At 27.5% G+C, this 230,259-nt stretch overlaps 10 protein-coding genes, 1 long non-coding RNA gene and 8 other non-coding genes across 28 annotated transcripts; 5 read left to right on the forward strand and 14 right to left on the reverse strand.

Moving 5' to 3' along the window:
• The first annotated feature begins 2,032 nt into the window (after positions 1 to 2,032).
• Positions 2,033 to 4,256, forward strand: LOC132920109 (inactive selenide, water dikinase-like protein). Its single transcript, XM_060982195.1, has 2 exons — positions 2,033 to 2,283; positions 2,528 to 4,256. Exon 2 carries the CDS (start codon positions 2,532 to 2,534, stop codon positions 3,771 to 3,773), a length of 1,242 nt encoding a protein of 413 aa, XP_060838178.1. The 5' UTR covers positions 2,033 to 2,283; positions 2,528 to 2,531; the 3' UTR covers positions 3,774 to 4,256.
• Positions 4,257 to 5,771: 1,515 nt separating this feature from the next.
• Positions 5,772 to 6,571, reverse strand: LOC132920110 (large ribosomal subunit protein uL11m). The gene has a single exon (XM_060982196.1). The coding sequence runs from the start codon at positions 6,416 to 6,418 to the stop codon at positions 5,828 to 5,830; it is 591 nt and encodes a 196-aa protein (XP_060838179.1). The 5' UTR covers positions 6,419 to 6,571; the 3' UTR covers positions 5,772 to 5,827.
• A 7,249-nt stretch (positions 6,572 to 13,820) lies between these two features.
• On the reverse strand, positions 13,821 to 17,245 carry LOC132919862 (uncharacterized). 3 transcript variants are annotated; one of them, XR_009660677.1, is made up of 5 exons: positions 16,789 to 17,245; positions 15,111 to 15,175; positions 14,835 to 14,911; positions 14,531 to 14,676; positions 13,821 to 14,435 (listed from the first exon to the last, which is right to left on the reverse strand). It is a non-coding gene; the product is annotated as an uncharacterized LOC132919862 (long non-coding RNA). The 3 variants fall into 3 exon arrangements; XR_009660678.1 differs by having other exon boundaries at positions 13,821 to 14,449; XR_009660679.1 differs by lacking the exon at positions 15,111 to 15,175.
• Positions 17,246 to 17,423: 178 nt separating this feature from the next.
• LOC132919861 (telomere length regulation protein TEL2 homolog) lies at positions 17,424 to 24,328 on the forward strand. The gene is made up of 10 exons (XM_060981755.1): positions 17,424 to 18,145; positions 18,259 to 18,338; positions 18,723 to 18,844; positions 19,291 to 19,433; positions 19,509 to 19,639; positions 19,698 to 19,806; positions 20,123 to 20,467; positions 21,251 to 21,330; positions 21,415 to 21,528; positions 21,698 to 24,328. The coding sequence occupies exons 1-10, from the start codon at positions 18,114 to 18,116 to the stop codon at positions 24,217 to 24,219; spliced, it is 3,678 nt and encodes a 1,225-aa protein (XP_060837738.1). The 5' UTR covers positions 17,424 to 18,113; the 3' UTR covers positions 24,220 to 24,328.
• Positions 24,329 to 30,593: 6,265 nt separating this feature from the next.
• On the reverse strand, positions 30,594 to 35,471 carry LOC132923246 (RNA-binding protein squid-like). 3 transcript variants are annotated; one of them, XM_060987103.1, is made up of 9 exons: positions 35,112 to 35,471; positions 34,706 to 34,746; positions 34,511 to 34,638; positions 33,254 to 33,532; positions 33,083 to 33,194; positions 32,938 to 32,991; positions 32,409 to 32,498; positions 32,286 to 32,351; positions 30,594 to 31,265 (listed from the first exon to the last, which is right to left on the reverse strand). In XM_060987103.1, exons 1-9 carry the CDS (start codon positions 35,258 to 35,260, stop codon positions 31,228 to 31,230), a joined length of 957 nt encoding a protein of 318 aa, XP_060843086.1. In that variant the 5' UTR covers positions 35,261 to 35,471; the 3' UTR covers positions 30,594 to 31,227. The 3 variants fall into 3 exon arrangements, with proteins under 3 accessions (XP_060843086.1, XP_060843088.1, XP_060843089.1); XM_060987105.1 differs by lacking the exon at positions 32,938 to 32,991; XM_060987106.1 differs by lacking the exons at positions 30,594 to 31,265; positions 32,938 to 32,991 and having other exon boundaries at positions 32,189 to 32,351.
• A 1,525-nt stretch (positions 35,472 to 36,996) lies between these two features.
• On the reverse strand, positions 36,997 to 47,271 carry LOC132923247 (RNA-binding protein squid-like). 2 transcript variants are annotated; one of them, XM_060987107.1, is made up of 9 exons: positions 46,936 to 47,271; positions 42,947 to 42,987; positions 42,285 to 42,412; positions 41,936 to 42,214; positions 41,788 to 41,872; positions 40,346 to 40,384; positions 37,622 to 37,714; positions 37,467 to 37,523; positions 36,997 to 37,400 (listed from the first exon to the last, which is right to left on the reverse strand). In XM_060987107.1, the coding sequence occupies exons 1-9, from the start codon at positions 47,031 to 47,033 to the stop codon at positions 37,330 to 37,332; spliced, it is 891 nt and encodes a 296-aa protein (XP_060843090.1). In that variant the 5' UTR covers positions 47,034 to 47,271; the 3' UTR covers positions 36,997 to 37,329. The 2 variants fall into 2 exon arrangements, with proteins under 2 accessions (XP_060843090.1, XP_060843091.1); XM_060987108.1 differs by lacking the exon at positions 40,346 to 40,384 and having other exon boundaries at positions 46,936 to 47,269.
• LOC132923527 (small nucleolar RNA snR61/Z1/Z11) lies at positions 37,950 to 38,022 on the reverse strand. Its single transcript, XR_009661183.1, has one exon. It is a non-coding gene; the product is annotated as a small nucleolar RNA snR61/Z1/Z11 (small nucleolar RNA).
• LOC132923531 (small nucleolar RNA snR61/Z1/Z11) lies at positions 38,069 to 38,138 on the reverse strand. The gene has a single exon (XR_009661187.1). It is a non-coding gene; the product is annotated as a small nucleolar RNA snR61/Z1/Z11 (small nucleolar RNA).
• On the reverse strand, positions 38,388 to 38,457 carry LOC132923529 (small nucleolar RNA snR61/Z1/Z11). Its single transcript, XR_009661185.1, has one exon. It is a non-coding gene; the product is annotated as a small nucleolar RNA snR61/Z1/Z11 (small nucleolar RNA).
• On the reverse strand, positions 38,707 to 38,777 carry LOC132923583 (small nucleolar RNA snR61/Z1/Z11). Its single transcript, XR_009661236.1, has one exon. It is a non-coding gene; the product is annotated as a small nucleolar RNA snR61/Z1/Z11 (small nucleolar RNA).
• LOC132923528 (small nucleolar RNA snR61/Z1/Z11) lies at positions 39,027 to 39,097 on the reverse strand. The gene has a single exon (XR_009661184.1). It is a non-coding gene; the product is annotated as a small nucleolar RNA snR61/Z1/Z11 (small nucleolar RNA).
• LOC132923584 (small nucleolar RNA snR61/Z1/Z11) lies at positions 39,132 to 39,202 on the reverse strand. The gene has a single exon (XR_009661237.1). It is a non-coding gene; the product is annotated as a small nucleolar RNA snR61/Z1/Z11 (small nucleolar RNA).
• LOC132923530 (small nucleolar RNA snR61/Z1/Z11) lies at positions 39,452 to 39,522 on the reverse strand. Its single transcript, XR_009661186.1, has one exon. It is a non-coding gene; the product is annotated as a small nucleolar RNA snR61/Z1/Z11 (small nucleolar RNA).
• On the reverse strand, positions 39,996 to 40,077 carry LOC132923582 (small nucleolar RNA snR61/Z1/Z11). Its single transcript, XR_009661235.1, has one exon. It is a non-coding gene; the product is annotated as a small nucleolar RNA snR61/Z1/Z11 (small nucleolar RNA).
• LOC132918952 (uncharacterized) lies at positions 47,240 to 64,518 on the forward strand. Its single transcript, XM_060980308.1, has 9 exons — positions 47,240 to 47,287; positions 52,348 to 52,477; positions 52,574 to 52,733; positions 53,462 to 53,516; positions 56,948 to 57,121; positions 57,189 to 57,386; positions 63,392 to 63,502; positions 63,579 to 63,727; positions 64,020 to 64,518. Exons 1-9 carry the CDS (start codon positions 47,240 to 47,242, stop codon positions 64,438 to 64,440), a joined length of 1,446 nt encoding a protein of 481 aa, XP_060836291.1. The 3' UTR covers positions 64,441 to 64,518.
• Positions 54,340 to 57,774, reverse strand: LOC132922327 (serine/threonine-protein kinase PLK4). Its single transcript, XM_060985794.1, has 2 exons — positions 57,554 to 57,774; positions 54,340 to 56,553 (listed from the first exon to the last, which is right to left on the reverse strand). Exon 2 carries the CDS (start codon positions 56,542 to 56,544, stop codon positions 54,379 to 54,381), a length of 2,166 nt encoding a protein of 721 aa, XP_060841777.1. The 5' UTR covers positions 56,545 to 56,553; positions 57,554 to 57,774; the 3' UTR covers positions 54,340 to 54,378.
• A 4,800-nt stretch (positions 64,519 to 69,318) lies between the features above and the next one.
• LOC132921213 (tonsoku-like protein) lies at positions 69,319 to 77,171 on the forward strand. The gene is made up of 3 exons (XM_060984091.1): positions 69,319 to 69,576; positions 71,269 to 72,590; positions 72,683 to 77,171. The coding sequence occupies exons 2-3, from the start codon at positions 71,280 to 71,282 to the stop codon at positions 75,308 to 75,310; spliced, it is 3,939 nt and encodes a 1,312-aa protein (XP_060840074.1). The 5' UTR covers positions 69,319 to 69,576; positions 71,269 to 71,279; the 3' UTR covers positions 75,311 to 77,171.
• Positions 77,172 to 107,405: 30,234 nt separating this feature from the next.
• LOC132919331 (uncharacterized) lies at positions 107,406 to 229,360 on the forward strand. Of its 5 annotated transcripts, none has more exons than XM_060980857.1 (7): positions 107,406 to 108,098; positions 117,332 to 117,588; positions 173,021 to 173,086; positions 194,470 to 194,496; positions 201,262 to 201,355; positions 226,832 to 227,120; positions 227,636 to 229,360. In XM_060980857.1, exons 2-7 carry the CDS (start codon positions 117,480 to 117,482, stop codon positions 227,807 to 227,809), a joined length of 759 nt encoding a protein of 252 aa, XP_060836840.1. In that variant the 5' UTR covers positions 107,406 to 108,098; positions 117,332 to 117,479; the 3' UTR covers positions 227,810 to 229,360. The 5 variants fall into 5 exon arrangements, with proteins under 5 accessions (XP_060836840.1, XP_060836841.1, XP_060836843.1 ...); XM_060980858.1 differs by having other exon boundaries at positions 107,406 to 107,909; XM_060980860.1 differs by lacking the exon at positions 107,406 to 108,098 and having other exon boundaries at positions 117,284 to 117,588.
• LOC132922313 (transcription factor Adf-1-like) lies at positions 156,780 to 158,512 on the reverse strand. The gene is made up of 3 exons (XM_060985771.1): positions 157,874 to 158,512; positions 157,603 to 157,753; positions 156,780 to 157,503 (listed from the first exon to the last, which is right to left on the reverse strand). Exons 1-3 carry the CDS (start codon positions 158,001 to 158,003, stop codon positions 157,074 to 157,076), a joined length of 711 nt encoding a protein of 236 aa, XP_060841754.1. The 5' UTR covers positions 158,004 to 158,512; the 3' UTR covers positions 156,780 to 157,073.
• Positions 229,361 to 230,259: the final 899 nt, after the last annotated feature.

Consider the following 230,259-nt stretch of genomic DNA (forward strand, 5'->3'; position numbering starts at 1 on the left):
ATAGTTTTCTATTCAGTAAAACTATATTTCCGGTAGTTAGATAATTAAATAATGATGATAAATAATATACTTAATTCAATAATCAAATAATTATTTATTTTTAAATTTATATAGAATTAGAATTTTGCAATGTAAAATATGAACACGACAAATCATTTTATTAAAAAGAGTGTTAGCATACTATATTTATTTACTCTAACCCACTTGCATTATAGACAAAACGTAATCATACAGAATCAATTTTTTATATTTTTGAATAATCTTATAAGTAAAAATTGCTCATTACAAAAATAATAGAGAATAATAATATATTTTATGGGTTTGTCATATATTTTTTTAAAAGAATTTAATATCATCATTATTATCAACAATTATTTTCCATTTTTTAAGTCATATAATAGATAACAATAGAATATAAAACCAATATGTCAAATCCTCAAAAATGTTATTCTTTATAACTTTTGTACTAGATCATTATAATTTTACTGTAAGATTACTCAACAATTATAAATAATGATTTTACGTAAATACATTTATTGTTAATATTACTCGTGGGTCTGAAAATGAAAATAAATATTGCGCTTTCCTCTTAAAAAAAATAATACAATTCTCAAATATTATACTATAAAATATTTTTTCTCGCACAAAAAAATAATGAAATATCAAACTTAGTATAAAATATACTTACACTTAAAGAGAAGTATATATTTCCCTTTTAAACAACTTGCTTATTTTTATTTATTTACATTACACTCCATTTACAATAGGTACTATGATACTTATTACAAACAAATGGTCTAATAGTCATATTTCATACTAAGAAAAGAAAACAATTTCAGTTGATTTTAAAACCATTTAGTGTTTTGAAGTTTTTGGATTTTAGCTTATTGTTTTTCAAGAAATGTCATGTGATATTTATTATTTGAATCTGATGCGTAAAATGTTTTCAAAAGGAATAATGAAAACAATTTTAAATTCATGGATAATTTATAGCAGTAAACATATATCTCACTACAATACTTATACATTATTAATTATTATTAATTATTATTATATAAATTTAATACTGAAATTTAAATTTCTGTACTCTTTGAAATTGTGTTATTAGTGTTATTACGATTATCTTCAATCAAAAAAACGTTTTATCACCAAAATAATAATTTGTTTAGTAAACACAATCAAATTTATGTTATAATTACATTAATTTTTATGACATAATATTATTTTATCTTCATTTTATTAACGTTGACTCATATTTATCTTATTATTTACTCAAGTGATTTTTTTAATAATGGATTTTCTAACACTTGTGACCTACATACTACATAGTAAGTAAAACGAAATTATTTCTAGGTGAACAATTGTATTCCTGCAGAAACAATAGTAAAAATAAATTAAGTCATAATAAACCTAAGGCTGAATTAATATAAAAACATATTTAGACACTATGAATAAAAAAAAATTGTGAATAACGATCGCTTGTAATGTATTGATAAATATATAAGTTGTTAAATAAACACCCATACACTCAGGACTCAGCGGCCTAAATGTGTTGGGAGAGGATGGACAAGGTAAGCACTTGCTCCTCTCTTAATTTTTCACTGAACAACTAAACAAATATTAGAACCTTCCAGAATATTCAATTAATACACTAAACACGTAAAATATAAAGTTGAAAAAACAGTTATTACTAACTATTATTATTATTTTTATCGATTAAAATCGATATCTTGTGTCTTTATTAATAATTGTATAATATTATTAAAACTGTTCATACAATAAGATTAATTTTAAGAAATTTTTTTTTTTTATCGACTAAAAACAATTCATCCAACATTTCGTCACAGCAATATCAAATCGTTCATTTTAACATGAAAAGAACGTGCTTTCTTTTAATCGTAATTTTAAACACACGCTTGTTTGGCGCTCTCGTACCGCTTATAGACAGTACAGCCGTCGGAACCACCGAGTAGCCGGCTCGTTGTCGCCGCCATACGGTCACACTGTTGATAATCAACGGGATGATGACAAACGCGACCGCGTTCAGGAGCTACGTTGTCGTTTGTTTTGTTTGGGGTTGTGTTTGTGAAATTCATTGATTGCTGCTTTATAAAATTAATCTTTTACCACCAAGTTTTGTTGGTACTTTATACTTGTTTCCCGGTAAATTTGTAAATTTCAATTTACGATCCCGCTGGTCTGGTCACTGGTGGCGGCGGAAGACTTTCTGGTCTGGACGGTTAATACACCGGTTCGCGCACTTGGGCGTCACAACACGTAAACGTAAGTGCGTCGAACAAAATTTATTGCTGCATTAAATACCGTCGGCGGTGAACGTAGCGTACACACGCACAACGATGTGGGCCGAGACGATGCACTGACGACTTGCCGTTTCTTGTGAAGCTCGTACAGTAGTCATCATCGTCGTCGCAGCCGCCGCCGCTGCCCTGCCGTCTTGTCGTTAGCCGAACCGATATCGTATCTACTGTTAATCTACTTCTAACCGTTGTTTACTTGTGTGTATTAGGACGATGGGTGATTATATACACACAAACATTGCCCAGGACAATGTGGCGATGGTGCGGCTTGAGCTGGCACAGAACGATCAGATCCCACTGCGGCGACCTTTCGACCCGCTCATCCACGACCTGGACCCGCACTTTAAGCTGACCAGGTTTGCCGACCTCAAAGGACGTGGTTGCAAAGTGCCCCAAGAAGTGCTCAACAAGCTCCTGGAGGGCTTCCAACAGGATGAAAATGGCCATGGTGAACAGTCGCACTTCATGCACATGACCATGACCAAAATTGGTATTGGGATGGATGCTGCCGTCGTACCCATTAGACACGGCGGTCTGTCGCTAGTACAGACAACCGATTATTTTTATCCTCTTGTTGATGATCCATTTGTCATGGGCAAAATTGCCTGCTCCAACGTATTGAGCGACTTGTATGCCATGGGCGTTACCGAATGTGACAATATGCTCATGTTACTATCTGTATCCACTAAAATGACTGAAAAGGAACGAGATGTTGTGATACCATTAATAATGAAAGGTTTTAAAGAAACTGCTTTTGAAGCTGGTACTACAGTGACGGGTGGGCAAACTGTTGTAAATCCATGGTGTACCATTGGAGGTGTTGCTACCACTGTTTGTCAACCTAACGAATTTATCATACCAGACAATGCTGTTGTTGGCGATGTTCTTGTACTAACTAAACCTCTTGGAACACAGGTAGCTGTAAATGCTCATCAATGGGTAGACCAACAAGATAAATGGAATAGAATAAAACTAATTGTTTCAGAAGAGGATGTGAGAAAAGCTTATCAGCGTTCTATGGACTCAATGGCTCGCTTGAATAAAACAGCAGCCAAATTGATGCACAAATACAATGCTCATGGTGCAACAGATGTCACTGGTTTTGGTTTATTGGGTCATGCCCAAACATTAGCAAAGCATCAAAAAAATGAAGTATCGTTTGTCATTCACAATCTTCCAGTAATTGCCAAAATGGCATCAGTAGCAAAGGCATGTGGCAATATGTTCCAATTGTTACAAGGTCATTCAGCAGAGACATCAGGTGGACTTTTAATTTGCTTACCAAGAGAACAAGCTGCAGCATATTGTAAGGATATTGAAAAAGTAGAAGGGTATCAGGCATGGATCATAGGTATTGTGGAGAAAGGCAATCGTACTGCTCGAATAATAGATAAACCTAGAGTAATAGAAGTTCCAGCTAAAGAAAAAGATGGAGAAACTGTGGTAGGACTGTAATTAAATTAGTGCCATTGACTCGGGAAGTTGTAAGAAATATACATTTTTTATTTTATTTAATATCTAGCTTTTCCATTATTTCAAGATTTAATTTATACAAAATCTTAATTTTTTTTTTTTTTTTGTAGTTTTTATTCTATTTTATCGTGTATTTTTCACAACAGCTAGATTTATTAAAAAGATACATGTATATATTTCTTACAAATACTTCAAATTACATTTGACCATTCATTAAAGTCTATATTTTTGTTTTATGTAGTTTTAATCAAAATAAAAATATTTGTATGTACTGGTTACGTAAATTGGTTTATAGTCTTTACAAACCTAAAAAAAATTTAAACAATCTATTGTACAATATATAGAAATTATGGAATACGATTTGTAAATTTTGCTATTAGTTTTTATGTTTTTGAATTTACATTAAATTAAGACCGAATATAATATGTATTTATAAATCCAATAAATGGTTTACCATTATTTTAACAGATTGATATCAATATACTATTATATCAAACCTCAATGTTAATATTAACTAATATTATGCGATTAACATAATGATTTCTGAGCAATAAGCGCCAATTAATGATATTAAAACTAAAATAAATATTGTGTTAAGTCTATTATATATTTATGTATAAACTATAATTATACATATATATAATAGAATTAAAGAGTTCAAAAATATTTTATTTTGTACACAAAATAATATTATGTGCACAAAGTATATTATATTGTTTCTATTTTAATAATTCTTTAAAATAAAGTTTATAATAAATTGTTTGTTGTTTGGAATTCATTTATTTAAACTTAAAATAATTGACATGTATTCTCAATAATATTATTAAACCATACTAAAAAATACTATAATAATTCACCATTAGATATGCCTTACACTAACTTATACGTTGTTGTCTCTATTCTAAACAGATTAAAGCAAATGTTAATATTCATTTAGCCAAATCTGTAAATTATACGCTTTTCAATTTTCATTTATGTGATTTTAAATAGTTCCACTAATTAATGTTTTATTATTCTAAATCTTGAATTTTGTTTTTATAAGATATCTCGAAAAAATTAAAATAATATCATAAACAAAATGTGTCTGATCATTTTTTAAATAATTACAATAGATGAAAATTGTATGAGTATTTAAATATTATTTCTAAATACTCCTATAAATATCAATGTACAATTTGTTTAAATGAATAAGATTGACCAAAGTAGTTTATGTTCAAATAACAATTTCAAGTTTGACTAACTAAGATATTTTTAGTTCTATTAATTTATTTCAAAAACATGCTCTAATTGAGATTAAAATTTAAAAAAAAAAAAAAATATTTTATAATTCAATATTACCATAAATAATTTCATGATTAAAATACAAACTTGATAGTTGATGCTAGTTAGAACTATGCACTAGTTCCAATATTTGCAGTCAAATGGCTCTATACCAGTGGTCGGCGGCCCGCGTGTCTATTGTATATGGCCCGCTTTAAATTTTTTTTTTTGATAAATAATTTGGAATATAACATTTTTATTTTTGTCTGGCCCTCGAAGTCTTATTAATTTATGAATGCGGCCCAGGAGTCAAAAAAGGTTGCCAACCACTGCTCTATACAATGAAATTCAACTAAACCAGACATAGTCAATAATGTTATGATCACATTTTAATACTTAATACCTTGGGGTTAAACCACTAGTTAATTTTGAGTAAAACAGACTTCCAACTATATGAACTTTTATATACTTTCAAAGTATTTCCTAATATTTGTATACCTTCATAGTTTACCTCCCATTAATTCCTTATAGTCACTTTTTTGTCTTATCTAACATAGGTTAGATTTATCTGTTGTTATTCAATTAACCACTTGTATCTGTTAAAGACATTTCGGATGTCTACATGATAATTATGTACATTAAAATACATTTTCAAACTAAATTTATGGATACTTGTCAGTTAAAAAAGAAAAAGAAATTTAAAATGAAAATATGCAGTGATTTTGTATAAAACTAATTTTTATTGATACCTACTTCTAACAATGATGATTAATTATTTATGCCGTTCTTAACATTTTTGCTTCTTTCAGTTCTTGTAATTCTCGTCTTCGTTCTTCCAACACAATTTTTCGTTCTTCTAAGAATTTTTGATACTCCTCTGCGTTCAGTTCTTTGACTACTTTGATACCCAAAGACTTAGCAGTAGAAATTAACATATTGCATATCTCTTCTAGATCTCTAAATTCTAGGTTCTCATCAGTCTGCTTTATCAATGCTATTTCGTACACGTGTTTAAGCGTAATCATCCCGGCTGTCTCCTTCAGAGGGTTCATGGCTCCTTTTTGTATGCCTGCAGCTTGTTTCAGATAATACATAGATGGAGGTTTTGTTATTGATATCTGATAGCTTCGGTCAGGATTGACATGCACCCGAGTTGGCAGAGGTATGCCTTCTCTTATGTCTTTGGTCTTCTCGTTAAAGTCCTTACAGAATGTCGTAATGTTGATGCCTCTGCAGCCCAACATAGGTCCGAGAGGAGGGCCTGGTGTGGCCATGCCGGCCGGTATGTTTGTCCTCAACTTACCATGTTGAATTTTCTCAACGCCTTGTTTCATTTGTCGCAACTTACTGGCATTGTACTTCGACATCGTTTGAAACAGTTGGACTCTATGTCCTAATACTTGACGCTACTTGGTCAGTAGTTATTTTTACATCCAAAACACTGAACTAAGCTTTAAAATATGATTGATTTATTTGATTTTGAAAATATAATATATAAATATGAAACCGCGATTATAGATAATGTTATCTGTAATTTTGGTCTTTATGGTTTTGCCATGTGATCTAAGTGATAATATTGATAAGGTATAAACTATAAGTGTGATATAAATAATAAACAAGCCCACTCTTTCTGATTAGTGATTTCGGTGTTGTAAATTTGTATTGTATTATTTGTATTAATGTATTATGTATATAATTAATAACTATATAAACACGGACGTCTCTGGTTACAAATACTATATGAAGCATAAACTCAATAACAATAATAACTAAGTTTATACTTTATAGCTTTAAAGAATAAAGACTTAACGCAGAAATGGTCAATCTTTTTTCGGTCACGATCTACTAAAAATATACTTCACCTTTGAGGATCGACTTCCATAGAAAATTATACAGATAAAACTTATCGACAATTTGTTCACTACAACCTCGATTAATTTTCATGGGGGTGGCCCTAAAAATAAATTCTAACATTATCGACTTTGAAATTGTCTACGGTCGACCGGTCGATTACGATCGACCGTTTGGCTGCCGCTGCGGCAGTGCGGCTTAAAGGTCTACGGTAACAACTAACAACACATGTTGTAAATTCTAAGTAGTAGAATTGACATACGATGTATAACCTAATTATGTATATATAACCTAATGTGTTGGTTTTACAATAATGTTTTATATATATATATAATATGAACGTAATATGTTATATAGATGGTAGTAATAAGATGCTTTGATCTTTAATCTCGAGGGTGGTATTTAGTAAAAAATTAGATAATGGATTTACTGGATAAAGTACTTAAAATTCATTTAAAATTTAAAGTAATATTTAATGGTACTTTAGTACTTAATATTTAATTCAAAACTTTATATAGAAGTTAGAAATACAGGCTGACAGCTCGTCTACACACATAACCGTTTTTTGTATAGGAAAATAAGTACCTACAAAAAAATGAAATAATAAAATTGTTTAAAATTGAATTCAAATTTTAATAATTCCTATTACAGTAGGTAATACCACAAGATAGATTAAATTAAATTAAATCTATATCTATTATATATGGCAATACATTCATTTAATATTAACTTAATCGTCTTAATCACTAAATGATGAGTATATAGTAATACCTGCGTCAGTGCGTCCTACTCATCACTAGGGCTGGAATTTGTATGTAAATACATATTTTTACTAAAACATGATAAATTAAGTACTGCAAATGATAAATTCATTTCACGTGATTTGCAATAAAATAAAACATATTTATTTTACATGTTTTTACATATTTCGTCATAAAAACATATTTTAACAATATTTTTGAAATTTCTGCCTTTTTTTTTTACATATTTCGTATATATGTTGACAATTTTGGTGTTTGGTAGTACTCTACATTTATACTTCGATAATAGTAGGTACTCGTAAAAATTGTAAATGAATAATGCATATAGGAAATAAGTAAGTATATGAAAGTATTAGTTAAATATTAATAACTTGAATACTTGATTATAATTTATCTTATTTGTTTCTGTTCGATAACTATATACATTAGACAAAATATATTTAAAAATGTTCAACAGTGTCAATATTTGCGTTCGAGTGGTTGTAAAAATATCTTTATATTTTATATTTTTTAAATTAAATTGATTAAAAATTAAAAACAATTAATTGTATATTATTCAAAAATTATTTAGAATTTTATTTTAATTTTAAACGATCACATAATTTTACATTTTTCTTATTACATATTTTTTATTTTATACTACATGTTTTTATATATGTACCTATATGTACATAATTTTGGTTTTTTATTACATATAAATCCCAGCCTTACTCATCACCTATACCAAAGACAGTGGCGATTATTTAAAATTATTACTATCTAGTATTGTATTAAAGTTTTAATATATTAAAAATTAAAATCATATTAGTAAGATGCTGACTGTTGGATAAGCTAGTTATTAGAAAACAATAAATATAAAATTAAAATTAATTTCTACCTACTGATACAAATACATCATTGTTTATGATACTCCTAAATGTATTAAACAACAAGAACACTTGACAGGACCGATAAAGAACTAACGAAGTATTAATAATTTAAAACTACCTACTTTGGACTAAATGTAAAATTTAATTATTATTTAGGTAGTTACCTATGTATTTATGTTGAATACTTGTATGTATTGCAGCTTAAAAGGTTAATAATAGGTTATTAGTTATTACCTAAATAATATAATTTATATACATGATTACACAAACACTACTTAAGTAATTATCTAAAAACATTTTAAACATACAAAATATTTAAATTGCTGTTTACTAAGCTAGGGCAGTAAAACATACATTTGACTATTTGAGTATTTTTAATTCATTAGATAATATAATAATATATATATATATAAGTATAATATTCTATCTTATGACTTTATGAGGGCTATATGAATACGTTTAATAAACAATGCGTTAGTTTTGGTAATAATAATAATAATAATAATATCTTATTTATATTTTATAATACTTGAGTAGGTAATTTAAAAAAATGTTAATTTAAACATTATATTTTCAAAGTCTTTTTATTTTAATAGTTAATCTATTATTTATAAAATATATACTAGCTAGAGTTGTATTTGTATTTGTATTTCAATTAAAAATAATATGATGCATCATGAGACTTTTAACATAAACTATTAAACCGGGTTTTGGTAGGTATAAGTATGTTAAATTTAAAAAACAACCTCTGGGCTCTGATAAAATATAAATCATCTGTAATTAGCCATCTAACTAGAAATAAAAAAATATTGACCAATGGGCTATGACCTGCAATACAGCTACAATATTATTTTAATTGTTCAATTCATACAACAGATTATTTTAATTTTCAATATTCAATTATCTTAGAAATTGCCTTTAAGGGGGATGTCTAGTCAATTAATTAATAAATGTTATTCTAAACAAGTCATGAAAAAAATATGCCATGAGTCGATTTCCTAAAGGTACCTCTAAAGGTGCCTCCCTGCAGCGTCCAGACGCGGCATCTATAGCGTCAACTACCGGTCTGGACATAGATTAGAGTTTGTAGAAAAAGTTTAAGAAATATATCATAATATATGCGATAGAGTCGATAGACGTATACACTCTTTTACAGATTTCTAATTTTTTATTCCAGTTCTTTTAAATAAATATTAAGGTACAACGAGAATGGTATGAGTTTTAAATATTAATATCTAGTTTTTGATGATCGGTTCAATTTTTTCTTAAAAAGAGCGAGCATACATAAACAATTTAACCAAGAGGCCAAATTCAGACGTAAATAATATTATTTTTAATTCTGTGATTGATGGCGCGTAGAAGGTGAAAATGCAGTGGAATAATATGTCGATATAGTAATACGGTACTTCGTACCTACGAATGATATACCTTATAATATAACAATAGACAGTAGTTACCCACCCCGTATTCTTTTATCAAATTGGAATAATATAAAATCTAAAAAGTAAAAAAGAGTCAAGAATAAAGTTCCCAGGCAATGAAGCACATTAAGATTATACTAGAATTTGGTAAATAAAAAAAAAATAACACAGTTAATCATACGTATACGTTATCCTGTACGTAACCTGTATGTTATCGAGTGTAGAATAAACTACACGTATGTGTATAATATAAAATAATAAAAAATATATATTATGATTATATTCATTTCATAATTTTAAGTCATTTAAAAACAATATTTTTCTAAAAAAGTATGTTTTAAATACTTTTTATCGTTATATTTTTTTTTAATTGTTGTTAATGACAACATATATTTTTAATTACATATTCCGAAGTAGAAATAGTAGAATGTGAAATAAAAAATGTATGTTGTCATTCAAAACAAAGAAAAATCTTAAAAATTATAATGATAAAAAAATTGTAATTTTTTTCCAAGAAAATTATTTTGTAATGACTTAAAATTATGTAAAAACATTCTATTCAAAAACGTATTAGTGTTTTATTAAATAATACGTTTGTTATATTAAATTTATTACTCAGTATAATATTATATTGTAGTAATGTATAGTGGATTAAAACTTAAAAGTTATAACAAATATCTTTATTTGTATATCTGTATTTTAACCTAATAAGCTAGGTTAATAACTTCACGGATTATTCAACATCAACAATATCTAGATAGGAACTAATAACAACCATCTTATTAAGAACCTTATTATATTAAATTGTTAACAATTTTAATTTAAAAACGCGACAATATACTTTTCCGGTTAATTATTTAGATAAATCTAATGAAGTATATAGTTCAGGGAGGAGATCACCAAATGGCGGCCTGCGGGCCGTATACGGCCCGTGAACAAATTTTATCCGGCCCGCAGACAAAGAATAAATAACATAGGTACACTACGCGCGACAACATTATATTTGTTATTATATTATGTACTTAGAATTTTAATGGCCCACGAAAAATGTTCAGATTTCTAATGTGGCACAGTGACCCTTAAAAAATATTAATTGGTGACCGATGATATATATAGGTAATACAATTGCATAAGACCGCATATCCGCATAGTATAATCATATAATAGTTGTTACTAGTAATTATATTGGTTTGAAATATTTTTGGTTTTTTATTAATTTTAAATACAAATAACAAATGTAATATGTAAATAATATTTATCTGTATCTAGATATTTTTATTTTTTTAATACCTGGACTAAAGCAGACAAGCAGTTACTCTACGTTACGAAATTTTTAAATGTAAGAGATTATATTATACCTATTTGCTATTACATATTATTTACATTATGTTCCACTTTTCTTTATTTTTCCATTCAATGTGTATAACCTAATCTAAGCTTTAGATTGTATTATTACATTATTTAAAACCATGTAGTTTTCTTGTGCAGTTGAAGTCATTATAACATTTATATTTTTTTCTATATTAGGTATTTAAGTATACAACCTGATGGCTGGACTGGCAGGTAAATGACTATAGGTAGATACATCTCGATATATGTTATGTATACATTTCATACTTAATCGTATTAGATACATAATAGGTATATTCTTAAATGTTACAGGTGAATCATTACAGCTAGGTTGGTCTTCAACGCAAGTAATAATAACTTTATGTAATACGCCATACGGTATATTGTATAAACTATACAGTATATTTTATATACGTATATACTAATATAGGTACTATATATATATAATGTTTATGTGTGTATGTATCAAGTATAAATGTATACATGGAACTGCCATTAAATATAGCGTATACTCAAATTCGTTAAATTAGCATTAGTATTGGTTAAATCATATTTTCATAAGGAGCTTATTAAAATAATATATATTAAATTATCACTACACGTGCAATGTATTCCATTCCATTAATAAATAATATCTAATCGGTACTTCAGACCTCAGAGACGTGTGTAAACGGCATTATAGTTGAATGTTATTACGAAGTGGATCATAGATAATATAATATAGTATATAGGTACATTACATATTTACATTAGTACCTAGCTATAGGCTTTAAGCAGGTTGAATTATATTATTATTATTATTTATATCACTGTATTATAATTATTTTACGTTTATTAATGTTTAATAATTTATAATATACTTCCTTAGTAGGTATTATATTTATATATTATTCTATTATTAATTATTATATTGTACATTAATTGTACTATATTAAAAAAAAAAAAAATGAAAACTAAATAATGTTTATTTATTTTGCTTAGTGTATACTAAAGCAACCAATAAAAGATTTTTTTTAAATTTTAAGATATAGATAAAAAGATGCTTCAGATATCAAATTAATTAATCGCGTGTTATGAAATAGAACTGTCAGAGTGTCAGTACTAAAAACATCTGTAGAGAAAAGAAACGAAAACTAGTAGAGTATCACGCCTATAAGAAATTAAAAAAAAAAGTTAGAGAGAACAAATCAACAAACAGATGTGCATGAATATTTATAGATATCGGTAGTAATGGCAGTATGATAAAAAAAGTATAAATATTATAATACTTCGTCTTTTAAAAATTAAAATTAAAAGAAGATATTTCAACATTTGATGTTACCACGGAAAATTAAATTCCCTAAACATGATGTGTATGGTGTATCTAATAGAATTGAAAGAGTCACAGTATAGTGATTATGAAACTAATGAAAATTTTGTATAAATTTTATATAAATCATAATATAAACTAAGTTGGTACATGTCATCCATCATAAGAATTGTTGACAAAAGTCAAAGTTGAGGTTACATAGGAGTTATAGCATCAGAAAAATCAAAATGTTGTGATTAAAATCACCTTATACTTTCATCTGGAAAAGATAACATTTCAAATTTGCAATTAATAAGTAACAGGAAACAAAATCCCTTAATCCCTAAAGTATTAAACGGGTAATATATACCTATGTTTATATCATTTTTGACCATTGGAAATAATTGTCTAAAATATTCACCGAATTTATAGGTCATGGTTACGCATTGTGACAAATATTACGTAGTAAAATGTATTCTGTTAGTTTTAAAATTTTAAATCAAAATCACTTGAACGTTTTATCAGTATATATCATATTATAGGTATTACTGAATGCAATTATAGGTACTGGAGTTTATTAATATTATAATAAATTTTTGATGTACACTGTATACGCTTAATATATTCTATATTTTGGTATAAATAGCTGCTACATATTATTCATATTCAATTAAACTATATTAAACTAACATTATATTTGGTGAATTCGTTTTTAAAACTGACGTAGGTATATTATATATTTATTTATTCCCATTATTCGTGTAATTATTACAAAACTATACAGTGTGTCACCACTCACCGACATAATATATACAAATATATATGAAATATTATATATTTATATATTTATATAATATGTACGTATGTACCTATATACTTTATGGAGGTATTTAGTAGAAGGTTACGGCCGTTCCAGACCACTGCGGTGAAACAGTGACCTTTCATTATTTTTATTATATTTCGTGGTTCGTACATAATAATAATATATATAACGAATATAGAACGCGTTTAATAAATAATATAACTCTATTAGAATTTGGAACACAATAATATTATATGTACATACCTATACCTGTAACGTCGCGCCGCAGCAGTTGGTTAGAGTTAGAAAAGCGCAGTCATATTATACTCATATTATGTATTATATATTTTTATCCATCACGAATCTAAATTTTCTATTTAATTATCATTCTTGCAGTGAATAATAATATTAGTATAATAGCATTGTTGTTATCTTTCACTTCATAACCTTGACATAACCGTTGAATCGAGTGACATTGTTAAAAAATTAAGGTTCATATTTATATACAAGAATACATAAAAAAACGAACGTATTATATGTTATATACTACAATAAATATATATTATATTAAACAAAGCGGTGTTTATATAAACTTACTTCGGTGGAATAAAATGTATGTCAAAATGTTCAAACTCTGTAAACGCTAAAGACGCAAACAGTGACGGCTATACTATATCGTCTATAACTCAAGTATATTGATATAGATGCACATACATTTTCAACTTTTATATTTGGAATTGAAAAAAAAATGAAAAAAGTTCGAAACACATATTACATATTATAGTAAATGGATAAAAACCACTACTGGACGCAAATATCCAAAGCCATAAAGGTAGGCGGTGGACACATATGCCTCGCAAAACAATATATTATAGAAAATAATAAATAAAACATAATTACAACAAAGAATATTAATTGCCGTATTGTAACTTGCAAGGTACATTATATATATTCGACACGGAGACGAATATTTTTGGAGGACCAAGTATTCGATGCAATAGTAACTACTCCTTCCTATTTTCACCAATATGTTCACACATATCTAGGTAATAAAACCTGTATTATTATAATATTAATATTACATATTTATATGTATATCTTATGTAAATATCTACGTATTTATAAACATATTATTACCTATTATGGGGATGTTAGCATGATGCACGTCCGGTATGTCCCGCTCCGATCGTGGAGTCTGGAAACCGGATATAAAAGAATTTTTGCACGACCATTTTTGGAAAAAAAAAACAATAACATCGTCGACTATGATGGACCGGATGACGCTAAAAAATAATATTATATTATAATAACATCCATTAACACGTTCCGCACGTAATAATAATATTGTATTGGTTACACTATACCTAATATTTTATTCAATCACCGTCTTTACGATCGTACATAATATACATATACCTGTATTCGTTTTATTAATACTAACCTATTATGAAATAACCCAGAACGTATTGAGTTTTGACACACCAAATAAATCCTTGAAGCTACCCCAATTACTTCACCCTTAAAATAATAATCATTGGTAATTGTTTAGCTACAAAAAAATTGCAAGAATACACATTGTTCAAAATTTAATAACTAGACATATTTCAATTAAATCACTTAAATCTTCAGGTTTCTTCATCATAAGACAATATTGTCTAATTTAGGAACAGAGAGACATTTTTATTTTTTGCTAATTTTCTAAAGTTATACTTCTTACTTTATTATGCTATTGTTTTTGAAATATTGAAAAATTATCGGATTGTATCGACCAAAGGCAAAATTCTAAAACAGTAAAAAATATAACGAAATAATATAAATTTATAAACCGCATAAACCACAATGAAATTGAAAGTAAGATTTAAGAATGAAATACTATGGAATAACTCAATTATTAGTTCTTAGGATTCTTGTATCTAAAATGTTTATTTGATTTATTAACAAGAAAATTACTAAAATCTAAAATAAAACCTAGTGTAATAACTATAATATTATAGGCATAAACTTAGGCCAATTTTTTTGGAAGAGAATGAGGGCTACATATTCATATTTTTTTCATTCTATGTAAAAAATTTCACACTAGCTACTTATGTAATTTCGTCTATTTCTAATTGGTGCTTATAAAAAGATAAATTCACATTAATATTTATAAGTACTTGTACTTTAATCAATGAATTTAAATTTTGATTTATTACAATTACTTTGTCTTTTAAATAATACATATGGTACCACCTAAGGTGATATTTTGTTCCGCGGGATAATTTGTTCCCTTTTGAGACATTTTGTTCTGTTTTTGATTTTTTGTTCTTCTAATGAGACATTTGCTACCAAAAAACTGCGCTATGAAAGGTTTAATGTATTCGCATTTCTTCTAAATACGAATCAATCGAAGCATACTACCCAAATTTTGGTATGGATCAACCAACCAACAATAGCTTTGGTAAGGTTAATTATTTATATTTTAATAAATGTAATATTGTTTGTATGTATTTTTATATATAAATTATTTATAGAAGAAATTGAAGAATATAACATAACCACTCGTGTTATTCGTAGCCTAAATGCTTAACTGCCTACATCATCATTCATCACTGTTAATTAATTCTATAAAATTATCACTGCGCTGGAGAGGGTTAAGTCAAGAATATTTATACCTGTTCTCCGGCACAATTAACAATTAATATAAATTTATAGTGACAGGGAAACAATACAAATGAGCAATGATAAGTATACCTAATATGAGTAGTAGCCTGCAGGAGCGAAAGATTATCCAGTGATATAACGACTTTTTTAAATTATTATTAAATATTAAACTTCCTATAGCATGTATAATATATATATAATATTAATTTATAAATTGTTATAATATTTTAATTAGGAATAAAGTAATCTGTAGGGCAGTCTGTTACTCTTCGGTACCTGCGTAATGCATTCAGCGTTATTTCTCACTATTTATTTATTTATTTATTTATTTATTTATTCCATACGGAGTAAACTCCATTTACAAAAAAAAAAAACGATTTATAGCAGCAAAACGTATGTTACACATCAGTATACTAAATTAAAATTAAAAATTAAAAACAGCGTTACAATTTTAATATAAAAATAATTTGACATATTAGTGTAATAATCAATAAAATTTAACAGCCTATTCTTAAAAAAATATTTAAAATTTACAAATTACAACCATATAGATAGAAACAGATTATATAATTTAGAGACATTGACAAGTAATTTCAAGTCATCAATAATTCAAAATAATTCATCACTTAATATAAATATTAAATATAATAATTATAAGTTTAATGCCGAGCTTATATCGTTTATTGAACAATAAAATAAATCTATCACTATCCTCACGGTTTTCTAGCAAACACCAGTTACTACCTAGTACCTACCTACATTGATAATCACGATTACGTCGGAGTGGACGATACACATAATAGCACCGAACAAGTCACAAATCTATTAACTGGGTCTGTATCAAAAGCGAACGAAATATAATGCGTGAAAGTCGCCCCCTCCCAATCGCCGCTATAAGCAACCGCGGTCGACCTTTCGCGCTTTCGCCGTTGTAATATCGTATAGGTACGCACAACTAGTATATACCTTATACGCGGCGTAATATGCATAATATACCTAATCATACGACCTGTACATTGTCCGCACCAATAACTCTACTACGTCGGCGGTTTGCGATCTAATTAAATTTATTATTTATAGTAACGAGTGTCGACGAAGAACGACTAACGACAAATGAGTAAACGATTTTGAAATATTATAGGTAACGATAATATAAATATTTAAACAGTAAACGCCGTCCAATATTATCGCACCAGAATCCCACCCAAGTATAAAATTAAATACTAAAGTGCCGCAATGGCAATGCCGCCAATAATATCATTCAATTTGAAAGGTGAAAATCACGACTCACGAGGGATTGAATTTTCCGTCGACTCCTCAACGGTGGCGCTACCTAGTGTCGGCGGCGACGTCCCGCGCTACGACAACACAACAATAATAATATCACTTTTATACACCATACACAATACATATTCATTATTATTGAAGCAGTTGATATTAGTGGCAAGGAACGCGTATAATAGCAATAGTTTAATAGTGATTAGTGATTACGACGGCGACCTGCTAGTGTGTTGTTATACCGATAGCGTTCTGAGCACCGTCTTTTGTACGTTCTCTCTCCACCGCCGCCACCGTCGCTTAGAGTTCCACGACTTGTGCCGTACAGGTAGGCACTGACGTCGTGGCCCACCCGTTGAAACGATACAAAATCATCGACCGTCGTCAAACTCGATAGTCCGAGAAAGGGCCTACAAAAGAATTTTTCAACGGGTCCGGTCAGAACATCGTCATCACCGCCGCCCGCCGTCGTCCGTTCTTCACTTCTCGTCGTCGTCACTGTCGGTGTCGTGCGTCTGGTTTTTAATTGATAATAAATAATAATAATATTATATTATTATTGTTGTAACACAACTGGTGTATACGACGCCCTCTCCGCCACTGCCGCATGAACACCTTCGCGAGTGTCACGTACAGTCAGCAATTATAATTCAACGACGGCGATGTGTCGTCGATAGCCGCGTATGGTAGTTGGCAGCGGACGAAAGGTTTTTGTTTATTGGTATTTCGTTGATTTCCTCTACCGAATAGTCGAACTCTGCAGGTACAACCGCGTCATTATCACACTCGCCACTAACACAATATGTGGAAAGTTCGAGAACTCGCCGATAAAGTGTGAGTATTGAATACAGACTATAACTTGCCATGATCTATCCTTTACCATCCACTGATTGGTTACTGCTGTTAGTAGTGATTATTGAATTAACATAAACTTTTTATATTTTTAGGACCAATGTAGTCCTCAACTATACAGAAATTGAAGCTAAAGTTAGAGAAGCCACTAATGATGAAGCTTGGGGTCCAACAGGTAAAATAGTTCTTCATTATACATTTTGTTCTTTTGTGCATTTTTTGGTGTTTTTTATTCTTCTATAGTATCTAAAATAAATAATCATAATTAAATTATTACTTTTACTTTTCACTCAGTTAAGAATATGGATCTATTTTTTATAGATAGGAAATAATAACACACCTATAATAAGTTTATATTCTACAAACAATTAATTTTTACTTTTCTGTTTTTTTCATTATACTCATATAAATTAATTTAATACATACTCAGTTTCTTAGTTTAAATATAATGTTTAAGCTGGGTTTAATTTTAAAATTACCATTAGTATAATTTTTGTCTTACTATATTATGTATTTGGTGTATTGGTCTTTATATAATCTCTATATTTTCAATTTACAGGTAACTTAATGCAAGAAGTAGCACAAGCAACATTTATGTTTGAGCATTTCCCCGAAGTTATGGGAATGTTATGGAAACGAATGTTACACGAGAACAAGAAAAACTGGCGAAGGACTTACAAGGTGAGTGATATTATAAAATAGCCAAATAAAATATGTATGCATAAGAAAAATTAATTTTTACATATTTTTTTTATACTCATTTATCATTTTATTGAACTTTTTGATTTCCATTGCAATTAAATTAATTTATGTTATTAACTTTTTAATTGGGTATAACATAATTACACATTATTATACCTCATTTTTAACTTCATTATCAAAAAAACTCATTATTAAATTCATTATACTGGTTCAATATAAATTATCTATGATTATTTTCTATAGGATATATAGTATAAAATATATTTAAAATTACATTTATCTATTGGTAATATTTTATGGTCTTATAATAACTGTAACACAATCTTAATATGTATTATCTTCATATCCAATTTAAGTTATTTAGTATTTATTAAATAATGTAATAATTATTTATGATATATAATAATTTGTTATATTTTTTTCAGAGTCTATTATTGCTAAATTATCTAGTTAAAAACGGATCTGAAAGAGTGGTTACATCAGCACGTGAACATATTTATGATTTAAGAGGATTAGAAAACTATTCTTTTGTTGATGAATTTGGTAAAGATCAAGGAATAAATATAAGGTATAAATGTTGTATTATAATTTAGATTACCTAAACAAAATTAAATTTAAATATATTGTAATTAATTATCTATAGGCATAAAGTGAGGGAGCTGATTGATTTTGTACAAGATGATGATAAGTTGCGAGAAGAAAGAAAAAAAGCTAAAAAAAATAAAGACAAATATATTGGACTATCCAGTGAAGCTATGGGTTATAAAGGATCAGGTAATATGAAATTTGATAGTTAAGAATTAATTTTTACAGTGAATATTTTATTAATTAGGAGTTGAAAAGTGGGATGATGCACCTAGGTGGAAAAAAGACAGTAATAATGAATTTAGTGACAAAAAAAGTGCTAGTACTCTAGGTTTTGAAGAATCGCCTAATAACAGGTAAATATATATATAAATATCTACATTAAAGTAGGTATATTGTATTTTATTCACATTACGAAGGAACCTCGGCAGCAACCAGTTTTTGTCTGGCAACAATCAGCCATCTGTCCCTAACCTAGTGTCAACCATTTGTTAGTACGCAATGTAAAAAAGCCATACCCACATATAAAATGCTTGAGGTTCCTCACTAACTTTATAGAATATATAGGTAGGAATCTATAGGTTATTATTAGATTAACTTTTGGTGAATGATTAATATTTTAATTACCAATATTTATATTAGCTTATGCATTATTGTGTGATATTTTTATAGTGATGAAAATGATATAGTGGATTCAGAACCAGAACTTGATTTACCACATAAACCATCTGCAGAAGCTTATAAAGATCATAGTATGTCACCTACCAAAATTCAAAGTCCAGCTAAACATAGAACACCTATTAAACGCATTGATTTGGGTGCAGCTGCACATTATGGCAAAACACAAACTGTGATCAACTCTCCAGTGTCTACCAATAATCCTTTAGATACAGAAACAAGCTCTGTTGATTTGTTGAATATTGTAGGCAACAGCAATAAGCAATCAAATGATTTTGGAGATTTTAATGCAGTTTTTAGTGCTGCTCCTAATATTGACACTGCAGTAGAAAATAATAGGTAATTGGATATTTATAATTTATAAATTGGGCTTGGAAATAAAATTGTTAAAAAAAATGTTATTTTTTTCATTTTTTCTGTACCGATGGCATTTTCATTATAAACAAATACAAATTCCTAAGTAGTTTTAAAATAAATTTTACTCCAACATGTAATTATATTGAAAAAATAAGACAAAAATATTCACAATTAAGTTACAAATATGCAATAAAGATGAATAAGTTGGAAACCGGTTTTACTAATTTTAAAAAAATATCTCAAAATGACAATAAAATACTTTTTTTCTTCAAAATTTACTTTTTTATTGAAATTAAATATATCATGTTCATGATACTTTATCAATGCTGTCCCCCACTATCAGTTATCAATAGTTCTGCCTTCAATACGCGTGTTGACAGTTTATAATTGTAAAGCAATTTGAACGGTGAAAATAAACAATCATATCAATCCCCATTAATTAACTAATGAAATCAGGCAACATTCAATGATTATTTGTGCATGCGCGAATCGATGTATCCTAAAGTTGATTAGAGTGTAGTTAGATATAATAATATTATATAACATTATGTTAACTAGCAAAATAGCATTACCATTCATTGTAAACAAGCAAAAATAGTATTTGATTTTATGATACTAAAATTGTAGTAAGATAGTAAGATTGTAATTTTTATGCTTAAACTGTTCTAAGACTACTAAATTTAATCATGCAAATACTTACTACTAAGTATTCAAAGTCTATTATAGAACATAATAATCATAAAATATAATTTTTTCTTGTTTCAGTACCACTAATGATGAATTTGCTGATTTTAGTTCAGCATTTACTCAATCTATGTCTTTAAACAGCAATTCAACTAATTTATGTAAGTTTTTTTCTCATTCAATTTCTGATTAATATCAGTTAATAACTGACAGTTATAATATAAACTAAATTATTGTTTTTTTAGCTAACCAAAAAACTATTTCTAACTCTGATCTCCTAACATCGTTACCACAGACATCTACAAATGGAACAAGCCGTAACTTGTTAGATTTGAACTTTGACGCTTTAGATAACACAGGTAATATGCCTATCATCTATTTTTAACAGAAATGTTATTAGCTATTTCAATTAATTAATTATATTGGAACAGTTGAATTGCGCTTTATAATTTTTGTAGAAGTTGGTTTCTTTAATATTTTATACAGATAAGGTTAGAAAACTGGATTTTTTTTATTATAACTTTTCAGCAACTGGAATGATGTTGAAGACACTTCTAGAATCCATTCACCAACGTTCAGATTCAAATATTAAAAGAATTTTGCAAGAATTTATTGAATATTTGCCAGGTCCAATGACTCCACAAAAATTTACAAAACTCGATTGTTACCCAAATTATTCTCAAGTTATCAAAGTATACAGCCAAATACTTGAAATAATTTTAGAACAAATTAATTTTGTTGATTACATCGATTTAATTTCACCAATATTTGCTCCGGACGGTGGTACTTTGGAAATGTTAGACATATCACTACATATTTTATTGAACTATGTCACTTCAAATGTATTATCTTTTAAAACTGATAATGCCATAGAATTAATCAGCTTAATATTAACAAGTGATTTTATAAAATCTTCATTAATCACTGAAACTTTAAATTCTAACCATAATCGTTTTATGGTCGTTATTGAATTTGTATTGTCGTTGCCACATAGACTTGCCAATAAAGTTGGCAAGAATATACCTAAATTGTTTACACCTGTAGAATTTTCTAATAGAATAATGTATCATATATTGTTTGTCATCGATCAATTGAGCCAATTTTATATTTTGGAAAACAAAAAACCTAATACAAAGCCACTTTCAATCATTTTTGGCAAAACTATTGCTTCTTATCTTCAAAATGATTTTGCTACTTCTTTGGAAATTTTAGAATGTTGGTGTTTAGATGAAAACTATGCTGTCATTATAAGGAATATTCTCTCAGAAGTTGACCGACGAGCAATCGATAGACTTGGTTATTTGTTTTGTCGTAAATTATCAACATCTAATTCATTATATAATCTTATTTCAAATGCAGTGAGTGATGTACCTAACTGGAATTATACTTTGTGCAAAAAAATGATATTTCTTTTTTATCATGAAGACAACAATATAGTATTAAATCTAATGAACTATTTATACTTGGTTCAAAAACATTCTAATTCTAATATATTAAGTACCATAATCTTAGACCTTGTTCAAATTTGGGGAGATAAAAGTGCTTTGTCTCATACACCTTTTGAACAACATTTATACTTATCAAAACTTATTATTATTGGTTCAGTATGTCTATCAAATATAGCATTGGATGATGAGTTTAAAAGAAATCTTGAGATTAAACTCTTTGAAGGTGTTCCAATTCATCTAGAGAGTTCAGAAGAAAAAGTTCGAACCATAGGAATGATAGTGGCAGAGATTATTATTGGTCTTGTAAAGCGGAATGAAAAAGAAGGGGCACCAACTTTAAATTTTGAGTACGACAAATTACAGGAAGAATCTAAATTGATAGTAAAATCATTGAACGAATTAAAAGATTTTAAAAATAGCAATGAATTAGTATTTAATGATGCTTTTAAAATGTTAAAAAACTTTTTTAAAGACTTAAAGATTATCAAAACTCCATGTTCCAATACAAAAAGTACATGTCATGAAAAAATAGTGGAAAACACAAACAATACAATCGAAAATATTTTAGATAGCGATGATGATGAATTTGAGCCGTATGATTTATCTAATGATGTTGAAATGGATGTAAAAAATAGACCTAAGTATGTACGTGATCTTATTGATGGTTTCAATGAACAAAAAGATAGTAAGGTGTGGCTTGGCAGTTTAGAAGCATCTGAAAGTCTTATTAAATCACAATTGCCCAATGATGACATTTCATTTGCCATTGAGCTGTTGACGTTATTAATCAGTATGGAACAACAATTTTACAAAGATAATTTTGAGAGCCTGAGATATCAATCTGCTGTTGCTGTAGTAACTACTTTTCCTTATGATTGTGCTAAACACCTTTGCCACCTTTTTTATGATTCTATCGGTAAATATGCAGTTTCTCATCGCATTTTAATACTAAATGTATTAACTGGTTCTGCTAAAGAATTATCAGGCTTTCAAAAGATTGAAGAGAAACAAGAAGAACAAATCACAGAAGTGAATACTTCAAAGTATTGGGAAGATATTATCAAAAAAAGAGTTCAGTTAAAGACCAGAATAATTTCCAATCCTAGAAAACCTATAAAATGTCAAAGTAATCGTTTTGTATCTATAGCTGATGCATTTTTCTTCCCTCTTATTCGTGGGAATTTAATTGAACCAATTGTTTCTCAACAAATTGATAATGCCAAACAGTTAAACATTCTTGGTGTACATTTATTAAATTCTTTATCAGTTATCCTATGCTGTGCAGTTAATTCTACGCATGCAACCCGTATGGGTGTAGAGCTTTTAGAATGGACATGGTCATTAAGATTTCATAAAGACGTTAAGATAAGAATTGCCGTTATGGGCTGTCTAGCTGCCGTCTTGTTGTCTGTGCCTAAATCTAGATTAGTTGATTTGGGAAGCTCATTAGTTGAATTTGTAATGTGGTTGGAAAACGTTGTCACATCTGAAGGAGTATTGAATAAAGTTGATAATGAAGTCAATCAAGAAGCAAGACAATTTGCCATTCAAGTTCTGTTACTTTATAGAAATGTTGTTGGTGATCAAAATATGTTCTCATAATGATATTAATATTTCAATTCGATAAAATTTGTATATTCTGATTAAAGAAAAAATATTGTCAGTTTTTAATTTAATATAAATTAAAAATAATAATTTATTTTAATTCTCATCTTGCATTATTTATTTATTTTTATATTCCTTTGTTATGTTAGTAATTGTGTGTATAAACAAGACCTTTGCAATTTACAGGGTCTTCCTTGCCATTGAATCAAATGATTCAACCGGTAACATTTGCTCAGAATAGTAACACAGAAAATCAATCTTCAGGAAGCTTAAATAAATTACAGGTAATTTAGGTTATTGTTATAATAACTAATAAAATCTAAAAATAGTCTATTAAAATCAATTTTATAAATAATGGTTCAATTGTCTGTGGATTTTTTTAAGATTAGAAAAATAATAGTAGTCTTATATGCAATTTTATTCATGTGATTTTTAAATATTTATTTTATTAAAATTTATTCAAATATAAACAAAATATTTTTTCTGGAATTTAAACTTTAGTTACAAAAATAAATTAATCGTGTATTTTATGACAATTTTTATTTTGTAGCTGGGCAGCACATGGAGTGGAGTAAAGGGTCTAAATATAGACTTGGATAATTTATTATCGCCTGGTAGTAAATCTCCGAATTCAATTTCAATGTCTATGAACCAAATGGCTAATAACAACAATAGTCTTGGTAAATACAATTGATGAAATACTATTCAGTTAAATTTATGTTAATATTAATTAGTAACTAATAATTACATAGTAAATATCTCTATTAAACATAAACAAATTATTGTTTTGAAAATCAGTAATACTTATTGAAAATGTCATCAATATGATAGGAAATAGGTATCAGACATTATTCCAATTAGTATGCTATTTGTTTAATTTATTATGTATTTTAGGTGGAAAACAGAATGCCTTCTTTGATTCTAATGATGTACTAATGCCTACTCAACAAGCATTCTCTGCTAGCTTCAAGTGATATTTATTATACTAACTTTAAAAGTTACATTATTATTCTTTATTATCGTGCAAGAAAAAAATTTCAAAACTTGTGGGATAGTATATCCTATTTATATTTTTTTTTTCTTAAAAGGTTGTGGGACTCTTATTAACCAAACTAAGATCATAGTATAGTGATTTAATTATATCACCAAAAAATAATAACCATAATTAATGAAATCAACCAAATTATTATTATGGTTCGTTTCTACAAGTCTGGAAAATTGTTACAAAATTTTAAATTATCCTTTTACACTTTTCTTTTGTGTAAAAATATATTTTAATAAGCTCAAATATGAATATTAATATAATATTCATTTATGCTTTTCATTTAAAATTCTAAATGTTCATTTATTTTCAGTGTTTTTATTTACATTTTTACTCACAGATATTAATCTGTTGGAGTTTAAAAAACGGGTTCTTTTAAATCTATGATATATGTGTTAATTTTCATGTTTAATAATAATTAAAGTATCGAATATTCGGTTAAAATGTATATAATAAATATTTTAAAATGAAAACTTCATCATTAACATCAGATAATATTTTAATAACATATCACATCAACGTGTACGTGTCAATGGTCATATCATTTGTTTGTTTGTTATTTCTTAAGCCAAATTTGTACCTGATTTAATGATGAACATTTTAGTTTGAGTTTGGTGCTTATATTTTAGGACGTCAACCTTATAAACTATGTTTCTTGCATGGCTCAAATGAACCATATCCAACAGTATTTTTTTTTCAAACCACATTATTTGTTGCAATTTGTTAATTTTTGGATTATTTGAATACAGTTAATTTTAAATACCTATTATTTACAATTTTATTAAGTTTATGTATCTAATCTATGTTTTATTTTAGTTATTTGTTAATTTTTAAGTCAACCTTTTTAATTTAATTCCAATATTATTTCCTTTCAAATTTTAATTAGAATATTAATATTTACTTATTGTGTTATTAATAAAAATATTTTGTTGATTAAAATGTTGTCTTAATTTGCATTGACACTACTTTATGTTACTAATTTTTTATTTTATGATTTAACTTTTTCTTGTTTTATTCATTACCCATAGGTACTAATAATTTGTTTCATTAATCTCTGAACTCTGAAGAATGAATAAAATCCATCTTCTGTAGAGATAGTTTAACAGAGCGCAATCCCTCTTTCTGGAGTCTGGTTTCAAATATTATGTTGTTGTTTCATGTTAGGCGTACTTTGATGTTATAGGTACTATTATTTGTATTGATGTGTCTTCAGAGTGTTACTATCGTTTTTGTTTTGACACCAGTTAATAATCATCAATAAATATAATATGATTTTTACACATAAACATAACTAAAGCATGTTATGTAGAAATATAATGTACTGGAATTGGGGGATAGCCATCCTTAATAGCTCTAATAATATTGTTAAATATTTTTGTTAGTTTATATTATCCATGAGAAGTTAGCTACTGTTAATATAACATTTGTCTTACGATTCACAATTGTTTAAGCATTAGTATACAACAAATTATTGTCTGTACTCTGTATAATTGACCAATTATAAATGTGGTACTATGGATTTTGACTTGATTACGAGTCGTGCGATTTATTATCCGCTGTAGGTCGACTGATAAGACTACCTCTTGATGCCGAACATTATAAGGTGATGACGCTTGAAATCGAAATCCGATTGCGGTCCGCCACGATTGTCCCAACCATAGACATTAGTCGTATAACCATACGTCTATGGTCTCAACGGAGTTGAAAAATATATCCAAATTAGTGGTTTTAGTCGTTGGTGTAGATGGTTAACACGGATCAAACGTATACGCCGATAGAACCACACTAAAAAAATTCTTCAAACGCATGTTGTGTTGCGGTCTGCGCCTAGTGCCGAACAATTGGCGAAGTCCCCGGAAAAAAAATACAAATTGGCATATTTTAAATTAAACTTATATAATCGCTCTGTAAAACTGTAAATGTTTTCTAAAAAAATCTAGTACATTTATAATAATAATAGCTAATAAATATATAAAACAAACATTCAAAAAAAATAGTAGCCAAAAATTATATAAAATATATTATGTCAGAAAAACTATACGTTTCAAACTAACATATACAGTGATTAAATATAAGTTTATATCATAAAAGATCATACAGAGGGATTATATAAGTTTTATTTAAAATATTCTAATTTGAACTTCCCTCCCAAGACTTTTTTTCCTACCATCGAAAGATTGACTCTGCTGTATAGTGTATAGTGTTTATACACAGTTAAGGTATACAATCTACAAAACATTTTTGTAGATTGAATGATTTTTAAGTTTAAATAAAATTTAAATAGGGAACTTACTGTAAATTGTATTGATTAATATAATATATTATATACCCCATAAATATTTAATTTCCATTTGCCGAGACAAAATCTTTGTGTGAGCCCATCTATTTAAAATGAAATTTTTTAAAAATCCTTTTACTACTCTCACTATTTGTACCAATGAGGTACCCCCCACTTAGTTTATGCAGAACATGGAAAAAATGCACTCGCAAGAAATCATTTTTTATGTTTTTAAATAATTGTAAAAGTAATTACTCATTAATATTTTAAAACTAACTAAAAAACGTATTCAAATATATTTTTACGTTGTTTATGATAGCGTTAAAAAGAGAGTTGAAAATCATCTTGTTTTAGAAAAAAATATATTAAAATCTTATTATGGTCACATCATAATTGGGAGCACGATTGTCGATTAAAGTCTTTAATTAGTTTAATTTAAAGATATACTTAACTATATCTTTAATCATGATCGAAAGACATGAAACAACTTTTTTTGTGGTAAACACTAAACTAACATGTAACCGTCGCGATCCTAGCGGTAAATTCATCTAATGTGTTCTCGAACCTCTAACAGTAAACACGTCATGCACCCGTGCAAAGCCACAAGTTGAGAACCATTGACCATAAGTCCATTACCTACAGTGAGTGTGCGGGTAGCAACACAGCGGCAATCGGATATTTGGATGCCAGTTATGAGTTTAAGTGTCCCCGACTATTTATTATGACGTATGAGTTTCATAATCAGATTAATATTATCAAAAGAGAACCTTATGGTTTTAGTAACTCGAAATAGAAACATTATTTTGTCAATATTAAAAAGTTTTTTTGATATAATGATTTTATACATAAAATTAAATATTAATCATGAATAGCCACGAAGATCAATTTCTGTTAGTCTGTATAACCCAGATTCCCAATCAGGGTGTTGCGAAATTATTTGAAATATAGTTTTAGTCTATAGGCCACCCGGAATTTTTAAGAAAATGACTAAAAGTGTCGTGAATCAAAAAAGGTTGGGAACCTCTGATATAACCTAACAGAAATTATACATGAGAAGCAGCGATAATGTTCGACAAAATCAAACATTATATTATGAAATGTATAACATTAAACTAGAGTACTTGTCTACTACTCATACAGTCATCATAATTTCCATTGACTAACGATTTTTTTATATCACTATTTTGCACATGTACAACACAATTTAATTTTTTTAAGTCATTTTAACAATCTTAAAGTAGGTATTACTTTTTTTGTGGGGACACTTGAAAAATGTTGTGTACGTCGTCAGTTTTTAAATAAATACCCAAAATTTGAAGAATAAAAATTATACAGATATAACCTTAAACCATTTATGTTTAAAAATTTTTCAATTATCAAAATAATAAAAAATATACTGTTAAAAAACAAAATTATAAATTTAGAATTTTGTTTTCTGATAGCAAAAAATACATGTTTTTAATCAGGTACAAAATTAAAATGTAATACTGGTATGAATGTATGATACTATGATAGTAATTTTTTAATGAAAAATGTGATTTCAGTACTAAAAATATTACTGCTATAATAGCAATGAAAGTGACGTAATAAGGATGGCTTTGTTGAAAAACAATAAAGTTGTCGCCAACGTGTTAAGTAATTTCATAATGTGTAATAATTTTGATTATATTATGGAGTTTAAAAAGAAAAAAATTATATATATAATATTTTTTTTAAATATAGTTTTCGTTTATCCAATTTTGGATTTAGAATACAAGTTGATAGATCAAAATAAATAGAAAAATATCGATCAATTTGAAAATGAGAAGTGTCTACTATCCATTACAAAAAATTAATCAATCAAATTTAATATTTATGATTCAAGCCTGGTTTAATATCCTACAAACAGAATTGAGAATATGTTATATGTATGGGGTACTGAATGATTCCAGAAAGTTCATGTAAAGTTAATTGCTTATGATTTAATTAATCATAAAAATTACAAAAAGTTTTGTCGGTAAAAATTTAAAGGAATGTTATTTTTTTAGGGGGGAATTTGTAACAGAATACAGAACAGTACCAAATATTTGTGAAATCAAAAATAATTTCCATACCAAAAACCCAAGTACATAGGTACCTTAATTTATCATTGAAAGCATAACACGTAGTTTAATTATTTCCCTCATTTAACGCTTATATAAATTAAAGACAAGCAATAGTTTTAAATACTGGTTTTTCGAGTTAATATTCATCTTTTATTAGTTATTTGTTTTATCAATGTTTAATAGATTAATCTTCTTACTTCATTTTAAATCAGATGACTACATATTTACAGATATTAAGGTTTATTCAAGCGTATTAATATAGAATTTTGAAATAGATTGAGTATATAAAGCAAATCTTATTGAATACTCTGTATACAATCAAATATTCTTTCTGGCTTTATACATTTTGTAGTTTTAAATGAATACTTACTGTTCTACATTTAAACCTTAGATTAGAATGCAACCGTAATTTGTACATGTCATGTATAATTTATTTGATTAAAAAAGTTACAAATAATTATATATTTTTATAAGAGGACACCATATCCCCATGTGTTGTACATCATATCAAATTTTCGTTCAGTAGAATACATTTTGTGATGTTAGCTTTAATATTAGAGTAAATTTACCAATTATCAAATTAAAAGGTAAGAATATTATCTAGATAATGACATATGCTTTTAAAGATTTAGTATAACAAAGTTGTTTTAAATGGAAGCAATAATATCTAGTAGTGTTTTTCAACCTTTGTATTATGGTGACACATAATAAAAAAAAAAAAAATTAAGAGTAATACCTATTAATTTTTATAAATATAGTATCAACAAGGTTCGTACATTTAATATTAGTACTTCCCATGACACGTTTGGACTTACCCGGCGACACACCGGTTGAGTAACACTGATTTAGTAAATACCATAGTAAAAACCTTTTTTAATACTTTGATAAATTTGGATTTATTAATAACAGGAAATATTTAAAAAAAAACATATGGAAATAGGACTACTAGTAAAATAATAAATACATATTTATATTTTAGCGTATAAGGTTTATTTATTGTAAAGTCTAATGATCGCAAAACTTTTGTAAGTTAAATCCATGATATAATTAAATTTAAAAATTACACAATTGTATTTATTTGTTTTTATGGTTTTAATTTATTTTATTTTTTTAAAGTATATTAGTAGTGTAATAATCCTGCCAAAAATTGAAACATTATAATCTAATGTTAATTCATCAACCTTCTTCAAATGCACAGTAATAAATATAAACTGTCCACAAAAAGTGTAAGGAAGGAAAAAACATGTGCACACCCTATTGAAAATATATGTCTATGGACTTATTTTGTATTAAAAAAAAAGTACAAAATATAAATAAATAAAAAAAATTACACAAAAAAAAAAATTGAGATATACATCAAGTTGTAGGCATTCTATTATGTACATACAATACATACACATCATTATATGTTAGACCCTGATAGACGTTAAGCCCAAGTATTTGTACACTTTAGCCAAAGGATCCAATTTTTATAATTTTTTTTTTTTTATTTAACTTTTTATTTATATATTATTGTACATAAGCAAAACGAAATCAACAATACTGCTCACGCAAAACAGTATGGCATACGATGACTGTGTAAATGGCTCAGCAATAGGTGTTTAAGCTGACGTCTTGACGGGTTTCCTTTGAGGAAAATCTAGTGAAATCCAACAACCATATTCTTATTATCAAATACAAACAATATCTCTAACACATGAAAAACATCCTTAAGTAAAATATCTTTACAAAAATTGAACTAAAACATATCTTCACATTCTATTAAATCTATAGCCAATAGATATAATTATAAAATTTAAAAACTGAGATAGCTTAGCATCTTACTCATTTCCAAGTTTTAACTTTGATAAACCTTTGATTAGCATGGAATTTTATTTTGTTAGAATACTATTTATTTTTAATTAACAGCATTTTTAGTAATTATGTTTTTTTTAAATTTTTTTTATAGTAATTAAGAATCCACATAGATTCTATTAGATTAAATAGTAATTATTATTTAAAATAACTTATTAGAATTTTGTCATGAACCAATTTTAGTATATCAAGATGCCTAAATTAAATTAATTATTCATTTCTGCATAGATTTACCTCAAAATATTTAGCACAAATTTAAGAGCAACTGTGTCAATAGGATTATGATTTTTCTTTGTTCAACAGATACGTATAACAATATAACAAATTACCATACATTAATGACAGGTTAGTAATTTATGTGAGAGCGAATGCATACTATATTAATTGTACAATAACTTGATATTATAATTAATATAATTTTCAGTCAAAATGTAATTTGCTATATTGAACATATTATATTGAACAAAAGTAAATAATTTTTACTTCACGAAAGTGTTATTTCATATTTTTGAAGTCATCCCAAGTAATTCCCCACTCCCTGTCAATATAAATATGTATTTATAATCTTAAAAATATAATAAATAAATTATTCAAAAAATAACTCTTATTAAATAAATAAATAAAATAAATTGTATTTTAAATGAAATAAATACAGGGAGTGGATAATTGTAAAATAAGAATTACTAATAATAAAAATAACAAAACAAATGTCAAAATAAAATTATTAATTCAAAAAGGAAATATAATACTTTTATTTTACACTATGTTCAATTATTTTGGAATGCAATCAATATTTAGGGTTTACCTTTTCCTCCACGATTTCCATGGACACCACGTGGTGCAGGTGGTTCATAGCCTCCATACTGGTAATCTAAAATAAATAATTATAAAATACATAATTAAATATAAAAAAAAAAATAATATTAACCTGCTCCAGCACCAGCGCCATAACTTGGATAACCATAACTATAACTGTAATCAGGACTGTATCCTGTATATTGATTGTAATAATCATATCCTAAAAGAATGAACATAAAATAAAAAAATTTACATATGATCAATATTTATAATTTAAAATAACAGTAGAAAGTGGCTATAATGATTTTCAATTGACTGGGAAAATTTTCTATAACCAGTGGGTCATAAAAAAAATATACAGTATACAATTTACTTGTTAAATTGCTATGTATATATATGTATTTATTTAAAATAAATTAGAAGTTATATTGATTAAGTAAATAGCGTATTGCATGCTTTGGCCTAGTGGATCGCCCCCGATAACATCATTTTAGTCATTTCTTGTTTTATTAAGACACTATAAGAAAATGAACATTGTGTTAGTTGCACAAGGTTAATGTTAGAAAAATATAAATGAACATTTGATCAGTAGCGATTTAATAAATAGTGTCGTTATAATTGAATTTCTACTGTATACTGTTGACAGAAAATACATTTACCTCCATAGCCGTAACCAGGAGCACCGGGGGCGTATCCAGATTGAGGTAGAAAACCTGTTAAAAATATTTAATGTAATATATAACAATAAAATATTATTATATACATGTTAATAGTATAAAACATTAAATAATAATATATAATTACCTCCTCTACCTCCTCGACCCCTAACATTCCCTCGCATTCCTCTCATAGGTCCTGAAGCACCAGGCATCATTCCATAAGGCTCTACTTTTAATGCTGCTTTTTTAACATCAACCTAATACATATTTATAAGGAATAAAATAGTCTTGGGTATTGTATATACTAATTAATTACTTGTTTGCCATTAATCACATGTTTTGGCGTTTTTAATATTTCTGTAACTGCCTGCATGCAATCAAACGTAACAAAGCAGAAACCTTTTCGTTGGTTTTTAACTTTATCAAATGGCATCTCCGCATTCACCAGAGGTGCATAACGTTTGAAATAATCTTTGATGTCATCATCAGTTAAATCTGGAGACAATCCTCCAACAAATAATTTAACATGTCGTGCTTTAGCTTTTTTGGGGTCAATTTTCTTGTCATTGATTACATGATTAGTGCACGCCAAAGCCTTTTATAAAATAAATAAAAGCACTTTAAAAATTATTTTTAACACAAACAAAAATAAGAATATACCTATAATAGTAATAATAAGATTATATTAATTTTAATAAAATTATTTTAAAAGAAACTAAAATTTGAATATTACTTACATAAATTGTTAAGTAATTTTCATTAAGAGTATTTGGAGTTTTAACTTTTCAGTTTAGTAGATGTAAATATTAACATTCTTATGGCATTATAAAATGGTGTATAATATCAATTTTTAAATAATATTTATGTATCAAAGTATCTTTGACTCATGTAGTTAACTAACTGATATTATAAAATTCTATTGATTACTTAACGCACTTAAACATTTTGATAAAAATAGTTGTTAACTTATAACTGTATATAAAACCTGCATTAAGACCTTGTACTTAACAATACATTTAAGGAAGTTAAATTAATTAACTATCAAACAAATAAGCGTAAATTGAAAAACTATACATACTAAAATTACTGATAAAAATTACCAACAATAGATAAAATTTAACAAGATTGTAATTATTTCCTATTTTTTTATTATTAATTTATTTGGATAAGGAAATAGAAAAATTATTTATAAAAAAAGTGAGAAAATAAAACTTATTTGAATGTTAATCATTAACATGATACATTTTATTTTTAAATCTGTATCATACTGAATTATTAATTCATCTAAATGTATGCTATGTGAAAAGTAAGTAAATATTTTGATATTTTGGTCATGCACTAAAGAATAGATAAATATATGCCAACTTACACATTTTAGTATTTTACATTCATTCATGAACAATAAAATTACTTTTCACACAAGTACATACTGAACATGAAATTGCCTACAATGCCCCTTAACAAATGACATCACCTAATTTATAGCCCTTATATATTACAAGAATGTATCCCAAAATGTATGTTAAAGCTTAAAATATAAAAATTAAAATAGTAAAATAGAACAGATACTTACATTATCTAGGCCTTCCATTGTCTTGTATACTATGAAAGCAAACCCTCTCGCTCGACCAGTGGCAGCATCTACTTTGACATTAATATTTTCAATTTCACCAAATTGACCAAAATGTTCACTTAAATCTTCTAAAACATAAAAAAAAACAATCAAATAATTTTTGGAACTACCAACAAGTGTTTGCTATAAACTTACTTTCAGTAGTTTCTCCTTTGAGCCCTCCAACAAATATTTTTCTGTAACATAATAATAGCATTACATTTACACGATACAAAACAATGTTAGTTTAACAAAAAAATAAAGGAAGTAGTTTGAAATGTAATAAAAACCAACGGGGGCACGGCAAAACGTTCAAACTCGGAAACGCATTTCAAATCCTAACCTAATATTAGTAGCTATCAAAAGTTCCGAAAAACGGAGTCAAAGCCAAAACCCAATTTAAAACAAACAGTCATCACAAAACGATGGGACGTGTACATTAGACCGAAAAAACGTATCAAGAACATGGTACCCGACGGTTCCGCGTTGGCGGCCGCCCGCACACGCCGAATGTTTTCTTTTAAGATTCAAGAGACCGATTTGAAAGGCGATTTCGTCTAACCTGTCATCATCCCGGACGCATTCAAATTGTCCAGAATCATTGTTTGTTGTGGAATTTTCGGAGGTGCCATTTAGGTGCTGTTGTTGCTGTTGCGCGTCGGCGGCGTTTTCAAACTGTTGCGAGCCGTTTTGTTGCTGGTTGTCGGCCATTCCTGATGCGTGCGATACGTTCGCTTACAAAAAATATTAATACTACACGCCTAAATTTTTGTTAAACGATGAAACGACACTATATAACAATACAAAATAATTATTAAAGTAAAAATGTACGCGTCTAAAAATAGGAACGAGAACGGAGTTGAAGGATGAGAACTGAGAAGACGCTACAGACATGGGTCGAGATAGCGTCTCGTAAACAAAAAAAATGGCCGCTGGAATATCCGCAGCAGTAGCGGCGCACACCGGCGAACCACGATACCGTTTAGTCAGCAACACGTTGCTACCGCGGTAAGCAAAATTGCATTCTCTTTGATAAAAGTAATTGGCGGCAATTCAACCCCGTTTCAAAAATATTCAAACAGAATATAATATACGGGGATAAAAAATTAATCGCGTCCCAATATTACCCGTTCTATTCTAAGACGGCATTAATTCTGGACAGTTGAAAAACTAGATAATTTACAGAAATGCTGTGTAAATATATGATGAAACACTGAATTTGTTTAAATATATCGATCTGTAGTTGTCAAAAACGATTAGTACTCAAGATAATATTAATAAGTCACGGCTTTTAGGGATCAAATACGATGAGGATATTTCATCTATAACTCAAGGTTAAATAACACAACTTTATAATACTAGTATACACGGTGATTATTTTATCATAAAACATTCATTATTTCAAAAAGTATCCATATTTTTGAAAATGTTTTTTTTTTACAGTTTCAAGTTGTTAAAATGTCTACGCTTTTATTAAAAAATTATATTTTTTAAGTTTTTTTATTTTCTTTGTATGACAACATATAGTTTTAATTTCATATTCCACTGCAGAATAATTTCCCGAGTATTTTGATACATAAAAATTGAACTTAGGGTGAGTAGTTTATGAGTTATATGTATTTAAAGTTTAGACAAGCGGAGTAGTGGACAAACATTTTGCGGTCTAAACTTTAAATACTAAATCCTATTTTTATGTATCAAAATACTCAGAAAATTATTCTAGTGAAATTGAAATTTAAAAAATACAATTTTTTTTAATAAAAATGTAGCCTTTTTAACAATTTGAAACTGTAAAAAAATGTTTTTAAAAACATGAATACTTTTTGAAATAATGAGTGTTTTATGATAAAAGAATCATTCTGTATACTGTTTCCTGTTTACACCAGTGTAGCCAATTTTTTTTAAAAACAAGTTCATAATTGGTGCACTAAAACAAATTATTGCACTATAGTGTTTACCAGCATGACCTAAATTATACAAGTCACTGTAAATCAAAAAATTCTCTCAAATTCAATATTTAAAATAGATATTATTGAATATTTTGTAATTAAACCACGTATGACACAGTAAAACAAATACTGTATGTACGATTTTAGCAATTTTCATAATTAAAATAAGATTATCCAAACCAATTTTCTAATTCTGTAGTTTAATGCATATTGTTATTTCATGTGATTCATTTATTAAAGAAAATATTGTATGGATTCAAGTTTATTTGTTTCTAATTTATATAAATAAATACATATTTTTTTTCAGTAGAACAATAATTTTTCATTTGTCCAATATATCAGATATCTATTGCAAAAGCCCTAAAATATTTTATTATATGATATATATTTAATATTATACAAAAAAAAAAAATTCAAACATATTAAATTATCATATAAAAATCACACAAGTAAACCAAATTAACTAGTATAATAATATATGCACAAGGAGTGCAAGTCTTTAAAAATGTCTAATTAATTTTTATTTAATGGAAATAAAAATACATACTAACCCTAAAAAGTAAAAAAAAGTAAATTTATATTATAATTTACCATATGTTTGTGCTTAATTAAAATAATATTAATTTTAGATATTTTATTTGTACATTTGATTGATTATATGTTTTAGACATATACCACTAATTAGGGAAGGGAGTTCTACTATTTTCACAAGTCATTATTGTCATCAAGAAAAATGATTTGTTTATATATAAAAAAAATTATGTCATTTTAAAGTGTACACACTCGCACATACAAACACACACAAAAATAGGGAGAAAAGGTATTTAAAATTTAATATGGAGCGTGTCTTGCACCAGATCCTCGAGATGCTCCTCTTGTTTTTCCAGCACCATTGAATGCAGCTGTAAAAATATACAAATCTCATTTAAGTATAAATCCTTAATTTTATTAATTGCATTTATCATTACCTCGACCCCTTGTAGCAGAAACAGGTGCCGGTGGTGCTTCATATCCATAACCATAATCTGAATTAATATTAATACTCAAGTGTTATAAACTATTTTAATTACAAGTATTTATTCCATAAACACTGAAATCTAGTACTAATTAATAAGAATCTTACCATATCCTGCATAGCCATAGCTACCATAATAATCAGCTTCATAACCCGGGTATGTTGCTCCCCCATAATAGTCATAGCCTTGAGGAGGATAAGCTGTGAACAATTATTTATACATGAAAAATCAATAAAATAAAAAAAATCTCAAATTTTCATTCTTTATAAAATATTAAAATTTAATACTTCTATTTATAAGTATCAAGATCACGCAAATAAAATTTAATGTTTAAGATATGTACTAGGTTATTAATTATGATTCCAAAAATACTGTAAATTGACTATGTGACATGTATGATGGAGACATCAAATACAGATGCCAACCTTCATCTGTATTTCAGAATATGATTTATTATCCTCAATACATTCAGTAGCAGAACTGACTAAATTATTACTCATCACTAATATCTTTACTAAATAAAAGTAGCAATTATTATCTTATTAAATTAAATTTTTTCAGAAATTTTATCTCTTCAATAATATTCAGTAGCAGAACTGACTTAAAAAATACTCATCATCAATATGCTATCTACTTACATCTATTAAAATTTATCATTTCAGAAAATTACTTTCTTCAATTATATTCATAAAATAATTGACTTAATAAATACTGATAATTATACTTATATTAAACTATGGTACCTATAACAATTTTATAAATTTGTATATATTCAGAAAATTATATTCTTCAAATGTATTCAGTAGCAGAACTGACTTAATAAATACTTATCACTAAATAACAGTAACAATAATTATCTTATTAAACAGAATTTTTTCAGAAATTTTATCTCTTCAAATTATATTCAGTAGCAGAACTGACTTAAAAATACTCATCATCAATATCCTATCTACTTACAACTATTAAAATTTATCATTTCAGAAAATTACTTTCTTCAATTATATTCATAAAAGAATTGACTTAATAAATACTTATTATTATACTTATATTAAACTATGGTACCTATAACAATTTTATAAATTTGTATTTATTCAGAAAATTATATTCTTCAAATGTATTCAGTAGCAGAACTGACTTAATAAATACTCATCACTAAATAACAGTAACAATAATTATCTCATTAAACAGAATTTTTTCAGAAATTTTATCTCTTCAAATTATATTCAGTAGCAGAACTGACTTAAAAAATACTCATCATCAATATCCTATCTACTTACATCTATTAAAATTTATCATTTCAGAAAATTATTTTCTTCAATTATATTCATAAAAGAATTGACTTAATAAATACTGATAATTATACTTATATTAAACTATGGTACATATAAGAATTTTATAAATTTGTATTTATTCAGAAAATTATATTCTTCAAATGTATTCAGTAGCAGAACTGACTTAATAAATACTCATCACTAAATAACAGTAACAATAATTATCTCATTAAACAGAATTTTTTCAGAAATTTTATCTCTTCAAATTATATTCAGTAGCAGAACTGACTTAATAAATACTCATCACTAAATAACAGTAACAATAATTCTCTTATTAAACAGAATTTTTTCAGAAATTTTATCTCTTCAAATTATATTCAGTAGCAGAACTGACTTAAAAAATACTCATCATCAATATCCTATCTACTTACATCTATTAAAATTTATCATTTCAGAAAATTATTTTCTTCAATTATATTCATAAAAGAATTGACTTAATAAATACTGATAATTATACTTATATTAAACTATGGTACCTATAACAATTTTATAAATTTGTATTTATTCAGAAAATTATACTCTTCAAATGTATTCAGTAGCAGAACTGACTTAATAAATACTCATCACTAAATAACAGTAACAATAATTATCTTATTAAACAGAATTTTTTCAGAAATTTTATCTCTTCAAATTATATTCAGTAGCAGAACTGACTTGAAACATACTCATCATCAATCTGTTTTTATTTTAAAAAACAAAGTTGTAAAGTAACTAGTTAAAAGTTAAATTTTTTATAACTTTTGACTTATATTGTGCAAACGTAGTGAAAATAATTGTATGGTCTGGATGAAATCAGTTTATTGATCAGAAAAAGTAATAACTATAATAAATATTATTAGACTAATTAAAATTAGTAATTTTCTTTTCAATGGGAAAAATGTTTAGGAGTATAGAACTAGTAGTCAAAAGAATTAAAAAAAAAAATTAACTTATAAACCCAAGAAACTTATTTTACAACTACATTTTTTTATGATAACTCAACTAAAACTAGTCATACAAATCTTAACCAGCTTTGTAAAAAAGTAATTAAAGTACAAATATAATATTAGTTATACCAGAAAACAATTTTCTGCAATTGTATTTAGTAATAGAATTAACTCAATAAATATTACTAAATTGCAATATAAATAAGTTATTTAAAATAACCAATGCATCACACATATTTTCAGTAATGTATTATCTTCAATTACTTTCAGTAGCAGAACTGACATAATAAATACTCATCATTAATATATTCAAACTACTGAAAAAATCACCAACAGATGAGTCAAGTTAATACTAACAAAGAATATTCTAGAGATGATACCCAAGCTTATGATCAATATTAAACAGATGTGTTATTGAGGAAATATGAATTTAACAGAAGTTAAATCAAATTAAACTGTTTTCAATTGCAACTCTAAAAATTATATCATTTTTTTCTAATTTGTGTTTTTTGAATTGTGTTAATTTAGTTTTTAAAAAAACAATTTTAAATTTTCAAAAGAAAAACAGTCTTACCTCCATATGTCCCGTATGGTGCAGCATACGGCCCATATGCTGAAACAAAAAAGTTAAAAAAATAATTTTATTTTAAAATATTAAGTAATTAATTTTTTAAATAAAAAGTTAAAATCCCATTAATATTTCAAATCCAAAAATAAACTTTAAAAAAACTTTTTTTCCCAAACAAAATTGATTTAAACCTTTTGTTTCAGCATAACTTAATAATACCATAAATTTGAAATTAAAATTATCCCATCTTCTAAAATGTTTTTACAAAACTAAAAATGATGCATAGTAATTACTTGTCTCAGTTTTTGTTGAAGTCTTCATCAATCAATACTTAATTACAAGCTGAAGCATAAATAAAAAGACGCTGTAAAATTGCGTCTATAAGAACTTAAAAAGACTCGAAAATAATTGCAATACATAAAGTTTTGATAATTTGATATGAAGTATTGCGACCCAGATAATGTAAGTGGAAATTTTCAAAACTAGTGAACACAGTTTCAACACAAAACAAGTTTCAAATTTAAAAAAAAATATAATGAAAGAAGAAATTCAGTATACATTGCAAAACTAACAAGCATATAACAATAATAAAGAAGCTAATACCAATAATACTGTTGATTTAATTTTTTTTTTTTTTTTTTGGAAGGGGGGTCCCATCAACACTCACCTTTCACCTCTGGAATAAGGATTTCTACTGAAAATTATTTCATAAAAAACTAAAATGATTTACATCAATGCTCAACGGGTTATAAATTATAACAAAGAGTAAATACATATTATGTACAAAAAAAACCTGGGACGCAATACAAATAATTTAAGATCACAAATTCAACTAACACACAATTTATATATACAGACATTCTATGTTTTAAATTTAATTGAATACAATTTAAATCAAATTTAATACCACCAAATTGTAACACAAAAACAAATATTATATTTTTGTTTGATATAAAATCTATATTTCACTTAGTTTTCTTATCAATACTTAATAAAAATTCATAATTATTCATTTTATATGATAATATTGATCATTAGCTCTGATATCAAACTGCCTAAAAGTTAATTATTTCCAAACATAAATAAAGAAGCAAATCACATTGTATATCTGAAGCTGATAAATATTTGGTTAAACTAATAAATAATTATTTTTGAAACTTATTGAAAAGATAAATACAGAAAGGACACATCACAAATAATTTTAAGGAGAAAAAAATTATAATTATTAAAAATTAATATGCATTAATAACCATTAAAATAAAATTTTTAAAAGGGCAATTAAATATTAATCTGAAATATATTCACTACTAAATTAAATAAAAAGAAACACATGCTTTCTTTTGTATCCAGCTTAATTCATGAAATTAATTAATTAATTAATTGGTTTTGCTCGAATTATTAAATTTTGAATAGCTAAATATAAATTATTATATAAAAATTAAATTTACCTCCACGGGCTGCTCCTCGTCCTCTCATTGCTTTGGGGTTAGCATAAGGATTAGCAGGTTTGGGTGCTGCTTTTTTAACATCCACCTATGAAAATATCAAAATAAAATATCCAAAAAACCAATAAATAATTAAATATTTGGTACATACTTCTTTGCCTTTAATAGTTTGTTTGGCAGTTTTAAAAAGATCTTGAACTTTATCACTAGATTCATAAGTGATAAAACAATAACCTTTACGTTGATTTTTCATTTTATCAAAGGGCACTTCTAAGTTTACAATAACACCCCATTTTCCAAAAAATTCTTTAATTTCATCATTTGTAACATCAGACGGTAAACCACCAACAAATACCTTTTCTTGTTTTGCTTTCGCCTTTTTAGGATCAATTTTCTTGCCATTGATAACATGGTCACCCGCTGCAAATGCCTATTTGAAAAAAATAGTTTTTTTTTTTAAAAATTTAAACAAAAATATTTAATAAAAATGTAATCTTTACATTATTTAATCCATCGACAGACTTAAAAATTATAAATGCAAATCCTCTAGAACGTCCAGTTGCAGGATCAGTCTTTAGACTAATGTTAGTGATTTCTCCATATTGAACAAAATGTTCTTTTAATTCCTCTGCAAAAAAAAATGTATATTATTACTAAGATGTGCATGTGGTAGTCGTAGAAATATATGTTAAGAGTTTGAATGCAGGTTAACACTTCAACGCATTTACACATCAGAAACATTTGCGTTTGTATCTGCCATAATTTTATCAATTATATTTTAATGAACTCTGAAATGTACACTGGCTGTAGAGAATAAACTCTAAATTAGATCGTATATTTCTAACTCATATCTGATTAGATTGGTTTGAGTTTTCGTTATTTTTAGATTTACGTTATCTAATCATCGAGTCATGGTATGGAAAATGTGGCGTCATGGTATGAACTATGATTATTAAATTCAATAATTGAAGAGGATAAGATTATTGATAAGTAAAAATACATTTTTAATTGCAAATACAGAGATATTTTAACATTTACACAATTGTCATAGAATTATTGAGAACATATACATTAAAAAACCTAAGCATAAAAATATCGAAATTATTTTACATTCATAGAGCTCATTCTCAACCTTATTATATAGAAGAAAAATATTACTCACTTTCTGTTGTTTCCCAGCTTAAACCGCCAACAAATAATTTCCTAAAATTAAATAAATCAAATTAGATATAATATTGTTGTATTGTTTTTAAATAAGTTAAAATTGGATATAACAAAGACAAGGAATTTTTGATAAAATATTTTTAAGATTTTGCTGTTCGTAAAAATAAAATAGATTAAGACCCATACAAGATAATAAATTACACGTTTATTTTCCCCAATATAAGATATTATAAATCATAGTAACTTTTTATAAGTAATAATCATAATTATAATAATAATAGTAATGTATAAATATTAGAAAAAAAAAACAAGTACTAGGTAATTTATATCAAAAAATTTATTTTCCAAGTTTCTGATTAAATATATTATATAAAACACTGCTTTAGCACCTTAAATGATTAAATTCGATTTCCCATGAAATGTATTTAATAAATTAACAATGCACATAAAATAAATTATATAAACAACCTACAACCTAGCCATAAAATATATTTGTAGTAATTATATAGTAAAAAAAAAAACAAAAATTTATACTTGATGTAATATTGAAGGACTTGGATTGGAAAAAAAGATAAGGATATTTATGATAGACAAACTTTCAAATATATTTCAATTACTATCATGAATTGTATTTGAAAGTTCTGCATATTTATATTTCTCATAGCTGAATTTTTATAAAAAAAAAATTGGTAACAATACAATTAATTATAAAATAGATGATTAATAAAATTCACTTCATAAATATTTGGAATTATAAAAATAAAATACATAATTTATAATTTACATTTAAGCCTCAATAACAAAAAATTACAGCTAATCGAAATTCTAAAACTAAAAAGTAAAAAATCCATATGAAAAAAAAAGTATTTATTTATTTTAAAATGTGATTAAAAAAAAAACTTTTTTCTTTCCACTATTTCATACAAATATCATGTTTATTGTCATTAAATCATCGTTATGTGTATGTATTACACCTAACTAAAAAAAATTATCGAGTTTATTAACCATTTACAGTTGAGTGGATTTTTTACTTAATTATACTAATATATACCACAACCACACATTTATTGTCTACTTATATTTGAAGCAGACAATCAATGTTTTTTTTTTTTTAATCAGGAGAATGAGGAAAATTTACCCCTACCAAAAAAAAAAAAAAAAAAGAAAGAAAAGAAATTATATATATACATATAAATATATATATATATATATTAACTTAATCATAATATCAGAATACAAAGTATTAGAATTACATTAGAACAAAATATTTGTATTATTTTTTTTTTTTTTAATACTACACAAGCAGGCCACAAATTGTAGTTCAAAACAGAATCTTAGGCCAACAAATTCTGCAATGAATATCATGTGTGTATATTTTAGTGACGAGAACTGTAACATAATAAATTGCATAAATGTTTTTTTCTTGAACTTCAATATAATATTTACTCTAAAACAGTTTTTACTGAAACTCGATGCATAATTAATTATTTTAATTCATACTAAGTTATTAATACAGTTCATTCTCCATTTATTTATTGTTTAATACTTAATGATTCCTACCATTTGGTAGGTGATGATACTGCCAGTTCGCCGCAATAAAATCAGTCAGCCATTGTCAAACGTATACCTGTTGTACAATGTGTCCATAATTTAAACATCCGTTCTTCAATGAATGACATGATCGTCACCTGCGCATATTTATACACCACGTTGAAAGGTAATCGATACATAGGCCTATACGGTCCTGAAGAGACGCAGATTATCATGGAAAATAATTTACATGAACTTTTCTGCTCGTTCAAATTGTGTTATAATAGTTAAAATATTTTGTATGCATCCAAGTTAAGGATCTTGAAGCCCATTGAGAAGAATTTGTAACCCTTGAGAAGTAGGCAAGCCAACTTGTAGATCTTCATTAAGTTAACACAATTATTAATATAAACATTATACGTTAACATGATTAATAATAATAAAATCAAACAAAAAATTTACAAATTAATCTAACTTAAGTTACATGATAAATAATTGATTTAGCCTAACCAATTTATTGTAAGTTACAAATTAAGTTAAGACTTAAAAATGTTATAAACCAATATTAAAGGCTTTATGCTTTAAAATTAATACCAAACAATAATTTATTTAATAGTAGTAGCGTCTCTTTATGACCAATACAGAAATACTTACTTAGGATTTGTCAGTAACAGAAGTAATATAATTGTACACAATATCATTATTATATCACTATATATCAGATAACTTTTAACACGAATCTAAATAAAAACTTTGGTAGGAAATTAAAATTAATACTTGCATGGAAAATTTGGAAAGAATAAAATACACTAATACCCTTTAATACCTTAAGTAATAGAAGTAAATTGTTTTAAGTAAATAAATAAAGGTATTATCAGAGTAGTTATATATTTATCTAGGATCCATTATAACTTAGATATGTATGTAAATGGTTATGGCAGATAGAAAAATGTAATATAAGATTATGGCGTTTATGCATATTTAATCTAAATAATATTAAGAAAATCTTAAGGACAATTAATATGGTACTGGCCGTTTTTTATAATAAGTTTGTGACAAAATAGTTAAAAAGCTAAACAATCCTGGTAATCATAAAAACAATTAGTAATATGCTTAAAATTTTATATTAAAAGGAGAAGATAAGAGAAATAACCAAAAATCATAATAATCAATAAATATGCACATTGCATGCACGAATATAACAAAACATAAATTTATAAATTAACTATACCTAGGGCAAATGTATTAAGATACATTGTATTATACTATGTTGTGTATTGGCAAATAAGACTACAATATTATGGATAAATCAAAGTTATAAACAATACATTTTAAATCTAATTTAACTATTGAAATGACCTGATTAAAAGTTATGATAAATAGACTTAATTCTGAAAATATGATTATTAGAAGATTAAGTTGATTATAGTGTGGTAATTTCAAATGTAGCACAACTTACAATGGCTTAAAAATGTTATGTTTAGTATAAGAGATATGATCTAACAAATTTAGTTTGTTTAAATACCCAGATATTACAATTTTCTTGCTTTATTTAATTTTTCACAATTCACTTAATTCCATAGGCATGTGATAGTTTTTGTAAAGAAAGAGATATCCTAACCTAAATTAATTTTTTAAAGTATTTAATAACAAGACTATTTTAATATAAACAAATTAGTAAAAAGATACAATAGTGCCAAAAAAAAAAAACACCTAAGTAAATCTGAAACATTAGTAAAATATTCTAAGAAATAAAAAGTAAATCCACACACTACACAAATGTCATAAAATTATGAATGAGAATATAATACATATTACCTTTAGTTAATACCTAATATTATTTAACTTTTGAGTATGTAATATGATAGTTTTGAATTAGAATATGGAAATATACACATTGAAGGTACATTTAAAAAATATTGTAAAATAACGTCTTAATGTCAATAAAATAGGTAGATATAAATCAGCCTATTATGACTGTATTGGTAAAGCATCAAATACCCTAGAACTATAAAGATGTAACGTCATTGACAAAAAAATTAATAGTACTACCATCAATGAATCACTGAGAACATAAATGAAAAAAAAACCAACAAACTTTAAAAGGGTAATGCTATTAGATATCTAAGGTGATAAACTGAACAATATCTGTAGTTTTCAACAAAATGCTATGCGCAAATTATGGCATTTTGTATTCATGATTGTGTCTAGGCCGGCAACTCAAATGTATTTAAAATCAATTATCAAATGACGATTGCCATTGACCATTATGAAAATAGTTGAAAACATCACGCGCAAAGGAAGGAAATTGGAGTAGAAGGATGTCCACGTTTGACAATCTTTGATGAGAAACGTTTATGGTTGTTGGAATTGGTTATAACGTATTATACATTGAAATAACAACATCCGCTTAAAAACGGAAAACCATTAATAGTTACGGCCGGTGCAAAATGTTACCTGTCATCCTCCTTGACTTGTTCCTCTAAGCCGGATTGATCGACGCCATTGTTGTCGTTGGTGCCGTTGGTCTGTTCTTTCGGTTGTTCGTCTGACATGTTAGCGGTGGTCTGTCGTAGGATTTAGGGTGGACTGTGTGTTTACTGTCACGCGTAGTCGGCGGGGACGAGCGATGTGGCGGGTGACAGCAGCGAGAGGAAAAAATTGATGGCAACGAGAGACGGATTATTGTGCTAGAAACTTTTCTGAACGTAGGTAGGTACCGGACGGCAGGACGGACGTATGAGTAGGATAGCTATAGAAAATGGCCGCGGGCGTCGATCGGAGTGTCGTAGTCAGACGCGGTCACAGGGTAACGCCGACAGTTTACAGTGTGACCATCCCATTCCCATAAATGTTCCATGTCATTCGACCGGCGACCGTCCTCCCTCCGGACCAAACCATCCAAAACGATCCAGCAAAAACGACTTCTTAGGGCTTTTAATTTTTACCGCCATGAAACGTCACACATCATACAATACTATACTATAGTATATTAAAATTTAAAAATTTGCATCTGTGCAGTGTGCATCATCGATTTTTATTGCGCATGAGCACAATGTTACGATACATTAATACATTATGCCGTGTATGGCGTAATGGCGTATGGTGTATCTTACTACACATTGTTCACAGTGAATAATGATCACTTAAATAGTTAAATGTATACTATATAAACATATTACCTATAGTAAATCTCGTATATTATCATTATTATAATATTATCTAAGGGTGTATTAAATATAATATTATAAATGAGTATAGAAAAAAGATAATATTCCAAAAATACGAAAAATAAATTGAGATACCATTTATAAGTATTATATATATATATATATATATATATATATATATATACATACATATAGCCATATTGGTAAACTTATAAAAAAAAATATTATGATCTAATATTTTAGGAGGTTGAAGGATATTACCTACTTTATTAGTAAACACTACTAAATACTAAATAGTATGTCGTATGTATAGATAAAAATGATAAAATTAATACCTATTTAAATAAAGTTTTTTTTAATTTTCCGTAAGTGGGGTGTTGAGGAATATATTACCTATCCTTATTCTACTAATCTGTTTTTTTATTTTACATTCTGAACGGAGTGAAGAATGTATTGATTTTACAATGATTTATGTTTTTTTTATTATTATTTTTTTTTTGTGTCTTTCATCACGTTTTGGAATAGAAATAATGCTTTGATTTTTGACTTTAGCCCCTCTTTGAAAAGGAAAATTCATCTAGTTGGTACTTGCAGGGGGGGAGTAAAAGTAAGTTACTAAACTAAACTAGTATAGTTTTTAAAAGCATTAATATAATATATCCTACTAATTATCCTAGACTGATAAATCATCTCCATTCAGAATTGTTTTTCGTATACAATGATACCTGTCATTGCATTCAAATTTAACACATCCATTATAGTGACCTACTCTTCATCTCTACTATACAGTAGAGCGATACCCACTATATAAATAATAATTATTTAGATATATAATTTAATATGTATATTATGTATATATTTTATTGGTATGATTTCGCATTTCTTTTGATTAGTACTTATAACTTATAAGTTATAAGTAAGTTTAGTACCTATATCTAAGTTAGAAATACTAAATACATAATAGGTAAACAGTCACACAGATTATTTAGTTTCATTTAATCTGTTGTAACTTGTAATCAAAGAAATGTATAGATAATAGATTAATATTTAATAGACAACTCATCAATAACTGTTTTCATTGGGTTCAATAAAAAAGCTATAATCGGTATTGAATTTGGTAATCTCGGGTCCAATCATAATTTATACCAAAATACTTTAAACTTAGTGTCAATTTCTTGTAGATAATTGGATCTAGTTGTTACTTCGAGAAATCAAAAGTAATAAATTTATTTTGCTTTTCAAAATAATTGGATGATTTAAAAAAAAACTAGAATCTTTATTTTGATACCTTTTAAAATTTTTTTTTTTATAATTTAAATATTTATTCATGTAGAGACTAGATACAATTATCTGAATTTTTTAAATTTATGTAGATATGGTAGAAGGTAGAATATTTATTTTTGAGTAAAAAAGCTAGAAAATTTAATACAAAGTTTTTCAGTTGTTCTTATTTTCATAATATTAATAACAAAAATATACTTGTCAAAATGTTTTTATTACTTACAGCTCTACAAGTTACAAGTGTTTAAAGTTAAAATTGACATTTGTCAAAATCACGAACATTTACAATGCATTAAAATTTTTATCTTAAATTACTTACCTAATCCTTGAAAAACAGTTTTACAAACAGATAATGATTTTGTGGATATCTGAAGTTCAAATTTTGACGACATGGGATATTTTCAAACCTATAGCAGGTAGGTTTTAGTAGGTATATATATATCAAATCCCTAATTTGTGTGTAGTAGAAAATGTGAAATGATAAACGAAAAAAGTTTATGTTTACTAGTTACAACCCTTAAAATATGTCAGTTTGGCTTTGACCTTTGAAAGAAGGCGGCTCTCGTGTTAAATTCAGCCTTGTATATGTTATGCCGGATTTATGAAATTGCCGATTTCATGAAATCAGCAACGTTGTCGCCGAATACGTGAAATCGGCAACTCAAGTGCATAATACTGCCGATTGCGTGAAATCGGCAAGACCTTTCTTAAAAAAATTATAAAACATAATTTAAATAAAATATGTGTAGAACACCGGAAATATAATAAAATAATAAATACATTTTAATGTGTAAAAAAAGTGAATAAAAAAAAATTGTATTATATTTAAACACTTTGACAAGTATGGCCTGGGTGACACGCCGAATTACACATAATTTATCGCGATATTTCGAGACCAAGTTCGACGATCTTTGTACGGAATAAGATCGGCAAGTTCATCATTCATCATAGGTAATAAAGATTACGGCATAATGTGGTGGTAATGCGATCAGCACGCGTGCAATTATTGTTTATTTATATAATCCACTATTTGTAATTATGACAATTATGTCATAATAATATGTTACCGAATTCAAGAAAAAAGTCTGCTTAATTCATGAAATCGGCAAACAAAATTTGCCGATTTCACGTAATCGGCGACAACGTTACTGATTTCATGAAATCGGCGATTTTTCTGCCTTGTATACACTATAAAAAAAAAGCAGCAGTGGTGGATTTATGAGGGGCGATCGTCTTTGGGCCTTTATTTCGTACATTGTACTCAAGGCCGTAAGTGGAAATTAATTTCGGGGGGGGGGGGGGGGTTGTAAGCCAAAAATGTGTGTTCTAATTGTATTATAATATTGTGTAGGTAATTAAATATGGTTAAAAATTCATAATATTGTAGAATTATAAATAGTATTTATTGAAATTCACATTAAAAAATTTTTAGACTTAATATTAATTAGATTATTAAACTTAATTCTATACATTTAGTTTGAAAAATGGTTTATATTTTATATGACAAACTCTATATTTCTTTGTTTTTCATTTGAAAAACGATTGATTACTTCTTCTGGATCTACAACAATATTCCTATGTACACTGAGTAATGCTAGGCCAGTCAATCGGTTTTCTCCAGTTGCATTCCTTAGGTAATTTTTTGTCTTTTTGCCATTTCAAATAAATAAATTAAACACTTCGTAAATCGTAGCACACTAAAACGTCAGAACGGACAGAACGTAAACCAAATGTCAACTAAATATTGGAAATGAATATTGCCCGAAAAAGTTTTAACTATTATCAAAGACTATTAAGATAAGATTACTAAAATACTAAGAAATAGTTCTTTGTCGATTACACATTCTGGTGGTAATGTATTATACATATATACCTATGTAGTATGTACCTATAATACTATCAAGAAATCCGGCTGATACACCCGAAGTGAAGTTATTTTTAAGTTTATAACGTAGACCATAGCTGTCATTCGTATATGCACGTATCAATGTTAATCGATTATTCTAGACTGAAATAGTTATTTTATTACGACATAAAATAACGCGAAAAATTTCGGGGGGGGTTTGAACCCCCAAACCCCCCCCCAGATACGGCCTTGATTGTACTACAGATATTTTTGATATAGGTATATAGTCATACAGATATACATAAATATTCCTATTCACCCTCCCCTTAAACAAGCTTTAAATCCACCCCTGGTATACCTACAGTATACACTATAATAAAATTACAATACCTATACTTACTAAATATAAAAATAAAATATGAGTAAATACATAGTCGGTCATATTTTGGATTAAGAAACCAGATGTGCGTACGTATCCAATATTTATTTTTTATTTTTTCTAGCATAATAAATTGTACACATATTAAAGGTGAATTTAACAGGTTTATTATATTATTTGTTTGTGTGTGCACTGCTCTAAATCTTAGAATTTTAACATCTATGGAAATAAATAATAATAATAAAATACATCTATTTTCATTGAAATAACTGAAATGTTTATTAATAAATATTTTATTATACATAATATTAGAATTAGATACATTTTTATAAGTGGCTAGGTACCTATAAAAGAAAGAAAATTATTTAATAATACATTTTCAAAGAGATATATGAATTATGAATTACTATTACTTCGCCCATTACTTATTTTTACAGTATAACGAGTATAAAATTTAGTAATTGTACACACTAGTACACTACATAGTACATAGTACCTAGTGTTAAAGACACATAGACATAATACATAGTACTATTTAAAGTGCACTGTATTTGTTAAGCCAATAGAATATGAATATACGGATATTGTGTATATTATTATTAGATCTTTGGAAAATAATTGTTTCACAAAATTGCATTTAAATTTGGCTAATAATAATATTTAGCTGCGTACATTTTGCATTATGTTCATGTTTATTACTTATAAACATACTATATTATAATTGCTAATAGTTATTATAGTTTGTTTATTATTTTAATTTTTGTTGAATTTATTTATAAACTTAATTCTAAATCACTGAAAATTTACAATTACTCATTACAAAATTAAAATGGAGGTAATTTATTAATTTATTAATTTATAAATTTTAAAATATAACATATTTCTTATTTTTAGCAATTTATAATAACCTGTTTTTATTTTATATTATAAAATATGTAATTTCTTATTAAAATATTTGAACAATGACTAAATAATATAAATCTTTACCTATACAAATAAAATATTAGTGAAAGTATCTAATGATTAATATCAATGCTTCTTTTAGGTATTTTGTGTAGGTATACCATAATAATATAATATATTTTACTGTCATACCCTCATACCCAAATAAGCATAGGTTTATAAAGGCTATATACAAAGATATTACATCTAATACATCGGTAAAACCTAATTTAAATGTCTTTTATTTTCAGCATACTTCTAAAGTTAAACGGGACTTATGGAGAATATGTAAGCAAATTCGAGAGGTAGTCAATTACATCAAATTTAATTTTTGGGAATATTATTCAATTTACGATATAAAAAACACTGGATTTGTAACCGGTAATAATAATTAAGTATATTTTTTTTTCAATTAAATACTTGAATGTCTTATAGTAATACAATTAATAAGTATTTATTTTTATATTTTTACTTAAGTTTACAAATTCAAAAATACATTATCTGGACCATTAAAATCTATTACTAATTTAAAGGATGAGGAAATACAATTTCTAGTCAGCTATTTTGAAAACTCCAATGGACAAGTACCGTATGGACAATTTTGCGAAATTATACATGAATCAAAGAAACCAAAAAAAGGTACCTATATAATATTTTGTAGATAACTATTATTATCGATTAGTATTGTATAAGTAGGTATATCACATTTTTTATGTTTTCAATGTAATAATTTACATGTACATTGTAAGTACAACTTATAAGTGGCATAAATATAGTTTATTTATTGTGTACCTACCTACTTATATGATATGTGTGGTTTTGTGTAATTGTGAACTTAAGGTTATATTCTACATTTTTAAGATAATATAATTGGTTAAATAAATATGCATCAGAACATTGAAAAAGGCATTTAATTTATTTTTAATGCTTGAATGAATAACACTAATGACAAATATATGTATAAAATATGTACATTCAGATATAATTAACAATAATAAAATATACTACCTATTATAGAATTCCCTTCCAATATAATAAATGACGGAAATGTCTACTATACATTAAAAGACTTTCCCCGTTTAAAAATAATGAAAAAAATGTCTAGAAATTTAAATATATCAAGCATTTTCTTGGAATCTCATTTTGAAGACTACGAAAAGGTATTCACTCTTACATTTTGATTGTCAATTAAATATTATTATTTTATTTTATTCTGTTTTAGCTGACCAATAATAATGGACTGATGACTATAAAACAGTTTAAGGATATGTTATACGCTTTAAAAATTCCAATTTCTCCACCAGAAATGCACCTTATTATTGATAAATTTATGGCGTATAGTTATATGATCGATAAAAAACAATTTTTAAATGAATTGAACTGGGTGAAAAAAAATGACCCAGAATCATTTTTTACTAATGTAAGTATTATAATCTTATTTGGCAATTTCCACTGTTTTGTTACTATTTTAGTTACCTATATAAGTAAAGGTAACATAAATTAAATGTACCATTGTAACTCATATTATAATATGCCAATGGCCAGCAATAACAAATATACACATTTTTAACCATAAACATTATACAAATATAATTATAACATGATATAAATAACTGTTTGAAAGTTTAATATACTAATATATGTATGAAACTTCTGAATACATTATTTTATTGACATAAGTAAAATATTAATTAAACTCATTTCGACATCTCTGTATTTAGTAGTTGTTTATAAATAATAATAAAATAAATAACATTCATGAGAATTAATAATTATTTATATTTTATTGTAATACTTTTTTTATTATTTAACTGTAATACCTTATTCTAATTATTTATATTGATAATAAATAGTTTAACAGTAGGTACCAATTAGTAGTTTACAACTTAACAAGTGTTTACAATCAATAGTAATAAATAATAATATACCTACATATTTATTTTTATCAAATATATTTAAATAATATATATTACATAATATATTTATTATACTTTTTTTTACATTTTTAATATTAATTTATTTTGTTGTAGGCCTTTAAATTAAGGATAAACTAAATACCTATCAAAATAATATATTATAGTTAAATACATTGTTATTCTCAATTAAAATTATTCATAAAATTACAATATTTTATATAATTATCTAACATAGACATTATTTAAACTAGGTATTTATTACCTAATGAATTATGGAAGACTAATTTTTGCTAAATAATTCATTGATTGAATAATATTTATCATTAATACAAAATTATAAATAAAAGTATTAAATTGAAGTCACAATTATCTGTTTGGCCATTTCCAGTTGGTTGTTGTTTGTTCATTAGGCTTAAGTAAATGTGGAATTTCTTTTAAACAATTTTTTGCCCACTCAGGTAGTAGATGTCTATCTTTTTGATCATATACCATAACTACTCCTTGAGTTGTCTCACATTTCACTTTACCGGTAGTTGTGTCAAGTTTTACAAGCGATCCATCTCCATAATTTATACAAATTTCACCAGATTTGATTAAAAATGAACTCTTTAATTTACAATTTGTTGGTATATCAGATTTACCTTTAGTTTCTTTTGCTATAGGTCTCCTTCCTAGTGTCACCGGAAATACAGTAACACTACTGTTAGCACTTGTATCAAGAGTACACAAAGTTTTTTCAACTAAGCAACAATGTTCATAGTATTTTTTAAATTGAATATAAATTATTTTATCTGATTCATCTAAACATTCTGGTCGACTAAAAGATTTTGATTTTCCATTTACAACTATTTTTATGTCTCCATTTCCAAGACTTGATACCATAGATCCATTGTAAAAATGTGCTTCAAATGCTTTACCATCTTCCATAAGAAGACATTTTGCCTCATCACTATAAAAAACAACTTTGGCTGTCTTAGAAGCAATAAGTTTTACAAATTGAGCAGCATATGCATATTTTTTCCAATGATGCTGAGGAAGTGACTCATAACTATATACTTCATCAGCTCCTTTAATTGGTATAGGTGGAGGTTCGTCATTTAATGTCACTCCTCTATCTTTATTTGGTTTATATATAACCATATGTTGACCATCAGAAGAAATACGTATTACTTCTATAACTCGTTCTTCTTTGGATTTTGATTTCATTTTAATAAACTCTACACAAACATCTCCATTATTTAGAATACTTAACACTTTATTTTTTGTTTTATGTCTGTGTTTTTGCAAGCGTACTGTGCTTAAGCAATCAGCCATTCTATTTGATGAACTTGTTTCAGGAAAGGTTTTAAATGACTGTAAAAATTTATCATCAAAAACAGTAAATTGTCTATTTTCTGAATGCTGTGATGGAGTTACATGGTACATATTTTGGAAATTATTGCTATGTTTATGAAAACTTCTTATTACATTTGATGTGTAGCATTCTTCTTTTTGGGCTTCTGTATTTAAATGAAAATCTCTACAACTTGATAATGCATTTAAGTTAGAATTTCCAGTGTGATGATTAATTTCAATACTAGGATTATGAATTGAACGTACATAATGTAAACCGGTTGAAGAACTACATTTTTCTTTATTAAATGAAATTGTATTGAAACCACTATCTTCAGTGAAATGTGATTGATGAAACCATATAGAAGGCCCATCACAAATAATTTTTTCTTGCATAAAATCATGATTTAACACACCATGCAAATTTATACGATCTCTTGGATTTTTTCTAAGTAAACAATTTATTAAATCTTTAGCTTTGTTCGATAAATAATTTGGTAAAGAAAAATCACTCATCACAACTTTTGTAAGTGTGCTTTTAATAGCATCGGTGTCAAATGGAGGATGTCCAACTAACAAAGTATACAATAAACATCCCAAACCCCACAAATCTGTTTCTAGACCATGTGAGCTTCGAGTGGCAACTTCTGGTGATATATAATTTGGGGTTCCACACATTGTCATATGTTTTTCATCCTTAGAATTTAATTGAGTTGCAAGACCAAAATCAGCAATTTTTACACGCATGTCTTTTGTTAATAATAAATTTGTTAAAGTCATATCTCTGTGCACAATATTATGTTTATGTAAGTATAAAAGACCTTCAACTACTTGTCTTATAATATACCGTGCTTCAATTTCTGATAATTTGTTTCCATTACGTTTTAAATATTGGAGCAATTCACCATTATGACAAAGTTCTAATACTAAATAAACATGCCGACAATCTTCAAAAAATGTATACAACTCTAAAATAGATGGATGTTTAAGTTGACTATGTATTTTTACTTCTTGGCGTACACGATCTATCATATTTTGTTTTTTCATTGTCCAAATGTCAATCTCCTTGATAGCAACACGACGACCAGTGCGGCGGCATTGAGCATGATAAACACACGCAAAGCCACCTTTACCCAAAAGTTCCAATTTTTCATAGCCATCTATATTATCAGATAATGGTATTGTTTTATAGGGCAACATTGAAATTGTCTAAAACAAAAAAAGTAATAGCTAATATTTAATACAGTTTTTAAAAATGTATTTTTTATCAATTCAAATTTATGTATCATATTGCATTAACTTAATAATAAAATCTTTAAAAATTTTAAAGTTGTGAAAGATAAAAAGATATTTTATTTATACACAAATATAGTTGTTAACTAACTTGTTAATTAACAGGTTGTTGTTTTAACACTCTGACCATAATGTATGTTATTTAAATAGATAGAAATAAAATTAAACTAAAACTATTTCATTGTTCTAATATTCAACATTATAATATCATTGCATAATAATTTATAGATTTATCGTTTTACTCGGGTTAATAAACCAAATAATATAAATACATTTTTAATCATTAAATAATGTAATTTATATTGTAAAGGTAATTATAGAAGACAAAATTAAAGAAAATGTTATAAGATCATATTGTAATCAAGATGTATATCATCCACTAATAGAAAATAAAACACATAAAAAGGATAATGTATTAACAATATTGAGAAACCTTCAAAAATCTATTTATGAAAATCGAATTGATGTTGGACAATTTTTTCAAGTTGGAAAATTGATATGTGTAAATTAACTTGAAAATTCATATATACTAACTATTTTATATTATGTAGACATTTGATCCTGATTCAAAAGGACATGTAACTGAAACACAATTCCGCAGGTGTTTAGACATGATAGGTGTTAGTTCATTAGGTAAAATATACTATCCAGAGAAAGAATTATCTACATTGTTGCTTATGTATCAAGATAAAGAATGTCCTGAAAGAATCAACTGGAAACAATTTGAAGATGAAATAGATACTGGTAAAGTAGAATATTATATATTTTAATATCCACTCAAAAAGTTAATTTTAGAATTAATTATTTTATGTTTACATAATACAAGGATTGCCTAGTATTATTAATAAATATTATGATCTAACTTTAAGTATTTTATATAGTATAAATAGATTAATAATATTTTAATTATAGGTACCTTTTTTTTTATTCAGAATTTCAGGTAGATTTATTTTGTAGCGTCTTCATTTTTAATGGAAAATTAAAAATTAAAAAATTGATTACATTTTTTAATAGTTTGAATTGTGGTCTAACACCGAATACTAAAATAAGCATTGGGTCACTTGTCATTAGGATTTAGAAATTTAGTAGAACTATAAAGTAAAAATATTAAAACTAAAACCGATTTACAAATTAATTGTTTACATTATCGTAAATTCAAATGATAACGGATTTAAGATTATCACACTCTACTAAACTAGATTAGATAAACATTTTTTAAAGAATCATGGAAGAAATATTTTTAAATGTTTAATAAAGCCATAAAGGTGCTCATACATCATTTTTATTTTTTAGAATCATTCAATCATTTAATAGGTATTATAACGGAAGGGAATGATTGCCATTACCGGCATTACCTTACTAAAATGTATTTGTTATAAATATTATTTAATTGCATTTTGTATATATCTATGACGTAGTTCGTAGACTTATTAAATAAATATTAGAGTCTTAATGTCTTATAGGTATTATATTATATTCTAATAATTATTAAAACCATATAATAATACCATAATACCTTTAAATAAATTAAAATAATATTATTATGTTTACAATTAATTAGAATAATCGTATATTTTTAATTAATAAATTGGAATAATTATATCTATTTTCATCTTTTTCAATGTGTATAATTGTTTTTAAATCTGAATCATACTTATATAGTTTATAAGTATCTATTGTTGTAAAGTATTTTGAGTAAAAGTATTCAATTTTCAATTATACTTTTGTCTTATTAAATACTTTTAATTTGAAGTATTTGAATGGTATTTTCATTACTTTTGTTTTATTATTGAATAATTTTTTTATTCCTTTTAATTTTTAATTTGTTTCTATTTGTAATCCTTGTTAAATAAAAATACCAAGCCGTCTTCGTCATACTACAACGTTATAAAATAATTATATTGTAATATAATATATTATATTAATCATTTTCATTCATTGACAATTCGATATTGGTTTTGGTTTTCGTCTGTTAAAAAATAACGATCACGACAGATCAGCATTTACTCAAATACATTTTAAAAGTATTTTTTACAACACAGCTTATTAGTTATTTTGTTATATTGTTATAAGATTTCTAGTCTTTGGTGTTGGTTGTAAACGTATTAGACTTAGGTGTTAGGTACATAGGTCGTATTATTCATATTACCTATGTTACGAACTGGTCGTGTTATTTACCAATTTTATTATTCAATGATATAGATTATAGAATATGGTGTTATAATTAATTTATAATATAGTATTATAGTATAATTTTATGGGTGTCGTATTTATCTAATACATCAGCAACTTTTTTACTAGATTTATATACCGCGTTATTTAATATTCTGGGATAGTTACCACCTAGAATTTAGGTACGAATGTACGATGTATCGATTAAACATCGATATATATGATGGTGTAGGTATCTATACTTATGTACCATTTTTTTTTTAATTTAAAAATAATAGTTACATACCTATTTATTACATTACCTATTTATTTTTAAATGGATATATTTATTTTTTTTAACTATTTATTCGCATTAATTCATACATTTTTAAAAATAAATTTAACAACATATAGAGTGTGCCTACATAACCTACGTAGTACTAAATTTCTGAATTAATAATTACCTGCAATGTTGGAAAATTATTATACTCAAAAGTTTAGAGTCTAAACCTAAACTATTAGTTCTTACGCCGTTTCCCTTCGTTCTTTATAAGAGTTAGGACTTTCTGTCAAATCATATTCTGTTGTCATATGTCTATATTTTGTCGGTAAAAATGATTAAGACAGCCTGTTGTTGTTTAGTTTATATTATTTTGCAAATTTATATTTCTGCCAATTAATACATTTTTACAAAATAATTTAATCATTAACAAAATATTATAACTTATTTAGACCAAAATAAGTATTATTTTCTAAAGGGCTTACATGATTTTTAACTTAAGGTTGGTGTTTGATTTTAAAAATATGTATAGATTTTATTTTTTGATAACTAATTTATACAGTACCTATATATTTATAAATTATAACATTATATATAAATTGATTATGAGTGGATATCACCCCGATTTTGTATTGAATGATGATAGTTCTAATATTAGAACATTGCATTGACTTATTATAAAATTTAAAGGTAAGAATATTATTTATGACATCTCGTAATTTTTTATTAATATTTAAATTTTTAAGTAGCAAAAGTGTACCATAATGATAACATAATTCAAAAATTAAAATATCAAAAAAAAAAAATCTGAATGAAATGTCGTAGTTATGCCGGCTAGATCATATTCTTCCCTTTAATAATTTGATTATAGAACAATTAACTCTAGTATGAAAACTTACAAAATAATAAAACAAAATGGGTTCTGATGAACGCAAATCTTATATACCATAATTTTGTTCCTAAAAATGGAGACAATGCGTATAGGTACATCATCTCAAGTATCAATAGTATGTTATTACAACAGTTTAAAAATTGCATTATTAACAGTGATAAAGCAAACAAGTTATAAAAATTAAAAATAACTTTTTATAACATTTTAATAACATGGTGGTTAATAAATAATAATTAATATCACTAAAATAGTATCGGCTTGACGATTTAGTAGTGGTTATTAGTTCATTACTTTTATTAGTTATTAACATTTAGATTATATAAATTATAAGTATATAACTAATAAAAATATTTTGTTTTAGGTACTATACTACTAGTAAACTACCTCTTTATAAAATACAATTTGCGTTATGTATAGGTATTATACAAAATACAAATATATGACACGATTTATACTTCCCAAACATTATATTCTTAATAATAATATTAACAATATAATAATTATGGCTCGGATTTATATGTAAATATATGTTTTTACTGTGACTTGATAAATTAATTTAAGTGAGTGATAAATTCGTTTCAAGGGATTTCTAATGAAACTATAACTATATTTTATTTTACATATTTTTACATATTTTGCCATAAGTACATGTTTTAACATATTTTTCAATTATTCCATTTTTCCTACATATTTTGACAATTTGTTCATTTACGATTTTTTTAATAATTATTAATTATGTACGATTGTATTTTTCAATACAAACAATTTCCCAAATTTCCAAAAGTACAACATAGTAACAAAATCATACCAATTATTGAACTTAATCTACGGTACTACGGTAGATATAACTTACTCCTTCAGACTTAGTCAAAATGCAATACAGTCCAATAACATCAGTGAAATACGAAAAATCATTTAGTCAGTACAAGACAATTTTACGACCAAATCGAAGATCTTTTGAATTTCAAAATTTCAAAATGGCTGTTATCATAAATTGTAATCAAGATAATTAAAATTTTTATTTTTTATTAGCTTTTTTTATTTCTATTTTATAATTTTTAACATCTTTTTTTAAATAATTTAACTATTTAAAATATAATTTGTTTCATTAGAAACTCATATGGATATATTATATAATTAAATATTAATAAATAAATCATATTAGTAAAATACATATTTTGATTTTTTAGCACATATTTATGTATATATTTTGGTTTCATAAATACATATAAATCCGAGCCCTAATAATAACCTATATAATCGTTGGATGTAAATATGTATTATCTTAGATTTTCATAATAAGCTAGGACGCTAGGTTACAACTTAGTACTTTACAACATACATAGGTACTTAACCATTTAATAGGTGAAAAAATGTTTTTTTGTTTTTTAACATTTTGAAATTATGGGCAACTTGAGATGATAAAATTTAACTATAGATATGTCATATAGCGCCCACTTCTAGTTTTTATGACATTCGATCAATAGCTTATATGAATATTCTTTAATTAAATTCCAAAAATTCATTCAAAATTTTAGTTTTATACTAGAAAAAAAAAAATTAAATTATAGTTCTATTGTTTTATTTTAGCTATGAAATAATAGTAATTTTTTCTGTTTGGGAAATAGTATTTATAGAAAAAAACCCGGATATATCTTCGGATATAGAAATGAAATGTGATCGAAATGTGAACGAAATGCTTCGTATAAAAGGACAAGATTGGGATGCAGTGGAATTACCTTTACGTGTTTTATTTAATAAGACAATAATTAATATAAACAATTATTTAAATGAACATAGAATAAAACTAGAACAGTTTTTCACGGTTTTTGATAAGTAATAAAATATTTTGTATTTAATAAGGAATTTATTTTACTAATTTTACATATTAATAAATTTAACAAACACAGAATTAATCATGGTCACATAACCAGATCGGAATTTCGTCGAGGAATGTATACAGCAGGTATTAAATGTAGAGAAGATGAACTTAGTATTCTTGAAAAAAAATTTATGAACGTAGATGGTTTTAACTATTTGGAATTTTTAAAAATGATAATTGATATTAATGAGAAGCTTAATAAGTGTTTAGTAAGTAATACATGTATGTACAAAGTACATACATATGATTAACAGAGTAGGGTTTAACCGGTTTAGGTCGTCTAAGGCAGTGCTTATCAAACTTTTTTGTCATGGCCCCCTCCCCCCTAAATTTAATGTGAAACTGTCAAGGCCCCTTTAATCAAAAACATTAATTATTTTATGGTCTACCAGGATTAGGGTTAGGTATATATTATATATTTCACGGCCCATCAGTCATATAGCCACAGCCCCCAGTCTGAGAAACACTGGTCTAAGGAGAGGCATAGAGTCAAGTATTATTTATAATTTGGTATGTGTCCACACATTTTTAAATTGTACAAATAATATATAAAAAATATTTATAATTGTAATAAAAATTTAAATATTTATAATATTGTTATATCAACTGTTAAGTAATGTATTTATTTACTCTTGATTGACGATTGTTTCTCGGCTGGTTCAATTATTATTATTATGTTTTTAACAAGCATTCAAATTTCAAATTAAATAGTAAACTAGTAAAAAGTATGTAGGTATTCAAATTTTAAAATATTTTATAGCTACCTATAAATTACCTACCTACATACCTATAATAAAGGTATCTCTATTATTGACTACTATAGCTAATACATATTATAAAATAAAATAAAATAATTAATCTTATACTAAAAAAGTTTAAATCGGGAGTGGTAAACTGAGTCCCAAATAATTGGGTGGATATTGGTGCTAGGTAAATTGAGTCCGGAAAACTTTAACGTGCTAGGTAAACTGAGTCCCGAGTAATAATATACCAATTAGTGATTATCGATTACCGATTTGCATACTTAAATACATTCAAATAGATATATATATGTATATATATATAAATACGTAGCAAAGAGGTAGGTAATTAAAATGAAAAAAATATCAAAAGAAAACAAGTTTTTTGAGACAAGAAATGTTGAAATATGAAAATAAAAATATTTCAAGATTTGAATTCGTTAAGAATATCTGAATATATCAAATAAATTTTTAACATGTACATAAATAACAATAAATAGTAATAAATACAAAAAATAATTTGACTTAAATTTGTATATTATATATTTAATTAGTTGTGATTTTTATGTACAACGTAGTGAATTATGTTAGACATTAAAAGCAAAAAAAGCACATTTTTAACTACGCCAGTTATGTTAACTAAACCTATTATAACCAGGGACTCAGTTTACCTTATACCTTTTCAAATCCGGGATTTAGTTTACCACAAAAACGGTATTTCGGACTCAATTTACTTAGCCCCGTTTAAATAATGTAGGTATTGAAAATGTATGTTGTATATTTTTTTATTATATATTTAAATATTTTAGAACAAAAACAAGATAGTTAACGATGATGACGATTATGATATATCTCTAAAACCAATCAAGAAAATAAGAAAAATAACATTAAATACATTAATTATCAAAATAAAAACAATGGTAATCTTAACGTAGTTTTTATTCATTTATTATTATAGTTGACTTATTTATAATCAAAAATTAATTTTGTATCTAGGTAAAACGAGGAAGAGTTCATCTTTATCAGTTTTTCAATCAATTTGATTTTTCAAATCATAAAGTCATGTCAAAAGATAATTTTCAACGTGGATTAGATATGGCAGGCATTAAACTCGATTCAAAAGAACTTACAATTTTAATAAATGAGTGAGTATAAACTCGGTTTCAAAAGAAATAGAGAAACTCAGATTTCGCAAATTTCGACTAACGACTATAGCGGTGCTAAATTTTGACCTAGTCTTATTTATATCAAATCCAAAGTCCTATTTGAACTCATCGGTTAGGTTGCCAAATTAAAACTTTTGGGCGGACTAGGTATAGATATATAAATATTATAGTAACATACTAATAATATATAAATTGGAAAGTAATCTTTATAATTTAATTAAAATTGACCGATATTAAACGTTCGTATTTGTATGATGCAAAATTATTTCAGATTTGAATCGAAAACACACCCAGGTCAAGTGGATTATCATCGTTTTTGTAACATAATTGAGGAGGCATTCGTTACATTAGGTTTAGATAAAAATACGTACTTGGATCCTTATGAATATTTAACTTCATATGAAGGTTTAAGTAATTATTTAACTGACGAACAAAGCAGTGCTGTCGATTCTGCTTTGAAAAAATTGCGTAGCAAACCAAATATCGGCTTAGATGACTTGTTCAAGAATTACGATAATAATAGTCAAGGAATTGTGTCGAATGAAGAATTTTTATGTGCTCTGGCTGTTCGCAAATTGAACATGTTGTTGTCGGTTTATGAAGTAAAATGTTTGGAAAAAGCGTTTAGCAGAGATGATCGTCCAAATTATTTTAACTATCGAGATTTTATGAAGACTATGATGGATAGTTAAATGTGTTATTTAAATATCAATTGATGCTGCAGTATACATTTATTGTGCCCATTTCTTATATATACAGGGTGATTATTTTATCATAAAACACTCATTATTTCAAAAAGTATTCATGTTTTTGGAAAATTTTTTTACATAGTTTCAAGTTGTTAAAAATACTACGTTTTTATTAAAAAAATTATATTTTTAAATATTTTTTATCCTTATACTTTTTTTAAGCTTTTTACTTTTTTGAATGACAACATAGAGTTTTAATTTCATATTCCACAGCAGAATAATTTTCTGAGTATTTTGATACATAAAAATCTAATTTAGGGCGAGTAGTTTATGAGTTTACGTATTTAAAATTTAGATGTGCAGAGTAGTGGACAAACATTTTGCGGGGTAACCCCGTATCACTCCACTTCGCTTGACTAAACTTCAAATATGTATAACTCATAAACTACTCGCTCCAAATTCAATTTTAATTTTAATAATTTTTATTAAAATACTCAGAAAATTATTTTGCTATGGAATATGAAATCAAAACTATGTTGTCATTCAAAAAAAGTAAAAACTTAAAAAAATATGAGGATAAAAAATATTTAAAAATATAATTTTTTTAATAAAAACGTAGTATTTTTAACAACGTGAAACTATGTAAAAAAATTTTTCCAAAAACATGAATACTTTTTAAAATAATGAGTGTTTTATGATAAAAGAATCATCCTGTATATATAATAATATAGTATATTTTACAATATACCCAATGGCCAATACGGAAATATCTAAAAAAAAATACATATTATGTAGTTAATTCACTGAAAATAATGGAATATATGGACATTTTAATTAATAAATACAAGCTTTTTTAAAAACTAAATATATATACCTAGCTATAAGTTTAATTAAAAATGAAAGTGCAGGTACACAGAATAATTATCATCAAAATATTATGATACTGGACTAGAATTTTTCGCAAATAATTTAAATGTATATATTATTTAGTATTTATGGTTAAATTATGCCTAGGCGTCTATAGGTATACAAGGTGAAGTTAGACGGAGGGGGTTCAAACCTTCCAAAATATCATAAGAAAATATTTTACTACATCATAATTTTCAATTTGTAATTTATACTGGTAATTTATTGTTATTATTTATAAATTGTTCGTTGTAAAGAATAAAAATACGACATTATTATATCAGGAAATAAGTACTATCATTGATTATAAATAGTATTTATAATCAATGGTATTATTTTTTATAACATTCAAAAGTAGTAAAGTCACCAGTCGTTTGAAAAATAAATACTTTTACTATAGCATGTTACATGAACGATGAACATGATATTTTAACATATGGTCGAAATATTGACAAGTAGCTAAACAACACTTATTTTTGATAAGATGTCTGGAAGATGTGAATGTCTCTGTTATATAAAAAATATTACTTAACATTTTATCATAGAATAAAATTTGTAATATAATATATTCGTGGGCTGATAAATGAATAATAATCAACAATAAATAGGTTTTTAAAACAACTGAATCTACAGTCAAGCGAGTACTAACATATTTTTAACTTATTCGATTGTTGTCACTTGATTTGATTTAAAATTGAAATTTAAAATCAATGAAAAAAAATAGGTATAATGTATTATTATTTTCTATTGTTTTAATGTTTTATGTGTTTATATTTAATAATGTTTAATTGCTTAATTGTGATTTACTAACTTCTCATTTTTTTTATAATTCTCCGATTACATTAAATTGAGAATTTTTTAATATTTAAGCCAAATATGTTCTACGCGTATAACGTACAATGTTTTTTACGTTACAAGTAAACATTATTTGTTATCATTAGAAATTTAACGCCATCTCTTGAGCGTTGTATACGTTTCATTTTTACCATAACGGCCTCTTAAACTTTTAATATTTAAATTTCGAATCCTTGGATAAAAACGTTTTAAAACGTTGATAATAAAGTGTATTAGTAATATCACATTATCATATTATATTATACGTAATTATGGGCAATGACAAAGGGCGACAATAGTAAGATAATAAGGGGTATTAGATAGGCAACTAAGCAAACACTTCCACTTTAGTCAATTCAAGAGCAAATAAATATCATAAAATCGATGTTTTGCTACTAGAGTGGTAAGTCCTATTTATGTATCGCAGTGGCATATTTATATTCTGTATTTCTAACTACATATTTGTTACTAATTACTAGGATTTTATGCATTGGTTTGGTATGTTTGGTTGGTAATAATAATATTTGTAAATCACCTCATATTGATACGAATATTATATTTATTTTAGATTTGAGTGGAGTGATGAATGTATTGATTTTACAATGATGTGTGTTGTTATATGTACAGACTGTACTCTGTTTACACAATAAATAGTCGAAAAAATGATTTAATTTTCAACTTTGAGAAGGGCTTTAAATGAAAAATTGAATCTAGCTTTTAAGAGATTAAAATTAAAAAATCTAAGTATTTTTCAAAATAATAAGTCAATAAAAAATTTAAAAAAAATGTTTACGCAAAATTTGTTTTTGGCAAAATCGATTTTATTTTTTTTGACGTAAGTAATACAAAAACGAATAATAGATGAATAATAGAAATGTTTACCAAATGTTTATGTTAGCATTTCCTACATAAAGTATAATTTTCTAATTTAACTTTTTTGAACTAATTAGTAATTACCTATAGAAATTTTAGTTTTTTTTTTATAAATTATGATAAAAAAAAGTTGTCATGCATAAAAATTCTTTAAAATTAAATATAAAGTTCTTCATACATTTTTCTTAAAATTATACAAACATTTTTAAAATATATAGGCACAATTTATTTTTATAAGCATTTGAAGTCAAATTTTTACAAATTTTTATAGTTAAGGCTTCACAATTGAATACAAAGTTCCTCATAAATAGTTTATATAGGTACTGAAACTAGAAAATCTAAAAAGTATATATAACCATAATTTCGAAAAAGTTCAAATTTGGACGAAGTTTTATGTTTAAACTATAATTTTGTTATAACTTAAACTTATAATTTAAAAACATTACTTTCGTGGAAACTAAAAACTTTTACGTATATTATTAATTTTTATATTATAGTATTAAACATTTTATACACACCCAATGATATTTTTAAAACTAATGATTTAAGCAAAAATTAATTTAATGTATATTGATTTTTCGATTGTGAATAGAAAAATAAAATATTTAATATTGATTGTATAAATAGTCCATCTCTGCTCAAAATTGTTTTTCTTATAGAATTATATATCATTAAATTTAAATTTAACATATCTATTTCAGCAGGATCGAATGCAAACTATTACTCGTGCCAAAAAATTTGTACAACAAATTTTGTGGGCTGCAAAAAAAATAATTCTATAAATAATTGATTTTATTATGAACAATTAAATATTTTTACATTTTTTCAATGTGGCTGAGGCCGCATACAAATAAATTGCTTGTTTGAGGTGATTGCTTTTTACAGTGATCTACTCGACACTTACTATACAGCAGAGTGGTATCCATTTTCCATCTTTTTTATTTTACTTATTTTCTGGATAATATTACTGTATACTTTAGATTGTAATAATAAACCCGATAAATGAATGTTTTGTTGACTTGTTGTACATATCTATATTTAACGGAGTAGTGTATATGCTGGTATTCATACTAAATGCTACTAATTGATTAAATTTCATAAAATCAATGACTATTACAATTTTAAAAATGTATAAAAATACTATTATAGTATTATTAAAATTTAAAACTAAAAAAAAATACTTTGCCTACATAATTTTAAAGTATAGTTTTGTTCGATCTGCTTTGCAATATAAAGATGCTTCTCTTTTATTACTTAATGATAATTTGATAAGTTTTGTTATAACATATGAAATAAAAATGTAACGTATATTTTTTATAATTGTTCCACTTTACATAATATAGGTACTCTGCTATGAAGTTCAATATTAAAATGTAATTTACATTTTCACTAAAATGGTATTGTCGGAAATAAAAAAAAAATGTTGACAATTTAATTTAATTAGCAAGTTTAATTAATAAGTTTTTTTTGCTTTTTATTATTTAATTATTCAACTAATTAATGAAAGTATCTAAAATAGTAAAATCAGATTACTTACAACTTTAGAAAAAACTATATTTAACATTTCTTAGTCTAGCCATTCTAGGCATTTTTACTGCAAGCCTCTTTACTAAGTCGTATAATTAGAAGTAAAAAATCATATTTTTATGACAAATTTTTTCGCTCGTCTTCAAAGTACCACATTATCAGATTAGATAGAAATACATAACATAATACTTATTGATATTAAATACTTATTAAAATGTAGTTAAAATATTTTAATGTGAAAAGTAATAAGCATAATATTTTGGTACCGATACATAATATTTATTCAGCCGGTTTGTGAATTGTGTGGGACGTAAGGGTGTATAAGTAAACTAATTAATAATTATTATATAATATTTATTATTATTTTTCATTTCATTGGATATTTAAAACCCAGTCAAATTCTTTCAAAAAAATTGTCGTACAACAATTGTAATTTTATAACCACCATTTTTATATGAATATTATGAATAGAAAATTAAAAACTATTAAACGTGTAAAATGTAAATGTAAAACATCTGCAGGCTGAAACATAGGTAGGTACAATATTCTGAGGCTGTTTATTATTTTAAATTCATCTGATTTGGTTCTTCCATGATTTGTATTTTGTTATCGTATTTTAACAATAACCTCTTACAATTTGGCGGTATAAACTTCTGTATCAGTTAGCTACGAATTATCTATCAAAAGAGTAAAGATGTATTGTTTGTAGTAAATATTATTATCTAAACATAATACATGCAATATCATTTTAAAAACATGTTAATCCTAATTTTCCGTAAAATACTCATTACCTACGATAATATTAAGTATTTTTTATGAAAAATTACAATAGTAATTAATACAATATATTTTGGATATCAATGAATATTCATTATTGAAGTCAATATCATTATAATATTGTTATTTTGTTGAGAAATTAAAAATTCTTAGATTAAAAATAATGTTTAAATTTAGTATTGCTCTATGTTAATACAAGTAGATACCAAGCTTTAATTATTGGTAAGTAACAATATTATTATAAACAAACTATATTATAAAATTATTAATTATTTAATATTTTATTATATATATTGTTTCAAAAATTATTAATTTAGTTCTCAATTAGGTAGTTATAACACAAGGTTAATAAAATAAACAGGTTGTTAACTGTACTTTCAAATTATTTACCTAACAGATACACTTATATTATTATTTTACAAATCCTGTTTTGTTCATAATACTTATTTGTATTAGTACTTAAGAGATAAAATAAAGTTTTTTAAAGTAAAATTTTACAAATTTGTTCAAAAACATATTTAAGTAATAATAATTAATGGTTTTTGCTAAGTGTTTGGTTTCATAAATTTAAATAATTCCAGTTTTACTATATAAACACTTAACTACATTCAGAATTGCTGATACTAATTTTTTGCAATAGAAAACATTTTTTATATTATTAATAATAATATAAGGTAGTTGTATCGTCTAATCTTATTTATGTACATTAATTTTCGAGTCGTAATAGTTCTGTAATAATGGCTAATAAAAAAATAATAATAATAATAATAAAAAAAAAGGTAGTTTCGTAGACAATTTAATAGCACTAATTCTTCGAATAAGATATATTTTATTTAACATTGCCTATTTATGGTGAATTGTGATTTTTAGTGTTTTTCATTTAATAATTTAACATATTTAACATTTTATCCAGACCTGAGTATTATACTTAGGTCTATTTTGATGATTAATTCTGTAAAGTATTAAGATATACTTTGTATTATTGAATAATAATACTATTAAATTAAAATTTAATGATTATCTATAACAGCGGTTCCCAAACTTTTGTGGTTTGCGCATCCCCAAAAATTAAAAAAATTAATCATGCCTCTATTAATCAGTACCTACTTATAGTATATAGGTACAATATCAATATTTACATTGCACTTCCCTAATTCCAAGGGAGGTTCGCATCATAGTTTGGGAACTGTAAACTGTTGATCTATAATATTAAATTATTATTAAAGAATTTTAAGGTATAAACTTAAAACTATATAAATTACTAAATGTATCCATACCATAAAAATGTCTGTTCTTTATTTATTTGAGTTTAAAAATTTTTAGAATTAAGTGATGAATATATTGGTTTTATAATATTTAAATATTTTAGTTAAAAATATATTTAATAAAGATACATTTTTGGATTATAAAAAATTTATTTCATGTGGCACAGACAAAGATAGATTGTAAATCATATATTAGATATTAGTGTTTTAAATGAGGTAATTTTTTTTTAGTAGTTTTCCTGACAATGAAGAAAGATTAACAAAAGCCAATACAAGCAATATTGAAAATGTATCTCACTTTTGCCAGTTTAAATTGATTTCTGAATAGTTTACTGAATGAAATGTTTTATTATAATTTTAAAATGTGTTTATTAATAGTAGACTTTCCTGCACCAAAATGACACAATTTGACTTTTTGTTCAGTTAAATATATTATCTACTACCTACCTACTTTCATCTATGTTATATATAATGTATTCATTTTATGATATTTAATGCTATTTTTAGTTATTTATTTTAAAAATTATTAATGCAAAATATTTTGTATTGTATTGTTTCTATTATTTAAATTTATTTCTATAAATTTTTTTTTTTTTTTGACATTTGATCTATATTCATTTATATCTAATTTATTTATTATTATTTCTAGCTTGAAACATAATGAATGAAATGGAAGAACGAAAATGGTTAAAAAAAAAAGAAAAAGCATTGTTGGAAAATAATTTTGAAAATCTTTATTATGCTTGTAAAGAATTGGCTGACATTTATGTTAACCAAGAAGATTATCAACAAGCATTGAACCAGTATGAACAGTGTGAAGAAGCAGCTAATCGCTGTGGTGATGAAACACGTTTGGGTGTTGCAAATCGAATGATTGGTGAAATGTATTGTTATCTGAATGATTTTAAAAATGCTATTAAACATCAGAAACTTCATCTTAAAATTTCTAATTCTAAAAATGATATAGTTGAACAGCAAAGGGCATTAGCCACATTGGGTCGTACTTATTTTTTATGCTCTGAAACATTTGATACCAATGAGCATAAAAAATCAGAAGCACTAAGTACATCTGTTAAATATTATCTAAAAAGTTTAGAAGTATGTAATAAACTAGGTAAAGAAGTTGGCACAAAAACTTTATCTGAGATGAAAGCAAGGCTTTACCTTAATTTAAGTCTTTGTGAAGAGTCATCTAATGAATTGAATAAATCAATGGAATACATAAATAAAGCAATGAAATTATGTACTGATGCAGATTTGAACGAAGAATTATGCAAGTGTTATTCTATAAAGAGTACTTTATATTCTAAGCTAGACAATTTTTCAAAAGCAATTGCTTGTGTTGATCAAGGTCTTCAAATTGCATCTAGACTTTCAAATAAAAAGTATATTGGAACAGAACTTTTATGCCTTAAGGCTGAACTTTTAATAGACATAAATGACTACCAGACTGCTAAGCATGCAATGATAAAAGCATACAAACTAAAAGTGCCTATTAAAAATGAATTTGAAGAAGTAATAAAAAAACTAAAAATAATTGTTGTCATGTGTCAAGTTGAAAATAGTTTGCTATTAGCGTCACAAATAGATTACGAGCAACGAAGACAATTAAATGAAAAACTGGGAGATGCTTGCGTAGCACTAAAAAAATATTCTAAAGCAATTACTTACTATGAGAAAATGTTGGAAAATTCTGAACGTTGTGGTATGACTGATAAAAGTTTAATACCTTGTTATGTTTCATTAGCACAAACATACAAAGATAATAAGCAATACTACCAAGCATTAGAATATTTTTATAAAGAATTGAATCTTTATAGTGAAAATAGTATTGAAGCTTGTAAAACTTTATTAAATATTGCTGATCTTATGGAATCTCAGTATGATCCATTTGATAAAATTTTTTCAATATATGAAAGAGCTCAACATATTGCAAAAAAAAATAATGATGGATACTTACAGCTAGCAGCAGTATGTATTTCTAATGCATGTTTTATAAAAATTAAAATATGCTTTTGTTATTAAAATTTGTTTTTTTTATATTGTTAGTCATTTTGTTTCAGGTTAAAGGAATGAAGTGTTTAGCTGAAGACAGAAATAAATCTGAATTAGTCAATGACTTGAAAAATGAACTAAATAATCTGCTTAAGTATGAAACTGATTCAGCAGAAGATGAGTATGATGTTCCAGATATCTGGGATGATGTATCACTTAAAGACCTTTCTGATATCGATGAAGACGAGGATGATAAAAAAAGAAAGAGGCATAAACAGACTACAATACCAGAAAAGAAAAATGAAAAAGGAGAAACTCCTATCATACCTGCTTGTGCTAAGGGTAATGTTAAATTAGTTTTAAGTTTATTAAAACAAGGTCATTCAGTAAATGCAGGTGACGCTTTAGGATGGACTGCTTTACACGAAGCTAGTAATTATGGATATGTTGATATTGTTAATGTCCTTTTAGACCATGGTGCTGATATTAATAATCGTGGGGGACCTTGTTGTGAAGGTATTACACCTTTGCATGATGCTGCAGCGTGTGGTCACCTAGAAGTTATAGATTGTCTTTTAGATAGAGGTGCAAATCCTTTGGTTAGAACAAATAAAGGAGAGACACCACTTGATTCATTGATAGCTTGTCGTAACAGAGTAATTTTAGAGGAAAAAAAGGAATTAGATTCAAATAAATTAGCTCATTTTTGGTCAATTGTAGAACGCCTTAGTGAATGCTTACGAAAAGCTGGTCACACCCCACCGGTACCTTTGACTGATGTAGAAGAAATATTAAAAAATGGACAACAATCCACTGATAACTATTTAGGAATAATACCTGATAGTCATAAGGAATCAAGAAAACCGTATAAAGATATTGAAGATTTTGACAGATTAGAGAGAAAAGAGAAAAATATTGAATTTGAAGATGTCTATACATCTGGTGCTGCAGAAGACTATAAACAAACCATTAGTCAGTTAAAAAATCACAACAAGAGACGCCGAGAAAGTGAAATACAGTTTGAAGTGTCACAGCCGCCATTGGTTGAAAATTCAGCTGATGAATGGTTAGAAGAAGATATAATTATTAAGCCAAAAAAAAGATATTGTACTGATACAATTAAGAATGATTATTCACCGACGAAAGAAATCAATTTTGAAGATAAAGACAATTGGCTTAATGATGAAAAATTTCCTGATGTTTCTTCAGATGTTGAGTCAAATAAAGAAGTTCAATGTTTTACTCCAGATTCTGATGAAGACTTTGATAATATTACTGTTATTTTAGATAAACAAAAAGATTTAGTTAAAAATAAGTATAAGCCTCTAATGCTATCCACAAGTAAAAAAAAATATCAAAGTAAATTAGAAAATCAAGGATTTTTAAATATAAAAAATATTTCACAGGAAATTGATGAACCAGCTCCAATATTTCAACATGTGAAGAGAGATGACACTTTGAGAAACATTAATCGTACAATTAAGGTGAGGATTGAGAATAGATTATTCCTTGTACCAATACCTGCAAGTGAAGAAAACATTAATTTAAAATGGCTATCTACTGAAGCTTCAAGGCGTTATCAAAAACTTGAAGGTGTGAATCCTATTTTAAATTTGACTACAGATGATGGAGCTTTATTGGATGAAAATGATCCTATTGATTTAGTTTATGGGTTACAAGAAGTTTTGGGAAACATTGTTGGATGGAGTACAGAGACTCTGATTGAAACTTATAAAAAATTATGCGTGGAATCAAATACTACCTTCAATGAACCCATATCTCAATTTTTAGATGTTCTACAGGCAACTGGAACTTTGGACATGTCAGATTATGTAATGATGCCTAATGTTTTAAATATAACACTGAATGTAGCATGCCATTATCATAATTTACAACTATTGTACTTGTCAGGCGTGGCTCTTGAAGATAACGGAATGAAAATGTTATCAGAATACATATCTAATTTACAGCGGTTAATCAAACTAGATATAAGTTGCAATAATATTAGTTCTATAGGTATAGGTTATTGGACAAATTCAATAACTAATAATAAATGGCTAATTAATCTAGAATCTTTGAATATTAGTCATAATCCTATTACTAATGCAGGTCTAGCTCATCTCCGTTTAATTACTCAGCATTCTACTAGTTTACGATCTTTGTACATTCGCGACATAGATATTGACCATGATTGTTATGATTATGCATCAGAGCTTTACTTAGATAATATTGAAGACTTGGACTTGAGTTTCAATATGTTAGGACGAACTGGAGTTTCAGGATTTTTCATACGACTGGACCCTATGCGTTTAAAATATTTAAATGTACGCAATACAGGTTCATCAATGGTGCTACGAGAATGCACGCTGTTTTTAGAGCGTAGTCAAGCTGATTGCCTTCATTCTATAGATTTATCCAGTCTTGATCTTGAAGACGAAGACTTAGATTTATTGTGTAATTGTTTGGAATCTGCTGGAAATTTACGGCATATATGGCTAGCTGACAACCCAAAGGTTACTCAAATGTGCATAGACAGAATCAAACATTTAAGTGTCAAATTTGTTCATATGGCTGGCTGTAAACCAGTTGATATTTCACAATTTGATTCTATCGATCTAAAACAAATGTCTATATCTGGTTATGGTGATTCAATTTTATTTAAAAATGCTCCGTACAATGTAAAAGTGTCGCTGTGATTAAACATTATTTTTTATAAATTATTTATAACTTATTTTTGTTAAAAATATAATAGAACTTACTTATACCATGTATTAGTTATTATTTTTTTATTTAAGATTATACTTTTTGTAACATAATTAAACATATTTAAAAAATACTAAACTTTAAACGTATCTTATATTTTAAATTTACAATTAGTTATAATTCATATTATAAATTAGTTTTAACTTACCTTGAATTTACTTTAATACATATTTTATATAAATTGAGACGATAAAGATGAGTTTATATACTTGTATGAATTAATAGAGAGTACCATGGTATTAATTATATTTTAGAAATATAGACATTTATAAAAATAGTCTATTTATATTCTAATTGAAAATTAAAAATTATTTTCTTTGTGATTGAGTTTAAGTTTATATTTTTAAATTAAACTGTTGACAAACTGACAAAGGTATGTTTTAATAGAAATCATACAATTATAGTAGTAACACTCGTGTATACAATAGATATTTAAGGATAATATTTTATGTAGACACGTTCAGTATACACTATACACTCATTACTCATAATACATTATATTCTTGCTTATAGTGGTTGATAACTTATGTGCAATATTATTTAATTTTAGAACATAAAATAAAAATGTATTGCTCAATAGGTTTAGTTGTGCAGTAGTTATACACACACCTTTTGTATAAAAAATATCAAAATAATACTTAAAACATTTAATATCAGTCTTTTAAAGATTTAAATGTTTAATCTTAGATTTTTGGTTTAGATATTGTACTCAGTGGCCACTCCAATTTCACATGGATATAGTATATGTATATGCAATTGTTTTCTTATCCTGCAGGATTTCATAATGGTAGTGTATGCACATAATACAATTCTTCACATTTTAAATTAATGCAAACTTGAATTTTTGTATTTCTTATTTCTAAGTAAAATGTGGTCTGTTGATTTACTTTTGTTTTATTGTTATTATTATAATTAAAGTGGTTAATTTTGTGATCGTATTGGTTGCCTTTTGTTATCTAATACTGAAAAAAAAATGTTATTAGGTGAATACTTTCTTATGAAATTGATAAAGACTAAAACTGTGCATTATGTAATTATTTGGCCATCCATACATTTTGGCATTGTGACATAAATAATCTATCTATCTACAGATATTATTTTTTAAAACTACCTACTAAAAGTGTCTATGAATAGAAAATAAAATGGGTAATTACATTACAAAGTTATGTTACCTACTTATTATAAAAAAAAAAAAAACAATATATTTTGTAGTTACATAAACTATTATTATTATCAACAACAAAATAATTGCTTGAGTAGTTATTTATTAAATTTATTTCACAACGGTACTAGATTACTATGCTATTATATTAATAAGTAATAACTAATAATTATGCCATTCAATTATATTATAATTACTTTTGGTTCATTGATAAATAGATTTTTATGCAGATATTTTAAATTATTTAGTTTTTTAAGAGTTTTTGTAACTGCACAAAATCTAAATCACCTATGTCTACTATTTTTTTTTTCATTTTGACGTACATATTATTATTTTATTATTCGACACTTGTTAATTGTTATAGACATTACTATGGTTCGAAAGTTGTAAGAGTTACATATTGTTCTATATGTTCTCGGTATATAACAGACCAAACTAGATATCTGAACTATGTAATGGCGTGAGCTTAAAAATCGAAAATTTAAATTTCATATTTTTTTTGTTTTGTCAATTTTAGGGAATTGTATATTTCATTGATTTTCATTCTCATATTATGCATAATTTAATGTTTTTTATTTTATTAAAATAATTATTTTTTCTTTTCTATGTAATAAAAACACATTATTATTAAACGTTGGTATTTATTGTCATTATCATAGTCAACTATTAACTTAACGTTAACAGCGCGATGCACATTTAATCCGTATCACACTATTATTTAGAAATAGGTAGGTACCTACTATCTTATATTCTTATCTTTTTACTATTTATTGTTTATTCGTTACTAAAGTTGTTCTATACGATACGATTGATATTTGACACTTTGACAGTATTTACTATTTTTTAAATTATTTGTTGAGTTGAATAAGACGTCAAAATATTAATCAGTTTTCCACTATATTTTAAATAAACCAAATTTATTTTTTCTCATTTTACTTTTGTATTAATAACACATTTTTTTCCATATTTAATATTTTTCATGTATATTTTACAATTTTTTCGTGTATATTTTGTTTATTTTAAATCCTCTAACTTCCGAACTTTATTTTATATTACTATATAAATAATATAATCAATGATTTATCAGTTAGTTTATCCACATTTAAGTATATTCCCAATATTATCGAATAATTGAGTTCTACGCCACTCGGACTTTGGGAGTCAATAGTTTCCAAAGTTTCTCTATGTCATTGAAATTCACTAATGATTAAAATAACGAGTAAAGTACTTATTTTAAATAATAAATCTGAACATCATAGTTTATTTTTTATTTATATTTCGTTATAAATCTTTAGAAGTACCTATATTGTCTATATTATTGGTAATTCATGTAACTATTTGATATCGACAGTTGGATATATGTAATTTTATATGGTTGTTATATATTATAATATTACTTATAAAACAATTAAATCATTAACATATTTTATTATCTTATAAAATTTATTTTACCCTTCAAAGTGTTAATAATATTGTGGAGATAAACAAAAATAGTAATAATGTATTAATGTAATGATTACATATCTATAAAATATATATAGACATATAGTAGGTAATGTTGTATACTTGTATTCCTATAGTAGGTAAATCTGTAAGATATATTTTAGAACATAAAAATGTATATTTTTAAGAAGCCGTCAGACTATAAAGATATTATATATTATAAAATGTGTTATTAATAAAAAAAAAAGGTAGCAATAAGTGGGTACCGCTCTGGGTCACTGTTAAGGATGTGTTGAATTTGAATTTATTATAAACGAAAAACAATTCTGAGTAGAGACAGTCTGTCAGCCTATATCATTAACTATTAAGTAATAAGTATACTTCATGATATGTTTTTTGATATGACTATTATAAAGTCGTTTATTTTACTTTTAGCATTTCAGTAGGTTCAAGGTTGGTATAATTTTTTCTATAAATGTTGTAACTTGTATTTATTATATTATTGGTATTTAATTATTATAATATATATATATTTATACCATATTATATCAACTTATATGACTCGATATTTAATATCTTTCTATACATACCGTAAAAGAGTAAAAATAGGTTTGTAGCATAAATAGGTAATATTTTAAAATAAATCAAAAATGTCATTGCGTATAGTAAAATTCATTATAATGTAATCAATGTAACAGTTATAACTTTATAAGTTATTTATCGTTTAAATAAAGGTAATTTTTCGTCCAAATTTGAACTTAAAATGTCTATAAAAAAAGAATTGTCTTTGTATGTTATTTTAGATTTTATGGTTGCTATTTGAACTACTTATGAGAAATATTTTATTACATTTTTATAACTTACCTAGATATAAAAGTTTTTTTTATGAATTTCTAACCACAAAATAGGTAATTTGTCATTTTTAAGATTTTGACGAATTTTATCAAATTCTAAACTTAAATGCTTATAAAAGAATATTATGTTTTATGACTATATTATATTTTCGATATTTTTTATTTGGGAAATGAACCACTTATTGGGAACCTTGCATTAAATTTTCAAGTGATTTTACCCATTAATATATTTTTTATCAATATTTATAAAAAATATATCAAAAACTTTAATTGTATATAAATAGCTTAAAAAAAGTTAAAAATATTTTGAAAACTATACCATACTCGTTTATATAAATTATATAAATATTTGGTGAAAATTTCAAGTTCCTGTGGTTATTCGTTTTTAAATAATTATAACAAAATAAAGAAATCAAAAATTGGTTTAGCGTAAAAATTTTCGTTTTTCCTTAATCTTTTGTTTATTTTACATGATTATGAAAAAAATTACTGGAAATTTTTATTTTAACCACTCTTCAAAGGTTCAAAGTATAAACTAGAATCTAGGTCAAATTTTCTATCCAAAACTACTTACAAAATTGATAATCGAAGCATTTTATCGAATATTTATTGTGTATAGTGTATACACACCCAAAAACACATCATTGTAAAATTAATACACTTGTTGGTTTGCTCAAAACCTAAAAATTATTTAATCAATAATCATATTTTCATTTAAGCAATATTGAATAAGTTATTATAAAAAATGAAATTGTTTATTAATAAATTTTAATGACGATAATCACACGGCGTTATAGATAGGCATTATAAGTACACTTTTATTATGTGCGTTTTCCTGTAGTCTGTAGATATTTATTATTTAATAATATTTATCTTTACGGTGTTGGAGTAAGTCAGTTATTTAATGATAAACTTTTTTAAGTTCGTTGCGCGGAAGCTATATAATATTTTGCCAAAATAAAATAAAATAAAAACATTTCAACGATTAAAAATGATTAAACAGGGGAAAATAAACAGTTATATAACATATGATTTACCTTGTTATAATAAAATTGTAGGTATAACAGATAATCATATTTTTATTTTAAGTGTAGTTGTTGATCTATTTAAGTTTATAAATATTTTAATTAATATTTAATTTATATTATTATAAGCATTTATTTACTCATAGGTCATGGGCGTAGGTATAAGTTGTCTTTAAAGTATGCAGCATTTTAACTAGATTTTAAATCTCTCTCATGGATGGGAGGGGGATTAATTAGTCATCATTACATTTTTCTTATAATTAAGAAAACAATTAATGAATATATGATCCATTACTATGATATCGAAAGTCATTGATAGCTACAAATTTATAATAATAGTTATATTTCAGTGTTTCTATAAATATACCTCGGTATCATATCAATTTCAAATTATATTTTTACCATATAGTTTAGAATTTACTTATAATGACTATAGAATTTGCTCAATTACCTCACAATTCTATAGTGGCCATTGGAAGTTAAAACTTAAATTAAAGCAGTTCTTAGGCGATTAGGGAGTGTATTGTGTACATATTAGGCACGTATACAAGTGGGAGGGGATTTGGGGTTCACCCTCCCGAAATAATTTCGAGTAACGAGGAAAATATTGTTTTATTATGTTGCGGCACAATTTGTATTGTTCAAGTGTGCATTTGTCATATTCCATATAACATATATAATCGTTATGTATGGAGCCCCCAGCCAACAACAAAAAAAAACAAAAAAATATTCTCACAAAATGGATCAACACGGAGAAATATCTCGTGTATTGAATATTATTATTATGAGGAAGTAATTATTTTTAAGTTTGTAATAAATAAAAATAAGATTTATTATTTAAATTATCTATACCTATGCTTCTTAATTGTATTTCAGTTTATCCCTCTGTATCATTCCCGAAAATCATATTTGATACTTACTGACATATAATCATTGGCGGAGTTAAAATACAATTTTAAGCCCCCTTTTTTAGCTACCCAAAGACCCCAATTTTCGTCTATGCATATAATATCTGCACTTATAAAGGGCTCCATATCTTAAATACCGTATGGCCTTATTAAGTCTAAATCCAGCCCTGCACACATTCACACAGCATTGAGCATATCCTATTGATGTCATTCGAGGTAATGTTCATGTCTCCGACAAATACTTTCATTACTCACTGGATGATGATTTCAAATGTGGGTAGTCGAATAGCGTGTTTTCGACAGTATCACACACAGGTGCTAGATGCTAGTAGTACAAGTACGTCGTGTCAGGGGTGTGTCTCATCACTCTCATCCGACGAAAATATATATAGCTTGAAACGACCATGTCCAGCAAGAATTCGATTGATATAGAACTTGTAGTCCTTATAGGATGTCTGCTCGTCTATCTCTTCAGGTCTAAAAGAATAATCTTACGCGTGTACAGGCCGCGTTGTAGCTGCGACGCGACTCCACTTGTTGATAAGCTGCGAGCACAATGCCACGCTTTGTTTTCCGGATCTAACCTAATAAACATTATACGTATACAATCAATGTTTATAATAAGATGAGGATAGTTTTGATTTATAATTATAAGTTGATAATGAAATATGTTTATTATTAGTATACGTTTAATCATAAGTTTATCATTCGTGTAGGATAGGTAGAACTGTATTCGTACAGTCGTACATCTTGGTTTTAGGTAAGTAATAAGTATATTTATATAAAATATAAATAAGTCGTTATAGTATCTGTCCAAACCGCAACTCTCCTTGAGATTTCATAAGAGACAAAAATCCAATGCTGGTGACAATAATAAACTATTAAATTTATTTAACTAGCATCAAAAAAAGAAAATAACAAATTTCCCATATTGGCTATATTATATAATATGCGACATATATGTAGTTCTTAACGATTTTTTCAATATTATTATTTATTCATATTTATATTGAACATATTTTTAATTTACTTTTTAACATAACTTTTAATTATATAGTAGTAAAAATTAAATAAAACTGACTATTTTGACTTGATAATACACTATATTTTTTAACGTTTGTAATATTGACTTTTTATTCAATTTTTATATTTTAATAACTGACATTATACATACCTACTACTTAGATATATAATGTATATTTAAAATAATTACATTATGTATATAGTATAAAGTGTCCGCGTTCTGAAATGAACATTTTTACCCGACACAGTGTCCGCGTTAAGCGGTTTAAACAATAGACCGTTTTCCGTACACCTTATTTTGTATACGTCTATTTAACGTTGTAAGTACGTATATTATTATAGTTGGTTGAACTTACATGTATATGGAGTGAAGGATATCCGTGTATTTTTCGTGTACGATAGGTAGAACTTTATTCATATAGTGTATTAATGATATATATCTACTTTAAATAATATGTTAACGTCTTCTTGGGTATATGTACATTTAATGATATGACTGATTGTTGTACGGTTGTAATAATGTCTAATAGATGCCGAACATATACGTTTTAAAATTGTATTCTTTTCAATTATTTGCATTGCTTTTTGGCTAAGCTATTTAATTTGTTATACAATATTATTGCAACGTCTATTTAAAATAAAAATTGAAACAAAAATTTTATATTTCAGACTGAAGCTATATAGCTATATAGTTTTTCGAACTTTTTTTATGTATTATTATTTAAATATGTTCGAATATTCATCAGTTAAAAATTTAGCTCGATCTTTTTGATCAAACCCTAAATTAGTGGCATCCCAAAAGGGGAGAATTTTCTGGTTAATCCAATGAAATTTCAATATTAAAAAATGTTTTTATTCATTAAAATTTAGTCTAATCAAAAAATTATAAGCTACGCAAAATAATATAAAAGTCTAAATTTTATTTTAAATTTTAAAATTCTTTTAATTTGCTTTAGAATTAAAATATTAAAACAAACCTATGTAAGACTTTAAATAAAAATTAATCTTTTTAATTGATAGTTGGTCAAATTCACTTTAATATTAAAAATAACATAGTAAAATGGATTATTCTGAAAGTAACATTTGTAATGTGGCAAAACATGCGGGTATAATATGTATTTTAATAAATTAATATAATTAATGCGTAGGTCGGTTGTTCTTTAATACGAGTATTATGTTATCAGACACCAGTCACCAGTGTACTTATAAACAATTATTATTTGAGTGAGAAAGTACTTTATATATTTTACAAAACAAAATTTAGCTAGGTATAGGATCTAGTGTTTTATTCAAATATTAACTACATATAATACCTACCTACCTACCTACAAAATAAGTTGGCATTCATAACATTAATTAATAATTCCCTTGCTTTTATCTTAAATATAAAACGTCAGTGATCAAAACTGCACAACTACATAAGGCTGCACATATAGCATATAACAATTATATCGATTTAGGTTGTTATATAATAATTGTTCAGTATACCGCATATATTTATATATTTCACATAATATATATTTTTTAAAATTATTCCAAAATGGTTTGATGGAGGGGTAATTGCTAAATTGTCTTGTATTGATCCGGATCAATGGCGGCACACTAGACAATTAATATCAAATATGTGGTTTCCAATTTTTTATTGTCTTAATACGGTTTATAGATTACTCACCATTTGCTGCACAGAAAATAATATATATATATATATATATATATAGTTGTACTACTTGTTTACATGTACTTAAAATTTTCGCGAAAACAACCATGCGTCAGAAAAAATTTCACGATTGCGTTTCAATAGCGAGTCGCAAAATGTACGTGCAAATATCATATATATCGCTTACATATTACACCTGTTACATTAACGTGCCGCGTGTACCTATAATGCAGCATTATTGTATATTACGATGTATTATACGGTATACCCTCGCGGTGTTCCTCGCGTATAATATACTTAACTACCCACCAGGCCCGATGAGTTCTGCACGAGACGATGGAATATAATTGCAAAGACTCCATAACGCAGTGATAATAGCGAAACGGCTTTGGGCGTCTGCGCAGCAGCTCCTATATAACACTACACACACACACACACACACACATACACACACATATAACGGAACAGGTATATATAATATATTAATATACATAATACGCTTATATATACAGGTGTACGATTGGCTACCTATATAACCAGTTATACATATATGTATGATTAAACCTGATTATATTTTTTTTAGAAATATCGAGCCACTTGCCTTGAACCGTTTTAAAATTTAATTTGTTTCCCTTACTTCTGAACTGTTTCAGAATTGTAGCATACCTATTATAAGATATAATTCGTCAAATATTTTTTTAATTCATTATTATTTTGCCTACGCACGCGCTGGGCTTTTTGCATAGGTACGTTTTTTATTCATCGGTTCATACGAGATATTTTATTGTAGGCAAGTTCGGTACATCAAATTGTAATGAATAATGATATATAATATATACACACACACACATATATTCAGTATACACTTCCAAAGAGATTCAGGTTTTCAATAACAAGTATTCATAATAATAATAACCATAAATCGGGTGTATACTTGCATGATAATAAGTTTTCTATAATGTATGCATACATTTATAGGCTTATATTCCATATGTATATACATACTAATATTGTATAGGTGACGTGATTAATATTATCTATATATGTGTTTATACAGCGAACAATTTATTCCAGTGTATACCATTGCAGACGGACACATCGAACGATGTTGGGGAAGGTGGCAAGCACAAAATATATTGTAATCCGTTCCCGGGTACATTAAAAGCGTATTGACTGCAGTCTGCTGCAGCAATATTAATGTTGTGTATAGTTTCTTCAGAATACGCAGTGTTAATCATATTATAATGCGGGTAGGCGCACGCACTTCTGGATTACAGTAGGTTTTCGGTTATACATTTTTAGTAACTTAAGTAAGCCCTAGAACACTACAAATCACCCACGACATTATATCATAATAATGTCTATTATGTTATACAGTAAGTAGTGCACGGTATTATGATAATTCAGTCTAAAAATCTTATGAATAATCATATGTGTATCGTACTATCGCAGTCTATATAAGGGTTTTGTGTTTTTTTCACAATATGCTCGTTTTAGAGAGGTAACAAATTTTAATATTTTAATTGTTGTTTTTTTTATATACATATAAAAGAGCCACCTGACTTTCATTATATTATTTGAGTACATCGTATGGATCGATTATTTAATATACAATAATGATACAAATTCAAATAAATTATATGGACATATGGTAACTATACTGCGGTGATTAAAAAAAAGAAATCGAAAGCCTACTCCATTTCGATGTATACGAGAATAGATCACAGTAGACTTTATGTCTTATCTTTAATATAGTAATAGTATAACAGAAATAGAACGTTTAAATGTAATATAATATAGAAAATAAATTAAATAATACCATGGAAAATAGGCAGAAGGTGGTTATTAAATAATCCAACCACGTAATTATGGGTACGAACCTGTAGTTGCGCCTAAATTGAAATATCAGCGTATAATGTATAATATGTAATATGTATCGCCCACAATATGTACTGGTCGATAACAGACCAGTTTTACTCGAGTATTAAATATTACCTAGTCTAGAGTCCTACAGGTATGATGGAAACACTTTTACTAAAAAAGTTATTAATTTACGCGCCCGCGTCAAGCGACCCCCACTTCTATGGAATGTGACAAAATTTAATTTTTTTTAGTATATTTCAACTTTGTCACAATATTATGACTTGCAATTTATTTTGCATATTATTGTGGTAGTGGTATTCAGGTAGTTTTCGATCAATGAAACGTTTATATGTAAATTTTGAGTGGAGCTATTTTATATCTGAAAGAAATTATCGATATATTCTAATTCTATCGTTTAAAAAATTAAAAAATGTCATAATTTATTCATAATATGAATATAGTTCATTGAGGCTAAAATATTTAATAGAAATTTAAAAAATAAACACTAAATAATTGTTATTGAGATATATGTAGTTTTAGGTAAATACATATAATGTAAGTAATAACTCACGATTGAAACGATCTTGTTTGATGCAAATGTCTCATGGAGAGATTTCCAAAATTTAAAATACTTGCCAGAAAATAAATATTTTATAAAATCGTTGTATATATTCTACAGCACAACTGTTCAAATAGTACAGTACAAGATTAACACATTTAAATAGATAACGGAATAACGACGGTTTTGAATTAATATTACTTTTTTTTTTTTTAAACATAAAATTATTCATATTACCTACCTACGCTTTTGTGCATTAATCAACCTTGGGTTATCTGTTATTTAGGCTCAGAAAAGATTATAAAATATAAACCGCCTGGACTGTGAAGTTTAGATTATACATGGTTTGAAAAATTATGTTGATGAAAAATGTTATTTGTTACTTAATTCTACACTTGTTAAATAATCACTTCTCATTTTATTTTAATTCCTGTATGGCTGTAGGTATACGATTAATTTAATATTCAACAAACCCCATTTCTATATACATGATGAGTAAAACGTGTTTCTAAGTGTTTGAAAATTTTAATTTCTGGAATTCAAAACCGGTGTATATTATGTTTCAAGTTCATGTGACAGAAGATTTCACATGGCACTCGTTAAACATGTTTTTTCCTTCTTTTTTTTTTTTCATTTCAATAATTCTTTACTTATATAATATTCACTGGATTTACTGACATCACCATCCCGAAATGTGTCTATTGTAATAAAATAATAGTAGTTTTTTTTAGTAATATTGATTACGTATATAGTTACATTTCATTGAACTCTCGTCTTGAATGTGTCAACGGACAATACAGAGAGCTAAGTAACCTATAATATCAAACTTGCTGCAGGTCCCAAATTAACTATTTTATTGTTATATAGGTAGCTTCAGTCTTTACGTATACGAGCTAAGTTTCATTAAAATTTATATTGTATAATTATTTTCATAAATTTTTATGTTTAAAACATAGTAAGTATATTATAATGTACTTATATTGTTTGATACTTTTCAAACTGATGTCTACATGTGAAAAAGCATTTGTTTATCATTGCGTTAAATATTAGGTATATATTAATAACAATTAACTATAGTTAAGCATTATATCTTAACAAAAAAAAGATAATTCGAAATTTGTCAATTTTTCCTTAAATACAAATTTAAATATTTCTGCAGTTTTCGATAATTTATAGGTAGGCACTATTGCCAATGACTTTTATGGTCCATTTTTAAAAAATTAATATACTAATTAATATTAGCATAATTTTTATACTTGTTTTTGAAAAATATACTTGTTGCTTCTGAGCCATAGACAACAGTTAATATTAATACATATCTATAATAGTAATAATTTTATAGTTTTTAAGTTGTTCTTGTTGAGATAATCCATTTAAACTATACAGTAGTATATATTATTGTGTTTACGTTATTCTATATCTACCTACACAATAAATTATAACTTATTTAAAAATGTTAATTTTTTTACTGTCTTCTGTCGATGAACTAAACATTAATATAAATATGCATAAGTACGGATGGTGTACAAAAACTAGCTGTTGGCTCACCTCGACCGGCACGAGGCTGCTATGTTATATATTATTTTTAATTTGAAAGCAACAATAAATCATTGTATTCGGAAAGTATTTTGTGAGCTTAGTTTACTTTAGTGTTTATAGGTAGGTAGTTTTTACAATTTTAAGTGCTAGCTCATAAAATATACTTTCGAATAAAGATTTTCGAAATTTAATGATTATAGTATCTATAATCATCACGAATCTTAAATAATATATGGCAGAGACGCTGCACTACATGCTTTGAAGTAATCATGGTCGACAAAACGATGAGAATGGTTTATTATTAAGTTACTTTTAACATCTTCTATTATTCATTTTGAAAATTAATTATTGTAACAGGGTGAAATAATATACAAACGCATAGTGTTATAAGATGTTGGCAAATACATTTAATTACATTTTTTTATATTACTAATAAAATTAATAAATATTTTATTAAATCGTCCTAAAAATAATAAATAATATATTATTAAATTTATTTATGAATTTATGTGATAATATAGCCTATACGGAGTTTAACCCTTTTTATAAATATATTATGTATACCTATATAGTATATACATAATAAAATACGAATGCACAAAGGCACAGTTAATTTGTTTGACACCTCACGGTCATAATAAGCTTCGTTAAATAAATAATTTACTATTTTATTTTGAAACATGGAATTACATCTATAACAATGCATACAATAAACACACTACACACACATAGATATTCATTATATTATGAATTGTACATAATAGAATATGTTTATTGTTTCCTTATTATTAATTATTATTATAGTTATATAATTATTGCAATTGTATCGCAATGCAAAGGTTAAATATAATTACTAAGAGTATTATATTGTAAGTATTGTTGAAGATAATAAGTCTGCATAGATGAAGTCATATCGATAGTACGAGTTCTCGTAGTATCCTAAATAATATATAATTATAAAGCTAGTCGTGTATATACGTACTATATTGTCGATGAGTGATTTACTTTACTAGATGGCTGTAATATCTAGTAATAATAATGATTTATGTTATATCTATAGTACATAAGATGTGACTATAATGTATATATACATAGGTAGTGATGTCCATACCATAATATTACGAGTTTTAAAGTGAAGAAATGAGCATCATGCAATAGTAGGACAAACAATGTTATATATATATATATATGTATATTATTCAAGGGTGTAAACTAAAACTTTAAACTTAGTCTTTGTATATAGACATATAGTTTAAAATTACAATTATTGTATAAAATATATTATATTTTTATTTGTGTATAGGTATCAGCTATGTTTAAAGCCTTAAGGGGACGTCGTCATACCCCCATGTTTTATATTACTAACAAATAAGGCAAAACAAAACAAATTTTAGGTTCAGAATAATCTTTTTTACTTTTTTGTTCAGTGGTGTGCTCACGGGGGGAGGGATCAGAATGTCATATTCCCCCATTTAGATTTTTTTGTAATGATTTATTATCTACATGAAAAAAATAATTTAGGGTCTATGATTAGTCAAAAATGAATATCCCCCCTCTTTCAAAAAAGCTGGGCACGCCACTGTTGTTGTTCTTAATATTTGGGTAATTTGATCTGTTCAAATTACTCTAATAATAAAAATACTATAAAACGAGATGACTGATGAGTACTTCTTTAGAGGTTATGACTTATTACTTATGGGTTGACAATTTTAATTATAAATTAACTTCCAAGACAACAAAATATATTATAAAGTTATTAGAATGAAATCATTTATTATTATTTATTAGTAATTAGTACGTATATTATTAATAATGCATGTACAACTGTTATTGTATTAATACTAATGGAATCAGCAATAGCTCAATTATTATAGAAAAATTAGGACTTTTTTTAAAAGCCTCAAAATATAGAAGGCGACTGGCTTCTTTGATTCCTTCCCTTGAAGAAGACCCTATTAAATTTGTATTTATAAGTATTAATTTATTATTACTTTGTACGTTTAATGTGCATATGTTAGTATTTGACATTAATTTTAGACAAAATATGTATATATATATATATTATATACAAAATACAAACGTATTGTATCGTCATTTTACGAAGATTGGGCTGTTTGTTGGTTATAGGAGACAGTTTTAAACAGGCAAGTTTGATTTATATGACATAATATAAAATTATAAAATACATTTTACGATATATCGTATTTATACGAAGTAAAGATCATATATCTATTACGAGTATCACGTTGAACTCGAGTGCCCCTTATTAAAACGAATAATATCTATTAGCTTCAGCTATACTATTATATTATTATATTTATATCTACAATAAGTTGGGTATTTTATAACACACTGTTATAATAGCATGCAATTTTTTATTTAAACATTGTTGTGTGTTTACGATAAAAAAAAATAATAATAACGTGTATGCGTAATATAGGTATAGGCGGGCATATCTCGTATCTACAACACTACTACCTATATATTATGCGTTCAATTGTATCGTATCACGATGGTTTGAGCGTCGGACGTAGACGATTCCGCCGTCGTCGTGTGTTCTCATTAAAAAAATATTAATGATTATTGTGTAATAAAACATCTCATTATTGAATTGATGTACCTGTCGAGACCGAGCGTCGAAGGACCAAGGACGGGCGTGTTATATCTAAATCACTTATTTGGTTCCCGTTAATGTTAATGGCACTCCGTCGACTCCGATTGATAATAATTATTGGTCGTATACGTCATGTATTATACGAGTATTATGTGTATAATACATAAGTAAAAAAAAATATTTTGTTTTTGTTGAATACGTTGAACGTCAGTACCCAGTGAACGTTTTTGTGGGGTCATTGCGGTGCACACTGTATCTTAATCATAATAATATTAACATCGTCTGTAATAACGATTGACCGCCGCGCGCGCGCACGGAAAAGTATGTAAATTGCGTAATACACAATGATCTATACGACCGTCACAAATACATCCGGACAGAAATGAGTCTATTCGCATAGATATCGGGAACAACAATAACATATATAGACGGCGATGACGCCCTGCGTATATATTTGACATTAATATAACTGTACGGGAAAAGCACATAATATACATATACGCATATAAAAGTAGGTATAGGTGTATTTATATCGGGTGATTCATTTAACGCGAGACACATGTTATTTTAAAAATTATTAATTTTGTATGAAATAATTTTTTTTTACATAATCTTAAGTGATTTAACAATTTTAATATTTGTCTAAAAATATATATTTTATGTATATACATATATTATATATTTCATAAAATAAAAATATATATAAAATAATATATAATATTTATTTATTTTTTATATTTTTTATTTATCTAACGAAAATATGCATTTTTAATTTATTATTCTTGAGTAGAACATTTTTTGGGGTACTTTTATATATAAAAATCGATTTTTTACGAATGGTTTATGATTTATAAGTAGGTATTTAAAGTTTTGATGAGCGGGATGGTACCTCGAAAAATGTTAATCTACTACTTCGTTCATCTAAACATTCTAAACTTAAATACCTATAAGGCTATAACTAATAAATAAACTACTTGTCCGAAATTTGATTTTCGTAGACTGAAATACTCCGAATAATATTTTATTTCAAAATATGAAATAAAAAATAAATCCTGTTAATCTGCAAAAGAGTACAGCATTTAAAAATTGTAATGATAAAAAATATAATGCTTTTTCTGAAAAAGTTGTTTAGTATTGACCTATAATTATACAAAAGAAATACCTTCGAAAATTTTAGTGTTTTCTGAATTAATAAGTGTCCTACATTAAATGGATCACCCCGTATTCAAATTATATACATTATTATGTGGTTTTGTAATTTTTTAATGAAACGACATCCGCTTTTGAACGTACAATGATAAACATTTGTATTATTATAAATAGTGTAAACTTAATGACGTATGTGGCGCAAAGTTATCCTTTTCATTAGGTATATCCTATAACGGTGCAGTACTGCAGTCTATACGTAATAACATACCATAGAGTAGGTATTCGTGCTATCGTTTGCGAAAAAAAAATATGAAACTGCGCGTGTTCAAAGACCATGGCAAAAGTTACACCTCTTCGTAATAATCCAGTTATCCGGTGATGACGATCGACCGGCAAATTGGACTAAATGAAACGTCCGGTCTTTAGATTATTGCCACACGACTGTACACACACGGTTAAACGCAGTCCCTGCATTAGACCGCAGTGAACAGCAATAACAAAATATAGACAACGCATTGAGAAATACGTACATGTATGTGTTTACTGTATAATATTAAAAGATGTAAACATCGAATAAGATGGAAAATGTAGTAATATGGTAGTGGTAATTGTAATTATACGTATAATCATGACACATGACACGTGTATAATATCATACCGCAATAACAACAACAGAAAAAAATAATATAAATTAATACTATCATAGTTAATATAAGTTAGTCAATAAGTTAGTAATAATAAGACTTTTGAGTCATTATATGTGATCGTATACTTGAATATTATTTATAATACTTATATTTGCTATTTGCTTTATGGAAATCATTAACATTTGTATTAAAGATATATAATTTACAGTATTTAAAGTGGAAAAGATCCTTCTTGTCGCTCGATTAAAGTAGATATGGTTATTGTACTTATTATTATTTACCTACTTACTTTTTTTTTAATTGGTGAAAATTGATATATGATTGATTATCTAAAACTTATACTATAAATTTATTTGACCATAATATTAAGGAAATAGTAGGCAATTTCGTATTTAAAGTTTTAAATCTTTCCTCACAGAAAAAACTCTCATACCTTATGAATTAGTGAGATGTCGATAATATTTTTTTTATTATTATACTATTTTACTACTAAATACTTTATACAGGCCACATTAGACTCCAATCTTAAAAACCCTATTTTCCGATCATTTATAAAATTACAAAACTTTTAAGCAAATTTTAGTCAAGGCCATTAGAAAAAAATAAAATTAAACTAATTCAATGATCGAAAACGACTTTACAGAAAAAATTATTATCACGTTTGTTGTGGAATAATTGGTTTTCATAGTTTTAGATTCTCAGTGGATTGATGATTTTACTTATTTATTTTACAATGATAATTTGTTGCTTTTCGTTTTTTATATCTGTATAAACGATAAGTATTTAAAAAACGCTTAGTATTCAACTTTGTTCATGGTAAAAAATCAGACCTTAGTTGTATTTTTGAGAGTTAAAATTCAAAAATGTTTAGGATTTTTTAAAATTATTGGGAAAAACTAAAAAAAATATTTAAGAAAAGCGGGAATTTTTAAGCAAAACTAGTTTTTAACAAAATGTAATTTGTTTTTATAGTATAATGTAATGATATGATGAAATTTAATTCTTTTTCAATTACTGTGAATAAAAATTGTTCGATAGGTGAAAAAGCTTGAAAATTGAACTCAAGGTCCCTTGTAAGTTATTATAATAGTTATTTTAAAACTTTAAAGATACATAGACACTAATTTTTTTTTTATAAACATTTGAAGCTAAAATTTTTATGAAATTACATATTCAAACAAAGAATAACGATTTTAGTTATTTTATTGTAATTTAAAAACATTATTCGTGGGGACTTGAAACATTGAAAAATTTGTACGTGTAAATATGTAGATTAGTTTTAAGCTATTACTTATTTATACTATGAAACTATTTTTACGGTTAGGTAATATTGACTGAAAATTGTATAATAATATAATATTATATAAATATAAGCTATAATTAAGTATTAATAATTCCATAAATGTGATGTTTTTGGCAAAAATGAAATCGACCTACTATATTACTAATAGTAAAATTAATTACTTCAAGAGTAACATAAAAAAAGATAGTAGTATACTTTTAGTGAAATAGTGATATTAAGAATGATAGGCCGTCTCTGCTCTTTATGTGTACAATGATTGTTGAATTTAAATTTAAAACATCCATTATAGTAACCCACTCGACACCTACTGTACAGCAGAGCGATATCCACGAATCCACTTGCCCATATTTTTTAATTGTTTGGTAATCAATTTTTGCAAAAATATTATTATTATTTTAATAAATGAATAAATGCTGAAAACAAATTTTGTCCGTACAGCATTGCATTTTTTAGTTAACTATATCATCAAAGAATTAGTTTTACTATTTCAACTATGTATTTTTCCATAAATAAATAAACTTCATCATTCAAGAACAATTCATTGATATAATGATATCGGTCGTTCGTGGAAATAAGTTGAAATCGTATAAAACACGTCATTCTCACTAAATGTATCTGTTTATTTTATGTACCAGACAAAAGTGAATGATTGTATGAATAACAAATGTTAATTATAAGTTATAATTCACGAAAAAATGTATACTACTTAATATTTAAATTTCATATTTCAATTCGCATTACTTATTTTTTACTGAAAAAAATATAATTTAATAACTAGTTATAATATCGATTAATAATTTTCAAGTGTGCAATATTTGTAACTAAATAGACATATATTATGTAATAAAATAAAACTAGACTCCATTAAATATTAATGTGTATATTTTTTGCTTTAATTGTTTAAAAATTATTAATCATTTTAGATTAAATTGATGTACACTGCACACGGTATCACGTAATAACGAGCAATGAGAAACGATCGTAATATTTTAGAATAGTTTTATTTTTTTGTATCATTTCGAGTTCGAGTCTTGATGATTTATCATTGTTTTATTAATTTGTTACACTAAGTTATACTCGTATAGTCGTATATTATTTAACCTTCCTCTATTTATCAATACTTCTTAATCGTTTTACTTATCCACAATATAATTTCCTCTCACCATCTTGTATAAAAACGCTTTAAAATATACATAATATACATTTATAACCTGGCAGAATATTACCAGTTTTATGGACACATGTTGAATACTGTACAAGGTAATTTGTTATTTGTTACTCTTAATTACTAATTACTAATTAATTTATACATTATAGTTTAACGGATAACACGTTTTACTTTCGAAATGTTTAAAATTATTGAATCCTTTACCTAATGAATAATGATTATTACATTTATTTTTGTTGTTTTTTATTTCCTTATGTAATTTTTAAACCGATAATTTATTATTTTTAGGTTTTGACTATTTTAACGGAATCAGTGAAATTTATGAATTGAATTTTCATGATATTTTTGTTATGAAGTTACTAAAAATAATTTAGTCAAGTGGGTATATAATAGATAATTCCTAAATACTCACACTAATTGTTATCTTTATAATACTATGAAAATATGTAAGTAGATACTTGAAAGATTTAAACAGAAAATACATGGAATTGTTTATATAAAATCAAACGTTAATTTTACACATCAGTCACGCATTACCTATCGCAGGCCATCTCTTCATTATTATTTTATTTATTTTATCTATACAATACATCAGTTCTTTATGTATAGGCGTATATAGCCGATTATTTCAAAGCCTTAAGCTAAAAGAATTAACATTGTTGGAATTCCTAAATTTATTCACACGAGATTTAAAATACCCATACAATATACATCATGGTAGTTGAAACTAATTCTGAAATAGTATTATAAATTACCAAATTAGTTATAGTAAAATTGTTATTAATAAAACAATTAGTTTATAGGATTTAAAAATTTTTCAACTTTTTGCATTCCACATAACAATGCTAATTTTAATATATAATAAAAATAAAAATGTTTAATTACCTTAATTATTAATTAGGAAATTTATTTAAGATTCCTTGGAATCGGTTTTTAACAATGTTTATTGTACATTTTTTGAAAATCCTTGACATTCTATTCCAACTACTTTCTAATCCAGAACCCTTATGGAAAAGTGGTTCTTCTTTATTCGCAATAATTCGAACTGACATTTATTTGTCTCAGAATCTTGTACACTGTAATATATGTGAGTCTACTATGTATATATATATAATATATATGTATGTTTATTCCAAAAAAGGTCATGTCAGTCAGTAGATCACAGAGAAGTATAACTCTATATGATGGCCTTGAAACCTTACTTGCTATGTATCACGCACATCAGTTTTTTTCAAGTCCAACTGAATTTGGATCATGTTTAAAACTGTGATACCTTAACATAATATGAAAATATTATAGGTATATTTAACATTTTTATGTAAATTTAAAATAATAACAATTTTAAAGTTTTCAAACTTATGATTAATATTTCCACTACACGCTGTAGGTAACAATATACACATTATTTTAACCTCATAAAACAAATAAATACAAATTAAAAATCGGGGTCGATATAATCAACAGGATTATAAGTGGTTAAATGACATTGTATGATCCACTTATGAATGGTACAGTACATCAATCGCGTCAACACGCAAAAAAATACAACCCAATCCTCAATAATGTATAATACCATATAATTAACAAACTAATATTACTACAACTATGAGGCCTGTTTTTTGCAAGGTGTGTGTATAATAACAATGATATGCATTTATAATAATAATAATAGTTATATTATAACAATTAATTGCCCTTGAAATACTATTTATAATTTTAGCTTCATAATGTCTAACCGATACTCTCATTTCTCATATTGTAATATTATACTGTAGGTATAGACGGTATAGTGTACCTACATAGATGTTAACTAATTCTATTAGCTGATACAATCTTACATTGAATTACCTATCAATATTATTGTGAATTGGTCCAACGGTCTACGCTAATCAGTGGTTAATTAGAATGGCATTAGGTACTTTAGGTACAAGTTCTGTTATTCAATAATTCGATAATTCAACAATTTATGCGTACATAATATAAAGATGACAATTATGTAATAGAAAATAGAACAGTGGCGTTCTTTCCATAACATGATGTGTGTATGTGTTTGGTGACTGATTGGTGAGATGGGGAATTGTAAACAAATATTAAAAAAATAATTTTAAACACGACGAATTATTTAGTCGTGGAACAAAAAACTATACTGTCAAATCCGAATAAATTATAATATCGGTTTTGGAGGTTACTTAAGATCGGAATCACCCGTCAAAAATGTCGCTATTAGATTAGTGATGAAATATAATTTTTCCATACTGCACGTTATGTCATTATACGATACACGGCCATTAACCATTTTTAAGGAAGTTTTACTTGGAATTAACGAAGCTATTTACAAATTTGCAAGCAGCATTACTTATATGAAAATACTTACAATAAATATTAGATTACTATTTTAGAATCACGTATAATGTATAAGAGTCTACTAAGATGGTTAGGTAAGGGTGTGATAGATCTAAGAAAATTGATCTATACATTTTGAATGCGATTATAAAAATATATAAAGTACGTACTAATTGTTAGTTAAGAAAAAATCATGAAAATATTTTAATTTAAATTATTTGTGTGGTAAGGACGAAGCTGTATTATAAAAAAAGGATTTTCCACTAAAAGGGTGGAGTACAATTTCTACAGCAATCGTTTAAATCCATAGAAACTACTACCTAATAAATGTTGGTACAGGAAAAATAAAATAAATATTAATTGTAGTTAATGGGTGGAATTGATATCACGTCATCGTCACCTAAACTCTACTCTTTATTTTTTGAAAATATCAAGGAAACTAAGACTAAAAATTCAAAATTAGTCGTACAAATTTATATAAATTACATACTAAATATTAAAACATCTGTATACATTAAAAAAAAAAAATAATAATGACCTAAGTAATATGACGCGATTTTTTTATCGAACAAGACTTATTATTTTAAAATATATTAAAGTTTTAAAAAATAATTTTTGTAAATAATTTACAGTCAAAATAAAACCACATATTTTAGAATTTTTTATAGCTATATTTTTTTTTAAAGGTTTTTCATTTTATTTTTTGAATGACTACATACATTTTTAATTTTATATTCTGAAGTAGAGTAGTAAACAGACATTTTTCGTGGTATCTCTGATCTCACCACTTCGTTCACTTAAACTTTAAAATATATTTATCTCATAAACTTATCATCCGAATTTCGATTTTCTGAATATGAAATTAAAATGTATATTGTCATTTAAAAGAGTAAAAAAAACTTAAAAAGTATTAGAAAATATATTTTTTCTTTTAAATGTTGTTTTAGTTCAACTGGAAATTATGTAAAAATTTTATACATTTTACCAATTTATCAATTCAATTACTCTCCCCTACATATTTCATATATAGGGGCGTTAAAAAAATGTTGATTCTTAGGAGGGATAGGGGTAGCTTTTAAAAGGTTAAGAATCACTGATCTAGTGGATAAAATAATTATGAAAATGTGTTAATTATGTTTAGAGTTATTAAACATGTACAACCAGTAGCGTATCCAGGATTTATTTTATGGGGGTGTTTTAAAATTTAATAGATTTATGGTAGGTGGGGGGGGGGGCTCCGTCCCCACACCCCCTGTATTACATAAACAAATACCATGTATTGATATAAATTATTATATTAATGAAAATGATTATATTAAGATAGTATGTGTAACTGTGTAAGTGTAAGATTTACAAATTGTATAAAACTTTTATACTATAACTAAAATAATAACTTGTATATTCTAAATCACATAAAATAAATGATACAGTATACACTATATAATACTAAAACAAAACAATTACAACTTTTAGTACTAAAAACATGACATTGAATAGAATGAATATAATGATACACTTATTATGATTACCTATTTAAATTTCAAGCGACGGCATTGGAGAGCAAGTTCATCAATAACCTTTGCCGTAGATTTAGGTATATCTATATGGATATTCATTAATACTAAGAAACTCAGCCGGTTAGGTTAGGTATTTCTTAACTAATTTTTAACTTTTAAGTCTACGGAGAGTTGAAAAGGAGCGTCCACTCTCAGATGTAGTGACAAGGATCGTTGCCAATATAACCAACAGCCTGTGAATTGTAGGAAAAATAATAGAACTACAATTATGAATGATTATTTCTTGTACTCGTGTAGAGCAAATTACACTGTAATCAAGTTTGGAGTTTGGTCAGATATAACAAAATATGGCCGATGGAGGGGTTTTCTAACACCCATGTCAACCTCCCCCCCCCTTAATACGCCCTTATGTACAACACTGGATATTTGTGCACTTTAATAATTATTTTATTTTATTTTATAAATTATTTAACATCATTTTGTATACTGAAAGAAATAATCGTTATAATCAAACAAGGACACATAATATAATTCAATGATAATCATGTATTATATTGGCAGTCTTGGATTATTTCTGGTAACGAGGCCTGAGGAGTGAACTCAATATAATATGTATATATTATATATTAAAAAATTATCATGAGATGAGACGAACTCGTTTTGAGAGTATGACCCTTTTATATTATAATGTATTAATATAGTTTCGTTTTCGTGTATTGATGTATCGCTATGTTTGCAAAACTGCATGGGAATTTCATTGATTGATAGAATGATCCAGTCAATTTTCTGTTGAGTTATACATTTATATACTATGCAATAAGTTACACTATATTTATGCTTAAAAATATATATTCATTCTTATAAATCATATGATTGACATAATAATGTATTATTTAATAATTTTAATAATATACCTAGTACCTACCATATAATATACATACATTTCTAAAAATTCAATAGATCAAAATAATCTACTTATCCATAATAATTTTAAACTTAAATGAATATGACGCAAACATTATCTGAATTTAAACAATGGTATAAATAATCTTGATGACACTTTAAATGTCATTAGATATAACTATGGCCTACATGACAAGAGCTATGTGATATTTTACATTACCCACTTAATGATCGTGAGGATGTGTTCTTGTTTATATTATCTGTTGAGTGTTGACGTCTTCAAAACGCATGATTAATAATAATCTAATAGGTATATTATACGTTTAAATACACACATTTACGATATAATAATAGACAACAGACAACAGTTATGCATGATTTAACATATCAGCAGCTCATAGGGTTAAAAAAATGTAAAGTATTTTCTAATGTAAATGACTGCCATAAAATGTATAATTCCTTTAAATTATGATGAATTAGTACCATAAAAACATCGACTGAAGCTAAAAGATATAAGTAATGTAAATACTGCAGATCGAGATTAACATTTCAATGAAAAAAATGTTAACTATGTATTTAATAATATATAAATTTAATTAATGAAGTAGGCATTAAAATATACTGGGTTTTAAATGTCGTAATATTACATACAGTTGTGGTGTATAGCATACACACTGTTTGTGTACAAGCATATAGGCCATATTTAAATTATAGTCAAGAATCACTTTAAGTTTAAGTTAGGTAATTAAAAAATAATAATAAAATCGATTTAATATGTTATCCCAATATTAATTTAAGAATTAATTCTGATTAATATTGTAATCCATTAATTCCTCTCTTATCAACAATAAATTCTAAATACATTTCTTGCCAAATGAACTATCTCTGTTTAATTTTTTCCATTAACCCATTAATCCTTAGTATGTTAATAGTATTACTGAATGTTGTTCTAATTTTCTAATTTATAATTTACTATCTGATTTATTGTAACTGTAATATATAGAAGGTATCTATGCATATTAGTATATTATTATGCCGCAATGTTTATTGGCAAAAGTTCATTAAACTAAAAAATACATAAGATATAGCGTAATGGGACACCTGTTTTGAATGCATTTATTAAGCGAAGAAACTTGCCAATTGCTTAAACAAATTTTTATAATTAAAAAATTAAATTATTAATTTGTAATATTAGAAGAAAATTTAGGTTTTTTTTCTGTTGCTTTGAAACTATTTGTGATCAAACCATCACGAAAGCCGAAAAAAAATGAATTTACATTTATTTTTTATTTGAATAATAAGTAAAACATTAAAATAAGATGTTATTCATTGATTTGTTTCTGAATTAAACACAATGACACATTCATTGTGGGCTTCAGATTATTATTTATTTACAGTAGTTTACAGTTGTCAGTTATACTAGATAAATTATAGGATTGAGAAAGTAAAATTAAAATTACGTGATGAGTTTAAGCTCATACATATTGATATTATATTAAAATAATTCTTTATAATATTATTCAAAACAAAACATAATGCATACTTTTAATTTAGTGTAACAAAGCATAGTTTTGTTTTTTTTTTATCGAGTATTAAATAATTATATAACTACACAAACAATAAAAAATAAAAATAAATATGTATAATTATGTATAATATCTGAATAACATTACTAATAACCAATTAATTATTTGTTTGAATATTTCACAATAATTATTGAATACGTTAAGTTTTATAAGTTATAAAAAACTTCAATTTCTTTCTTTAGTACTCTACGTATTAAATTATATTTATTTCAGTTTTGAACAAACGTGTTTTAATAAAATAAAAATCTTATTGTTATTTTTATTTCCAAATTTAACTCTTAAATATTTAAAAAAAAATAAATGTGAAAGCGTAACATGCATGTATTTGCTTTTATTATTACTTTGTGTATAATGGATAATTTCACATGGGTTAGGCATAACATACCTTTTTATTAATGGTACAATATATCAAGAAGTAATTCAAGAATGCAAAATACTTATAATTAACTAATATAAACTATTTGATAACGCCATTATAAAAAATAATAATAACTAGTCCGGATAATGTAAAATGAGTATGGTGATATTAATATTATAAATTCCTTGGCATACATATTCAAATTCAACCTTAACGTCAATATAAAATGCTCACAGACGGAGATAGTTGTCGATAATAGCAATGATAAATGAGATTTGCCATTTGGTATAAAAATGATATCGCACCCAACGAGCAAAATTAAAACGGAATATAGTTGTCCGGTCAATGATTCCTATATTTGGTACTCACCTCGCTTACCTCGGAGTTATATTTATGCGTTTTTTTTTCAAAAATGATTAAAGGAAATCAAAAAAAAAACCTCATGGCTTATAGTATAGTAATTAACCTGTTTTTCTACGGGGACCAATTGTCCGCTTACCACTTAACCTATACTTGTAAGTTATACTTACAATATGTACATAATACAGGCACTGACGCGCATTGCAAATCAAAAATAAAAGAGGAAAGTTACGAAATATTTTAAAAGTTTCATAATAATTTTTATTTTTTTAATCCAATATCCCGACGATTTACATAATACATTATTAAGTTTTACATTTGATTCACTATAATGGATTGATCTTGTACTTACACTTAACGTATTGACGTATTTACTTGCATGACAACTTAAAAATTGGACGTATGTAGTGACCGTGTGTAAAATGTAATAAGTAATACGTTTTAAATTAAATGAATAGACAGTTTCGTATTGACTTTTCGAGTGATACTACGTCACTGACCTCTTTTTTCGCTAATTGTAAATAAAAAATACTGCGATAACGGTCCAATGTAGAAATTTTTGATTGTCCGCCGTATATTCTTCCGGGTGCGTATTCGGTACCTACCTAGTGTACCATGAGATCTGGCAATCAGAGTGAAAGCACATGCGGACTCATAGTATACGAGTGGAAAAATAAGTGAAACAATTTTTTGCGAGCGCACTTCAAAAACGAAACTCGCGAATCCATGAATGATAAGTTCGATACGTTACTCGTTACAGTGATTAGTATTTTTTTCTATACACGAATATATATTGTACAAGTGTACACTGTAGTACTGTACATACATCACATCATGCTTGTACAACTGAAATTCATTTATAAATATTATATATATATGTATGTATATTGTATATATAAAGATATAGGTAGTATTATAGTTACCGCTGCTGTTATAATTAGTGTTGTTCTGCTCGTTTGGGGAAAACAATGGTACATACGGTAACAACTCGTAGTACCTCACTAACCAGTAACTTACTATACTGAGACATCGGCAACAATAGTCGGAGGAAGGTATATGCCACGACGTAATGTAGATTGTAGATCCAATGTTTAGATACGATATCTATAGGTACCTATTACCTATGCAATTATTAAGTCTTCAATAGTTCATTTATTGTTGACTATTATAGCGTATTCACGAAAGGTCTCTTGTAGGTTATCCGCAAGCAGACCTTCGCGCGTTTGGGAGCGTTACTACGATATACGTTTTGATTTTCGGCCTTGATATTAAAAATCATCACAATAATCAGGCGGAAAAATTGTGTTTTTTATTTCTTTTTTTTGAATATCCATACTATGATATTACATTATGTTTATAGGAATATAAAACAACAATAATATTTCTAATCGTTCGATTAGAATACACTATTTATTAAACGTTAAATCATCCTAATGGTTTTTCATTTTATGTCAAGGTTTGTGAAGAAACATGGTTTATCATTGTTTTGGTTTTTATGTAACGATAAAATGCAATATACCTATACTATTATATTATACTGATACCTATAGTATATGTATTATAGAGTATTCTAAAATGTTCTGATTTATTATTGACCGAAGTAAAGAAGTTTCCTTATAGTCGCTATACGGGAATAAAAATCATAAGTAATTTTATCAAACAACTTATATTATAAAACACGAGATTCGAAATATCTAAATATTGGTGTAGTCTGGTTAGAAATCTTTGTATAATTATAATAAAATAATCGATGAGTTCTTTATTTCATTAACAAAACGAAATATTTAGTATGTATATTGTATATATTGTATTGTACCATTTGTACCTAACGTAAAATATTGGTACACCTATTAATTATTAAGTGAACAATTAATGCACTCTTCTATTAAAACAAGTGTTAGATTGATAATTGACTTACTTTGTAGTTTATTTTTTGAACTTATAATTGTATTAAAAAATAATATTCATTTTTAAGGTATAAATCATAAATATTTAGTTTAAAAGTCACTAGAATATGATATACTAGTTACTAGTATAATATACAAGTATAACTATAGAATTAGTTAATTTGTTAATTGCATGTAATGTGTTTTACCATTTCAACATAAAAATATTGCATTTCTTTTAAGAACATCATGAATATCATTATATATATATATATTTATAGATATTCAGTATTGTGTGAAAAAACTGTTTTTATATTATTGAACATTGCAGGTCTATATTCTGATTATGTCGTTTTAGTTTTTCAGAATATCCTGGATCGAATAATAAAATAATATGATAGTCTACGTATAACTATAATATATATATGTACCTATATATTTAGTATGGCTGTTTTTAATAGTAATAATTTTATTATATTATAATATATTAATTTTAGAATTTTGACATTATTACGATTTTAGTGATTTTATTTATCACGAAAAAAAAGAAATGAAATAATTTTTAAAACATGAATTCCATTGTGGGGTAAATTTACATTGTTGTTTTAATTTAGTTTTATTGTTAATTTTTTTGTAATTTCGCATATTGTATAAGAGTTGAAAATTATTAATGTTTTAATACATTTGTTATAAATTTATAACTCAACAATTTAAAATTAAATATTTTGTTTACATGAATGATGTGTAAACAGTTTGAGTTACGACAATTGTTTTAAATGTGTTGACGTTTGTTTTTAAATTTCTGTTAACCAGCTAATCGAGGTATAATTTGTCGTTTTGGATATCAAGAAATGAAATTTAATTAAAATTTACAAGGTTACGCATACCTAATTCATTAGTAATTATTAGAACTTATTACTTTATACAATAAAAATATTTAAAATATATAATTATTAATCAATAACTTTTTTGTTAGTAAACTTAACAAATAATAACTTTAAATATTAAAAATGGTTTATAGGTATATAAATGGGCTCAGCTCGGAATCGTTTTTAAAATGAGATGGTTTATGATAATAACTAATAATAAATCACTACTAAATCGTTATCCATATCGAGTTGGTGAGCTAACCTGATCACTGTATTCCATATTCTATCAAGTGCCAGGCCATTGGCATACATAATTATTATTGACTATTGTGATGTAAAAGTAAAAATTATATTCCTGTACCAATATTCATAATTATAATATTATATTATTACACCTAATTCATTGTTCAAAGCGATGAATTGTAATGCCATTTCATCATAATATTCATCAACGTTATTTCTTAATAGTATGATAGTCAGCTAAATAATTATATCATAAAAAAAAACAAAAAACAATAGGTACGACTTTAAATTAATACTAGCTCTTGAGACTTTATTGCACGACTTATCTACGCAAAATAAATCAGCCTATCATTGGTCATGAATTTCAATGTCACTCGAATGCGTATGGTGTATACTTAAGCTATACTAGTAAGATTATTATTTATTATACGAGTATTAATCCGTTTTTAGTAAAAATGATACTGACATCAGTAGATAATATCATGGTTCATGAATTCATGATTAACGACGTGAATAAGGGAGATGATGCGGTTAAGTGGTTTAGTGACTTTTAGAAATATCCCCTTCAATATCATCAGCTTGATCGTTTAAATGCATATGGCTTAAGAGAATTATAGCCCTCACGAGCCTAGTTTGTAATCATTTTTACCGAAACCAAATTTTTTTATAACACTAAATATTTATATTTTATAATCATAATGTTATAATGCCATACTATTTTTGGGTCCAGCGTGTTATTAATTAAATAAACAGTAAACTATATCAAGTCCTCTTAAAATATTGGGAAAAATTAAAAAACAGGATTTAGTCTCTCCTTACCACCCACAAAAAAAAAATTGGTTAGATAATCGTAAATAAGATTACAGTATTCAACGTATCCATTGTGCTTGTCGGCGCGCCGAGCCCAACAAATCCGTGTGGTACCTATATTATTATGAGAATCACTCGACTTCTATTGTCACACCTATCCATATAAATTAGTGAATTTGTCGAATGTAACTTATACCAGTCGTGGGAACTGACATTTATAGTGACTGTTCTAACGCCGATGGCAATGATTAGTGAAAACCACGGTGAACTCTCGAAGGTAGATACCATTACTGACATTACTGCGCCGCAGAACAAGTAACTTATTACTAGTTGATATCCGCAGAGGGCTGAGTCGTATTATGATACTTTAAAATAAGCAATAGTGTGTAGATAAAAAATAATCCATTATTTTCTCGTAGATATATGTTTATACATTATACATTTATACATAATACAGTAATACATACATATTTCAAGATATAATATTTATAAGAAAACAATTGGTCTTTAGTTTAATGCCTATGTTTAAACCATTTTAACTATTGTAGATACAATGATCAATGATCTATAATATTAATCGAGTGAAAATTGCATAACAATGTAACACGGTTATTTTAAGTTATATTTTTTAATACCTATAGTTCTAGTACCTGTACTATGATATAAACTTTAATTCAAATCAGGAAATTCAAGTGAATACTGACGTTTTGTCAAATAGAAAACCTGTATTGTTCCAATATTTTGAAATATTATAATATATAAAATATAAATCACAAATTTATAATGATAAAAAATATAATATACTATTTTATTTCGTATACATGATGGGTAACGTTATTTTGTTGCGTTTATTGTATACATAATAATATGTTCTTAACATGTATTAAAATAATATAATATCTATAATAATTTATTTTGTACGTAGCTGTTTGAATTTTTTATAAATTATTAAAATGAATATAATTATTTTAGATCTAATATGTTGGTAATGTTGTATTATTGTATAACATTAACAAGATGCATTCAAACTATCTAGATGTGTTACAACATTATGTACGAGTTACAGCTACACGACTTCGATTTCCAAACAACTTATAGTATGGTGGGTGTTCTATTTAATGGCATTGTCACTTTTATATTTTACAGAAAAGCAAAAACAAAACTTAATTTCAATAGTGTTCTCCCCAGTGTTCTCTTAGTAGGTTTTTTAATTCAAATGTTTACGCAACTGATGTTAACTAATATTACAAGCAATATTTCATAGCGACTTATATAGATAGATTAGTTGATTTTACGAAACCTAATCTTACGATACCCGATTTTTTCACGTCTGATTCCCGATTATATAGATCCAGTTTGGTTAGGATTTACGCTCAAAATATATTATTATAAACTTTGACATCGTGTGCGTCGTCGTCGCAAGCGAACAGAACAAAATCGTATTATTACGATTAATACGAGTACATCGCAGCATTATCATAATATTTTAGCGGTCCGTCATAAAGTACATCAAAGTACACAATATGGCGATGACGGAAACGATTGCAGCAGCAGCAGACCACATCAGAACTACTTATACACCATTGCGACGACGACCCAAAATGTTTTAATTTTTATTGAAGTTTCGATACTTTGTGGACTGTGATCTCGATCGAAACTTGACACACGCCGCACGTATTATAATATAGTATAATAAATATAATTAAAATATAATACGCATCATATTATAGGTTCGTACTTACACGACACACACGACACACATACACACACATAGATACACGCCACACTCACAATAACACACAAACACACTTGCAGCGCACCTAAGTAAATTATTGTAAGAAGTAATAACTATATAGTATATATGTATACATATATATATATACGATGCAACTTGTGACACACATAATAATGTAAAGCGCGCGTAACGTGGACAAGCGCGTGTTGTCAATACAATATTATTATTATATTGTCGCGAAAACTGGGAAACGGTAGAACCGTTGACCTATACCATGGCGCTCGTTATGGAGTCTCTGCTCGTTTTTCGTTTTGTCCGGGCGTGTTCGCGGCCGCCGACACCGGACCGGTTACCCCGAAGGTGGGGCGGTTCCCCCCGACGACGACCGCTCGCCCGGAGGAAGGGGCCGCCTAGACGGCGGCGGCCGGTACCTCTGGCTCGTGTGTGCGCGGCGTGTGAGCGCGCCCCGCGAGTGTGTGCACGTTCGCGCGTCTACGCTGCTGTAATAGACGTACGCGACGCTCTCGCGACCACTGGTTACAATATCATTCCGCGGCTAACATTATATTATATACGTGTGCGCCGCGTCTCACGTCAGTCCGTCTGACGTAGCGTCCTCTGCTCAGCCATCGCGGTCTCACCGAACCGTGTGTGCGGCCCGCGCGTGTGTGTTGTCTGTGCGTGTGCGCCGCGTGTGTGTGTGTGTGTGTGTGTGCGTGTGCGTGTGTGCGTGAGCGCGCGCCGCGTATAGAATTGCGGACACCGCGGGTCAGTGTGCGCCGGTGCGTGTCAATCATATTCGCAAATCGCGCGTATTATTTCGTTTTCGTTTTTGTTTTTTTTTTTTATTTAAATCGTTTTCATTTTTTTTCACCGATCTCTTCGATCATTTTTCTTTTTTGTTCATTATTATTTTCGTTTCAAATATCCTTCCGACGCATTTGACATTATTCTACATACTTACCATCTGATCTACCCACCACATGATATCATTCTATTTGCCAAAAAGTAAAACATATAACACGCATAATATACATGATAAAAATAATATTGTAATTGTATAATAGTCATAACATCGTTATCGTGGTCGACAATGCGTCTGTTACGATACAATATTATAATATTGTATTTTAGTTCGATGACGGACATGCCTTGTGATTTGTGAATAAATCGCCACCCGCTGGACCCGAACTAAAGGTTCGTAATCTCATTTGTGGAGGGTACGCGTCATTATAATAAATGTATACGTGAATAATATATTATAATATATATATATTTATGATATATATCTAATAATATATAGCCTATAGGTATACGTATACTTGCACCGTGTGCATGCACACGTTAACAATAATAATATAATATCGATCTACACACGACACACGTTGACCTTTCAACGGCATCAGATATTAAATTTTTGTTCTGTATAAAAAAAAAAAGAAAAAGAAAAAAAAAAAAAATAATAAATTAAAAATTAATTTCCCTTGACACAAAACCGTGATCAATGGTGACAAAAAGATTCGATGGTCAGACTTAGATTATTATTCATTTAAATTATCGTAATGTTCTTGAATTCACGTCCAAATGCGAAATATCTTGTAGAATATAGAATGTCTAATTAAAAATTAAATCGTTAAGTTAAATTAAAGTACTTAGGTATCGTTCCGGTTAACTAATTTTTTTACACATTTCGTTTCATCTATTTTATACAGTTCTAAAGACGAAATTATCCGTTCATTTAGCTTCATTTAGCATTAAAGTTTCATTAAAAATAATAGCGTAAAGTATACACTTATTTTTAATTACATTTCTTTGAAATTATTATTTTTTTAAGTTTATTATAAAGTATTACCTCTATTTTACACAACTTGTGTATAACGCATACCGCATCTATGTCTCCTATATAGGTAGATATTTACTTTAAATTTAAAATATCAATAATTATTAATTAAACATAAACGTACTTATTTAATTTTTACAAAACTTTTGAAGTAAGTATTATCTAGAATATAATTATACGATAATAATAAATTAAATATAAACTATTTATAAACTTATTTAAATGTAATTCAAAACTATTATTAATATTTTTAAAACAAAAAATGAACTCAAATGTCATGCAACAATAATTTATTTTCAAGGTGGTTTAGCATTGATATAATACAGAGTATATTATCTTATATTGCAGTTATTAATACTCACGAACACATTTAGAGTCAAAACTATGTGATGTATATTATGAACCATAAATAAATTCGAATTAAACTATTAATTTTAGTTTTTAAACATTTGTTTTTATTTTGTTTTTAGGCTAATTATTTTGGTATTATATTAATTTCACAAGTAATACGTCGTATGAACTATTGTTTCATAAAAATTCAAAACTCAAATAACTGGTCTTGATACGCTGTGATTAAGTACATTGCAACTTTCAAGTAAATTAAATGATGCTGATAATAAAATATATTTGTCTTTATATCACATATTATTATTACTTGTAAGTTGTAGACCATTCATTTAAAATTTCTTTCACCTTTCACATTTCTGAATAGGTACACAAACATACATCTATTCACGATTTCAAAGAAAATATCTGAATATAGACATATTATACATAATACATATATTATACATGTATATACTGAAAGAATGATCGATCAGATCAAGGTCTATACATAATAAATAATAATAACAATTATAGTAGTAGTTATAGTATCGTTGCAATAGTAGATGCGTTGTAAACTGCGTGTAGTAAATAATATGCTACACGTATGTAGTAATATATAGTATTAAATGGTGGGCAAAGCACGTTTGGACCAGTTGGAAAAAAATCATACCGAAAAATGATAAACTATTTAGTCCAATTATTTGTACAGGAAAATTGTCGTTTTTATAACAATTTTAATTCATAATATTTAATGACTTGAAAATTAATCTATATGAATAATCTTTGTTATAAAATATTATTGTTAAACAGATAGTGTTAGTGCAGTAACAATTAATTACACTATATTTGTTCGAATTTGATTTTTATGTATTTCAATATTCTAAAAAATATTATACTTTGGAATATGAAATAAAAAATTTATTTTGATATCCAAAAAAAAATATAAATAAAAACAATAACATCAAATATTATTTAAAAATAATATTATAAAAAAATAAGAATTTTTGAAATAATGAGATACTATTATATTATAGGTAAAAATATCACAATGTATGCACTGTTCTCTAAAGACTAAAACATGTTTTCTCTTGTTTCATTTTGTTTTTTAAAATATATTCGGGGCACTTTTCATATATCGCTCCCCTCTCCTCCAGAAATCTCACCATACCCAATTTTAGTACATCGATGTTAACTATACAGTAGCACAACAATGCTTCAAATATTTTACGATATAATATAGGTATGGTATATAATATACTATATATTTGAAATGTGGTATAATTATACATATAACTATTTCATATGAGGAGGGGTAAGGTATTTAGATCTTTGAAAGTTTGAAAAAACTAAACTAAATTCTCATCTATATGTGAAAAAAGGCTAACCTAACTTAACCTAACGGGGTGATCGGATCTCCTACAGTTATGTTGTATATGTATAATACAATAATACAGACCGATGATAATGCATAAATAATTCTTAATATTAATCATATACTGAACGATTACTTTAGAATTTTATCGAGGTTTTCTACGATTTTTTAAATTTGAACAATATCTCAAATTAAGCGCAGCAAGTCTACATTAAATAACAATTAAATACATTTTAAATAACGGTATAGTAAAACAAATTGTCCTCGCAAAGGAACCTATGAATAGCGTATAATACTCGTAGGTGACTAAATTGCATATTACTGGTTTATGAGCACGCGTCCAGTACATAATCCTCTAATGATGGCATGCATAGAAATTCGTCGGCCCGGAATTGATAGAAAAACTTTTTGAAGACTCGTTCCACCAAAATGTTTTCACGCACAGTACATATCACTAAACTATATTTTACGCACTCTCGGACGGCAAAGAAGATCGAAAACCGTCGTGAATAGGACTACGGGGAAACGGATACGGAGAAGACAGGCGGTTGTTGTTTTAAGATTAATTATCAACGGAAAATATCTTGGTTACCACTTACATGTTCATCACACCAATAATCTCAACGACGAGCTTACCGTGGTTGCCGATGACGTACGGACGTTATAAAATCTCGCCATGAGTAAAATTCGATAACGGATAAAAAAAATAAACACAAGACGAATTTATTTTTCAACGTGATGTGCATAGGGAATAAATAACTTTGCTAAACAAATTGACATATTATTATTCCAAAACGTACGAAAAGTGTTATAAACTTTTAAGTGAAGTTACATAACATAAACCTACAAACTTGTTGACATTATGACAAGATCGTACTTGAACTTCTTGAACTGAATGCGAGTTTTTCTCATATGCAGTCAAGTCTAATATTTAATAATCAATCCATAGTTAAAATAATTAAGTATTCAGACGAAAATATTTGTAAAGGTAATTCATGAAATGTTATCATTTATTTCAAGTATAAATCGTATTGTATTTGGATGATTAAAATTAATTTGTGTATTATATTATTATAGTACTCGTTTATACAAATAGTATGGTTAAAAATATTTGATTTTTTTCACATTGAAGTTAATATACGTTTAAGTAGGAAAGATATAAGTCGAACATTTTCTACGCAGTAATTTCTAACGTCGTAATAATATTATAATGTGTACCTATTATGTATTACATAAAATAAAGCCAAACCTTGATAAGTGTATCATATAGTTGATGTAAAAATATGATTGATTTCTTTAAGTATATATACCTACGACCACCGATCGATCAGAGCCGATCAAAGATTCCGCTGATATTATTCGATTGAGATGACCACAAACAATCCGTATCATAAAATACGCACTGGAAATATAATATATGAAACTACAACGTGTTATTTGTGATAATAATTTACATAACACAATGATTACCGTCTACACATTATAGTCATTATACATATAATATATATAATATAGATATTATATGAGTGCGGTACTGTGGTGGAATGAAAATCAACACATTTTTGTGCGCCGGAGCTTGTGGAATTTTTCTAATACTATCAGTTTTGTTTATACCACTGCAGGAAGTAAACCAATAAGGAACTTCATCAAGGTTCTTTCCTATTTAGAATTGCTACTGCGGCGTGTGTATGGGAAACGTATTATGTATACGCTGCGCACGCGAATGCATTTTCAGCGAAACAATAAGACATTATTATATACGTACGTATGGTGGCGTGTCATAAATTTGATCGTGTGCGTTACATTTTAGTGAAAGGTTCCATTAAGTATCCGTACAGATTACTGCAGAGGTCAATAAGTTCTACAATTGGGTTACACTTAACAAAACAAAAATATTAAAATATATTATATAATATTTACGCGTCCGCGTAGCTGCAGATGCTGCTACACTTTTTCAAATTTTCTAATATCGTTATATTGTCATAATAATACGTATACAGTTTCCTCATAATTTGCAGTGTGACATTGCTGATTCCTGTATTGTATGAATGAGCTACGAGGTTCAAAAACCTCAGCGGCATCGACTGACTGACTGCGCCTATTATGTACATATAGGCTGTGGCACAACATTGGCAAAGCCCATGAAGACCGGTTCTCCGGTGTCGGCGGTGATCAGGTGCCTAACCCGATGTTTTGCAACAACGAAACCGATCGATAGACGACGCATAGAATAGATCGATGGCAGTGCTTAATAAAGACTTAATAATCGGTGGCCGTGTATTAAAATTGTCGATGACGTGGCTATATCATATTATACTGCTACACTATACCGGCGGCAGCGGCTGCAGTATTACAGCTGACGGCCTCAGGCTTTCTATCTATAGTGCAGACTGTAAGAGAACGCGTAACAATTCAGAAATTGTGAGAGAACGGTTTTTAAATTTTTTTTTTTTGGCACACCCAAGTATCAACTTGTTGCTATATACTGTTGCAGAATTTAGTTTCCTTCCCATCAAATAGTATCGCAGTCACATGTGTGATATAACCATTTATTTTGATATATATATTTTTGTCTTTCATATATAATATATTTCTTTAACTCTAGATATAATAGGGATATAATTACTAGTAAAATTAATAATCATATTAATATTTAATATGTTATGTATGTTTATTGTTTACATATAAAATAGATAAAAAAAATTAACAGGTAAAACGTCTAAAATTAAAAAGAGTGTAAAAATAAAAAAAATCTTGTACATTGGATAATGTTATAAAAATGTAATTATACATTTTTTTTCGAATAGTGTTACTTCATTATATTATATTGTTGTTTAATCCATTTAAATATATGAGTTTGTTAATTTAGAATATTAATTTCATTCTACTCGAAAAAAGATAATTTACAAAATCATGGATAGTATAATATTTAGGTAATGCAATAAAATATTTCACAAAAAAAATTATAATTAAATTAAACATTGACTTAACCTTTTTGAAACATGTTTAAGATTTCTAATTTCTAATCAATTTTACTATAACAGCGTACCTATTACCTATAAGATATTTAACTCCATTGTGTTATGTAAGATTTCTGTATAAGTTGTATTTAATTAGTTATTGCTTATGAAAATGGCCTTTACCTAAAATGTGTCACAATAAAAATATATTATTAACCATTGGTCAACTGTTACAATACATTTTTAATAATTTAGAGAAAATGTTTAATTAAAAAAATTATTACATTTTAATCATATTACTAGGTAATTCAATTTTTAATAATAATAGTAGGTTATAATAATTATTTATTTATTTAACAGAATTGAGGTTTATAGAATGGTTTACGTGTATCGTTATAGCATTGCATCACTATTTCGCTAATCACTAAGGATAAAATCCTTGTTTTGATAAACGAGTCTTTAAATAATAATAATAATAACAATAATAAAAATGTAATAGTAATAATAAAATTTATAATAAATAAAAAATATACATTTTATAATTTATAGTATTGGAAAAACATTTTTTTGTTTACAAAATTAGTTAACTGTAATAACCATCACTTTATTAGCAACTTAAAAATTACCAATTTTTGACAATTTTTCATTTGAGGAAGATGATTTTGTATAATCTTAATCTAGTTATTAGATAACTGCTATTATATTTTTAGGTGTTTATTTTACGAAATATTAGTTTTCAGATCTCGTATAATGGTCATTAATGGCTGACTATGTTAAGTTATTTATTGCTGAATAATATAATGTTTTTTTATAATATAATTTTTTTACGTAGATCAGTTTCGATTCTGAGTATAATTGTTCACTAGAAAAAAATCTAAGTTCACGAAAGATAATTATATATTTTACTTAATGTTATTGATTTCATAATTCATATACTTATCGAAATGTATTATTATTTTAGACAGGGGACTAATATTTATGTTTTTACTTCAAAAATTTAATTTATCAATTAGAATTAAAAAAATTCTTTAACGCCGACGATTTATTTATTTATTTTTTAAAACAAATAAAACAAATATTAAATAAATTTAATTATATTTTACTAACGGAAAAATAAATATAATGCATTCAAAACTTCATAAATAAATAAAAATATCATAATCCAATTTTAGTAAAGACTAATTAGGGTTACAATAAAATATATATTCAGAGCTTTTTTGTATACTCTATAGTGATAGTATTTGCGTACCAACAGGATGTATTCATTTAACTTGTAATGAATAGACAACTTATATATCACAACCATAAAAGGCTACTGTAATATACTACCTGGATGTTTTTTTTCAATAACAGTGTTGTGTTTAATAGTGAGAATATACATATTGGTACAATATGTCTGCAAGCGTCTAATTAACTTTCGCAAGCAAATTGAAAACCCATCTGAACACTAATGGTCTAGATTACATAAATATTATTTTATACGATAGTGCAAATTATACACCGGAAGTATGATTTAGTTTATTATATGTGTTCCCTTATAGCCGGTTATGTATTTGGTGTCAGCCCAAATTTTGTGAAATAATATCCGTTATGAATGTACCGTTGACTAATTTTAAATATTAAAATGTTTTTAAAAAAATACAGTATAGTTTAAATTTAAGAAATAATATATTATACTGAGTATAGTTAAATCATAGGTTATTAGTTATTTCCAAAAGCATTAATATTTATTTAATTTTTTTTTATGACAAGAATGAAATAATCGTTTTATATAGAGTGTTTTACATGTACACTATTTATTTGTAGAATTTAGATGTACATAATAATGAAAACAAAATAAAAAATATTAATTAAATATTATTATTTAATATTTTTAATATTCAATTATACTAGTATATGTTCATAAATAGTATATTTTTTTTAAATTTAATTATTTAAAAAAACAAAATTTTCTAATTAAAATTTTCTATTGAAATGAATACAGAAAATTAATTATGTATATCTAATTCAAATACGTATATTAATTGTACCTAAATAATGTTAATGTTTTATTTTATTAATTGATATTATTAATTAGAGAGAAATATAAATATGCGTTATCATTTTTCAAATTAATAAATCTACCAGTAAAATGTTTAAAGATTTAAAATTATTTTATGAAATATATAAGAAAAATTATAAATACAACATAATATTATGTAGTATATAAAATGCAATACTTACATAAGTATGCACGTTTCTCATCAATATTTCAATTTATTAAAATACATTTTAGTTAATATATTAGTGTAAATGTTATCAATTGACACTGTTTAATAATAGCTAAAAGGATTATTAATTAAAAAAATATTATTGTTCATTTTAAATACCTAAATATTAGTAGCGAAAAAATGAAAAATATTTACATCGATAACTTTGAAATAATAAAATCAAATAAATGCTGTAGATATAATCCATAAAATGATTTATATCAAAACGTACAAAACATATAACCTTTAAGTCATAAGATAATTGAAATGAAATCTCGAACAGGCAAAGGTCGCTAGTGTATGTTAGTGAAATTGAAAATTTCTATTAAATGTTTAATAATAATATAACTATATGAAATGATTGCGGTTGTATATATATATATATATATTATAATATAGTATACATAGTATGTGTACTATAAATTGTATAGTGTATTAATGCCATATAGTAAAATATACCTATATTCAAGAACCGGAAACTCTGAATATCATTTGAAAAGTTTTTAAGCAAAGCGTATTGAACGACTGCGATGTAATTCATCAATAAACAACAGTATAATAGGTCACGCCATCTTATAATAATATATATTATATCAATACGACAATACGTTTTACACTCTGAATAGGTAACAGTGTAAAATTATTCTGAAATAATGTGTAATAAACTTTATAATATATATTAGGTATACAAAATAATATTATATTATTACTGCGATTATTTTTGCAATATCGATAGTTTTTGTTTTACGACAAACCGAATCGCGCAAATCTGTGTCCCCCGCAATTATTGTATTTTCTGTGTCAATTAAAATACATCGACGATCGTGTATCTTACAATATACATCATATTAAATCGAACCGTTACAACGTTATGGCTCTAATGAGGTCTGCACAGTCATTGTGATCAATCCGTGGGATCCTATAGCGCGCATAGTAATTATCGTTTTATTTTCGCAATGTTCTTTCGTAGGTGGAAACTTGAGTTCGGTAAACAAAAAAAAAGAAAGTACTTACTACGTCCCCCCCTCTCGCGCCCGAAAATGATGATTTTCAATTTTCAATTGGACCTGTAACCGATTATTATACGCGATGCACAATTTTATAGTCATATATTTGTGCATAGGTGCAATTATTATCGGCTATTTGTGCATACATGATACACACGCACACTTTACCGTCAACAGATACGTGTACTCAACACTCATAGACGTTTTGAACATTCACATAATATATTGTCTCTAATATATCATATATACAATAATAATTTGAGTGAAATATGATACTATATTATAATAACGATAAACGCACAATCGACAATAACAGCTAATTAACCCTCGAACACTTAATTTTTGTCACATAAACACCGATAAGAATGAGTGTATATGTGTGTGTACAATGTATAGACTGAGCTGTGTATCATACTATTAATTGAAAATGAGTGTTGTTAGAAACATGTCTATGCCATGTGGAAATTTGTGTATTTAATACTATAGTAAATGTCTACGATAAAATAAACGACATTATTATCACATTAGAGTGTGTTTATCGAGTAAAATAAAACTGTGTACAAATAATCACACTTTTTTTCCTTGAGATTAGGGATTAGGATTTACAATATTATTATTCCTTTAGTCATGTGCGTGTATTCATCCGTTAACCACGTGTGTTTTTATGTGTTCTAGATTACATAGATGATTTCGTGGATTATTAAATATTCGAGACTTTCGCATGGAGAACGGGCAACTGAAATTTTTAATATCCTGTGGATTTGAGGACGTCATAGTCGCAGATTACGCATCATATCAATCATACGATTAGGGAGAGAACGTCATGCTTAACTGCACTGATGCCGAGTGCACGTTGCACCACCACCATATTCACGTGGATCCTATACAGCATCATCTACAAGATGACCGGCAACACCATGAACATTCCTCAGGTAAAAATTTTGATTAATTAATCGATAACAAATAATAAAAATAATATTAGCAACATAATAGTATTAGTTTCAAGATTTTGGCGCATATATAAGGAACATTAATTTTTAGCTTTAATTAAATTAGAAAAATTGCAAGCGTATTACCGTCAAAAAAACTCATAGCTTTAGATATAATGGGAACCATAATGAAATTATTATTTTTTAATTACCAATGCGTTAAGTCATCGAGTTGATTTTAATTAATGGTTATATTTTGAATTACTTTTGGACTTCTCAGCTTTTAATTTAATATGCGTCATCAGTTATTACTATTAATGTATAGACTTGAGTATGATGGATAGCCCACACGCTATAATAGGCAGGTATTCAAATTGTAGAATTTAATTGTTGTGCACGATCTTATATTATCATTTTAAGTATCGTAGGATGCATAAACTGTTATTCATTGATGTATTGCAGCACTATCAAGATTGCTGTTTATAACATTCATTCAATTAAGTCTATTAAATAAAGTAATTTAATCTATTAAGTTCAAAAATAATTTTTTTAATAGTAATTTTTTTTCTTATTCATTTTATTTTATTATATAATAATTACTGGTACTTAAAGATAACCTATTTAATATAATCATTTATAAGTTTATAACATCAATAATAACGAAGGAATTTACTTTGTTTATTAATTAACTTAATTTCTTAGATTTTATTTAATTTACTATTTGATAAATTCTATATAAGAAAATATTATGAATTATAAAATATATATTGTAAAATTTTAAATAAAGCATTATATTTTATGTAATGCAGTAACGCCAGTAACTATATTGGATAATTCAAAATAGAGTTTATTAAATAAATAAAAGGAACTATTTATTGTACAAATCCATATTAAATTAAATCTTTATCATTTTGTACCAATAAAATACAATAAATCGTATTAGTATGCAGTTTTTTTAAATAGTCAATAGACTAGGTTAAAATTTATAGTAAATTTGATATTTTGTTACAATTTATTAAACTTATGTATAATATAGTAATAAACTAATAAATAACAATATAATTTTGAATACATATCTAGTATCTACTTAATATTTTTTTGATAAAAAAAATGAATAACAATGTACTAGGAAACACACATCAAATCATAATTTGCTTATAAACGTTATTACTTATTATAAATGAATCATAAGTATTATAAATATGTCAGCAAAAAAATTTCTCAAACAATATTATTGTTGTTAGGAGAATGTCAATCACAAATAGTAATGCGTATTATATAATAAATAATAACGAAGGTGGTTCCAAACAATTTATTTAACTCATAATGTCGGTAAGAAAAATAAATGGTTTAAAAATAATATCATCAACTATATATTAATTAATTTACAGCATAGTATAGCAATAAATTATTAAATTTTAAATTTTAAATTATTTAAAGCAAAATATTGATATGATGATAAATTTAAGTAATTATATGTTTGAATTGTTTTTAAATTAATTGTTATTTTTACTGATCACAAGATCTAGATGTACTAATGTAGCAATGTTAATTAAGGACTCATTTTTAAACATATATTAAAAATATTTTCTTCGGTATTAGTAATCACATGATCTAGTAAAAATATAATTTCGTTACTTTGCTATACTCAGTACAGTAAAGTTAGTAGTGTTGTAGTATTTCCTCCATTTCTGAGGATCATTAAACGGCACAAGAAAATTATAAATGAAAAGTTACAACTGATTTTTCATGTAAAATGTTGCACGCATTATTTAGCGAACAGATTTATTCTTGGTACAGGCTAAGGCATTATAAATACATATTATATTGTACTTACATATGTAGTACCTAATAAAAAACAATTACATATTATAAGGTGCGTTACGGGTCAGATTAACGCAGGGCACAAACGAAAAAAATAAAGTTGTGGTAAGGCTTAAATGAGTGTAGGATAGTACCCCAGGCGCCGTGGGTAAATGGCCTCAGCAGCAGTGATCTGGTATGGAAGCGCCTGCGGGCGCCAGCGCGTCTCCGAAAGGCACTTTCACTGTTCCCCATGACTCCCCGTCCTTGAATGCCACTTCTTGGTCTGCAAAGTTTACTCCTTCCACCGCGTTTTCGGCCCCTCTGTTTAAGTATCGTTTAGATGACCATGAACGACATACTGTGTAGGTAATTCGTATATTACTGCCATTATATTTCTCAACAGCTAAAAAAGCTCTTCAGTATAAATATTTCAAACGCACGCTGTGCTCGAAAATGTCAGATTATGAAATTATTAATTCAAACTGTATGCTAACAATGTGTACAGACATTGATTGTTGTACCATGTATATATAATGTTATGTGCGTAGACGTCGTTGGTTGAACATATACAATTTTCGTGTTTACAGATAAGTACATATAAAACGCGCCCCGAAGTGTTCACTCGTTTTCGAATGTTGTATAGAGAACACGGAAATTCCATCATTCTATAAGGGACGATCATATCATAAAAAAAATTAAAACGCTATTGAATATATAGGTGGATATGAGTTTATAGTAGTACCTATATACGCCAATGTTTCAAAAAATTTTAAAAACCTTGACCGTTTGACGTTTATGTGGTTTATGAAATACTTAAAACAAATTTCGTTTAATCAAAAAACTCATAACTAAAACTAGAACTACATTTCATTCCTCAAATTTAGAAATTATAGAAATACTACAAACTAGAATGGATAAAATTTATTAACACTGTATAGAAATTTCACTATCATTTTAAAACCCCGTGTATGACAATGATTTATTTTATAATTTTTAAAATAAATTGTTTGATTTGATGTTTGTACGTACCCTATTACATATTATCTTCAAAATCCTAATTTGGAACGTTTTATAATAAATTCTTCTTACAATTAAATCTAAAATACTAATTTTATGTAAATGTATGTAATTGTATTTTGTAAATTTCTATCTACTCGTATTACGCTGAGTAAATAATATTATAAGTACCTCAAACATATATATACCTAATGAAAATCATTTATCGACTTATGACATAGCCACATAGGTTATAGGTATGATGATAGGATATATTATATGTATTTGGTTTGGCTACCTTCCCGAAATCGCCTACACCGGATATTCTTATCACCTTGTCCGTCTACTCAATAATGCAATGATCATAAATACATATCATTAAATTGATTGTTCTTGTTCGTTTTTGCCAAAATATATCTACATTTCAAATGATTGATGGGTATTTACGTTTATTTTCAATAAACGTGTTATTTTCAATACATCACTTCCTTTTGCTTATATAATTGTGTGGTCAATATTCATTACCAATATTATCACATTATTAAATATCCACTTCTATAATTTAAAACGACTTTAACTACAGTTCGCATAATGTAGTTAACAGACCAACCATAAACTACCTACTGTTATTATTATTATTATTATACAATAATAATAAACATATACGATACTACTCATAATACTAAACTGTTACACATTACACATGACATATATATATATATATATATATATGTATATAACTGATTAAATATAATACGCTTGTACGTCATTTACATTAATTGTACCAGTTTCATTGAAGAGTTTTAAATTTACCACAATATTAATTTCAAATTGAAAATAATAAACTCCAAGGCTAAATGTAGCGTTAAAAGTAATTTTTAATACGGTGTCATTAAAAAAAAAAAAAGCGTGTTACAGAATTGGGTGGGCCAGGGCGTGTGTTTTTATTTTTAAAACCAATGATAATTATAATCGAAAAACATTCAAAGTAGAGCTTGGTTTTACGATTAAAAATGTTCGCCTTTGTTAAGATCGAATGCTTAATTATATTCCTTTTCTTCGCCTTTATATTTTATTGTTAATGGATTGAGATATTATTCACTGTGAATTTTAAAATAATATATGATTAATTTTCTAATTTAAAGTTTCTGATCTTTTTTTCTTGACAACATAATAAACGTTAATCGAAATATTGTGTACAAAAACGACGTATCGTTATTCATCCTAAAATATATTGCTTGTCCCTTTTGCAATAATAATATTAATACGTTTTGAACTAGATTAAAAATAAATATTTTGTTGTTAATATGTCAGAGAAGGTAAGAAACTCGTTTGGATTTTCTAAACAGAGTTGTTCCTGCCCCACATTATGGTATCTTGTTAAAGTATAAAATGTAATGATATAATATTGTATTTTTTTTATTTTTTTTTGCAAGAAACATTTATATTTAATGTTTATATTTTCTAATTTGTTGATCATAATATTTATAAATGTGTATGGATCCATAAAATAAGTTTGTCTAGCAATGTAGCAGTATATAAAGACGATGAATGGAAACCTGCCAATATCATCGGTAGACAATTATTATTTTCTTCTCAATTTACAATTCGCATATAATATCAAACAATTACGTAGCTTTACGTAACTATTATTAATACGGTCACGTTTAGTCATAAAAATTGTGTTTAGCAGACGATTTTTCTTTTTCTTATATTGTTTTATGTCATCGATTCGCTTGTTGAATGATTCAAAATGTAGTCCAGGGTTTTTTATTTTAAACAATTATCATCCCCCCAAAAAAATTGCAATTAAGTCTGAAATACATGGGACTACACTACAGTTATTGACATAATATATATATATATATATAACTATTATGTAAAAACCAATTTTAAAATTAATTAATTGTTTTATACGTGCACTTGAAATAAGACATAGATACGTTAAAGAATAAAAACTACAAAATAACTTAAATTTTGCATAACGAAGTTCAATTTAAGGAAGAAACTTAAAAATAATTAGTTAATGCTCATTATTATTTTTATTTATTGGTAAATAATTTATATTATTTTTTATTTTTAACTATAAATATAAATAAACAAATATAAAACTTTTAAATGAGGTAGGTATACCTACTTGTTAAAATGAATTCTAGAATTTTATCTTTGTTTTAAGTTGCATGTATTTATGCCATAATGTTGTGCATTTTTAACTTCTTGATTTGTTCAATAGGCATGACATGAGTATATTATGAACTGTTGTGATATTTGTAAATATTTTTTGCCAATGTCACATTACCAATTCTTGTCAAGTTTCCATTTTATATTATTATTTATATATCAATATCATTATAATCATCATCAGTGATGAACTACAGTCGATGAACTAAATTTATGTCAATGTTATTTTTATAACATAAATATATATTTTTTTTTTGAACTACCTTTTCCTAGTATTTAAAATTAATTATTACTAAATCAGCTTCTATAAGTAATGTGTATTTTGTAATACATTTTTAAAATTGGTTATTATTTAATAGATAGTATAAATTAGTGAATGCTATCTATTCATTTTAACTCTTAATTCCTCTTGTTAAAAAAATATGAACATTTTTTACTCAGTAAAATATTTTTGTAATAGTATTTTAAATTAGTACCTATCTATGATATAATACATAATAATATAATAAGTTTCAACATGCTTGGAAGAATACAATTTTCTTAAATATAATTTATTAACATAACGAGTAAATATTAACTTGTGTAATGTAATAGTATACACTATACTTTAAATCATAATATTACCATTGCTAAGATTGCCCGTTATACTTATTTCAATATTTTGTTTAACGCATGAGAGTATTTTTGTAAGTATTTACTAAGTGTGTATTACATTTGTAAACAATATACTTATAATAAATATGAAATAACAGATTCACTGTTAAAGATGACATACATAGTAAACTATTTTAATAACTATTTGTTTTTATTACACACGACCTTTATTTAATCAGATTGATTCGATCTAATAAAATAAATAAATGTACAGATTAATTATATTTTTACACTGCCTAGGGTCATACAAATTAAACTAATTTACATTGAAAAGTCTTGTGCGGAAAAAAATATAAACATAATTATGATATACATCATGACACATGCCAGGTTAATCGAGGTTAATACAAGTATTTAATATTTACACTAAAACACATTATTTTATTTTTTAAAGCCAGTATAATCAAAAATACGATGATTTGTTAATTTCACAGAATATTTTCTAGCGTATAATATCTATGAACCATCATTTATTAAATGTATGCAACTTGCGGTCTTATGAATTTGCCTAAAGCAAATAATTCAAGAATAATGATATAATTCTGGATTATAACGATAAAATAATTGTATAAATTATATTCGATGTTTTATTTATTTTAAATACACGTAAATAATACAAATTATTGAATATGCATTGATTTTATTAACAAATATAAGTTTATTAAAACAATACGTTTATGAATAATAAAATTAATTGTATTTAGTTTTTTACACATTATTTTCCAAAAAATACGAATTTCAAAGTTATTTATTATTATCATTTATTAAAAAATATACAGCAACGGTTATAGATTAGAAATTAGAATACAAATTTAACATTTCGTTATATCATTATCATACATATATTTTAAATATTTAAATATTATTTAAGTATATAATTATCAAAGCGTATTTGATGAACCTACTTAAAACGTAAAGTAGTAATAAATGTATATACGTTTTTGGAAAGTTGAGTATAATTTATAATTATTGATTATTTGACTATACTAAGTCTAAATTATGAGTATAAAAAATTTGTTATTTTAAAATTAATTAACAGAAACACAGATGAATGTAAAAATATATAGAAACTAAAAACTTTTAAGGACTTATTTACCTTAATCTATTTGTTAGTTTTTGAAGCTTTTTTATAATAAAAAACTTGAAATGTGAATTAAAACTAAAATTATAATTTACAGTTAATTATAAATTTATTTTTATTTTTTTTTTTATATAATCAAATAGTTCATGTTATATGTTATTATTATTTCCTTTTGCGAATTTTAATATTAAATATGTTAATATTTAAAAAAACATAAAACATTTTAAACACTTATCTACTAATAATGTAATAATATATAAAACTAAAACCAAAATAATATATAATTTAATAACTGATAGATTCATTGTGTCCTTATTTAGTACCTATCTGAAAAAATAGACTTGTAGTTTTAAATCATTTTTATACTAAAATAATAATCAAAAGTTAATATTGACTTTTTGATATTACTTTAAATTTCTTATATTTTGTTAACAAAGTCGAGTATTACCTAACAAGAAATAACGCCTAAAATGTTATTTAAATTGGTTAGTATTAACCAATATATAGTGGACAGACTTTTTGTTCAGCGTGTAATAAAAAAAATATGGATTTTAATTTAAATTTTAAATTTTTTCATAAGTGTAAAATATTAATATAAATAAGAAATATAAAATACTTTTGTGGTCGCATAATAAATGATTGTACAATTTTAACGAATATTATGATTTATGACAAAAAGAAATATGTGTTAAAAAGAGTTATAAACTTAAAACAATAAAATATATTTCACCTTTTACAGGTACAATTGTTATTAGATACAATAAAAAATATTCACTTTTGTTCATAATATAGCAATAAAATTTATGAATACTAATATTTTTGACTATAAGTAGTTGAATTCTATTAATGATATATATAGAACTTATTTATAATGCAATTTTATTGTTATGTATAGTGTATACTTGATCAAATTTATATAATCATACCGGATTAAATACACAATGATTCTTTTATCAAACAGCACTCACTAATTTAAAATTTTTGAAAATATTTTGCTTTATGATTTTAAACCAAACAACATTTTTCTAAGTTTTAAATTAGGGGTACGAGGATACCCCATAAAATGTTGGTTTACTACTCTGCTCGCATAAGCTTTAAATATTTATAAAGTTATAACCCATAACTTTGAGGTTCAGATTTTGTATATCGAAATACTTAAAAAATATTCTGATACAGAATATGAAATTAAAAATGTATGTTGTAAATAAAAATTGAAAAATTATAATGATAAAAAAAAATATTAAAAAAATATATATTTTATTTTAACTGGAAATAACGTAAGAGAAATATTTTCAAAAACGTTAATAGATTTAAAATAATAAGTATTAAAAGAATCACCCAATATACTAGTTAATATAGCGTAGTAAAATTATATTAGTAAATATATTAAAATAGGTTTAGAACTTATTAACCTAATTTTTAATAATGTAAGTACCTACCACTACTCAATAAATAAAATATAAATAGCCAACTAAAAAAAAAAATACAATTTAATAATTCATAGCATAGAACTGCGTTTAAATTTTAACTAGATAAATATTCAAGAAATGTACTAAAATTAAAATAATTAAAAATTTAAATGAATTTTTCCTTAATTAATATAAAATATAACAATAATTATAATTGTCATTTGAACATTTTAGACCGCAATAAAAATAATATCTTTAAATAAAAAGAATGATGAATTATACGACCTAAATTTAACAAATTTGTAATTAATAAATAAATTAACAATCATGTATTTTTTAATGTGAAAAATATTTGTATTTTATACATTTTTGAAAAGTGATAATGATTAAAAAATGATTAAATATATATTAAATATTATGATATGATGTATCTTTTAAAATAATAGTATGTTCATAATATTATAATGTTGTACTTTTGAATAGCTTGTAATTAATTGTTTTAAAAAATATTTGAGTACGTTATCAATGAATATCGATAAATAATTTTAATAAAAGTGTAATATTTTGATAAGTTACATGAATAGTTTTAATTTTTGTGAGTTTGATGTTTGTATCAGAAAAACATAAAAAAAATTTGTTCTTAGTAATCCGCACTTTTTTTATTAAGGAAGTTGGATTTTAAAAATATATATTATTTATGTTTAAATTTAAAAAGCGTGTAAGGTCAAATATATCTGTACAAAAAGAGTTCACATAGAAACTTATTTTTCTGTTTTTTTTTTTATATAATATATTCTTACTTTCTTACAAGGCTAAATTTTCTTTTTCTTTTTAAATAAATACGTAATATTGAAAATATATTATTATACATTAATTATAATAAAAATAAATCTCACTCTGTTTAATTGATAATATACAATCATTTTACTTTCTCAATAATACTTAAATAATTATATAGTTAATGTGTATTAAACTTAGACATGATAATTAATACACACAATCAATTTATTTAATTTATTTTTTTTATCATTCATATAACATTTAAACCGTTTAGGTATACCTATAATTGTTATTTTTAAATTCAAATGCCGTTTAAGACCTTTGCTAGTTGTATTAATTAAGTGCATTATAATTTAAGAAGTTTATTTTTATAATTCCATACAGTAAATACTAAGTACGAATATATTATGGAAAATTAGTAAAATCTAATATCACAATACCATAACAATAAAAACGAGGTCTTTTATAATTAATAAAAAAAATATAAGATAATATGGCATAAGTACTAAGTAGTAATAAAGTATGTTTATTTTTATTATTTAATGATTAGTAGGAAAATATTCATACACAATTATTAAGGTTACTTGAACGTTAATTTTTCTGCATTTTTATTTAGACTTATTGTTAATGCTATGTCCTGCATGCAATGTGTTATTATTAATTAACCAAATGTAAATATTTACATGGAAAAAACGTAATACATACATAATAATATAATATCTATATATTTGTTCCTTTTTAAATTTTTCATATATTTAACATTAGTACATTACATACACTATTCATACCAACATTTTTAAAATATAAATTATCACTAGCATTAACATATTATCATGACTAAATTTTAAATTTATTTATAGTTTTATAACTACTTGGTTCAATATTTGCTATATTATATACCTTTTTTTATTGCTCTGATTTTATATTTCTTCAAAATATTTAAGAATATTTAAATAATATTATAAACATATTGTCATATAAAAAAATGTAAGATTCTGAACATAGTATTAGCTTTAATGATTCCAGAATGATAAGAAGTGCACACAGAAAGTATACAATATTAAATTATCAGAATTTTTAGAACTGATAATTATTTTATTCACCTTAGGTCAACAATAAACTGATTATTATTATTATTGTAATTACATATTTGAAACTTATGTTTTATTATACAGTAGAAAAACAATCAAAAAACATTAATATTATTAATGTTAAATTTTCAGATTTTTGAAAACTGTCGATAATTTTCCTATTTTTACAAATGTAAACATAAATTTATTCAATTAACTATACATACCCTATTATTAACTTTCACTGCTAAAAAACTATCGGAAAAAATTTTTAATCAAAATATTAAAAAAAAAAATTGAAATTACGAAATCTGACATTTACCTTGAATAACAGCCGATGCGCAATGTCTGGAACGATTATTTGCATCGTTTCCTGAGTCTCGCAAAACATATATTATTTTATTTGCCTATTATTTGTTTTTTTAGCAAAAAATTGAAAAAAAAAATGGGAAACAATGGTTTATTTGTTGGTGAAAAAGACGGCTCAAGGCTAAAAGTAGATACACGCTATGTGGACAAATTATGTTCGGACTGCTAATGATTTTAATTGTTAATTATACAGACATTTATTACTGACTAATTTTACATGTATTTGGTATGACTGTATAAGTATTAAGTATTAACACTATTTGGGCTCAAAAACTGAACTACAGTTATTATTATTACGAGTTTCTAAAGTTGTTTATATTAAAATATTTACTATTAGTTACATTTTTAATAATTTTTTAATTAAAACTTGATATTCTACAAATTTTAACTTTGAAGCTTTGGAAATAAACATACTATATTATGTATTATAATTTTTGTACCTATAACATTTAATTTATAAATTTAAATAATAAAATAATAATAATAGTACAATAAGTAACAAATTAATTTTATAAAATATAAAAGGTATAATATGAGATTTTAAATTGGGAATCCAAATGAGGAAGTTCTTTTAGAATTATATTATATTTTATTTAGAACATCCAACATTTTTAGGATATTATTTTTGAAAAACAATTAAATTGTTCATATTAAAATATGTATTAAGAATTATGATAAAATTACCTATAAGTGTTTATAGTTATTTTAATTGAAGCAAATACGTGTATATTAGATCAAAAACTTTAAATTTAGATAGAAATATTTAAAATTTTTAGAATTATCTATAGTATAAAATATTCAATAATATGTATTTTATTTTTTTTATTAATGACTTCGACTCTTCTAACAATAAATATTTTTATTATTTTTTTGTGTGTATATGAATTTCATTAACATCCGAGCACTGATTTATAAAAAATGAAAAAAACAATTTTAAACATATAAGCAACATAATAATTAACAATTAATTAAATGTTTTACATTGTCGTTGTAGTGTAATTATACATAGACATCAGGGTCGTATATCAGATGTAATAGTTTTCTTAACGAAAGAGTTAGTAGTAATAATAATTAAAAAAAATTCTTAATTTTGACTTTTAAATGCAGTGTACAGTGTACACGTTATTTAAGTAAATCAATTCATAAGATCTACCCGTAAAAAAATATTATTATTTTAGACATTAACTAATTATTTTATCTATATTTTAATTTACTATAATAAACAATAAAATTTGTTTGATGAGTTAATAAAAAACAATCATACAAAACACAAATTCATGTATAGTTTTTTTGTATTATATATAATATATAATATAAAAAAAAAAAATACAATTTTTAAATTGTCCTGGTTGATTCCTAACTTTAATAATCCTTTAACTTTAACAACTATACTGATTTAAATTAGTTGAATGTCGAATCATAGTTTAAGTATATCTATATTTATAATAAAAGTTTAGACAGTCCTAAATCGGCTAAATCTATGTCATTTACTATATTGTAGTTGACATAAATCATAAATGAGAAAGAAAATGTTGTTTTTATTAGAACCATTATAGTCAAAATGTGTAACACCTATAAAGGGGAGGGGTCTTAATAATAATAATTAATTGTTTCCTCAATTAATATGTTCTTTAGTTGTCATTTCACATGCAGCCCTTATTATTAGAACATTTTTTAGCAAAATTAATTCGGCTTAATAGTAAGCTAAATAAATACTAAAGAGCGGAATAATCTGACTAATTTTTAAAAATAATGCTTTATTAATAAAAATTATGTCCAGGATATTAGGATAATAACAAATTATAATTTTACGTACCCAGGCTAAATATAATCTATCTATCTATCCTCTAATAATTTAAATGTATGTATGTATTTTAATGTAGTCAATTGGTATTTATTTTAAAAAATAGGTAAAACATAAGATATTTACATTACACTAACATTTCATACCATTTTTTAATTATTGATTTAAAATTAAGACCTAAATCATTTGAAATACTAATTTTTTACTAATTTAACACTCGCTATAACAGTTTCGTAATTTCATACTTTTAAACAGCCCCTAAAATATTCAAATTTTCGTACTACACACATAGTCCCAAATCTAAATAAAAAAAATCAATGTTCAAAAAACTAACACATACTCGTATGCTTATGGACTTCTTTCTTCAACCAATAACACTTAATATAATTTAAATAACAATATAATATGTATATAAATATTAAATATATTATTTCATTGCTGTGAATAAAATAATTATTAATTTACTCAAAACAAATTGATTTTAATTTACTTAAATATATTATTAACCTTTTAGTTTTAAAATAATGGCCTTAAAATAGTATAGTAAAATTTTACCAAAATAAAAGTATTTTCAAAAACAAATATTTTTAAATATTAACTTTATTAAAACATTATACGAGTAGTATTAACTTCTGATATATTTTGGTTTCTTTGACGTTTAGCTTCGGAAAAAACACCTTCATAGTACTTTTGTTGTGTGTCCTTAGTATGTTTTTTGGTATTTCTATCTTTTTTATTTAACTATACTGATACAGCTGGTTGTGGATTGAAATTATTGACAGTAACCATATTAAATCGAATATAAAGTGAGTTTTTAATGGTTTCTAGTGATAAAAAAACTTCTTCTCGAGGTTCACTATCGACCAAGCTGATAAAAATAAAAATAGCTACTCTCAATAACAATAAATAATAATAACCAATAAGTAACACAAGATATTGTTTACTATGTGTAGTGTGTGTGTGTTCGTAGAATATACTATATAGAATATAGATAGTTATTAAAATTTAGATTGACTGAAAAGTAAAAACCATTAAAATGTGAAGCTATAAAATTAAACCTTTAACCTATTATTATAAAAATATAATTTGAATAACACACTTTTAAATTTTGTACTACACACTTCACTTTTCGTACTACACACAATTTTAGGGATTGCTTTTAATTAAGTAGGTACCAATACGAGTAAATATATACCTAAATGGCTAAATATTAAAAAAAATCAATGCTAAAACAATTGCAATTTAAAACACTATTTACACTTTAATATTTCATGTAAAACATACTGCAAACATTGTAACCAGTAACCACTATGCTAAAGCATATTATTAAGTACACATCTAAGCAAATATTGGTCCATCGACGCATTCAACACTTGAGAAATAGGTCAAATTTTACATTTATTTATCCCAAATGACATCGACTAAATTATTCCACACACATTTTTTACACTCTTGACGGACTTTACAATTCACGAATAATAATAATAATAAAAGGTGCCTATAGTAATAAAAAAAAAACATCTTTTTGTAAACAAAGGCGGTTGGTGGATAAAAAAGAAAAAAAATGCTAATTGCGGCTGTCACTTTAAAACCTAACCATTCGTATATTTTAATGCATACAACGAAGCTTTACAAAAAATGTGTTTTGAAACAGAAAATGAGCTGGTCGCCTACAGCTACGGTAGTTACTTGGATATACTGCGTCTTAAAAAAAACTGTAATGGAGGCTGTTTGTATACCGGCGGCGGTGGGTTGGGGACCGGGAATCGCGTGGCGAAAAAAAGCAATACATAAACAGTTAGTCGGCACGGGGTCCGGTCGCTTTCTGCGAACGTGCCCGAAGCAGCGCTCCCCCACGCCCCGGATGCCGTCGCTGCGGCCACCGGTTTGATTCGCGCGCTCTGCAAGAAAGCATAAAATGCATTTCGCACACACGCGTTGTCCGTGTTCATCGGCGGCGGCACCCGATTTCCATTGGCCAGCACCACACGGTCAGACGGTCTGACCGCCGCGGCCAACCCCGCTCGTCACGCGTGGCCGGCCGGACGACGGCTTGTCGTGACGGTGGGAAGGAGGCTTTGACGTCACAACGAGTCATGCGGGCATGCGACCCGCGGGGCGTTACGTTCGCTGCGCAATTTATATCGCGTGATAACGATGACGGCGATGGTGTACGACTAGTACATTAATATTGTTATTACAATAATAATAGTATCATAATAATATTATTTTGGGCACGACGATGACTTGGTGATATTCGCAGAAACATCAGTGGCGCGGCGGCGGAGACGCACCGGTGGGTGCTCCGGCATCACCGGCAGTGTCCGCGCGCACAGGGGCTCGCCATTTATACCGCCGCGCGCCGCCGTCGCCTCCATACGAAAATCGTTCGTCGACAACGAGCGCGAACAATGTCTCTGGGCGTGTGTGTGTGTGTTTGTGTGTGTGTGTTTGCACGCGCGCCCTTGAACTCTCGGACGCGACGGGTACGGCCGCAATATCGCGCGTTCAACGCATCATTGTCCCATATAGGTATAAAAAATATATAAACATATACCTACCTATTATTACATCCGACCGTATGTAATAATACCATTTTTTATTATTATTATCATATTTATTACGTATTTTATATTTTGTACCTACACCTAACGGAATCGTATACTTTTGTAATATTCTTTCGTCGATTAATCGCCGTATAAAAGATTTCATTGTTGTGTATCGATGGCTCGCGAACGACGGCATCTTATATAACAATATTATTAAAATTAATATATATTAGTATATTATATTATTATTGACCGTTCGTCAGCGAAGTCAATAATAAAATAATAATAATATGTAGGTATGTCATGTGCATATGGGATCGCAGTGGCGTCAAAATATAGTTGGATAAAAAGGCCGCGGAAAGATCTGATCGCGCGTCGCTATTAAAGTTATAATTTAAATCGAAAAAAATAATTAATAATTAATATATAGATTTAAAAACAAAAAAATTTCAATAGATTTCGTTTTTTGTAACACGAAATGATCTAAACATTAAATACACTTCTGTTATTGTTTATTTCGTTCTTGTCAATTTTTTTTTTAAATAGATATTTCATCATGAACTTACCATTGAAAGTAATTAAAATACCCGCAGGACACTGTGAACATTTCCTTCGAATACTTAAATCACGGTAGGTTAAGTTTTGTGCGGGATTCTGCGTCCTTGTAACAATTTTTAGGCGATGGCGAATAAAACAAAATATAGGTAGGTACATAAGTGTGTAGGTATACTTATTATGATATTTATAATTAATTTATAAGTAGAAATCCTAAATAGCGTCGTAGGAAACATGACGTGAATGACAACATATAATATAATACATATATTTTAATGTAATATATAGACCTGGACTATTGATGTACGTTTAGTGGTGCAGTGCATTGCGACAACATTCCGGCGGCGAATTTCGAATTCTGCAGTAACCACTAAGCGCGTTTTCGAGTAGCCATCTGCTGAGTAGCTATATATACCTAAAAAAATATAACTCGTCGCTGATAATATAATGAGATATATATATATATATATATATTATATATGTATACATATAATGGTAGTGTGATATGACTGTTGCGAACAAAATGTACCACGCGGTAACCTCTGGCAACCGTACCACATATATTATATGCCATAATACGATATTCACGAATGGGTAATCATGATATTTTTATTATTTTTAGATCAGTCTCAATAAAATGGTCGAAATAAAGTTATATTGTCTTCATATTCGTCGTTCGTCATAAGGATTTTGTATATCAAACTGTATTCGCGTTATGGCCATATGGGCTCGAGCATATAATTATTATATACTTGCGTTTTGCAGTGCAGTGCGACAATATCTTGGTTTATATAAAATAATGGAGATCTACTTTTCCGCCAAAATCAACATTTCCGTTTATTGTCAGTATGATAATATATATATTTCCATTTTCCTCCTTCGCAAATTTCATTGTTTAGCTTTTGACAATCCCTTATTATGAGTTATTGGAAATTGTAATGATTTTCAAAATAACTTTTTTTTTTTTAAAACATTTTTTTAAATAAAACTCTCAAGTAAAAAATTCAAAATTTTGTCGGTTAGTTATGTAAAATTGAATCGAAAATTAAAATTCTGAATTTTAAAATTATTTAAAATTGTACTTTATTATAAACAGTTATTTTAATATTTTTTATAATTCACTAAGTATTTGTTAAACGTACGGTACGTACCTACGTATATCATAGTAATATTTATCTATTTTTAAATTGCTCCATTAAACACTATTTTTTTATGGACCGATGCATAAAATAACTCATGTTGGGTATATGCTGTGTATGTAAGTTCTGAAGATGCAAGTTCTCAAAGTTTTATAGGATGAAACATGTATTTATGATTTATCACTTATTTTTTCTATGTTTGGCTGAAATATTTATCATGATTATGCTGTGGCGTATTTGTATTAATATAAATTGTATTATTTTAATTTGTGTAAATTTTTGCTAAGCAGCTTTTAGTTGCACGCTACAATAACATATATACGTACTTTATTATTAAACGAACCAATTTAAAATTTAAAATTATTTAAAAATGATTAATACCATGATTACTTTTAACAATTATATTTCCTATTGTGCAGAATTAACCTATTTCTCACAAACTAAAATGGAATAGGTGTCGCATAAAATCGATAAAAGATGAAATCATAACAACACTATCTTAATAGACAATTATCAGTTGTCGTCGCATATATTACAGACGTATAATCTTTCCTCTATTTTATTACCTAATAAAAAAGGCATAATTTTGAACATATTATTTATGTGGTCTATATAATTCAATTCTTTCAATAAGGATCACCAAAATCTAAAAACTGAAATTTGTGGTGGCAGAAAACAGAAATATACATTATTATAATGACGATAAACGGAAAGGTCAATTTTGGCGGAAAATGGTAACGCCCAAAAATAACCTTATGTAGGTTCCGGGGTAAAAGCAAATTCCACGAAATTTTGATTTAACCGTCGTCTTAAATATACAAAACAAAATAAAATAATCACCTAATAAAATAGTTTTATATATTTTTTATTTAAGAAATATCAAAACATTTAATTTAATATTACAAAATAATATATAATATGTAATATGTTGATACCTATACCTTATAAACAATGCTTATGATAAGAGAAGTCTAATACACATTTTACAAGTTGACATGTTTAATTAATACTATGTTATTACATTTAACTTTGCGTATTTAATCTAATTTCCAATAAGTTTTAAATAATAAATAAATATAATACTAATTAAATGATAAATGAATAAGTAAGTATAGTATAAAGTACGATGGTAATGGCATAATGACCAAATTTTGGAGTTGGTGGCGTAAAATTAAGCATTAATACTCAAGCTTGAATATCATCTTTGTACATAGACGAATACATTATGACCAGAGTCTTCACGCAGAGTCTATAATTATTTAATATATTGTGTAATATAGTCAAATAATGAATGTTTTGAATTAATTTAATTATAATTTTCTGCAGCATCTGATATTCTAATGTTGAAAAATCATATGAACAATTCTAAATAATATTGTATCATTTATATACTATTATTATACGATTATTATAAATTATAATATGATATAACCATTTATGTTTAAAAATAAACCTAAACAATTATTTTACAAATTTTAAAAGCCATTATATATAATGTATTTAAATAATTTAGTATTATCCATCATTTAAAGAATGCTTTTTTGTCCCTGCCTGTCTGCAAGTTTGTCGGTCGTTAATCTAGTAGTTTACCGGTGCCCGCGAATAAGCCCGCTACTATACCTATATATAAACAGTCACCGTAGTTGGCGGAAAAAACTTTTCTCTGTATAATATATTATGATATAATATAATATAACTATTTAGGTATAGTAAGTAGTTTAATGCACGCGGCCAAAGATTGTTTGTCACTACGTCCTATATATATATATATGTATACCAGGCGTAATGAGGACAAAACTGGAGACTGGCGCATGAATTATAATACATAGCTTTTGGGAATTGGAGAGGTGTCGTGGGGGGTCGTTTCTCCGTTTTAAAGCCTTTAACCTTTTGGATTTTGACAGGTGTATAGATATATAATACACGATATTATACATATATAAATATATATATTTATATTGTGTGTATGTGTGTGTGCGCGTCTACAATGTACGCTCTTTACTCTTTTTACTTTTTTTTTTTTTTACATTAGACGCTTATCGACCGTGCGGTTTGTAAAAGGCTAACGACGGGCGTCATTGTGGGCGTATCGTGAAAGCACTTTTACCCGATAATACACGGTAACCCACTTTGCGAAAAATGTTTACCTTTATACATTACATCCGCCAAATTATTTCACGCGCGCGGGTGGTGTCGAGAAAAGAGTTTTTGAATCGAACGTCGTACGATGTTATCGCGGTGGTTACAAAACATGTGACTTTCGGCCGCCGCCGTCACGTACTTTTCTCAATAATTAATGTGAGATGATTTAATAAATAATAATATTATGAAATATAATATATGTTACATACGATTATCGTGTTGGTGACAATGATATTATAACATACCTACATGCACTGCCACCATTTTAAAATATTATTACTTGTATTTGTATATAATATTTATATAATATGATGTGTATTATAGTAACGACAAGCGTTGATCTTACGATTCTTACGCGTTGTTCGCACTTTTTGTTGAAAAAAAACAAAACTGTTCGCGTACCTTTGACCTTTAAGTTGTTTGTGCTATATAAAATCGTACTTTATTTATTTTTACATGTTCGTTATCTGCAGTTATCGTTTAAAATCTTTCCGTGACTTGTGTGCGTAATAATTTTAGTAACAACATAATATTTTTGCTAAAATCTTTATAATCAATTATTATACACTATTATCTATGGAACTCCTATTGTATTAAAATAAAATTTATTTTGTGGTTCTGTGAGTGTATAGTTGTTATTAATATTTTATACGATGGTTAGGTAATTTAAAATAAGAAAGGGTGTCTCAAACTCTCAAAGTCTCAACCTTACTTTAATTTCGACATATCTTACTACTCTACTGAATTTGATAGCTATAAAAAATTAATTTAGAAAATACTTTGATAAAGGTGTAAAAAAATATTGTATATTTGTATTGCGTCAAAATATATACATATTATATGCTTATAAGCCTTTATACTCGTTAATCTTATTTAACTAAAATTATTTTTGTAATTAATTCATTAAAATCGTTTATTGATTTTATATCGTTTGGTTTGAAAATAAAATAATTTTATATGATACGTCATTAATCATTACATTTATAATTTATCATAAATAAAATGATCACAGGAAAACATAGTTACAAGTTAATTGATGGAAAAAATATAAATTCTTTGACGTCATCTCATCATCGTTACGAAACAATGTATAAAGACAGAATAATTTAAAATTGTACAACGGTTTATGTATAAATAAGAAGTATTTTATAATAATTATATTTTGTTTTTTTTTTTTTTATATTTTCTGTTTTTTTCAATAATCTATACAAATAAATCTACATTTTAAGTAATATCGGATTATAACACCTGGTCCGTAAATAATAGGTTCACTGAAATGGCAAAATGTATACATTATAATATTATTGTGAATGTTCTTTTTAATCATTTTTGTAGTACCTACTAATTTGAAAGCATGACAATTTTTAGTCATATCTGTGTTTGACTGCAGTTAAGTGTAATTAGTGTTTATAGGAACACGCCAAATAAGACCCTATAAGACTATACATATACTAACAATAAAATAATAAAAATATTATAAATTTTATTATTAAACTACCAACAAGCGTATTGTCAAAATGTGTTCATTGTCTAAACAGATTGAAAATTTAAATTTAAAAAATATTGTCCTGTCTGAAGAATGATGCTTAGTCTATCATAGTTGGTCTCGCTCCCTACTTGTCTCCATAATACAGGATAACGTTGCATAATAATTTTTATATGGACGTAACGATTATATCAGTCGATAAAAACGATTTTAGGTAAAAATCTGAAACCTAATTTTAGAAATATACATAATAAATCTATCATCTATGAATAATTTGACTGTTATCATTATAACTATAAAAATCATTCAAAATGTTTAAAAAAAACTGAAAATTTTAACATATTTTCCAAAATTCCATAATAACGTCTATATATTAATAATTCGATTGACTGAATATCCCAACACAAAACTTTTATAGTTTTTTACCAACAAAAAAAGTGTTTCTGAAAAATATTAATAACTTATTATTGTAAAGCCAATAGCTCCCTTGTTCCTCTTGAATCTAAAACAATACATTTACCTCAAATTTCGAAGGTTATCTCATTATACAGCGTACATATTTCAACAACAAAGTTACATGTAAATACCTAATGGGTCTTTTGGGGATATGTATATTATGTATATATTATACATTTATACATATTACATATTATGTATTTATGATTATAAACGTAATGCATTTTTTCCACTATAATATGAGGGTTACCTATATTTTTTTGTTCAGAATTTTGTAGTATAACACCATAATCATGATTAAATTTTTAGTGTTTTAAATTGTTTAGTTTTTATTGTAATAATATTGAACATTAATTTATAAGCTTGGGTTATTGTAATTTTAAAACAGTTTCCACGAAATTTTTTCCGTAAACTCCACGACAAATTATTGTTTTAAAATCTCTTTGGTCTTAATAAAATTATGTTTATAATACAATAGACTTTTTTTTACATTTAAAGTTGTTTAAACATTATATTATATCTAACTTAGTAAATATTTAATTTCAATTATTTCATATTAAGTATTGCAAGTACCTATATAACATTATTAATTAAAACGTAATTGAATGGCTTATACTATTGTAAACATATTATGTTTTATTCTTATGAATAATAAACATCAATGAAAAATATCATATATATTATATATATATATGGTATTAAATAAATATATAATAAATATATTTTACAATTGACAAGGAAAAACAAATAAATATTATTTAATGCGCGTAGACAAGTCTTGTTTATAACCTTGTTGACTATTTAAAAAGTAAATGTAAATTTAGGGTTTGCAGCTTAATAAAACCATGGGAGTGTGTTACAAGTAAATTACTCGCAAATATGTGTGTATTGTGTATATCTATTAAATGATTAACGTAGGTACAATATACTTAGCTTTATTATAATATAATAACATTATTATTACAGAAAACCACTCGTGGTTATTTTATTACACGGAATATGGCCGTTTGTGAGACTATACAAGTATTAAAAATCTGCTCATGTAATTTTTTTAATATTACATGTATAATTTTATTTTTTTGTTTAATACCTATAAAAAATTAATTTTACCTGTTTGATAAGAAACCTATTAATAAGTACAAATTTTTCTGTGCAATCAAAACAAATTAATATTTTCATCGTAATTATTTATATTAAATTTCATTCAGCATAAAAAATATAACAATTATAATATCATTGTTGTATATGTAAGTATACGTTTATTATTATTATTATTATTTTAAATATTATAATCTTAAACAATATTAAACTTAACTGTTATTTAAAATTACTAGTTATTTTTAGAATTTAAAAATTATATATAAATTTATAAGTAATACAATTTAAACAATATATAAGTATTCATTTATATCAGAGGTCACCAATTAATATTTTTTAAGGGCCAAATTAGGAATCTGAAAATTTTTCACGGGTCATAAAAATTCTAAGTGAATAAAAATAATTTAAATTTATTACTTTTTAACTTTTATTAAAAATATTATTCTCTAATACCTATATAAATAATAAATCCTTGATGTTTAAATAGTGTAGGTTTTATGATACATAGATTCTGAATCGATGACTGAACAAAAAAAAAAACACAGGAACTATAATAGACATACGATTTGTTCAAGTTTAAACGTTTTCAAGAATAAATGTACAAATTCAATCAGTTTTTACTATTCTTATTATAACCAATATAGGAAGAAGAACTTACCTATCTACATTCTACAGTATTCGTATAGTTGCAACTATTTTTATATGAGTCAATGTGTTTACAAAATATAAATGTATTTTTTTATATTTCTAGTGAAATTAAGTACGTGTTCTCATTTTCTGAGATTAATATAAAATCTGATATTACCAGAAATATAAATAATCTTGACAATAATTTACTGTATTGTATTGTATCTCGGATACATAAATTCGTATAAGTCATACTTCTATTAATTGTATTATTACTATATACCTATTGAAAACATTTTTCATACGATTATATTATATATACATTAATATTTAGGCGATAGGTGCGGATAAACGCAACAATTGTGGCAACGATTTAATATCAACAATATAATACCTATGATACATTTCAACACAAAACAAATAGTTTTTTGTTTAGGAAATCTCTCTCTTATCTACTCGTATTATAGTCAGATATAACTTTTAAATTCGACTGCATGGTAAATAGCACGAAATAATCTGGATTTTATAAATTAAAAAATACGTACACTCGTAATGCTACACATACGGAGTAATTTTGACGTACCTACCTATTTACCGCAAAATTGTGTACCTATTCGGAGGTATACACACAAACATAAACACACATACGCGCGCGCGAGTATATACGACATAAATCGAATGCAGAACAAAAGGCAACATGCGGAAACACGGTTTATAGGTACAACGTACTTAAAGTATATATACATGTGTTTACAAATTACATTATAATTTAGGAGTAGATATACATATACGATATACCATACAGATTTTATATATTATGCGATGCGAATAATCCGCGCACATTGGCACACTGCTTGTACACTTGTTGATTGCCTATACTATATCGTACTCAATCGTATGATTCGTATGTAATATTATATACAAGTAGGTACGCGATTTCCATTACACTAGGCGACGGTTAGCAGAGTCGAGTGTACGGATATGACGTGTTAGAGTATAGTTACTTTTTAAACGGTATTTTGGTTAAGTTACTCATAAAGTCGTTACAAAATAAGAAAAGTAATGACGTTACTTTTGCGTTATTTCATACACAATTAGTTGTTTACAAAAACTAACGATATAAATAACGTGGTAAGCTTAATCGTAGTACACTTATATAGCTGGAATGTGGTAACTGGTAGTATTTAAAGTGATTATATATACGTACCTATGTAACATTGTCACAATGACATAGCTGTCGAGGAAGCTAAAAAGTTTATATAGGTACTGCGCATTAATTAACAATTCAATACGAGCTTTTTTTCGAAAATATATTTTATTTGGAATATTGTCTGCTACAAGTATATCTATCGAAATAACTATTTTTTTATTTTCAAGGACAATGAATTTAAAATCAAAATAATTTGATGAGCATATTCCAGTTTATATATTTGTATACCTAACATTAAAATTACAATACCTACAATTATTTTATGAAGTTACCTATGTTGCATTATTTAATACAATATTATTCGTTTTAAATAGGTATAGGTACTTTGTAACTGTAGTTGTATATTGTACAAATAATTGCACGATCACGTTACTCAAAACGTAACGGATAACATACGTTGCGCGTTACCAGCATTAGCATAGCTACCAGTCAACACTAATAAGTAGTGCGTGGTTCCACAGTATATGTACGAACCTATATACTGCACTACTCGTGTACTACAATGCAGCAGCCACATATTATTGGTATAATAGATAGCATATACATATTATATATAGGTATAGTATGTTATGATATTAAAATAATGTGTACTGTACCTACGTAGGGACTCGGACATTATACATACAAGAACGAAAAACGCGTGTTGTGCAAAAAAAACAACACGGAAGTGGGAAAATCCTAATCGCGTGCAAAACTTTCAGGTGGGGAACGTCAGATCACGGCCGTCGGAGGGGACCGTCCGTGCGTGCACCGTTCCGTCCTACACGCGGACGCGAATACGCGATTATCTGTCCGACAACGGGGTTTCAGACAGTCGGATATCACGTGCTCGGATTACATAACGTTGCATATTATCGCGCCAGCCGCAGCACGTTATCGCGTAGGATTAATATATTATTATAATATTATCGTCGGACAGGGACTGCGCCGCGCGGCATTGCAGTTGTACGACGAGCCCGCGACGCGATGCACGACATGTAATGCATTTATTAGAATACAGCGAAAATTGTGTCCACTTCTAAAGACACGAATTTCTCTGAATAAAAGCGGACACGTTTTAATTTCCCCTACGGTGTCCGTTATAGAGAGGTTTCGCTGTATAAACGCTTCAATCGTGGTCTTATCTCGCTGACCGTCATTGGACCATGTGCTGACGTGCTGTAGTTATATAGACAGAAAACAACGAGTTATCATAATATCATAGCCGCGTATTGTATAGGATGATAGTTTAAGGCGGAGGCGTTGTGGAGAAGGAGGAGGGGGAGGAGTTTAGGAGCTTTAAGGTTAATAATCGCCGTCACCGCCGCATAGTCGCCGTCGTAGCCGTTGTTCGAGTGCCTCCGTCAGGTGTCGCACGCGCGATAAATCCGAAGCCGGTATTATTGGTAAGATATATAGACCGTCGCACGAACGCCGCCGCGCGCAGTGTCCGCGATAACCGAAAGATTAAAAAAAAAAAATTACAAGAACAGGACAAGTCGAAGAAGAAACCAACAAGAAAACACGCCACACGCGCAATAATACTCATGCCTAATCCAATATTATAATATAATAAAATATACACCAAATACATAATATTATTATGTGCTGTGCATAGGTACACACCGCCGCCGCCGCCGCCGCCGCTGCCTCCTCCGCCACCCGCTAATAATGTAACAACATAATCGTCGGCCGCCTCCGCCGCTGCCGCCGACGCCGTCGTCGCTACCGCGCCGCGAAGAAGAGCACACGCGTTACCGCCGTGGTCGTGGAGTGTTGTCTGTGGTCTCGCGCGCATATTACAATATTATTATTGTACACACGAGATACGTAGTCGTACTCCTGAAACACTACGACAGTATAACTACAACACACGTCCCGCTAAATACGCGCACGTTATCATCACAATAATAAATTACTATGTACATACCTGTCGTGCGCGCGTACGACAACAATTTTTTTTTCTTTTTCGTTACGATATTCCGCGGCGACGACGACGACATTTTGAGCGGGAGTCGCTCGGGACCGTACGTCTGAACACGTTATTGTTGTTGTTGTTATCATTATTATTATTATTAATTGTTATACCATATATTCGGGTTACGGTTAAATTTTTTTCCTTTCGGGTATTCGTTTTTCGTTTTTGTCGTCAACTCCGTTTCCGAATACTAATATTATACTGCGCGTTTGTCTCTCTATTCGCCGTGCGTGTGTGAATGCGCGAGTTCTCCAACGTCCATAAGCCAAACGATGCTGATTAGATATCAACCATCGTTCCATTCGCACGTCAAAAATCGATCTCATTTCAAACGGTAAGGATATATTATAAATACCGTTTACGTGATCTATACACGTACACGGCGTTTTGATATATTGTATGCGTTTCGTTATGCATTTAAGTATAGGTATTATACATCCTTGCCAACTGAAAAATATTGTATAACTACCCACTGCACGCACAATGTATTGTCATGTAGGTACAGTGGCGCGACGAAAAATGTTTTTTTCTGAGGCATTCGCCTAACACGGGCGAGGTGCGATAAATGTTAAAAATAAATAATAAAATTTAACTATTGTTAAATTATATTTAGTTTTTTGCTGTAAAAAAAATTATTAATAGGACACATATAGAATCCATGTTTTTTGGTAGGTGAGAATCCTCGATTTGTTTGTCTTGTTTCAAGTTTAAAAATTGTTCAGCGCGCCACTGCCGTATATATTAACGTAGTAATATATATCTACTATATAGTCATATAGGTTATGTATGTATCTATATATAAGATATTCAACTAAATTGATAAAATAAGTACATTTATACACTGTACGAGAAAAATCAATACTGACAATCGGTATAATATGCCTTTGCCGTTTTTTTTGGAAATGTGTGCACGTAATTTCATTACGTCGAATTGTTTAACTTTACCGTCAAAGTTCAACCAGTTCCATTATTTATATTCTGGACACGGTTGACTTTTATGCTTTTTTTTTATTAGTTGGGAAAGACTATCGACGTATACCTATAGCACGTGCTTGGAAAAGATTATAGACACCCATTTTAACGCTGCATAGTTTTTCTTATATCAATATTTACATTTATCACGCATAGGCACTAATATTGTTTTCCTTTTTGGTGCAGATTTTTATTTTATTCGTTGAGTTCAACTTTCATTATTGTTGAAATAATGGTTAAATGGTTATTAAAGTTTTGATAAGAAGTTTCTCAAACAACGATTTGATATAATACGCATAGGCACATGTTGGCAATAAGTAAAACAAATACGATATTATTTATAGAACACATTATATTTTACTAATTTATTATGCGAAAAACAATACATTTTAATTATAAAATTCGTTCTATGATTTTATGTTGATTATAATGACTTGTTTTTTTAAAATTAATTTGTCAACAACGTGCTTATATAAAATATTATTAGTAAATATTAATTTTATAAATATTTTATCTTAAGGGTTAAATGCTTAAGAGTTAAGACTAACTTAACCTTCTGATAATTTTTAAAACCTCTAGGTAACTAATAACTACAGTTAATATAATTATTGAAAAAAATAATACGAAAAAAAATAAGATTACAAGTAGCTTGTCAGAATTTTCTATAATTAAAAATATGTTAGAATTATTTTGCCTCACTATAGATATAGGCTTCTCTAGATAAATCAGTTGGTTTTTCTAAGTCGCACTAAACAAGTACATGTACCTATATGGAAGATATTTTTTTAATAAGAATTAAAATTAAGAACGTATATTTTGTGTTTACAAATTAAGTTTTTGAAAAACAATTTTTATTGAAAGTATTGATTTAATATATTATGTTAGCCTATGATTTTTTTATTTAATGTTTATTTTGTGTCATTGAATATCATAGTCATTTTAATAATAAATTTTTTGACTATCATTTTATATTTATTATTTTATTATGTTTTTCTATGAACAATTTAAAATATAGACATATATTATAATGCCTATTGTATTTAAAAAATACAACAATGTATAAGTTAGTGTATACTGTCTTTGTATAAATAAAAAAACTTTTGAATTATTATTTTATTGATGGTAAACAAAAAAAACAATTAATTGGAATGTAATACTAAAAATATGTAGAAGTTAAAAAAAAATGTTACCGATACATTAATGTAAGGTACTACAAAATATCAATATTTTTGGTAATGTTATATTATCATGGGACACCCATTATCGAAATTGAATACGTGGTTCAGATAATTGTGGGTTATCTCTTAATCAGTAGTATCTATACAATAATTAAATGCTTATGACTAAAACAAAATATAGAAATTGTAGGTTCTGTTAAATATTAAAATTAGCTAACAAATCCCATTTCAATATTTGATGTGTTATAAATCTTCGAGTGTATTTTCTTCTCACGATGTTATACAATATACATACCTAGTATTTATTCGAGTATGTACATATTATTATCGTTTGTTGCACGCACGGTCAAGGCCAAGAGTAGGTCTGTTGTCGGTACTTTGAAGAAAATGTGGGCACATCGAAGCCATTGCAAACCTTATTCTAATTGGGTCACTAGTAATCGGCTATTTTTGAAATTTATATCTGGTTTAGTCTCGAAAAATTCTACCATTCAAAATAGTTCATAAATTTGTTTACGTATAACGATTTTTAATTTATTGTACGGTTTTCACACAATATTTAATATATAATGTGGATGTAATATAACTACATAAAATCACATTATGATTTCAAATAATTTTATGGCGAACATTAAAATATGTAAATCTGTTTATGTAAATATTACGTATTTTATATTTATTTAATATATTATTACATAGCTATGTGTATTGGAAATAAAAATCTCCCCAAGAATATGAAAAAATACAGATCTTAAAAATTTGTTAGATTTAAAATTTGTTTTTAGTATTTATTTTTTATTTAATCTATTATAGATTTAAATTTTTTTTTATAAAAACCAATGTTTTAAATTAGTATATTAAATTAAATAAATATAGGTATTATACGTACCTATTTTGTCATTTAAGTTAATATTTTTTTTTTCATAAAACAAATTGTTTTAATGCAACGACCTTGTTGTAGCATGTTAATATTTTGTACTAACGATATGATGCATTAATATATGCAGTAACTCGAAACGAAATAAGTAAACACAATTTTTTGATATATTTACACGAATTAATCACACAAAGTAAAAACTTAACAAAAAAGAATAGTTTATTTATATTTTAATCGGTATGTGAATTTCTGTTAAATCTTTTTCTTACTATATATATTATACATTACATAACTTTCTGCTGAAAAAAAATTATTTCATACTTATAGTTATCGAAATATATAAAGGCAGTGGATATAACTCGTATACCTATATGCCATATGCAACATAATGAACATTTAAATAGTTTTTTTTTCACATATTTTAATTTAACTACAAAATTATTGATGTATTACCATTTACCAAGGTCTATGGTAGGTACTTAAAATATTTTATGGATTTTTGGTTTCCATTAAATAGGTATTGATGTAACGGACTATTACTGAATACTGATGACTAATCATCATCGAAGATCGTGGCACGTAACGCCTACAACATCGCCGTTATCAATTACAAAATAAACTCTTGCTATTATAGGAAACCCGAGTATCTAATGCATATTCAATTCCCCAGGTGAGCTCTGGGAGCTCGTCACGCACGATATGTGCCTTGTTCAATGGTATTAGTGCTATCCGATGATGTAAAATTATATATGTAGCCATGTTGGTACGTCATTAACGTCCAATGATGGGAATGATAAAGAAAAAAAGTGAACTTGGACAAAGAACGATAGACCGGAACTACGACCTTGAACTTGGCATTTATATGAATAATAAGTTATAAGTGTTGATAATTTGTATGAAGATATTTCTCATATATGCTCAAATTCTATTGTTACTATTTTTACTTGTAGAAATTTAATGCGGGTAGAATTTTGGCGACTAATAAGCATAAGGAAATAACAAATAAGATGCTAACAAGTAACAACTGACTGCAAGGTCAATAAGTGTTGACAACGAAGATGGAGACAGTGAAGAATTTTTTATATGAAAACTCTCCACTACGGTTCCTCTCTAGAGCTGTGACAATGATAATAAATACCAATTTGTTATAGTCGCATACTTATATCGACCTCGTCGATATGATAAAATGAACCGCAGAGGACATTCGTATTCCGTTTCCTGAGAAAGATTTATAAGTATCAATTCCATTTGTAAACGTAATGATATTTTTTATTCTATGTTGAATTGAACTCTTCTAAACTAAAATAATAGTTCATAAAATGCTTTAAACGCAATCAGCTGAACTGCACGTGTTGTAAATGTACCGATGTATTAAAATATAAGACGAATGGTTGTTTAGAATTACATAATAATGAAATACTTATGGTATATATCTCACCGAGAAGAACTTGACCCTGAACGCCAGTCAACATTTATGTAAATATATCCTAATATTCATTTTGATTTAAAATCATGTGCATTTTATAGTTACATAAAGAGGCTTGGCGATTATGAATAATGACGTTGCACATGTTTTCTTATTTTCTTAGTTTCATAGTGATTTCTTAGAACAATGTTAGTTTTATTCCTCTGTGTAGTAGTAAAAACGTGTTTTTTAAGGTTTATTAACTTATAATTTTAATGATGTGTTATAAAATATTTAAAAAAATAATTTTGACTATAGAATTAAAGAATGACGCATGTACATGTATACTTTTCATATGTTTCGTAATACATAATATTATAGGTTTATTGTAATTTGTTCTATTATGCATATTAACCTACTTATTAGTTATTATTGAACAAAACTAGATAAAGTAATCACTTATTATTAATGATAGTAGAAACTGTAATACTTTTAGAATTTGAATATTTAAAATATATTTTACTATGCTAATTATATACTTCTGTAAACAATTATTTTTCCAAATGGTTGATTTTAAGAATTATTGTTTAATAATTAAAATACAAACAATATTTATTGACATTGACAGAAACAAGATTCTAGAATACAATATATAATAACTTGCTTTAAGTATGTGAAGAACATATTGTAATTAAACTTAACAAACTCAAATATATATATATATATATATATATCAATCATTAATAATATATAATATATTATTTTATATTTTAATATACTCGTATATTTTGTATTATTATTAATTATTTCCTAACACAGTTTACCTGAATTCATAAGTATTAGGATAGACAGTATCACAGTGACCAATGGCCATTGTTGCCACAATTGACGTGCAAAGTACGAAAAACAGTTTCGCCAAAATATTCAACAAGCGTACGCACAAGCCAGTGTAACAAGTATTATTTAGTATTCACATAGATATTTTTTTGAATGTCCGTCACGAATCACAATGGAATTGCAGTGAACAAAAATAATAGTATTTAATACGTTTCCATTCGCGCTTCTCTTCGCAGCGAAACCGTGCTGTATTTGCCTACGTCTGATTTTTGATGACGTGTAAATCAAATAACATATCGACACAATAATAATATTATTATCTGCGTTTCATTCCGAAGCGTTGTAATATTGTAATATACGCGTATGCCGGTCCAAGAAGCATAATAATGTGTGTCTTTGTAGGTATATTATATACGATTATAATATTTAGTTACAATACCTGCTCCAACTCCAAATAACGTAAACAAAACGTTTGCATATTATATCAGCGTAATGTGTCCTGAAACGGTTATTATCGGTCAGCCGCGGGCCGCGATATACGTGAATGAATTGAGAAACTATAACGTACAATCAAAATTTAAGAACCATTCAGCCGATAATTGAATAACTCGATGGAGCAATATGTTCGATAAATACATATATATATATATATATATATATGAATAAACTACATAAATGTGTCCGAATTGGAGTAACGCAGTGTTTTTAAGACCAAGGACGTCCGATTTTGTCATACTTAAAAATTCTAGATCATTTGTTGAAAATTAAAAATAACTAAATAATACTACATACAGAGAGCTATTTATACAAAATAAAAAACCATGTCAAGTCCAATAACCCGTAAAAGTGTTTATTTAATGTCTTGGTTAATGTATAGGTACATACAAGTTACAACCTACCAGTACTTATATGTTTCATAAAAATATATTCATGCAATTAGAAAAGCTATATAATGATTTCCATTGCTTTAACGTATTCAAATATGAAATTATAGTCTTTATACTGCAGAATAGTGAAGGTTTATTTTTTTTATCATTTACTCCAGAATAAGAAAATAATTTTAAATTTTAGAATGCATTTTTTTTTATTGATTTAATAACAGATTATTAAACATATCACTCCTAGGTTATATAGTTACAATTATAAAAGTACCTATCTTCACAAAATTTTACAAAATTTTCATAAGCTACTTGTTCTTATTTAATCTATTTTATTATATTTTATAATGCATGTTTTATTATTGCACAATAAATATATTTTTTTTTAAAGGAATACTTATTTTTTACTAAGTATTAAATAATTGATAAAATAAAGAATTTTTATTTCAATTTAAAAAAACTAGTTTTAAGTTTATTAAAAATAATAAAATATAATACATCAATACCTATTTATTTAGTGTTTTTAATATATAAATGTTATTAATTTATAAAACTGTCAACTGAAAGTTAATCAATATGACAGTAATATGTATCTATAGGTATGCATTATATTGGCTAGATCGTTACAAATTATATTTTTGTTTCTGAGTAATGCAAAGAATGTATAAGTCTTATGACGGTGTTAAAATAATTTTGGAAAATCGTGTGTAGGCGTTTCTTAGAAAAGGAGATTGTTCTTAGTAAATTTCTTAACTTTATCAAATAAACAAACAATACAGAGAAGTATTAAAAAAAATATATTTTAATGTGGTTTTTACTCGACTCCGAATAGTTATTTGAATCTGACGATTTATCACATATTTTATATCATTGCAACTTCAATGTATCACACCTATCCCAGTGGCCCACACCTAATTCCTGTATCAGCTCTTTTGTTAGCTTAAATTTAATTAATTTAAAAGTTTTACGTCAATTTTACACTATGTTCTACCAACAAAACAACCTATAATTTTTTCATAGATTATACAGTTATTATACTGTAATAGTCATCTTATATCATCAATAGTTATCATAATATACTTTAAAGTATGAAGTTCTTTTAAGATCCATGGCATTTATTTAGTATATTACAAATTACTATTATTAGTTAGGTCTACGTGAGTCGTATAAGTTATTTTTTAATTTTTTAGATATGTTCTTATATCTATGTTATAATTTATAGAGCATAACTGTTTTGATTTAAGTACTTATTTTTAACTAAAAAATAAAAATAATGGCATTCTGTGTATTTTTTGAAGAAAACATTATTTTGTATTATCTTCATTACAATTTTTTTAATTTAAGGTTAGATTTATTTAATTTTTAATTTTGTAGACCTCGTAAATTCGGTAGTTCACCCGTAATGTCAGTGCCAAAATGTTGGTACATGATGTAAAAGTAAAACCTTCATGACTAGTATATTTTTAGCACTCAGTAATATAAAATAAACTTTTCTATTCATATTATGTAACATTTTTTTACCTATTATTACACATTTATATACGCTTTTAATAAAATATATAAGTACAGCAATTAACTAAATTTATTTTTGATATTTGAAAAAAAAATTACTCCGAAAATCATTTATTGAAAATTATAATTGAAATTAATCCACAAGCACATTAAGCACGTTATATACATACATCATACTCCTCCGTATATTACACGTTGTATAATTATGTGTATTATTATTATTATACTAGTAAATTATTAATAATCTCATAGGTACTATTGCAATATTGTGTCCAACATTAAAATTAATATTTAATATTCAACATAAATTATAACTTATATATTACAAATAAGCATCAACACAATATTATTTTGAATTAAATTCCCCTTTTCTTACGTTTTTCGTTTCTATGATACTTCGAATTTGACCGGTTGACCTTTTCGGTGCAACAGCGCTCAATGTTGGTTTGACGTCACAGCTAATGCTGCAGCGGAACTAATGACGTCACATCGATCGATATAGTTTATAATATTATATATATTAAATAATATAAAAAGTAGTTTAGTTATAAAGTATTTTTAACATATCGTCAAATATATTTATTAATATAATAATATAACTTACTTAAACGTATAGTTTATTGAAGGACGTTTTATTTTGAAAAATAACCAGTTCGATTTATCAGTACTTCAGTAGGTAAATTCTCAATAAATAAAATAAAATTTGTAATTTCTTATATAGTCTATACATTTTTTGGTGACATTTCTGTATAATTTATAATAACTCGTAAATTCAATATATAAAGAATATTCTGTTAATGAAATTCAAATGCACAATTTGTATACTTAATATCCATACCACCCGGGTTGGAACTATATACAGTATACACATATATATATTTATAAGATACAATAAATTATATGTGATCAATTTTTTTTTAGTTTTGTTTTTATTTTTTAGTCAAGTGTTGTATATAACCCAATTTATTGTTTGAAAATTGAACACAAATAGTACTATGACTAGCATACAACTTTTAAACTTTGTAGTGTTTTTCATTTTTTATTTTGAGCAAGCCAAAAAATAATGTTTTAAAATGCGTTTTACAATGTTTTTATTTTTATCGATTATTTTTCTAGTACTTACAGTAAAAAAATACAAAAGGTTCTTATAGCTATGGGTTATAAATCTTGTTTAGATGGTACCTTTAAAAGTTTATTTTTTATGGTTAATTTTACTATACTATGCACTATTATCTAAATAATAACTTAACAATATATTGTTTGTACATGAACGTCTAAACTTTGATTAATGATGATTTTTAATTTTACAAATGTTTTTTTGTTTAAAAAAATTGTCTAAACTTTAATATATATTATGCAGATAATTTTTTATTATTTATTCTTCATTACTTTATTATAACACATGTTTTAAAGACATACTATAAATAGTTTAAAAGTAATATTATCAGTTATTTAGTTTTTGTTATTAGGATTGAAATAATACAAGGTATAATAAAATTATGGCTCAAATAATCTAGACATAATTTTATAGACTTATGAAGATTGTTGTGTTGTTAAAACCTCATTTCCCTACTTAGATCATTTTTCTTTTAATATAAAAAAATTATGATGGCTTCCAAGTATAAAATAATAATATGCCACTTTCTTTATTATGTAATACGTAATAAAATCGACCTGGTACCTATCAGTAGCCTATCGGATTTTTAAAAAAAATTTCCATCCGTTTAATATTTTTATCATAAATAAACATTTTTTGTTAAAATAATTATTCAATGTCATATTATTATTTTATGTTTAATCAAGGTTAAAATACGAAAATATAAATTGTAATCGTATTTATCTGATTATGAATATTTGAATATTCAAATAAAAATTATTTATATATACCTATTACTTAAATCTATATCTCATATAATCACATAGGAAAAACTTAAATAATATGTTCATATAGTTCATAGATTTTAGGTAAACCAGTTTTTAATTTATACACCTATTAAATATTGTACCTACCAAGAAATGAGTTTAATTTTTTTAGTCAGTATTCAATGGAATACTGACTATTAGGGTGTTATGTTTAAAGTTTAAGCAAAATTGAAATTTATGTTAAAAATTATAAAAGTTATTTTTATATTGTTAATATATTTGCAGTTTAAAACCGTGTAGTCTTGTGTATATTTTAAATAGCATTATTATTTTTTTTTTTAATATTTAAAAGTAAAGTGATTCTTTAAATAATGAAATTAAATGTTGTTTGATTTTTGTTTAAAAGTACACGCGAAAAAAGTGTTATTTGACTTCGTTTCTATCAACAGTAGCGTGTTAGTCAAGACTCAAGAACAGTTGAATTGTTATAATTTATAATACTACAAAAAATCATATTAATAGTGAGTTGTATCAATAATTATTTTCCATCTAATTTAATAGCCAGCTCCTTCGAGATTTTGTCTATGTTTAAACCACTTTTTAGGATTATATATAGTTATGTATATTGTACCATTTGTACCTACAAACAGACTATAGGTAGAACAGTAATATTATACTTTTAATTAAAAAAGGAAGTGTTTTACTAATGTAAATATATACATTTAAAATATATAAATATATCTGAGGATCCTTTAGCTAGTTTTTCTCGAGTTTTGCTAGACAGTGTCGATTAGACTATTAAAGGTTTAACATTCAGTTATTATAACAGTGAATCATAAATCGATTTGAATTAAAATACTGCCGGAAAATATATAAATCGCATTGTGGTAGAAACTTGAACATATACAAATTCCAATTGACCCAGTACCTATAATAAAGTCAATGAATAATAGACATTTTATCGAATGAAGTTCATGAGCACGCATTAAGGCCGTCATGTTATGCCCAGAGTTGGGAATTGGTGATTGTAAATAGCGTCAGCGCCAACTTGGCCAATCGTAACAACATATAACTATTCAACTCATAAGTACGAAAGTACGAAATTCTACTCTGCCGCCACCGCAGCTGTCTAAGAGAACATTTATTTCATTTGTAATTATTGTTGTATAAAAAAAAAAATTATTAGTTTTATAACTTCTGTTAGGACAAATATACAAATTACACAATTATGTCTGCCACAGCGTAATACTAATATGAATGATATATAATCTTACATATTTTGAATTTAATACATAATATCAAGATATAAATTAGTGAAACAGAGTAACAAACAAATTGTCTGATAATCGCATGAACACACATACTATAATTATACGCTACAAGTTAATAATACATCGGTTCATTATCATGGTATAACGCTCTACAAAAAAAAAAAAAAAACAGTGGCACCTACTACCGATACATTTCTGGGCTAAATATATTTAAATATTTATTTAATAGTTATTTTTAAAAAAAATCGTTCTACAGGTAGAAACCGCGTTACGCATTCATTTCCGTTAAAACCGAGCAGCTATAATAATTTATTAAAATGTGAATTGAAAAATATTCTAACAGTATAACGAATTAATGCTTTTGTTATAATTTGACTTGCGGTAGAATGATATATTATGCGTTTAACAAATAAACGACTGTCGTTGAAAGTTTTACTGATGTCGGGAAAAATTAAAAATAGCTAAATCGAACACATAAACATTTTATGAATTTGTATACTTAAATACATCGATAATGTACATAGGTACATACGCTCAAATTTCGAGTAATCAAATGCCATAAGTATGTACACAATATTGCATCTGAATTAAAAATACTTATTCAATCAAAAAAATCCTTTTAAAAACGTAGAACGAGCAAAAAGTATGACACAAATACAAATTGATAAATAATAACAATATTATATTGGTATTAGTGCTCAGCATTTCGGGCTGTGCGGCGCACAGTGCTTTTCACTGAACGGCAGTCGGTCGTTATACGTCCCGTATGGAACAATATCAAAATTCGTTTTTAGCAACAGGATGCAGTTTGTTTAAATCAGCAGATGATGTATATATGATGTTTCCTGAAGCGTGTGAATCCATTTAAAATCGATTTTTATGTAGACGATGGTTTTGGCATCGCAAATATTATTAATGAAAATGATTTAAAATTATGCAATTCATTCAGAGATGTTAAAACGTACGGTTGGGCTTTACGCTGGTGAATGGCAACCGCCAATAGCGTTCACTGTAATAGATAATAGATTTATATTTTTAAATTTCGTTTTATATTTATTTATCTATTACTCGACAGTAAAATAAATATAAAACTAAAATAAAATACCTACCATTTTTATTTTACAAACAATGCAGTCACATATCATAAGTTTAGACAATAAAAATATTTTTTTAAATCATAAAAACATTTTGATATGCATTAAATGTTATTGATTAAAATTCGATATAATTATATATATATCTGTACAAATATGCAATATTACGTCTTATAAGCATTTTAAATTGATAAAAATTAAATACGTAAAATGTTCATTGTGTGTCATAGATTAAAACTATTGTATGAAATATGTATTATTATTACTATAATTATTGTTAACTGCAGTAGTATACTAGCACCTACACTAATACTTGTACTAATTAGCGAACTCCATTCAAACATTATAATCTAATCACGTGTGTACAAAAAGAAAAATCAGATTACGAACATAATAAATTACGTAATGTAAAATTGGTAAATACGTGTTTATAACTATATGTATTATTATTATACCATCTGCAGTATTAATATAAACATAAATTAATGATTAAAAGAAAACTTTTATGTCCCAAACACGATTACTCGTTATATCATTTCTCATTTTGGTTTTATATTTAAATTACTATTCATCCCTATATTAAAATCCCCGGTGGTATCTAAAATAATATGGCAAATCGATAAATTGGATTCGTAAAAAATACGTTTATACATTTATATACACAGTGTTTGAGTATTTCCAAATAACGACGATTATACATAGTCAATTGAAATATCACATTATCTCACAGTTAAAATCAGTTCTGATACATATTGTAAAACACTCTGTATAGAATGTATATTGTATAACGATAATATATCACATGTATTATTATTTATTAAACCGAAAATATCTGTTATGTAAAATACTAAAATGTAAATACAAAATTATTCATTTCCATATTCAATTTATATTATTTGTTTATCAATTATCTACTATATATAGTAGATACGTCTATATACCTATTACAATGAAACGAATTAAATTTTTGATTAATTCCCATGAATATATAAATTAAAAACAATTACAATTTATTTAAAAATTCTTTTAGTAATAAAATATAAACAATCATTTAATTTAAAATTTTGACCGATGAAAGAAAGTTACATTTTTCATTATAAGTATACCTACTTGATATTAAAGGTAACATATTATTTCAAAGGCTTAAATTTAGAATTACGACCACGCTCTTGTAAGCAATGATTACGAGCATTTATAATTTTAATTATGTCATGAAGTAATAGTCAGTACGACTCAGTACGGGTCGATTGATTGAAACATAATTTTATTTGATTCCCAAACACTAAAAGTTAATTTATAAAAGAAACGAAATTGAATTTGTAAAAATCGTACGTCTCATTTTAATTTCATAATATTATACTGTTTAATATAATACATCAAACCATGTAACACAATAACACGTTGAATACATTATGCACACTAGTAATATATACTATGGCAATCGAATGTTTGGTCTCACTAATGTTTTATAATATAAGGGCGGATAAGCGATATTTTTGTGTAGAGGAGACATGTATCATAATGTATCACTGGTACATCGGTGTGATCGATTTATAATGAGTTTTCGAATTTACCGTGATAATGTGTGAATTCTAAAACACAGGTACAAGTGATATTTTTTTGCTCTCCTGAAAACCTCGATACATGTCGCTTGTCCCCTTTTGCCGTGCAACCATCGATATAATAATAATAATAAATGATGTAGGATACATTTATGTCTATGCGACTACGCACAAAATTATATGATGCAAATATTTGTTCGGTTTTATTTTTTTTTTACACTTGTAGACCAGAAGCATATACCTCTCTATAATTAAACACTGACTACATAATTACTACATATAACAGAATTATCCTTTTATAATTCATAGAAATATAATGTTCATGGTTACACTGAGGTAATGAACACGAGAAATAAAAACAAACTGGTTATTTACGTATAAAAAAAAACTATATTTTATTATTTTTATTTAATTACAATAAATCACTTAAATGTTACAATAGTCACAATGTAGGTAAGTAAAATGGATGATTTTGACCAATAATAATATCATCTATATATATCAATACAACATAAGAGTATATATTATAATAATGGTGTACTAAATAATAGTAATAATATTAATAGTAAATAAGAAAATAATATGTACAAAATGTCACAGTTATAGACTTATATTGATGACAATAATAATGTGAATATCATATGATGGAAAACGCGACGATCGCGACGATTTATCGCAGTACGGGTTCTTCGCCGTACTCGGCCTCGTAAAGCATGTGCAAGATCCTCATGCGCATTTCGGCGTTTTTCCGTATGGGCAGACGGCGCAGCGATGCGACGCAACTGAGCGCGAAGTGTTCGTCGGAGTCGGTGACCGAGTCCGAAGAGTCGTCTGACCCCTTGCGCTTGACGCCGCCGCCGACCGGTTCCATCATCAACATGTTCGATGGTTCCTGTTGCACGTGCAGACCGATGCCGTTGAAGCACTGGCACCCGGCGCTGCCGATTGGCGGCGTCGTCAGCTCGGCCTCACACATGTCGGACGCGATGGACACCATGTCAGCGGGATGGGTTTCCGCGGCCGTCCGGCTGTTGTTGTCCATGTCCGCGTTGCAGTCGTCGTTGAACTCGGCGCCGTCGAAGGCTCCGGACATCTTGTAGCTGCGGAAACAAAACGAAAAGTGTCAATATGATAATAATATACAAAATAACGTCATCGACGGAGCTATATGGGACACATAAGTATATATATATCATTACTCTCTGGGCTCGATGTGCGGTATCAAAAAAGCCATTTCGTTGTAGTAAATCCACATCTTCTTCTTGCCCTTGGGCCCGAACGTCCGCTGCAGCCGGTGGAACCGCATGAACGAATCCCGGAGCGTTCTCCACCGTTTTTTCACTTCGGCCTCTGTAAATGAAAAACAACGGAAATCGTTATTATTATTATGTATGGATTGCGATGGTATTTTATATGGCGGGGAGGACGTTTATTATATATATCATGTGCCGGGGCGGCGCGGGGCCGTACCGGATTGCTTCATTATTTCGGCCACTTCGCGCCACGCTTCGTCCCGAGCAGACATCTTTTTGCACGCCTGCACGCTCCTGTCATACAGCACGGGCCGCCGCTCGATCTCTGCGATCAACTGTTCCTCCATGTTATCGTCGTCGCCGGGCCGCCGCCGCCGTCGCCGTTTCTGTCGCCGCGCTATGGTTGTTGTTGTGTGGGGATGTCTTTGGTCCGTCGCCGTCGCTACCACCGCCGCCGCCGCCGCTGCCACCGATTAATATTGCTGCCGGCGGGTGTGCGATCGTCGTTTATGGCTCAGCCGTGAAAATGTTTTGCAACCCAACCGTCGCTGTGCGGCCAAACGACGCGCGGGCCACCTGTGCCGGGGTACACGACTGCCGCAGTGCCGCGGCAGTGGCGGCGTCGGTGGCGGTGGCGGCGGCGACGACGACGGCGACGACGACGACGACGACGACAACGACGACAACCACGGGCGACGGTGGAAGCGGCGGCGGTGGCGGTGGTTTGCGTCCGCTGCCGTCCGGCTGCGCGTGCACTGCGTCGTGCCGCGGCGGCGGTTGTTGCGTGCGCGCCGGGGTGCTGCGCAGCCGTCGGCGCGCCCCCCCTACTTGGCTACCGCGTGCGGCGGCGGCGGAACGCGAGTCGCGAGTACGCTGCAGCCGTTACGGCGACGGACCAGACGCTGCCCGTGCAACGACCGCCGCCGCCGCCGCCGACAAAATCGATTGCAGCGGTGGCCGGCGACAACGTCGACGGTGAAGCGGCGGCGGCGGCGGTTGAACGCACATCGCGGCGTACGGTTTTTCGGTTTTTCCCTCTCTACGCGGCCAAAACGTACAACGATAATGTTGTTATTACTATTATAATAACGTAGTGGTGTTTTGTACAACACGCGCGTCCGACGGCCCAGTGGCCGTCCATACGACACGATCGCAATGACGACGTTACGACGTGCCGTGTATATCGATCGCCACGTGTTTTTTGAACAGGCGAGAAAAAAAATTCGTACACGTTCATCCCTCAGTCGCGCCAGTCGGTCGATTGTATTATAATAATATTATGACCTACCCACCGCTGCCGTATTTTTATCACGACACCGTTTCATCGCCGGATGCGGTCATCGAGTATAACCGATGGCGGTGACAAAAATGGTAAAAGCGATCGCATTGTACCGATAGATATACAACTCGGTGGCATAGATCAGAGTGTGTTTTGGCTGATGAAAAACTGATGAAATACCCTCCCCCCATCACCATCACCACCAGAATCGGCCGTATTTATGCATGGCGTGATATTATATCAACATCGATATTATAATCAATTATTATACATAATATACCCACTATAATATGATTTATTTTCTAAAAAAATCAATATGTTTTCAAATGGTTCTTTTTCATAGTTTATATAAATACATAAAACAATAATAATAATAATAATTTATTATGAAGATTGATGACTACGGTGGAAAGTGTATAACCCATCCGTCCCATCCTCCCACGTGTCATATTTAAATATATAAAATTAAAACATCCCTTAAAAATTATTCTGGGTACACGCCTATATATACTGTACATATATCTACGATTGTCACATCACGTCGATCGCTCGCTTTTCTTTTCGGCGCATAGACGTAACGTTGTTTGTAGTGCGATTTCGGTGGAGAAGATTTTTCTCCGTTATTAGGTACAAGTTTATAACCGATAATAATATTGTATACGTGTTTGTGCATATCGACTGGAAAATATCCGGGTGAGGAGGGATGGATGAACCCGGAAAACTACTACCCCCCTCGAATTTGGCGCTGGTTTCCGGCAACGACATAGCTAATAGTATTATTGTAATAAATTGCATTCGACCGTCACTGCCGTCACCGCCTGCAGTATCGCCTTCGCTAAACCAGAATTTTTCGATCTCGCAGCGATATATTCTTCTTTGATTTACTTCTTTGATTTTGTATTGAATATTATAATATTAAGTCTTAATGTCGCGAGTCCTTGAAAATGATTAATCAAATAAATTCATCCTATGTATCCGTATCGCACTGCATCAGTTGGCACAAACAAGTCTCTATTATTGTTAGTTATATATTTACTATTTTCCTTCGTATCTATCCCGTGACTATAGTGCAATCGAGTGTATGATGAGCAAATAAGTAATATGTTTAATAGAATCGAAAAAATACAAAATTATAGATCCTTTAGTATTTACAAATAAGGATTAAAGTATTAAATATATAAGTATAAATGTATGATATATCATCATTCCATATATTCGTCATTATATGTTTTTACTTTTCTGTAGATATTTTTTTAACTAAAATTATTTATTTTTTAAATATTTGCATTAGATATATTATTATATTTATGAAAAATGTATACATAGGTGTTTACACAACAAATCGCTAAATTATTTCAATCTAAATTGGGCTTATAGATGTATTGATGCATGGGAAAACAACAAATTTTTCAAAGTAAAAGCCTTCATAAGCCATTTATATTTTATATTATTTTTATTATTTTTATTAATAAAATAAAAACCAATGTAATTGTTAGTTATAGGTGAATAGATTTTTTTTTTTATAACTAAGCTGTTCATTAATTTATTATGTAAATCAATACTTTGTGAGATTATCAAGATACCTATTGAACACGTCTTGTACATTGATGTATATTTTATTATATTTCTGACATATTATGCAAAGTTGTAAAATACACAAGTTAAAAAAACATGTGGGTTTGAATGCGTAAATGTGAAACGCATAATATACGATAAGACGTCTATTTAAGTATAGGTATATTTACTTAGTAGGTTTCAATAACCTTGAATTTTGAAGAAAATTAATAACTATATTTCAATGAATTTGTTCAGTATACGCCGCATAGTATTCAAATTTTCAAAAGCCTAATTTACTTTTCAGACATATTGAAATTAAATTTCTACCAATTCGTTAGTGATTATAGCTTAGGAGGGTTTATACGCAAACATTGGACTCTATTATCGTCTATTGAGGTATTAATTTGTTCCACTTAGAGGCATATTGTCATTGAAAACTAATCACATTGGTTAGGGCAATGGATATATTTCCTAGAAATCAAAACCTAAAATTGATCCAAGTCATTTATTATTCATTGTATATATTATTAAATTTCAAAGAGTTCAAAGAATTTCTCTATCACGTGTTTTTTAAGCTTCTTTAATAATCTTTATCACCGATCGTCATTTCCGTATTATACATACGTATTATATATTTTGTATGTAATAATTTTTAAATAAAACAAATATAATAAAAAATGGGTTGTAATTTAATTTGAAGTAATGCAGTATAATGTATGATATAAAATAATATCTTATTAAGATTTCATATTAAATACCTAAAACATAATATTTTATTTTAGAAACGCCCAATAGGCACATTCCTTATAAATGAATAATATATTGATTGACATTAGATACGAGAAAAACAATTTTTTTTTTTTTTTTTTAACAATTACTAGAATAGATAATCTTAAATATAACTCTGTTTTAAATATCTTCCACAAATTACCATTGAATTTTAACTATAACAAATATTATTATTTATTAATGTATTTTTAATTATTTTATAAAATACTTAAAATATTGAATAATCTAGAAAATGTTTTGGGATATATATAAGAACATCGTGCTAGAAACGTATCTAGACGACTTATTACTTCCGAAGGTTTCTAGTCGCGTTTTTATTAAGGATAAACAAAGGACGGTCAATCCCCGAGGCTGACATTATGTTCAACGGGCTCATTGTTTTCGATCTTATATTATTTTTTTTCCGGAGTCACTGATGGTTTTAATCATACGGTAAAAAACACACTGCGTATACGGGCAATATTATTCATGATCATTTTTAACGTCGCGTTCAATCAAGAGTCGCCTACGCGACTACGCAACAAACTCGCGAATATACGCATCAGACACAATTATATTATATCAGTAGTGAATCGAAAGTCCGAAACCATGGATCCCATAACCAGGTTCGAGAGGGAAGGTAAGCTTATATAATATTTTGAGTGTTTAAATATCGTTTATGGTTTTTTTTTCAATATTTTATTTTTTGATATGTGTGTGACGCGATCAGTCTAAAATGTCATAATAATAGTAACTTGATTACATTATGTTATATTACAATTTTAATTAAAATTATTTTTAAAAAAACCTTACTATATTTATAGCATATCTTAACATTATGATGTGTATATACTGCACGTATATATAGATATATATAGATAGCATACTTAATAAACATTTTAAGAAGAACCACTTTTTTTTGCAACGTGTTGTCAATATATATTTCTATAGATCCATAATATATTGATACTTAATTTATTACTAATTAGCGATATGATATAGATGGAAAGATGCTCATTAGTCATTATGGTTCTTAAACTATTACTCCGATTATTATAAAAAAAGTAGGAAATATAACGGTTCAAAATACTCATTATTATCATACGTGTATATTTATATATTAAATTGAATATTCCGTCATATTTTTAATTTAACGTTATTCGAATTAATTATTACGATCAAAGTAAAAAAATGTATTTTTTTCGTATTCTAAAAAAATTCAGTTACATACCACATAGTAATAATTATGATAATAGAGTAAGAATACTCTATTTTTCGATCAGAATCTTAATAGATCACGTTTTTTGACCGTAAGCTAGTTGAAGAACGACGACATTAAGCAATAAAAAGGTATATCTATTCTTGAAGGTATACCCACTCCGCACTCGTTTACTTGTGGCAGCTTTTAGTCGTCTAATATTTAGGATGAACAATAGAAACATTTATTTTTAAAGCCACGATAAAGATCGGTGATACTAAAGTTATTATATTCGTATATTAGTATTAAGTATCTTGAATTCTTGAACAATAATACGCAAGTACTTTGTGCCGCAATGGCACGTAAACAACGTTGTTTTTTTCATATTAAAGCTGTTAAATAAAATACACCAACCAATTAAATCGTCACGTATTTCTTCATAACTGTAATCGAGATTTGTATAATATTGATTTTATATGAATTTGATTTAAAAACAGTACGTAATATGTTTACACGTGAAACCTATTGTTAAGTACTTTACATTTTGCTTTAAGGTGTGGGTTTTAAATATTTGACTTGTGTCACAATGGATGACATCTGCTCTTTGCAATTGAAATGATGGCGAGTCATTTTTCAATAATGTTAAACGTACGAGTACATGTGATGATTTAACAGTATTTATTTGTATTTTCTATCTAAAATGTTCAATGTTTATCTTACAGTAGTATATGTATTGACCTACGAGAGAAAATGTTGTGTTTCTGTTTATATGGTATGTGCATTTAAGCATGAACAAATCTAGATTGTCTCCAGACAGATTTATTTGCCAGAATTATTTAAAACTTATAAAATATATAAACTGATCACCTGCATTCACATATATATTCAAGTGAATCGTATTACATGATATAATTTGTAGAGTGAGATAGATTATTGGCTGAGTACTATAGAATATGAATAGACTAAAATCTAAAATATTCATCATGTTCTTGTTGTGACATCAAGATTAATTAATAAAATCATGTGTGTTGTATTTTTAAAGATATCTTATAAGATACTCCGAATTACTTCCTAAAATGTTTTCTAATAATTTCAGTTAAATATATAATATTAAAATGTAATCAATATATTAGGTTGAATAAAAAAAAAATCTTTAATAGTTATTACAAAGAAATACAATTATACTAATAGAATAATAAAGCAGAATAAATACTATTATATAAGGTTTAATCTAAATTTTTATATCATTATATTAAGTAATTTATTATACTTATATTACATTTTAAACATGTTTTTATAATCCAATTATAGCAAGATATAAGCATATCAAAATCTATTGTAGATTTGTTAATATTAGCTCCCTGAGTACCGTCAATACGAGAAATACGTTGAATAAGTAAATAGAAAAAAAATATTATTGTACATATTTGTTATTTTTATTTCTTTGATTTAATATAATAATTGTAAAAATAAAAAATCATAAAAAATAACTATACAGGAAATTCCTTCATTGGTAGTTATTACTTAATTTTCTAACTTAATTATTTATATAATCGTTTACTTATCCGCTTAAATCGCTTATATTAAAACTCAAATACCTTGAGCTTCATAGATTTAAAACAATTATTTTGTTGAGCTTGCTCAACTTTCGAAGAATTCTTATTTGTATCCTTAAATAATCAACTTATTGCTAATATTAAATTATCCTTATTCATACTATAAGTAGTGGTACATTGCGTGGTAAATTTATCATCTGCAATTTGCAAAAATTGTATGATACCACAGTTCGAAACTTGTTTTTATGAGGGTCGTTTATTCAAGATTCAATAATATAATGATTATTGGTTTACATTGAATCACGCATTTCTTGATGGTTATTAATTATTATTATTATTATTATTTGTTAATTTATAGTTGTAAATTTAACTTACTATATTGCGTTTTTTTTTTTTTACTTATAATTTCTAATTTTAACACACAATGAGCAATTGCTTGTTGGTAATATACATATATAGAAGTTATAGTAATTAAAATCGTGGTGCAGTTGTTTTTTTTTCTGTCCGTGTAAACAGTGTTTAACTTTAACATCACATATAATACGTAAATGAATAACGTATTATCATCGATTTCAGTGAGTATATTTACTTGTATTACGTTTGATAGTTGATTTCGAAATGTTTCATCAGTAGTTCATCGACGATCGGCCACACTATAATAATATTATAGTTTATGGTCAGACGTTTTATGAATATTTTCGTTATTTATTTTAATGAATACGTCGATCTATAAAGCTGACACGGGTGAAATCAAATTGACGAGGTAGTATACCCGTCAATCCGGGAGAGTGCATAATGACGTTTTACGTTTATAATATTAATATATATTGTAATTTTGTGTAAATTATACGTCGTCGAACGAAATTTGTCCTTAATGACTTCGCTTCACCTTCGTCAATACGTCATTGTCGTCACTATATGAATTAGGAAAACGTCGATTTCCATCAGCGCGTCTGACTGACAGACAGTCGCGTGCGCGTCGTCTCGCGTCTCTCAAATCGCGACGTATTGTAATAATATCGTTGACGGGACTCGGGCCGTTTGTGGAATGCGGATCGTCGATCCGTACAACAATATAATATGATGATGATGTGCCGCGCATAATATATTATTATAATAGCGCTGGGTGCCTAGGTATATTATAATAATATAATATAGGCGACGGAGTAATGAAAAAATAATAATAATCATCATCGTCGTCATTAAGTATGTTGTGCGACAATAACAATAACAACAACCATAATAATAATAATAATAATAATAATAACTATCATCGTTTATCGCGAGCACACGTGTTAAAGCTCATCGGCCGTCCGCATAGGTATCTATAGCCCGATGGGTATACGGTACAATACGTATACGATATTATTGTTATTATATAAAGTCTTATGCAACACACAAATACGCGCACACACTCGCAGATAACGCGCATGTTCGACATGTTATTGTTCGTCCTGCGGCCGTCTTCTCCGCGGTTTTTCATCTCGTCTTCGCCATCATAATAATATTATATTATTATTTTTTTTTTTTTTTTTTGGGGGTACCCATTATTGTTATCCTCCGGCTCTCGTGTACCTACGTCTCTTTGTGAAACGCCGCCGCGGCCTTGACGACGACGACGACTACGGTTCCTCGGCCGTTTGTGCGAAAAACGTCAATGTTTTTCCTGCAGTATATCATCACCGTCATATCATAATATTCTATACCTAACGCGTATATTATATATATATATAATAACTCTTGAGCAACGTCGTGCTCAGAGATCGTCCTCCGATTTTACGCTCGTAACACACACACACACATATATATTATAACAATATACACACATATACGTGGTATATATTATACTTACACGTGCACAGCTATATACGCGCGTCTGACGTCTTGCGGAGACGTTTCGCGGAGACGTTTCGCGAAAATACACGTCTCCGTCTTTAGAATAATTATGTATACAATAATTACACAACTACGCCGGCAAACCGCGACCGCGATGTTGACACACGACAATAATTAGATTTGTCTACGCGAAGAAGAATGGTCGGTGTATGTGTATAATTAAAATATGTACATAAACCTATGCAGTGTATGCGAACACCACTCGGTTCTATACTCGATACCGGGCGAGTAGGTACACCTATATGCACGCGAATATATATACCTAACTGCGATGATAACGATGACATTTTCTGCAGCAATGATCGTATGTACCTATACTTATATGTGTATATATATTCGAGACGTGCAGTAGCATCAGCTGCAGTGCGCGCTTTATTAATAAAAAAAAAAAAAAACAAACAAACAATTGCGCTGTTATCTGTGACAGCGACTTGACGGATTTACCGCTTGGAGTCGTTATTTTTGCGGTAAAAAAAAAATTGTGGTTTTAAAATATTTACTCATTTTTCTTTTTCTTTATTTTTTATTATGGTCGTATTTTTTGTTCTTCAAACGCGACGAGATATATTATAAGTCATCTCGAGTGAATATACATAATACATTATACATACATACTCTTAGTTCTTACAATATTTACTTGTACACACTACACCGTATATATCATATAGTGTATTATCATATATGTCATGCATAATAAAGTATAATATTATACTCGATTTCATAACGCGGATGACACGAAACAGTCGTCGCGATGTATGTTTTACAAATCCTTATAGTCGCGGCGTACAGTGGCGTACCTTTGAGTATTTTATTCCCCACGGGAGGGAGGGGAAGGCAAAATAAAATAATTATTTTTTGCCTACTGTACACATGTCTAAAATTTTAGTTTGAAAAAAATCTATTTATATGCCACTATAGCACCTATATAAATATTTTAATGACTATAATTAGTAATTATTCAAACGTACACAGAACATTAATAATCTAGCACATAATGCTTTTTAGAAAAAAAAATTATGCGTGCTGTAACATACAATAAATTAGAGTTTAAAACAAAGGGAAGTCAACATTTGTGCATTGTGCTCACTTTATAAAATGTAATATGGACAACTGAAAATATAGTAGCACATCATATATGTTATAATATGCAGAAGCCGGTTTTCGTCAGGGTTGATTACTCGTTAAAGATCATTTGATAAATTTAAAAACAAGCAAAACTTTTATTTTCACAAGAGTGCCATTATTTTTAATGATAAAGTACCTAATAAAGAATATATTCAAATGGTACAAAAATAAAATAAACATAACAGTCAATACGAGTATAATATAAGATATAATCATCATATTATATTAATAAACTTTAAATTTCTAGTGATTTAAATTTACCGATATTCTCTTTTATAGATGATGTAATACAACTTGTGTCTTGTAATATACATGCTCTGGATAATAATGTAGAATTTTGAAGAAAAATTATAATATCGTATGTTAATTTATCAAGAAGCGAGAATATTTTACTTTTTTAGTCTATTCATTTTTCTATTGACATAGTTTATCAATTGTATGATATAGTCATTGAAATATTTTATCTTATAAATATATTTATAATTAATTAAATTAAAATTTTTTTTTTTTGCTAAAATTTCAGGGACAATTATTTCTGTATATGCTCAACCATTTAAACATTAAACGTTTATTGCTTTTTAGATCATAACGCAAGATTTAATTTTAATGTTAAAAATGCCTTGAACAAAGTTCCAAACTCGAAATCACTGACCCACTTAATTGTTTGTTATTATTAATTAATTTAAAACATAATACTTTTGTTGTAAATTGTCATCATTAAAATATGAAGTGAAAAAAATAATTTAATTCAACCTTATACGCATCCACTTGATATTTTATTTCTGTTATCAAATTCTCAATTGACAATCTTATAAACCTATTATAGAGGTGTTTAAAAAAATACGTTTTTCATTTGGTATAGGTAGTTCAAGGAAATTTAATGCTTATATTTAATATATAAGACAATAAGTCTATAATAGTATAATACGTAGGCTGAAAGTACTCTAATGGCATTATAATATATTATAGACAGGAATAAAACTATAGTAAATATTTTATGAATATTTGTAATTTGTATACCCATTTAAAAAATACAATTTTTATAAAATATAAAAAATAAGGAATAAAAAATGTATACATCTGTTTAATTATTAATTCATCATATTGATATATTGTACTCGTATATAATATAGTAAAAACTAAAACATTTAATTAGTTAATTTTTTTTTTCATTATAATTTATATTTATATAATTACTAATTTTAAAGTCAAATATTTGTTTTCATATATTTATTTTATTTTACTCTAAATATAACGATCAGCATATTTTCTAAATACTATATCGCATAGGGTTGGATTGCGAAACACTGGTACATCGTTAAACCGCTGTTAAACTATTACAAGGACATAGCATAACTGCGTGACTTTTGTCTGATAATTAATCAAATTGAAATTAATTAAACAGTTCTCATGTCCCTATCTTTCTTGGCTTTCTGATGACAGTTAAAATCACTTCCTTCGTACAATCTTAATAGATCAATTTTGAATTATCGTAGTATTTATTTTATTAATTTATTTATGTTTTACTATACTTCACTCATTTGTTATAAATTAAAAAATCAAAACAATAGATTTGAATGCATGCCTTCTAATTTAATTAAAAATACTATTATCCGAATAGCACTATAGGTTACTACAATCGCCCTGTTGTTTTAAAACAAAAATACCTTCTTTATATTATGTTTGTATGTCCTTGCAGAATTATCCACCCACAATCCTAAAATTAAGACAAATAGTAAAAGCCATCAGGTATAAAATATAAAAATTCGATAACCTTATCAATTATTTCCAACAGAGATTTAATATTGTTTACAAGATTCAAGATAGTAAATACTAAATATGTTTTCAAATTTCAAAGCAACGAATATATTTGTTCAAATATCTAATATTTATTTTAAAATGCTTCTAGTAATAATCATATAAACTAATTTAAATCAAAACTAATAATAAACATTAAAATAATAAATTATTTTCAAATAAAAATACAAATTATAATTATACTTATACATGTGTAAAAAAATTAATGTTTATTATTAATATTTTACTAGATTAGTAAGATATTTAGATCTTCTTTCAAACTCGTTATAAGTGAGCTTGAAACTTTCAAAATATAGTTAGCATTATTATTTTTTACATGTTTTGTACTGGAAAAAATACTATGTAAGTTTTATTACATAATGTCTAATTATGATTTTCAATAACTGCCATTTTTGGTTTTCTCTTAGTCCCAAACATCAATTTCAAACAAGTAAACAAGTAAAATATGGTTAATTAACTAAAATGAAAATATAGTTGTAACACTACAGATAGGTATATATTTAATTTTTTTTTTTTTGAAAAGTACTTATTATTCTTATTTTTATCTTTATGCAATCAAATTATTACATGGTATAATAACTACAAAAAATTTATTAGCTTTTTTAAGAGTTAATATTTTACAAAACAAGGTTGTTATAATATATTCTAGTTTTAGTCATCTTTAATGTCGCGGAAGATATTTACCATTGTAAGTTAATACCGTAAAAATTGATATTTTTTAAAAATATAAGAAGCTAATAAAATCATTCGATTGTCAAAACCCCAAACCATAAATTTTAATTGTTACGAACATTTAAGACTCTAGTTTTATAATACAGCGAGAGCAATTAAACCACGTAAGTTGTAGGTATGTCATTAATTGTTCACGCCCTTGAAAAAAATATTAATATTTTATAAGACGATGTACACATTATTGTATTCGTAAAACTGTGTTATACACGCTAAATCAAAACTTCCTGAACAATAAAAGTCGTTATCAAAAATCGTCTTCCTTATTATTATAAAAATATGTCTATTATAATATAATATTACGTATACATTAATATGACAAGTAATTTATGACATTTCCGAATTGCAGAACTACTGTAAGAAATAAATCCTTATAATGAGAGTTGAACATCATGTTCTGTTGATTTTGAAATGTCTAAGTAGTTGGGATATACCGTATACAGCTATCTTTGTTTACTTTAATATTTTTAATTTCACCACAAATCATGGGCATTTTAATAAATCCTTAACCTAGAGAACTCAATTAATCAATATGACGTCAGTTTTTACAAATTGAAATGATTTGCATTTTTTATTTCTCCGACGCAGAATAAAACATATTCACTGCACACAAAAGGAGATCCACCTCGATATACGAGCTTTATTGTAATCTACAAATATAACAATACGAAAAAAAAAACTAATTATATGACATAGCAATGGTGTTCGTTGTTGAAAAAAAATACATTAAAAAAAAAAAAATATGTATTTTCATATCAAACGCATTTCAGAACTATTATAATAAATTAACGTTTGTTGTTGAGAAAAAATTCAGATTAATATCACATCAATGTTAATGTAAAAATTGCATCGACAGCGCATTGTTTAATACATACATATACAATAAATTTACGATACACATATATGTGCCGTATGTGTTTAACGTGAATATGAGTTATTTTAATTTATTTATAACGCGTGTGATACTCGTAAACATTATATAAGAATTATTATTATTATTATTACTTTTTTTTAAACGATTATTACGAATATTGAAGGTCATATCGTAGGCGCAATTAAAGGAAACTTATCGTTATAATATATAGGTGTATATTGTTGTATTGATACAACACCAACAACTTATACCAATAATAAAACACCATCATAGTTTCAATAAAATATCATTTAGGTGCGTATAATTGATATATAGGACAATTAGAATTATATTTATCCAACGAGAAATATGTAAATTAATTGTTAATTAATTAACTGTTTGTATATTTTACGGCTATACCTATGTATATACTAAACGTAAAAACATAATACTACTAGCATTCCTACTTAACAATAATTAAAATTGAAAAAATATGTAAAAAAAGAACATTAATTTAAAAAAATAATAAAAATGCAAATGTAATTTCTTGGATAATCTCGCATCATATTATATTAAACTCAGAAATTAATGATCAACAAATGATTCATATTTCATCGTCTTACAATCATACTTATCTTTAATAAATTTATTGTTTTACAATAACGAATAAATTAATGTCAAAATAATTATATTTCGATCATAATGCCAAGACCATTTACTTTAAATAATATTAATTGAACTTTAATCTTTTTCTTCACACAATCTATAAAATAATATATAATATTATATATAAATAAGTGTAAGTGTATGTAAAGATATTGATTTGATTGTGGGTGGATGAAGTAGGCAAGAGGCCTTCTATTTAAATTACTTCGGTATTAAATCATATATCAAACAAAATAAAAACTGTTATGGGCAAAGCCTAAATAATGCAATAATGTACTCAGCGCAAAATCTAAATAAGAACAATTAAAAGTTACATTTTATATTAATGGAGTATAAAATTAATTTACTTTTAAGTTATATTAATGCCTAGTGATTAAAGTAGTATGAAATTTAAAAATTTAAACTTATGAGTGCTGACTAGTGATGTATAGATGCATGTGTTATTTTTCGTTCGTTTTCTAGTGTTATATCTTTAGTTTTTCTTATTCATTAAATCAGAAAATTTAGTGATGTTTGTAGAGCTTATAAAATATAATTGTTTAATAGCTTAGCAATCATAAACAAAACAGCTTAAAAAAAACCATCGTACATTTAACTCTTATAGACCTCCTCTATAATTGGTGGTTATACAATGCACAATTATAAAAAAGATAAATTTTATAAATGTAGAAAAAAATGTTAATTTTAAATAATTGCTATACTAATCTTTGTTAATAATTTAAACATGTTATGTTATATTGTTCGTGTAGCTTTCTTTCAGCGTAAGTTTATTATAATAAATAATTACTAATTAGTAGCTAACTACTAAATACTAATCACTATAAAAAATATACAATATATTAGTTCGACGGCCATTACATCCATAGTTCATTTAATATTTAAATAACTGTCCATGTAATAATAATTCGTGTTAAGTGTTACCTTTGTTATCTTTTGTTGATAATTTGAAATATACCTTTAGGCTAAAAATACTAAAAGATGTTAATTATTATTTATTTTATAAATACCAAGATTAATTATTAATTATCATCACCTTAGTATGGATGGATACCGTAATATAGTTATCGTAAAGATATATAATAATACAATATTGAGTGAAACATTATTATTTACGCCATTACACTGCACTGCATAATATAATACATATTAATATAATATTATACATCGAGAACTGCGAGGTCGTGCGAAAGGTTACTCTAATACAGTATGTTATACGAATGAACCTTTTTTAACGATACATTATCCAAGTGTACCATTATGTAAAATGGTCTTAACAAAATGCTTGTTACAAGACACTTGGACAGTTGGACGTCTAATTATAAATGCTAAATTAGCGTTTAATAAACAAATTAGTATAGCACATCAAAAACATTAATTGATTGGTATAATTTACGAAATTAAATATACTTAAGAAATCAATGCCAAAAAACAAAACAATTAACATGCATGACATAATATTATAATAATAGGTGCCTACATAATATCGTTATTAAATTATCGTTATATACTATATTAATAAGGATGAATGAATTTTCGTAGCAGTCGACCGCGCGTAAGTTTAATAAATACTATAATATGTCTACAACAGGAGATAGATATAAAGTGCGTAGCTTATACAAATGAAAACGATATTATTATATTCTGTATTGTCATACGTTCGTCAACGTCCGAACGTCCGCGGTATATCTATACAACGAGGTATAAAAAAATTAGAATACAAAATGCTAAACATATAAACGTCGGACTATACTATTCGTTGGTATAAGGTTTTTACACAATTCACCGAACGACCGAACGTTCGAACTTTGACGTAGTTATTACTTATTAGTTATAAGTGTCTGTCCAATGTTCGGAGCGTTATCAACTTCACATACGTCAAAGTCATCATAAAATAAAATGTTGTGGTTTTTATGTTTCAGTTATGTCCAGTGATGCGGCGAACAGTTTAAACGACATATATCCTGGGTTCATTAACAGCAGCGCAAGTGAGTTCAATTTATAATATATCAAATACCTATTATTATTTATCATCGTTTTTGGATATCATATAACCATCTATATGCAATTTTAACGCATAATAACTATATAAGTAGCCTATAATAATATTAGATTAATATTAAATACGTTTATAAATATCATCAAAATGAGCCACCCGCGAGTTATATAATACCGCGGGTACAGCGTATATACCTTATAATTATTTGTGTATGGCTAACGTTCAATTATTCGTCTGTGTGTAAGTATTATTCCCTACTACTTATCGGTAATTGTATACATTGAATACTAATACTAGATTCGAGATTCGGTGTACATATTGTAATATTGTTGGTACACACTACACATAATAAAATATTATACATGTCAGGACTTCGGAACGGCGTGCTATGATTGCAGTAATAATATAATATGGATACTATTATAGACATTTAAAATTTCGATCGAAAAAAATTATAAATTGCAAATTCAAACGGTGTCAGTAAAATAATGTTAGTACAACGATTTCCCATTCTCGCGACAAAACCGTTCGTGATTCGTGTTCGTACCGCGCATGCCTATTATATTATTTTATACCTAATAATAATTATTACTACTGGTCGCAATTATAAGTTGCGAAAATATGACCGCTAATAATAATAACAATAATTGATACCTACACGCAGAACCACTCGTACTCGGGCTTTTCATTTCGTAATGGATGGTACGGGTGCGTTGTTTGTAATAACATATTATAACTGGCTTCTCGTCGGTGGCGTGTATATAGGTATTATAATATAATATTATGTACTGAAATATTGTAGACCGTTATTAGAAAAATGAAACCGTGCTCACGTTATAATATTATATTGTGTGTCGTTACAGCGAACATATACGTTTACAAAATTAATGTATTTTCTAACAAAGTTTTGCGCGCGAATCCAATCTTGTCATAGATTATTGACATAGGTATAGGGTATATTATTAAGAATGTATCTGCAACACGTCAAAACTAGATTAAGGGGCAACAATTAGGCAAATTTAATCTCTCGTTAACATCGTCCCGGGATCTATGTGTTAGTTGTTAGTAGCTAGTACTTAAATAGTGAACTATTTGTATGAGTGGAATTCAATGCGGGTACTAAATACTCCTTTAGTTGAAAAGACCTACATTTCCAGCAAAATTAAAGTTAATTTACGTTGTCCGATTTTAACTTTGATAAAAAAAAAAATTGAATTAAACAGAAAAATGTCTAAAGATCTTCCGAAACACTTAACATTTTAAATTTTTAGTTTAATAACAATTATGATTTGATAAAATCCATATTTTCAAGTTTGTTTAAATTACAGTTCAAAAATAAATAAAATCACATTTTTTCAGTGTTTCATTGATCCATGTTATGATCTAAAGACATTTTACTGTCGAACTCAAATTTTTTTTTCAGCATTAAAATTAGAAATTTTAAATTAAATTATATTTTATTAATACTACTCTAAGTCTTTTGATCTAAAATCAATGGTAGTAGCGAAGCTACTCTTGAATATATTTTTTAAATACTAAATCACTTTTGGTTCTTTAATTTTAATTGTTACGCAGTCTCTCAGTTTTCTGTTCTTTCTGTTCTTCATTATTTGTATTTACCATAATGTCACAACCGTTACGCATCTCGTCTACAATAACTGATAACAATAATATTATAGGTTATTGAAATAATATTTTTTGTAGCACGCGTCAACTGTATTAAGTGAACCGTACGGATAGGCAACACAAACGACATCTACACATATATCCACGGGACTGACGAACACGGTGTAATATACTACTTGAAATATTACAGTTTATTATATTTTATATATAAGTACGTGTCCGATATTCAAGATAAATCATCACAACACTATTTTGCTGAGAGTTTTTTTGGGTCGGTTTAAATTTTCGTTGACAATTACATACGTTTTGTGTATGTCGACCGATTTAATATCACAAGTTATAACGACATTATTGATAAGAATTCTTGTAGCCCCCCCCCAACTTGGACATAACTTGGGGGACACGGAGTCAGGTTCTCGGCCGGCGACTTAAATACGCCTCTCATTATATTATGCTTCTATAGAGGTATAGTAAACGGGTAGTAGTATATAATGGGTATCCGCTAATGTTCGGATCATTTGTTTAATACACACTAATTACCCATACGGCACATATTATAGGTGTGTGACAAATAACGACATTGCATAATAAAATTTCATAAATGAGTTAAACGACTGCGCGTATACACTAAGCCACTAAGGTAATAGGTACTCATTATATGTACATAAATAATATATATACATATATATTTATTATATTATTATAATAGACAAGCGGAAGATTCGCCGAAAACACTGCAATGATTACGTAATGTCACACGCCGCGGTCACGAAGGATAAAGATGGGTAAATGTAAATCATTAGTGACTCGCGGGTTGTTTGTTAATATATACATTACGACGTACGACACTACAACGTACAGTGTATAAATGCATTAAAAAGCAATAATATAATATTTTTATCTTTCGTTTGCACGACGACACACACGTGATTTTATTACACCTTGGTATTTGTTCTATGTTTATAACCAAGAGGGATACAGCCACTAAAGATATAGTATACGCCGTGCGGACATTATACTCGTATAGTCGCTATCGTTAAATAATATACACTACACCGAGGAGTAGTAGTATAAAACATTGCGCCTTAATTGTTGAAAACACCCCAACGAATAAAGGTCTACTACAGTTCTACGCCAAATATAATATAAGGTTATAATGCGTATACGCCATACAGTAAGGATGTGACGTCGTCCTGTTAGTGACAAATATTATTATCACTTATCAGACCGATAAGTCGAGAAATATGAATCTACAATTAAAAATCACAGGCGACTAATGATGGATGAGAAACTTGATTGTCAAATTGCAAAGTAAAACTAACTATATCTCTGAACATTATTAAATGACAGATTTTTTACCGTACTTTACTCGTAACTCGTTTAAAAAAATGCTTTTACTTATGAAATTGTAACACTTAAAAAATAGTATCTTTCTCCTATCAAAGGCCTAAATATTAATTTTGAGTTGGAATCGACTTTTATTTTTAAGCGCAACATTTTTCAACCTATTTTAAAGACATTAAAACTTTTAATACAAATTTAAAAAAAAAATAACATTTGTTTCTAATTTATTTATACATACAAAGAGATATTTTCCAGAGCAATAAAGGACTAGACCGCTCACTAGAAGGCATTAGACAGACATTTTTTTTTATTTTTTATTTATATGGCCACGTTATTGATTATTCTCAAACACTATAAACAACCTAACCGGGTTTTCATAACACTGTAATAACTAGATCGATCTAACGCGTGATGTTACAGGAACGCATTATTTTAAACGCGCTCAGCACTTTTATGATAACCAGACGAGTGTACACATTTAATGGCAGAATAATAGACGAACACGTACATAATAGTCATAATGTACGTACATACATAAAGTTCATTACACCGAACTGACGGTCGTCGTAAAACAACACAATATTTATAAAACAATATATTATTAACTCCATCAGGTCGATGTTTCAGTAAAAAAATTCGCTCTCGTTCGAATCAATTATGGATTATTCCCAGTAGAAAGCAAAAATGTATGTACCTACCTATACTCAAAAATAGCCAATCTCTATACCAGCACATCATTATACTTTTATGATATGTACGTGTTTCTCCATGAAATAACCACATCACAAATCACATATATAAAAGCCAATTTCGCTTTGCTATGTGATCGAGTTTCAGTCGTTTCTCGCAGAATACTGCATAAATCAATTCAATCCTTTGACCCTTATATGTATGAAAATACACAAGCTAATAATATATTTTTTCAGCTATAGTAAAAAAAACATACGGTACCTACATGTATATTTGTATACTTTTCAGTTTTCATAATATCATTATATTATTCGTATGTCGTATATACCACTTATTAATGAAAACAAAATTAAAATACGATATTTTGGCGTTATCCGCGAATATCTGATACTATTTGATTCTTTGAATTAGGGTACTTGGACTGGATGATTATGATTTGTATGCATAATACATATTTTATCGACTTTTTTCATTTAACATAATATTATATAATATATTATGAATAATGACTGTACAACAAAAAACGTGTAGGTACCGAGTGGAAAAATTTATATTTTTTAAATACAACTATACGCTTTTTAATTTTTATAATAGTTATCATACATGGATGTATTATTATTTATTACAAAACAGTTAAATATTGATAAATCATAACATCATAATATTAATTAATGATACATATATAACACCGTGGATTGTGGAAATTAGATAATGTCTTTAATAGTTTAATGTTCATGAATGACACTATATTTTCTTGTATAAGGTAGCTATAGACCTATATGGCTATATTTAAGAATCAATCAAGGCAATTTGTTTGTTTTATTAATCAAAAATTTTAAATCACATATTTTCAATTATAGGTATTAACAATTTAATCATTCATATATGTTACGGTATACCTGTGTAACGCCTATTCGTAAACATAATATATAAGTAATACCTATACGTAATTCAATGCGTAACAAACCTAGTCTACAATGACAAACAATGATATACCTAGATAATGAAAATATTAATAATCAGTTTCAGCTAACAGATATTTATCGATATTTGTATCGATTTCCAAAAAAAAAGGATGGTTTCTTACTCTCTAGAAAATTTGATCTAGTCAATTTTTCGGAGGCTCAATAGTAAAAAATGTCTTAAAGTAAATTAAACCTTTTCGAAAAAATCGATTTTGTTTTTTTAGTGGAATTAAAATATATCGAAAATCTAGTCAAAAATTTTTTTTTATAAACGTTTAAAATTAGAATGTCAAAATTAAAATAACCACGAAAATTATAAAAAAAATATATATATTGAATTAATATAATAAATTAACTTTATTTTAATAATAAATTATGAAAACTAGAATATTATAATTAAATCAGAGAAAAAAATCCAATTTTCGTGGGAGGTTCCCAAAAATACATTTAATATATTGATTGGCACGTACTAACAACAAATTTCGGGGAGAGCAATTCCTCCCCCCCCTCAATATACTCACTAGGATGACAGACCCACAGACCTCCACACAGAATTCTTTTTCGTATTTAATGATATATCATTGAATTAAAATTTAACATATCCATGATAATGACCCACTCGACACCTAATGTACAGCAGAGCGATACCCACTTACCTAGCTTTTTAAATTATGTTTTTAACTTTTATTTTAACCTAACCCATTTAACATCTTTTAAAATAGCACGAATATAATAAAGTTAACTTATGTCAACAATTTGACAACAGTTAATAAATAAACCAAGATTAATATTATAGTTTCAATGTACTATTGCAAGGTTCTCTCTATACTTATGTATATATAGATACCCTATGGAAGCTCATATTTTATCTACAAAACAGTTATATTGTAATAAAAAAAAATTGAGAAGTTTAAGGCATTTAAATCTCTGACCATATTTATTTACAATAATAAAATTTAAATCCAATAATTTAAACAAAAAATTATTGTGTTAGTTGTTAAGACGCCCTGCTGTATTATATTTAATATACTATTTCGGCATACAGAGACGTCGTTTCGTTGAATCTGCTCCGATTGAAACATAAGAAATAAGATTACTATTATTAGAACTATTTTTTTTTATTTTTCCATAACGTCTGGCGCTCAGAACAGATATGTTAATTACCAGTATAACACCCATGACATTTATAAGTTAAAACTTCCGTAACCGAAAAGTGTCACACGCACTGAACATTTGGACGACTCGCCACATCATTTGCGTAGTCGTATTTAGGTATACAGAACGTTTCTAAATCGAAAATTTCCAATTTTAATAAAACATAATAACAATTTATACGCCATACAATCGTCGAAACGCAGAATAATGGGTAATTTAACTTAATACGAATACGGAATTGGTCACGCACAACCGTGATACGCTCGTGTTAAACAAAGAAAATGATTGTGTCTAATGAATGCTACTTTTTTTTCAGTGTATCTATGACGTGTAATTTAAAGTATTTATACTATACTTAACATATAGTAATAATTAAATCTATACAGTATACAATAGTCCCTAAATTAACAACTATAATATATTACTTATTTTAAGTTAATTTAATAAATTATTGATTATTGTATATATTATTGATGTAATATATTTGGCCGTGTACAAATAAGATTTAAAAAAATGTATTAGATAATACTTACAAGTACGTATACGCCTCACAAGATACTCAAATGCTTGTTAAGGCACTACGTGAGCACTATTATAATATTATTACCTATGTTATATGTATTTCAAAGTGCAACTAGTGTAAGTGTATATATATGTGATATGTTAGTGCATATTGTATATAATATAGATAATACAAAAACCAATTGTGAATGGGTGTAACTAGGGCGGGCTTAGCTCCTCCCCTTGAGAAAAAGCATTTCTAAATCCTACGGACAACTGTTTAACGGCCTCAAAAAGTTATTTAAAAATTTGAAACGTTTTCAATATGGAAAGAGCCAGTGAAACAAAACAGTCTAATACCTTGTGTATGTATGATGCGTTACATAATAGGTATATTTAATTTTTCTATTTAAAAACGCTAGCAAAGCAGTCCGCCCAATTCTCGTTTCGTATCTGTTCAATACTGTACTGAACGGTTTATAATAGTTAACTTAACTTCACAGTTTTTGCCCATAATATTTTCATCGACGACTGCATCGGTTCCAAGAGCTGCTGGTGTCGTTTTTAATAATTTTTCAAACAGATATAGCACACGTCATGGCCGGAATTAGGAAAAGGACACTGAACTGCAACTTAGGTGTCCCAAGGTTTAATAGTTAATTATATGGTAGAATTTAAGGATTACAATTTTATTAATTATTATTTGTATTATTAATTTAAGCACATTAATGATTATAATTTATTGACAATTTATATTTTCATAACGCTACTATCAATGACGAATTATGACTTTTAGTACCTACCTATAGGCACTGATTCTCTCTGACACCTCTAAAAAGTATAATACATAAAAAAGTTAAAGGTCTTAAATAGTAAATGGTGTGCACTTTTTTCTTTATAAATGTAATAACATTAATTATAAATAGGTACTAGTATTTATAATCAATGGTTATAATAATAAAAATAGAACAATAGCCGATAGGTAAATGATAACACGTAATTTTTAAGACTTCATTGTCAAATTTATAAACGTGTGTCAAAAAACAAAAATAGGTACACTTTTTTCAAGTAAAATATTTATTTTTTTTTTAGTTCCCCCAAAGGAATGACGCTTGCGTCTGGTGAGTGATTGCGTATATCAGGTCCTATAGGGTCGAATGATTAAATCTCGACATTGGCAACTACATAAAATAAATAGAAATTACTTACCCGATTTGATAGTTTTTTCCAATTTATTTTTCAATAATCAAAATCTGCCCTATTTATTTATTTGACACCCTCCCCCAACAAAATATTCCGCCTCTTAGAGGCATTTAATATAACTTTTTCATACACGAATAGTATCTACCACGATAATACACCCATTACACCTATCTAGGTAGACCTCTACCTGCGTGTTTATTTTTCGAGAAAATTGAAAATAAATTAGCGGCATGCGATAATAGCCGGGCAACTAATCGACAATATTGGATATGTTGCATGCCCGTTTAAATCGTTTGGATGAGACTATAATAATAACATAGTGATCGATGAAGGAGTTTGTAAATAAATATTGGTAATAGGTAAGCGTCCTGCCATCTAGTGTAGTGGACGGTAAACGAAAACCGAGCGTAGAGCATTCAAACCGCCGACAGATGGCGTTGTCAGTATGTCCGGACGCCAAATAAAAATACCCGATGCGCGTTTGAAACAACACCATTACGTATACAAATAATATAATATATTATTATAGATTTAATTATAATACGCCACCGACGACTACACGTGCCGCGAAAAAAAAGCGTTATAAATATTCGCGGCCGAGTGCGACTCCTAATTATTATGAAAATTCGGCCTTCGACCGATGACGGAGCCGTCGTTAACGACTCTAAATTATTATTATTATTATTATTACCATTGCTATTAGTTATTAGTGCTTATTATTATTGTGATGATTTAATATTGAAAAATATAAATGCGCCGCTCTTCGAACAGTTCGAACGAATTTCGGTAATTGTGTGCGTTAACCGCGTTTGAGGTTTTACAATATTATTATATAGAGTTGTTACCTTGTTGGTCGTGATGTGTATTAGGTATCCGTCTTCCTTCTTATATTTGTATATATACAATATTAATATATTATTATGATACACCAATACGCACGAATATTGCACACGTTTTTCCGCGTGAATTCAATGATTCGACGCAGACGGATTAACAAAACAATAATAGAAGGCGACGACTAGAAAAAATAGACATGATCGTTTTTATGCTATGCGGAAAAACATCCGATCATAAACTGTGTACAATATATTAATGTGTTTTTGGGTCCCGTTGTTCAAATGAAACTTATAAAAAAAAAAGAAAAAATCTCGTCGTGTCAGGTGGCACTACTGCGGAGGGTCTTCCTATCCAAATATTCAAATGTTATTTTCACTAATTTTGTTATCATACTTACTTATTATTGTAGAAATAGATTGAAAATATATACTTTTTATAAAAAAAATCCAGTAAGTATGTCAAAAAATACGATGAATTTATCGAGCAACAAAAATTCGGTTAACAAATTATCATTTGTTTATTTGTGAATATTGTTTGGTTGCCATTGCAAATGTTGTCGCGAAAGTTCGGTTAACGGTTAATCGCCTGTGTTAATTAACACCTGTAATGGTCAGAAAAAATTTGTCCGGAAAAATATGTTGTATCTCACACAAAAAACGTATATACATGTTGAACAAAAAGGTGAGTAAATTATCGAGTCTTACAGACTACACAATAAGTCAATAACGATAGTCGCAATAATATATGAAATGCATGAAATGGCCAATTTACCTGGAAACTATAAAAATTCATATCATGATGAAATTTTTCAAATAGAATCAAATAAATTTGATTCTAATTTGGTTATGGACTTATGATTGTCTAAAATATTTTGTTAAACAGAAAATTTGTTTGATAGAAGTTTGTTATATCAAAATTTTACTGTATAGTTAATATACAAAAGTCAGCATTTAACTAATCAATATTTTAAACTAAATTATTTTTTTTAAGTTTTTATTTTAACTAGTAAGTTAATTTTCTAATAAATGTTAACTTAACTAATTAAATTAAAAAATCAGTTAAATTAAAATCATGCTTAACTATTATATCTAAATCAGGTAGTTAAAATTGATTATTTTTTTTTTCAATCTCGTGTAGTTAATTTGAAATACAAATGAACAAATAAATATTCCGCCTTTTCAGATATTTTGTTGACACAAACGTGTAATTTATTAAAACATTACAGCTAGACGCTAGTAGGTATGTGCAAGAAGAAGGCATGATATGGAATTTATTTTTAAAATAATTTTTAGTTATCATTTTAAAAAAAATTGAAAGTTGTACAATCACTATACCTATTATGTGTGGCCCAATTTATGATTGCAAAAAATTAATAAGCACATTATGCTGAACTGAGTTAAGTTAATATTATTATGGAGACAATAATATAAATATTAACTTAAAACTTTTAAGTTAAATATATTGTGTGTTAAATATTAATTTATTTTAATTTGACCTCCTTAACATTGTCTTAGCTAACTCGAGTTCATTTTTTTCATTAACTTGCCAATCTCTACATGTACATAAATATACATAATATTATAATGATAATAATAAATGGCAGTCGCGAGGCTTGCATCACGCGCTATATAGTTATAATATTAAATACTACAAATGCCAAATACCACTTATGTCCTTTATTAATATAATGATTATAATCTACCCAGTAGTATAACACATATATGACATATGTATTATATCACACTGTGTCCATTGATTAAATATACTATATATTTAATCAATGGTGTGTCTATAGTACAAAATCGTAATTATTGCTTTGTTCATTTGTTGTGTAGGTATGGGTTAAGACTTAAGACGGTTAGGTGGAATATAGGTTATTAGGTATTAGACAGTGATATAGATACTCAGGTACTCATTTAGATGTAATTTTTTTGGTTCCTAGTAAGTATTTAAATTATAAAGCCCCCCAACAACCAAATAAATAATACTTTTTTATTATAGTGTACCTAGTATACTATATTTATATATACTTTTAATAATATTTAATAAAATAATATACCCATCATTGTTTCTGATTAATTATTAAATTATTTTATTATATCGTATAACATTATTATGCATCTAATTCATTATACTAGGTGTCTAGGTACTACATTTATTTAAATTTATTAATGAGGTAACTATAAAAAAAATTGATCTAGTATATAACATTAAATAATAACTACTTATATCACAGTTAAAATAATATAATATTATACTTATGGTTATAGCTATGTTAAAAAAAATATTACATAATTATTGAAATATAAGTTTATTGCTTAAAAATTTAAAATTGTAAAATGTACAATATAATAAAAAAAAGTATTATGTATTAAGTTAGTACGGGGCTTTTTTTACCGGATTTTTATATCAGGATTTTTTTTCGGGGCTTTTTTTCTGATTACCTAATTTAGCATCCTTTAAATGTATATGCTATTCATGGTTAATTATAGTTCATAATTGATAAATATTAGTGTGTATACAGTACAAAGCCATTATTATATTTTATATATGATTATATTGATTGGTGGTGTAAGTTGGGTACTTATTATGTAATCCGTGTACAAGAAACTAACTAAAAAAGGAGGCTTCCGCACCCCCCAGTGTTTTTATTGAAATTTCACTACTGGGTTATAGGTACATCGGTAACTGTATCAAGTGTATCGTATATTTTAGGTACCTACCTACTACAAGTATGACGGTCAAGTAGACTAAGTATACAGGGCGATTCTTATTCGCTGAAATAATAAATAAATTAATAACTCGTTTAAACATTTTTTGGGAAAGAACTAATGATTTTAAATTTTAGCCAATACGTAATGTGTCGAACAATACTACATGAAATATTGTTTTAAAATTTCTAAATAATCGCCAAGACCATACAATAGTATACAGCAACAACTATTAATATTAAAATATCTGCAATAAGCGAACATTTTATTTTAATTATTATGTGATTTTTTTTAAAAAAAAACTATGATTTAATCGTTCATTTATTTAACTCTAGTTTAGTTTTATCATACAATTTAAAAAAATCTAAAAGCTTTTAAGGTTAAATTATATTTAACTTTGATAAAATACATTTTTTTATTAATCCAATTATTATTTAACAATAAAATACCTTTTTATTAATTATAATATAATACCTATCTAATAATGTTTATATAAGTACCTATCATAGTTAATAGTTATGCAATTTTTTATTGTTATTTTGTTTTCTATACAATGTACACACATAATATTGATATCTTTGTGCGCCATTACATGGTTCTCAAGCACTATTTAACTAAAACTTTTTTTTTTTAATAATTACAATTTGTCATGAACCTTTTTTCATTTTTGGGAACGGGGTTTTTTGCAAAAAAAAGTTCCTGAGTTATGACCAATATTCGCAATATCAATGGTGAGCACTATTTTCCTGTTTTCTTTATAAGTACCTAACACGTACTAATTATATTTTACTAGGTACCTAATACTTTTTTTAGGTTTCTTATTATATTTTGTTTAACTTGATATATTCTAAGATAAAATTTATTTTTTCGTAATGTCGATGTAAGATTTCGAATATTTAATTTACAACGTATTTTATTTATAATAAATTAATAATTAATAACACTCAAAGTTTATGTTTTGAAAAGATGTGTGAAATGATAGGGTATAAAAGCGGTACAGTTGCACGCGTCTAAAGTTTTATCGTTTATTAATAAAAATCTATTAGTTTGATATTCGTTAAAACATATGCACTTAATGTTAAGTATCGACAATACCAAAATGTTTACAATATTATTCTGCTTTCGTTCAAAAATGAATCAAAACCACTTTAAAAAAAAAAATGATTAATTGGAGAATTAGTATTTGATGATAAACTTGAAATAAACATAAGTCTTTAAAAACAACTGTTATTAAATTATTAGAAATGAACGAATATTGACCAAAATATTAGAACGCGCTGTATACCTACCTATTATATAATTATACATAATAATATGGCACGTGCCATTTTCGTCGATTTTGTTGTTCGAAAACTAACAACTGGGAATAAAAAAGAAACGATAAACCGCCAACTGTGCATTTTAATAATATTTATGTATATGGCTACAGCGCTTGTTGCTGCTGCTGCTATTGTTGACGGAGAAATAAAAACTAAAACTTATTAGAAAAAAATTCGTATATTAAAATATTTAGCAGAACCGACGATACACGATGATGTTATAATATATTACTATTATTACGCATCACATACATTTTTTTTTTGCAAACTCAAACCGTGGTGTTGCGCAACGACGACCGGTCTAAGTTTGCACGGGCGTCGGTTTCCCCTCTGCATAATAATACATAGAAAATGCACAAAATCGCGCTGGCGAGAAGACGAAATCCGGTCTTTGGCGATTATATTCCGAATGAATGGACTTTGGTTGTAGGAACCATGTATCATAGTAGACACCCGGTGTGTATGTATATTATAATACAGCGTAGGCATCTCTTTCTACACACACACACACACACACACACACACACATATATGGGTGGGCGTAGTATTATAATAAACTTTATATACATACAATATATAATATACTATGTATAGGACATAGGTTCTGCTATATATTATTATTATTATTACTTATACATAGGTAGTATACACTGTCTAAGAAATCCGTATTATAATATACCTTATGGCTTATGGCATACGTAATATATATTATTATATAAAAGTGTAGTATATTGTCAGTGTTCCAAGTGGCTTAGAATAAGTTGTAGATAGGGGGGATGGATCACAATTCACAATATGTTTTAATATATAGTAGGTAACTATACTTACATATAGTTTAATAATATTCGATAAACTATCAACAATCCATATCTATTCTATAGAAATCTATAATATTATACTGTTATATTAATTATTAATAAATTAATATTATATATTAATTACCTATACAATATAATAGTACAACATTATTAATAATGACTATCGTCAAACAAAGAAAGAATATTTTTATTATATCATTTATAGTGAGTAAATAGGTATAACCGGTAAATAAATATGCTGATAGAGCTTTTCTGTTGTTCTTTGGAACAAAAAAGTAATTTCAATATTTTTGCAGAAAAATATATTTAATTTGAATTTATAAACTGTACCCTTTTTTAGCTCTAAACCACAATGTACAAAACCATCAAACAAACAATTACTTTGTATTGTAGTTTAAATTTATACAGAACATTTTGAGTAAAAACAAAACTCTACTAAGCAACGATCTATATAAGTGATAGGCGATCGATGGCTCCTTGCGTCCCCTCCCCTTTGGATTCTAATCCAGATATCTGCTATTTGGTCGCATAAATATTACATCAAAGTATATGATTTTGGGCAGGACTAAATTTTATTCTTCGATCGCCATGTTTTGAAAGCACTAACTATTACGTGTCGTTTGTGTTCGTCATCGTCGTCGTATACTCAATACTATCGTGGTATATATAATATATAGTATTATACTTTTTTATACAATATTATTATTGTCTGCCACCCAAGACTCTGTGCTCGGAATACAATTTACAGACGACGGAAACCGTTGATTAGAATTATGCAGTATTTATAAATTTATAATCGTGTATACGCTAACTTATGTACGCGCGATCGGAATCATAACGACGATGGTAAATGGATAAAACGTCTATACGTAGACGTATATATTATGTACTATGAAGGGTTAGTCATCGGTTCTCGCGAAGACTAGCGCATAAGCACATTGCCTATTGTTAGTGGACACGTCTGATCCGCGGACATATAATAATAATAATCAACCGGGAGGACCACGACACTACGGCAGAATTCGTAATTTTTATTGACGGGTGTACTTTCATAACGTAATTTCACATGGCCAAACCCGAAAAACGCGTTGCGGGACACAGGAACACATTTGACCGATCCTCCGTTTATCGTTTCCAATTCGTATACATGACTAATGCTTAACGACATTGTTCAGCATACGCGAGTCAAGGACATTTTTGTCGACCAAACAATAGTATGCATTCGTCTAATTTTTAATAATAATAATAATAATAAAAAAAAAATACCAAGTAAAATGTTTTGAAAATACGTACTTATATTATGTATTGTATTCTACGATTTAATATCCACTGGCTCGTTATCGGTGTTTTAAATATAATATGCTCAATATATTTTAAAACTCTTTTCTCGATACGTCTGTATTCTTTTATGATATTTTTTTATTACTTATATATTTTCCATGTAGACGAACTACTATTTCACTCCATTTGTCATTATCATAAACCCATTTTATGAATGGAATGGTTCTCGCTTACTATATAGATACCTTGTGCAAAGAAAGTAATATTATTATTGAAAAAAAAAAGTTTATATGCAAAATACAACAAATAGCGTTTTTAAACTAAATATAGGTACAATATATATATTTACCTATATTTAAATTAAGTACGTACCTTGTAAGTACCTACTTATATGTAATATAATAATGTAGGTACCTATGTTAGTCACTTAATAGGGAGCCCGAAGCTATATTATATCATGATACGTCTATGTGTATATATTATACTTTTAATCAGTTTTTCCTTTACATTAACCTATTATAAGTAAGTTTTTTATTCAAGGCGTCTTGCCGCATTTATACTTGCAAATAATTTTTTTTTAAATTCGTTGTTATTAAATAAATTACTTCTTTGTATAGGATGATCACGTGTATAATATGTATTTTTTTTTTTTGCATTTAACTAGTCATTTTGTTTTTGTTTTGCCTGTTTAAAATGTTGACGTATCCGGCAATTCGTTGATCTGAAAATTATATGTTAAATTATTTCCCTGAATGAATTCATAGAGTTTTTTATACATCTTTTCGAATTTCAAACAAAATTATACAGTATACTTATGATTAAAACGTATAACTTTTAACAAAATTAACTATATAATAACTAATTTAACTTTTAATTTTTTTGGAAAATATTTACTTTTATATTGAAATTATTTTAAATCACGCGAATACCGCAAGTATTATATTTTATTTTTTGAAAATATAACAAGACAATAGATACTCTGTATATATTATATATATATATATGTATTGTATGGAGATAATAATTATTATAAAATAGTTAAATTATGTATTTTATAATATGCACTTCTAATAACGCGTACGTAATTACTATTTTTCTTCGTCGCTGAGTCGAGGCGATGAAAAATTATAACACCACGCACCTTGATAATAAATTATAACGTACGCGTGATTAATATTAATAATTGTTTAATGATCTCGATAAATTTTATACAAGAACCGAGAAACGTGCAATTACGACGAAACAGAAATAAGATAGAACGTATCATATTATAATGTATATAATGTATATTATAGTATATACACAATATATATCTTATATACCGTTTGTATTATATTCAACAGTGCCGTAAAAATTTGCAGGAGAGGACACTTGGGGCACGTGCCTTATTCCCTCCCACTGCGTAACTATAATAATTACAGTTATTTTTTTTTCTTTCTTTTGCACACAACTACACAACTATAATGATACATAGTATTCTACAATATACTTACACATTGATGAGAATAAATTATATGCATGCGTATTTACATTTGTTCAGTATGCTAGAATACACGTGCAGTTGTACTAGTCAGTTATATACTTGTATATGAAGTTGTATATGAACTCTATACATACTATATAGTATAATTGTCTACTGCAAGGGATAGCCAAAATACTTTTAAAATTGTATTAAAATAATGAATGAAAAATTCATTAATTTTTATCGAATAAATACGAGATATTATTAATATAATAACAATTATACAATTTTAAGTTGACAATTGTCTTTCAAAAGGCAAGTTTTTCAAAATGTTATTCTGAAACTCTGAAAATACATTCAAAACATTCATTCATCTAAGGGATTCAGATTTCAGGAACGCTTCAAACTTGTATGAAACTTGTATTGTAACAAATTAAAACTTTCTTTATTAATAGCTAGGTTGTATGAAAAATGAAAAGTAAAATTCAATAAGTATATACTATTTACTATAATATTACATAATAGATTATGTCGTTATTAAAAATACTGAATACATTATTGAATAGAAATAGTATTTAATTATAAAATACGATTATATTTAAAATACTTACGCAATAAGCGTTATAGTACTTGGTAGTTAGTATGTATATTATATTATTACTGGTAAAAATGTAAACAGCTCAAGAAGAAAAAATGATTTTTAACCAGTGGTTTTTTCGTCATATTCATTACAACCACTATTGTATCTGTATTGCGGGATATTGGAAACTCCACTATCACACAGTCCGTTTAGAGCACCTGCTCTTATCTGTAATATATAGGTAATATTACCTATGTATAATTAATATCGTATTATTGTTGTTACATTATTTATTTCACCAGTATTTATGTGTATATTCATATGTCATAGATTCCTACTATGGCATTTCAATTACATTGTTTGCTTATGTAATTTGAATAAAAATATAGAAAAGATTTACAAAAGTTTCTACTATTCTGTTTTTAAACACATCCGGCACAATGCTGCGGATCATTGTAAAATATATTTAGTAATATAATAATCGAATGATGTGCTAACCAGCATAAACTCCTGACAATGCGATACCTGCAGCAGATACCTAGGTAGTATAGGAACGCCTACGTTTTAAAATGTGTCCCAAGACAATTACCGCGCAGATTACCAACCATATCGAAATCGAGAAGGAAGGATTATACATTACGACATTACCATTATTATTATGTTTTGTATAACACATCAACGTATTAGAAATTAGAATGCATGTATATTATGCAGTCGGTAATAATATTACATGTATAATAGGTAACAAGTAGGGTCGTCCTAAATTCGTATTTACAAGTGCTTTTAAAATAATTATCTGTTTTACTATTCATATATTAATTTATTCAAAATTAACGAATTTCAGAAGAATTAATCATATCTTTAGGTAATAGTAATACAAGACATATTGTAGTCTTTGGATTACACAAAATAAGTCATAGCAGCTAAAGGTATTGATAGTTCATGGAATAAAACAAGCTCTATAGGACTTTCTTAAAGTTTACTGTACCCTCGCCGTTTCGTACTTTAACCTGGCTGCGTTTACTCCATTATAAATCTTTCTAAGAAATATTTTTGTTATTATTTTTAATGTTATAAGATTCTCCAAATATTTATTTATTTTTTTTTTTTTGACCACGAGGGCTATGGCTTACCCCCTGCTCCTCCAAAGTATGTATATTTATAATGCAACCACCAATAACTGAATCTACGGAAATTGTTTAAATAACATATAATATACATGTTATATTATTATCCCTGGACTCGAAACCGGAAATTTCTTTTGAATAAATTCCTCGCAATGCCTTACTCAGGGTCGATAGTGTTTGTATCTATACGATGGTTGTTACTTGTTACGTATATATACATAGCACACCGGCGACTATATTACATTCGATCGTTTGGTACGATGACGTTATGTAAAATTTCGTCGACTGCTCGCGTATATCGCAATTCTCTCTCCCCCGCGCGTTTGCGGTGTTCTTGAAAGCCTTATAACGTTCACATAATATATTAAATACGCGTGCACCTACCTAGTTTGAATATTGCGTAATCGCGATATAAAACGGCGTCCCTATTTGCCAGCGAATCGCGTATAGGTACGCGGCTACGCCACAACACGCAAATAATAACATATTAGAATATATATATACATGTATTGTAGCTTATATATTATATACTCCGAGACGGCATCTATCGTTCGCATATTATTATAATATTATAATATTGTACGAGCGCCGGTGAGTCGGTTTCACAACGCCAGGCTTTCTTCAATCTCTCCGAGATTAAAATTTAATCGGGTTACCGATTATTTCTTGCCCTTGGCATCAATATAATACATAAATGTATATGGGTACCCGTGACATTCGAGTGTACTACAGTGTGCGATGTATTTTCGTCGAACGTACCCGAGTCGTATGATAATATATGTATTATATTATATTATTGTAATAATATACGCACACACGTCATTTGTGCGGTGTACACGACGCCGCGCGATTCTCCGGCCGACAATATTGGAAACCGAACGTTGAAAATATTGTTGTGATACATACCTATACTGTGTAGGCTGTTACGACGTGAGATAGTAAAAATATTTACTGAAACATAAAACCACCAGTGTACGGGCGTATTTTGCACGTATACGATATCCCGATGAAAAATGTAAACTTATATATTTAGGTATATAGCTAAGCCACATTATTTAGGTATATTCGTCTATATATAATTATATCCGTACATGATGATGATGTATCTGCAGCTGTACGTTTATTTCACGCGTGCGTTGTACTTATCATTACAACTACTATTATTTTATTTCTCTCGAGGTTATTTCCATATACAAATAATATAAGTAATATACCTGATATATATAGGTATATAAAATTATCCTATAGAACTTGATACACATTATTATATTATTTGTGTGTAATGAAATACATTTATATTAAATGTAATAACATAATAATATAGTGATACATATATTTATAAGGACTGTGCGTTGACTCGTAATAGCAGCATATATCATAAATAGCACCTATACACCCATAATAACACAGATATTATATTATCTGCGTATTGTAGTTTTTCAGTAGATATTATACGCACATAGTTATATACTTGTTTAGTAAAACACGAAATTAAACTATCCGTCTAGCCTCCTATACCAATCACATAAATAATCATTTAATAAAGAACTAAAGTAAAGTGTCTCTATTATTATAGCGGAAATTATCGGGAATTAAAATGTATTCGTTATTAATCAGTGTTCGTAAACAAAGGTTCAACTACATGTAAAGGCTTTGTTTAATAAAATCAAATTTTGTATCAGTTTTTTTTTATTCCGTCCTATAGCAGGTACTTCACTCAATAGTAATCCCTATTATACAAGGAAATAAGTATTTATGAATTATGATGACATTCTGACGTGTACCCACCACTTGTCACTTGAGTCTTGAGTCTTTTAATCTCTTTGGTTTTAGTCGTTTTAGATAATAAAACTTTAAATGCATCTCGAAAAAAATTGTCACGTACTTAACGATTTTTTTTTTAAAATTATAAATGCGTTATAAATATAATTATTTTAATATTAATAGTAACATTAAAATCTAATGTACTAAGACTAAGCTAATAGTACATACTAATATTAATATATATTGTAATAATTTTAAATATATTAAGTACACGTTTATAGAACTATAGAAGTACTTGGTACCACCTCTATGTGTAATGTGTATATAATAGTACAGTTAATATTAACACTATTTTTGACTACTTATTAGTTATAAATTGAAATTTTCTGTATCAATTCAACATTTTGTAAAACAAACAACAGTATTAAAGTATAAGAGCATGTAAGTTATGTGCTAACTATAGCTTAACTATAGTATAACATTTCACAATTGCCATCAATCAAACTATTTCATTCAGTAATGGCCAGTATGGCAGTATTTTGCCGAGGTCGAGGGTAAGGGAATAAAGAAATCGTTCTCAAAAACTTATATCTAATTTGAGAGAAAAAGAACTTGAAGGACTATCACTATCTAGGTGTTGTTTTGCTACCAAAAAGAGAAATATGTCAAAAAAGATGGATAAGAATCATTTCTATAGGTACCTACTGATTACATTATATCAACATCAAATATATATCCCACATAGCCTCATAGCTAGATGAGTCTTTCCATACAAAAAATTTATATTCCGCTCTCGTGAAGATTAAATCCATTTATTTTGTTTATTTATAACTTATTCGCGTACGCCCTTAAAATAAAAATAAACTTATATATTATGTACTTATATAAATATAAAATATCACCTATATTAAGCATTTTTATAGTACCTACCAATTATTTTTTATTTATTTTTTTATCAATGAATTGATAGAATAATATTGTAAAATATACTTGATATACCTATACATTTGAGGGGTGCATGGAAAGACTCAATTTCCCTCCCTCCTTCTAATCATACAGCCAGTACTTTGTTTATAATTTTTTTTTAAATAAGGCAAATAATTATTATCAAAATATAAAAAATTATTTAAAATGTTGTTTGCATGGTATACTGTATTCCTGATAAAGTGATAAATTAAATTACATTATAAATACGAATCATTGATTAATACGATTAATACTCTAAATGACACGGAGTCACGGACTATGTTAAATTACAATAATCTATGAATAATTAATGTTTTTTATAAAAAAAAAAATGTGATACGGACATACTTACACTTAAATACAAATATGTTTTAATTTTGATAAATATGATGGTGATGTAGCCGGCCGCGTATTTTATTTTCACAAAATTATGTGAGATTTTAATCCCGCAAAAAAAATCTGATTTTTACGCTTATATTATTATTGCATCTATAGGTATTAGATTTATATTATAAGTACAAAAAATGTACAAACAACTTACATTCAATCGTGATTTGTGTTGGTATTTTACTGATCGATCAAATTTCAAAAATAAATTTATAAATTTGTAAACTTTAATAAAAATTTAATTTAAAAACACAATTCCTTGCTTTACATTGAATTAAAATACGTCTAGTACTTGAAATATATAAATAAGAATATTAAATATGAATACATATGCAACACATTACATAGTACCACCGTCCACCACCAACTTCCGTAGTATCTATCCATTCTAGTTACACGCACTAATTATCGTTATTTATTACTTATAGCATAACGATAATTTATTTTAGTCTGCAAAATATATAAAATATTAAATAATATATTTTTGTACAGTTAATAATGTTTAGCGAAATATTCGTTTTATAGGAGAATAGGGATTATATTAATAATTATAACATAAATAAATATTGTTAAAATTCTTTTATTCATAAAAGATAATATTTTTCTATTTTATTTATTTTTATTTTTTATTTTCAGATCCAGAATACTCTTCCGAACATGTCGGTAAGTCACAAACATAATAATATTTGTTAAATAATTGATCTTATGTTAAAATAAATTGGATATTATTATCATAAGTTATAACAAATTTTGTTATAGATATTAAAAATTATTGTTTCTATTTCTATTTAAAGATAATTAGATGTATCACGTATGTGATCAAAGTCAGTTTTGATGCAAGTATTTTTTTTTAAACATGACATAAAATGAATATTTTGAAGAAAAGTGCGTAGGCATTAAATATAGAAATGTTACATAAGTAAATCAACATGTGTATTTGTAGATTTAAACAAGTTATTACCTAACTTGGTTAATTAGTTTCTTATTATTTAGATAAACGTTAAATTGTGAAACATAAAAATGTAAAAATATCATTATGTTTAATGGTTATTCTATCAATAATTAATTGTATATAACTATTACCTGTAATCAATTGCGCAACTACCGAGAGGGTTCGGACTGTCGATCAATGCAGGGCTCTCAATATTAACTGACATAAGAGGCCCTACAGGCCAAACCAACAATAGGTTAGGTATTTCTGTATTTTATTACAAATTTTGCATCAAGTATAAAAATCACAATGTTTCTATACATAAAAGAATTTCACGAAATACGATCCAATGGAGTAAATATTAATTATAATAAAGTAAAATTATCAAACATAATGGAGAAAAATATGATATAAGCATACATGGAAGATATTTTTGAAATGGATATAAATTAATAATTATTAATTATCGTGGTTGTGAATTTTCTTAACATGGTTGCCCAATGAGTAAAATGTAAAAAGATAAAAATATAATTTTCTCTAAATATTATTATCTATTTTTTTTGTTTAAGTTTCTAATTCTTGGAATTACAGTTGGCCAGTTGACATTATACTCTTAGTACTTAAATACCTATAACAAATAGAAGATTTGGAATTGAATACGCTACTTTTTTACGTAAGATACCAATCAAAAAACTCTTTCAACAAAAAAATAATCTTTAAAACTTAAATAATATTATGTTTAAACGCTAAGTACTAACTAATAATTAATAATATTACATAAAATATGTATATGTTATATATATATAAATAATATACATTATTAATTAGAAAAATTTAAACTAATTTTTTTTTTTTTTTGAAAAAATTTATATTAATTTGTTATCGCGAAATATGTTAGTATCCTATTAATCAACAACTTAACGACTCCAAATTTTGTAATTTTGTTTATAAATATAAATTTAAAAACTAAAAAAAATTATTAATCAGGGCCCATTTATTAAGAGTGATACCTAGACGGCCAGACCCCAGTTTAACTAGTTTATAAATTATACTTTGTAAAGATTTTGGTTGTATCTGACTTGTTTACTAATATGTTTCTATTAAGCAGTTTATTAAGTGAATTGCATATATACATAACGCGAGTATATTTATGTATCTTATAATGTTATAATGAATTACAAATCTGTTAAATCTGAACACTCAAACTTTCAATTGGGGATTTCTATGACGCAGATCGCAGGTTAAAAAACAATTATCTTTGATTTAATACGTAATAATCAAACCCAATGCCTATAATGTTTGCATTTAATATTAATTATTATTTACTAATTTACTATTTAGGTTTATAAACTACACAATTAATACAACTTGACGTTGTTTAAAATTACGTTTAGATTTTTTTTCAGATTATGTATAAAATATGTCAAGTAACACAAATCTCATACTTTAAACTAATCTACCTTACTGTATAATAATAAGTAATGATAAATAAATTAACGATTTTTATGTTGAAACTGTGTAAATATATAATTTTGCATATTGGACAAATCTGTGATTATAATACAATAAATATCAGTATATCACAACAAAATAAATACTGTCTGCCTACTTTTAGAAATGTGTATTAAAAAAAAAATGCACACCCGTAATTATTACATTTTATGAGCCAATGATTATTTTATAAAATTGTAATTTAATTTTGTTTTCATCAGGTGATTAACATAAAACCTAGTACCTACTAAGATTTATAACGTACCTACATAAAAATTTAAAATTGAAACATTTGAAACGTATGTTGACACTTTTCCACAAAATACTTCAACTGATTACTTAACATAAAACTTAATATATGAAATTAAATATTAACGTTTATTTTTTACATCATTTCCTATAGTAACACTGGATGATTTACAAAAAAAGTAATCATAAATACAATTAAATAGCAACAAATTTATTTTCAAATCGTAATACTAAATTAAACACCGTGATTTAACTAAATAGTTTAAATTACTAAGCTTTATGATCTAAAACGTCATCAATTTTTTTTATGCGCTTAGTATAAATAATTATAAACAACAAATAAATATAATACTTAAACAGTTATACAGTTACATCAGAACATTATTATTCATATATAGGTAATAAGTACCTACTCAGAAACATAATTTAAAAAACTCTTTGGTTATTTTATTATAGATTTATAATCAACTAAATATAATATTTTAAACCATTGATTTGATTAGTCTTTTTAGTTAAAACTTATATATTTTAGCAAAACCAATTTTTAGCTGTAGTTTGATATAATCATATAAATAATAGGTAAAACTATGAAATTGTATTTTTAATTTTATTAAAATTATTGTCACGTATTTGGAATTTGGATTACTGTAAAATTGTATGCATATCAGCTTACAAAAAATATATTTATTTCAATATACAATAAGATAATCCAATAAATAAAAAACAACAGGTCAAACTAAAAAATCATAATTTTATTTAAAAAATCCTTCTTTCTAATGATTGGAATCTTATTAGGTAGGTACTAGGTAGGAATTGATGTATTTTTAAAACCATGGCATGTAGATACATAAATATTTGTTATTTTGACTGTCCTAATATCATAGTCAGCTTCATTTTTTTAATGATTGTTCAAGTTAAGTCATTATACTCAATTTTATTTTAACTTATTGAAACAAAAAAAATAATTAATGATTAATTGAATATTCCAGACAACCCGTATTATATTATTATCTATAATTGAACAATGACAATAGATAACTTTATATATATATTTATAGTTCCTAGTATTATGGTTATCATTACGCCGACCCATAGGTTGTAAAACTCTTTATTAGGTGACAAAATGTCTTATAACAAAACTCAAAAGTAATCATGATAATTATATATTAAAATCATAATAATCAAATAGCCTGTGTCATACCATTGAGTACATATTTTTTATAATATAAAATAATACCTATATATATATATATATATATATATATATATATATAAAGTTACTGAATGGCAGTCTTATATAATTATGTTTTTATAATAGACTTACGGAGCCAGGTTTATTTTATTAAAGATTGATAGTTTAATATTGCATACAATTATAGTTATAAAGCTCTAAGTTCTTATTTATAATTAATTTATATTATATGTAAAGTACCTAAATTATATTGGATTTATTAATTATGGATTTAAATAATTTTATTTGTACTTTTTCTCTTTTATGGAAACTATACAATATAAAATAAATTATAATTACCTAACCTCAGTTATAATCGCATCCTCAGCCCCACCATTATAAATGATACTGTTACGAAATTAACCTCTCTTATTCATGAATGATCATCATAATGGGATATCAACAACGAACGCTTTATCCTGCAGTAAAATACTAGACCCTAAAAAATTATATTAAATCTCAGTTTATGCAAACGTCACTATAAACATTTTTAAAAATCTTCTCCATGCAAACGTCCTAATCCAATGATTCCAAAGCCAATTTACAATAATTTCACTAAAAATCCTTCATATCACTTCAAGAAGAAATTACGTAGAAATCTCATGATTAAACTAATCACTGGAATTCCGTTAAAGAATAATAATTTTCACACACACACAAAGCACTATTAATTATCTTTTTTTTTATAACTTATGGTTATTGTAGGTACTATATTATGTATTCATATTTATAATATATTTAGATCTTACGCAGCATTTGAATGTAATTATTATTTCTTATTAACTACAATTAATTGTTAATTCATTTTTGTGAAGGCATTTAATTGCTTATTATTTAAAAAAAATAAAACTACGTATTTGTTATTTATTGCGGTACGAGGATAAATTTATTTGTTTGTAAGCTTTTAACACACTCATTGATAATTAATGGTTAAACTAGCTACCTACTATTTGTAATGGTACAGATGAATAAATCATGTTACTAATTATTACATTGTTACTGCACACACGTAGGTACCCAATACAACGATTACATTATACTAATCACTACTTATACTTCAATAATCTCAATAATTAACACGTGCAATCAAACATCAATAATATAAAATATTAACAGTTTTCCAATGAATCCACAATATGTGATATTTAAAATTTAAATAAATTCTTTAATATCGTCGAAAATAACATATATAATAAAATATTTATATTTTTTGACATAATGACATCAATATAATTTGCACTGTTTTAATCTAAACCAAATGTATGTACATATATGTGTAAATGATTGTAAGTTATTCCCTACATTCTATAATTTAGAAATTATTTAGGTTTTAAACAAAATTTCTAATTTAATTAGAAATTAAAAATTAATCAGTTTTTATTCAATATAATATTTCTAAATTTTAGATAAAAATAAATTTATAACGACATATGATCAATGATAATTTTGATACACAATAGATCATTATGTACTTATAGTACAGTTTAAGTTATTAACTAATCCTAAGTGTCGTAGTATTTATATATATATCAAATTACTATTCGATTATACTATTGAATTAAATGGTTTTGTATTTTTAACAATGGTTATTAAAATAATAATAATAATAAAAGTATTTAAACTATTAGAATTACCTACAAGTTATTTGGTTGTTAGTTAAACGCGTAAATCAAATAGTACTCATAAAATTATTATCGATATAATATAATAGTTTTTCTCGTATCTAATATGTACAAATATATTATAATACTAATATAGTACTATATTTATGTTAATCTCAAAATATAGTAAAAAGATACTCTCGCGACCACTACCCCATAGAGTTACGCCAATGCAGAGTATGCAGATAAGTATTATTGCTCTTATAAAAACACAATAAAAACTATTATATGACTTTTGGACTGCATCTCTCGATAACAAAACATTTAAATTAGTGAGAAACGTTATTTTTTTATATTCTAACTACATTTGTATATAGTCACTATAATATATACATTAGTAGGTAGTAGGTACTATACATTTATACTTCCTGTACGGGCTGTCTGGTATTATAATATTGAATATTATTAAAATTTAAAAAATACCATTAAATACCATTATATAGATTAACATAAAATAATCAATTTTAATAACATGTGTATTATTACTGTAGATTGTTTAAAATTAAACCGTAGTACCTATATAGCACATACGACCTACCACTTGATAGATAACTGTTATATACCAGTTACAGACTCTACCTAATCACGATCAGTAGGTGGTGATCCTCGAACTCGTAACCTCAAAATAATTAATGTCACTGAAATATCGTTGAATAATAATAGATATAAAAATATATCTTATCATTATAAATATCTAACGTATAATATTCAGTGTTCGTACACAACTGTTCATATTATAAGTTGTAGTAAAAACGATATTGGAAAGTTTTAAATTTACAAACCCTTCAGCCCACCACCCTCAACGAGATTTTATTAGCTATCTGCACATTTGTTTTTTTTTAAATACATAATAACTAGTTGTATAATATGAAAGAACACCGAAGGCGTATAACAGACACGTACATAGCACGTGGGTTTAATAAAGTGCTGAACATAGTATTATTTTATTTTTCTTATACAAAACACAAAACTACCAAGACAAGCAATGAAAAAACATAAATCAAGGTTTCTAACAATTGATATACTTAGTCAACTGATTATATATATATATATTATATATAAGTATAATTTGAAATACTTTTTATATTTATTTAATTTTTATAATAATTCCATTGACAGACGAGTATAATTAACTTCAAAAATAAAAAAAACGATTATAATATATCGTAGATGTAAAGATGTGATTTCAAATAAAGACATAGGGATGAGAAGCCCTGAATAATGTGCGTCTGGCAGTACACGCGGACAAAGCGCGTGAGAGGAGGGAGACAGAAGAGAGGAAGTTAGTGACCTGCGGAGAAGAGTCGATGATCCCGTCTGCGCCATTATATACTAACGAAGGAAAAAATGCATAAAGAACTTATTTTAGCCCCAAGAAACGTACATAATATAAATATTTTACAAACGTAAATATATTTTTCCCGAGGCAAACCACTATCTACAAGTATTTATATTATCAAATCCTGTCGACTAAACATCTACTGAAGCGGTTAACAATGTTTTTTGTTGAATTAAAATATTATAATGTTTTCGATTAATCGCAAATATCATCAGGAAGAATTTTCATAAAATAATAAAATTAGCATTAACTAGGTATTGGATTTCAAAAAAAAAAAAATATATATATATATATAATTCACGCTAAGAAATATTATGTACACATAATTTAAAAGTGTTTTAATATAATATGTGTGTATTATAGGTACACTCAAAATACATACTACATACCGTAATATAGACTCCAAATTTAATCCAAATATTATAAATTCACATGTTTTTGGATGAAACTCATGAATTATATAATATTAATAATTAATATTTGTATTAATACTTAATAACCGTTAAGGATTTATTTTCTTTTTTAGATGTTCCAAACGAAGGAGTATACATGGTGTGCGGTGTCCTCATCGCCATGGTGCTTGTCGCTGTGATAATAGTAATACTAGCGGTTACTATAAGGTGAGTTGAAAATGTTACATGAACATGTTATTTGTATTTTCGAAAAGTGCTTTGGTCTGTCGATGTAGCGAATATTTATAAAGAACAAGGGTTTATATAGTACTTTGAGGAAACATGGTTGCGGCGCCGGACGAGACCCGTACTGGAGATCCTTGAACCTTAAGAAATCACACACACACGCACGCGCATTCTTACAGAACATTAACACACTCACACGCATGCACACATTTACAGACATATACACGCACACACACAAACTTTGTTCTTTGTTCAATAGATGATATATATATATATATATATTTACTGCGTTTAACCCAATGCGCACCTCAATGAGTGCATACGAATCCATTTACTATAATATACCAGCCTACAATATAATATATATATATGTAGGTATTCGATTTAAATGCAAAATTAACGTTAATATTTAAAATCTCGAGGTCCGGGAGAAATCGGGTCAAATTATTCATTTCTGTGCACACCATCAATGCCAGGGTCGGACCGGGTTATCCGCAGATGGTGCATCATAATCGTAAAAACTCATCTAATTTATATATTGTATATATAAATAATACCTATAATTGGCAAAAAAAACTTTAAATCAGTTGATTTGTACGCTTATAAAATAAATATAGGTACACGTTGTCGGATATGGAAGAGCGTCAGTCGTGTATCACGTGGCATACTAGTCACATTACAGAGAATTCTTATGATTTACCGTCGTAAAAAAATAACATTTATATTATTATCATATCGAATTTTCCTCAGAATTTTCTAAAGAAAATTGTTTTTATTAAATTACAGTAATTTGTGATAACTTTTGTAAATTAAATTGGTTTAATCTCTGACACGTAATTACATATTATATATGTATTATAAATTAGGAAAGTACTTATATTTATTTCGGTACTTATTTGACGCTTTATAATATAACTATAATATATTTATTCAGGTAAAGTAACTATCTAGCATTATATATTTTATACTTAGGTAGGTAGTCTAAAAAATATATTGTATTATGTTCTATCTTCTTATATAATTTCTTGTAGATGATGCAAACATGGTCAATATTGCATACGATTGTCTCAGAATTAAAATTAATCAATTCTCTATAATTTATTTAATAAATGCGTTGCACAAACATTTAAATAAATTGCTTAATGATAAAATTATACTAGAAAACATTTGATTGTTTTATTCAAATAATAAAGGCTTTTCTATTAACACTCGACATCTTAATACGATATGGCCCTGGTCATATGACAACAAACCTTATTTTCTAATCAATGCCAGTCCGTATAGACCTTGAAAATGTAATTTCGGAAATGAATTTTGATCTGATTCTATATAATTTATAAATGATCAGGATATTTTGTTTTCTAGAGGTCTACCTCTCTAATGTTCATTTATTCAATGTTTTCCATTACATTATAAATGTCACCGTGATTGACATTTTGGCTACAGTATTTCATTCACCTTGAAAACTTATAATTTTTTTCGATATGCAAACACGACCACGAACAAAACCTGCAGCATAAGCTTTATCTGTAGCTGTTACAATATAATAATAATGTACCTATAATCTATATACTGTATAGGTATCTCATAAGTAATAGGTATACCCTTATGTGAGATCATAATATTGTTGTTGTACCTAACTAAGGAATTTAATTTCAATCTTTATACATTAATGTTTTCCTTGCGTTGCATACATCGGTTTTACTATAGTTATCCAATTATAAATCAAAACACCATATATATATATATATATATATATATATATATAATATTACTAATCACTTGTTTGATTCAAAGTTTACAAAAAAAAAATAATTCCTGCACTACATGTACAGTGCCAATGTGGAAAATACTAAACAGTAACATCGGTTTCCAAGAATTAAAATGATGTAATGTATGTCGAGTTACTGTTCAATAAATGCATTTCAATTATACGAGTATACTATATAATAATATATAATATTAATGTCTAATTCACATGCTGTGGAGAAATTTTATTTTTGTAAGATTCCGGATAGATTTCTAGCCACTGATGGACGATTTCACTTAGCTAACTGAGTATGATATTCAGTCCTTGATGATCTGTTTATGGTTTAAATACAAAATAAAATATATAATATTCAGGAAGTTCTATTTGATTTTGACATAAATGTAGTTATTAATAATAAAATTGTTATTTAATTTTCTGTACATGATTCGCTTTCTAAATGTACCTACATTATTTTGAATCAAAACAGAATATTATATACAATATACTGCTCGTCGGGTAATCATGTATTATAATTTTTGTAATTAGATCAAATAAATTATTGTACATTTAGCAAACTATCTTTAATCAGCATCCGATGACTTGGCAAGAATAACGAAAAGTTCAGAAATATATTTTATCTCGAAAATGCGTTTCAAAAAGTACGTCAGTATGCACGTGTGCAGGCGGCCGATTCAAGCAAACGGGGGTTGCCTAGGTGAACAATGACGTCATTACTTACTGGGTGGATCGATTGCTCGGCATGGTTCCCGTATTTGGCCAAAACTTTTAGTCATTCAAATTCAAAAAGAGGGTCTGTTTTTAAAAGGAAATTCCGTGCTCCAATAAATATAGCTTTGAAGTAGATATATGCATATATTTATATTATATACATATTTCCAGAAAATATATTGGATGGTATAATATATCAATATTTTTTTAGTAGATTAATAAAAATAATAAATCAATAAAATAACTTCTAAAATAATATTTATACTAAGAAATAATAACTTAACAATTATTTCTGAAAGTTTATTAAAATAATACTAATTAAGTACTCATAAAATGTTTTGCTTCGATTACCGAAATGAGTACTTCTTATTCTGCAATAATTTGTATAGATATTTTTTTTTTTTGAATTATACCTACCCGTGTGATAAGCCATATAAATTATAGATATAAAACGCTATTATACAACAATTTTAATATAAATATTACCAAAGCTGTATGACACATGCCGGATCTTCTCACAATTAACGCTATTTATCGTGCATTTAATTATTAAATCGTGATTTATAATAGAATTTTGTGATTTAAATATATAGTTACTAATAATATAATATATAATGCATGGGTGTATTATAATATACGTTTATTTAGCTAACAAATTTCCATAAAGTGACATTCAAAAGTGAATATCACGTCAATGTCAAAAATGATAGCTAAACACTTAATAATATACCTAAATTAACACGCGCGGTATGCCTAGTATTATGTTATTTAGTTATTATATAATTAAACAGTTTTGATTATAATTCATAATACACACAAGTAGGTGTAAATATTGTATATACACGAGTGTATGATTCAAACAAAAATTTGATTATAGGAATGAGAGTCTGCTTGATCACACGATATGATGTTCATACTTAGACATTATTGTGGGCGAGACAGCTACCTCCAAACAATTGACACCGTTTTCCTTTAAAATATTAAAACATTTAATTTAATTTACCATTGAAAAAAAAGTTGTGCTGGTTATTACATTCTTGATATAATTTTGTTTTATATAAGTCATAGGTATATTGGCAAGCACATTATATAAAAATTAATACTTGTATAATATATTTAAAATCACAATCATAAAGATTTTGAAATTTCATTCAAAATGGCAGTAGCTGGTAACTGACCTTTTATTTAAATATCAAATATCAAACCTATTTCAACTATCTAATATTATAAGTTTAATTTAAAAATAATCTCAAAAAATAACAATAATGTAATTAAATAATGGAAATGATTTACTGTCATAATATTCAGACCTTTCCAATATAAAATTTGTTTTTTTTAATTATCGCGGTTATATTTATAGAATAACTTAAACGGACATAGACTAAAATATTGTACTGCATTTCTAGGCCTTAAAGTGATATATTAAATACATACATATTGTAAATGTTCATAATTTTGTTATATCTATATAAATCTATAATATTTTATTTTTATTTTCAGTATACGATTTATACCTAAGGGGCACAAATAGTATATGTGTTAAGGTTAGGATATATAAACGTTTTAATATTAATTCAACTATACCTAAATGAACTTAATGTTAATGGACTTAAATTGATAAGAAATACATAATATTATTCTCGTGGTAAGCTTTAATATGAGCAATCATCCATTAACGGCATTCATAGTTGACTTTTTTTTTTACCGATAATGAACGTAAGCTGGTTTAATAAATTGGGTGGGAGTGCAAGAAGGTCACAGTACCAATAATATCAGTATCTACTTAAATATATGATTTGCCAAAATTTAAATTATCGCATTATAATTGCATCATATCGAAACATAACAAAAAAATCAAAAACAGTTAATTTATTTATTGTATGATAATTTTATAATTTTTTCGCAATTTATCAATCAGTTTTCCTTAAAAAGATTAAAAAGATATGGGGTCGAGAAACTGCTTTCTACAGTTCTGCCTACATGGTAATTCCTACTATTAAAGAAAAAATGATAATAAACAAAACTGAAGAAAAAAACACATCGTAAAACCAATAATACGCATTCTTTGCTCTGCTCAGAATCTAAAAAATGTGGTACGATTTGTTTTGATATATATTGACTGGTTTTTTATTTTTATTTTAATACGTCAACTTTTTATTATACACACACATACTGATCCACCATACTTAATATCATCGTTATTATATCATATGATATTCGTGAGTAGATATAATATAAAAAATACTATAGAAATGATAATAATAATATACAGATTTACATAATATACCGAATAATAATAATAAAAACACACACAAATCCTTAAATATACATTATACCTACATACCTATTATTACCTATACAATATTATACACAATGTGCGCTCTCATACTATAAGTTTTGGAGGAAACCCGTCATGTGGCCTTATATGTTATGTTATATTCACGTGTATTACACATAGTACACGGTATTGTAAATAAATATCAAATATATGTAGCAGTCTACACAATATCCTGCTGAACACGTGAGTATGCGTCCGGAGTGGTATAATTCTAAACGCGTCCCGAGTAGAGGCTGTATAGTTCACGCCGCATTTCTAAGGGTCCTCGTATCACGTGCAACGCACACACTGCGATACGCCTTTTTTTATATTATTATTATAATCATCATTATTACTTAACTCTGTAGTGTGAGAATGACATGAACCGTTGGCGCCGACGGAATGAACGTTGGCAGACTCGAATTAATTTGCATTCGAAGGGACGCGACGCGGCCGCGCGCCTGAAGAACAAACGGGTCATGGCGGGCGTCGTCGGGCCGCCGCGTGTATTCGATTAATATTACTATTGCTATTACTATTATTATTACTATTACTACTATTATTATTACTATTAAACTGTCGTACATATTGTACGTCGCCAAGCTATGTACACGCTACACCACCCCCTCCACGACCCACCGCACACCCCGTCAACACTATATAACTCCACCACCCGCTGCTCTTATAACGCATTACATTGTCTTATTTATTTTTTATCCTTCCGCGTGTGCCCTTGTTTTGTCCTCGGACTGCATACGGTAGCGAGCCTATACACCATTTATACATTTTATATATTTAATATACTACATCGACGTTCCAACCGTTCGGTGCAGTACGCATCGTAGAATTATAAAATTTTATTTTATTGAAAATCGATCGTTCTATACGTACATACTCTCAGTTGTCATGATCATTTTTTGACGCATTTGAATGATTCTCTCCCTACACCCTCATTCGTTTTAGAGCTATCTCAAATGTTAAATGCTGGTGCGGGGAATTACTTATACGTGTTCTAGCAATCCTTCAATTTTTTTCGTTTCCACTTTTCATTCGATAAAATAATAAATAAAAAAAAAATTGTAATAACATCCCCCTCCCCACTCCCACATGTCAACAACAATGCGGCCAAACACGCACAGCAACAATATTATATTTAATCCTTATAAAGGTACATAATATACCATAATAATCGATTATATTTTCATTCTATTTATACGATGTACATAAAACATTGTAAATACGCTTTGAACAAAAAACATACCGGGTTTAAAATAATTATTCTTTTTTTCGACTTTTTTGTTTTTTACACGTGTAAAAAACTAAAAATTAACTCGACACTAAGTGAATTTTTAAGTATTTGAATAATTATTAAAGCATAATGGTAATATAATAGCAATAATTATACTCAGAACTCAGCAGTGTAGCACAATGTATAGCGACGATATTTCCCCAGGTATAGAAAAACAATAATCTTGGCATGCGTTACGCAACTTTAATCAACTGATATCCAACGCCAATAATGGCGCCGCAACATGCTGGGAACAAGGAATAGTATACATACCCGTGGACATGTCGCATTAAGGAATAGTAGAAAAAACGTATTATTAATTATATAATGTGTGTTGATACAACGATGTCAGCCACAGATGATGTATTATATGGTGTACCGGCGATGATAGACAATATTTATAATGATATATATACATATAATTGATACACATTACAGTCATTTACCTAAGTAAAATAATTTTATCCGCGATGCTGCAACCCTCGTGCTGATAGGTTTTGCCAAACTTTTCGTTTAATCACGGGTTTTGGGCACACGCGGCGATATAAAAATATTGCGTCATTAAGCTTTTTATTTCCTCGTCGACAGTTCGGCTGCAGTTTAAATCCTAAACCAGTGTTTACGCCAAAAAAGACTTTTAGTTATAGTTTTTTTTAATGCGTTAAGCGTTTGTTATTCGTTTACCACACAGTTTGGCTGTCTTTGTCAGTGCCGACTGTGGCTACACCCGTTGTAATAGCGCTTAGTCGACTTAAATTAAAATATTTATTTTTAAATAGCTCGACATTAAGCACTTACAATAAAAGTTTTGTAAAAAAAAAATTGTAAAAATATCGGTTGTCCACTTTAAGCAATTTGCAGGAAAAAACACAATTTCGTTGGCACTGATTAATCACGTATACAAACCAACACTTATTGTTTATCTTAAATTCTAAAAAAATTAATTCTAAAGTTAAAAATTCTAAAACACAGCTCCTTATCATTATTAATTATGGTCACCTACTATATTAATTGTGTACACTATACATAATATGTCTATCGTTAAAATCCATTACAACACAGTTTTAATTTTTATATAGTAAATACAAAATGAATACATTTTGATATGTTTGCAACAATATTTTCATGTTATAGTATATATAGTATAGGTTAAACGCTAAAACAAAAATTAAAATAAGTGTTATACGTTTGGAAAACCAAGTTTAAAGTTTACCATACAAACAAATATCTATAAACTTAGTATATGTTTGAACTCTTCGGTTATATTATATGTATGTGTAGGTACCTATATATACAACAAATAACAATATATATTTATAACAGTGGTATAATTCATTAAAATCATTCAATGTTTAGGTATATAAGGTATATTCTTTGAACTACATTTGAAAAGTATAGGTACTATTGTCAATACATAGTTGTTTATATTAACTTTAATATAGCATAAAATTCTTGACGATTTTTCATACGCATATGAGCTTTATTGATATGTTTGATGAGTTATATAATGTATAATAAAACGTACAAAATATTATAATTTTAATGAACAAAATATTTATACTAAACGCGTATTTAGTTCTCGTTAATTATTCCATTTAAATTGTGTAGGTATTACATAGTGACGTGAAGTGTTTGTGTTTATATAGTATGTATGTATGTATATATATTATATATATCAACATCAGGTGATTACAAATGTTTTTGCAATACAAGATAACCATAGCTATGGTCGGATATACTATTGACAATTTCGTTGTTATAACCACATGTATAATATATTGTGTATTTAGATGTTGATAATGTACCTATATGATTCAGTTTGCATCAGATCGACCGCTGTTATAGTTTTTTTTTATTCGTTCTATAGATTTCATATTAATTAAATTTTACAGTTCTTGACAAATTAGTGAAAATTCGAGAGTTTTTTTTCTTGTGGAAATAATAATATAAAATCTTCACCAATCGCGTGTATCCAAGAAAATGTTATTATGGTAGTTTTTGACCGATTTCTGTCAATCATGGAACATTTAATCAGGTATATTTTGAACAATAATTAGTAATATTTATTGATTAAGAAGTTGTGGTATCGTTATTTTAAAATTGCTTTTTACTTTTTACTTTTCTTAAAGCAACCTAAATAATGCGTAATAGGTAAGACAAATAAATATTATGTTGGTGCCGAATGCCGATAATAAAACCAATTATTTATCATTTACGTATTATCCATTAAACAAATTTAAAAAACCGTCTTAACCCTTCTATACTTTAATAATAAATTAACTCAGCGGCCAGTTCAAAACATTCAAAAATAAATCTTAAATTTATGAAGACGTAGCTAGATTAATGTACAAACTATTAACTAAATATTTTTTTCGTTAAACCATTATACTAGAAAGATTAGTCGATTACTCGTATTTTTATCACAACATATCATTATCATTAGTGAAGTATTTATTTCATTATTGTTGCTGACATACTTCTGATTTATTACAATATTTCGAGATGATAATATTTTTAACTATTATTAACTTGTGTACATACCTACATACTTACAGCTATGTAATTTTAAATAAATATTTCATATTTCCGAAGTTTTCCAAAACTCAGTAAAGTAGATGACCTTTAATATTTTTAATAATTGAATCATAGTCACTCGCGATTCTGGATAAACCGTTATTTCGACATTCGTGCTTCCTGATGTACTATGTATACTGTATAGGTATTGAATATATTATATTCTACTGGCAACCTCTAAGTTATTAGTAATTACGAATTATACATGTTGTAACACTTGTAACTCAAATGGTTTATTATTAATTCGCGAAATATAATATGACTAATATTACTTTTTTCTTAATTATTTTCTGACAAACGAAGGACTTGTAAGTTTCAATTATTACCGGAAAGATTTCACTTTTAAAACGTCCGTACACACTACACAGTGAAAGCAACTCAATTGCCCACCTAAACAAGCATCGTTGAACTTGTAGACTCCGCGCTCTATAGTCATTAGTTAATAGTAATTAATTAAGAAAGTTCACACGTAATAAACACAATCGTCTTTTGTTTAAGCTATCTTATCAATTTTTCATACTCATCTTCTTAAATACAGATTATCATATTATAAAGAATGTATTATTTTGCTTATTATTTATTATTTCCTAAATATAATATAATTACGCTATGGTTATAGGTTAGATGGTATCGTATACTTCTTTGTGTAATCGAAATTCAACAAAATGAGAACCAATCTATAAAGCAAAATATGTAAATCTTACACGTGACTTTTTGCGCAACTTCTTCACGTGACTCACTTATACATGCCTTCTCCGCGTTTCTCACCCAGATATTTAACTAACTGGGTATACCCGAGTACTAAGTACATTCACATTTATCATTCTATAAACCATATTTTATGATTTTTGCATGTCGATAATTTATTAATTTTTTTTTTTTTAAAAAAAAAAATTCAAATATAAATCTAGTTCAGAATAGTTATAATATGAGTAATACCCGTATTACGTTGTACTAGTCATTTATAAGTGGTATCAATTATAATCAATTAAAAAACAAACAAACCGTCATAGGAACCGAGTTATTAAAATTAAAATAAAAACAAACTTTAGAAAAAACATTGCGAGTAGACAACAAAATTATAGTAGTGTATTATAATTATAATTATATATTAAAACTTAAGAACTACATGCCAAGTCTGTGTAAACGACTCGTCTGGTAAAATGCCATTAAGTTCAAACATTTAATTGTTTGATTTTATTTTTGTGTCAATTTTATATATAATATCAGATTTAAAAATTTAAACATAGAACTGTTAATTTAAAGTTTAAAAATATTCTGTATTCTTCTGGTTTATATAGTACCTATATATTTTATTAATAATTACTAAAAAAAAAACTAATTTGAATAATTTATTATACTTTATTTGTTTTTAAGTTTTAACCAAATATTTTTTTAATATCAGGTAATTTGATCCGCCGCTTTTTAAAAGCCGTCCATTTTACCATAATTTTTATTTTTACGTGACTTGTGGCATTTTTATAAGCTATTGGGAATTAAAGAGTTTTACAGTAAGTTGTGCTTATAATTATGAAATTAATAATTAATTACTAATTACTAATTACTATTAATTAATGGAAAAAAAAAATAAAAGTTAGATGTTATAGTTGTAAGTCAGTCTCATGATTTGTTTAATAATTTTGTAAGAATAATAAAATTGTTTAATGTTTTTATTTAGTGTAAGAGTTGAGAACTGAAGATATTTGATCCAAAAAGCTAAATTTTATTTTAAGTTTTTCATAATTTTGTTATGATTATAATTTTATTGTAAAGTGCAGAACTGCGCATAAAAATCACATAGTAATTATTTATTTTATCGATGAGGATACTGCATTGTATGAAATTGGTATGGTTAATACGTAAAATTCTGGTTATTACTTGTTCCAGTTTCTTCGTAATTTCCCACAGGAAATATTATGTACATTGTATGACGTCTTATTTTATTTCATTTAGTTTTGTGTATTCGGAGAGTTTTAATGACAACTCTCAGTTAGTTTAAGTTTTTTTTTTATAAAACATAGGTAGCTTTTGGCTAGTATTGAAATTCGAGTTGTTATATATGATTCTATTGAGCTTTTTACTTTACCAGAAGTATTTAAATGTATCTTCATATTTTTATATTTCATTACAGAAATGAAAATTTCATAATTTTTAATTTTTGACAAATTACCCGTCTGTTTTACAGTAGGTACAATTTTTTTCCTCGTCACTCGAGGCCAACATATAGTGAATGTATCTACCTGTTCTTGCCAATAATAAAAAAAAAACTATACGAGAAAATTGTTTAATACTTATAGACATGACGTCTTTGTGTACGGAGTTCTTGTTATCGTATACAGCAAAAAAAAATCTAATGTTCTGGTTATACGTACGGAAGACGGAAGTAATCAAAAAGTCTTAGTCTTGACTCTTATATTAAAAATGCATGGTTCTATGGGTATTTTATACCAGTACTCTTTATACGGTAATCGAACAAAAAGTCTAGAATAAAATAATACACGGTGAGGTTAAGTAAATAATAATATGAAGTCATTAATTTTAAACATTAAATGTACAAAATTTTAATGAATACATAAATACATTTTTAAAATGAAATTGAAAAATATTAATTAATAATCATATAATATTATGAAATAAAGTCATAAAGATATCTAAGACTTTCTAAAAGCTATTTATTATTGATAATATATTGAAACGAGGTTAAATAAATTAAGATGTATAATAAAAAATAATTGTTATTATATTTTTTAAACTTTTTATCACCATCTATAGATTATTCTACTTCGTATAATTTGTAGGTTTATTTTATAAACGTAATATTTTGTTATTGAATATTATGTTTTATCATACATATTACACAGATTCACTGTCAGCTGTATATAGCACGTAAAGCTAAATTAAACATCTTGTCTATCTATAGTTGTCTTGAGTATGAGTTGAGATATTAATATATTATATTATCATGTATATTGTATACTATCGTTCGTTCTACAAAATACGGAACTTCATTAAATATATCCTACCTATCTTTAAATAAAAATAATTAACAACGTTTTCAGTTTACAATCGTTCTCGTGTCAAACGACAAGCAAAATAGCATACCTTTTATCCGATGTTTAAAAATACATATGCGATTGGTTTGTGACAAAATATACATACAGTTGGAACAACACTACAAATTAAAATATTATGAAGTATAATAATACACTTTTAAACTTAAAATACGCTCACATATTTATTTTATAATTATTCTCAAATTCTATACAAATTGATTTTTTTTTTAAATAATTATACTCTTAATATTTCTATTTTGAAGTACTCCTACTCACAAAAAAATATAATTTTTTACTTTTTTCCTCAACTATAGTTTTGTTAAATGATGCAAAGAAGATAATCATGTAAATTAAATTTAAAAAAATATATAAAATAAAATTAGTTAGTTGAAAACTCGTTATCTGTGTAGGTACTGAAATTTTTATAATAATATTCTGCTTCGCAGTTTAAGCACCATGAAAGAAATACAGAAAATCTAAAAAAATCATAAAAAATTGTATAAATATAATAATATAGGTATATATATCATATATACACATAATATATATATATAGAGTTTTGCAACTTATAAATACAATTTCGATAATTGATTGGGATAATATATTTTTTTTAATATTCACACTATACGTACGTACATATAAAATAGGTATAACCTATATCTACCAACCCGATCGTTATGACTTATGACGTATCGCTAACCGACGTATACTATAATTCAACTTCACGCAAAAACACTTCTGCAGTAGTCCTGCAGTGAGAGTTTACAATAAGACATTCTCTTTATTTTCATTTTTTATTTCTTTATGGATGGAAACTTTAATAATCAAGAACATTTTGGTGGCCATTAACATTTTTCATATCACATGTTTGTCCAAACTAAATAAATCAAAAAATCAAATGTTCAATTGATGAAAACCTCGTCTAATTCACCATGAAAAAAATAATTATTTTCTTATCCGTGAGCCAAATAAAGTTTGTCCACATATCACCATTTGGTAACCTCTAATATAAGTACTATAAATTATAATGGATGCAGTGCTTTAATTTGGAAATAAAAACGTAGTATACCTATTCACGAGGCAAGGAAATATACCATCAACCTACAACGGTTAATAAGTCACAGTCTTGTAGCAGTAAATAGACTTGAATGTCAATGATAAGAAAAATTCAAAATTTTAATATTTTTGAAAGAGAAGAAGTAATTCGTATCCAACCCCTTTTTCTTTCATCGTTAAGTAGTAACCCAATACAACATATTCAAGCACCGTGCCACCTACAGTAAACTGCAGTACGTACATTAAACTGTATTTTAACATACCTAATATATCTTATGATCTTCAATCAAGTTATGATAACTCTAAAACTTTCATAACTCGTTATTTTTTCTTACCCCCTAAAGTGATTATAACTATTTGTATTTTATGTTCATAATTCCAAGCATTTTTAAGACGAATTTATTTTTATTCTTCCGGAGATTCGAATTGCCGAGACATATAAGCGTGTGTGTGTGAGTGAATGTAAGCACGTGCATAAACGGTTCGGATAACCGATAAAAATTGCTTAAAATCGTCAAAGTGGACAAAGGAAATGGACAAAAAACACAAAACAAAATTATATACATATATTATTATATTACGTTTTATAATATATTATTTGTCACGCAACCATTGCGGGACGGCGGCCGGCCTGACGAGGCGTTGGCCGCGAATTCACGACAATTATTATTATTATTATTATTGCCGTCGTACTATATATTATTATGTACGAGTACGAAAATATCGGTGACGCCGAGGCGATATTTTCGGGGTGGTCACCCACGATGGGCTCGCGGGCACGCAGCTGCAGACAAACCGTCGTCGTCGCGGCGCCCGCGACAGCGTCGCATATATAATATTATAATGTGGTCGGCGAGCGTTTCGTAAAATAATAACCAACCTAATAATAAAAATAATCGTGGCGGACCTTCGGAAATAAAAGCCCCTCTGACGTCAACGGTGACCCGGAAAGTTGGACTTGCGCCACAGTCTCCGTTTTGGACGCGTTCCCACGATCCCCTCGGCCAGCTACACACCCTCCCGCCGCACCCAAGAGTCCCCGGCGCACAGCAGTCGAAACCGTTTCGACGAAACCCCGACTTATTCTCGAGCTCGGCACTTCTTCCCTCTCGCGTTACAAACACACACATGCACGCGCACGCTGAAACGGTTTTTCTGTGAAGTCCTCTTTCGCCGCGGTGCAGTCGCTGACGTATTATGCACTTGTTGTTTTCTACGCGATGTGTGTTACACACATACGCGCGCGATCGGTCGAGCTTAACGCGCCACACCAACGTTGTTCAGGTGTCGGCGGTGCTTATCACATTTATTATATTTTATTGTTCGTACGACGACGACGAACAACAACAACAACGACAACAAAAATATAACACACGAACACAGTGCAGTGTATTATTGTAGTGTTGTTTCCGACACGATAATCGTGTGAGAGTATAATAATAACATTGCACACGGTGGCGTAAACAAAACCGTAAAAAAAATAATAGCGAACGCCGAACGCGGTCTGTATCGTATTATAAGTATAATATTTTGTATATTGTATGGTATAATAATAATAATAATATGAGGTAGGTGCATGCAGCTGCAGTGCATAGTAGGTACACCGGTGTCGTGTCGACTAGTATATATTATCATAATAGGCGTATGTCATGATATATCGCAGTCGGTCGAAAAATGTTTAATAAAAAAAGAACCGTACTCGTTGTCACGGTTTGCGGATATTATTGATGTAATTACAGTACGTAGTTCCTATATACGAGTTACCGCGCTTGTCAAGAAAATCTGACATTTTTAAGTTTTGTTAACGTTGAACAATATGATATAATATTGTGTTTGTTCATTGTTCATAATATATTGTATACAAGTGCGCTCGAGTTATGAAACGAGACCCCATTTGAATCCACCCAAAGTTCCATTTCAACATTAAAAAATTCGGTATCGATACATTTAAAATATCTTTATCAATAATTTCCCCCTCTAATGTATATATTATAGAGAAATAGAGTATAGACTGCAGTATTAAAGAAGTTATAGGCGGATTCAAAATTTCAAAACCACTACGTGCTCAATGCTCATAAACCGTCGAATTCTTACATATATTTTTGGTGTGCATATTCTGCCTGCAAAGTCTGCGTTCATAGTGTTCATACGTCATACCTACGTGAATGCAAGCACTCTGTATACGGCTTACCTTCAGGGAAATCCGACATTCGGACGTCGGCGCCGGTTTCGCTCAATCAATATCACGGTTATCTACTTAGATTACTGTGGTCAATATACATATTCGATAACTAAATTATTATTTAATCGCACGTCCTTTATTATTTTTTAGTTGCGCATCGCAATCACCGTTGACTCACGGTCCTTTTAACTCGACGGCAAGTACTGCAGTACAAGTTGTTTTTCATTACAACAATATATTATCGAATCATCAATCATTATTACATTAGGTAATGGGTGCTCAATAGCTATTAGTTGCAGTGCATATACTTTATTTTTTATAGTAATAATTATATTGTTATTATTCGATTTCGTTGTTTATCTCACGCGTATACGTAATCCAACACAATATTTTGGCAAGTCCGATACGATTTCCGTTTAACTCGTATGACGGTCAGTACCTACGCATAACATATTATTATTTACTTAGGTGCTATTTATGCGAAACATTACTATAAACTGAATAAGCGGACGTCAAGTTCGCGGAAAACCGTCGGCTCTATATAAAACGCCTATTTCCTAGATTTCCGATAGAAAACTCTCGCGTGTTTATACATTGTTGTGACTTTCCGAGACTAAACAATTAACAAATCACGTTTTTTTTTTATTTTCAACATGTTACTATATTATCGGTTTTATTTATCGAGTATAATAATATTATTACAATATACCTCAACCGGCTCAACCTCGGGTTCTATTATTACGCGTGTACACCGGCATCGTACATTGTGATGAGATTTTTAATTAGTCGTTGTTATAATGAGATGTATATTACATACATTATGTATATGTACGTTGATTTTTTTGCAACAGAGTTCGGTTCGTTTGACGTGCGTAAATGTGAAAATTTTTTATCTCCAATGTACATGTATGTATATGGTTTTTTAATATACAATATTAATTTAGTCGCGTGTATGGTGTATTGGCGTGTCGATACGGGCGGCAGCGCGTAAATAGTATAACGAGCGTGTAATATATATTATATTGTTATGTGTGTCGTCACTGTGTAAGTTGTGCAGTTGAATTCTAGGCCTAATAATAAACTGCAATTTGATGAACAGGGCGGCGAGGCTACGGAATTGGGTCAGCCCATTTTATATTATTTAAACGATGACAAAATAATTGTGCTCGCAAAAACATTTAGCAAGACAATAAATAATAAAAAGAAAAATTGTTTTCGGGTCATACGACATACATTATACTTAATATTGTTCCATCGGTTTAATATAACACACACACACATATATATATAATACACGAGTTAGCTGGTTTCCCTGGCACAGTGACACCACAATGTTCAAAATTCAAATTTTTTTTTGCTTTTTATTGTACTATTTTGAATCACGGATTTCAGCTATAGTAATTACATTATTTATTTATTTGTTTAGTATAATTATATAAGCACGTCATGCTGTTAGATTACATTATAATATTTAGACAGTTTGAAGTATGACATATTGTACAGCAACTGCGTTGGGAAACTGCCGACCGCGAAAAATACGAGTATTATGCGCGTTCGACATAATACCGGCCATATTTTGTCGAGTCTCGAAAGTCGGTTAACTCGACGTTAGCCGATTTCACTGTAATGTATGGGAAAACGAATGGAAAATTTCTGACCATGTTATAGAAATCGTAGCGACAAAAAAAAAAACCCAACCGAGGTCTTATACACGCGGGTTGCAGCAGTCGTCGACATTATCGCGGTGTCCAGCCGATTATATATATGATGACCTCGCTATCGACGCGAACACTTCCTCCTCCTCGTTCGGTATAGGTACAACGTATATTATATATATTTGAATGCATATTATCATATATATTATGCATGTATTAGTACATCGGCTATTATAACCTCCATCATACCGCAGCTCACAGTTGAAGTTGAGATAAAAAAAAAAAATTAAACAAAAACCGCGGTTTGTTCGATATATGTTTTTTTTTGTTTTCCGCTCTCAGTTTTGGTGTAAATTTCGTCGACTCCGCAACCTTAACCCATTATCGCGATATATACACGAAGTATATACGGTGCCAAGGCGCGCGGCAGACCCTCAGCCAATGTTTTTCTAAAAAAATAATGTTTTTGCGTCGTCCCCGCGTGTAAGTTTAAACAAACCGTGCCAAATAATCGTTAAAAAACAAACCTCTTCGGAGCGTCCCAATTAGCGTAATTACCAATATAGCTACGTTCTACGACTGCGACCGCAGCAGTGAATTGAAAATCATCGTGGTTTTTGGGGTTTTGTCATCGCGATATTCGTCGTAGCGACGAGGTTTTTCCGGAGGACTTTTCGATGGGTTCGCACAACAGAGCTATGCTAACCTAACCTAACCTGGAGGAGGGAGACAAAATGTCACATAGGCCTTGGCTGGTTACCTCTTCCATCGTGTATAATATATAATGATATAATATAATGTTATTCACAAAGGGGAAACACACACACACTCGCGTGCGCATATATTTATATATATAGATTCATATATAGATTCGAGAACGTGATTTTAAAAGGTCTTCTCTATAACAGCAATGCTCCTACATAGGTATTATGTGAAGTACTCGTGTGTATGTGTGTGTATGTGTGTGTGCTGCAGGTAAATTTGCACGCCGTAGCCTTGTGCAACGCGGCGGCAAACGGCCGTCGGATTTGCATTTATATACGTTTCGCGCAAACACGTTATATGATGACAACGTGGGACTGGCGGCGGCAAATGGCAATTGCAGAGTACCTATGTATTACTCTATTATATTGTACGCGACGGCTGCCACAGCTGTCGAAAATCAACGACTTGTTAATAATAATAATAATAATAATAATGTTAACCACGGAGTATTGCGGACACTTAAATTATATATTATATTATTATATAGATACGTAAGTACAAGAATATATTGTTGCGACGGGACACACCCTTACGTAACGACGAAGAGCATAGTTATTATCATTATTATGTCTTACGCCCTCCGCCGCCGCATATATACTGCTGTAAAACCTGTTGTGCGCTGCGGAAGGGTTCGGCGACGTTTCCGAGGGGGCTGCAGGCGGCGGCGGCGGCGACAGTGATGGTTATTACACAACGGCGTGAATCGTATATTGTATATACTTACTTACATACACCATACACGCTTATACAAACGGATACATAATATATTGCTAATATAACTATTACTTTAAAACTTTACAAACGCGGTCACGCGTCCGTGACATGTGTATCGCGAATAGAGACGGCTGCTGCTGATGATGGCCTCGCGCGACGTATTCTCCTGCGAGCAGCATGATTATCACGATTTACTATGATTTAAAATATTAGATGTAATACATAAAATTGTAGATCAAAGCTGGTAAAGCTGGTAATACACCACATAGTCTAATACTCTAATGTATCTGTAAACGACGGGGTTCGATGTAGTTCGAACAATGAACACATATTGTATAATATAATGCGATGAGGATAACGATAAATACCGTACACCGCGAAACAGTAGGAAAACCGAATTGTAGTTAGTTTGATTTTCGCTCCACATGTGTTTGCAATGGGTAAAACATAGGTCGAACACCGGAAAACGATGAAAAATATATAATTGCGTATATGTCATACATTATATAATATACATTTTCTCGGTTGTACGAACAAAATAGTTGAGGGTTGAGTGTTGGGACATATTCCGGTCGGACAAATAAAACCACAGTGTATGACCAGCTGAAACGATCGTTATAATACACCACACATATCGTACACATAATATATAAGTTAAATTAGCCTACAACTTTGTTCAGTTATACCGTTTAAAATTTTAAATTGAAACATTCTACATGTAAATTTAAGTTGATTTTCAGAATTTATAAATTCGTCAAAATAAAGTTATGATAGAAATTAACGTCGGCGCAATTCAGCCAATACTCGTTGTTCCATCCACTTTAATCCCCACTTAAGGAAAATAAAATCAAAAACTCATCTCGAACTCGAATGCGCAGTATTCGACATAATACAGTCTTATATTAAATTAATTATAATATAGTAATGGATGTCATGAATCAGTGCGAATATCTTTTTGCCGCTGGTTTTTTTCTATTTCGCAAATTTCGTGTTTTTAGGACGTTATACCGCGTACGGTCCGGACCGGATTTCGCGCTCCGACAACTCGATACGAATAATTTGCCAACAACCGAACCGGTCGCCTGTTTTCGGAACACCGAACACGTATTATATATATGCACGGTGTATATACTATGAATGTATATGCTGTGTGTAAATTAAATACAACGTGTATATATGTGCCCCGAAAGCGAATAACGGTGAGCGGTGACCGCACTTTCCCGGTGCCGATATGGCGCCGTTGTTTTCCCATTTTTTCCCGTCTGAATATGCAGTTATATCTCGTTCGACTTCGCAGCAGTGTGGACAAATCGCCCTGGGCGAGAATGTATATAGGTACACGAGGGAGCTTTGAAATTATTAATATATCTTTGTCCGTGACATTTATATCAGCAAAAAATCATTTACATAGGTATTTTATAATGGGTAATATTATTATATTAAATATAAATTACATAATTCCTAACTCAACACTGATGATTCACCAAGCATGTTCATCCCCAATTTGTTCTGTATAATCATGCATTTCTTCAAACTCTGATTTTTAGAACTTTTAAGCACACGCGCACCCACATCAGCATTTGCTGCTATGTCGGATTTCCAGCTTCTATTTCACCATGTGTCGTGTTGTTTCGTGTTTACCGTAAACGCATATCTGTGCGTATAGACAATAAATTGTCGATAACGTTTTATACTTCAAGTCAAATACATTCAGTTGTAGATACACGACGTGGTATATAATGGAAATACCCCACTTTTTTTAATGCGTAAGATAGCAAATTTACTTTTAGCAGTTCACGTTTATACTTATCTTACATTTTTTTTTTCTTATAATTTATTTTGTTTTATTTACAATCTATATTTAACAATGCAATAAGTAAATTTGATCGTAGAATTTTTGGCATGAGGAACATGATAAGTGAAAATATCCATTGATATTACTCTAGTTACATAAAACAAAAAAAAGTGTAATATTATTAATTTAGATTATTAGTCAGAGTTCAAGTGTATAAACCGTTCCTTTTTTTATCTTACATTTAATATAATATAGTGTATTGACCAATTATCAAAGTTAACAGTAACAACATTTGTTGTGGTTTGTCGGGGGTGTTTTTCCAATATTTTAATTTTTGAACGATGAATTATAGGTGTAGAAAATATTACAATATTTAAGAACACTCATAACTCGCTTCGAAATATAAATATAACGAAAACTAACTAGAACTACGAATCAAACATAAACTGCTAAGCGTATATTTCCTACACCAATTTAGTAAACCACTCGTAAGTTGGCAACAACAAATGAGGACGACATCTTTTCAATAAAGGCCTATTTCAATAAAGGTCATATTATTTCCATATAGGTACCCGAGGGATGATTTATTAAATCTATTGAATGATGAAAGCCGAAAGGGAGTACCACCCTGGTGAACGTGCTCGGCAAATCATTCTGCAGTATAGCATATTATAACTCGCTAAAGTATCTAGTTTCTAACTGAGAGAAAAATAAAAACAAAATATGCGTAATAACAGTATAATATTATACCTAATATATTAATATATACCTAGAGGAATCGATTACCTCGATCGACAATCAATAACAAACACACGTCCAGACACAGGTAAATCACAACATGTGTATAATATAACACAAGTATATATATATACATATATATGTGTCACGCTGTAGCATACTTTGTCGCATTACAATAATAATAATAATATATATAATATATACCTATGTATAATATTATGCGACCCACAAATGCAAAACGCAGTTTGTTTTCGACATTGCGCGCAATATTCCAATGTTTCACTTGTGCGTAAAAGACGCACTTATAAGGTGACTATTATGTACATATTATACCTACCGCTGCAAGTTTACAATATATAATGTGTATATTAATATATTATATAGTTATTATGACTACTGCTGCTGCGCGATTGTTATAATGTTGTCAAGCAGACGCGCATTATGTCATATTCATACATATATATATATATATACATTTAAAGTTTTAATTATCATCTGCACGCGAACAAATAGTGTTTTTTTCACCGTTAACTATAATAGCTGCAGCTTAATACGTTGTACAGCTATAATATCCACGATCCACCTACCTATACGGTAATAATATGTGTATACATATATTATATACGATTATTATCTGTAACGTTTTTGCCACCTGCAGCTGTTTTAATGACTTCAATTAATTTCTATACCTATACTATGTATATACATCAGCGAATTATATATTATAATTATTTATTTCAAGCGCTACCGTTTTTCAAACCATTTCCGTCGTGCTAAAATTTGCTAATTTTAAATATTAATTCGTTTTTAATACATATAATATAAATAATATATTATCTATTCTAATATTTAAACTATTAGTACCGTACATGGCCCACTTTTTACGATTATATAGGGTACCTATATTACGATACATAGTTCGATCTATTCAGAATTTAATATATTAAGCATATTGTGCAACGCGTATCATATTTGATTATGTTTTTATCATTGTTTGTATATATTATACACACTGAGGGTATACAATGTCATTGACGTAACCGTTTATTAAATAAGTCTGTAGGTGCTCATGTTTAGACTGCATAGTATATAGTATTGCAATAATATAATGACTATATATCTAATTAATATAGTATGACTGGATTTCCTTTAATCTGAAAACAATTGATAATTTATATATTATTTCATTCATTGTGTTATCATTAAAACGGCTTAAACGATTATTTTTGAAGTCATTTCAATATTTAAATCATGTTCAATTACGTTTGTATTGATACTTAAAATATCTACAATTATAGATTATTATTGTATTGTATAATATACTTGACGAAGTAAATTATTTTTTAATTCATTTTTAAATTACACGTCATACTATGAGGCCAGATCACCAGAGACTATACCTAAGAAACGTCATAAATTTATAAACTTTATAAAGATCAAATGTTATTTGCTTTTATGAAAGTAAATGAAAACATTCACTTGAAAACAAGTTGAATATAATGTATAAGAAATGCTTCGACCCAGTAAAATAATGGATTCTCAAACTGGTTTTACATTTTAAAATGTAATACGTTGATCAGGATTTAAAACCGCAGCTTGAGAAAAATGAGAATCGACTTGAATTTTTTTAACCAATAATTTTATATATCTCTATCCTCTAAATATTTAATAATTATTAATGTACAATAAAATAATAATATATAAAATCTATTTTTTTTAAACTTTCTATATTAAATAGACCTATTAAACCATATTATTGTATTACACATAGAAATAATATTCCTATCGAATGCTTTAAAATGTTGATTTAACAAATTAAAAAAGGGGTTTAAAATGTTATTATTATTATAATAATATAGTAGCATTGTTATAACATCTATATATTACAATAATATATCTACAATGAAATCGATGCGTATACGTCTATATAATATCTCCACTTGAATATTTAACATTTCAACATTTTGATACCGCATATATACTTCTATACGAATTATAGTTATAATTATTATACATGAATATACATAGTATATACGTCGTTTTGTTTTGTATATTTGTATTTCGTTACGTCAATGCGTATATTATATATACCTCACAGTCAGGGGGTCGGGATGGCCGGTTCACGAATTACAATTATTTAAAATACATATATCTACCTGCTATAATATGACGAGGGGAACCCTAAAATACGTTTCCGGATTATCGAATATTTTATATGTTTCGACTACGAATCCGAACAGTAACCGGCGCATAGGTATATTTAGAGCCGCGCAGAGGTTTGTTTAGGCATTTGACGCACGCACGGCGGTATGTGCGCACATGCGAGGGGTACCCATACCTTCGTGATAGAAAACAAACGCCGAAAACGTACGGCTGATAATAAAATATCATTTTCGTGCAGACAGGTATAATATAGTAGGTATATACGACAGCTGATATACATCGGTATTCGGTAATTCGGTGCACTATATGGGTATAATACGCGTATATGACAACTCAAACATGCAGTCAGACAACTAGATGGTGAATTTATATTGTATTATTATGTAAAAACTTTTTTTTATTTTTATTAAATGAGGTTTAAAACTCACTGGTGATGAGTTTAGTTGTCGTTTTCACATTTTATGGTTTCAAATGTTTGACATAATATAGGGAGGTATAATAAATACATTTTATTGTAATGTTCAAGGTATTTTTTATCAGACCAATGTACTTATGTACCTATTCATAATACAATTTTCCTTCTAAACTCATAGGTTAAGCACCCGATGGCCTAAAAGAAAAATATAGGAGGGGATATTTTATTATACAACCTTTGGCCGAGGGTATACTATACTGATGAACAAGACATAGGTATACGCACAAAACGCTAGCGGGCGCTTAGCACCCCTAAATAATTTGATTAATTATGTAAGCTATAAAAAACTAATAGTATTATACTGGTGTATTAATTTCTAAAATGCATTAATGCAACGAATTAAAAAATAACTACGAACTAACATAACATGAAAATGATATTCAAACTTATCACTGATAAAGTGATAAATAATATTGAAAAAGATAACACGAATCAATTATTAAAAACTGAAAGTATTATTAATAGATAATATGCAACTGCAGAACACAGGAGAATATTGCACGTTTAGACGGTGTTGTTTATTATTTATTATTAATCTTATATTCGAATAATTGATTATCATCGTTATTACCCGATAAACACCGCTAACAAAATAATTTTTATATAATTTTAGCACACCCTAAATAATTTAAGGTCTATATAGTATTCAATACGCCTAATAATGAAATGTAACCAACATGGTATTGGTATATAATACGTAGGCAATGGCAGTGGTAGTGAACACCGCTCGCACAAAATATAATATAAAATATGAACGCAATAGGGTTGATTGTCGATAGTCCGTACGGAGGCAGATCCCGTCCACAATATGCACCCACAATATACACACACACACATAATAATATATATTGTAATATAATATAACATTGTTACAACGAGTACCCGACGCGTCGTGATTCAAGTCCCGTCTAGCCACCCCGCCGGCGCGGGGACACCACCGTTGAGGACTAGCGATGTGGCAACGTGGCGGCTGTCCGTCGGTGTGCCGGCGCGGACGGTAGCGGTGGAGTGTCGGCACAGGCGGTGGCGGCGCTCCCACCGGTCGTCGGCCAAAACGCCGCGTCGGTTCGCCGTCATGCGGCATCGTATATTCGTATCGCATTTACCGTCTCGCTCGCACGGCACTACGGTGTCTCACGTTTACGGCCAGTCGCTCATGCGGAGTCGCCCGCGCCACAGCTCGCTCGCAGCCGGTCGCAGTGTCGTTGCACTTTGCGCGTGACTGCAGTGTGTGTGAGCGGTCTGTCCGTGCCTGTTCCACTCGGCGCACTCTAATTCTGCTGCTCGTGCGGTCACACAGTCCCGTCCAGTCCGTCGCGACGCAGCGTTATTGTTTCTGTCGTGCACAAGCATAAACGTTTCGAATGTGCGTCGGTTGTCGCAAAGTACCGTCGTCGTTGTCGTCCACGGCAGGCGACCACCACCATCACCACTTACAAAGGCCACCGCTTTGGACACGGTCCCGGAAAATGATCAGGCCCACTCACCAGCCGTTCAGTTAATAACTCCGTTCGTCAACCCTACGTCTTTTTCCGACGTGGCCGCGACCACCAACTCGTCGTCGTCGTCTACCACCTAACCCGAGACGCGACTCCGCGCGCGTGTGTATTTATTATAATATATTATTTTTAATTTTTATTTGTTCTCTTCGACCGACGTTTTTTCCTCCTCGGCGGTCGGTTATGATATCGTGTTGAAAAAAAAATAAAAAAACTTTTTCCTCTTTTCGAAGAACCGCACCGTCGGACGTCCGGTATAATATTATAATTTATTATATAATATTCGTCGAAACATACACGAGGCTGTGATAGTGAAACTAGTCGTTAACGTAATATAATTTTAAAGTAGCCTATTGTATATCATACGATTATATATTATATTTAAGTGTGTGTATGTGTGTTTTTGTGCGTGTCCGATTGTGTTTCGTACCGTTTTAAACACACGGAACCGTTTTTCTCTCTACACAAGTGACACCAAATATCGGCACACACCGTCGTTATTTTCGTTACTCTCCCGAGCGGTGACGCTATGTGCTCTGCCAAAACAGTCACGTTTGGCGGGGTGGTGGCTTACCCGAAAGCCCCGGCCACCGGCACCATCGAACAGACCAAAGCGCGTTTCAATTGCATAGGCACGCTTAGGGACAGCTTGAAAATGGTGGGTAGCAACGGTTCAAAATTTCTAACCGTCCGTTTGGTTCGCAGCAAGCTTAGGAAGCGCGAGGAAACCGCCGTAGCTGCCGCGGCCACGGCAGCGGCCACAGCCGTCGCCACCGCCAACACTGCGATCAACAACAACAACAACAACAACAATGTTGACTGTCAGCTGCCCCATGCCCAGCCCGTCGACGTCGCCGTTGTCACAAACGTATCAGGTGACGTGGGCGATGCGCCCGTACCTTTACCGTTCCTCTGGCAGTATTCTGCCAAAAACGCTGCAGCCAAAAACACCAATGGGTATAACTCACCGTACAGGCTGTACAGCTCTGATCAGGTAATTTTAACACTTCTATTATTTGTTAGGTTTGGATTATTAATTATTAGTTTAGACTGTTTTAATTTAAAAGATAAAGTCAGTAGGTACTCACATATTATAACAATAATTGATTAAATACAAAGTACATTTCTAAATTTTTAATTTATTTTTAACGAGTACCTAACCTTTTCTCATAATTAATGAGTTCATTGAAAACATGAGATCATTAAATTGTGTTCATCTTATCTGCGTTCAAGTGGGAGAAATGTATTATCAAGACAAGGATAGTGTGTACGGAATACCTACACACCGTAGAAGGTTAAACATAGTTTGGTGCATACTACTGGTTTTGTAAGAACATAATGCATAACATAAATAATGTTATGGTAACCCACAATATTGCCTTGGAAATTATTTCAATGCGTTTCACTGTTTGTAAAATATGGATATATTTCCAAAGCTCCTCCATATGCTTAAGTCACTTTTAACCATTTCGTTTCCATGTAATTGACTGGATTTTAAATGAATTTCAGGACACATTGGTGTGCAGTGTACCCATCGAAGAAACCGCAGAGCACCGCAAGGGACTACGGAAAAACTTGCGAGGCAAGTGGCGAAGACTGGTGCACAAAAAGCAACAGCAACAGGACGCGTACAAAATACCTGCAGAACTGCGGGACCAGCTCAAACAGATATATGTGTACTGATTCTAAAAGTTTGTTTTTCCAAGACAATCCACAAAACCTATCAAATTTGCAATCTATAATTACTATATTATTATTTTTATTATATTTTTTTTTCTATGAAAGGACAAAACAATCTTGTATGTTTTTATGAATAACGTACCTATGTATAATAAATTTTCATTCCTCTTAGAGAATTAAGCTTAATTTGTATTTGATTTCACATACTAAACAAAGGAAATTGTTGACCCATTGAATGTCCCACTTTTTGATAAATTAATGATTGAAAAAATACCGTACAACACTATTTTGGATTTGTTAAAAAATGTAGACTGTTAAATGAAAAACTGGCAGTCTTAATGTAGGAAGAAAAATCTGGTGCCATTGTTTTTAACATCATTATATTATTACTTATTATTTTTGTTTTAAATTCGTGATATAGGTATTAATTAATATAATTTAATTTATACACAACTATTATATTAAACATGATAATATAATACTTGTGGTAGGTAGGTAATGTACATATTAAATAGTTAAGGCCATACCTAATATAGTTTTAGTAAAATACTATTAATGAAATATTACTTATGTAGAACTTCACATTATAATTTAGTAGTATTTTAAATTGAAAACTGTGAGCTTCTTTTATGGTGATAACATAAAATAAAAATAAATTAAAAAGACTTAAAATTGTATCCCTTATTGCTCTTTTTGCCAGCATTGTATATTTATTATCCAAGAAATAAAATGTTTTTTGACCAATTTTTATATGAACTGTGTATAATCATAAAAGAATAAAATACAACTGGTAAAATTATTTTATAATTTTGAGAATTGAATCTGCTCAGAAACATCAAACACATTTTACTGGAACATAAATATATTTTTTAAAAAAAAAATCTTTCCTATCTAGCGGAAAAAAAATAATATTGTGATTTTTGTCTATGTAATTAGTATGTAATATGTATGGTATTAACTGATCTTTGTGTATTTTATTCTATTTGTACCTAGTTAGTCTTACATTTTCAATCTGAAATATATAAAGCAAAATATGTCTAGAATTGTATAGTATTATATATATATATATAAATCACTGTTCAATATTACAATATTACATTGTTTTGACATTATAACATTTATAACTGATACCATTTGAAAATCATATTTTTGCTCATGATAATTAAGAATTGTTTTGTTTTAAAAACAATGTAAATAATCAATCATCAAATTTGTCTCCATTTTATGATTAGTTTATTTATTATGTTATGTATAATAGATCGTTTTTAATTTGAACAATAATTTTTGCCTACAAATCGTTTGGTTTTTTAAAGTTTTTTTTTTATCGGCCTGATATGACCAACGGATTTAAATAATTTTTGCACGTAAACAATTTTAAATTGATAATCGCATAATTGTTAATTTAAATCTGCTTGTGAAATGTAAAAGAAAGTCGTGGCCTATACTGTTATTTAAAAATTTTCTATTGTCAAATCTGTTCTTAATAATGATATTAAAAATTAAAAAATAATAACGAATAAACATGTACTTTGTACATAATTTTCAATGTACTAATTCTAGTATTTTTATTTCATTATTCCATTGTGCTTAAATACGTTTAGAGAAAGAAAAAACAATATTTGTTCAAGGAAAAGTACCTGTTAAACGTCATTACAAAATCAGCTGTTCGGTTTGTATTCTATACACGTTCGGAGAGAAAGTCGAAGTAGGTAGGTGTTAGTTTTTATATTGTTACAGCACAAGCACATAATAAAAATAATATTATTATTGTACAGCAAATTTTAATGGATACAATTTTACGATAAAGTCGTTTAAGTATTTTTGAGTATATTATATTATTCGTAGTTCGTATGATAAATAAATCGTCCGACAAGCTCCAAGAGCTGAAAAACATCGTTTCACTACATCGCGGTTGAGCACATTAGTGTACCTAGGTACCTATTACTTAAAAATCGTATAATTATAATAATATGTTGCCTAACGATTTCCACTTTACCTTGATAAAATATTGCTCTCGAATAATAATTAACATTTAAACGTCTCAAGACCAACTATATATATATATATACACCGAACAGCGTTTAGCACCTATACTCTGTAGAGCGTACCTACTTATGGTAAAGTTAAAATTCCACGTTTTAATAAGTATGTTAATCAATACGTCATTTAAATATCACTTCGGAACTCCAGACCAATTTCAAACTCCATTATGTGTCGAAAACTTAGAAAAATTGATCAGTTGGACGATTAGTCTGTACAAGTACACCAATATAAAATACATATTATGAAACGTTATTGCGGTAGGCACTTGTACAGGTACACATATTATATTATGGCAGTACACATAGGTAGTAGGTACCCGATGTAGGACAGCTGCTGCCTGCTGGTGTGCCTATTGTATAATGTATAATATTCGCGCGTTATTATATTTTTCACATTTTATTTTTAGTACA

The sequence above is a fragment of the Rhopalosiphum padi genome, chromosome 2, assembly GCF_020882245.1.
Source record: "Rhopalosiphum padi isolate XX-2018 chromosome 2, ASM2088224v1, whole genome shotgun sequence".
Lineage (NCBI taxonomy): Eukaryota > Metazoa > Arthropoda > Insecta > Hemiptera > Aphididae > Rhopalosiphum > Rhopalosiphum padi.

Coding starts and splice junctions, on each gene's coding strand:
- LOC132921213 (XM_060984091.1), top strand. CDS start 71,280: ATGAATGAAATGGAAGAACGAAAATGGTTAAAAAAAAAAGAAAAAGCA. Junction 72,591..72,682: donor GATACTTACAGCTAGCAGCA/GTATGTATTTCT, acceptor ATTTTGTTTCAG/GTTAAAGGAATGAAGTGTTT.
- LOC132919861 (XM_060981755.1), top strand. CDS start 18,114: ATGTGGAAAGTTCGAGAACTCGCCGATAAAGT. Junction 18,339..18,722: donor TGAAGCTTGGGGTCCAACAG/GTAAAATAGTTC, acceptor TTCAATTTACAG/GTAACTTAATGCAAGAAGTA. Junction 21,331..21,414: donor CAGCAATTCAACTAATTTAT/GTAAGTTTTTTT, acceptor TTGTTTTTTTAG/CTAACCAAAAAACTATTTCT.
- LOC132920109 (XM_060982195.1), top strand. CDS start 2,532: ATGGGTGATTATATACACACAAACATTGCCCAGGACAATGTGGCGATG.
- LOC132922327 (XM_060985794.1), bottom strand. CDS start 56,544: ATGTTGCCCTATAAAACAATACCATTATCTGATAATATAGATGGCTAT.
- LOC132918952 (XM_060980308.1), top strand. CDS start 47,240: ATGGCCGCGGGCGTCGATCGGAGTGTCGTAGTCAGACGCGGTCACAGG. Junction 47,288..52,347: donor TAGTCAGACGCGGTCACAGG/GTAACGCCGACA, acceptor TTTTATTTTCAG/CATACTTCTAAAGTTAAACG. Junction 57,387..63,391: donor ATGAAATAGATACTGGTAAA/GTAGAATATTAT, acceptor TAAATATTTTAG/AACAAAAACAAGATAGTTAA.
- LOC132923246 (XM_060987103.1), bottom strand. CDS start 35,260: ATGGCCGACAACCAGCAACAAAACGGCTCGCAACAGTTTGAAAACGCC. Junction 34,639..34,705: donor CAAAGGAGAAACTACTGAAA/GTAAGTTTATAG, acceptor TTTATGTTTTAG/AAGATTTAAGTGAACATTTT. Junction 31,266..32,285: donor TGGAAATCGTGGAGGAAAAG/GTAAACCCTAAA, acceptor GGATTTCACTAG/ATTTTCCTCAAAGGAAACCC.
- LOC132922313 (XM_060985771.1), bottom strand. CDS start 158,003: ATGGAGGAACAGTTGATCGCAGAGATCGAGCGGCGGCCCGTGCTGTAT. Junction 157,754..157,873: donor CGAAATAATGAAGCAATCCG/GTACGGCCCCGC, acceptor TTTCATTTACAG/AGGCCGAAGTGAAAAAACGG. Junction 157,504..157,602: donor CCGCACATCGAGCCCAGAGA/GTAATGATATAT, acceptor TTGTTTCCGCAG/CTACAAGATGTCCGGAGCCT.
- LOC132919331 (XM_060980857.1), top strand. CDS start 117,480: ATGCTTAACTGCACTGATGCCGAGTGCACGTTGCACCACCACCATATT. Junction 117,589..173,020: donor ACACCATGAACATTCCTCAG/GTAAAAATTTTG, acceptor TTTATGTTTCAG/TTATGTCCAGTGATGCGGCG. Junction 201,356..226,831: donor ATACTAGCGGTTACTATAAG/GTGAGTTGAAAA, acceptor TTTGGTTCGCAG/CAAGCTTAGGAAGCGCGAGG.
- LOC132920110 (XM_060982196.1), bottom strand. CDS start 6,418: ATGTCGAAGTACAATGCCAGTAAGTTGCGACAAATGAAACAAGGCGTT.
- LOC132923247 (XM_060987107.1), bottom strand. CDS start 47,033: ATGTCAGACGAACAACCGAAAGAACAGACCAACGGCACCAACGACAAC. Junction 42,215..42,284: donor CTGTCGATGGATTAAATAAT/GTAAAGATTACA, acceptor TTTTTCAAATAG/GCATTTGCAGCGGGTGACCA. Junction 37,715..40,345: donor ACCATACGGGACATATGGAG/GTAAGACTGTTT, acceptor AATTGTTCACAG/CTTATCCTCCTCAAGGCTAT.